The sequence below is a fragment of the Schistocerca serialis genome, chromosome 2 (genome assembly GCF_023864345.2).
Source record: "Schistocerca serialis cubense isolate TAMUIC-IGC-003099 chromosome 2, iqSchSeri2.2, whole genome shotgun sequence".
Lineage (NCBI taxonomy): Eukaryota > Metazoa > Arthropoda > Insecta > Orthoptera > Acrididae > Schistocerca > Schistocerca serialis.
In genome coordinates, this window is record NC_064639.1 from 743,076,122 (window position 1) to 743,348,007 (window position 271,886).

At 43.2% G+C, this 271,886-nt stretch overlaps 4 protein-coding genes across 5 annotated transcripts in view; all 4 read right to left on the reverse strand.

The window, feature by feature from the left end:
- Nucleotides 1-14,823: 14,823 nt before the first annotated feature.
- On the reverse strand, nucleotides 14,824-76,491 carry LOC126456378 (macrophage mannose receptor 1-like). Its single transcript, XM_050092131.1, has 7 exons — nucleotides 76,388-76,491; nucleotides 73,510-73,683; nucleotides 73,266-73,296; nucleotides 37,167-37,433; nucleotides 32,393-32,594; nucleotides 25,133-25,326; nucleotides 14,824-14,990 (listed from the first exon to the last, which is right to left on the reverse strand). Exons 2-7 carry the CDS (start codon nucleotides 73,675-73,677, stop codon nucleotides 14,824-14,826), a joined length of 1,029 nt encoding a protein of 342 aa, XP_049948088.1. The 5' UTR covers nucleotides 73,678-73,683; nucleotides 76,388-76,491.
- Nucleotides 76,492-120,498: 44,007 nt separating this feature from the next.
- LOC126455685 (C-type mannose receptor 2-like) lies at nucleotides 120,499-165,548 on the reverse strand. The gene is made up of 6 exons (XM_050091450.1): nucleotides 165,514-165,548; nucleotides 152,948-153,093; nucleotides 148,904-148,934; nucleotides 139,290-139,541; nucleotides 134,981-135,370; nucleotides 120,499-120,850 (listed from the first exon to the last, which is right to left on the reverse strand). The coding sequence occupies exons 2-6, from the start codon at nucleotides 153,083-153,085 to the stop codon at nucleotides 120,684-120,686; spliced, it is 978 nt and encodes a 325-aa protein (XP_049947407.1). The 5' UTR covers nucleotides 153,086-153,093; nucleotides 165,514-165,548; the 3' UTR covers nucleotides 120,499-120,683.
- A 15,455-nt stretch (nucleotides 165,549-181,003) lies between these two features.
- Nucleotides 181,004-236,730, reverse strand: LOC126457949 (uncharacterized). Its single transcript, XM_050094680.1, has 7 exons — nucleotides 236,590-236,730; nucleotides 222,619-222,747; nucleotides 219,703-219,739; nucleotides 200,978-201,253; nucleotides 195,302-195,508; nucleotides 186,148-186,351; nucleotides 181,004-181,546 (listed from the first exon to the last, which is right to left on the reverse strand). Exons 1-7 carry the CDS (start codon nucleotides 236,593-236,595, stop codon nucleotides 181,389-181,391), a joined length of 1,017 nt encoding a protein of 338 aa, XP_049950637.1. The 5' UTR covers nucleotides 236,596-236,730; the 3' UTR covers nucleotides 181,004-181,388.
- A 17,872-nt stretch (nucleotides 236,731-254,602) lies between these two features.
- The window catches only part of LOC126455686 (C-type mannose receptor 2-like), a 56,876-nt gene continuing 39,592 nt past the window's right edge, over nucleotides 254,603-271,886 (reverse strand). For both annotated transcript variants that reach the window (XM_050091452.1, XM_050091451.1), the window contains exons 5-7: nucleotides 271,087-271,270; nucleotides 264,004-264,224; nucleotides 254,603-255,046 (exon numbers count right to left, since the gene is read on the reverse strand). In XM_050091452.1, the coding sequence (XP_049947409.1) occupies nucleotides 254,877-255,046; nucleotides 264,004-264,224; nucleotides 271,087-271,270 (575 nt within the window). In that variant the 3' untranslated portion in view covers nucleotides 254,603-254,876. The remainder of the gene's footprint in view (nucleotides 255,047-264,003; nucleotides 264,225-271,086; nucleotides 271,271-271,886) is intronic.

Here is a 271,886-nt window from a genome sequence, read left to right on the forward strand (position 1 = left end):
AACAGCAACAGCAGTCTTCAATGGGCCGATCACGCTACGGACTGGCGGTAGCATGAGGCTTCTACACGTCAGCCGCAGCCATAGCACTGGTGCATGGTCAACGCTATCACCCACAGGGCTGGGGTGGAGATCAGCAAACCGAGAGTTACTGGGGTGGTATATTTGCTGTTCTCGCCATCGACACTAGTAGCATCGAAGCCTAAAAACTTAAACAAAGTGGAATAAAGGATTTCTTGTGGCCATGATCTACCTTCTTTGCTGTGCCTGCACCCATCTTAGAGAAGCACAGCCCAAACATAGTCATCCCAAATACCCCGTTATAGAGGAACCCACTCTTAAATCCTCAATTAAAATTGAAGTAAATGACGCAATTTTCTTCTCTATAAAATTGTGTTCTTGGCGCCTAAGATTAATATACCTTAAAAGAGGGGATATAAAGCGTAGACTGGGAATGGCAAGAAAAGCATTTCTAAAGAAGAGATATTTAACATCGCTTATAGATTTAAGTGGTAGGAAGTCTTTTCTGAGAGTATTTGTGTGGAGTTCAGCCATGCAAGGAAGTGTAGCGTTGAAGATAAACAGTTAAGACAAAAACAGAGTAGAAGCTTTTGAAATGTGGTACTACGTAAGAGTGATGAAAATTATATGGGGAGATCACGTAAGTAATGAGAAGGTACTGAATAGAATTGGGATGAAAAGAACTTCACTAACTGGTTAAACGGACACATTCTGAGACATCAAGTCTTTAGTATGGGAGGGAAGTGTGGGAGTGGGGTAAAAATTGGTTGGAGAGGGAGACCAAGAGATGAATACAGTAAGTGCATTCAAAAGGATGTAAGATACAGTAGTTACCCGGAGATGAAGAGGCTTGCACAGGATAGAGTAGCATGGAGAGCTGCATGAAACCAGTCACTGGATTGAAGACCACAGCAGTAACAACTACATAGTTAGTCTGCCTCCTCTGTAGTTATGTTACCGGCCAAACCCGATTTTAGGATGAACTAGTTTCGCCTAGGTCAAACTCGTTCATACCGGTACCGAAATCACCTAATCTGCAATTTACTTATTTACTTACATTTGCAAGGTTTACTTTGGTGGCACTTGGAATTGGAGAGTACTTTGTTTTTCTTACAATTGCATTTGTTTGTTGTACAGTTTTTCATGTAACTGCATTTCACGAAGCCTTGCCCTGATCCAACAGAATGTTTTGTGGCTGCAGTCCTAAAAGATATTTCAATAGCCTGGTTAATATCTTCCACATGTAAAAACTTCTGAATGCAAACGTCCAAATCAGTTCTAAAAATATAAAAAAGAAATTAAAACAAATATTTTTAGTATTTTATTACAAAAAATTATGGAAAATTTTAATAAAATTATACCTGCAATAATATTTTTGAAGTACGCCATGTTTGGTTCCATGTTTGTAGAACCACTCATCAATCTTTTGAAGTATTACTCCAATTATGTTTCGAAGGTCACCTCTGTCTTTATCCAAATATGGAATAGATATGGTTACGTTGTCTCCAATGTCAGCTGGTGGATGGGATTTGTCAGAGGAAGCTTTCATTCCTTCAGCTTGTTTTTTTTTTCAAATTTTCTGACGCAATTTTTCTAACATCTTGAATGTAGTTTGTGTCAATTTTCACAATATTCTCATCGTAAATGTCTTCGTATTGTTCAGTATTGCTGTCATCTTAGATTGCCTTCTTTAGGTCATCTTCACGCTCAATATCATTTATGATTTCATTAGGCAACGAGGAAGTGGAAAGTCCTACTCTAGGTTCGATTCCGAATAATGCTTTGTAAGGTGATTGTTTTATACCAGAGTGGTAAGCTCGATTTTTCATGAATTGGACATACCTTAATCCTTCCGACCAATTCGTCGAATTATTGTCCTTTAACGAAGAACTTATCATAATTTCAATGTCTTGGTTGGCATGTTCAACAGAACCCTGACTTTGGATGTGCCTTGGTCTTCCATATACAATTTTCAGTTCTGACCAAAGCTTTGCGAGTTTACTTATAACATTATTGACAAATTCTGTGCCATTACCAGATTGAAGACTGCACGGTGCCCCTACAGTTAGGAATATGTCATTCAAATGATAAGCCACTTCTTCAGCCCTCTTTGATGTTAACGCACGAAGGAGAACAAATTTTGTGAGATGGTCTTCGTCAACTAGAATGAATTTTAAATTCTCGTCTGCTTGTGTTTGGAAATCAATCAAATCAACTTGGCATCTGGTATTCATTTCCGAATGGAAATTGGCTTTGAAACTAGCCCTCTTTTCTTTTTTGTCTTCTATTGTTGACAAACATCACACATTGATAAATACAGGCATATCATTTCCTTTGTGATATTGGCATATTTTTTTGATGTCTCGGGTAACATCCTATCGCGCCCAACATGACTCACAGCTACATGAGCTGCGTCAATCACATCATAAAGTTCAAAATGGTTCAAATGGCTCTAAGCACTATGGTAATTAACATCTAAGGTCATCAGTCCCCTAGATTTAGATCTACTTAAACCTAACTAACCTAAGGACATCACACATAACGATGTCCGAGGCAAGATTCGAACCTGCGACCGTAGCAGCTGCGTGGTTCCTGACTGAAGCGCCTAGAACCGCTCAGCCACAGCGGCCGGCCCATAAAGTTCATCAGATGGAACAAAGTATTTTATATTCCCTTCACACCGTGCAATGAGTTTTTTCACATCAGCCATTTTCAAAACAGCAAATCGTCCCAGTCTTCTTTTTCGTAATGATGTTCTTTTTCCAATCTTTTCCGCGTATTCTACTTGTTCAACCAAACCTGCATATTCGTATACTTATAACACATTATAATGAGAAGAAGTTTTGTTTTCACTTTGCAAAATTTGCTCCAGAAACTTTTCTCTCCACAGCTTTTGACTGGCTTGTCTATTACACGAAGGCTCATCAATGATGAAACGCCTCACAATAATTGTACTAGGATTATAATAAAATCTTTCAAACGCAACCAGCAACGTAGTGCGCACTCGTCGATGCAAAATACCTTTCAAAACAAAGAACAGTACGTGCAAAGAGCGGTTGAGAAGCGCGAGGTGCGAACCAGAGATGATTCGGGGATATCCCGTTCGTACAGGCAGCGACACGCTTTCCAAGTAGGCAAAACTAGTTCAGACAACGACGTACCAGTTTATCTTAAAGCATGTAAATTCTAACTAGGATAAACCCACTCGACCTAGGCTAATCTGTTTTATCCTATCGGTAACGGGATGAACGAGTTTGACGTAGGCGAAACTAGTTCATCCTAAAATCGGGTTTGGCCGGTAGCAGCTACATGTCATATTACGGTCGTCATCAGAATTTTTAAATGACTTTGAATCTATATATAAGCAAAAATGTCATCGAATAGCCTTCATGTGTTTTGGTGGCGAAGTTGTTTTCTGAATTTCAATCAATAAGAGAAAACATGTTGTCACTCTTGAATGGAATGACCTTTAACATGGTCTCATATCTTCAAATTGTTTTCATCTGTCAGGCACTGTCGAAGCTACCACCGCCCGCAAAACTACTGCATTATATTTATCACCGGAAAATACTAACGACAAATTGTAAAACGTTATTGTATTACTGAGAAAATGATCTTGAGAGTTCCTCTGAGGTTGTTGGGCGATTACCTGTAGTGAGGTTATACGAGTAATGCCACTCAATGCTGACTGAGGTTTTGTACACGCGGTTGCAGAGCTTCGGGAGGACAAAAGAAATGGCTCTGAGCACTATGGGACTCAACTGCTGTGGTCATCAGTCCCCTAGAACTTAGAACTACTTAAACCTAACTAACCTAAGGACATCACACATATCCATGCCCGAGGCAGGATTCGAACCTGCGACCGTAGCAGTCCCACGGCTCCTGACTGCGCGCCTAGAACCACGAGACCACCGCGGCCGGCTTCGGGAGGACAGCTGGCTGGACAGCGGAACACAGCAACATGAGTGGACTTCACTTCATCGAAGGTTCGACGCAGACTGCTTTGGGCTAAATTAGTGGCACGTGTACCACTGCGTTGGCCCGCATCTTTCATAAATCACAAACGTCTCACATACTACGTTTATTCGGGGTTGCAAATCCGTTTTCCGTAATCAGATTTTTCGATACCGTATTTGGTCGGTTAGGTGAACAATATCGATTCCGGGTACAAGGGTCTGAGAGGCGTATGTTATATTTGTAGTAGTTTATATAACATGTTACATGTCACAGAAATACATCAAATTCAGCATTTAATAATAATTTAGGTCTAATTAGAAATAAATTCCGTGAATTTGCAGCTTACCGGGATTCTTGGCAGAAAATGTTCTTGTAACGGTTCATCTCACAGCAGCAATTCATCAACACAGCAGCATCTCACAGCAATTTGAAAATGTGAAAAATTCGTTAGTTTAGATTGTTGAAAGAGTTACTGATGTTTACAATGTGAATCTGGTTTTTTTGTTTATTTTGTTTTTAAAATTTTAAAATTCCTCTGCTCTCCCTTCCTCAGTTCTAGAATAAATTCCGTGAATTTGCAGCTTATCGGGATTCTTGGCAGAAAATGTTCCTGTAAACGTTCGTCTCACAGCAGCAATTCATCAAAACAGCAGCACCTTACAGCAATTTGAAAATGTGAAAAATTCGTTAGTTTAGATTGTGAAAGAGTTACTGATGTTAACGTTGTGAATCTGTTGTTTTTTTTTTTTTTTTTTTAAATGTAAAATTCCTCTGCTCTCCCTTCCTCAGTTCTAGAAAAACAGTAAATAAATAATTGATCTCACTGACTGATCCGAACTACAGATTGAGCTTCTGCTTACATCTGAGAACGATTGTACAAGCATTGTACAGTTGCGTGTCTTAAGACACTGAACTAATCTTCACATGCTTTGTCTCAGCAAAGATTTTAAAACTTAATTTTTAAATAGTTATTCGTGTCGTCAGCAACACGAGGGAACGCGTCAACTGATTAGTGTTTTTCTCTTGAGCAGCATCGTACGAGTGAATGTTATTGAGTCAATCGGTGCTATTCCCACATGTTTAAGCCTCATTACTTTCCAGAATGAGATCTTCACTCTGCAGCGGAGTGTTCGCTGATATGAAACTTCCTGGCAGATTAAAAATGTGTATCGCACCGAGACTCGAACTCGGGACCTTTGCCTTTCGCGGGCAAGTGCTCTACCAACTTTTTTTTAAATCTCATTTTGTTCATTTTTGTTCGTAGAATCTGATCGGGGCGGACGTCGTAAGACACCCTTTCGAGTTCGTTGTTGATCTATTAACTCAGTTGTTTTATTACAGAGGGCAGCTAACCCTCTGACCGAACGCGCTGAGCTACCGTGCTGGCGTCAACTGAGCTACCCAAGCACGACTCACGACCCGTCCACACAGCTGTAATTCCGTCAGTAGAGCACTTGCCCGCGAAAGGCAAAGGTACCGAGTTCGAGTCTCGGTTCGGCACACAGTTTTAATCTGCCAGGAAGTCTCATTACTTTGCTTGAAAATATGGACTGGCAACGGGAATGACACATACGACCCGTCAGTATAATCATAATCGCATCTTCATCTTTCCCTCTCTGTATCTTTCTCGTATAACAAGTGTGTTCGAATGTAAGCTTAGTATAGTATCCGGACCTAATAGGTAGGGGCAAAATCCATTTTCGTTATTGATCACATAAAGCTATAACGACTTTTGCAGAGCGGTGATGTACCGTTGCACATATCTTAAAGAGGTAAATACTATCACGAGCCGCATTTAAGCCTGTAATAAACGTTTTCTCATGTGTACTCCCAGTCATTCTGAAAGAAAAAAAAGTGCTTGGTAAACGCTCTATTTCATTGTATATCCATCAGATTTTCTTCGGATATGACGTCCTTCTCAGAGTATTTTACTGTGCCTGTCTTATTTCCTTCTGCATCTTCTAAACCAGAAGTTATCAAAGGCTATTGAGGTTTCTGGGTACAGTCCATTCAGATTATCCGTTTACAGTTGCTTCCAGCTTACTCTCTATCAAGTTGTAACGTATTATGGAAAGACAAAACGTTCCTCGTGACTAAAGTAGGTAGTGAAATGATGCAGACTGCTAGCACAAGAAATATACTCTGAAAAGAAATGGTCAGCTAGACAGAACGAAGTTCGTGCAGTTCATTATATCTTGAGTATAATAGAGATGGCTTGAATTTGCTACCTTAAGGAGGACACTTATTGCACGGGGAACAAGCCATCAAAGGAATAATTTATTGGAATACTTACATTTAGTGGCACAGAAGAGCGAACTTGTTGTCTAGTGGAGCGATGTGTACATTTATCGAGTGAGGAAAGGTCAAAGGTCGTCTTTATGTGAAAGTAATTACAGCCCACGGTCGAAATTTACGACGTCACAATTCAAGTGCCAGCAGTTAGTTTTGGAAAGTGTTTCTTCCTCGGCGGTATTGACAAAAAAATATTGGGTTAGGCGGACGTGTGCGCAGCAGCAGATGCTGACCTCGCGCTAACCCCGTCACTAATGAAAAACAAAGGCTGCTATTAAGGAGGTCGCCTAGAGCTACTCGCCAGTATGACAGGTGATTTTGAAAGCTAACGTTAATCGAGTCAGCTGTATGGAGCGTAGGTGGAGCAGTAAATGTCAGGGGGAGAAGCTAAAAGAACCTCTCAGCATTTTATGCTCAAACAGTATTTTCGTTTGCTAACTGTAAGTCTGAGAAACCGAGCTCCAGAATTTCTTAGCAACTTCATCACCAGTCTCCAGTCTCGATAAGTATTATTCATCTGACTAGGCTGTCGCTTTTACCTTTTCTGTACTTACACACTGGCGTTAACTACTTGACGATTTTAATTGTGCAACATTAATGTAAGATGGTATCTGGTACAGAAGTTACAGTGCACAGAAAAATGTACAAGAATTCAAAGATGTCTTTAGACGTCTATCGCGACCAATAAATAAATAATAAACACAGGTACCTAACAGTAACAGTAATGAAACTCCACAGGCTAATAATACTTGAGGTGCATAACTCCATTAGAGATATGAAAAGATGGCTGGAGATGAATGCACTTCACTGAGGCAGTAATGTAAATTCCTCTTGCAAAAATGATCACTTGATGTCTTTGAAGGACTAACGTTGCCCCAAAGTCAAACAATTCGGTATATATTGTGCAAAAAACGGAAGAAAAACCAACGAGATAGATAAAAATATTGGCTTATTACTTCCCTGGCACATAAAAACATATCGCATTTTTATTAGGGTAACGAAAAAGATAGCTAGAATAGGGATAGGGCTGCCAAGGAGGGGAAGGAATCCAGCATGCTCTCTGTATGCATACCGGAAGCAGTGTTGCAGGCCCTCTACCGTTCCTGATCTATATAAACGATTTGGGAGACAGTATCAGCAGTCCGCTCATAATGTTTTCTGACGATGCTGTCATTTAGCATCTTGTAAAGTAATCAGATGATCAAAACAAGTTAAAAAGTAATTTAGCCAAGAGCTGTATTGTGCGAAAACTGGCATTTGACTCTAAATAATGAAAAATGTGAAGTTATCCACATGATGAAGCACAAAAGCCTGTGAGTTCAGCTAAGTACTTAGAGATTACAGTTACGGGGAGCTTAAATTGGAACCATCATATAGATAATGTTGTGTGGAAAACTAACCAGAGAGTGCGATGTGTTGGCAAGACACGTAGAAAATACAGTAGGTCTACTAAAGAGACTGCCCACAGCGTGCTTGTCCGCTCTCTTCTGCAGTAATGCTGTTCGTCGTGGAATCTGCATCGGTTAGGATGGACGGACGACATCGAAAATGTGCAAAGAGGGATCGCTCGTTTTTTAATATCGTGAAATAGAGGGAATAGTGCCACGCATATGATAGCGAATTGGAGTGGCAATCGTTAGAAGAAAGGCGTTTTTCGTTGCGGCAGGAACTCCTCATGAACTTTCAATCACCAAATTTCTCTTTCGAATGCGAAAAATATTTATTTAGCATCACCTACGTAGTGTGAAATGATCAGCGTACTAAATTATCAGAAATCAGAGCTCTCATGTAAAGATTTAAGCGTTCGTTTTTCCCGCGAGCTGTTGGAAAGTGAAACGGCAGGCAGGTTGAAGGTGGTTCGATGAACCCTCTGCTAGGCACTTACATATGAATTATAGAGTAATCATGTACACGTATATGTGTAGAATTTATCACGAGGGACCATTTTAAAGTCAGACTAAGTAACGGCAGTCTTGCTGAGAGGCTGTCTCTGAGTGATGTATCTGCTGCAGAAGTTGCACTAAATCCATATTGATTTACTAGACTAACGATAGTTTCTAACTACCTGGTCGCCATCTGTTCTGTGGAACTGGTTTTACACGGAGAAATAAATATACTTGTACACGTACAAAAGCTATTCACTTTAGAATTTTGTGTCGGTACAATAGCAAGTGCTGTGATGATGGCGTAGGTAGCACTAATAAGTTCCAAATCGTAGCCCAGAGAATAACACAGTTCACTTCCATAAGACTACCTGGAACATCATGGTCGCGACATAACACCTAGAAGTAGACAACAACAGGACCACCTGCAGTGGATGCGTGGTCTCTTAAATTCTCCGCTCGGTCACGCTGGTATAACATCCGATGGCCAGATGTGCTGCTGTGGTAGCGGAGGCACATCTACATCCAATAGTACATACGTACTCCGCGAGCCACAATACATCGTTTCAGGTAAAACCGCTGCTGTCAGAGTCAGAAACCTTGAGAAGCACTGTCGTGATGAATGGGTCGTCCATCGACTTCCGTCAACTTTATCAGTAGACAGACGGGCAACATCGTAACATACCTTTTTCATATAAGTGTTTTATGACGGCATACGCAGTATATTCTTTGCATTGATAAAAAATCTTTTAAAAATTTTGGGGTGAATTGTTATAAAAACTGTAGAGTCCGCTTTAGCTGCTTGTAGCAGCTACATGCCTACACCATTTTCCAGTTTCATGCTGCGCGACAGCAATAGGTATGGAACTATACTAACGAGAACCATACGTAGAATGATACAGTGATTAACATGGCGCAGAAAGACTACCATTGGAATACAATGTCTGCGGCTTGAGCCAATTGAAATAAAAGTGTTCTGAGTGTCGTGCCCCTGGAGAAACCAACGTGGCCACGGTTACAGTGGTCTTCTGGGTCTACTGATGCGCTTTAGATGTGTGAAGTCGCTTAAATTTTGTTACTGCTGCTCACTGAGCATGACGTTACGTCACAGTTTTAAAAAGGTCGTTGTAATGAGGGATCACCAATTTAGTATTGGAGGGCAGCGTGGAGGGTAAAAATCGTAGAGGAAGACCAAGAGATGAATACACGAAGCAGATTCAGAAGGATGTAGGTTGCAGTAGGTACTGGGAGATGAAGAAGCTTGCACAGGATAGAGTAGCATGGAGAGCTGCATCAAACCAGTCTCAGGACTGAAGACCACAACAGACGACAACGTTGTAATGACTGGTTACTTGAGACGGAAGGAGCGGGAACCGTATTATATGTTGACACGGTGGAGGGAGTGGAGATCTACTGTTGTCTGTTGCTTCTTGCATTGATTGTTGCGACTGGTGTTCATAGGCGAATGACGTGCGGGCTGCAGTTTTCCTCCTGCTGGACGCAGGCCGCGGTGTGGCGAACAAGCGGACAACAGCCGATAGCGTCAACAGTTCGTGGCGCGTCTTATTGGACTCTAAGGGCTGGCAGCCAAGATGAGGCAAACATGTGTCATCCTCTGTGTTCATTTTGTTAGGGTGTTTTATTATTTCTAAGACATCTCTAATCTTGCGTTTCGTCTAAGCCAGATGCTTAGCTAGTACGTGGGCTTAGTTAAAGTTGATTTGCCGGTTGTTCGGCCACTGCAGACTTGCTGTGCTGCCTCATATGAATGCAGCGCTAATGTTCGCGTATGCGAGTTGCTGTCGGGCTGCCGATCTCACCGATGTATACTTCTGCACACACAGACATTCCACCTTGCAAACAGTGTGTAAAGTATCTACTTGTCTTTCGTGCAGGAAGCAACAGACAGCAGCACATCCCCACTCCCTACACCGAAGCAGCCTATTATAAACTCATCCTCAGAAGAAACAACAGAACATCTTGAACGACTAGAGAAAAGACGTTTATATTCACAGGACATGTGCATTAATATGTTCTGCAGAAATGATTAGCATTTCAGTCACCGCAGTTCAACATGTATGCTGTTCCCCAGTAGGCACAGGGACCGCCCTGATAACTTGTTCCATAAGTGGTCTCATCAACGCGTATAAGGAGCGAATGGCGTCCTGTGATGTAGCCATTCATGACGAGTTCACCTTGTTCCAAATCTCATCTGTGGTGTAAACGTAGGCTTCTGAGCCCTTTGTCACGGTCAATAAAATTCTTCTCGGCTTGGGACCGCATTGTCAACTATAAAATTCCGACGTTTCGGCGATTCTTGGCTGCGGGCAGTGACATCTTTGCAGAAGGACACCTCTCGCAGAGCATCAGGCGTACGGCAGGCCACAGCGGTGGAGGGTAAACAGTGCTGACGCGCCCTAGTCGATGCTAGGCAGTTAGTAAACAGCGGTACGCTACAGTCGCCGCCCAGTTTCCTATTCGCCGATTTCCAACAATGGACATCAATAAAGAAAACTCCAATGGAAGACGCCTATTTCCGCCAGTGACACCAAGCAATGCAAAGACCAATAAAAGAACACCTAATAACCTTCCTTCTCACCCTCATATCCAATGACAGCTCCGTAGTATATAAGTAATCAAACTAGTGCCCGTTCAGCAGTTAGCAATACACCCTGACGAAGGCGTCTTGCAATAGTCGCAGAAACGTCGGAATTTTATAGTTGACAATGCGTTCCCAAACCCAGAAGAATTTTATTGAATGACTTCATATGTGATGGTTGACATTTGGTCGCAGCGCTGCACCTGTCGTTTCACCATATCCCACACATTTCAGATTGATTGGTGATCCGGCGAGCTAGGGAAAAAGACTGACATTCTGTGACACCAAGAAGACACGTATTCGTGCAGCAACAGGTGGTCGTGCATTGTCTTGCTGAAAAATGCTGTCTGGGGCTTTGTGCAAAAAGGGTATGGCTCATGGTCGCAGGAATTCATGTAGATATCACTCGTCACAGTGCCCTGGACACGCACCAGCTATGATTTGTAGTTGTACCTGATACCACTCCGCACTGTAACTCCTTGAGTTGGTGCTGTTTGTCTTGTGAGAATACAGTCACTGTGATGCCGCTCCGTCTGTCTACGGCGAACCAAAATGTGGCCATCATTTTCAAACAAACAAACCTGGTTTCATCTGAAAACACTATCTGATGTCATTCCTGCCCCAGGGACGTTGTTCAATACACTACAGCCTCTAGTATGTTTCCGCACATTCCTCAAAGGTAGGCAGAGAAGTGGACGACGCGCACGTAACTCAAGCCATAATAAACGGCGAGGGACTGTCATCCCTGATAGTGTACGATGTGTTACACTATTTCACCAATCACCAGTGCCGAGGACACAGATCTATCCTGCAATGTCATTTGGATGATGTGTCGATCTTCCCGGGGGGTGGTCTGGGTGGTGCTACCTAACTAATTTCGTCGGTTCTACGGCCTTCCGTGAACCAATCTGCATACACATTGCACTGCCGCAAAATTCGCCCGACACAAGCAGCAACTTCCCGGATGAATGCATCACATGCTCTCATGCTAATAATGCACCCTCTTTCAAACTCGCTGTGTTGACTTTACGATTCGCGCATACGTCTGCGAGGTTTTCTCCACGTCTGCTCAAGTCACACTGATCCATTAACTTCGGTTTGTAGGGACAATCATAGCCGCAGGCACATATTACCGGTAGGTGGTGTTGCGCCGATATCACCTTGAATGTGCGGGCTAACATGGTTCAAATACTAATCGTTTCTGCAGAACATACACATTGACATGGCCTGTGAATATGAATATCTTATCTCCAGTTCTTCAAGGTATCCTGTGTTTTTCTAAACGTGAGTGTTATATACTGGGTGATGAAAAAGTTAGCATAAATTTAAAAACTTAATAAACCACGGAATAATGTAGATAGAGAGGTAAAAATTGACACACATGCTTGAAATGACATGGGGTTTTATTAGAACTAAAGAAAAACAAAGTTCACAAAATGTCCGACAGATGGCGCTGGACAGCAGAACTGCTACCGTGACGGGTGAGAGGTACGCCGTTATGTTACAGAATCGCATCATCCCCAGCCTGGCTGATAAACACCTGCTGGAACGTACGCTGTTTATGCAGGATGGCGCTCCACCCCATATTGCTAGACGCGTGAAAGATCTCTTGCGTGCGTCGTTTGGTGATGATTGTGTGCTCAGCCGCCACTTCGTCATGCTTGGCCTCTCAGGTCCCCAGATCTCAGTCCGTGCAATTATTGGCTTTGGGGTTACCTGAAGTCGCAAGTGTATCGTGATCGACCGACATCTCTAGGTTCAAATGGCTCTGAGCACTATGGGACTTAACTTCTGAGGTCATCAGTCCCCTAGAACTTAGAACTACTTAAACCTAACTAACCTGAGGACATCACACATATCCATGCCCGAGGCAAGATTCGAACCTGCGACCGTAGCAGTAGCGCGGTTCCAGACTGAAGCGCCTAGAACCGCTCGGCCACTCTGGCCGGCGACATCTCTAGGGATGCTGAAAGACAACATCCGAAGCCAATGCCTTACCTTACCATAACTCCGGACATGCTTTACTGTGCTGTTCACATTATTCCTAGACTACAGCTATTGTTGGCGAGTGATGGTGGAGATATTGAGCATTTCATGTAAAGAACATCATCTTTGATTTGTCTTACTTTGTTATGCTAATTATTGCTATTCTGATCAGATGAAGCGCCATCTGTCGGACATTTTTGAACGTTTGTATTTTTTTGGTTCTAATAAAACCCCATGTCATTCCAAGCATGTATGTCAATTTGTACCTCTCTATCTACTTTATTCCGTGATTTATTCAGTTTTCAAATTTATACTGACTTTTTGATCATCCGGTGGTTCCCACTCGTTCCGCTTCTAGTAACAACGACCTTTATGTTGTTGATGTAACGTCATTTTCAGATAGCAGCAATGACAGACATAGCCGGCTCCATACAGTTAAGACACACCGGTAGATCCAGAAGAAGGCCACTGCAACGTTGGTTTGTCCAGAATCATTTTTTATATTATGACGCCTTGCGATACTCAAAAAACTTTTATGTCAATCTAACATTGGAATCTTTTTACAAGAATAAAGACGCCACTAAGTAACGTGAAAACCCGCATGGCGCGACTGTTTACAGTTCAGTATTTAGGTATTTGATAGAGATTATCTATGAGAAGGACGGCTGGATTTATATGGCATGAAATTTATCTCATCACACACAGGCTATCGATACAGAGATTCACTTTCAGATCATATTAATCTGTTTTTTCACCTTCAGATTCTCACAGGAAGCCTGTGTATTCAATGAGGCAATACACCACCTCATCACTGGGTGGAGCTTTTGACTTCAGAGTGATTGTATGGAACGTCTGATCATCTTACCTGAACCTTACACATCTAGAAGAGCAGCATGTGAGTGCTTTGCTTTCATCTCTAACAGTTTCCGGGAATACTGAGCGTCGATTATGTGGCAATGGATCTGGACGATGGCTCAGTATTTTTCGGTATCTCGTGGAAAATGTGACACACCATTTTATCTACATCTACATCTACATTTATACTCCGCAAGCCACCCAACTGTGTGTGGCGGAGGGCACTTTACGTGCCACTGTCATTACCTCCATTTCCTGTTCCAGTCGCGTATGGTTCCCCGGAAGAATGACTGCCGGAAAGCCTCCGTGCGCGCTGGAATCTCTCTAATTTTACGTTCGTGATCTCCTCGGGAGGTATAAGTAGGAGGAAGCAATATACTCATCCAGAAACGCACCCTCTCGAAACCTGGACAGCAAGCTACACCGCGATGCAGAGCGCCTCTCTTGCAGAGTCTGCCACTTGAGTTTGCTAAACATCTCCGTAACGCTATCGCGCTTACCAAATAACCCTGTGACGAAACGTGCCGCTCTTCTTTGGATCTTCTCTATCTTCTCTGTGAACCCGACCTGGTACGGATCCCACACTTATGAGCAATACTCAAGTATAGGTCGAACGAGTTTTTTGTAAGCCACCTCCTTTGTTGATGGACTACATTTTCTATGGATTCTCCCAATGAATCTCAACCTTCCACCCGCCTTACAACAATTAATTTTATATGATCATTCCACTTCAAATCGTTCCGCACGCATACCCCCAGATATTTTACAGATGTAACTGCTACCAGTGTTGTTCCGCTATCATACAATCATACAACAAAGGGCGAACTGGAGCTCTACTCGGCACTAGACAGACGAATGCTCATAAGCGTACAATGGAGACTGGAGCCTCTTAAACACATGCTTTGGCTCGTCAGTGCGAAGAAGAGATTCGTCGAGTACTTTCAAAGGATTATTTCCAGTGTCGGCAACATCAGAACATAAATGCTGTATTAAAGATGGTGCACATACTGAGCTTCATGGGAAAGAATATGGTACAGATGGTGACAAGGTAAATTATTTTATTACATTACGATTTTATTTGCCTGTTTTTGTTTTTGGTTTTTTTAACAGCTGTAAATTTGATTTTTTTCAGAATGAATTGGGTCACGTACAAGTATTTGTTCGTGGAATGCAAATTTCTCGTGACCATCGACTCCGGTAGTTGAAATTCGTCACACTTTATGTAAGGTGGTGTCAGGGCGGCGGCAGCTCGCAGAGGAAGGCGAGCGGCAGGTGGCACGCGACGTCGAAGAGCGTGCCGTTGGGGTGCAGCGCCAGGCAGTCCTCATAGCCGTAGCCGTCGCCATTGTCCGGCTGGCCCGCCTCCCACGCGTCGAATTCCATGTCCGACAGGTACCTGGCTGCGGAGAAAAAACAAACCAACGGCTGTGTCGTCGTTTTTTTCCTGTCCTCTGTAATCTTTTCTTGTTTGCATACTTCTCACAACCAATGTCTTTAAATTTCCTACTACATTTTACAAATGTTTTCCTATTTTACTTCCACTGAAAAACTAGCTAGCGAAGTCTAAACACTTCTACCACCAAAGTGCCATTTCTAACGTTATGCCTCAAATGCTGTTTCTGGAGCACCTTTTCTAATACCTCCCAGTTTGCTTGTATGTCGACTTACGATCTGCGATACTTTTGGCCGCCTGGTTCCAAGTATTTATTACGGGCGTTCAGTAAGTAATGCAACGCTTTTTTTTCTGAAAGCAGGCAGGATTCCAAGACACCGCATTATTCCCCTGTTTCTCAAGACAATCTCCGTTCCATGCGACGGGCTTACGCCACCTTACTGGCAGGGCCTGTATGCTTGCATGGTACCGCCCTACTACTCTATGTCGGAGCTGACTTTTTGCTGCATCAGTTACCTTGGAGGAGGTCGGAGGGAGAATAGTGTTTAACGTCTCCTAGACAACGAGCTCATTAGAGGCAGAGAAGAAGCTCCTATTAGCGAAGGATGGGTAAGGAAATCGGTCAAGCCCTCTCAAATGATCCATCTTGACATTTGGCTTAAGCAGTTTAGGGAAATCGAAGAAAACGTAAATCAGGATGGCCTGCCGCGATCCAAACCATCGTCATCCTGATTGCGAGTGTAGTGTGCTAACCGTGAAGTGCATCCTTCCTTGGGTTAAACAGATGGAAGTCGGAAGGTGCGAGGTCATGGCTGCATGTTGGATGAGGAAAAACAGGTCGAATGAAGGTTTGTGAGCTTTTCTCGGATGTGCAGACTTATGAGAGACCTTGTGTTTGCATTTTGCTGGTTACGAAGACGAAGTCGTTTCTTTAGTTTCCTCCCGGCTCCCCGAAGAACAAGATTTATCGACAGGACACTAAAACACGCTGGAGGTTGAAGATGAGCATTGCAAAAGGGGGTAGCCAACATCCTACCTGAAATATTTCGGTCCACAGTACAGCAATTTTAAGCAACGTTTGGAACCTTCGAGTAAATATGGTACGCAATTAACAAGTGGTACGTTCCCATATGGAAATGAAAATGTATTTCTTTCACTAGATTATCCGATGTTTCTCCTAGGCATGTTCTTGTAAATGTTTCCACAAATTTCGTTGTCCTATGATCCCTCGTTTTTCATGGTGGCCATCTCAAGTAGTCAAAGTAAAATTATAACCACCCTGTACTTTATTTTTGTTGTTCTTAAATTGTAATACCAAAGCACATCCGATCTCGTTGTAATAGGTATCTATGGATAAACAGAGTTACGACTACTAGTACTACTACTACTACTACTACTACTACTAGAACATCCGGAAGCACACTATTGAAGTGATATTAGGTCTACATACCCTGTGTATCGTTAGCACCTTATCAAACCTGGGAGCGATTTTAGTTTGTTGACAATAGCGTACTTTGTCTGCTGCATGGAATGTAAATAAATGTAAACTGTGACAGTGAATTTGTCAGTATTACTTGCACTCAAAAGCCTTAGACGATCATGGAAGCGAAACAAAGTACATAGTTTTATCCTATTACAAAATTATTGCCGTAACGAATTTCTTTGACGTGTGTGTGAGGTAGGTGTGTTAAAAATTCATGAGCTGCCACGCATCAACCTGAGAAGCCTTGTCTGAGTTCATACCTGCTATTGACAAGAATGGGGAAGACAGTTGGAGGTGACCTTTAGTCGTATTTCAGAACCTAATTTTGTATGACTGGCCACGGAATTTCTCCCTGCACCTTCTGCTGCCAGTCCTGGGTTCTAATAACAGCGTCTACATACTCGATAATAAGAAAGTGGCTTCACTAATTTTAAAAGTTTCAGCATCTCCCACCTGGACTATTCTTAAATTTATTTACTGGCGATCGCGGTTTCGGCTGTTGTACTACTCACAGGTAATACATTATTATGATCTGCATTTATGCATATTCATTCATGTTAAGAGGAAACCATCCTCATTTTATATGTGCTTACATACTTCACGTAATATGCACATGTTGTTAGAGTTGCAGCAAATTTTGGTGATAGACGTACCAATTAATTAGCCTACTATACCTATTTTCATTCACTGCTTTCATATGGCATCATATTTTGGGGCAATTCAGCATTAAGAGAAAAATATTCATTACACAAAAGCGTGTAATAAGAATAATAGCTGGAGCCCACCCAAGATGACCTTGCAGACGTTTACTTTAGGAACTCGGGATATTCACAGTATTCACTTATGAAATTCATTACTAATAATCCATCCCAATTCAAAAACAGTAGCAAGTAGAAAAGGTGATCTCCTCTATCCTGTGTTAAAGCTGACTTTCGCACAGAAGTGGCTGACTTATCCTATCACAAAAATCTTTGTTCATTTGCCAAATATCATTAAAAGTCTGACATATAGTCAACCGCAATTTTAAAACAAACTGAAAGGATATCTGAATGATAACTCCTTCTGCTCAATATATTAACTTTTAGATATGAAATAGTAACTGTGAAACGAGGTATATCGTCTAAAGAAAACTTATGTTAAACTGACATGTTCCACATCATTACGCACTGTCGTATTCGTAATCTGTGGAACAATTACTAGTGTAATGTAATGAAATAAGATTGCTCGTCCTCTGCAAAATAGCATATCGGTTAATATAAAGATTTCGATCGAATTCATGTCAAAACTGAAACGTTGATTATCATTGAGCGTGTTCCAGGTGTGCCATTCGTCATATTTTAATATAATGGAGAACTGTTTTGGCGGTTATGCAACTGTGTCGGCTACAATTTGTCGTATCGTACAGAACTGTGTTCGCTGCCTTTAGAAGCGAATCGCCCACTCCACAAGTGACAATGGTCACGCGACGTGGGCGCGGAGCTTGAGAAAGCTTTGATGGCTGGCTACCTTTGTGCTTGGGCAACGGCAGACCAATGGAAGAACTGCCAATATTCGTTACATCCAGTATTATTATTTAATGTTTGAAAGGTTAAAACCCGTCTATCAATGCATAAGCTTCTATGCAAATTGTCCGCAGCTCTTGGTCTTGCGGTAGCGTTCTCGCTTCTTGCGCACGGGGTCCCGGGTTCGATTCCCGGCGGGGTCAGGAATTTTCTCTACCTCGTGATGACTGGGTGTTGTGTGTTCTCCATCATCATTTCATCATCATTGACTTGCAAGTCGCCGAAGTGGCGTCCACTAAAAAGGACTTGCAATACGGCGGCCGAACTTGCCCGCATGGGGCCTCCCGGCCAACAATGCCATACGATCATTTCATTTCTACGCAAATTGATGTCTTCATAACAACAATTTCAATTATTACAAATTAACCAGCAACAATTAACAAAATAATTAGAACTCTGCTATGAATATCACCGGAATTTCCCAAAGTATCACGAAAGAGGGCCATGTGCAGACAGGTGGCAAACACAGTTTATGACTAACTTTAGTAAATCATCGATTAGCCTGCTTGACATGAACAAGTATCATACATTTATGGAAGTGGCTTACTGTATAATTTTGCCCCAGGAAACATTAGTTTAAAATTAATAGACCATGAATTAATGTTTAATATTTGTGGTGAATAAGTATTATGATCAGACTCCGCGAACATTACAGCGGTTTGTTTCTTTTGACTGGCTCTCACCTAGTACTGACTGTATTACATTGGTGAAATTTTCCTGACGTACCTTGGAACACTAAATAAGATGGCATCCCATGTATTTAAGGACTTGGAACATTATTGTAATGATGCAGTAACAATCTCAAAAGCCGCAGTGAACTGCAGTGATGAAAATTGCATGCTAGAAACCACGACCTGACAAGATGAATTCCATTGGGGACAATGATACAGGAGGCCAAAATTAGAAAAAAAAGGAAAACACTCAGCGCTAACTGCTAGAATTTACGCTTGTGGTTTATAGAACGTGGTAACTTCACGTGAGGGACACTTTACGACGCTATCATATTTAGATGCAGTAATGTATCGTTACAGGAAGATTTACTAATTGATCATTCCCGTCGGATGAAGAGAAACCACTACACTGTGAACGTAAGTGAAGATAAGTCAGACGTTAAAAGCTTCCTTAAGATGAGTTCTAAAGTGGTAATAAAAGATATTCCCTAGTAAAATCACCACGTACGTGCCAAAATTATACTGTTCTACAAGTAATTTGGACATTATGTCATCGACTAATAGTCTATGAAATTTTTCAATGGTGTATACCATTTGCCTATCATTTTCTAACATTTTAGGTATTTAGCCACAGAGTTAAATAATTTTATTACACACTTTAAAATTGTAGACGTGCGGTATTCGACATTTTAAAAGTTTTAAAGACACTCAGAGATGTAACACTGTGGAAATTAGTTGCAGAGCTACAGAATTGTGGTGGTTGTAATTCAAACTGTTTAAGATGATCAACGTAACTAACGCTCGATAACTGGTAGCTCTCGACAGATATCATATAGCTAAGCAGCCACAACGAAATTAGAAGCTTTTGCTACAAATACTTGGCATGTATTCCTTGCTGATTCTGATTCTACGTCTTCATCCGAATTTTTTATGTAAAACCACTTAAAACATTTTATATGAAACAAATTAATTAATATTCTACATCTTTATTCTACTTGTCTGCATATTTATTTCTCTCCATCGTCACCCAGACGACGAACATATTTCTCCCAACCAGAGACCAGTTTGTTGATGTCGTCCCTGTGGAATGTTTGACTTTTAGAGACACAACCTCACCTCTGCTTGCACCGCTTCATCGATATCAGAGTGAAGTTCTCGGGACGGTTCTTTAAGTTCTGGGAACAGATGAAAATCGGATGGGGATTATTCGGGACTGTATGGAGGACGATGAATGATAGCGAACTCAAGGCGTCGGATCTTTGCTGATGTCGTAGCACTCGTGTGTTGTCTGGCATTGTCATGCTGAAGAAGAGGATGCCCCATGTGTGGACGAACTCTTCAAATTCGAAACCGGCAAGCGGTTTCTCACGGACCGATATAGCTCCGCTCCACACCTTGACATTACGCGATACAATTCTAAGCCCTCCAGTGGCAGCAGGCTCTAAATATGTAGACAGAAGGATATCTAAAGTATATGTCGGAGGTACTTTCTGTGTGCCACCTACCCCCGAGAGTGGTATGCGGGAGATCTGTTGGTTAAGCCCCTGAGTGAACTGTAGTATATCTGATTTTACGTTGATGGCCGGCTTTTTGTTTTCATCAGTCTTTTGAGTGGTTTGATGCTGTCCGCTACGAATTCCTCTCCTGTGCCATCCTCTTAATATCAGAGCAACACTTGCAACCTACGTACACAATTATTTGTGAGATGTATTCCAATCTCTGGCTTCCTCTATACATTTTACTCTCTACAGCTCGCTCTAGTACTATGTAAGTTATTCCATGACGCCTTATTAGGTGTCCTGCCATTATGTCCCTTCTTTATGTCAGTGTTTCTCATATATTGATCTGCTCTGAGTAGAACCTCCTTATTCCTTACGTTATCAGTCCACCTAATTTTCAAGATTCTTCTGTAGCACTACATCTCAAATGCTTCAATCCTCTTTTGTTCCGGCTTTCCCAGTCTATGTTTCACAGCCATATAATGCTGAGCTCCAAACGTACATTCTCATAATTTTCTTCCTTAAATTAAGATCTTGTTCGATACAAGCAGACTTCTCTTGGCCAGCAATACCCTTTTTTCCAGTGCTAGTCTGCTTTTTACTTCTTCCCTGCTCTGTCCGTTTGGGTTATTTTGCTGCCTAGGTGGCAGAATTCGTTAACTTCATCCACTTCGTGACCGTCAATGCTGATGTTAATTTCTCACTGCTCTCATTTTTGCTTCTTTTCAATACTTTCATCTTACTTTGATTTACTCGTAATCCATATTCTGCAATCGCTAGAGTGTTCATTCGATTCAGCAGATCCTGTAATTCTCCTTTACTTTCACTGAAGATAATAATGTCATCAGCAAATCTTATCGTAGATATCCTTTCACTTTGAATTTCAATTCCACTCTTGAACCTATGTTTCTCTTCGATTATTGTTTCTTCGATGTATACATTGAACACAATGTCTTATACCCTTCTTAATTCGAGCACTTGGTTTTTGGTCTTCCACTATCATTATTCCCTCTAGGCTCTCTACCTATATCTTACCCCTATTTCACTCAGAATTTAGAATACCTCGCACCATTTGACATTGTCGAACGCTTTTCCTAGTCGATAAATCCTATGAAAGCGTCTTGATTTTTCTTTGGTCTTGCTTCCATTATGAGCCGCAACGTCAGAACTGCCTCTCTGGTGCCTTTACCTTTATCAGTCTGTAGCTGTTCCTGATTTCGGAATCTCTGTCCGAACATGATGTTGTCTAATTGAAATCATCTCGTGTCTCCCAGCCTTTTCCAAGTATAGTTCTACCTCTTGTGATTCCTGACCAGAGTAATCGCTGTTAGTACCTGTAGTTTATTTCAGAACTCAATTAGTCTTGTTCCTCGCTCATTCATAGTACGATACCCATATTCATCCGTAACCCTTTCCTGTACTCCTTCCCCTACAACCGCATTCCAGGCCCCCATGACTATTAGATTTTAATCTCCCTTTACGTATAGTGAATTACTATCCTTACAAAGTTATAATTGCTGTATGAAGAAGGCGTTAACAGTAAACTGTGAAATCGGTTGGAGCACACTACATGGAGGACATGCTGCTTGACATGTGGAAGCGTAAACTTCCGCAACCGATATAATCTTCAGTAAATGTCTTACGAGAGTGTGGTCAAGTTGATTTTTCTAACTTGATCAAAGCGAATGTCTGAATGGTTGCTTACAAAGGATACAGCCAGTTTTCTTCGCCGACTTCGCCCGATCCGAGCTTGTGCTCCGGCGGTAATGACAATAATGTCCACGGAACGTTGAACAGCGTGGTCCCGTTCTCAGTTTTTATGAGGAATTATTCTGCCATCATTTAAAGATCTCTTCATAAGTGCCTCAACCCACCACTCTGGCGAACCTTGGTTTCTATAACAATATGATGAAGAGTTCACATATCCTGAGAAGTTTTACTGAAGTAGCGCCTGGTGGTGAGAATATTTTATGTGTGTCAGATTCTCTCATCGCATCTGTTTACTGTGGCGTTAACGAAAACCCATTACTACTTACAGATTTTTCATGAAAACCAACCTCTTTCGAATGCTGCTGAATTTGTGAAGCACACTCAGAAGCTCATCTTTGCCCTCGAGGTTACAGCTTGTAGCAGTTAGAAACGTTAGGGCTTTTGTTTCCATCATTACCTCGAGATTTTGGAAACAGCTGTTACTGGAATTTTGGCCTGCATAAGAAATTTGTACATGCGGCCTACCATTTTTGTCGGTCACTGTCTATTGTTCCGCTATTTCCTCCTTACTGTCTGCGGTAGTAATGTGTGAACACTAATGTCTAATGGAAATGGTGTTTGGTAAATTTCTTGCAGGCGAGTTGGTGCAATGAACACTTGACTCTTATTCGTGAAGACTGGGGTTAAGACTTCCGTTCGACCATCCAGATTTAGATTTTCTGTGATTTTCCTAACTTGATCAAAGCAAATGTCTGAATAGTTCCTTACAAAGGACACAGCCAGTTTTCTTCGCCAACTTTGCCCGATCCGAGCTTGTGCTCCGGCCGTAACGACAATAATGTCCACGGAACGTTGAACAGCGTGGTCCCTTTCTCTAAAATATGATCAGTAAGTGCCGTTGTACCGTCGTAACAGCCTGATGCAAATAGCTCTACAACACACGCTCTCTTGGCGCCTGACGCTATATTCACTAAGCACGTATCACCCGATGGGAAAAACGGAAACCGCAGGAACGAAACGGAACATTTCGATGATACTGAAGCATCATTCCGTAATATTATATGGAAAATAGCATTTCTATCACACTGGAACTTTAATGCTTTTATGTAAATGACGTAATTCACGTGGAAGACTTTTTAATCGCCTGGCACGTGAACGTGAAATACTATCTCTCCATTTGGGCACTTATGAGACATCTTATAATACAACAGTAGATGGAACGCAATCCGAGGTGTCACTGGTAATGAAAATTCGAATTTTACAACAAGAGTCCTTTGAATGAATCAATCAATCTATCAATCAGCAATCAAAATCTAAGAACCATACTCACGTTGGGCATGTACGTACGAACTGAGATCAATCAAGTTTCACAAATTATTGATCTACAGCACAGATTTTTCACGTTAGAAAAGTCAGGAATGTAGAAGACGATTTACTTTAAATGAGCCGCCTTTTTGTCTGGCGAGAATTCAGTAATCTTACGAAACACGGAAGAAAAAAAAGTTTTATAGCAGTGTTAGAAATATTCTTATTGTAAAGGAAACTGCTGGGTCGGTAACTGAATTAGAGGATATACACTCCTGGAAATTGAAATAAGAACACCGTGAATTCATTGTCCCAGGAAGGGGAAACTTTATTGACACATTCCTGGGGTCAGATTCATCACATGATCACACTGACAGAACCACAGGCACATAGACACAGGCAACAGAGCATGCACAATGTCGGCACTAGTACAGTGTATATCCACCTTTCGCAGCAATGCAGGCTGCTATTCTCCCATGGAGACGATCGTAGAGATGCTGGATGTAGTCCTGTGGAACGGCTTGCCATGCCATTTCCACCTGGCGCCTCAGTTGGACCAGCGTTCGTGCTGGACGTGCAGACCGCGTCAGACGACGCTTCATCCAGTCCCAAACATGCTCAATGGGGGACAGATCCGGAGATCTTGCTGGCCAGGGTAGTTGACTTACACCTTCTAGAGCACGTTGGGTGGCACGGGATACATGCGGACGTGCATTGTCCTGTTGGAACAGCAAGTTCCCTTGCCGGTCTAGGAATGGTAGAACGATGGGTTCGATGACGGTTTGGATGTACCGTGCACTATTCAGTGTCCCCTCGACGATCACCAGTGGTGTACGGCCAGTGTAGGAGATCGCTCCCCACACCATGATGCCGGGTGTTGGCCTTGTGTGCCTCGGTCGTATGCAGTCCTGATTGTGGCGCTCACCTGCACGGCGCCAAACACGCATACGACCATCATTGGCACCAAGGCAGAAGCGACTCTCATCGCTGAAGACGACACGTCTCCATTCGTCCCTCCATTCACGCCTGTCGCGACACCACTGGAGGCGGGCTGCACGATGTTGGGGCGTGAGCGGAAGACGGCCTAACGGTGTGCGGGACCGTAGCCCAGCTTCATGGAGACGGTTGCGAATGGTCCTCGCCGATACCCCAGGATCAACAGTGTCCCTAATTTGCTGGGAAGTGGCGGTGCGGTCCCCTACGGCACTGCGTAGGATCCTACGGTTTTGGCGTGCATCCGTGCGTCGCTGCGGTCCGGTCCCAGTTCGACGGGCACGTGCACCTTCCGCCGACCACTGGCGACAACATCGATGTACTGTGGAGACCTCACGCCCCACGTGTTGAGCAATTCGGCGGTACGTCCACCCGGCCTCCCGCATGCCCACTATATGCCCTCGCTCAAAGTCCGTCAACTGCACATACGGTTCACGTCCACGCTGTCGCGGCATGCTACCAGTGTTAAAGACTGCGATGGAGCTCCGTATGCCACGGCAAACTGGCTGACACTGACGGCGGCGGTGCACAAATGCTGCGCAGCTAGCGCCATTCGACGGCCAACACCGCGGTTCCTGGTGTGTCCGCTGTGCCGTGCGTGTGATCATTGCTTGTACAGCCCTCTCGCAGTGTCCGGAGCAAGTATGGTGGGTCTGACACACCGGTGTCAATGTGTTCTTTTTTCCATTTCCAGGAGTGTATAAACAACATGTGACTGAATATGAAGGAAGAAAAATATATTTGTCTGTATTCGAAAATAAGAATTTCAAACCCATAAATCAAAATATAATGCAGTCTGCAATGATTATTAATATTTTAGGTAGAAGATCGAGGGTATGAAGACTTCAAAATGTAACGACACTTGCTTTGTAAGTCGAAATGCAGCCAAAAGATCAAAATGATGCTTACCAGACGCGATAACTTACTGTTGTCGTTGGTGATGAAGCTGCCTTCCGACTGCAGATCGGTGAGCCCGACGTACACGTGTCCCGCCGCTGCGGCTATGAGTTTGATCATGGCCTCCGCCCGCCGCCACGTGTCCGGCACCGCCAGCGCGCCGCCGTCCGCCTCGCACACCTTCTGCGCCGAACTGTAGGCCACCTTGTCCTGCGTGTACAGCCTGACGGCAACGCAAATACAGCACATTTATGACAGCCTTAATTGATAACGTCTGTTAAAACTATTTCTGGTAAAACCCTAAACTGGGCGTTAGGATGAAATATTTGAAGCAATTAAAGTTACATAACGAAATACGTTCCAGGAAGTGTGAATAGAATGTGTATCAAAACCGTTTATTAATACAAGGAAAAAACTCAGACTGTTGCTGTGAATATAGGAACAGCTATACGGCAGAGGGATGATCAAAGGGAAAGATGATCCGCATCTCTCCGTTAGCAGGTTGGAGAGTATTACCATAGTCGTTAACTGGACGTACTCCCTACACCCAGACAGTATAACTATGACGACCACCTTTAGGCTAGTATTGCACCTTACGATAGACCGTTACCGTCCTGCCGGTCGGTGTGGTTCAAATGGTTCAAATGGTTCTGGGCACTATGGGACTTAACATCTATGGTCATCAGTCCCCTAGAACTTAGAACTACTTAAACCTAACTAACCTAACGACATCACACAACACCCAGTCATCACGAGGCAGATTAAATCCCTGACCCCGCCGCGAATCGAACCCGAGAACCCGGGCTCGGGAAGCGAGAACGCTACCGCACGACCACGAGCTGCGGACCCGGTCGGTATGGCCGTGCGGTTCTAGGCGCTACAGTCTGGAACCATGCGACCGCTACAGTCGCAGGTTCGAATCCTGCCTCGGGCATGGATGAGTGTGATGTCCTTAGGTTAGTTAGGTTTAGTTTTAAGTTCTAGGGGACTGATGACCTCAGAAGTTAAGTTCCACAGTGCTCAGAGCCATTTGAACCATTCGGTGCCGTCCCAATCAGAACTGCCAATGCTGTGGCCTACACAGTCACCCCGACCCTCGTCAGTGTATATTTCTGCAGTCTTTTTTTCAGCTGAGATGTTCGCCAATCCTAGACGTAACGTCATACATGAGAGGTGGAAACGCGTAACGCATCCAGGAAAATTGTTGTACATGATCGTTTTGGCGGTCCAGGTGTTGCGATGTGGAGAGGCATAATTTTCCATGTTGGTACTGACATCCAAATACTTGAACACGGTACACTTACCGTCCTATGTTATTCCACCACTGCACTCCCTCACCTTTTCAAAGGCGCATTCGGCCCTGACTTCACTTTTATTGGCGACAATGCACGAACATGTCGAACTGCGGTGGTAGCGGAGCTCTTACAAAGAGATGTTTTCCAGCGAATGGAATGGTATGCCCGTTTCCCCGACTTAAAACTTATCGAGCACGTGTGGAATGCATTCGAGTGACGTATGGTAGCACGTCCACATATACCAAAGACATCCATAAGTTGTCGATCGTACTGGTGGGAGATGGAACGCCCTACTACAAGAATTCCTTACCATCCTTGCGGAAAATATCGGAGCATGTGCAGAGCATGCACTGCCATCTATGGTAATCTCCCACCCTATAAGGAAGCATGTCCTGCATTTTGTAAGGTCCACAGGATCAACGTAAATTGCGGTAGCTTCAGTGAAACTATTGTCATTAAACAAAAGTGTCATTTGTTTTCGTCTCATCGCATATTTGCCTTCGGTAGTACACTACAGCAGTTCTTCCTAGGTGTGGTCCAAATTTTCCACACTACAAATGAGACGAGTCACTGCAGTAGGTTACAAATTGTATAACCTTTCCAAAAAATTGGAAGTTAAACAGAAGATACATCTTATCGTTTGTGGCAACTAACGTACAACGGTTTTAATATCATTTATCATAAAGAACAGATTATATTTGCACCTTATAAATTATAAATAGTACTTAATTATTAGATACTAAAGAAAAAGGGTTATTCTTAAGAGTACAGAAGGAATTTATTAAAAGTCTGCTTTGCATTTCCTTGTTTTGAGCAAAGAAAACTCGTTGATTATGATATTTAAGTCACGTTTAGCATCCGTGTATTTCAATCGACAACTTATCTAAATTGGACGGTGTTTCCACCCATACTTGACCTTAAGTAGTCTGTTATGACGATGAATTTGCTGAAACTGCGATGAAAAGAAGCTGCGGGACTGACACTGGCGAATATCGTTAAATCCATTTCGGTTTTTTGATAAGCCTCTCTTAAACTCATATGTGGAAAACAACTTCAATATACCAAAATGACAAGTCGTACCAGTCCTCTTCATCTTCTTTTTCACATGGAAACTGAAAGCAGCTATTTCAGTAACTACCTCCGCCGTATCAATATCTCTGCTGTATTTCGCACTAAAATCACTCCTCAATATAAGGTGCAGGGCTTTCATTCAAAGCATTTTCTGACTGGAAATGTACATAAGGAGGACTATACATGAAGCATTCAGCGAATTCTGAATAAAGTTCTATCAACTTGACAGAAAATTAACTTGCTCATATTGAGTTATAGGGGGCATCTGTAAATATTCAGCTTGAAGAAAGACGCGCTAGTAAAACCCTTATGACCGGTTTCCGTAAACAGAGTTACCATCATCTGATCTCAGTACAGGTTAATACATACTCTGAATTTGAGGTATACATGTACTCGTTATCTTAATTACCTGGACAGCTGCCGTTAGATGCATTTGCATGTCAAAGTCGAAACCAGTTCGTACAGTATCTTCAGTGCTGAAACCAGCATATAGGACCCTAGTGTGACTTACACTTGCGTAGTGCTCGATTTGTTTGGGATTCCCATCATGTAATGAAGGAAGTCATCGAAGAAATTCAGAGGCCTGCTGCTAGATTTGTTATCGCTAGGTTCAAAAATGGTTCAAATGGCTCTGAGCACTGTGGGACTTAACTTCTGAGCTCATCAGTCCCCTAGAACTTAAAACTAAACCTAACTAACCTAAGGACATCACACTCATCCATGCCCGAGGCAGGATTCGAACCTGCGACTGTAGCGGTCGCGTGGTTCCAGACTGTAGCGCCTACAACCGCACGGCCACACCGGCCGGCTATCGCTAGGATCGAAGCAAGTATTTGGGAGATGCTTCGTGAACTGAAACGGGAAATCCCTGGTAAGGAGACGACTCGCTTTTCGTGAGGCTTTATTGAGAAAGTTTAGAGAACTTGCATTTGAGGCATAATGCAGATCTATTCTACTGCCGCCATCACACATTTCGCCTAAAGACAGCGAAAATAAGATGAGAGAAATTAGGACTGGTACGGAAGCTCATAGCCAGTCGTTTGTTACCCGCTCTATTTGAAACTGGAACAGGATAGGAAAAAGCTAGTAGTGGTGTCCTCCAGCGTGCACCGTACGGTGGCTTGCGTGGTACGTGTGTAGATGTAGATGAGCAGGTTGTTCGGGAACTACCGAAATCTCAGAACAGGTGGAAGTCACTCATGTTTGGTTAGTCACCTCAAATGGATCAGTACCAGCTACGCTTCTCACCACCATTGCCTCTATGGCATCGCTCCGCTGTGTTGGACTGCTGAATTCGTCGTCTGTCCCGCATATACGGATGTGAGACTGTATCAGCAACGCTTGACTACAGGTAATGGCTCGAAAACATATCTTGTGGATGTCGCACTACTAAGACGTATGTAAAGTGTAACACAGAGAAGCTGCTCAAGTTATTATGAAGTGTCACTGATTTCGGCTTGTGATAAAAAAATCTAGACTTTCACGAGTCAGTGCCTTGTACTTAGTTTTTTTTCGTTGACTTTAGTTTTTGCCAGGATAGGAGGATGTGACGATATAACGTGTATTCATGTCTCATGGCCAGTAATTACTGTAACTGTTCAAATGGCTGTGAGCACTATGGGACTTAACAGCTGTGGTCATCAGTCCCCTAGAACTTAGAACTACTTAAACCTAACTAACTTAAGGACATCACACACATCCATGCCCGAGGCAGGATTCGAACCTGCTACCGTACCAGTCGCGCGGTTCCGGACTGCGCGCCTAGAACCGCTAGACCACCGCGGCCGGCTACTGTAACTGTAAAAGTGTTTCTATTGTATAATGATGTTGGTTACAGTATAATTTCCCTATGTTATATCTTGTTGTCTGAGCAACAAGATTTACATATAAGTATTCGTCTCAGTCTGTAATTGCATCTTACAAACTACTTTTCTTTCCGAGTTATCAGCCTTCTGACTGGTGTTACGCGGCCTGCCACAAATTTCTCTCCTGCGTCAGACTTTTTGCCTGAGAGTAGAAGTTGCGACCTGCGTCCTCATTTACTTGGTGAATGTATTCCAATCTCTCTCTGTCTCTGCAGTTTTTACCTCCAGCAGCTCCCTCTAGTACCTTGGCAGTTATTTATTGATACCTTAAGAGGTAGACCATCGTCCTGTCCCATGTCCTTGTCAGCGTTTTCCATATATTCCTTTCCTCGCCGATTCTGAGGAGAACCTCCTCATTTCTTACTTCATCAGTCCACCTCATTTTCAGTATTATTCTGCAGCACTACATCTCTAAAACTTCGAGTCTCTTTTGTTCCGGATTTCCTACAGTTCATGTCTCACTACCGTAAAATGCTGTGCTCCGAAAGTACATTCTCAGAATTTTTTCCCCCAAATTAACACTTATGTTTGATATTAGTTGACTTCTCTTGGCCAGGAATGCCCTTTTTGCCAGTGCTAGACAGGTTTTTATTTTATACTTTCACCGTCTGTTATGTGTTGTTATGTTGCCTAGGTAGCAGAATTCGACAACTTCGTCTACTTCGTGATCCCAAATTCTGATGTTTTCTTTCTATTCTCATTTCTGCTATTCCTCATTACTTTCGCCTTTCTTCGATTTACTGTTAATTTATATTCAGTACCCATTATAATATTCATTCTATTCAGCAGATCATGTAATTCCCCCTCTCTTTCACTCGGGATAGCTGTGTCATCACCAAATATCAATTATATCCTTTCACTACGAATTTTAAATAAACTTCTGGAACTTCTTTTATTTCCATCATTGCTTCTTCGATGTGTAGACTGAATAGGTGAGGCGAAAGACTTTATCCCTATATTATACTCTTTTTAATCTGAGCACTTCGTTCTTGGTCTTCCAGTTCTATTTTTCCCTCCTGTTTCTTATACATACTGTATATTACCCGTCTTTCCATGTAGCTTATCGCTATTTTTGACAGAATTTCGAACATCGTGCACCATTTTACATTGTCGAACGCTTTTTCTACGTCGACAAATCTTGTGAATGTTCCATTATCTACCGAAACTGTCTCTGTGGTGTTTTTATCTTTGCTAAAGCCAAAGAGATCTTCCTCGAAATATTATAATCGAATGAAAAAGTTCTTATACATTTATTTGATTAAAGAACATGAGAAAATCCTTTGAGCTATGAGTCATGAGATTCGGGTCACTATTCGTGTAGGTATATAGAGCTTACAATTATCTTCGTCGAGTCAAATTTAATTGAGGTGGAAAAACTAGACGATTGCACGATGCATCTGCAATGAGCGAACAGGATTCGAGCGAAAACAATGTGTTATGGATACCAACCTGCTCCACATTGGCAGGTTCCTTGCGAGTGATTTTTGCATCACACCTGATTCAGATGCTTCCAAGATGTACTTCTTGTCGAGATTGTTGGAGCCACGCGATTATAATTATTTTTATGAGTTTTCGCTAGAAAGAACATTGTTATTACCACTTTATCTCTTCCATGTATTGAAGGTATCCACGCACGTTTTAGTTGGACTTGTTGGTGGGTCGTGTAATAGTCGCATTTCCTCAAGTGTCAACAGGCCGTCTGGTATCTCATGTTCCTACATAGTATGTTCAGCAATGTAGTAAGTTGTCTGGATTGCCCAATTAGTCTCGCGAGACACCATTTTAATCTTGTCGTTCTGAATTTCTATACGTCTCTCAGGAAATTTAGTACACATGTCATAAAAATGACCAAGAGCAGATAGAGATTCGATACAAGCTTATTGTATTAGGAAGTACTCTCAAATGTTATTGTCTTGTAAGTGCTAGTTTGTATGTAACGTCTGATATCGTATAAGAACGAGGTAACTGATTATCGACGTGACTAGGAAATCGAGTTTCTTTAAATATACAAGTTGTTATTGCTGTTATCCGCTCGTATAAACTCTGATTAGAGCATTAAGATAGGTGATAATGACTGCATCAATGGATTTGCTTTAAACAGACGCAGCACTGAATTGTGGGACATGTGTAGACGGGCGGTCATTGTATGCACATAGATACTGAAAGAAAGCATGTAGGGAGACGTACTTGAAGTTGGACGTTAATACTCCTTTGCAAAGGTGTCCAATGATTCTGGTGTGGTGTGCATACACAAACTCCGAGTCTGAGATATTATTATCGCGAGTAGTTCAGAGTGAACGGCAGTTATTGGGAGGAATCTAAGTGGTCAGTCGCAGCTTGCAGTGGAGAGAACCCGCGCGACATGAGACGTCGCAGCCTGCCGTGATCGTGTTAGTAGCGTCGGAGGAGACTTTGGTATTAATTGAGGATTTTCTTTTTTTGGTAATTTGCCTTCGTTGTTGTTGGTTGATTGCGCGCTGGAGGGATTTTGTCACATCTGTGTATGCGTTCATTGGGAGTAATATTCGTATCTTCGTTGTGGCCGGAAACGTGTTTATTGAGTATAGACATTGTGTAATAATTAAAAGTCGGTGTAAAGTTTGTCAGTGTTTAAATAAATACATATTGCAAAAATAGTTTTTATTGGTTTCTTTCATTTTTTTACCGTTTAAGGCTAGTTGACCAAACCCCTCCTGATCATTCAATTTCTTTACATATAAAAATATGGCAGTAGTTATTGTAATTATTATGACCATGTATTATATCCTGCCTAATAACGCTGTATTGCTTTTGAAATATTTTAGCATGATGACGCAGTTGCAGCGGCAAGACAAGATAAGTTGTCTGTTGCATACAGGAGCGTCGCAGAACAGTTGTTTATCACATACTTGAGAAAAGATTGTTTTAGGATTTGTAGGAAGAGAAATTAATTTCTGTTTTTTTTTCTGTTGCAAGCTAGAATTCTAATTCTGTCAGAGATCCAACGACACGTATTTCCGCACGTCTTTCAACAGAACTAATAATAAATTTAAAAAATAATTACAAACTCGTTTCATACTTGAGGAAGGCCGAGGCGCCGTCCACGTATCGGTAGCCGGCGGGCAGGGGGCCGGCCTGCGGCCGCTCGCAGAGGAAGGGCGCCGGCACCTCGCACTTGAGCCCGTCCAGCCGGCCGTCGTCCGTCATCACGACGCACGTGTCGTCGTCGCTGCCGTGGCCCGGCTCCCCGTACCGCCACTCCTGGTACGTCGCTATTTGTCCTGCAACAAGCACAACTGTGACCGGACACCTGTCCATGTTTCAAACTGTTCGCCAAATACGAGGGCTATTCCATACCCCACTCTTTCCTACATAACGTCCTTTCAATGCGACGGCCTTACGCCGTCATACCGGTAGGACCTGTGTGCCCGCATGGCGCTACACTACCGGTCGACGTCAGAGCCAACGTATAGCTGCATGAATAACCTCCACATCACGCACATACTGCTTCCAATAGAGTGCTTCCTTCATTGGGCCGAACAGATGGAAGTAGGAACGTGCGAGATCCTGGGTGTACCGTTGGGGACCCAGAAAAGTCCAATGAAGTTTTGTGAGCTCCATCAGATGCGCAGACTTCTGAGAGGCCTTACTTTCTCATGCAGAAGGAGAAGTTCGTTTGCATATTTGTGGCGACGAGCACGCTGAAATTACGCAGTTAAGAGGTGATCGTTGCACCATGAGGGAGCGCATGGAACAGAATAACACCTTCATAGTCCCAGAAGACCGTCACCATTACTTTACCGGGTCAGGGTACGATCTGTAACTACCTCTTCGGAGGATGTATGGTGGACTGCGGTTCAAAGTGATGAATCCATGATTCATTGCCTGTGACGATGATCGACAAAAACCTGACACGATCAGCCTCGTAACGTGCAAGCAGTTCCTTTTTCTTTATGGTCCAGTCCTGCAGCGAGGTGTTTGATTGTGATCGAATGAGATTATAGCGCGTTGCAACTCCGCAGAAGTCACAGCTGTGTGCGCCCGGCCAGCAAGCGAGAAATCGGACGCGTTTGCGCGACTCTAGCTGCGATGATGACATGCGCCTAGCCCAACGCCTCACCGTGCTCTTGTTCGCTGGCAGATCTCCGTAGACACTCTGAAAGCGCCTACGAATATCTGCGATTTTATGGTTTTCCACCAAAATAAGCTCAATGACAGCTCTCTGCTTGGAAGGCACCTACGTTACAGATGACGTTTTGAAGGCTGCGTGTAGCGCCATCACATATGAGATCTTCATGAAACTGTAGGGGCTGAAGTGGGGTTATTCCATTATGTCCTACTTCAAATTCCACATTTTTTCAAACGAAAGTGATCGAGAAAAATCTCTTGCACTATATATTACACGCTCCTCGTAGACAGAGGAGAGAATCATTTTCCGTGTCCCCTGGAAAGAGCGGAATCAAATGTTCACAAAAAAGGGCAGTAGATCAATCTCTCACAATTGGTGCAGAATGCTAGAATATATTATAAGCTCCAACACAATGAAAAACAAGCTTCTATCAAAATCTCAGCTCTTTTCAGCTTGTTTGCTTTATCTTGAAACAGTAGACTTCTGAAAGGCTTTCTACGGCGTGCCGCATCACTGACTACTAATTGAGACACGGTCATACGTAATGTCTTTGTAAATATGTGATTTGTCTAGTGGAGTTATGCTGGACAGTGAATGTTCCAGAGAAAGAAAAGTAACATTGTTTTTGTATAGAGACCCGGTTCTAGGATATCATCAGCAACATTTAGGCCACACGGAAGAAATCTTGGAAAAATTACGAGGTAGTTCTCGCGAAACCGTGTACGGCAGATTCAGAGAACTTGTGTTGGTACTGGGAGCCGACTGCGCCACCGCTATGCTCTCACCTACCTACATCTCGCACAGGGATCACGAAATAAATATACAAGAATTGAACCCCTGGATGCATGAGTGGCTAGTCTCACTAAAACGTATGCGAGACGTCTGTAAGACCCCCACCTTGAAGCAAGCTCTAAATGTTACTATCAAAAGAAATATTATCAAAATTTTAAGGAGTTGGTGACACATAATGTGTGACAGAAGATATTTTTATGTTTATTTTAGTGTAATATGAAATACAATATTATAAGATTAAGCTTGTCCATTACGGATATTTTAGAACTCGTGACTCTTAATCGAATGTAAATACATAAAACTGAACCGAGTTACTTTTTCGAATGGTTATTTATTATTCCACGAACCGGTTTTCGAACCCTTTTAGGTTCATCTTCAGATGGTTTTATGGAAGTTACATAACTATTTCCATCATAATGCTAGTGATGTAAGTTCCAGAAAACCATCCGAAGATGAACATCAAAAAGGTTCGAAAACCGGTAACATTACTATTTCTGGCATAATGCTAGTGATATAACTTCCAGGAAATCATATGAAGATGAACCTAAAAAGGTTCGAAAACCGATTCATGGAATAATAAATAACTATTCAAAAAGTTAATGGTTACAGTTTTATGTATTTACATACAATATTATAAGTTGTGTTATATTTCCCTGAATAGGACAACTTTCAGTTCTACTGATCCTCACCAAAAGATAAACTCTTTAAAAATAATGCCTCTCACAGATAATTTCAATACGTTCTTTGCAAATATTTGTTGTGCAGTCAATAAAATTCTTCAGGACTGTCGAGCACGTTGTCAGTATATAAAACTGTCCGACGCTTACGTTTGTTGTGCGTTTGCAGATTAGTTTATCACTTTTGTGTCTAATCATTGTGGGCACATGAAGCATCTTCGTGTTGGTGATCTTCCTTTTCCGAAAGCTTCTTCTGTTGAGGAATAACTTTTATTCTTGATTCTCATCTCGACTAAAGAAAAAATTTCGTCTTATCCCATCTGCCTTCCACGTAATTGGGATGTTGCTGTGAAAATAACCACAAGAAATTTATAGCTACTTCACCCACGACGTTTGTCTATAAATCAAAGTATCATATTCTTGACTGTCCCTTTCATATGTATTTTCGTGCCTTCCGCTGAAGAGAATTAGATTATGCAGAAATGCAGAGCACTTAGCAATATCACACGCTTGTTCGTTTATGATGGTGATTATAAAACGTCTCTGGACGTGGAAAACTTCATTTACAATAGAATTTTCTATTTGTGTTGTTACACCACCTCTTATTGGACCAGGTAGAATTTTCATGATATTGTATGTTCAGGACGGTCAGGACCGAACAGGCCAGGTTGGGATGTCCCTTCGTTCTGAAGCAAAATTTGGGTTAAACCACAATGAAAATTTATTCATATTGGGTATACGGTGTCACCAGGAGGACTCCGTCAGTTCAGAGATGTTGAAACGGGGGGGGGGGGGGGGGTGACAGCAAGCCATCAGTCAGACAAGGGTAGGCGCGTGTGTTCGGTCAGGACGAGATACGATATCTGTTACGACATGAGAGAATGACCTACTTGAGCTACTGTTGGCAAACGTGGTGCAGTCAGCCCTTGTGAGGCAAACTGAGGAGCTACTTGATTGAGAAGTAGCAGCTCCGGTCTCGTAAACTGACATACGGCCGGGAGAGCGGTGTGCTGACAACAAGCCCCTACGCATCCGCATCCAGTGACGCCTGTGGGCTGAGGATGACACGGCGGTCGGTCGGTACCTTCACGGCCTGTTCGGGCGGAGTTTAGTAGTTTAGTTTTATAATTCCTTCTGAAATAACTGCCCTGCAACAGGCTCGTTTGTGGCAGTGATTTGCAATATTGAGTTCCATCATGACCGATAATGAAATCGACAATTCTGTATCATCTAACTCTTCTTTGTTGCTTTCCTTGGTACGTTAGAACATTTACGTTCCTTATTCTGGCTACCATCAGCTTCTGAAACACTTCTGTCTCTACGATCAAAGAATGCTTCATCTTCAAACCATTCAGTAACAGTTGATCCAAAACTTCAAGAACTTGTGCTGTCTTCAAATAATATTCTTTTATCTCTTACGGGTAGTACGATATCCATGTTGTTAGTAACAAATAAAGGTAAGTTACATACTTATTCCATTTATGAAACGAAACTGATGTCATCTGAAAGTGTTTCGGAATTGAAAAATTCACTTACATTCAAACGAGTACTCGGTTATAGATTTTACAGTACTTTGAGCTGTCAATAAAGAGCATATCTGTGTCAAACTGTTAATTGTTATCTAGCTACTCTTATTGCAACATTAGATAAAAGATAACTATTGGAAATATGGCTGATTCGCTAAGAGGTCTAAGCTCTGCCATGCGTTAGACGTATAGGATTACAAAATTCATAATATAGAATAGTTAATATGCCTCGGAAAGAATAATGTCTTCTCCCGAAGAGTATCAATTGTATTTCTAAGGGTTACACAGGGCTTCAACCGCGATAAAGTTATGTTAATGCAAGTTATTGAGAAAATGAAAGGTTTTCGGGTCTAAAAGACCCCTGTTATGGATCCAAGGTTTAATAGGAAAGTAAATCGACATTATTGGTACAATATACCGAGCACCATGTAGTGTACAGTGACTTGCAGAGTGTATATGTAAAAGCAGACGCGTAGCTGATGTTTCTTATGAGTTCTCTCTCTGTATCCGAACCTACCTAACCCTTTCTATAGTCGAACCACTCGACCTAGACAGTAGTTTCAACTGAATACATCCTATGTGCACTCACTTTTTTTGCATGTCTTCTAATTTTCACGCAGTCTACTTCTGAATCCCGCAGCCGCTTAAGAAAAACCCTGTAGTTGTATTTCCACAGACAGTTGAGAACTACTCCTGAATAAATATAAACTGGTTGTGTGAAGCCCGCACTGGGGCGGTACTTGCCGTCATCGCCGTAGAAGATGCCCTCGGTCATGATGTCGTGTATGCCGACGAAGGCTGCGGCGATGCCGGGCTCGCGTCGCAGGATGCTGCCCAGCGCGGCGGCCGCCGCCTTGTCCCTGGGGATGGCGAGTCTGCCGCCGTGGCGCTGGCAGGTGGCAAAGGCCGCGTCGCGCGCCAGGTGCGGCCGGTACAGCTTGAACAGCCCCCACGGCTCCACGTACTCGTAGCCCGCCGGCACGTCCTGGACGACGGCTGCAGCATGGTCGTAATCATCCATACAAATTCTAAAAATGAATGTGCTTATTTATGTATGTTCCCTCGGCCACTGGCCCGAATTCTACCAAACTCTGTACACACATCAGTCACAAAATGGAAAGAAATACTGTTGGGGTAAGAAACACCACCTTTCTATTGTGGAGTGGGGAGGTGGAGAGAGATGGACAGCCAGCGACGGGGCAGGAGAAAAGAGGCACGTGTTGGAGAAGGAGGAAATGGGTGGAAATAGGGAAGAGTGAAATGGACAGAGAGAGGGGAAGGAGAAGATGGAGGCAGAAAGGAGAGGAGAGTAGTGGTGAGAGCAGACGGAAGGGATAGGCAAAGAGATGGGGGAAGAGGTGAACAGAGGGTGCAGACGAAATGGACAGAGAAAGATAAGAGGAAGAGATGGCCAGAAAGAGGGGAGAAGAGATGGATATAGAAAGGAAAGAGTAGAGATGAAAGTGGGGCAGAGAGAGGTGGGAGAAGGAGATGGACAGAGTGGGAGGCGGAGGTGGACAGGGAGTGGGGAAGGAGGAGATTATGAGAGAGAGAGAGAGAGAGAGAGAGAGAGAGACATGATGATATGGAATTACAGGGAAGGAGGAGACAGCGACGGAAGGACGAGTAGATTGTCAGAGAGGGGAGAAGGGGCGGGAGGCGCAGAACAGAGAATGGGGGGTTGTGGATGTGACAGAGATATGTGGTGGCAGACAGAGAGAAGGAAGTTTGGAAATGAGGGACAGGGATAAAGGGGATAGATAGAAAGAGGAGGGAGTAGAAGTGGATAAAGTGGAGGGGATGGGTGGAGAGAAGGGGAAGAAGGCGAAGGATAGAGAGAGGGAGAAGGAGGAGTTGCACAGACGGAGAGAGGAGGAGGAGATGCCCCGAGAGAGGAGGGAGAAATAAACAACAGGCAATGGCGGGTTTCTCAGGTAATTCACTTACAAAACAAACACTTTCCCAGTTTCATGTTGAACTTTAAAATGTTTATTTCACACCACAAACGGCCGTCAACCCACAGTAGCTAAAGTAATGAAATTTTTAAGCGTTTACATAACTAGTTTCGACGCTCTGAGTCGTCATTTGCTAATGTAATCAAAAACCTGGAAAACTGCATCAATACCTGCAACCACACGTCTTCCAGATATTACGAAAAACATATTAAAACCAGTAAACTAAAGCAAAGACAGAAGAAACCGGTCACAAGACGTCATGACAATTTTACGTTGGTTTGATTTTTTGTGACCCGTTTCTGCTGCCTTTACTTCAATTTCTGGTTTCAGTATCATTTTCGTAATGTTTGAAAGAAGTTTGTTTGCAATTATTAATGCAGTTTTCCAGGTTTGTGACAACATTTCAAAATGACGCCTCAGTCTGTCGCAACTACTGACGTAACCTTTTAACAATTTCATTGTCTGAGTGACTGTGACTTGACGACCATCTTTGGCCTCAAATAAACATTTGAAATTTCGTTTAGTCATACTACTATATGAAGTTACGTCGAAATAAAAAATCATGTTCAACTGTTGGTTCCTTACCCCGATAGAGTTGCTAAGGCTGGTTAGGGGCACGCAAGCCACCGAAGTGGCGTCCAATTAAAAGACCTGCAACAAGAGGTCGAACATCCTTCTCAGGGCACTCCTTGCTGATCATGCCACTCTTGTTTATTTTTCAGTGTTTACTGTACGACACCTTTGGGCTGCATGCTGCTGAGACCAGGAGCCTAACTATACCCTATACATCAACTGTTAATTAAGGTTTCGTGTGAAGTGCATGCCAGTGAGCGTAGTGCCAAAAAGTTCCCCTCCCCAGAAAGAAGAATAAGTGTGTACACTTTTGATTGTAACGTATCGTTTCCGTTCTACGACGGTTTCAATTCGGATCTGTAGCGCGTCCATCTCTGCTGATGGAAAGAGAAGAGTCTCACAGTTTCTTTTCCTGGTATGCAATGGGGTAGACAGGATGACATGTTCTACGTCAGACGACCTTCTGATGTCACTTAATGACTACCTCCGTGCCAGACTATTCAATGCCTGTGCGTCTCCGATACAGTAAACATGGTTCCGGAATATACAGACATGCACCTAGTGTGTAGCGAAGCTCGAGGTAACTGCTGCTAGACGACTGTATCACAAACGTTTTCTGCGACGTAACACGACGTCGCACAAACTTTTTGCCCAAGTTACGCATCAGCTCTGATAAAGAGGTACCTTCATCGTGAGAAGGCAGGACTGTGATGCTCCACGGCAACGCCGAAACCACCAATTAGGAGAAGATTTACTGCACTGCGTTGAAGAGAGCCAGTCAACGAGTTCTCGTACAATTGTGCGTGCAGTAGGTGTTACTCACAGTATCGTCTGGGACGTTCTGCTTGACCAGCAGTTACATGCATACCACTTACCAAGGGTATACGCTTTGGGATCAGCCGATTTTCCACAGCGCATAGCCTACTGCACGTGGTTTCTGTACCGCTGCATCATCGACATATCCCTGTCTCCATGTCAAGCTCTGTTCACAAAGTAATATAAGGGACTGTGTTCTGAATTCACAAAACAACCATGTCTAGTTAGACGTAAAATTGCGTGCCACACATGTTCAGGGAGTTCTGCACCGGTTTGGTATTAGCGTGTAGGCAGGTAGGGTAAATGTGGGAGAGGCGCCGCTTGCTATATAGACTGCACCATCCCTCGTAGTTTCGGCAAACACCGACTGAGTGTGTGCGTATCGGCACTTTAGTCGATCATTCGACGCCAGGCTGTAATGAAAGTGTTTACGTTGCTATCGAGGAAGTTTTACATAAGCTCTTGAGGGAATAACTGAGGTTAGTCTATAAATTGCTCTTCAAAAACTATTTCAGCGCCACGATTAGTTCTTAGTGTATAGTAAACAGTATTTCCCAATGTTTGAGTAGTTGCATTAACAGTAAGTCCCGTTGGGCGTGTCTTTATTCTAATACAACCATCTTGGTTATCAAGATCTTGAATTTATAAGGTGCGTCGTCTCTCCCCTACAGATCGGGATATGTGGCAAAATGAAATATGGTACATATGCCGCACACACTTTCGTTAGGGATGCTTCCCGCATAAATAAAATAAATAAGTGAAAACATTTCTGCTTTGTTTGTACTTTCGTTCAAATGGCTTACCATGCACGAAGTTTCATATCCCGACGAGTACCACGACGAAAAAGAAACAGAAAGAGTATGTCTAGATACGTGTAAAGACTGCGGAGAATTATACCCGAAAACAGCACAACAAGACTGGTTATGTTTCGCACTAGTAAGTTTTGTTCAAACAGCTTCTGATACGTTTTGTGTCGATGGCTGTCGAGAAGATAGAAAGGAAACCGAATGCAAAAACATTGTAAATTTTACTTTTGTTTTTGATTTAATATTTCATTAGGATCTATTGAGCAAATTAACTAAAGATAAATTATTATATATCCTACTATTAATGTTTCCAACAGTCAGTAAGTGAAGTAGTCATCTAAACCAGTGAACTACTTAGACGTATTACTGTTTTGTTAAAAAGCTATTGTTAGCACTTAGGAGTTTTTCTTTACCTCACGACACATTTATAACCAGGAATGTATTTATGAGTACGTATATATACAGAATTTGACTTAAAAAACATGGTAGGTTAGCGGTTTTTAGCATGCGGCGTATCACCCATACAACAGGGGATAGACGCCGCAAAATAAAGATTTTTTCATGGTGAAGTGTTATGTTTAAATGTTACACTGGACACATAAGAAATTGTGCCTCACAGACAACTAGTGAGTTTAACTGTACAAAAAAAAAAAAAAAAAAAAAATACCAAAAGCACAAGTCAGTGTTATGTTTAAATGTTACACTGGACACATAAGAAATTGTGCCTCACAGACAACTAGTGAGTTTAACTGTACAAAAAAAAAAAAAAAAAAAAAAAATACCAAAAGCACAAGTCAGTTGATGGACATCGTCATCCACGAGGTGGCAAATGGAACAAAGTGGAGAGTCCAGTAGTCCGATGGCGTGAAGGCGATGATTTGTGGCGAATTTTTCATTTGCGACTTGGTACCATGTTGCCCGGACGTGGGAGGGAAGAAAAGGCTGGTGGATATGACGCCAAACCGTGGGCCACCGCTTGGACGGATGTCTCACTTCAATATTGTTGCTGGATATGGAACGAAGCAGTGGGGTGTAAAAATCTTTAGGTTGAGGAGAACGCGTGGTCGGTAAGTGTGTGTGAGCGTAACTGAAGTCGACGATGAAATCAGAAATGTGCGCCAGATGGTGCTTGATGTGTCCTACTGGTACTGGTGGTGTTATGGTTGCGGGTACAAGAATTTCCAGCAAGCTGCGCGTAAGGGAGGTGCCCCCGTGCCACTGCTTGTGAATGGTGGACATGTACAAAGACGCCGCTCGGAGTCGCACGTTGACAAGGCCGAGGCCTCCCGCTCGCGTGGGAAGGGTGAGCGTGTCGTAGCGGACCTTAAAGAGCGTACCGGCCGTAAGGAAGTATCCGAAGGCAGCCTGGAGGCTGCGTCCAATTGTTGATGGCAGCGGAAGGACCTGTGCGATGTGGACCATCCTGGACGCCACATGTTGATTGAGGTATTGGACACGTTGTAAAGAATCGAGTCGTCGGAGAAGATTTTGTCTCACCGTCGTGCGGATAGTGTGCAGTGCACGCCGAAAATTGATGGCAGCGGAGCGGCGTACGGAGGAGGTGAAAATAATACCAAGGTATCGTAGTTTTGGTACACACGGGAAAGGTGCTAAGTCGGCGTGTGAGAGGCCGCGTCCAATGGACATCGCCGCGGATTTAGCCACATTCATGGTACTGCCCGCTGCAGTGCCGTACGTTGATATCAAATCAAGTACCATGTGTGTTTCACTCCGTGAGCGGATCAAGAGGAGGAGGTCGTCCGCATACGCACGACATTTAAAACTGTGCTGTCGCAAGGTGAGACCAGAAAGGTGGCTAGTCAGACTCCCGATGAGTGGCTCCAGGCTCATGGCATAGAGTAGGGTCGAAAGTGGGCAGCCTTGCCGTACGGAACGCCGGATCGCCACTGGTCCCGCCACACGGCCATTAACCTGAATCAGCGATTCAGCTGTGCCGTACAGGCGCCGGATAATGTCGATAAAGGCTGGTGGAAAACCCATGCGGTTCATCACTGAGAAGAGAAAAAGATGCCGCACTTTGTCGAATGCGCTGTCAAAATCAATGGCAACCACTGCGGCGCGGAGTTTGCACGCCGCTGCCAGTGCAATTACATCGCGACATTCTCCTGTGGCCGTTTGTATATTAACTGAGCCGCCCGGAGTTGTCTGTTCCGGGGATAGAATGCTAGGCAAGACCTTGCGGCATCGCGTTGCCAGTAGGCGTGTAAAAATTTTATAGTCTGCGTTTAGCAAGGTCAGGGGACGGTAATGTGCTGTCGTCACGCCTGGTGTCGGTTTGTGGATGGGTATAATAAGTCCCGTGACGAAGGACGGCGGTACGGCGTTCCCCATCGTCAGCAGTTCGTGGAACATCATTGTCCACCGTGACGCCATTAGTGTGAGGAAAGCGCGATAAAATTCTATGGTGACTTATTCAGAGCGCCTTTTTTGATGGCATCGTGGACTTCGTCAAGCGTAATTGGCTCCATCATCTCGTCCGCTTCGTCGTTGGTGAGGGTGCGAGTTACGTGTGGTAACACAGACTCCTCAGCGTGGTTGTCGGTGGTCTCCTCCTGGTACATTGTGCGGTAGTGGTCGACAAAGGCACTGACGATTTCGGCCTGGCAAGTGATGTGCTGGTCGTGACAGGTGTTGATCTCGGTGATGAGTTGTTGTCGTCGATGTTTCCTATCGGAGGCGATATGATGCATGGTGGGATGTTCTTGTTCCGCCGAATCTTGACATCGGGTTCGCACCATAGCCCCCTGCAGTCTACGGCGTGTCAACGTTACAATTTGCGCCTTAATCCTGCTGCGTTCCCTCTGGGTGTCGTGGGTGGGCGGTTGGGCGTCCAGGTCGCGGAGAACGGCGTAGAAATAGTCGGTAGTGTGCCGGCGCCACGCAGCTACTTCCTTTCCATACTGAAAGTACGTCGAATGGCAGGTTTGGCACATTCCAGCCACCAGGTCAAGGTCGTGCAGTATGTAGGTAAGCGACGTTCACAGGTGGCCCATGTCTCGGTAACACGTTGAAGACATTCGGGATCATTAAGATGGGTGGTGTTTAGCTTCCACGGTGCACGACTACGCCAGACCATTTGCTTGGGGAAGAGAATGTTGCAGATGTAGGCGCAGTGGTCTGAAAAGGCCAGGGGCCAAAGTTCTGTACCTTGGACTGCAGGTGTGAGTTCCCGAGAGACGTAAATTCTATCAAGGCGGCTCGCGGAGTGACTCGTCTGGTAAGTATGTCCAGGTGCGTCGCCGTGCTGAACTTCCCAAGTGTCGCGGAGCAACAGATCTCGGACGACAAGACGCAGTTATTGACAGGTGTAGTGGGGCACTTGATCTTTCGGGTGCAAGACACAATTAAAATCACCCCCAAGCAAGTAATGGTCGCAGCGTCCAAGAAACAAAGGAGCGATTTCTTCTGAATAGAAGAGGGCCCTGTCACGTCTGCGGGTGGAGCCTGACGGAGCGTAAATGTTGACGATACGCGTCCCCATGACGGTGACGGCCATGCCTCTGGCAGATGGAAGGTACGTGAGATCGGTCACTGGAATGCCTTCTCTGGCGTACATAGCTACGCCGCGTCCCAGGTGGTCACCAGGAGAAGGATAAGTGTTATATCCCGCGACGTCTGGAAGTGTGGCCAAGTGTACTTCCTGTAGTAGTGCGATATCGATGTCTGACGCCCATATCATCTCTCGCAGCAGTTGAAGTTTCACCGGTGAGCTAATGGTGTTAGTGTTGATCGTTGCTATTCGGTAGGTTTGGAGCCGTACCCCGCCGTGGAGGGGTACTCCACCGGCGGAGAACGATGAGGGGCGAGGCAACGGCGAGTCGTGCCGTACGCCACCTGACGGCGTTATCAGCGGCGTAACGATGCTTCCATCTGGGGTAACTCTGTCCCCAAAGTATGGTCCGGGTCCTCATCGACGTCCTCACTCCACACCATTGAAGGCGCTGTCGTGGTGATGGTCGTATGTTCCACGTCGGTCGTAGGGGCGGAGGACGTCTCGGCGGCAGTCGCAGCGGTGGAGTCCATTGGTTCAGGAGCACCTGTGCGAGCCAGTAGAGTAGGCATCGACACAGCCACAGTCGGCGTCATGTTGTCGTCATTCGTGTCGTCGTGTAGGTTCTCCGAGGCCTCGTCGGGTCGGACGGCCTCTGCAGCATCAGGGGGAGGTGATCCGTCTCGTTCCGAGACCGTATGGCGCCGCCTCTTGCGCCTCTTAGGTGAACGTTGTTTGCGGGTTCGTCCCTCCGTGTCGGAAGACGGAAGAGAGTCACGTCGCTCCGAGAGGAAGGCCGTCGCGGGAACGTCAATTGACGAGGCGTCCATATGGTCGTGCGGTTGGGGGTCGGAAGTCGTCGCTGTTGGTAGTGGCGCCGGAGTAGCGTCAGGCTTCGAGCGCGACGTGCCGGCCCCGGCGGTATCCGTAGCAGCTGGAAGGGTCACCGGTACGTGGGCCGACGGGCGGCGGCCGGTGGGAGGAGAAGAGAGCGCCGATGCGTAGGTGACCGGTAAAACCGTCGTCGGAGCCGGAGGTGTCACGGTAGCGGCTGGCAATTGGGTGATTCGTCGCTGAAGACACTCAGATCTGAGGTGGCCTTCTTTGCCGCACCCGGAACAGGTCTTGGGTTGGCCGTCGTATATGACAACCGCGCGGCACCCGCTAATTTGCAGGTAAGATGGCACGTGGCGATGGAGATCGATGGTGATCTGCCGTACACCGTTAAGAACGGGGTACGTTTGGAATTGCGCCCAGCGTTCGGCAGTGTGGCCATGTACAGTGCCATATGGGCGGAAAGCCGCGATAACGTCTTCCGCCGGGAGCTCGAACGGGAGTTCGAAAACTCGTATGGTGCGCATTCCTAAGCCGGCATGGTCGACAGTGACCGCTCCGACATTGCCGTCGGCGTAGCAAAGGCGTAAGCCATGGTTGGTGTCACGAAGTATTCGTTCACATACCGCGTCATTGACGACTTTGACGTACACCGTACTGCTTAATATGGACAAATGGATGCCCAAGATATCGGAAGCTGGGATCTTAGCAACGTCGCGTAGGAAGCGTTCCACTTCCAAGGCCTTTGGTCGTGCGTAGTCGTTGCAGAAGGTGAATCGTGAAGTGGATTTTCTAAAAAGGTTGGCCATGGTTCTACTGCACGTAAGCGACACGTAAGTGACGGCCGCGGAAATGTAAACAACAGCGAGCGCGCGCGCTTCGCAGGCGGAAACAGCAACACGTCCGCACTGCACGGCGGCGAAAGCCGGACTGGCCGCTCGGCCACTTCGGCCGGCTGTACTGGGTCCCGTGGCAATGTTAAACATCTGACTTTGAAAACGTCGTAGAACGGAAACGGTACGTTACCGAACATCTGTTTCTATTCAGAATATTGTGTACTCAGTCCCCTCTAAAAGTCCTAGTACTTTGTTACGGGAATTTCCGAGCACTCTGAATTTCAAAAGTGTCATTGATATTTTTACTAATGTCTTTATCTGGCACACAATAAGAAGCAGGGCAGGAATTCGAACACAGGAGCTTTAATCTGCCAGGAAGTTTCATAAGAGCAAACACTCCGCTGGAGAGTGGAAATTCATTCTACACAACGCAGTCACTTCAAGCTTTGACACAGCTATTTATCTGACAAAGTGTCTTCAACAGCTCAGGTAATACGTACTAAAAGATATAGACTTTTTCTACAGGCATCATGGCAGAAGGTAAACATCAAGGCACATCGCAAACGAAGTAATTATTTACTGTTTACTGACTTAGTTTTCATTTCAGAATTTTATATATTTGTGGACATAGAAATTATGTTTGATGCTTTCTTTTCTAATGTTCGCTTCTAGTAAATTAATAGTACCATTGTTTTCAATTCAAGAATAAAGCTTATATTTCCATGAATCATACATAAAAATGTAATTCATCATAAAACAGTGGCCTACCTTACTTGGATAGGCTCAAGTTTCTGGCACAGTCTCACATGTCGAAATGTCTTTTCGACAAATGATAGTCCTTAAGGAGTCCCTTATTTTGCTGCACGGTTAATACATTTTTGGTCTTCGAGGCGTAAAAGCAACTCTAAATTATTAAATGAAGTTGTGTACTTCACTAATGGCATTCATTACCTCATGGATAGAGAAGTACAGCGGTATAACACACTTCAAAGATGCCACCGTTGACAGTGAAAAAGTTCCGGCAAAGAAGATTAAAACTGTACAAGATGTGAAGCCGGCAAAGAAGATGAAAACTGAAGCCGAGACAGTTTTCTTTTAGGAAATATTTCGCTACGAAAATTAACATACATTACTCAAACATCACTTGACTCCTCTCACAACTTCTAATTCCTCTTTAAAATAAGTACATAATTCCCTTTAAAAAATATACTTTTTTATCTCGACAAAAAAGGTAGCGTGAACTGTGTAAAAAATCCCTCACATTCTATGACTACACGAAAACTGCGTTTCGATGCCTGTAAAGTTTCTTTTTAAGGTGTGCGTCCATTGTAGGTGGAACTTCCCTCCATTGAGCCCACCAACTACCAATAACACCAATAACACCAGTTTGCTTTAGGAATCCCTGATGAGAAAAACCACTTGGACTATTTCTCATCCATTGGATGGAGAATGTTGTCCAAGAGGACATTTTCATCAACTATTCTTGTAAATCTTGTAGCGAAGCAACTGTATTAACTTTGTTTCTATTTTATTTTTCGACTGCTCCATGCAATTATCCGACGTGAGTCGCTCAGTGGCCTTTCACCTACCTACTTTTACAAGTAAACGGTTGATTGCCTGGCAGAGCGTTCATCGAACCACTTTCACAGTATTTTTCTACCGCCCCACTCTCGAACAACGCGAGGGAAAACCAAAACTTATATCTTTCCGTGCGAACTCTGATTTCTCTTGTTTTGTTACGATGATCATTTCGCTCTATGTAGTAGCACGTCAGGAAAATACTTTCACATTCGAGGAAGAAAGTTCGAGATTAAAATTTCGTGTAAAAATTCGCCGAAATTATGAACACCTAGGGTTTAATGATAGCCACACATAATCTCTTATCATATCCATGACACCATCTGTTCTACTTGGCAATAATAGAGAGGGAGCTGGCTTTCTTTGAACTTTTTCCATGTCCTCCGTCAATCCTACCGGGTGACGATTCCACACCACGCGCCGTAGTTGAAGCAGTCTATTTAATGGATAAGTTGCATCTTCTAGCTGTTCTCCCAATAAAATGCTATCTTTTGATCCTTTCCTAACAATTTTGTCTACGTGACGTTTCCAATTTATGTTGTTCATAATTGTATCCCCATGTACTTACTTGGACTGGCAGACTTTAGATTTGTGATTTCTCGTGTGACTCTAAGTTGGCGATACCAAATGGAAATGATCGTATGGCATCAGTGGCGGGGAGTTCCCAGACGGGAAGCCACCAAGACCAAGACTTACTGAGCGCCGCCACATTGGGCGACTTGCGCGTCGACAATGGGGATGAAATTATGATGAGGACAGCAAAACACACAGTCCCTGAGGTGAGAAAATCTCCCTCCCCTGCCGGGAATCAAACCTTGGCCCCCGAGCGTGGCATTCCAACGCGCTGACCATTCAGCTATTGGGGCGGACTTGGCGATACCTTTTAATACTGACATGAGTGACCTCGTATATTCATTGTTTAATGTCAAATGCCGCTTCTCGCACCATACAGCTCTGTAAATCATTTTACGTTTTGATCTTCTGGTGACTTTACTAGATGTTAAATGACAGCATCATCTGTTAACAATCTAAGATGGCTGCTCAGACAGTCTCTTAAATCGTTTATATACACTAGGAACTGCAGAGGGCCTGTAGCACTTCCTTGGTGGAGGGCAGATATCACTTCTGATATTCTCGTTGACACTCTGTTAGTTACTACGAACTGTGACTCTTGTGACAAGAAACCACGAGTTCAGTACCACAAGTGAGACGATACACCGTAGCCATACAATATTATTAGAAGTCGCTTGGTAGGAATGTCATCAAAAGTTTTCCGGAAATCTAGGAATTTGGAATCAATGGCTGGCTCTGAGCACTATGGGACTTAACATCTCAGGTCATCAGTCCCCTAGAACTTAGAACTACTTAAACCTAACTAACCTAAGGACATCACACACATCCATGCCCGAGGCAGGATTCGAACCTGCGACCGTAGCAGTCCCGCGGTTCCGGACTGTGGCGCCTAGAACCGCACGGCCACCACGACCGGCAATTTGGAATCAATTTGACGTCCACTGTGGACAGAACTCTTTACTTCAAGAGAATTAAGAGTTAGCTGTGTAGCACAAAAACACTATTTTCTGAAATTGTGCTGATTGTGTGTCAGTAGATCGCTTTCTTCTGGGTAATTCGTGAAGTTCGAAAAGTTGAACACAATGTGTGGCAGTACTTGATCCAAAATCCTACTGAAAATCGATGTCATGGACATGGGTCTGTAATTCAGCGGATTTCTCCCATTTCCTTTCTTAAATATTGTTGTGACTCGTGCAACTTTCCAGTCTTTAGCTACAGATCTTTCATTGAGAGAGCGGTTGTATATGGCTGCTAAATATGGAGCTATTTCATCAGCACACTCTGAAAAAAAAGAAACAACGTATCTGGTATGTAGTCTGGACCGGAAGATTTGGCTTCATTAAGTGACTACCTGTATATCCGGCGTTTCCCGTGTATCGGGAAACGCCGCTTTTTCCTTTTTTTCTGAGTGTGCTGTATATATTTTGCAGTCTTCTCGTAGTCCACCTCCTCTTCCCTCTTTATCTCTGTACATCACCTCCCCTCTCTCTTTCCTCCTTTTCTTCTCTCCTCTCAATGTGCACCTCACCCACCCCAGTCCAAAATCCTACTTCCCCTCTCTCTTTACATCTGCTCCTCCCTCTCTTTCCGTCCATCTTCTCCTCCAACCCCCTCCTCTCTCTGTGCAACGCCTCCACCCCAGTCCATCTCCTTCTTCCCCTCTCTCTTTCCATCTGCTCCTCCCCCCCTTTCCGTCCATCTGCTCCTCCACCCCTCCCTGTTCATCTTCTCCCCGGTATGACCATTTCCCAGTTCCCCTCCCTCTGCCAGTCTCCTCCTGCCCCCTGTCATCGTCCATCCCCTCCTTCCCCCTCTATATCCATCTCCTCCTCCTCTCATTCTCTATCTAATTTACCACCCTCACCCCAATCGGAATATGCTGGTTCTTACTTCCACAGCACTTCTTTTCAGACAGTAAACTACAGAAGTTTGGATAAAAGCGATCCAAAGATTTAGGAGGAGCTGTTTACCCATGACTTCTCCGCTGTGCACTTGTCACATATATTTCACATACTTTTTCTCACTTCATATCCATTTGTACACATATTTCCCCTGCAGCTCTAGCGAATTTCGCTCTGCAGTTTCGTTTTTATGCAGCTCAATATTAATGTCTTATGTACCGCAGTATGTGTCGTACGCTGATATAATTTAGCAGGTACATGAAATGATACATATGAATATTATCTGCAGAATTTGTTGTGAATAGAGGTAGAGAAAAAGTAAATGGAAAGGTAGTGCCCGATACGGTGCTACACTGCATCAACAGTGGAAGTCTACTATGTCATTAACGTTTTTCCTTTCATCGTTTTATAAGGGTTGTCAACGAGAAAAAGTCTTGTAAGGGTTTTAAATTATGTGGTGATTGCAAGTCTCTAAGTGATCACATTCCCAAATACTAGATGAATAGGGTTTGGCTACTAGCGTGTCGTGAGCTATACTCTTTTTCACTCCCTACGCTTCGAGAGGGAAGTGGTTCTTACACCCACAATGATTTTTATCCCCACAGTGTTCCTTTCCAGACAGTAAGTGATATGTCTACCAAGTTTAGTTGAAATCGATCCGGCGTTTAAGGAGGAAATGCGGAACGGAACAAACACACACAAGTTCTTCCACTTTTGTAATGCGTAAGGATTTAAGTTGCTTCGTTACAACGCGGCTATATACATAGTTATGTTTGCTGTGGTTCTTGATTGGAATTCTTGAATATTTACATCTTTGGTGACGGGATTCAAAAATCCCGTACTTAGTAACTCTGCTTTAGTGGCACTGTCATCGGTAACTACTCGTACCGTTGCTATGGTGCAGTGAAGATAATGATTGTCTCGCTGCTGGTGTGCTTTACATATGAGCAAAATGTCTTTGGATTTTCTTTCAGACAGAGACAGAGTTTCGTCGTGGAAACTATACAAAGAAAGTCCCATTGAAATCTGCGCTAAATTTCGGGCTTCTGTAAACCTTTGGTGGTTTAGGGATTTTGTGTTATTTTGAACCTTGGATGCTTTTTCGTTGGTTCTGCAACAACGTTCTGGCATGTTTTGTGCACCATGGTGGATTTGCTCCATTCCTTATTAATTTATTTCATATAAATCTTTAAGTTGCTGTCGATGCTTTGTCTTTGAATTTAAGCCACTTCTGGTCTACACTTACATATTTAGGAAATAATGAAGACGCAGCCTCAGAAAGGCGTGAAGCGGATTTTTATTTACTTTCTTTAATAGATATATTTTGCGTTATTTCTTGTAGATTTGGATGTGATGGTGTTCAGCCTCGCTACAACGAAATTTTAGTCACTGATCCCTGTACCCGTCATAGTGTTCCATGTTTGCTCAGAGTTATTTGTCCCTAAGAGGCTAAGGATATTTTCGCAACATTTACACCTTGAGTTGGCTCCTGTACTAATTGCTGAAAAATTTCTTAGAAATCATTGGTACAATTTCTAACGATGTTTTATGACATGGCCTTGAAAACGTATTTTCGCCAGTATATCAATAATAGACTAAAACGACCACCAACTACAATGTATGAGTTTTCTGAAACCTATTATGAGCTGTAATCGGAAAGCCTTGTTAGCATCAACGGAGTGCAGAGCAGTGTTAGGCGAAAATACTACTCTTCTAAATTTGAAGTTGTTAGTGGTTGAAAAGGTATGAGCCTGGTAACTACGTTTGTTGAACTTCATAGTAGTGCAACTGTGATGAGAGCATCATGCCTACAGTACTGTAATTCGATCTTTACTATTATACAGTCTGGGTAATACAAGTTGGAAAGTTTCAAAAACAGTACCTATAACCATCTTGAGATTGAATGGCTTCTGTCCGCGTTTTCTTACAAATACATTAGTTTTTGGAGGGAATCCGCCTTGAGCAGAGCACAAGTTTATCTTTTCTTCTATATCTCAGGTATGTTCAGCTGAAGTTACAATACCATTTGTGGGCTTTTCTTTATCTTCTTCTAAGAGGAAGAATGACTACTTGTACGCATATAAATTTGAGTTTTTAGGACTGTTTAAAAGGCTGAAAAACAGGCAAATTTTTGTATGTATACCTTGCAACCACATGCTGTTGTTTTCCTGGTTTTTTATGTTTTTTACTGCATGCTTTACTTTTAAAGTTTGTCGGCTTTAACCATATAGGACTAAATGTAAAAAAGTTATTTACTTCGAAGTTTTACGTCTGGGAATGTTATGGTAATACCTAACATTGACTAAATTTGTGTGGAAGTTTGTGTGTGTGTGTGTGTGTGTATGTGTGTGTGTGTGTGTATGTGTGTGTGTGTGTATGTGTGTGTGTGTGTATGTGTGTGTGTGTGTATGTGTGTGTGTGTATGTGTGTGTGTGTATGTGTGTGTGTGTATGTGTGTGTGTGTATGTGTGTGTGTGTATGTGTGTGTGTGTATGTGTGTGTGTGTATGTGTGTGTGTGTATGTGTGTGTGTGTATGTGTGTGTGTGTATGTGTGTGTGTGTATGTGTGTGTGTGTATGTGTGTGTGTGTATGTGTGTGTGTGTATGTGTGTGTGTGTATGTGTGTGTGTGTATGTGTGTGTGTGTATGTGTGTGTGTGTATGTGTGTGTGTGTATGTGTGTGTGTGTATGTGTGTGTGTGTATGTGTGTGTGTGTATGTGTGTGTGTGTATGTGTGTGTGTGTATGTGTGTGTGTGTATGTGTGTGTGTGTATGTGTGTGTGTGTATGTGTGTGTGTGTATGTGTGTGTGTGTGTATGTGTGTGTGTATGTGTGTGTGTATGTATGTGTGTGTGTATGTATGTGTGTGTGTATGTGTGTGTGTGTGTGTGTGTGTGTGTGTGTGTATGTGTGTGTGTATGTGTGTGTGTATGTGTGTGTGTATGTGTGTGTGTTTGTGTGTGTGTTTGTGTGTGTGTTTGTTGTGTGTTTGTTGTGTTTGTATTTGCAATATATTTCACTTTTTCACTTACTTTTCCTAGCTTCCCCCTTATCTCCACTGTGAAAACTTGCACTGTGTAATTTTCGCTGTCATCACCAATGCACTGCTGTTTCTTGTTTTTCCACCTGTGTGTAGTGTGATAAAGACTATGAAATTCTGTGATAAATAACACCGATAGCTGTGTCTCCTTTACCTGATGAGGTCAGGTTTGGGTTACGTATACTCCGAATCCATTCGGATAGGGTATTTAGCAATTGCAACAATCGTATATAACACCGACACGCAACTGTCTGAGGCCAGGTTCAGAACTTGTCCGCAACAAAATTTGTCACACTGGGATATGGTCAAAACTTAGGAAGGAAATTGATTTAACGGATAGAACAATCAAGAACATACATTTTTTTTTAAAAAAATACGGAATACACGAGTGCCTTGTACAAATGCGTGGCTTACGGCGATTTATACTGATACACGTTCAGCTGCGTCAGACGATTAAATGTCCACAACATTTCGACCGAGTGCTGCTCTGCCTTTATCAAATGCTGACCATATTGATTCCTGCTGCTATCCTTATATAGCCGCACTGGTGCTCCCTTCAATGTCATTGTGTAATGTTTTCCTTGGGTAGAACCGTTCACAAATCTTTCGAGGTTCGGATCCCAAGCTGTACTTAGCTACAATCTGCTGTTTTTATTGAGGGTATTGTTGGGAATTTTTATCTCCATTGCTTCATTTGTGACGCTATCCCAGAAGCTATTCGTCCGTTTTATAACCGACGTCACGTTGACTGCAATTTGATGTCCGTTTTCCAAAGCATGTTATGTTACGGCTGATTTCTCAGGATAACGTAGGCGAACACACCGCTAGTTTTCTACGCGGCATTGTTCAATAGTACACACAGTTTGCCTGACGAATCTGCACACACCCATGCAGTATTTTGTACACTTCTAGAGTTATAAGGCCTACATCATCCTTTACAGGCCTAACGTCGTACTTTCACTGGAAGCCTTAAAAGCGAATTGGTGTTATGCCTCTGTAGGATCCAGCTAATTTTTCTTGTTTCTGAGCCACTGAACGGGAAAAATGCAAGATTCTTCGTGTCAAGGAAATGGCAAGGCACTATCTGTCTCTACCTCCATCATGACTCAGATGTTATGGATGTTGCTGATGTGCTTCAAGTATTCTCCCAGCTCTATAAAAGATATTCACATTACCGGTTTCGACAAAACTCGTATCTTGTGACGATATGTAGGTTCATTTAAATGTTAAATGACTTTATGATGTTCAAAGTTCCTAACTATGTGTGTACGATGTTTCTTTTGCATTAAGCACATCTCAAGAAGGCAGTTCGTTACCGAAACCAGTAATATGAATGTTTTTGATAATTCTAAGCTATCATTGACGTAATAAATTATTATACAAACATTACAAAGGTCGCATACTTTCAGTTGGCTATAGTCAACATTTAAAAAGTTCTTTCAGCTTTTCACGTCCATGAGAACAGATAAACAACGTGTCGTCAATGTGACGATAAAAGCAAATGGGCTTTGCAAGAGCTGTGTCAAATACGATGTCCTCCAATGTACTCCATACAAAAAGTGGCTATAACTGGAGCCAATCGGCTTGCCATCTTGATGCCATCCGTTTGATTCAAATATTTTCCACCATAAAAAAATACGATGAGGTAAAAGAGTTGTCAAACAAATGGGAGAGCATATTTACAGAGTATTTAATGGGAACCCGTGTGAATAATGAGACCACATCATAGATCATCTCTCTCTCCAAGGCGTAGACGTTTACTTTGGGTGGGAAAGTAAATTGTTTTCTAGGTATGGTGCAGACAGTGACCAATGTGCGGAGAAAGGAGGCTGCCAAGATGTTTGGCGAGTCTCTAAGTAGGAATTCAGTGGTGTTCACGATGGGTCGTATGGGAGTTTATTTGTTCTGAACTTTTGAAGAAATGGTCAAGGTACCTGGGGAAGGCGGTTTCTTACGACAAACTCTTCCAATGAAGACCGCTTGAGAAGCTCCGAGAACCTTCTCATTTTGATGTTAAGTCCCGTCATAATTTTTGGTATGTTCTTTCTTCCAGCATCAACGAGATATTCTCGTCATAATCGGCTTGTTCCATTATGACTACTGAATTGCCGTTGACAACTGAAGGACTTCGAGGAGAGGGTCATTGCGCTGCACGTGAAGTCAACTGCGCTTAGTTATTGGCAAGTTCGGGATGGGGAGCCATTTCTCTGGGAATTTGTTCTTTAGTTTCACCGGGAATCTTGCAAGTTGTTTTTTCAATAACAACTGATTACGTCTGCAAAAGGGGTAATCCGCGGCCATGGCGCAAAGTTGCTTCTGAAGTCCCGATGTGACACCCATGTCCAAGATTCTTGTCCTCATATTGTTGTCGGTACGTCCTCTTGTTCCACGTTCTGCCTGATGTTGTGAAAACTGAAATTCCATGTCTGCTTCTCCGTGATTTTCTTCTGTGATGATATCTGTTGTGCTACTGTGTCTGCTTCGGTCCATTCCCATTGGCTCCATCAGCTATTGGGGAATGCCAGAGGGCCATATATGGTGCTGGAGTGAGGGCCAGTGACGTCACACAAGGCAGCGCGGTTATAGGAGGACGGCTATACGACGGACTACCCTTAACATTGCCTGAGGAGCACTCAGCCTAAAGCTCGTGGACATTCAATCACACGAGAAAATTTTATCAGGGTATATCTTGTTGACCCCGAAATAATGATATAACAAAATCACTGAATTGCTTTAATTATAATACAGAACACGCACACTTCACTGAACTAAGTCGTCAAAGGCGCTTCGCCCTTTCGTGTATTTTCATCCACTAACTTCCTTTGACAATAGTTTGTTTTCAGGCACAGACGCAAGCAGTTTACAGAAATTACAGGTTACGGCCGGCCTCAGCAATTCCAGATCTTAAGTCGGATGCAAGAGTTCACTCCAACCACTGAGAAACTACACTGTTCTGTCTAATGTTTTCCTTGATACCTCTTGATATCTCCAGCACGACTGAAATTTTGTTATTTCCAGGATCCGTCTAGTTTTAATGACAAGGAAGTATTCCGCACTTTTCAACGAAGTGTCATTTTTTTAATTGCAAGTTTATTCGAAATCTCATAGTATTACGCCACTTTACATGGAGGATGACACAAGATGTAACTTTTTTGTTGAAGTCTATGTAATCTACGATTGGAAGCTGTTCTCATTTCTGTCTCCATCGTTTCTGCGATGAGTAGAGGAATTATGTATCTTACATCACTTTACAGTATCAAGTTAGTTGTATTCGACGACAAGACTGCCTCCCGGATATAAAGGAAGGGGAAAAAAAACATTTGAAATGTAGCAGCCGAGCATTAGACAATGTATAATACCTGTAGCCTTCGGTATGTGTCAGCATATCGAACTGCTTAACCAAAAGAAAACACGGCAAACTTAGCCCGTTTAGACGATCGGAAGAGGCGGCACCGTTTGTATAGTCTAAGATTATAGAATTCAATGTCTTGGCCACATGCTACTTTATTCAAGTTGATCAATTGTAATAAAGTAGTGTATGAGCAAATCATTGACTCTTCCGATCTATATGTTATTGCTCATGAATAAGCTCCGCACGCCAGCACACAGAAACATCCTAACCTTCCATTTCAAGACGAACGAGAAAATATCCAAATTAACGATGCAATCATTATTGCCTGCAGTTCATGGATGCTTGCTTGTATATATAAGAGCAAAATAATTAATGTAGAGGTTGGCAGAATGACATTGCAAATTAATGTTTTGCTGTAGTGTTGTGCTGGCGGAACTTCGTTGGATCGCTTCGTAATAGTATTTAGGCGTGTTCGATACGCAGATTCTAAATAGATTTATCGAGGCAAGTAAAGTTCGTAATGTTCGCAACATAATGGCAGTCTGCTATCAATTAAATTTCTTAAAAGCAGTAAGACTGTTGTGAAATTGGAAGTATAAAGTGGTACAGTGACCCACACAAGTTTCACTGAAGATAATTAATTTAGTTATGTGGGTGGCTCCGTAGTTGCATCGACATTAGTCATTCTGACTCGTTACAGAAAAAAATCATCCGAGTTCAGCTTAATTAAGACATTAATGGTAGTATATGGAAATTGAAAAGAGAAAAAACAGCGAAACAATAGTAGTTAGAAAGTATTGTGAAATTAAACATCGCAGGCCACTATAAAAGGAGATCGGAGGGCTAAGGATATTTAGAAAACAATAATCTAGTTTTGTGATCAATATACAAAGATAAATATAAATGTTATGATAGTAAAAACTTTAACCATAGGCTATTTTTCTGAGTTAATAATATGGTTCGGATTGTTTTTAAGCTGATTGACTACAACATTTAGATAGCATTTGCTCTCAATATTCTCACAAAATACCTGTTATTTTTATGAAATTAAAGGTTAAGAAGAATTAAATATCAAGATCTGATCACGTAATCGAAAGTACTCTGTTATTAGCTGATACTGTGGTGACGTCACAAACTAGAAGTAAGACGAAGCTATATGTGTGTTACAGGAGAGTTAGCCGAAGTTGCGAGGTTTTTATGTACTTTTTCTGCAAACAGTTTCACTATTTAGTGATGGAAAATGCAATTATAAGTTTTAGTAGCAATAGAAAAGAATTTGGTGAACCATGATAGTGAAAGCATTGCGAAAAATTATGCGTCTAATGCTCCACCCATTTAGAATGACGACATTTGCGACTAGGAACATTTTACCCATGCTCCCTCTAACATCATTAAACTCGCTCAAAACTAATTAACTGTAGAACATTTGAAAATAGGTCTGTATATTATAATTAGATTGTCGACTATCAGTCATGAACTGCGACCCAAAACAAAATAAAACTATTCTTGGCAAAACTTAGTGCAGATTTCCAATCTAGGAAATACCTAGCAGAGATACTGCATGCCGCGGGCGTTTGGTGGCACAACGGATAGAGCATCCGACTGCACACGCTATCGAATCCTCGAAATGACATGTACTTATAAAAGTTTTACTGTTGTGAAATGTATTATATATATATAGCATCACATTAGTGTTAGTCTGAGAAATGGACAACAGAGGACAAATGCATTTACTTTGTGAAAAGACCAATTCACTTTTTTGGAAAGCATTGTTAGTAGTGAAGATGTCATCACCATACGCCAACATTAGAACGAGGTTTGGATGATGAGGTTATACCGAAAGATATGAAGCGTGTACAACATGCAGGTGACTCAGACATAAGGGCTGTAACGTTTGTGACAGTAAACTAACGTTACCGACTGAACCTGACTTACTTCAGCTTCATGTAAAATGATGAAACTGCAAAAATTTAAACGCAATGGATCCTAGTTGGACAGTATGAAGATGAAAATATTGCTTCTAATAAAGCAAAAAGTGTGTGGTCACGTTAACTAGAAAATATCTACTTGAATGTGGCGTGTATGAGCAGCGATTGCGAATGTAAGTGCATGTAAACATCAAGGAAAACATAATAACATTCTGTTTCTCATAGGTGTAGAGAAGTTTTGTAATTGCGATCTGGTGTTCTTAAGAAGGGACTGTCGAGTCGTTTTACAAATAAGTTAAAACGTACTTTTGGTTTGGGTTCGAACCAGCGATATGGACATCATCTTATACATTTATACTTTTTTGATGGGAAGTCGGAGAGGGCATTGTGGACAGTGGTCGTAGCCTGAGGGCTGGGCACTGTGTCCCCCTCGCCGTCCAGATATTAGGAAAGGTTAGGGGAAATCGATAGCGGCAAAGTATTTTTTTAAGGATTTTTATTTTTTAATTTGTTATTCGGGAGGGACTGCATGAGACGCCCGTCAAAGAGCACCTTAGAGGTCGCCCCAGGCCCAGAGAAGGTGCATCACGCCTTGAATTGCTGTGGGTACCACATCTGTTGGAGAACGGACATCAGGTACACGTGAACCACTCTATCGAGAGCTTGGTTAAAATCTAGTGATGCCAGCGCTCCCGGGATGCGGGATGCCCTCGCTATGGTTTTTATGTCACGATATCGGCACAGTGCTGCGTAGATGCTATTGATACATCCTAGGGAAGCTTGATCTGGTGAGATGACGTGAGGCAGGGTCAGTTGTATACAGTTTGCTAATAATGTGGTTAACATCTTCACGTCACAGTTGACGAGTGTCAGAGGGTGGTAATCATGTATTCGAGCACCACCCCTCTGTTCGTGATCCGATATAATCATTCCTTCTACGAAGGCTGCGTGGAGCAGCACCGCGGTGGATGTAAGTTCCCGTCAGATGTCCGTCAACCTAGGGTCCGGTAAATACTGGGAAGTTGTATAAAACGCCGCAGGGAGCCCGTCCGGGCCAGGAGAATCGTTTGACGCTCCTTTACCTATGGCGTCGATAACCCCGTCTTTCGTAATTTCGCTTAATAATTCAGTTTGAAAGTCCTGTGGAAGAGTGCCATTACTCAGTCGTGAGACTCTTATCACCGTAGTCGGTTCGGAACATTGAGCAGAAAAAAGTCGTGGATAATGGTCGAAGAAGATTGCACCAATACCGTGTTGTGTGGTGAGGTGACAGCCATCACCGATGGCGTATTTCAGCGGTCTTCACAGTTATGTTCTCGAATGACGCGGAACATGGTGGGTCGTTCCGTTGCTAGTCTCTTATGTGTTCGCTCTCGGACGATCATCCCTTCGAGGTGTCGGTGCATATGGGCTACGATCTATGTATTCGCACGCTTTACTATCATCTATCGTTTCCGTATGGGTGGCAAGGAACCACATTCGCAAAGGGCAGCGGTCTTACGACCAAACGTAATCAAGGTTCGCCGTAGGGTCGGCTTGACGCAGTTTAACCACTGACTGATCGATGTAGGATACGTTGGGAGGCGGCGAACACACGAACTCCACGTGTCCTCAATGGCGCGCCGACAAGCATGATTAATGGAGAAGGAAGATGAGCGAAATTTAACTTCCAGGAACGTCGGCTTCGCCATACCCATTGGCGAAGAAGGGTGACGGGACATATATATGGGCCTCGTGACCAGGAAAGACTACTGGCCACACCATCACGTCGCTCACTGTTGCCGCGAGAGAACGTAAGACGTAAATCCTATCACTGCAACCAGACGAGTGATTCCCGAATGAATCCCGGTGCATTTCCTTGGACATGTTCCCATGTATCTACCAGCTGGAGACCATTGTTGAGTGTTCCTTGTCCGGGGCACGGTGAATGGCGTAGCTGCTGATATTTAGGTGCTTGGCAGCTATTAAAATCGCACCCTAAAACCCTGCCCTGAAAAAGCGGTGCTACTCCTTCTGCGAAGAAAAACGAACGGTCGCGATGGCTATTCGTTCCGGAAGAGGCGTACACATTGATAAACTGGACGCCTAGCACCGTTACGGCCATTCCTCTAGCGTCGGGGTGATATCGTACTACTTCCGCCTCGAAAATCTCCCTGAGGAGAACTGCGTCATCATTATTATATGGCGAGACTTGGGACACATGGGCCATATAACCATACATAGTCGAGATATCAGCGACAAAAACCTCTTGGAGAAAGACAACGTCAATTTCTGTTACAGTGAGCATGTCTTGGAGCAGCGACAACTTCATAAATGTCCGAATGATGTTAACCTTGATGGTCGCTAAGCGATAGGTCTGTAGATCGTCTCCTGCAATGGGGGTCGCTATCAGCATCGCCGTGAATGTTGGGGCCTGTCTTCTGGCAGACCGCGTCTGTGCCGTCATCTGCAGCTCGCGAGGGGCCGAGGTGTGTGAGGAGACACTTCTCATCCACCACAGTGGGAGTAGAATCATCTCCTATGTCACCGGCCCAAAGTCCGTGAGTTAAACGTGACTGCGGTAGCTCAGCGACCAAGGCTGAATCCGTTGTGTCCGGCTGTACCGGTGGCGGATGCTGTTCTTGTGATCTATTTGCCCGAGAGAGCGGAAACGGTTATGTCGAAATCAGGGAAAGCAATAGGTTAGGGCAATCTTTTGTCATCCATGCTTTCCGTCTCGTAGGCTGTCCGGTTGTCAACCTGAGAAGACGCCCGCAGGACGCAGTCGTCTGAGGATGTGGGACTTCGCTTTTTATGTTTCCCCGGTGACGTCTGTTTCCGAATGTGGGCTTCCGTGTCCGAGGGAGTGTGCGGTAACTGCATCGTGTCCTTGTCAGGATGAATAGCAGGGATCGGTACAACCCGAGTACCGAGTTCCTGTGGAGTCGATGGGCGACCTCCTTCCATCTCTGTTGAATTTTTAATTATGGCAGACAATTCTGGTCGCGCTACAAGTGTGCATTCTAAAGTTCCATGTCTTCCAAGTGGTCTTCGATCTGCCATGACGGTCGGCCGTGTTACTCTTGCGTAATTGGGCTGGGGGGGGGGGGGGGGGGGGGAGCAGGGCCGTTGACGTATGGAGTCGCGCCGTGTCACGGAACGTGAGTTCTGTAACCCGATGTTGAATATACGCTGAACGTACATGACTCTCTTGGCCGCAACCAGGACAAATACGAGGCGGCCTATAGTGCATCACGATTGCTCTTTATCCATTTATAATTAGGTAGAACGGCACCTGTTTTGTTAGTTCAGTTTTAACCTGTCGCACGCCGTTGAGGACCATGGACGTCTCGAAGGTCTTCAATTTTTCTGCCATGTGACTAATTACTGTCCCATACGGTGGGAAAGCCACGGTGACTGCGTCCTGCGGCACTTCGAACGGGAGTTCGAAGACTCGTAGTGTGAGTAATCCTAGACCTGAGTGGTCAACGGTAACCGACCTGACGTGGCCATCGGAGTGTTTAAACTTGAGAATGTTCGCACATCTGCTCAGAAAAGCGTGACATAACACGTCGTCGACCATCCTGACGTAGACGACGGTACTTGTGATGGATAGGTGGATACCGCCGATGCGCTGTGGTGCTTCGTCACGCATGGAGCATTCGATTTCATTGCCTCTTGTTCCTGCGTCGGGCCGGAAGCTGATCTTGATAATAGCTTTTCCGTAGAAATGAGCAGTAGCGACTCAATGTCTACGGACGCGAGTACTAGTTGCGGCGACGAAGTAAACAGACTACGCGCTCTGGTAACTGCAGACTGGAAGCAAACAAGACGCCGCCGCTGACACGCCGAAAGCAGACTTCGTACGGTTCGACGGTCTACCACTCTAACAACTGAGCTAATGAATAATTTGCAGTAGGTGGATTAAACGACAATTTCCTCAAGGACTTTAATTTCGTTGAATGACGCTATTCTTCGTTGTAGCAGTGGGGGAGCACATCTCGGAGATAAGTTATGTTAACTTCACACCGCAACATACTTTCGATGAAGTTAGTGAACTTGTGTGTCGACGTGGTGGGAACTTGCCGGTACAGTACAACCACATTTTACGCATTTTCTCAATCTGTGGAACATTCAAAAACCATTTCTCAGGAGTTTTTATTGATGTATTTGTACAGTATGGTGCTACACACCATTTCCAACACATTTTCCGAAACGTAAATTCCAAAACAATTAGCGTTATAACAGCAGGAGCAGTGAGATAACCAGTGACATTAGAAAAGCAAGTGACTCGAATAAATCATTTAAGCAGGCTCTCAAATTATTTGAATTTCATTTCCGTTTTTATAAAAGAATACTAAAATTAAAGAGTAGAAAAAGCATATTTGCAGCATGAAGTGACATAATTAATCTTCTGAGACAGTATCCAGAAAACAGTAAACTATTAGAAATATGGATTTCAAACTGCACCTTTGAACGAAAAATACCAGATTGAGCTACCAATAAATTGTCTGAAATGAACCGACTATGAAGTATTTTGCATTTTGCTGTCAAAATAGTTCATTTTTCCTTTGAAACTGGACTGACAATTATATTGTCCTGCTGGCATCCTGAACGTAGCTCATTCATCTCGTCCTCGACATTGGCGCTGGTTCAAGGTTCAAACGGTTCAAATGGCTCTGAGCACTATGCGACTTAACTTCTGAGGTCATCAGTCGCCTAGAACGTAGAACTAATTAAACCTAACTCACCTAAGGACAGCACACACATCCATGCCCGAGGCAGGACTCGAACCTGCGACCGTAGCGGTCGCGCGGCTCCAGACTGTAGCGCCTGGAACCACACGGCCACTACGGCCGGCGTTGGTTCAAGGAAGAAGAAGAATAAGAAGATTGGGTTGTCAAAAAGCCATTCCTTCAGTAACGGGTGCCAAACGCTTGTATAAAAATAATGACGCTTTTTCACCGTGTTCTAAATTTTTATGCCCTCATTTTTGCAAGATGATGAATCCGTGGTTATCCTGACTCCTCAAGTTTGTGGTAAAATTTGTTATCTTACGTCTGCACCAAGGTTCGTTCTTTTTAGCGGATACCAACAACTGATTCCGGGATGGGGTTTCAAACTAAAGATCAAATGACGCACAAAGATCAAGGAGTGGATGACGTGTTTTTGAATCATCAGTCTCCTGACTGGTTTGATGCAGCCCCCCACGAATTATTCTCCTGTGCCAACCTCTTCATCTCAGTGTAGCACTTGCAACCTACGTAGTCAATTACTTGCTGCATGTTTCCTATCTCTGATTTCCTCTACAGTTTTTGTCCTCTACGGCTCCCTCTAGTACCATGAAGTCATTCCCTGATGTCTTAACGGATGTCCTATCATCCTGTCCCTTCTCCTTGTCAATACTTTCTACATATTCCTTTTCTCTCCGATTTTGCGCAGAACATCCTCATTCTTTACGTTATTAGTCCACCTAATTTTCAAAATGCATCTGTAGTACCACATCTCAAATGCTTCGATTTTCTTCTGTTCTGGTTTTCCCATAGTCCATATCTCACTACCATCGAATGCTGTGGTCCAAACGTACGTTCTCAGAAATTTCTTCCTCAAATCAAGGCTTATGTTTGATACTAGTAGAGTCCACTTCGCCAGGAATGCCCTTGTTACCCTGCTCCGACCGTCATTGGTCATTTTACTGCCTACATAGTGGAATTCCTTAACCTCATCTGCTTCGTGGCCATCAATCTTGATGTTAAGATTCTGGCTGATTTCAGTTCTGCCACGTCTCATTATTTTGGCCTTTCTTCGATTTACTTTCAAGCGATATTCTGTACTCATTAGAACGTTCATTCCATTCAGGAGAACATGTAATTCTTCACTTTCACTTACATTCATTTTACAATCATTTTATGATTGATATCCTTTCACTTTGAATTTTAAGTCCACTTCTGACACTTCCTTTTCTTTCCATCAATGCTTCTACTACGCACAAATTGAACACTAGGGGCGAAGTATTACATCCATGTCTTACACCCGTATCAATCTGAGCAATTCGTTCTTGGTCGTCCACTCCTACTTTTCTCTCTTGGCTCTTGTACATATTCCGTATTGCCCGCCTCTCCCTATAGCTTACCCCTATTTTTCTTAGAATTTCAAACATGTTGCACCATTTTACACTGACGAACGCTTTTTCTGGGTCGACAAATCTATGGACGTGTCTTCCTTTTTCTTCAGTCTTGCTTCAATTATCAGCCGCAATGATAGAATTGCCTCTCTGGTGCCTCTACCTTCCCCGAAGCCAAACTGATCGTCATCCAACACATCTTCAATTTTATTTTCCATTCTTCTGTATATTATTCTTGTAGGTAACTTGGATGCATGAGCTGTTAAACCGATTGTGCGGTAATTCTTGCTCTTGTCAGCTCGTGCAGGCTTCGGTATTGTGTGGATGATATTTTTCCGAAAATCAGATGGCATGTCGCCAGACTCATACGTTGTACACACCAACGTCAATAGTCGTTTTGACGCCACTTCCCTCAATGATTTTAAAAATTCTGGTAGAATGTTATCTGTCTCTTCTGCCTTTTACCTTAAGTCCTCTAAAGCTCTCGTAAGTCCTGATTCTAGTAAGGGATCCTCTACCTCTTCTAAATCGATTTCTGTTTCTTATCCTATCACATCAGACAAATCTTCCTCCTCATAGAGGCCTTCAATGTATCCTTTCCACTTACCCGCTCTGTCCTCGGCATTTGACAGTGGAATTCCCGTTGCACTCTTAATGTTATCACACCGGATTTTAATTTCACCGAAGGTGGTTTTGACTTTCTTACGTGCTGAGTCTGTTCTTCTGATAATAATTTCTTTTCCGGTTTCATCACATTTTTCATGTAGACATTTCGTCTTGGCTTCCCTACATTTCCTATTTATTTTATTCCTCAGCGACATGCATTTCTGTATTTCTGAATTTCCGTAAACATTTTTGTTCCTTCTTCTTTCATGGATGACCTGAAGAATTTCTCCTATTAGCCATGGATTCTTCGCAGTTACCTTCTTTGTACGTATGTTTTCCTTTCCAGCTTCTGTAATTGCTCTTTTTGAAGAGATTCACTCCTCTTCAACTGTACTGCCTAGCGAACTATTCCTTGTTGCTGTATCTATAGCCTTAGAGAACTTACAGCTTATCTCGTCATTCCTTCGTACTCCCGTATCCCACTCTGATTCTTCCTGACTAATCTCTTCCGCCTCTTCTTTATCACTACTAAATTGTGATCTGTTTCTATATCTGCTTCTGTGTATGCCTTACTATCCAGTATCTGATTTCGGTATATCTACCTGACCATGATGTAATCTAACTGAAATTTTCCCGTATCACCAGGCGTTTCCAATCTCCTCCCGTTGTGATTCTTGAACAGAGTATTAGCTAAAGCAACCTGAAATTTTTTACAGAACTCAATTAGTCTTTCTCCTCTCTCATTCCTTGTCGCAAGCCCACATTCTACTGTAACCTTTTATTCTGCTCCTTCCCCTATAATTGCATTCCAGTCCCCAATGACTATTAGATTTTCATCTCCCTTTACGTACTGTATTACCCTTTCAGTATCCTCGTATACTTTCTCCATCTCTTCATCTTCAGCTTGCGACGTCGGCATGTTTATCTGAACTGTGGATGATACACTCTCACAATTGTGAACATCCGTTACACACCAAGAAGAAAAGTTGAAAAAAAAATCGTGCAGTTCATGAAAGGATGTAGTACATTCAAAGAAAAGTCAGTACTACAAAACTGAGAAATTGGGTGCAGAGAGATAAGCACAGAAGATCATACGGCTGGAGATATACGGTTACGACGCACGTTGTACAGTGTGTCATCTCCAGACGAAATCCAGAAGCATTTCTGTCCTCAAGACTATGACATAGGAGCTTCAATCACTGTACTGTGGAGCGGAAATGTTGATATTCTAATACTAGTGTGATATGTCACTTTTCAATAACTGCACTTCAACAGGCATGCTACAGGCTACTGCATTTCATTATGAACTTCTTTCAAGTGAGAGCCAATTTGTAAGAGAAATTTGCTCAGTACACAATAATCTATTTTAGAAATCTATGCTACCGTGTACTTGGCATTATATTGGTGGCGTTGAAGCAATTTAACTATCAATATTTATTAAAGGACATGTTGAAGTTCTCCACCTCAGCTGTTTTTCACAAGTATTCAGTTTATTCTATCTTGCGCGATTGGCCAATTTGTGCCCCACATGTTATTTTTAAGTAAAACCCACGAAGAAACAGATCAGATACAAAGTGTGACTTACTGACATAGAAAAATAAAATTGTAGTTGCAAGCCTAGATGTGTTTTTCCCCTTTATTGTTACTATTCTCCCATGTGGGTGGAGGGCTGTCAGCGGTGTAATATTTCACTCTACAGCCAAGAGCTTCTTTAAAAATTTAGCAAGGACGAGGTTAAGATGATAAGAACTTCTTTGCTTTTTTAAATTGAAAAATCAAAAACGGACATACGAAAGAAACCAAAATACATACATTTAAAAAAATACTACAGAATGGTAAAATTCTTCACGGGAAAAGAGCAGAAGCGCTGCGCTTGCACTGAAATCTTGATGGACTTGCATTGTGAGAAAAGTATTTCAGGAGAGAGGGGGCGGTAATAAGTTCTGTAGGCCTGAGGAGTAGGGAAAATTACTGAAAATGAGGATAGGCGTTTTGGTGGATAGTGGGGGGGGGGGGGGGGGAGGGGGCAGTGGTTTCTTTACGGGTAGGATAGTGGTAAGAAGAGGAAAGGGATGGGGATGCGTGGAGAGGGATATGGAGAGAGGAGCTCCTGCTGTGGCGTGGGAAAGGGTGAAGATTTAAACTTGGTATCGGGGAGGATCGCATTGTCTGGAATTGGGAGTTGGCTGAATGTGCGATGGGATAGGATGTGGAATGCGTGTAGCTGAAGAGCCCGTGGGAGCTGTATGCAAAGGCGCGGCAGCATAGCGGGGTTGGTGATCAGAGGAGACACAATGGCGTTATAGGAATCTAGATTGCGGATAGTATAGGAAATGAAGAGGGTTTCGAAGTGCGTGAGGAGGGGTGAGGATGTGATGAAGTGGAAGAGATTCCATGTGAGGAAGGATAAGCGTATGTGGAAAGCGAGACGGTGTGCATGGCGTTCTGGGATGTGAAAGAACGTTGGTGGGCCCGGAAGTGTTGAAACGTGCGGGTGTCAGAATTAAAACCATAAGCATGCTGTGTCCAGTAGTAACTAATGCCACGTTATAGGACACTATAGGTTGTTGGTTACCAATTCTTCACGGCGAAACAGTCATAGCTAAGATACAGCAATCTGAATCAGTGTCTCCATAGGTTGATACAGGAGTCAGTGAGTCAGAGACGTAATGTAGTAGCGAATATTAAAAGGTCGAAGACGAAAAAAATTCTACAGTGAACAGTATGCCAAGGTTCAAATGCGTATGGAGAGTGCCGTGAAATGCAGGAAGAGGAGGCGAGGCTCTATTACATCATTATAGATACATATGTGGATACATAACTATATATGTCACTGAAGATAGCTTACATTCAGAATCAGAATAGTTACTGTAAAAGTGGTGCAAAAAATACAAAAGTAAAAATATATTAAGGTATTGGTAAAAGTTGTTTTCTATATTAAAATAAAGATATGTGGAAAAGAAAAATATAATCAGTTTACAATTTTCGGATCAAGGATCTAACATCATCTTACGTAAAGCTGATCAGCTACTAGCAGCTAATATTGCTAATGCTGCATCAAGTAAAGAGTATATGTATCAGCCCAAAATGTGTGGTTCTTTTTCATACGTTCCCAGACCATGCTACGAGAATTTTTATACAATATACATTTTACTGTTGTGTCTATACCCAGTCACTTATTTTTTTCTGTATTAAGCTGCCTCTGTTCATATTTTAAATATTGACAACAATATATTTTAGGTCGTTATACATTGGTGTCCAAAATTAAAGCAAAAAATAGAAATTCTGCAAGATTGCTTTTATTTTGTCACAAAAAGTATAAACCGATGACAGTAAACCAAAAACAATCTAATGAATACAGAACGCAAACAGATGCAACAAACGTAAAGATAGACCAAATTGTACTTCGTTTTTTCCAACTTAACGAATTTGCACATTCATTCCGACAACTGATTATTGGGTTCACTATGGGGTGTGACCACCCCTGGGACCAATACAGGCCTGACAATGACGGAGCATGCTGTGAATGATGTCATCAAACTCATGTTGAGGCAGTAACGCGCATTATTCCTGCAGAGATGCTCGCAGGCTTTGAGAATGGTGGTGGATGCTGACGTGATGCAACCCCTCTCCCTAGTACATCCCAGACGTGCTCTATGAGGTTCAAATCGGGAGAGCGAGCAGGCCATGGCATGAGTGCAATATCTTCCAAGAAAACATCAACCACCCGTGCTCTATGAGGTCGAGCATAATCAGCCATTAGTGCGACGTCTGGGCCCACAGCACCTCGTAACAACCGTAAATGAGGTCAAAAAATCTCGTGACGATACCTAACAGCAGTTAAACCTTGCCGAGTCACCCGTAAAATTTCATGAAGACGGGTTCGTGTGGTAAACATAATCCCTTCCCACACCATTAGGGATCCTCCTCGATCTCGGTCTCTTTCCACAATGTTTGCCTGTGTTCCAAGATCCCTCTAGATACGAATTCATTGAGGATCACTCTCCAGAATTAATCGGGACCCATCCGTGAAAACAACATTGGCTCAGTGTTCGAGCGTCAGGGGTGGCATGCTGATGACTCCACTCTAGACGTTCCCTGCTGTCGAGACGTGTCAAAGGTACACATACAGGAGGCCTCTCCACCAGTAAGGAGCACCGCGCCGAAGCCTTCTGCACACGGTTTTGTCTCGATACAACACGTCCAGTGGATGCTGCGAGCTCACATGCCAGTTTCCATGCAATACTAAGGCGGTGATGTGCCCTTGTAGCCAAGTAACGGTCCTCTCTTTCGAAGTTACACGTGGTCGGCCCTACCCTGTTCTTCGGGATGCAGTTTCGGTATCTATAATCTTTCGCCACATGCGAGAAACAACAGAGTGATTCACATTAAGCCAGCGGGCCAAATTAGTTTGCGAGTGTCCTGCTTTCCTTCTTTCTATGGCTCTCCACCGTATAGAGTCTGGTAGGTATCTTCTCTGTGCCATACTGCACCGTCTGTGACTGCGCGCACAGCTATCTTGGGGCTACCCGGCGAACACTACCTCGCTTCATAGGTTCCCTGACGTCACCGTTGGCATAGTTATCTGTTGATCGAAATGCAGAACACGACCGTACGGACATCTGATTGACAGTCAGTATGATTATATCGTGGCTTAGACACAGGACGGGGAAACAGTGGTTTGCTGCTTTAATTTTGGACACTAGTGTATGATATATGATATGCGATATTAGCGGCTACTAGTCAACCCCCTTCCCCTCTCGACCCCCCACCCCCCCTCTCGTCTTTAAAGCCTTTAGATCCATGATGCTAAATTTCGAAATGATTATTTTATATCTTTTCACACGTCTTTCTTTCGCTGTAACAAATAACTTTTGTCACTTTCTTAATGTATCTTTATGTTGGTGTTTTGTTACTTGAAAATTTTCATGTGTCATCCGGCGAGCCAAGTATTACAATAGCTATTGTGACTGATGAATGTCGCTTTATATCTAAAATAAACATTATTGATCACGTATATGTAGTTATGTAGTCACGGGCTACGTTTCTAATCGTGTGGCTCAGTTGTATTTCTAGTTATTTTACGCCCATAAGGTGACATACATCCTTCCCCCAATTTCCTGAATTTCGCCGCATTTTGCAGGATCATTTGATTTCTTGCCACATTGTTCGTCATAGACTCTTTTCTTAGCACGTTACGTCTCACGTGTCGATCTGTGGACATAGTGATTGAAAGTGCTGTATGTTAGTTGTTACTGTTTTATGCGTGGACGGAAGTGACAGCTGGCGTTCAAATGGCTCTGAGCAGTACGGGACTTCACATTTGAGGTGATCAGTGTCCTAGAACTTAGAACTACGTAAACATGACTAACTTAAGAACGCCACACACATCCATGCCCGAGGCAGGATTCGAACCTGAAACCGTAGCAGCAGCGCGGTTCCGGACTGAAGCGACTAGAACTGCTCGGTCACAGCGGCCGGCTTACAGCTGGCGTCAACCAATGACAGCGAGGATATTATTCGCTATGACGACGCTTATTACTGCACACAGCATGCTTTCTGGTTTTCTTCTGACGCCCGCCGTTATATGCTCGCTTTCTGATCGACTATTTCTGTTCGTCAATAAGCCAAATGTGTACTTCTATCTTTTTTGATAGACCGCTCTTGAAAATGGTCGAAATTGGCCGATCGTGCAAGATAAAATAAAGTGAATACTTGTGAAAAACAGCCAAGGTGAAAAACTTCAAAATGTCCTTTAATAAATATATGGTTACGATACCAACATGAAGAAAACACTAATATTTACTTTTTAACTAGGTGGATAGAGTAGTTTCTTAGGTATTAATTTCATAAAATCACCCAAGTACGTAAGTCTAGATTTCAGTGGCGGATGCATGAAGTCTAATCCACGATTCGGAAGTTCCGGTTTAGATGATAGTCCAATTTTTCAAATTCTAATGAAATTCTTAACATGATACAATGTTAACAATTTCAGAACGTTTTTATTTAAAGTACTGTGAAATAACGAACTAATACCTGGGAACTCATGTCTGTTTGTTTAGAAACAACACAAACGCTTCGCGACAACTTAAGCTGACACAAAAAATTCGAAGTGACGACGACCATTCCCAATGCATGCCTTATAATACAGTGCATTAATTTTATCCGATTCAGCTTCTAGAGTAAAATTGTGCTACAGCTACTTCATATAGGCTCACAGGTAAATATTCGCTGTCGATACGTGCGAAGCTACCGTGTATCGTACTGGGAGAGTGCACCAGGATTAGGATCCCAGAACATAAGCAGTATCGGCTGATAGTCACTTTCGACCACTGATACCTGCTGTCACCTGGAATATTTATTCCTTAACTTTGGTTCCTTTTTTCGAAACATTCGAGCAAGTAACTTGTAGCATCTGTATAACTTAGTCTCTGAAGGCGTGGGACATCCTGTACAAGTTGCTGAACTAGTTTAAGGACTACATTTTCGATCAGTTTAACCAGGAATAATTTCCCTTTGTCTACGATTTCTGGAACTTAGAGGTGGACATTGCTTCCTGAGTTTACGCGTTTTCTACTACTACGTTCGGCGCTGCACCTTTATTTTATCTAAATGAAACGTAGAACATTTTTCAACTTATTTTACCTTCTATGACTGTAACGTCACTTTGGTCTCTAGTTGGTGGAGACCTAACTTTATTATAAAACAGTTCAAATGGCTCTGACCACTATGGGACTTAACATCGGAGGTCATCAGTCCCCAAGAAGGTAGAACTCACCTAAGGACATCACATACACCCATGCCCGAGGCAGGATTCGAACCTGCGATCGTAGCGGTCGCGCGGTTCCACACTGAAGCGCCTAGAACCGCTCGGCCACATCGACCGGCCACTTTACGGACAATGTAAAGCCAGTAATAAGCAATATATTGAACAGCCGGAATATAATCAATAAATCTTCATCGCTGTTGGGGAAAGGCAGTTGGTCACGAGGTACTTTTCCCGCATTTTTAGTTTATTAATTAAAAGTAATTATATTAAATCTGTCTAAGATATGCTGTACCCATTCATAGGAGAACTTGCGTTCAGTGAAACACTGAACGGTTATTTTCAACAAGATGGTGTAACCGCGCATACAGCTCGCGTTTCAATGTCACTGCTTGCTGATGTTTTTGGTGATCGCATAATTTCACAGGGAATTTCGCGTCTACGATTGCCTGACCTGACACCTCCTGACTTTCTTCTGGAGTGCAGCGAAAGCAACTGTATATAAAAACCGTCCATAATCCATCGATGAACTGAAAACTGCAATATCCACTTTCACTGCTTCTGTTGCAGAAGAAATGTTACAGCCTGTGTTTGGAAACATGATTAGACGAATTGAATTGTGTATTCAGCAACAGAGGGGACACTTGCAACATTTAATGTGAAAATTTGCAAGTAAAAATGAATATTCAATAAATTAATAACTTGTATTTCACTGAGTTTCTTTTCAGTGTATTCATTCCGGCATACGGCACGCGCGGCTAGCAATCATACGGCACTGCGGAAAGACTTTTTCAACACCCCGCGGCGTATAGTTAATGGAATATACAGTTCTAGACATACGCTTTATCATCAGCAGTGGAAATAGTGCAGAATACAATGCAATCCGTTTCCTTCTACGAGTAACGCTATGAACAAGATAATGACAAAAATGGTTCAAATGGCTCTGAGCACTATGGGACTCAACTGCTGGGGTCATTAGTCCCCTAGAACTTAGAACTAGTTAAACCTAACTAACCTAAGGACATCACAAACATCCATGCCCGAGGCAGGATTCGAACCTGCGACCGTAGCGGTCTTGCGATTCCAGACTGCAGCGCCTTTAACCGCACGGCCACTTCGGCCGGCGATAATGACACGTAGACATTACGAACACTATGGTGACTCTGACAATATGCATTTATGCATATTCAATCGAAGTGCCTGGATTTCAGTTTTTTCTTATTTTTCTGGGAGGACACTATCTCGTTATTAATGCCTTTGGACCGAACAAAAATTTAGACTAGAAGGTTATGGGCGGAAACAGACTTTAGAATGTCAGACCTCAATGGTAATAGGCCTATAAGATTTTTCAATGTTGTGAGAAGTATTCCTACGGAATGCGCCAAACATAAACTTATTACTGTTATGACAAATTCATAGCTTCCCTATCACAAACTATGAGCTTTCAATTTAAACTAACCCTCGCACTACGATTTAGAAAGGAAGTTTTGTGAACTTCAGTACGTCCTCCACTGATTCATTGACTGAATCATAGTTGAATGCAATTAATCAGGCTGAACATTTTCCCGTTACAGTATATTTTCCACATTATTACTGAATTACGGTGATCTACCAATGATATCAAATGATAGTATAGCTTGAGAAACTTACCTTTACTACACTGTAGTTTCCCGGCAAGATTCTGGAAAGAAATAAATGAACATTGGTGTTAAAGGTTCCTTAGGAAGTTATTTTTAAGAAAGCGAGGGTACGTAGAAGGCAAAACTGAAACGAGTTCACTGTGTCATAGAGTTCCTACTAGTAACGCTATAAAGTAGATACAGTTACGAGTCTGAAACGGGTAAGACATTTCTTTCGTCGATGAAAAAAAAATTGTGGGATGCGACTTACTCACCTTGGACTTTGAACAGACTACGTCCATCGCAGAGCCCCTTAGCCTGTTGATATTGCAGTGACACTGTATTAAGCTGCTCTGGCCACTGACTGTATGTAGTCCTATCAATAAAACCACAAGGAGTAGCTCAATCATGGAGCCAACAGGCGAGATTGAAACCACGAACATTGCAGCCTGTGAAGCAGAAACAATAAAGCAAGTCTCATAGAAGACTTTATCAAACATATATTCACTGTAACTATTACGGTATAAAATTTGCAAAATTATTTCGAACTTTTCGAAAGCATGTATGAACAAGAAACGTTATACAATTTCTTCTCGTTTCCACCAGTCGGCGGTTGTCATTGGTTACATCTACCATGGTTCTCGATTAACCGATATCAGCTGTTTGTTTATAATCACGAAATAATTTATCTACGAAGGGAATTTTACTGCGTGTATTGCGCGGGTGATAGACATAACGGCGTACTTGATCATAGACTTGCTTCGTGGGGAAGGAATTGATTAATCGAAACACTTTTAAGCGTAAAGTTACAATTGATGATGTGGCTGTTTCGCATTTTCATAGTGGCGGTCTACTTCATCGATTCCTTGTAACTTTATAAATTACCTCTTTAGCGGTATTCCAGTAAAGGGAAGGGTGAGGGTACATGATGAGGGAATGGTTAGGAGACCGGGATAAAAGAGAAGAGTTCTACGTTTCTCTAACGTAGGAACTCGGCAATCCCAAGCTGTTTCCAATAGAACGCACAATAAGTAGCTTTGTTGCATAGAAAGAACCCGCCTAAAAGACTGAGTTAATAACAATACCGACGTATCACACGTTTGCTCCTCAAACTCCTTTCGGAGAGCAGGTGTTTCGTCTAACAAATTTTCTCTGTCGTGTTACCCTTCATTATGCTGTACACTGCAAACCGACGATGACGGTCAACGGCGACAAAAAGGCTAATTACGTCGTCGTTAAACAACTGCCTTAATTCAGGAACTCTCACGACATCACTAGAGCTGGGGAAGCGATACGGTTCCTGAAAGATTGCAATAAATTTTAATTTAAACCTATCAAACGAATATTTCATTCCATATGATTAAATGGTGAACTGAATCATGGAAACCTAGCGACCTTGATACAACGTAATATGAGGCATTTAAATACTGAGTACCACACTTGTATCCTGGGCGACTTTTATCCTCTTCTTAGAGACCAATAACGTGATTTGCTATATCAGGGTATTACTGATTTCTTCCTTTAACTTTGCCTTGTAAAGGCGAGAGGTACACAATAATTGATTAATGGATCAAATAGCTGGGAGATAACGACTCGGCGGGAGAGAGCGGTCGTGGTGGTGGTTGTGGTAGTGTTGGTGAAGAGGTAATGGCTGTTAAGGCGTGGAAATCGGGATATTATGCTACTGTGTGTTCTACGCGTCCTATGCCATCAAAGTAGCGAACCTCTTCCACCGCTCCAGTTAAGGAAAAAACAAATAAAACTTACTTTGGGCTATATTGTACACCCTGAAGATAGTATTGTGTACTTTTTTTAAGTAAAAAAATTATACCCAGAGGACACTACAAGGTATCGAAGGAGTGCGAGGGCAGATGGTGGGAGCTTTGAATACCACGATTTTCAACTTGAAATTTCAAAAACAGCTTTGAAACTGATGTTATTGTCTAGTGTAGTTGAGATGGGTTGTTTGGGGGAAGAGACCAAACTGCCAGGTCATCGGTCTCATCGGATTAGGGAAGGACGGGGAAGGAAATCGGCCGTGCCCTTTCAAAGAAACCATCTCGGCATTTGCCTGGGGAGATTTAGGGAAATCACGGAAAACCTAAATCAGGATGGCCGGACGCGGGATTGAACCGTCGTCCTCCAGAATGCGAGTCCAGTATGCTAACCACTGCGCCACCTCACTCTGTCTAGCGTAGTACATAGGTATATTTAAAAAAAGTAGTTTTTAATAAAATAATGGCACTTTTTAGTAAAAGCCAATATTTTCGACAACAACGTTGTTACAAGAACCTGCGCCAATCGAAATTCAAAAATATCGCGAAAATCCTACGTACTACAGTGAAATAAACGCCAGCTCACAAGTTTAGAAAAGGTATAACGTAATCGAATGTATATTTCATGAGTAATAGCTCCCGCCAACTTAAAAGTGTTATTTTGAAAACAAGCTTTTAAAGTTTCAACTTCTGTTTTTCAGTGTTGAATTTGAACAAACATTCAGTTGGTAATGCGAGCACCGATAAATTGTCCCTTTTTTCGCCGATATCGAAACACTCTCACTTTGACGAAATTATATCGGTTAACTGGCTTCCACTTACCGATCGAAGTGTTTTTTGCACGATTGGGAGTACTTTTCGAACATTTCCATCCGTACAACCGTATAAATGCGTTTCTTTTTCAATCTTCAACTACTCACGTTTTACTCGTACTTTGTATATAAAACGATCGAAATGATATATTTAGCAGACGCGAGGTAAGCACGTGCTTTCAGACTGTTTACCATAAACGAATCATGCTACGAAGAGGACTGCTGTTCAGAAGAGTAGTTCAGTTGATACTAATGCCCTCTCTAATAGTATCCGATAACTGGACGCCTATTCCTCAGATAACTGTTGTAGTAATACATCGGTAGCATTCGAGCACTCGGATGCGCTAGATCCACATGCAGTAAATCACGGTTTTAACATATTATATCTAAGGAACATCGTAAGCCAATGAAAACCTAGGCTCAAAAATAATTTCGACCCGGTTCTACTCCCTTCCATCGATATACTTGCTACGCGGGAGAAACTATTTAAATTACTTAAACATAGTATCTGTCCTCGTGAAATCCTTTTCAGTACGATAAAAATACGTCCGTCGTTTCTTACGTACCTTGGTTGTGCTCGCCGCTGGAGTTTAATGCTGCTGTGCCGTTGTCAAGGAGCGGTGGTCTAGGCCGCGAGGCCCATAGTACGTTTGGAAGAAATTCCAGCTGCCTGGAGACTCCCGTTACACACCCGGCCTGCACACTGAGCACGTCTCGTAACTGTCTTCAACGACCTGTCCGTCCGGACTGCTCTTCAGCAAACAGCAATTAGGGCTCGTCGTCAGCGCCTTCCGCCTGAATGATATCACGCAGACTCACTGCCCTCTACCCAACAGATTACTGCGCAAGCAGAAACTGCAATTAGAATGCAACATATAAAATGAATTTTCTTACAGTTGGGGGGAAGTTAACCAAACTTTGAGACTTCGCCAGTAGGTTGCATTCTTAGCGCTTGAACAATGATTCCTGAAAAATTAAGAAATAGCCCAGGCCGCAAATCAGTACCTCATTCTGAGTTTTATTCACTTTTCTTTAGCCTTTGGCACAGCAAATTATGTATGCTTACATTCAAATACACACAACAAATTAAGTACAAAAGTGGAAATAATAAAAATAAAAGGATATAGACCACAGAAGTCGCAAACAGTTATATAACTTCGTGTAAAGTATTTGATCACCGTTTTGGTCACAATGATGACGTAAGACGGCTGATCAGAGTAGGCCCGTAAAGGGAATGCTGCTGTAATGTGGAAGATGGTTTCTCGGTAGGCACCGGATTGGTAAGTTAGTGAAGTTGCTTTTGCCCATTTTTCTGTGGTCTGTTCATATCCTGTTGTGAATGATCCATATTTTCTGGGGAAAATAGATGCCTGGGTGTTTTCTGTGATACAGGAATGCCGTAAAGACGCACTGCAGTTTCCGAATATTTTTTCCGTGGTGCGGTAAAATTGTTGCCAATTACACTGAAGAGCCAAAGCAACTGGTAAACTTGCCTAACATCGTGTAGGGATTCCGCGAGCGCGCGGAAGAGCCAGCACATCGCAAGGCATCACAGATATGCCCAATAATGTTCATGTCTGGGGTGTTTGGTGGCAAGTGGAAGTGTTTAAACGCAAAAGAGTGTTCCTGGAGCCACACTGTAGTATTTCTGGAAGTGTGTGGTGTCGCATTGTCCTGCTGTAATTGCCCAAGTCCGTAGGAATGCACAACGGACATGAATGGATCCAGGTGATCAAACAGGATGCTTACGTACATGTCACCTGTCAGAGTTGTATTTAGACGTATGAGGGGTCCCATATCACTCCAACTGCACACGTTCCACGCCATTACAGAGCCTCCACCAGCTTGAACAGTCCTCTCCTGATATGCAGGGTCCATGGGTTCATGAGGTTGTCTCCATACCAGTACACGTCCATCCGCTCGATACAATTTGAAACGAGACTCGCCCGACTAGGCAACATGTTTCCAGTCATTAAGAGCCCATTGTCGGTATTGACGGGCCCAGGAGAAGCGTAAAGCTTTGCCTCGTGCAGTCATCAAGGGAACATGAGTGGACTTCGATTCCGACAGCCCATATCGATGATGTTTCGTTGAGTGGTTCCCACATTGACGTTGATGGCCCAGCATTGAAATCTGCAGCAATTTGTGGAAGGATTGCACCTCTGTTACATTGAAAGATTCTCTTCAGTCGTCTTGCAGGTTCTTTTTCCAGCCACAGCAATGTCGAGATTCGATGTTTTACCGGATTCCTGATATTGACGGTACACTCGTGAAATGGTCGAACGAGAAAGTCACGGAGATTCTGTGTCCCATCGCTCGTTCGCCGACTGTAACTGCAAGTACAAACTCACTTAAATGTTGACAACCGGCCATTGTAGTGATAGTAACCGATCTAAAACTGCGCCAGACACTTGTTGTCTTACACAGGCGTTGCCGAACGCAGAGCAGTATTCTGCCTGTTTACATGTCTCTGTATGCCTACACCAGTTTCTTTAGCGCATCGTTGCATTTTTCTAGACCTTCAGTTTGCAGGGGCTCTTGGGCGCTGCCTGTTCCCACACCTTCAAACAGATGGAGATTTGGGAGCGTAGGATAACTTCGTAGTTACATGTATGACGAGAACATGGTCCCGTTTTACATGGGTCGGATGAAGTGAACGAGTGAAGTGTGCCGGTAAAAAAGCTGTTCCGTATGTTATATGCAATGTCGCTTCTTTGCGTGGGTACTATTGAGCTACACTGGTGCACTGTAGTGTCTAGCAGTATACGGAAGTCTCAGAACTGCAATTCGGAGAGTAGGGGCCAAGGATACACATTTGGAATTACAACTAGCAGAAGACAGTTCGATGTTTCGTGACTGCCTTCGTCAGATATGACCTAACCTTGAAATTCTGTCCAGTGTCAAAGGAGATACGATGGTGGTTCACTTTGCGGGACAATAAAGCTCGCAAAAATCCTGGAAATTTCTGGTTAGCGAGTTAGCTGTTTAAGTAGAAACGTGCTAATAAGTAGAAGCGTGTTGCCTTTCGTTAGGATGGGCCATGTTCAGATAACTACTGGCAAAAGTATAGTTTAAGAGCGTTTAATTCCTTGGCAATACTTCATCTACTGCTCCCATGGCATTCTGACAGTCAACGGCATTCTCGAATTCTGTGGACTCTGTGTCAGACATGTCGGTGATATTACGACTTGAAAGAAATGGAGCTAGAACAGATTCTTGGCGGACCCCACTGTTAACTTTTTAATTCAGCAAAAATTTAAAAATGTTGATGTACTCAGTTGCCATAAGCGTTTTCAGTCTGTGTTCCAATGCTTCTCAATTGCATCATTATGGAATCCATAATTTGTGAGCAGTATAGTTCACTTAGAAGATATACGGATTGACAAACGGAGACCATTTACAAAAATCTGAATATTCTTAGGGACACTTAAAACAATCTGAAACCGTGAAGAAGCTCGGAAGACATGTTTTTCCTTTAAGGATTGCGTACTGCAGTCGGGAAAAATTGGATCCGTTAGAGATTCACTTTGTTGTCCGTTTGTCTGTCTGTTTGTCTGTCTGTCTGTTGTGACACCTTTTCCTGAAGAAGAGATAACGGTATCAAGTTGAAATTTATATCAAATACCAATATCTGCGATCCCTTGGCGGTCGATGAAATCAAGAGATACGACCATTTATGTCACGTGTTTGTATACACGACAACTCACTTGCATAATTAAGTTGTACTGAACCCTCACAACACGAGCTCCTCTCGAAAGCGTTCGTCTTTTCTTTTTTAATGCCATGTATCAAGCAATGGTACCCATTACTACTGATATCACAGATTTCCGGCTTGTGGGCTGCTTAATCACGGTTTAAAAAGAAACGGTAACCGTAGTGTTTAACGCAGCTATTCACTTCGTAGAGACGATATTTCAAACAGAATGATGCAAAGGAAAATTCTGGGAGCTGTTAAAGGCATGATCACCCGGCACTGAAATTACGTGGGATAATCACTAATCCAACACAGTACGAGCTTTGCTGCCCTGTGTTATAATACGGTAACGAGGAAACCCTTTTTGTGCCTCAACAGTTTCTTCATTCTATATAATTTATGATTATTTGACAGCCCTAAACGTAATCTGGATGTCGACAGCTGTAGTTCGTCTTGTGCCAACATCATGTTCAACTCGTTCTTAAGCCATTTACTCCTCGGTTTCGTGGATGAAGGGCGCAATGGAGAAATCAGCCACTTCAGTTTCACAAACATATTCGAACCTTCAGCGGTAGGAAAGCTGGCAACTATATACATCCAGTTTTATCAAACTGGAAAGCAGCTGCTGCGAAAAGGAAGACAAGACACGATTCAGACCTCAAGACGGCTGAAGAAAGAAGTGGAAAGTCTTAAGAGGGCGCGTGACATTGTTTACCGTAACCCTCCACAATGATGAACTACCGAAGAACGTCCTTGGACATTTGATACATAATCAACAGATACCAGAGAACTGCGCTTTTAATTGAAAGCCTCTAGTGAACGGTAGAGACTATCATCTAGAAGACTGAGAGGTTGTTATAGAGAGGTACCAATTCAGTTGAACACTGGACATTACAGAAATACACAAAAAGCGATTTAGTAAAATGACAACTTAAAAGAATATAAAACTTAAGGGAACCTGAACTCTACACGAATTCTACAACTCATACCATAGTTCTTCAGGCAATAACAATATAACCTTGATACATTTCCACCCGTGCTCGAAAAGAATTTCCTACTCTTTGTTGGATGCTGTTAACATTCCTGGTTTTCTTTTCTATGCGTAGATACCATGTCAAATTTCTCAATTCCACTCACATCAACAATTTAGAAAGATGGAAGAACAAGCATATTTTCTAAGTCGAAGTATACAAAACAGTTACTGCTCATGTTAATTTCTGGTTGCTGTATCTTTTATTTCATGGAAGTATGTCCCACTTTTACAACCAAATGAAAGGCAGTTTTTTTTCCATATGTGTTTCGTTTCTTGTATTTATGAACCACCTTCAGTGGACTGTAATATATTTGCTTCTAATGCATTACGTAGTAGTTACAAGCTGGTTACCATGTGCTGGTTTCTCATTTTACAGTATTTTTTTCACGCTAGAAGCAATATGACAAATCAGGCGAAATAATTTGAGTATAGGAACTAGGGGTCGCAGATGAATATTTACGACGCTATACCAGCGAGAAAAATTTGCTACGACACAATTATGTTAATTAAGTGGTGGAAAATCTGTGTACGAGATTATATGCATTTTTATTTACTTTGATCTTTATAGGACGTTTTGAAATATGAAAGGTCGACATGTTATTGATTTCATTTCAAAAGAAGTGCTTTATGGTAATTCAGCTAAGTATGATACAGGCGTAAGTGATGCTTTAATTTTTTCTTGTTCTCATCGTGACGATTCATTAGTGCAATCATTTTATTTAGGTATAAATTTTCTGTGGATTACATTTCATTTTGAGTAAAGACATCAATGTCTGAGATTTCAGTTATGTTCCTGTAGCGCTGAAAATGTGCAGCTGCGACCCCTAGTTCCTGTACTCAAATTCCTTTGTTTGATGCTGTCTTTCTGCCCTACACTTTTGGTCAAAGTACTTTCCCGCATCCTGTATATTATAAGCTCTTCGACTGTAACATCGTCTTTACTGGCCCATCATATACAAATTCAGCTCATCTGTACTCAGTTTCCTATGTGGGACACACGACGATAATGGCAGATTTAAAATCCGCACATAAAACTGGGTAACTTCCCCTAGTCCTTGAGCCCTGGCAAGCGGCTGCTGCGTACCGTCAAATTAGAGGTCATTTGTGCTATTTTGTCTAAAACTGGCATGGTGAGACCGTGGTTGTGTACAATTAATGTAGGTTAATTCTTGCAAAGAATATATGTAGGTTAATTCCTACAAAGAATGTACAATAGTGGCTGGTTGCTGTCTTCTTCTTTGTAAGAATTAACCTACATTTAGAGGTCATTAGACATGGCGATGACGTAACCCGTGTTGTAGCCTCACATGGCATGTTTCTCCGAGATCGTCTTGTGAAGTTCCAAAGCTGCCTCCTTATATACAATGCTGACAAGTTTCTGAGACATCCAAAAAGCTTAACAGTCGTGCTACGTCACCACTCTACATACATGGTCATTTGTGAAGGAGATGGGTGAGAAATGTACTGTCGGAGTCGGTTGTTTATTAGCAGCCATAAGAACAAGAAGTACCAAGAACGCTAGAAATTTATATCTAGCGCTCCGGAGAGATCACTTTTTGGCTCACATATGTAAAACCTGGGATGGGATATTCATTTGCAGTCCAGTAAAAGAGGAGAAATATAGTGGATTATTGTGATCGTCAAACCTAATTTTAAATTCACGCATGCGTGTAAGTCACATCTGGAACTTGGTATCGTGCACTCTGATTTAGCAGCAGTTACGTTCTGGAATTGGCTATTAAGTTACTATTCCCGTAACTACACTGATCAGGTATGACAACAGATTTACGTTATATTTAATTTCAAAAAGAGAATGATGTTCTGTGACTATTATTTTTCAACAGGAATGTGTTTCCTTTTTACGTCAATGTATGTTGTACCACGTACGATGGAGAATGGAAAGTAATGTTCTTACATAGGAGACTTTCAGATACAATATGACGACACTTATATATATATATATATATATATATATATATATATATATATACCCACCAAACTTTTAACACAATAAAGCTATCGTTTGCACTCTATGTAGTGAAAACACTAAAATGATGACAGAAAATACTTGGGTTACATTCATTATTTTGCACTCACTTTCCCGCAGCTCACATACGCACACACACACCTACGATGGAGAATGGAAAGTAATGTTCTTACAGAGGAGACTTTCAGATATAATATGACGACACTTATATACATACCCACCATACTTTTAACACAATAAAGCTATCGTTTGCACTTCATGTAGTGAAAACACTAAAATGATGAAAGAAAATACTTGGGTTACATTCATTATTTTGCTCTTACTTTCCCGCAGCTCACACGCACACACACACACACACACACACACACACACACACACACACATACACATACACTCAGTGAACGTACCACGAAGAAATAGCCCGAATGGAACGGAAATCGGTAGATCTGATGTTCATGTGCATTAAAATAAATGATTACAGTTTCAGAAAAATGCCGGTCGTGGGGGCCGAGCGGTTCTAGGCGCTTCTGTCCGGAACCGCGCTGCTTCTGCGGTCGCAGGTTCGAATCCTGCCTCGGGCATGGATGTGTGTGATATCCTTAGGTTAGTTAGGTTTAAGTAGTTCCTAGTCTAGGGGACTGATGACCTCAGGTGTTCAGTCCCAAGGTGTTTAGAGCCATTTCAACCACTTTTTTTCAGAAAAATGGCATGCCCTATTCAGGAGGAAGAGCTCCGCATATTGAGCAAATGAATAACACGTCGGTCCACCTTTGCCCCTTTTACAAGCAGGTATTCGGCCTTAGATTGACAGAGTTGTTGGATACCCTTCTGAGAGACAAGGTGACAAATTCCGTCCAATTCGTGCGTCATATCGATAAGATTCCGATTTGATTGGAGGGCCCTGCCCGTAATGCTCCAAACGTTCTCCAATGGGGGGAGATACGGCCACCTTGCTGGCCAAAGTAGGGTTTGGCAAAGATGAAGACAAGCAGTAGAAACTCTCTTCGCGTGTGGACGGGCATTATCTTGCTGAAATACGAACCCAGGACAGTTTGCCATAAAGCCAAAAAAAAAAAGGATGCGTAGAATATCGTCTGCTGTAAGGGTGCGCCGGTTAATGACCAAAGGTGTGCTGCTATGAAAAGAAATGACATCTGAGACCAACACTCGTTCTCATCTACATCTACATTTATACTCCGCAAGCCACCCAACGGTGTGTGGCGGAGGGCACTTTACGTGCCACTGTCATTACCTCCCTTTCCTGTTCCAGTTGCGTATGGTTCGCGGGAAGAACGACTGTCTGAAAGCCTCCGTGCGCGCTCTAATCTCTCTAATTTTACATTCGTGATCTCCTCGGGAGGTATAAGTAGGGGGAAGCAATATATTCGATACCTCATCCAGAAACGTTCAAATGGTTCAAATGGCTCTGAGCACTATGGGACTCAACTGCTGAGGTCATTAGTCCCCTAGAACTTAGAACTAGTTAAACCTAACGAACCTAAGGACATCACAAACATCCATGCCCGAGGCAGGATTGGAACCTGCGACCGTAGCGATCTTGCGGTTCCAGACTGCAGCGCCTTTAACCGCACGGCCACTTCGGCCGGCCATCCAGAAACGCACCCTCTCGAAACCTGGCGAGCAAGCTACACCGCGATGCAGAGCGCCTCTCTTGCAGAGTCTGCCACTTGAGTTTATTAAACATCTCCGTAACGCTATCACGGTTACCAAATAACCCTGTGACGAAACGCGCCGCTCTTCTTTGGATCTTCTCTATCTCCTCCGTCAGACCGATCTGGTACGGATACCTCACTGATGAGCAATACTCAAGTATAGGTCGAACGAGTGTTTTGTAAGCCACCTCCTTTGTTGATGGACTACATTTTCTAAGCACTCTCCCAATGAATCTCAACCTGGTACCCGCCTTTCCAACAATTAATTTTATATGATCATTCCACTTCAAATCGTTCCGCACGCGTACTCCCAGATATTTTACAGAAGTAACTGCTACCAGTGTTTGTTCCGCTATCATATAATCATACAATAAAGAATCATTCTTTCTATGTATTCGCAATACATTACATTTGTCTATGTTAAGGGTCAGTTGCCACTCCCTGCACCAAGTGCCTATCCGCTGCAGATCTTCCTGCATTTCGCTACAATTTTCTAATGCTGCATCTTCTCTGTATACTACAGCATCATCCGTGAAAAGCCGCATGGAACTTCCGACACTGTCTACTGAGTCATTTATATATATTGTGAAAAGCAATGGTCCCATAACACTCCCCTGTGGCACGCCAGAGGTTACTTTAACGTCTGTAGACGTCTCTCCATTGATAACAACATGCTGTGTTCTGTTTGCTAAAAACTCTTCAATCCAGCCACACAGTTGGTCTGATATTTCGTAGGCTCTTACTTTGTTTATCAGGCGACAGTGCGGAACTGTATCGAACGCCTTCCGGAAGTCAAGAAAAATAGCATCTACCTGGGAGCCTGTATCTAATATTTTCTGGGTCTCATGAACAAATAAAGCGAGTTGGGTCTCACACGATCGCTGTTTCCGGAATCCATGTTGATTCCTACATAGTAGATTCTGGGTTTCCAAAAACGACATGATACTCGAGCAAAAAACATGTTCTAAAATTCTACAACAGATCGACGTCAGAGATATAGGTTTATAGTTTTGCGCATCTGCTCGACGACCCTTCTTGAAGACTGGGACTATCTGTGCTCTTTTCCAATCATTTGGAACCCTCCGTTCCTCTAGAGACTTGCGGTACACGGCTGTTAGAAGGGGGGGCAAGTTCTTTCGCGTACTCTGTGTAGAATCGAATTGGTATCCCGTCAGGTCCAGTGGACTTTCCTCTATTGAGTGATTCCAGTTGCTTTTCTATTCCTTGGACACGTATTTCGATGTCAGCCATTTTTTCGTTTGTGCGAGGATTTAGAGAAGGAACTGCAGTGCGGTCTTCCTCCGTGAAACAGCTTTGGAAAAAGGTGTTTAGTATTTCAGCTTTACGCGTGTCATCCTCTGTTTCAATGCCATCATCATCCCGTAGTGTCTGGATATGCTGTTTCGAGCCACTTACTGATTTAACGTAAGACCAGAACTTCCTAGGATTTTCTGTCAAGTCGGTACATAGAATATTACTTTCGAATTCACTGAACGCTTCACGCAGAGCCCTCCTTACGCTAACTTTGACATCGTTTAGCTTCTGTTTGTGTGAGAGGTTTTGGCTGCGTTTAAACTTGGAGTGGAGCTCTCTTTGTTTTCGCAGTAGTTTCCTAACTTTGTGGTTGTACCACGGTGGGTTTTTCCCGTCCCTCACAGTTTTACTCGAGCCGTATGGGGGGCATACTGTCATATTGGTATTCCACCGCTGTCCGCGGCGTCTCCAGACACGTCTTCGTCTTGCAGTATCATTGCCTGAAGTAGAACTGTCTTCAGTGTCCCACTTCGAAATGAGTCCCGATGACCAGAGAAGACATGTCTTCACACACACACAGCGAGTACTTGGACAAGTTTCTCCACGGATGCAGGAATATTGCCTCAGACGTGACACAATCTTATGTAGTTTTTTCGACAAGTACATCGAATTTTATAATACAGAGAAACAATGCATCATAACAAGGCATTCCACATCCACTGCCTTATCTAGAGTTTTCCAAACGTTGTCTTCTTTATCAATATGCCCCATGTTGACCAGTTGTATCTCTGAAGGTCATCTATGAACCTTCCGTAAGAGCCTCGTCTTTTCTTAGCTCTTGGAATCATACAAAGAACTCCCTTGTTTGATTCTAATTTCATGCCGGCTGTGAAGATAATCTCCTTAGATAATTTTCCTTCTGTTCTCCTAGCAGTCCGCTTTCCATCGTCTTCATTAGATTCATAATTGCGTCTTCCGTGCCCGTCTGTTCGCTGGACTTTTGTTTCTTTTCCTTTCTGTGCTAACAGCCCAACTTGCTTCCCTCCAATACACGCCCAGCATCTATTACAAGGCCTTCTCGTCAACAACAGTTTCGTCCAAATTTAGAGCAAATGCAGGACTTGGCCACAAATGAAAATGACGGAATCGGGAACTCCCGACGTCCAAGTGTTTAGAAAACGTATCTCTTTTTGGCGCGGGTCAGGCTAGGCATTAGCCTATTGTGTTAGGTCCCAGGCAGCGAAAACCAAAGACCACAGAACGTGAAGGCGAGTTATTATGTGGAAACCTTTCCTGTTTTAGCAACAATTTTTAAGTTACTTACACGGCAGATGAACTGAAATTAATTATTTATTAATATTTTCATAAATGGCATGAAAGGGGAAGGCAAAGCGAAATTTGGTTGATGAATACGTGCAAAATATAGGTACGTCATCATTACTTCATAAAAATCTGGGAAACTTGCATCAACTTTATACAGATATTTTTTGACGATGTGTTCAAGCCTTATGTGCAGCAGAACAAATTTCTTCTTTTGAATGACTCTTGCGGAGGACAGACAAATTCACATTCTCATGCGATCAGGTTTTTCAGGATGATTAAGGACTGCCTTCATGTAGTGTTAAAGTAATTCCCCACCCCCACCCGAACCCCGATATGCACTCTCGAACGGAACTCTCCGGTGTGTATTTTAATCTTCAGGTAAAGAAATTTTTTAAAAAAGGTTTCAAAGTTGCTCGTATCTCAACGAGAGAGGAAAAGGAATCACATCCCAAAGAGACTGAATCAAAATAGGTCCCACTGACAATGTTTGGTGAAATGATGAGTTACGTGTAATTTCCTACCGCACTGTATGATGAGAGGAATTTGTTATGAATGTAAACGAAGTTCCTTTATACATAAAAAGTTTAAAACCACCGTGTAATTGTAAAAATGAGTTGTTTATAATGTGTTAAAGATGCCAAGAAAATTATTGGTTTCCCTGTTTTTATGCTGAATATCAAACTAGTACTTGCAAATCGTCGACTGTGAAAAGCTAAAAGTATCTAAAATTTGATTTAAGAATTTCTCGCATACTCCTTACAGCCCTTTCCTGGAAATTTATCTGCAGTCTCAAATTTTCGTTGGCTTTCACTTATCTTACCCTTTATTAAGATATTGGTAAATACAAGTAACATTTCGGTTTATTTGAAGTGTAAGTAACGTAAAAATTGAAAACAGAAATACGTTCCCGTGTAGAGCTTGAACCCACGACATTCAAATTACCGGCCTTTTTTACTTCTTCCACTGCGCCATCCGGTACCTGGAGGCCTCGCCAACATAAATGGCTTCTGTCTCGACCGACGCGAGCCAAAATTGCTGTTTCTTCTAAATGCTTTTCCGTCTGAAACTCCCGTTTCTGTCACTTTCATTTGTGGCAAAGACCTGCATATACTATAAATTTGGACGAAATCAGTAATTACAAGTTGGCGCGGTTTTCTCGTTAGCTCTTGAAAAATTTTCGCATTATTCGCCCATGTCTCAGTGCAACAAGTCAAAATTGGTTACGTGCTTTCAATTTCTTACGAGATTCTGTTTATTTCTTTTTCTGTAGACCCAGTCATCAGTTCAACGGTCCTAAATGCAAAACCTCTCGATCGTTCTGTTATTTAGTCTTTGATTCTTATTTTAGAGAATATTTAACCTTACGACGTAAAAAACAGTACTAAGGTGTATCACATACATTTTATTAGCCTGTATTTCTCCCTTGGTTTCTCAGTTTAAGAATCTTAAAACCTTACGTAAGCTTTACGTAACTTCGCTGAGAATATTTTCGTTGATATATCTCTCGTCTTGTATTATCCTGACGAATTCTAATGGAATCAGTGGCGTTGTTCAACATATTCGTCGACTTATTAACATCAGGTGAACCAGTACCTTAGTTCCAAAGCGTTGGTTCGTAGTACGGATTTGTTCTAAACTACGTCAAAAGCTTTCTCGAAACAGTAGTTCATATTCTTTGCTCTGTTCTATAATTTCTTTCGTAGCTTGAAACACGTCTGTTGTGATCATCCTTTTCCAAAGCTTTGAAAATGTTATACAGGGAAATTATTTAGTGCACTCTGTGTGTTGCATTTCATTTACAGTTTATGTTCTGCTTCTTGCGTAAGTCAGTCTATTGGGAAAAGGACATATCACATGGAGACGTAGCTAACATCTGATTACTTCAGTCGGCGTATGTTCGTCTATTCGCGTGCTCGCGGTTTCAACAATTTTGCGGCCTTTATGTGGTTTTCTGTTACGATAAATAGTGGCATATGTTAACTGATGTCCACATACTGAGATAAACATCATAATAATTAGAGAAAAATGATGAAAAATTTTTTGTTGAACTACTCATCGCAACGAAATAATAATAGCCGCTCAACAAGGACGAGATAAGCGGTGCCTATGTGCATAAACCAGAGAATTCACTCATTTCTGTCTAAACAACTTGATGATAGCGGGAGCTCACATAATCTTTACCCAGTGCGAACTCAGCATCTCTTGTAATTACACACTACCGCTGTAAGTGTGTTAACAGCGTCTAGCTGACTTTCAGCGGGCGATGTCTGACGCATATGTCTGGATGCAGGTCGCAAGTGACTTGGTACCGTTTCACAACGGGCGCATGTTACAGTTTGGGAGTGACGCAGCCGCTGACGCTTTCACGTGAGTAAATGCGGAATTTCGGCTGCAGGTACCTAAGCAACGTATTTCTTAAGGTATTAAATACGCAAATAAGGGAATTCATCGTAAGAAGAATTTTGTCAAAATAGTAGGTTGATGGATTGCTCTCCACCAAAAATACAGATTTTCTCTTATTCTTTCAGTTAATGTTGATATCGAAGTATAAAGATCTTTTTTTCAACATGACTTGTTAACATTTGTACAACATCGTGGCTTCACTTTTCATTTATGATCATTTCTTGGTAGACTACGCAAGGTATATATGTAAAATGAAGGTTGTAGGTACTGACTTGGAAATTCCTATAGAAGGAAAAATAGAAAACACTTGCAATATGTTGCCATGCGACTCAATGATGATGTTGTTTGGTTTGCAGGGCCATCAGCTAACCGATTATCAGAGCCCTTACGAATTCTTTCCACAGTACAGTCCCGCCATTTTCCCGAATGATGGTGAAATGATAGGGACAACTCAGACTCATGGCACCATGATCCAGAGACAACAACGTTAACCATTAACCCGGAGCTGCGCACGAGATTACAAGAATATCGGATGTTTGTTTGACTGGAGAAGTCATTCTTCCGGTTTTATAAATGTTTCGATTTGCGTAATTCGTAAGCCTTGTACTTAGTATTGTGAAAAAGTGTCAAATTATCCATAGTAATTGTGTATAATGTGGCATTATAAATGAAAAATATTCCTGTCAAAAGATGGTGACGATTAAGGAATGCACGATGTGTGGCTTTTTCTCGATGCTCCGAAATAATTAAGTTTCCAACTTTTGGCAACTGAGTACTTTAATGTAGTGTGAAAATAAAAGTTTAATTTTAATGCATATAAATTTCCATGTAGCAGACACTGTGAAATGAATGATTTCCTTTCTGTTTGCAGGTGCGTCACTTCTCCCGGGTCACCCGGTAAAGTCGCAAAGTCTTAGCCCGAGGTTACTGTCACGTGGTGCCTGAACAGTGAGTACTATAGTAAAGCATAGAATTTCTCCTCTAGCACCGCTCTTGTCAAATCTGACAACAGGTAGTGGGAGAAGGTAGAGTAACGTTGGTGAACCAATGAGCGCAACGCAGTATCATATACCAATCACATCTATCCAACGTATTTCACTCCTAAAGATTCTCGCCAAAAAATTCTAGGGAAAGAATCTCGATCTTTGGGAGAATTTTGAATTTTAATTCTGCCCATTCGATAACACAGGATCATGTGGAAAACAATGTCAAAACTTGACAACTGTTTCGTAAAAGGGAGATTAATTATTAAAGCTTTGAAATGTTTTTAACATTTTAACAGCAGTATTCGAAACATTATACATCTCTACAGGATTCAACAACGAATTATACCTTAAGCATATTTAGTATCTGTCCCAGGACTGAACGAAACGTAAATTGCATGGCAAAATGTTAAATATTGTGTTAGAAAAGAAGCAGGGAGACTGAGCTCTAAACGTTATATTAAGAATATTTGAATTTGTAAACTGAACCTTTTTATATTAAGTGTTGTCAAAGGGAATGTAATAAACAAAATAATTTAAGATTCCTTAATATATTTATTCCACGTTTCTTCGACTAACCGAGCCAGAGCTTTGGCTCTTAACAAGGAGATTTTCAGTTGCCACACGCCCTTCCCAGGAATGATATTCGTCGTGCGAGCCTCAGAAATATTGTTATGCGCTGTGATCTGATTGGTTTGTCGTATATCGCATCTCGTAACGTCACTTCTGAAGTCCATATGTACACGGAACCTGTTGAGTTTGCTTACGAATAGATTACTGGCACACATAAAACCGTTTGTATTTGGACGGGAGTGCGTCCAAGAGTCTTTTGTAACTCATGGGGGTAATTAAAATTGGGTATTTGATCCAGTTTATTCAGCACACAAAATCACTCCCAATTTTTATGATAGTGCAAGGTGTAATAAACAAATGGGATGTACTACCCCATAGCCTAGGGCTTCAGGTAATTTATAAGGTAATAAACGTGTAATACAACTACTATAATACTTATTTACAATGAACACATTACTGCACTGAAATGGTGCAGACGTTAGATTGTACTTGCACACACACACACACACACACACACACACACACACACACACACACACACACACACACACACACACTCACTTATTTACAATGAGCACATTACTGCACTGAAATTGTGCAGAAGTTATATTGTACTTATATATATGCACACACAAATCAGTTGGTTCTACTGAGAAATTCATCAATGGAGTAGAAGGAGTTGGCCACCAATAAATCCTTTAGGCTTCTCTTAAAATGAATTTCATTGGTTGTTAAGCTTTTTATGGCTGCTGGCAAGTTGTTGTACAAGACTAAGTGACTTTAAATCCTTGTGAAGATTATTCTTATTTCTAGTATTGATTCCATGAATTGAGCTGTTGGTTTGAAAAAGTGGTATATTTTTAATGACAAATTTCATTAAAGAATAAATATATTGGGAAGCAGTAGTTAGTATCCCTGTTTCCCTAAACTGGCTTCTGCAGGATGTTCTTGAGTTCACACCACAAAAAATGGCTCTGAGCACTATGGGACTTAACATCTTAGGTCCTCAGTCCCCTAGAACTTAGAACTACTTAAACCTAACTAACCTAAGGACATCACACACATCCATGCCCGAGGCAGGATTCGAACCTGCGACCGTAGCAGTCCCGCGGTTCCGGACTGAAGTGCCCAGAACCGCACGGCCACCACGGCCGGCAGTTCACACCACATATAACTCTTACTGCACTGCTGAGAGCATAGAGCGATACATACCTGTAGCCTCCACAGAGGCTGCGTAGACACGGTCTATTGCTCTCCTACCGCCGCCGTCTGCCCTGCATTCTCCGCACAAGGCTCATTGTTGTCGCTTCCCGGGACGTTTGATGTACTTTAGAACATGACATCACCGCAGAAAAACGCCTTAGCTACGTGTGAGCGGCCGTCATCTCGTGCAGAATTGGAGCGGAGATCTTGTGGTGCAGAATTCCAGTTACGGCGTTACGTGCTATCACTATTGTGTCGGGTCGCGAGGAGCGTCCGCTCGCAATGACCAGTGCACACAACAGCCGTCGCCGAACGCTGTCCTACATGGCGTCGACGTCACCTTTACAACCTGCGTTAAGTTAATGTTGCCTACCAGCCCGCTTTGATCTACTGTCTGTCTGTGAAACTGCCAGACCAGCAAAAAGTAAATATCAAGAAACAAAACGCCTACAAGAACTTCATATATTGGCTATCACTATCGGATAACCTTAAATAAAATAATGGAGTGTGCTACTTTCAAATCAAATTAATTCGATTTGTATATCACTCTAGATAATGTGCAACTTGTATCTCAGTACTGTAAAAGTCGACGAAACCGTCAGTTTCGCCATCTTTCAGACCACTTTCGTCCTGAAAAAATGTTCTGTTTCTTCTTCGTCCACTACTTGCCGTTGGTGCCGTTCATTGATAAAATATCCAAGAGAACCTCTGAGATTCCTCTGGAAAAAACTGCTTTCTTTTACCTCGCTTGAATTAAACAGCTGTGCCACTTTCTGGTCCTGTGTTTAAAACTGTATTGTTCCTTACGATATCGGTGACCTTACGAGTCACCACTTCCTGGATAAATGTGATGTCTAAATGCACAACGTATTGGTAATTTTTAATGTTTAAATTGTAGCAACCGACTCAATTCTGTTAACATTTACCGTTTCAATTGAATAAATCTACATGATGTTAACGCAGCTATTATCTGAATTTATTTAGGCCCTCGTATTCTCAGATCAGTTCAAGATAGTTTCCAACGCGTTCAAATCAGTCGTTCCCATTGTTTCGGTTTCTTTCCCGTCGATGTTCATGGCGATGATCTCATCGTCCGTTTCGGTTCTTGGTCTTGTTTCACGTTCCTGTCACAGTGCGACTTCCTTCTCTTCTTTTCACATTTTACAGTCCGTCGTAAGTTATTTTCTAACTGTCGTAACTTTTTGGGCGTATATTGGCACGTAGGCCGGTTCTCCCTTCCGGAACTCTGTGGTACATTATTTTTTTCCTCATCGATGATGCTTGTCGTACAGTGTTTGTCGATGTTCCTCTGGTAGTGACTATTGCTTCCACTTGCGTTTGAGACCTCCGGAGTTTCAGTAAGCATTTGGGAAGACTTGTTTTGTTTCTGTCAGAGTTCCCAGGTATTTGCATAGTAATTGCAGACGGAGGGATTTGCTCTTTATGCGGTTCCGTCTCGGATGGACGTATTAGGTTGTACATAGTTCGTACGGAAACACCACTTTCTGTGCTAAGTAAGCGGAAGCCGTCTTAGTTCTCGCTTTGAGGTTATCTGTTGCTAACGTAGTTACCTTTAAAGGTTAGATCTACTGTTCCGGAGTATACGCGTATTTTGCTGGAAATTGCAGTACAGTTGCATGTGGAGGACTGTTTCCTAAGTTTCCTTGTTCCGTATGTGGGAGCACATTTAAGATATGCTGATTTTAAGTGGCCGATGGAGCCGCAATTGCCGCAGATGCGCGGTAGTCCATCACATACTGCTAATACTTTTAAATCTCTCATTACAAACATATGAGGAAATATTACAATGTAACAACATGACATATGACATATGACGAAATATTTTTATGTAAGTTAATTCCAGCCATCGTCGCCCGTTGCCTATGTTGAAGTACGTTTCTTTTTTCAGAGTTTATTTACAGAACCGTTCCATAACAGGCAAATGTCTTCTAAAATGGGTACAGTGTTGCTTCAGATAGAGCACCGAAACATCTTACTGCCCTAAGTCCCAGGAATGCATGACCGATAGCTAACTTACTGACCTATCTATCTGGATGCATAATATTTGCGGTTCCTTGGGTCTCTCACTAAATCTGACACACGTTTCTTCAACGCATCTTTTAACACATGCAGGTTTTGCAATAAAAAATGTGTTGTAAATTTATCATTGCATTGTCCCACAAACCAATTTTACTGTGAAACCACGCATCCAGTTCAGATACTTGGTCGTTAGAAACTACATTGGAACAGAAATTTCAAGGTGGATATGCGAATATTGAATTACATTTTCGTATTAGATACTCTACTCACAAACAAGAGTTCCGCTGCGCAAACTCCATGGGTGCGCACGCAATGAGAGACCGTGAACACACTTTCTCGGCCGCAACGTAACAAACGGAGATATCCATGCACAACTGACGACGTCCTTCACCGTTCTACTTCTGCCAGTACTTCATCTCCTGCCTTTCAAACTGCACGGAAGACATCCAGCATACCTTGTCGGACTTAATTTAATTTGTGGTATGGTCTTATGGGACCAAACTGATTACGCACTACTTAATCTAACTTAAACTAACTAATGCTAAGGACAAAACACTGTAGTGCTACAACGATGAAAATTAGTATTACGACGATGTCAAACCTTATTTTCATGATTTAAAGAAGTATTCATGGTATTAAAAATGTAATTATAATTTTATTATTTTCATTTTTGTGCTCTGTGTATCAAAGACTTTCTAGTGCACGGAATAAATTAGCATTGTTTGTACTCCGAAACTATATATGATTGTTAAGGGTTAAGCATGTAATAATTCGATGTAAGACATTTTGTTGAGTCTGAATTTTGTTCTCGTACTGGTCGGTAGAGAAGGAAAAGTTCCTTAATCGATGTGAAGGTATAAAGGCTGTAAAAAGGAGAGAGAGAGAAGGTAAATACAAGTTATTCAAAACAAATATCTCCCAAGTGTAACGTCTTGTCATTTCCTATAACTAAAAATTGCAAGGTCTAATCAGAGCCTGTCCTGAATAACGGCCAAGAACATTTATGTTATCATACATTTTCTTCGTTTGATCACTGTTGTGATTCGCATGTTTCTTTTTGTTACACGACGTGTTATGAATATTTTCATTATACGTGCAAAAGTGCACACAGCTTTAATCGAACCTGCGTCTTTCGGAAACGATAACTTTTAATCAGTACAATTACGCGAATACTGTCTAAATCGCAACCGTGATCGCAAAAGTGTTTCCTGGACCAAATAATTCTTATAAAATTTGTATTCTCGAAAGCCAGCAGCATTGCACTGTCGCTGACTCGCAACAATCGAAAGAGTATAAAACGGTGCTTAAATAAAATTGCCACCTTTTGATAATTATTATTATCCAATTAAACAAATAAATAGCAATTCAGTGGCTATCCAATCAATAAACAGAGGGGACTTAATTTAATTTGTGGTATGGTCTTATGTGACCAAACTGATTACGCACTACTTAATCTAACGTAAGCTAATGCTAAGAACAACACACACTCACACACACATGCCCGAGGGAGGACTCGAACCTCCGACGGGGCAGCCTCCCGGACCGTGACAAGACGCCTCTGACCTTGCAGCTAACCCGCGCGGCCCTTGCACGACTCACTCTCCTGGAAGAAAAGATGTTACAGAGACGTGGCTTAGTCACAGCCGAGGGGATTGTTTCCAGCACGAATTTTCATCCTTCAGAGGAGTGTAGGCTGATTGAAGTTTCCGTGGAGTTTGGAAGTAGGAGATAAGGTACTGGAGGAACTAAAGCAGTGAGTGAATGTCCTGATTCGTGCTTGATAGCTCAGTCGGTAGGGTACTTGCCCGTGGAAGGCAAGCTCCTAGGTCCGACTCTTAGTCCGGCTCATATATTGAAACTGCCGGGAAGTTTTGTCTGCATAGTTTCGCTTAATGTCGATTCAACAGGGCTCCGTTGCTCGCAGAACTTTTGTAGAAACGCGCGTGATCGTCATCAGCGATTTCGTCCTGATTTATTGTATATGCAAGGCTTTTCCACAATCTGACCTGACAGAAATGGGAACACCAGACGGTCAAGAATTTAGGAAAAAAATTGTCGGACAAGGCGTGAGCCACGTGTGCTAGCGTAGATTCCAGTTAGCCGTTGGCGCAGCGAGAAGATTGCATAATGGTGCTGTGAGGGTCGTTGGAACTTGTCCCTTTGCAGCAACCATTTCTACACTCCTGGAAATGGAAAAAAGAACACATTGACACCGGTGTGTCAGACCCACCATACTTGCTCCGGACACTGCGAGAGGGCTGTACAAGCAATGATCACACGCACGGCACAGCGGACACACCAGGAACCACGGTGTTGGCCGTCGAATGGCGCTAGCTGCGCAGCATTTGTGCACCGCCGCCGTCAGTGTCAGCCAGTTTGCCGTGGCATACGGAGCTCCATCGCAGTCTTTAACACTGGTAGCATGCCGCGACAGCGTGGACGTCAACCGTATGTGCAGTTGACGGACTTTGAGCGAGGGCGTGTAGTGGGCATGCGGGAGGCCGGCTGGACGTACCGCCGAATTGCTCAACACGTGGGGCGTGAGGTCTCCACAGTACATCGATGTTGTCGCCAGTGGTCGGCGGAAGGTGCACGTGCCCGTTGACCTGGGACCGGACCGCAGCGACGCACGGATGCACGCCAAGACCGTAGGATCCTACGCAGTGCCGTAGGGGACCGCACCGCCACTTCCCAGCAAATTAGGGACACTGTTGCTCCTGGGGTATCGGCGAGGACCATTCGCAACCGTCTCCATGAAGCTGGGCTACGGTCCCGCACACCGTTAGGCCGTCTTCCGCTCACGCCCCAACATCGTGCAGCCTGCCTCCAGTGGTGCCGCGACAGGCGTGAATGGAGGGACGAATGGAGACGTGTCGTCTTCAGCGATGAGAGTCGCTTCTGCCTTGGTGCCAATGATGGTCGTATGCGTGTTTGGCGCCGTGCAGGTGAGCGCCACAATCAGGACTGCATACGACCGAGGCACACAGGGCCAACACCCGGCATCATGGTGTGGGGAGCGATCTCCTACACTGGCCGTACACCACTGGTGATCGTCGAGGGGACACTGAATAGTGCACGGTACATCCAAACCCTCATCGAACCCATCGTTCTACTATTCCTAGACAGGCAAGGGAACTTGCTGTTCCAACAGGACAATGCGCGTCCGCATGTATCCCGTGCCACCCAACGTGCTCTAGAAGGTGTAAGTCAACTACCCTGGCCAGCAAGATCTCCGGATCTGTCCCCCATTGAGCATGTTTGGGACTGGATGAAGCGTCGTCTCGCGCGGTCTGCACGTCCAGCACGAACGCTGGTCCAACTGAGGCGCCAGGTGGAAATGGCATGGCAAGCCGTTCCACAGGACTACATCCAGCATCTCTACGATCGTCTCCATGGGAGAATAGCAGCCTGCATTGCTGCGAAAGGTGGATATACACTGTACTAGTGCCGACATTGTGCATTCTCTGTTGCCTGTGTCTATGTGCCTGTGGTTCTGTCAGTGTGATCATGTGATGTATCTGACCCTAGGAATGTGTCAATAAAGTTTCCCCTTCCTGGGACAATGAATTCACGGTGTTCTTATTTCAATTTCCAGGAGTGTATTTCCCGTGAACTGAAGAACAAATTTCTTCTGACAACTGTTTTTCATGGGCAGGGCAAATCCAGAGTTATACAAGGCGATTTTTTTAGCATGAAGCAGAATTTCTCCCAAATACACAAGTGCAACTCTATAATGTTGTCCAATTCTATAGTCTGCTAAAGAATTTGATCAAAAATCTTGAAAACTGTCCTTATCTCATCAAGAGAGAAATAGAAATCACATCCCGAGAAGACTGCATAAAAACAGGAGAACTCGAGGCAGATTAGGATAGAGAGACACAACGGTATTGTGCTCTTCCTACACTGGAAAGTGGTACAACATATTGTAGTGGTGACATGTAACTATGTCTCTGAATGTAAGGATAGATGCGGTAGACATTTTCACTTGGTGTGGAGTTTGACTTCAGAGAGAACGATTGTCGTTCAGGTTTCCAGTTGTGTTTTTATAGCTTTTGGTGAATCATAACGCGAGATAAGCTGTTAATTGATAATTTCTTTAACTGAGATGTAATTTTGAAGTCCATGCCATTCATTATATGTTAATTATGTAATACTTTAAGCCCATCACTTATTATGCTCCAAAAGATTGTTAACTTGAAATGCGCTCCTGGAGGGGGGAAGGATGAAGCATAAGAGGATAATGTCCCATAATGGCCAGTAAATTTTTGGTATAAGTAGAATTCGAGCTGTAAATTTCCTTTCTTCTCAGTTTTTCCACATGGTGTGAACTTACATTAGAAAGACTGAGAAGCAGCAATGTGGGATTAAGTGAATGCAAATAGTAGTTTCAGCCAATTTTTCTTCTGAAATTGTAATTTAAAAGTATCTAAGGAGTTCAACGTACCCAAATCAATGTTGGAAAGATTATTTCGTAAAGCTGAGAATAATCCCAACTACAGAGTTAAGAAATCAAATGGCAAATGTAAAGATATGTTTACTGCAGAACAAGAAGACTAGCAGGTAGCATACCTGAAGTCAATGGAGAGCAGACTTTGTAGTCCAACAGTGAAACAGGATGTAATCAAATCAGTAGTCTATCAAATGGCAGACCTAAATGGCTTATGACAGATTTGACAAAGAAACTTGTCTAGACGGCAGGACTAGGTTTGATCACAAGTTGAAAAATGCACCTGGAGCTCGAACGATGGTATTCTATAAAGTAACGGTAACAGTAATTTGATACCGTATAAATCATTTTAAATGTTGTAACTTTTTTCAAGATGACACTGAAGGATTTTCATATCGTCATTTATTTTTTGAAGAGTCCATATTTTTTAGTCAAAACTATTTTAGGTTTTCGCTTTAATATGATATTGCTAATAATTTCAGCATGTAGGCAAACATTTCACAAAGCTTATCTCATCCATTCTGTCCCGTGGGTGGGGCAGAAAGGGAAACATGCAAGCATTTATTTGCACAATGTAAAGAAAAAATACATAACACACAGTTTTAAATGATTTTCAAGAACAGTACGTTAAGTTATACTACGATGTGATGTTTTGCACATTTCAGTAATGTCTCAAGGTGCTCCTCTATTTTAAAAAAAATGGTTAAACATTAAGCATGCCATTCCACCTCGAGTTCCCCTACATTCAAATGTATATCACCAGCTGTCCTCTTCATTATTTGGCCGTTCGTATGGTTTCCTGACAAACTGTGCACAGAGAGAGAAGCTTTTACGAAGGTACACAAAATTCGTTTTGGTACAGAAAATTTTAAACAAACATGATAGTTTTAAAAATAGGGCTTCTGTAACGTGTGCAAGATGCCGAGGAAACTACTGCTTCCCCTGTTTTTAAGATGAATATTACTCCAGCAAGCGTAGATCATCAATAGTAAATTAACAAACATATCTAATTTTAGACACAACAAAAAAGCTCTGCATCACTTTTGTTCCGGAAGTTCCGGAACACGTACAGAAAATTGGAAGAGAGATCAACATAAACATCATTTCCTGTCTTTTTATTGCTCGTGAACACCACGCATATCATGTTGTACCACCATACAGCGACACCTTCAGACGTGGTGGTCCAGATTGCTGTACACACCGGTACCTCTATACCCAGCACCATGTCCTCTTGCATTGATGCACGCCTCTTTTCGTCGTGGCACACAATCCACAAGTTCATCAAGACTCTGTTAGTCCAGATTGTCCCACTCTTCAACGGCGATTAAGCGTAGATCCCTCAGAGTGTTCGGTGGGTCACGTCGTCCATAAACAGCCCTTTTCAATTTATCCCAGGCATGTCGTTAGGGTTCATGTCTGGAGAACATGCTGGCCACTCCAGTCGAGCGATGTCGTTATCCTGAAGGAAGTCATTCACAAGATGTGCACGATGGCGGCGCGAACTGACGTCCATGAAGATGAACGCCTCGCCAATACGCTGCCGATATGGTTGCACTATCGGTCGGAGGATGGCATTCACGTATCGTACAGCTGTTACGGTGCCCTCCATGACCACCAGCGGCGTACGTCGGCAGCACACAATGCCACCCAAAAACCATCAGCGAACCTCCACCTTGCAGCACTCGCTGTACAGTGCGTCTAAAGCGTTCACCCTGAACGGTTTGCCTCCAAAAAGTTCCGACGAACGTCTGATCGAAGGCATATGCGACACTAATCGGTGAAGAAAAAGTGATGCCAATCCTGAGTGGTCCATTCGGCATGTTGTTGGGCCCATCTATACCTCGCTGCGTGGTGTCGTGGTTGCAAAGATGGGCCTCGTCCTGGACACTGGTAGTGCAGCCTATGGCGCACAGTTTGAGTCGTCACACGACGTCCTGTGGTTACTTGAAAAGCATTGTTCAACATGGTGGCGTTGCTGTCAGGGTTCACCCGAGCCATAATCCGTAGATAGCTGTCATCCACTGCAGTAGTAGCCCTTGGGTGGCCTGAGCGCGGCATGTCATCGGCAGTTCCTGTCTCTCTGTATCTCCTCCATGTCCGAACAACATCGCTTTGGTTCACTCCGAGACGCCTGGACACTTCGCTTGTTGAGAGCCCTTCCTGGCACAAAGTAACATTGCGGACGCGATGAAACCGCGGTATTGACCGCCGTGTACCTCTTTCCTGGTGGAATGACTGGAACTGATCCTCTGTCGCACCCCTCCGTCTAAAAGGCGCTATTCATGCATGGTTGCTTACATCTTTGGGCGGGTTTAATCTCTGAACAGTCAAAGGAACGTCTATCTTCAGGAGTTCTGGGAACCGGGGTGATGCAAAATTTTTTGATGTGTGTATGTACGAAATCCTCGAGTCGCCTTACAGTTCCTACATGGAAATTTATTTGCAGTTACAAATTTTCCTGTTTTTCCTTTTATGAAAATATTAATGAACACAATAGGTCTATATCGAGCGTTAATTTGGATTATTTGCGGTGTAAGTAATGTAAAACTTGAAAATGACAAAGAAGTTCCAGAATAAGGGCTCGACCCCCCCCCCCCAGTACTTTGGAATTTCCGTTGTATACTCTTTATGCTGTAGCAACCACAGAGAGCAACCTTCACCTGTCTGGAAACTACGCTTTCATAAACGGGTCATTCGTCGCTCGGTCAGCGCGAAAAAAGCTACTTTCTTCTAAACACACAGCCGTCTGCAGCTGCCACTTCTCTCACTTTCATTTCTGGGGAAACACAACATATAACATAGATTTGGACGAAATCAATGATGATAAGTCCCTTTAACATGTAGAGATACAGTGTAAGGGAAACCTAATGGGTTTCTCCTGATTTAAACGGACAAGAATTATCGTTTGCTAGAAAAAGGAATCAGTGTCATTAAGAAATAGATCCTTTTGGAACTATAAAAGTGAACAGTGTACGTAACCACGGTAGATTCGGTGCAGTCTTCATTATGCACGTCAGCATCATCCCTAATAAAGAGGTGGGGTGTATCTTTCATGTTTCAAGTTTATGGTAGTGTCATTAAAAGCGGATATATTTGATGCAGCAGCAGTGTTAAGGGAGAATACTCCTGTAGCCATGACGAACTCAATAGTGAGATCTTTCATTTGAGTATAATGCCAGAACTTCACCTGGTCGACGCGTTAGCAGGCGAGCCGAGAGTGAGTGATACTAGGCAGTTCGATCGTGGTCAGATCCAGTGTGTCTGACGCAGGGGTCATTGTCTCCGAAATCCTGTAGGCACATGTCATCCTATCGAGTTGCATTCTGAGTTTCGTCGTGGAGGAAAACAGCCATAGCCATTGTCACCTGCTCTCGGTGACAGCGGTTGGATGACAGAGCCCACTATCCCTGCAGTTAGCTTATAACAACAGACGATTAACTAGCAGGCACGTCCTCTCGGGAGGAGGCGGGGAGGGAGACAGAGGGGTGGGGGGTGTGGGGAACAGGGGAAGAGCTTTCACTGCTCCTCATACAGCCCGCTCGTCAGCGGACACTGAGATTAATAGTAGCGTTCGAAAAATGCAGTTTTTCGCTAGATCATGGGATACGTCTTCTTCACCGACAAGTGCCGTGGTACATGTGGCACACGTTGATGACAGAGATCAAAAATGGCTCTGAGTACTATGAGACTTAACTTCTGAGGTCATCAGTCCCCTAGAACTTAGAACTACTTAAACCTAACTAACCCAAGGACATCACACACATCCATGCCCGAGGCAGGATTCGAACCTGCGACAGTAGCGGTCCGCGGTTCCAGACTATAGCGCCTAGAACCGCTCGGCCACTCCAGCCGGCGACAGAGATCGACTTCGTTGAAAACAACTTGTCAACAGGATACCCATCAGGCAAGTAGTGGAAGTGTTCTCATGTGACAGATTTTTACAAGACATGTATTGAGTCTGCGACACAGCTGCTGTAGCTTGCGAAGTAGGAATCTTGTGCGTCTCAGTACGACGATGCACCAACCCTTTCGCACAGTTGTATCAAAATGACTTACGAAACACGCCACGTACGTGTTGACATTTCTGTGGCTCCTCAGAACACCTGATCTCTGTTCTTTTGAACACATTTGCCGCAGAGCAAAATGAAGGAGCCGTCGGCCCGTGTGTGACCAATATCCTTGAGTTGTGGGAGGCGGTTGAGTGATTATGCCTGCCTGAACCTACGAGATCATGTAAATGCCATCGCCGTCGTCGATAGCGAATGCCCCTCGCTTATAGGTAATTACATGTTAATTCGGCTGTTCACGAGATATTAGTCTTGACAACAGTATTTATTAATCTTACACTCTGTTATTCGTTTCGACCTTACGTCTTTCTCAAAGGCTCTACAAGAAGAATATATGAAAGGTATCAATGAACATACATTGATAAATAAAACGTGTTTCGTACTAACGGAGGAAGCAAGCAATCAGTGAAAAACTTTGATAAAATACATGAAATGCAAATCTTAAAAACCGAAGACAGATAGAACTCACCAAACTATCCATAAAACATTCTTAGGTGAAACGAAGCTTAGTCAGTACTAATATCAGTTTGTGAGTGCATCGAATCGTTCGTACGGCAGCTCTTGTTTATTGCAGTGGAACAAATGCAGCACGCGTGAAAATGGAATATAACAAAATCGCTAGAATGTAATTACGTGGCTGTCGTCGCAATCAGTCTTCGTCAAAACGTTTTTCATCTGAGTCGCACAAAGACGACTAACACATTTTTATGCGCCCATTTCGTCAAAGAAGAGAAAATTGTTTTACCCGATTTTGTCACCTACTGTTGTCGCGTTTGACGTTTTAATCTTGTTATTAAAGAGAGCAAAACAGAAAAATTACGTGATTAATCGTGACGTACAAAGCTCTCGCTGCTCTGAGATGTGATTATGAGTGGTAACAAAAATCCGGTCTGTCAACTGGCATTTAGGTGGAGCTGCAAATGACGGGGAGAGCGAGAAGTGACTGATCCCGCTATAATCCACATATGTGGTACTTATTGGCTGATGTTATTTTCACAGCGTATGTAGTATTTACAAATAGTAACAATACACTACCTTTGATGTGTTTTTTCATCGTCTGCCTTATTAATTTGTAGCAATACGAATATACTGCTAAATGTAAATAACTAAAACCTCTATTATACCTTCCTAAAATTGGTGATTCAGTTTCTTCACTAGCTGTTAGCTCGTCGGTGAAGTATGATGCATACATCATACTGTGTATTGACATGAGAAGCAGAGAATGACGGTGTACTTGGGAAAAGCTGGATAATGGAATGTGTTCATACAAGGGACAGCGAAATGAAAACGAGACAGTTCGAAAAAAGTAAGTAAAGTATTTATTATTTCAAATATAATCGCCATATCTGTTGATGTATCTCAGTGTGAGACAAGGCGGTCAGAGCTCCCATGTTAAAATGGTTGCCATTGCTTACGGAACCATGGTTGTACCCAGGAGAGCATCACCTCGTCCGAAGCAAATCGACAGCCGCAAATATCTTTTTAAGGACGCCAAAAATATCGAAATCACATGGGGACACATAGGCGATCTATGGAGAATGATTAAGGAATTCCCAGCGAAGCTTCTGCAGCATCTAGGCGGGTCCACATATCCTTGTAATACGTATCTTATAATATGTCTCCATCTAACCACTCACTCTCTTCTGCTCGTCCAAACTCCTCTGAAAATTAAGCACATAATTCCCTTGAACTTTGGTTGAGTGTACTTTGTTTAAACTTTTGGGAACTTTAATTCTCTCAAGGATTCGACCTTATTAACGAGCTAGCGAGATATTGTTATGGTACATTCCCTGCATTTCGATTCGAGAGGATCGCAACCAGTAGCAACATAATGCCTTGTCTATTGTCTTAAATCCGTTGCGACTAAAGGTGGGGTTGTTCTTTTGGAAACGCTATGGTGAGATAACTGCCAATACTCTTGCCACAATAGTAACAACAGTTCCCGTCACATTAGCTAAGTTAAGCACTGTCGGGCTTGGTTAGCCCTTGGATGGGTCACCGTCTGAGTCTGCCGAGCGCCGTTGGCAAAGCGGGTGCAGTCAGCCTTTGTCAGGCCAGTTGAGGAGCTACTTGAATAAGAAGTAGCGCCATCAGTCACGAAAACTGATAACTGCGGGAAGAGTGGTGTGCTGACCACGTGCCCCTCCATATTCGCATCCGGTGACGCCGAAAAACTGTGAATGACACGGCAGCCAGTCGGCACCGTTGGGTCTCCAAGGCCTTTGAGAGGTGGTAGCACTCATCGAAACAAGTTAAACAGTATGTCCGGAAATGATTTTTTTCCGAAATTAGTCTCATAAAAATGGGACCGGATTGAAGACGGACCCTGTAGTGTCCGCACATCGTTGACAGGCGTGGCGAATACCAATTCCTTCTAGTGCCCCCTTAACTAAAGGTCTAGGGGACTGAGGTCTAAGGAACGAGCAGCCCAAGGCGTGCCTCAACCCCTCCCCCCCCCCCCCCCCTTCCACGACCAGTCCAGCGGTCCTGAAATGTCTGCATCAGATGCGCACACCCATTGTGAAGAAAGTGTGCTGGTGCGCCATCATGCACGCACCACAATTGTATTGGTTGTTGAAATGGCGCAGCCTCCAGCAAGATAGGCACTACATTAATGAGAAAGTTCAGTTAACGGCCCCATTTAACCTTTTTGGGAACACATATGGACCTATTACTCTATCGCCAAGTACACCTGTATCGTTGTTGATGCTATCTTCCTTAAATTGCGTGGGGGTTTACATTTTCCCGTATATGCTGGTTATGAAAATTCCCAACACCATGTCTGGTGAACTCTACCTCGTCGGTAACTAAATTCTTGGATGTGAGTAGATCTGCTGCACACTTCTGCAGCAGCCACTGACCGAACCGCTATCGGACACAATGACCCTGTGGCCTTAGGGTCTGAACGCGCTGTAGATGGTATGAGTACAGCAATTGCTCCTGAAGTAACCCCCCCCCCCCCCCCCAGCCCCAGATAAGAGAATGAGACACGCCATCTGCTGCTGCTAATCGTCGCACACTAGTCCCAGGAGTTTCTTCCATCGAACATAGCACACGTTCCTCCACGAGAGACGTGTTGACTTTGCAGGTCCTTCTGCTGTCAGTCTTCCCAGGTGCAAGGGTACTTTTGTGTCTCAGACGCTGGAAAAGTCTGTCGAACAGCTTATCAGAGGCACTCTGCGCTGTGGAGGGCACATGCTCGTAGGCTACGTCAATTTGGTAAACCATAGCAGAATATTATAACCGCCATTTCACTTGTCGAGATACAGGCTTTCGTTGTAAAAATGAATGGTGGAAGAAACACGTAAGTGAAACCGCGTTTGGAAGAAGATTAAACACCATGATGCGTACTCAGGTTTGACAGTACTCTACAATAAGTCATACAAACACGATGAAAACTAACGTAGCCTACAACACGATGCGAACCACACAACTGACTGCAGACCACTTATTGGTAGATAGAGTACTGTGAGTAAGACATCATAACTTCCTGCCGAAATATTTAATGGAACCCCATTGCGACGACTATGTTAATACCCACAACCAAGTGTCGCGCAGGCCTTCCTATAAACATGTGTTTATCTCGGAATGTATGCGTTTTCGGACGCATGTTTATTGGACTTATTTTTCTTGTTTCGATGAGTACTACCACCTCTCAAAGTTCTCGACACTTTTTTTGAACAGCCTGTATATGCGTGCAGAAACTTCAACGTTGTCTCATTGTGCGAGTTTTAATTTACTGTCGTCTTTTCTCTATCCAGTGTTTCCGCATACGAGGCGCCTTCAATAAGTAGTGCAACAATTTTATTTCCTGGCCAATTTCGATCGAAAAAATGCGGAATTTTTTGTGGGCTATCTAGGACTGTTCCCGCTTCAGCACCAACAGTTCATGAAGTACGGTAGATATCAGCGCTATGCGCGTCCTTCAAATCTGCGTCTGTAACGAGACGCGTTCCAAGCAGAGAGCACTCATTAAGTTTCTTTTGGCGGAGAACCAGAGTACCGCAGATATCCATAGGCGCTTCCGGAATGTCTACGGAGACCTGGCAATGAACAAGACCACGGTGAGCGGTTGGGCGTCTGTCATAAACGCAACAAAGCCGCACAAACCTTTCAGATCTCCCGTGTGCCAGCCGCTCGCACGCAGTCGTGACTCCAGCAGAGGTGGAACATGCAGACACTTTAATTTGACGTGATCGACAGATCAAAATCAAACACTTCGCTGCTCAACTGGGCGTCTCTATTGGTAGTGCTCACACACTCGTCCACCAACTGGAATACTCAAAGGTGTGTGTCAACTGGGTACCTCGCTGCCTCATAGAAGACCAGTAAGTGCAACGAACAATCACATGTGCGGAATTACTTCAGCATTACGATGCTGATTGGAACAATGGTTTGTTGAACATCGCCACGGGCGAGGAAACATTTCGAACCGGAAACAAAATGGCAATCCATTTAGTGGAACTGCACCACCTCACCTCTCGTCTGGAGAGGAAGCTCAAAGGTGCCCTCCATCATGGCGTAAGGATAAATTCAGAATTTCAGGGAACTGAAGAAATCACCTCAGCGTTTTCGTCGCCACAAAAATGTAAACGAACCTCTCGCTCGCAGTGACAATGCAAAGCCTCACACGAATGTGCGTACCAGAGAGGAGCTCACCAAACTTCATTGGCTTCTTCTTCTTCATCCAGCCCACAGCCTGGATCTCGCACCTTCCGACTACCATCTGTTTGGGACTAGCGAAGAATGCTCTGTGCGGGAATCTGTACTTGGATGATGGGGACGTGGTCATTGATGCAGAAAGACGTTGGTTGCGACGTCATCTAATAGAGTGATCCCAATAACGTGGCGTAAGGCTGAACAGAAAGTATGTTGAAACTAGTTATTTGTAGCCAAAAGAGTCGGGAATAATATGGGGAATTGGAATCCTGAATAAAACGAACCAGCTTTCAGAAAAATGGGTTACATTTCTTACTGAACACCCATCGTAACTTGGTGTTATTTGGAATGGGAAACATCTACACATTGTTGCTGAACTGTGCACGCTTTGAGATCCGATTAGCACTCAGTGGCAAAAACGTTGAACGTAATTGTGTCTGCTCACTACTACTCCCACTCTACCCACGTCTCACTATGGCTAGAATGGAAGTCAGGATCTGTAGGTTAGTACAAACTGAAACTCCAGCTTAAATGAGTATTATGTACTGGCCGCAGTAAAACGATGTAGGTTTGGCAATAGACTACAAGAAAAGACAGCAGGAGAATTCAGGTCATCATTTGAACAAATAAATCAATATTTTTATTTATTTTCGTAGGAGTCCTTTACAATGTGGCCATTTGAGTTCCAAAAATGAAAGGTGTTTTATCATCAAGTTTTCGGACGTAAGAAGCTAGGTCCACAAACTTTTTAAGTCACTATAATTTGTATATCTACTCAGTAGTAAGTCTACTCACTGGTTTGTCAATAACACATAGTGTAAAGCACGTCTCAATTCCTAAGTTTTGCTGCGTTTTGAAGTTAACAACAATATTTGTTCTCTTCAAAATGGAATTCTTGGCCCCTAACACTAACACATATTTTTAAATATTCAATTTGCGACTTTAGTAGTCACTCGGCATCATCAGAATCTTGAAAGGGTTTTGAATTTGTAGATTACCAGATGTTACATGCCACATCCTTCATGGTTTAAGGTGGCGATGTTTGTTTGTTGAATTTCAGTCGATTGGAGCGACGAAAATATTGCCACTGTTTTATGGAATGATGGTTAGCATGTTCTCACATCTTTCCCGTGGCACGCAACTATCGATGCTATAACCACTTGCAAAACTGTTTGCACGATGTAGGCCTTGTGCCATCTTTCATATATTTTGCAGCATGTATCAACGGAAAATAATGGTAATTATTGTCATTTTTTTCTGTTTTCCGTCGCTCCGTAGTTGCTTCAAAATTAGTACTGAAATCCAGGTATACATAAGAAGAAACAACCTCAGGGACATCATACACGTACTCGCAGATAAAGAAAAACGTCACCCAGAAGAAGGCAAAAGCACCAATACTCAGAAGCCAACCCAAGGTCCACAAACGCCTTATTCCGTTGATGTCTCTTATTAATTTCATGAATGCACCATCATATCATGTGACGTTATGAAATGAAGCGCGTAGGAATCAGCGAGTGGATATCTGTGTAGAGGGACATTCTTAAAGTGCCCGACAAAGGTGAGTGGGTAGACCGAAGGTGTTGCCAAACGGGGACGCGGGGGTTTCTTGGGGCACACTTCGGGAGGGGGGGGGGGGGGGAAATTACTTAACTGCGTGTTCGTGTGGCAACTCCCGCTTGCACGCGCCACAAGTGGGTGCGAAAGAAGGATGGATGAAACAGCGTAACCACCATCTTTTACTTAGGATCACGTTCAAATTGTGTCGAAACTTTCTGAACTGTTCCTAGTGGTTCCAACAAATATACCAGATCAAAAATTGCGGCCACGCTAGAACGTGAAGAGATGAAATCTCATTCACTGGCGAAGAGGCCCTGCTAAGTCCTTTGAGAATGGTAAAATCGGTATATCAACAGTATCAATGGCTGTCAAGAACGTGGTTCTGTTGCAGATCGTAATTAATACTGTCATTTTCAACTGTGAACTGTGTCGAAATGAAAACCCCGAGAGAAGTTTGGTTTCATTCATGGACTTTGTGACACCCGCTGAGAACTTTTCGAGGCCATTCTCAGTGGCGATGTTTCCGTAATATTACCCTCTGCTGTAATAAAACCACGTGAATTCAACGCCGGGAATCGCGGTTCTGACCTCCGTCGAAGAAGCGTCAAAGAAGGGGTGAGACGTGGTTAAGGGGTGGTGTTTGACATGCCCACGGTACCGTTGGCCAAAATTTCAGTGCCAGCGTGACGCTTATTAACTGACCTTTTGCCAAACATGAAATTCTAAGTTCCGCCTCCCTTTATTTTCATATGTTGGCACCTTACTGTATCTGGGTGACATTGCAGGGGGTCGCGCTTTTGCCCCGTTCCAGAGGAACGTTGTAGGCAGCTTAGAGCTAAGTTTGGAACTTCTGCGTAGCTATGGGAGAAAATTATGCTGTTTCAAAACAAAAAAAATTCTTTAACTTTGTTGTACAGTTTATTTGCACCAATTATTTTCTGACGTATTTTTAAAAGTAATCATTAAAACTATCTGCTACGAATGAACTGTTTTTTACAATGCTCCCCTTTTATTTAACAGAAATGATGACATTATCTATGGATTCTTTCCTTGTCTGTTATATTGATTTTACGCAGTTATCTCCTCTGTCAATTTCAGATTAGATGTGCATACTTCTGAATTCCTTACGACCTTTCTTAATATGTTACAGTACTGTAAATAGTAAGGAAGTATTTCTGGGTTAGTACTTGTTCTTCCTATTTTGTACAAGTGCTTTTTTCGTTATGAAGAGACACTGATACCTAGAGTGATCCGAGGATTCTTTGTCCTTATTACATTTAACTTTCTTTTTAGGAAAACGTAATTTAATTTTCACGTAACTTGTTTAAACGTCTTTTCCTTTCATTACCCCCAGGGGTAAGGTTAGCTTACTAACGTTAACGGAAGCCGGTGGTATAATAGGGAGACAGGATACTGAAAATCTCGCGCGGCGCCTATGCGCTGCAGCTTTAATAACATTCGTAAATTTATGCTTAGTTGAGGAGATCGTACCAACTGTGCGTAAACTCCTTACAGTTGCCAGGCTAATAGTCAAATGCCTACGGTCTATCGAGGCACTAAGAAGTCATTACATCTGATGTGGCTCAAAACAAAAGAAGTGTGCTAGCAGCAGGAGAATTTTAATTGAGCGACCGTATAATGTCGCTTGGTGATCAACCTGCTGGAGGAGTATCGGAACTTAACTTTCCCGGTTCAAAGTGGTTCAAATGGCTCTGAGCACTATGGGACTGAACTTCTGAGGTCATTAGTCCCCTAGAACTTAGAACTACTTAAACCTAACTAACCTAAGGACATCACACACGTCCATGCCCGAGGCAGGATTCGAACCTGCGACCGTAGCGGTCTCGCGGTTCCAGACTGCAGCGCCTAGAACCGCACGGCCACTTCGGCCGGCTAACTTTCCCGGAAGAGAAACATTGATTATTCGAATGAACCTTGAGTTCACGTAATCTGACACTTAGTAAATGCTGGCATGGAGAAAAGTATAATGGTCGTTACCACAAATGCCATCTCGTTAAACATACTCCTCCTTGTTTATTCAGGTACAAGTAGCGGATTTATCATTAGAGCAAGACTTTTTTGCAGCCTGAGAAGCCTGTTGATATTTTCACAGCTATTTGAATACTACCAGTTTTGAGAAGTGGCTCGCCGGCCGCGGTGGCCGAGCGGTTCTAGGCGCTTTAGTCCAGAACCGGGCGACTGCTACGGTCGCAGGTTCGAATCCTGCCTCGGGCATGGATGTGTGTGATATCCTTATGTTAGTTAGGTTTAAGTAGTTCTAAGTTCTAGGAGACTGATGACCTCAGATGTTGAGTCCCATAGTGCTCAGAGCCATTGTTTTTAGAAGTGGCTCCTGGAGAATTCGCTCCCCAATCTAACCAAAGTAAGTATAACAATTGGTGACTGTAGTGGAGTGCAAGAACACAAAGCAGACTCACTATATGTTGTCAAAATCTATACTATTTATCTGCTGCAAATTAACTGATGTGTCAGCACAGTATGAAATTCAGCTTTAACACAATGACACAAGCTCAGCACAATAGGCTGTGATGTTGTAGGACTGGACCATGTGACACATCAGGCAATTACCATCGACAGTTGCACTGAACATTTATTTGGCACATTTAAACAAGACAATAACAAATAAGACCATCAACGTATTTTTAAAATTACCATTTAGGCGAGAGAAAGTTACTTCAAACTTTTAACATTCATAAACCACGGCACTTATGGCCTATTACACATTTAGTGAAATGAATTAAAATTTATTTACTCAAAAACTATGCTCAACCTCGAGAACAATTTAGTAAAATTTAACGAGGATTAGTTTCAAACTATTTAAACACTCAATAACAACTGGCCTCGTAGTAACTTCTAAGAATTTATGAAACTACTCGTTTAAGATTAGACACGTGTCTCTGACACACTATCACTTCAGATAGAAACATAACAGTAATGTTATAGCAATTCGCAGGAAAATATATACAGTAAAATTTTACCCATGTATATCTATAGCAATTGGCCAGTTTAACTCCGTTGTGTGATATAAATACAGTAACCAGCGGCACTTAGACAAGGACCAGCCAAACTGTTTTCAATGGCGGTTAGCTCTGATAGTATCAATCTACAAACAAAAGGCATCAGCACTCCAGGCCCTAGTAAATATTAATCATCACATCACATACAGCTCCCCTTTTAGATGTGCTCTTCCTGCTGTCTCGCACGGCACATGTAGTGTCTACCAGACTTGGCAAACGGCATTACTGCTAGGCGTCCCAAAGCAAAATCCTCGCTACTTGCTAGAGCTTCCCCTTCGCTCCCTGATCGGCCTGGTAGGTGACGCCACCGTGTGCTCTGCACACACCACTGGACAGATCACCCATACTGGCGACAGGAATATCGCTGATCGAGCCACACGGCGCGGTAACAATTTAGCAATAAGAAAAAATTCTAACTATTTGAGTTGAGTCAAATGTTCACAGGCTTGAAAAGGTGTATCGCCACTTTAGCGGCACCACCGTTTAACATAGGGAAGTTAGATTTGATGCAATATTTCTGAGCGCACAAGTTAGTCAGGCGCGGACCTGTTGACAGTAAATTCCGCTTACCAGCGGTTGCGAAGTAGAATGGAGGCCACAGGGCCATAGAACCTTCTGAAAAGAGTAAACGCAGAGGTTTGCATGTTACAGGCAGAAGGGCCCACTGACCCAACCTAGGTGTTGTGGGTACATGAATCGGAATGGCACGTTAGCAAAACTGAGGCGCACAGCTGCATATAAATAGGTGCCGGTTTTCTAACGGGGGTGGATTCAAGTGTGGCAGCTCTCCTGGACGGCGGGGCGTGTCACACCACGGGCTACAAGCAGCAGCAGATGAGGCGCCAGCGTGCCAGTCCACGGTGGGTCGCTGGTTCGACGCTCAGAGGCGCTTGTTGTTGCCCACGATCTTAACCACAACGTTGAAGAAGCACGCAGCGAGCTGCCCTGGGGTTCCCAGCAGAGCGGCGCTGAGGCAACGGGGATGAAGGCCACTGACAAGGGGAGGCCGCCAATTGTGAAATTCAGATTCGATTCATACTGCGCATAATAAAAGCTCATGGCCAGCCGTGTAATGTGGCAAAGCACCAAGATGCACTTCTCAGCCGTTGTCGAGAAAATCGACAGGTAAAAGAAACCGTTGCGGTGAAATACTCTCTACGATTAATGAGTTTTTATGGCGTCATAGCGCAGCGGTAAGCGCTGAGGTTCGTAATCCGAAAGTCGCCGGATCGAATCCCGCGCCACGTAAATTTTTTTATTATTAGTTTTTTGCAATTCAAATACACACATATATATATATATATATATATATATATATATATATATATATATATATATATATATACTATTAATGAATTGCTTATGCATGTTGGTGAATGCGGATCGCTCTCCAATTGTACCGCCTCCATTTTTCCGTTTGTTTAACAGTGTGTACCAAAGCTGTCCCGTCCGCACTGATTTTCGACGATGTTATAAGTTGCGCTGGGGACCGCATCTACCTTCTTTCGAAGTAAGCAGGCAACTACGCTGTTATGGGGCGGCTCGTTTCGGCCCATTCAACATCTGTCCTTCAAGTGTAACGAGCGAGTAACGGAGTTTATATTTCATACCTGCCACAGCAAGTTTGTGTTCGTGGGGTCTCTATTCTAATTCGAACGTTTGACTTACGCTATAGGTATTCGTATCTACGTCTTCCGTTAACTATACGTGGTTAACATTATGAAAACAATTAATAACATTTGTGAAATACAACTTTGTTTGCGGAAAACATAATGATGTTCGAAGTCGCCAGTTTTTCCACGACAAACGACTTTCAACAACTTATTGTATGCATAATTGTTGCAACTGATTGCCGGGAATTATATATATATATATATATATATATATATATATATATATATGAATTACAAAAAACAAATACTTAAAAAAAAGTTGCAGGGAGCGAGATTCGATCCGGCGACCTTTAGATTACAAACCCGAGCGCTTACCACTGCACCACCACGCTGTAGAAAATCACTACTCGTAAAGAGTATTTCACCGCAACGTTTTCTTTTAACTGTCGATTTTCTCGACAACGGCTGAGAAGTGCATCTTGGTGCTTTGAAACATTACACCTCTGGCCATGAGCTTTTATTATGCGTAGTATGAATCGAATCTGAATTTCACATTTGGCGGCCTCCCCTTGTGAGTCGGCGACCGGCGCATCCTGACATCGTCAAAACATCGTGGCTGTACACGGCCAGCATGCCACAGTACGTTGCATGGATTGCTGAGGTAGCCTTCCGTGCCAAGCTGTTTTGCAGACAGTGAAGTGGCATCCTCGGCATCGCGGGACCCTGTGACACAGGTACGGGGAATGCCACACTGTAGCTGGGAATAATAAAATACTTGAAGATCACAGCCGAGTTTTAATACGGCGCATCCTCACTCTTTCCATCCACGTCCAACATTGCTCCACCGCACGCCAACATCTACATTTGGCAGTGACAGCAATATTTGGTGTCAGAATGGCGGGCATCGTCTGTACAGTACAACATTCGAGCCCACCGCCATCATTACAGCCACAAAAATGTGGTGAGTTTCGACCAATTTTTCTTTTCGAGTGTTGGACGTTTTCTTTCTTTGCGTTGGCAGAGTATGTGTTAGTGTGTTTGGAGCAGTAAGATTTTTTCCGTCGCATTTAATTAGTTTTGTATTGAGTTGAGTACGATGTTTTATTTATCTCGTCCTATTACATCATCGCATAAAACATAAGATGAGATACTGAGGTGTAGGAAGTCAGTTTATTTTTGCAGTTAAATATTTTGTTTCTGTGGGATTTTATAGGTTGAAATGGGACTAACGGGAAATGAAAGCAATACAATGGCAGTGTGAGGGACACAAGGTGTGTCGGAACAAGAAGCAGTATGGATTTTGTTGGAAAAGGTAGCAAAATTTAGAGTGGACAATACACAGTTGAGAAGTGAATTAACATCTAGGAGTGAGCTGGTAACCGCATCTGATCAGTCGTTGTTGCCTAGGGTGTCGTAGCAGGAGATTGATCTAGCTGCTGCAAGTTTGATTATTCAGTTTTCTGGCAAGGAATCTGAGGATGTGCGTTCGTTTGTGGAGGACTTGGAAACTTCAGATGTGATGAATAGTTGGTCTGATGAACAGTTGTTACATGTAGCCAAGATTAGAATTTGAGGCGCAGACGTACGTAATGTGTTCTCAGGCCTTAAGGAAGCAGTTGAAGGAGGGGCTTTTACAAGAAACAGTATAGCGCTCGGTACTTCAGGGAGAGGTTGAGTACAATAACGGCAGGGGGAGAAGTCATAAAATGGAGTCTGAAACGGTGCAAAGTGACTATCCCATGCCTGATATGTTACATGTGTTTCACTGTTAGGTATCATTTACTCATGCTAACGTTCTAATCATTGTTTCCTTGTTTACAGCTCACAAAATGTCCTTAACACATGAAGAACGATTGAAATCATCTTGATATCAGGAAAAAGAAGCACACGGGTCATTGCTGAGGATTTCAACAGTCATCATCCAAGCAGACAGCCCATCACTCACAGCGCAGTTGCCAAGCTTTTGGCCAAATTGCGACCAACAGGTTCTGTCGCAGATAAGCCTAAGGCTGGAAGACCAAAATCCGCCACCGATGAAGCAATGACAGTGAGCGTGTCGGCATCATTTAGCAAGAGTCCGCAACGGAGTACTCGTCGCCTGACACAAGAATGTGGGGTTAGCTGTACCTCCATACTGCGAATTTTATCGCAGCACAAATGGCACCCGTACAAAATTCAGCTGCTCCAACACCTAAATGAGGATGACCCAGACCGTCGGGTACAGTTCGCAGAATGGGTGACACAGCAGCTGCAGATAATCCCATGTTTCCCCTATTAGGTGCTGTTCAGTGATGAAGCCAATTTCTTTATCAATGGTGAAGTGAACAAGGAGAATTACAGATACTGGTCCGACACATATCCACACTGGAATGATGCTTCCAAAACGGTCGCCTCACAAAAAGTGATGGTCTGGTGTGGTGTGTGCGGTACCAAAGTCGTTGGACCTTTTTTTTTTATTGATGGTACGTTAACAGCCAACGGTTATCTGAGGTTATGGGATGAAGAAGTGTTTCCCTCGTTGTTAACGAAGGACAGGACTTTTCCGGGAATTCTTCCAGCATGTTGGAGCCCCACCACATTATGGGCACCATGTGCGAGCGTACCTGGCTGTACAGTTCCCTCAAAAGTGGATTGGTCGCAGGGGTGCTTGGAGTGACCACCACGTTCACCAGATTTGACTCCTTTTGATTTTTATCTTTGGCGTCATGTCAAAGCACTGGTTTATTCTGTGAAAATACGGGATTTGCATCACCTAAAGCAGCGAATTGTTGATGCGTGTGGTCAAATTCAGCCAGATGTGTTGGTCAAAGTTCATCAGGAGTGGGTTCGGAGGATAGCATTAACAATCCATCATAATGGACAACATATCGAGCCATTCCTATGACTGTTGGTGGTCTCTCAGGACTGTGTAACATCGGCGTAATGTCTCTTCGGCACGTAACACACATGCACCCGAGCGTCCCACCGCTGCAACATGTAACTGGCTATAATTCGAGAATGAATAAAGCTATGTTTAAAAAAACTGCGGCATTGTTTTTCTGGTGAAATTCTCTATCTGCCTAATATGTCATAGGACCACATTACCATTAGAAATTTTGGAGTTGAATCCAAGATGGCGGCTTTCAAGATGGCCGCCCTATTGGTGGCATAGCCTATAAGGTTTCCCCCTTCCCTTTCCTTGTGTGTAGGGACTCTGTTTCCTTGTTTGCTACTCCATTTGAATTTTATGAGGGTGTTTCCGGACTTTTGGACCACCCTGCATTTTTGAGGGGGTTACCGGCGCACATGGCGAGGAAAGTGTGTGAAGTGACTCCGAAAAATTTGTATTGCGCCATTCAGCTTGCAATCCAATGTGAGGAAATAGATGTGACAATGGTGCTTTGTAGACAAATAGTGTTTACAGCGGGTATAAAATGTTATAATTGTGGCCGTACGGGACATGTGTAGAGGCAATGTATCCAGTCACCGAGGAATAGAGGAAGGGGTGGAAATCAGCAGCATGGAAGATGGAGAAGTGGAGTTAGTAGAGGTGGACAATCTTAAACGGTGGAGGGGGCCAAAGACCCATCTAAGGGAGATCGCATTTAATTTCAGTGCTACAAATACGTATGCAGAGGGGGAATGTTGAGTGGTAGGATCCATAGGAACTAAAAAGTTTAAGATTTTGTCTAAGTCGGAGCGGCGACTATGTAGAGAAGTATCTGGAAAGTGTACCTAACTCTTGCAAATAAAATGTTTCTGTATTCACTGTGGTTTCCATTTAGCGAACGATCGGAACCTACTTTCTGGACAAGCCTCGTATAACAGACAACGTTCGGTTTAAGTAGCTTATATTACTGTATTCCTGTCTTTTCCTGAATATATTCGTCCTTTTTTCTTTCGTCGATCAAGTATTTCTTCTAATATCCAGTTTTTCTTTGCTGCTATCTTCCTTGAATCTATATTTGTCCAACTTCGGTGACTGCCCGTTTTGGATACGTCGGCTGAACTACCTATCGTGATATTCGCTACCGCAATATCTACAGCCATACAGAACGTTAAGTCATCACATCATTCTTTAGTGCTTCATTGTCACATTTCATTCGGCACTGATTCTTCTGTACTGTTCTCTTAAACTTCACTCTATTCTTCACCACTACTAAATTCTTGTATAGGCTTGTATACCAGAATTGTTGCTGTTGAGGCTGGTTTTCTGTCCATTCTGATGAAAATAATCCGCTCACTGAAATGCTGAGAGTGACTCACTGTTCTCAAAACATCCTACTCATGTCGAATCCTGTTGCCGTTACTCCATTTGCTGCTACTGTTTTTATTACCCCATACTCGTCTGACCAGAAGTCTCTTCTATCTTCCCACCATTTCACTTCACTGGTTCGATAAAAACGGAATCCTTACCGGGTCGCTCTGTTGCCCGCCCTCTGTCTGTCTGTCTGTCAGTCTGTCTGTCCGACTCTTCGAAACCCTCATGCTCAGGAACGGTTTGATGTATCAAGCTCAAATTTATCTCACATATTAAAGTCTATGTTCCGTTTTTTATGTAAAAAGATCTAGCTTCTTACTCAGTGCAATCGATACGGCCATTTACGTAACATACACTACTGGCCATTAAAATTGCTACACCACGAAGGTGACGTGCTAGAGACGCGAAATTTAACCGACAGGAAGAAAATCATGTGATATGCAAATGATTAGCGTTTCAGAGCATTCACAAAAGGTTGACGCCGGTGGCGACTCTTACAACGTGCTGACATGAGGAAAGTTTCCAACCGATTTCTCATACACAAACAGCAGTCGACCGGTTTTGCCTGGTAAAACGTTGTTGTGATGCCTCTTGTAAGGAGGAGAAATGGGTACCATCACGTTTCCGACTTTGATAAACGACGCATTGTAGCTATCGCGATTGCGGTTTATCGTATCGCGACATTACTGCTCGCGTTGGTCGAGATCCAATGACTGTTAGCAGAATATGAAATCGATGGGTTCAGGAGGGTAATACGGAACGTCATGCTGGATCCCAACAGCCTCGTATCACTAGCAGTAGAGATGACAGGCATCTGATCCGCATGGCTGTAATGGATCGTGCAGCCACGTCTCGATCCCTGAGTCAACAGATGGGGACGTTTGCAAGACAACAACCATTTGCACGAACAGTTCGACGACGTTTGCAGCAGCATGGACTATCAGCTCGGAGACCATGTCTGCAGTTACCCTGGACGCTGCTTCACAGACAGGAGCGCCTGCGATGGTGTACTCAACGACGAACTTGGGAGCACGAATGGCAAAACGTCATTTTTACAGATGAATCCAGGTTCTGTTTACAGCATCATGATGGTCGAATCCGTGTTTGGCGACATCGCGGTGAACACACACTGGAAGGGCGTATCGTCATCGCCATACTGGCGTATAACCCGGCGTGATGCTATGGGGTGCCATTGGTTACACGTCTCGGTCACCTCTTGTTCGCATTGACGGCACTCTGAACAGTGGAAGTTACATTCAGATGTGTTACGACCCCTGGCTCTACCCTTCATTCGATCCCTGTGAAACCCTACATTTCAGCAGGATAATGCACGACCGCATGTTGCAGGTCCTGTACGAGCCTTTCTGGATATGTTCGACTGCTGCCCTGGCGAGCACATTCTCCAGATCTCTCACCAATTGAAAACGTCTGGTCAATGGTGGCCGAGTAACTGGCTCGTCACAATACGCCAGTCACTACTCTTGATGAACTGTGGTATAGCGTTGAAGCTGCATTGGCAGCTGTACCTGTACACGCCATCCAAGCTCTGTTTGGCTCAATGTCCAGGCGTATCGAGGCCGTTATTACGGCCAGAGGTGGTTGTTCTGGGAACTGATTACTCAGGATCTATGCACCCAAATTGCGTGAAAATGTAATCACATGTCAGTTCTAGCATAATATATTTGTCCAGTGAATACCCGTTTATCATCTGCAATTCTTCTTCTTGTAGCAATTTTAATGGCCAGTAGCGTATTTTGTCATTCCCCAACTCAGACATCAAAACGTGCTGGCCATTGTGGCCGAACAGTTCTAGGCGCTTCAGTCTGGAACCGCGCGACCGCTCCGCTCGTAGGTTTGAATCCTGCCTCGGGCGTGGATGTGTGTGACGTCCTTAGGTTAGTTAAGTGTAAGTAGTTCTAGGTGACTGATGACCTCATATGTTAAGTCCCATAGTGCTCAGAGCCATTTGAACCATCAAAACGTGCAGGTTAATACCCGTTGACATAGAGTCATGAAACTTTCCAAGAAGCATAGTTTCACAATATAACCAAAAGGGAAAAATTCGAACTTGGCTAATTTGTAACTATATCATACGAAAAAAATTGTTTTCATTTGTTACCAGAGTGTCTTTCTGTCCCACTGTGTGTTAAGACACCATTTTTCAATGATGGCAGACACATATCAAGTTGAAAGCTATGTCACATACTAAGGTTCACAGCCCTTGGGGGTCTGACAAACGTTAGCGTGTAAGTCAGTGCAGTGGAAAGACACGGCCGTTTATGTCACATATGCTGATACTCGCAAACTCTCTCATTAAAGCCTTAGGGTATTTCCCTTGATGTCGTATCATGAAATTTGGCAACAGTTAAATTCAAATACTGGGACTGATATCTTGCCAGTACCATTGTCTACAAAAGGCACAAATCGTCGAGATCCTCGATTCTCAGGATGGATGAACTGTCCATATACAAAATTAAGAGTGTATGGAACCCTCAGTGGGCGAGTGCTACTCGCACCTGATCAATTTTTATTTCAGGTACAGGCCCCACGGTTTGTGGATACTCAAGATTTTTATTTAATGCAGTGATTTCCGGTGTCTTTCCCATCCTTATGCGGTTGATCATCGCTGATTCTTCCGACAGTTTCCCTCAATTAACCGGCACCAAAGAAACGATTACCTCCCAGCCTCGAATACACCCAGTCCACGCAGAGCTACTAGCGACTGCGGCAGAGCTGTTAGTGACGGGAGCAGCGCATAATGACTGTATAGTGTGTATGAGCTTCCAAAGGAACGATTACGTTGCTCACCACAGCACCAAAGCACACTACGAGAGGAGCTAAAACTAAATGATACAACGAATTCGTAAAGTAGTTAAGAATAAACTGAGAGTTGCTACGCCCTACTGAGAAACATTTATTCACATTACGGCTGTACAAAAGTGTTCAGTCTTCCATTCGGCTTCATTGGTATACTGAGGTCTAGGGCAGTCCATACTTTCCATTGCCTTATTTTTGATATGCGGTAAGGGTAGAGAGGTGCCCTCTCAGACACCGTTTTCCGGGAACCACAACTGATTACATGGGCGCTATCTCGCAGATGAAAGGCAGTTCCAGGTCGCAGCGCACGTCCTTGTAGAAGCCCCTGCCGGACACAGCCAGGCAGTTTTCGGGGTTCCCACCGTCGTAGTTGTTTGGCTCGCCAGGATTCCACACTCGGTACTCCATGTCTCTTAGGTGCCTGCCTGTCAAAAGAAAACGGGTGACTGAGGCAAGGAATGTGTTCGGTTACTACACAAACGTAACTGTATTATAAGTACCCTGCGAAGGATGTAGAGCTCATCTGACATATCATGAATATTTTCTCTGTTAGTTGTCACACCCAGGCTACACACACATCAAACGCACGCGCAAACACACACACACACACACACACACACACACACACACACAAAAGCACGCAGGCACACACACACACACACACACACACACACACACACACACACACACACACACAAGAAGGGAAGAAGAGAGAGAGAGAGAGAGAGGGATCAGCAGACACAAAACTTGTAACAGAGAAGGTTGAGAAAATTATTTAACATATTAGAATGAAAGTACCTGAAACATCAGAGAGGTCATAGTAGTAAAAGAAGTATGGAAAAATAGTTTTTAGTAGTTACAAGGAGTTTAACAGTTCTGAGTACCAAACAGTACACCGATTTACAATAGCTTTAGCTGAAGTATGGGTAGCATCGGGACGCATTAGGGTTCCGTGCCTCAATCTGTAAAAACGGGACCCGTACACGATCACTTTGTTGCCCATCTGTGTGCCTGCTTGTCTGCCTGTCCTATTGTTAAGAGCCTTTTGTCTCAGGAACGGGTGGATGTATCAACTTCAAATTTGTCACATATTAAGATATATGGTATCGTGGCAGTGTAAAAATTGTAAGTTTCTAAGGCAATGCAATAAAAAATACAGCCATTTATGTCAGATACTTTGATACTTTAAAATTCACTCATGAAAACCTGTAGGGGGATTTCCGTTGACCTAGAATTATCAAATTTGACAAGAAGTAGGATTTCGCAGTGCAGATTAAGGAAAAATTCCAAAAATTGTTAGCTTCCAATTATACAACACGAAAAAATATTTTTTGTCATTTTTCATCCATCTGTCTGTTTGTCCGTTCGCCTATTATGGCCCGTTTCTCTCTTGAACAGACTGGCGTATCAAGTTCAAAGTTATGTCACTTACCGAAGTCTTTGATAGCTTAGTGGTGTAAAACGTTCAATTATCAAAGTCGGGTCAGTCAAAACATTCGGCCATTTATGTCACATATACCGAAACTCGCAAACCTACTCCACAAAATCTATACGATACGTCCCGTTGACCTGGAATCACAAAATTTAGCAAAAAGTAGTGTTTCACAGTATAGATAAAGGAAAAAAATCCGACAGTTTTTGATTTGTAATTGTATATTGTTTTGTCATTTTTTATCTCTCTGTATGCTGGTCTGTCCGTCTGCTAAGACCCCTTTTTCTCGTAAACAGTTGGGCGTATGAAATTCAAATTTATTTCGCTTACTAAGGTATATGTTCCCTTGGCGGTGTAAAATATTTACGATTCTAAGTCATCGCAATCAGAAGATTCAGCCACTTATGTCACATATTTTGATACTCGCTAACTTACTCAACAAAACCTATTGGCACTTCCCGTTGACGAAGACTCATTAAATTTGGCAGAAAGCAAGGGTTCACATTACAACTAACGTAAAAAAACTGAAAATTATTAAATTCAAATTATATCACATAAGAAACAACTTTTTGCCATTAGAACATACGCGTGCATTCATCAACCGTCAAAAGCATAACAGACGCACTTACTGCATACAAACACGTTTTAGCAAGTAAGTAGAACATATTTTTTAATATATATATATATATATATATATATATATATATATATATATATAAAGTCATGTGAAAACTGAAACAACTGTATACACAGCTATTTAGCTCATACATTTACTTGTGCCTTGTGCCACTCACAACAGAGCGCATCATTGGCAGTAGCGGCGCCGTGACTCCATTGATGTGCTCTGGTGTGAATGTCATAAGACAAATGTATGTGGTGAATAACTGTGTAAAGTTTTTTTGAGCATGGCTGCTTGGTTCAGTGACCGTTTATAAATTAAAATTGAGACAAATGAACCCTTGGTCACAATTTTTTAATCTTATGAACCAGGTTTTAAGACTTCTAAGAGTGCCTTCATCAGAATTTAGACATTTAAAGTGGTCAATGACATAATTACAAATTTATGGGCAAAAAAATTTCTTATATATAAAAAGTGGAAATACTGACCAACAATACAAGACAGAGAAAGTCATTTCCCCATAAATTTGTAATTATGTTACAGACCACTTTAAATGTCTAAATTCTGATGAAGGCACTCTTAGAAGTGTTGAAACCTGGTTAATAAGACAAAAAATTGTGACCAAAGGTTCATGTGTTTCACTTTTAACTGTGTAAAAAGTTGTTTTAGTTTTAACATTCCGATGCATCACTTGGTTGCTTGATTTGTGTGTGTGTGTGTGTGTGTGTGTGTGTGTGTGTGTGTGTGTGTGTGTGTCGGGGAGAGGGGGGGGGGGGGGGGGGGGGACCAAACAACGAAATCATCGGAATCGGACCCATGCGTCAATTCTCTACGCATCAGTTCTCGAATCTGTTACATACCTTCCAATTCATGAAAAAGTATACTTTTACTACTACTTCAAGATCTGAAGATGGTAACACTGATTGCCGAAACCGGTTAACGAGAAGAACGGTTATTATTAGCGATCTCGGCAAAGAAGTTCAGCTTCTCTAATCCTAGTTGTTTACTTGAATCGACTGAAGTGGTATATCTGTGGGCTACTGGCCGACTATCTGTGTACTTGTATATGGCCAGTTTGAGGGTGATCTACAATGTATGCGAAATGAAGGAAACTCCCCAAGCCATGATCTCTCAAAAGGCATTTTATTGGGTGACCGGTTTCGACAAAGCTATGCTATCATCATCTGATCTTAGGCTATAAATTTTTTACAACATGTTCTCCATCAGCGTTTCAAGTAGCTTCACATTGAGTATACACTTCCCACGACCATGAAGATCACTGTGCATCGGCATGTCAAATGTAAAATTAGTATGTGTCATCGTAACGTAACTATACTGCGCCGATTACAAGTGTTCATGCCCACCATCAATTGGCAACTTATACAGACATACACACTCACTCATAAAGAGTGAGTTAGGAGGAAATGTACAGTCTTTGAGATGTGATATTATTAGTGATTCTGAACAACAAACTTGATATGGACATCTGCTCTACTGCGAATGGTTTCCGAGATAGAACACGTTTAATAGCTCTTTTGTACGTTTTTCTTTAATAACTCGATAACCACACACTCCAACGAAAACGTGTCTCAGTACACAATTAAACTAAATTAAATTTGCTACAAGGAAGGTCCTGTTTGTTTTTGTCTAGAACTAACAGTTTGCGCGGAGAGATCACGAGAATATTGAAAATCTCATGCGACGCTCGTGCGCTGTAGCTTAGGTACTTTTTGATGGCCAGTTTGAGATAGTTTCCCGACTTGATAGACAACAAGCGTACTGCATCAAAATGTGCGTCCCAACATCATCAGTATTACTGTGGTACATTGTAAACAATGACAATAAATAACCCAGAAAATAAATAGAAATGTACATTAAAAGTGTTCTATCTCGGAAACCATTCGGAATACCAAGTGGTCATTTGTTTCACTTTTATTATACTGCACCGATTACAAGTGAATCCCAATCATTGTTGAAGCTGATTCACAGACTGTCATGCTTTCGTATGAATCAGTTGCACATGACTGGGATTCACGATATCCAGTTTTATGGAGATATACAATAAGCTTGTTGATTCGAAAAAAGCGTATGGTGCTTGAAGATGGCAAAACGAATTGCCGAAACTGGTTGCTTTCGAAATAAAATACAAGATCTAAAAGTGTACGGCTGATGGTAAAGTTTATTGGATTTAAAAATATTACAACTTATTTCAAACTTTTCAGTAATGCCCCTAACTTTTTCACGGATTCTGAATGGGGACACCTCACTTTCTGGTTCTTTGCACCCTGTAGCTTTCCCCATACATTTTATGACACGGGCAGCTTTCTTTTCACCTATAATACGTTCGACGAGCCTGTGATGAGAAGCAACGTGGTAAACATTTGAGATGGTTCTCAATTCCTTCTGCGTTCAGAGTCGCACATTTTGCCATACGAATTTCCTGATACGTGAATAGACAAAGGCCACAAACATTAAAACCATCATCTACACAGTCTTTCAAATGGTTTTTCAAAGTCTTTCGCAATTGCAAAATTTTATTTACGAATGGCAGTAACGTTCATTTCCCGTTTATAACTGTCAACTGCCTTCCTTCAAGCCATTTTATGTAAGTGAGCGGCAGAAACATCTATTGGCTTTGTAATATGTGCTGAGCTCACTAGACGGCACACTCCACTATTGAGAAACTTTCAAAGTGAGATGAGAGACATGTCCATAAAAAATTGGTAGGAGGACCTGTTTATATGTTAGCCATGGTATCAACAGGTCTGCAGTGAATTCATTCAGACCAAGATTTACCTGCTCACCATTCGTTCAGTAGAAGATTTATTGAGTTATTTGGCAGTCTGTAATATTTAAAAATGATCAAAGGGTGAAGGATCTGCCTGTAACATTGACCGTCATTATTTTCACACAGTCCCAATTTTATAGACATCTCTTTCCGAGAAAGATGCAACCTTAGAAGAAAGCAAAAATGAATTTTCTCCTGCGTTAAATATTCGTTGTGAATTAGAAAATAAAAACTCTTTTCAAATTACTGTCTTTCAAAAATTTCTCTATTTCTTTAAACTTTAAAACAGTTATTCCTTCAGTAACATTGAATTTTGATGGAGCGATTGTCTCTGAAATGTCTCTGGAATGGAAACAATGGGTTTGTTTGTGAAAAAAAAACCTTTGTGCTAGAAGTAACGATTTACTTTTATGTATACACTGATGGTTAAAAGTCGCAACACCAAAAAATTATTAATGTAGTGTAATGAAATTTCGGTGTTACATTTTTTCAGGTAACATATTTTAATGGTTAATGTTACAAGATCAGAGGTTAATGTAAGCGCGATATGGGCCATTGCAAATGTGAAATGCTGATAACATTAATAACCGGTGTTACCACCAGAAAGTTGAATGCAAGCATGCAAACGCGCATGCATTGTATTGTACAGACGACGGATGTCAGTTTGCGACTGGAGCTCCATGCCTGTGGCACTTAGTCGGTCAGTACAGGGATGGTTATTGTTGTTTGTGAATGACGCTGGATTTGCCGTTCGATGACGTCCCATATGTGCTTGACTGGGGATGTATCTGGTGTCAAGTAGACCACGATAACAAGTCGACCGGTTGTAGAGCGTGTTGGGTTACAACAGTTGTATCTGGACGAGCGTTATCCTATTGGAAAACATCCCCAGGAACGCTGTTCGTGAAGGGCAACACAACAGGTCAGATACAATTTTGCAGTCAAGTGGGTGCGATAACCACAAGATTGCTTCTGCATTGCTTCTGCTGTCGTACAAAACCACATCCCAGATCATAATTCCAAGTGTAAGTCCACTGTGTTTTGCACACAGTGTATTGTTTGCAGACCCTAAACTGGCCTGTTTTTGTAATCAATACACGAGCATCACTGGCACCGAGACAGAACCAGCTTTCTTCAGAAAACATAACAGACCTCCACCCTGGCCTCCAGTGTGCTCTCCTTTGACACCACTCAAGTCGCAAACGGCGATGGTTTGGCGTCCGTGGAATGCAGGTTACAGGGTGTCTGTCTTTGGGCTATCTTCGAAGTAACCGATTTGTAACATAGCTTTGAGTCACTGTGCTGCCAACTGCTGCTCAAACTGCTGCTGCAGATGCAGTACGATGCACCAGATCCATACGCCCAACATGATGGTATTCCCTCTCGGTAGTGCAGTTGGCCGTCCTGAGCCCGGTCTTCTTGCGACCGTATGTTTACGTGAAAAGCGATGTCAGCAGACATGTACAGTGGTAGGAATGTAACAACGTTGCTGCCATGTCTTTTTGCAATATCGCAGAAGGAACATACAGCTCCTCGTATTCCTATGACATGACCTCGTTCAAACTCAGTGGGGTGTTGATAAGGGCTTCTTTGTCGCTCCAAAGGCATTTTGGGTAACATCAACTCAGCACGTCCAATCTCGTAGGTAAGTAACACTCACAACTGTTAAGGCGTGTACTTAAAGGGTACCCGATTTGCTTCCTCACAGTGGTGTGAATACAGCCACTTTGAAAAGACTGGTAGAAAATTTGAGATGTAAATACCAACTTTATGTCTCATAACTCATTCTTGGTGCTGCCACTTTTCTTCCGTCAGTGTATTTTATCACGGTCTGATGTCAACAACTGGTCTACAGAGTGCATTAGAGACCACACACACAACAGACAAAAGTCCGCAATAGCGACACACATGCACAAAACACAACACCATTTGAAAAGTAGACCAAAATATCAGATTACTCCATTGACTAAATAAAGAGCATAATTTGGAGTTTTGGAGCGGACGAGGTTCTCTCTCGATACGGGTGGTTAGTTGAAATGGTAAAGTCTTGCATGCGAGACGAAGGCGGAGCTCACCATCCGTAGCATCGTCGACAGGACAGACTGTGAGCGTTTGCAGCTCTGGTTACTTTGCAAAAGAACAATGGTAGTTTTCAGCTACAGTACTGATTGTTGCTAGGCCTATCTTCCTGTGTCTGCCCTGCACTCTTTTAAACTGACGCCCTTTCTGTAGTTTCCCGAGAACCTCCAACCTAAGAAACTGCCCAAGACTCCCCCGCACGGCCGCCGCTACACATGTAGCCGAATCCTGTGTGTAGTGACCGCCCGACCGAAGGGAAACTCTAAAGCCCACCTCGTGATGGCGCAAGTCAAAGAATGTGCAGCCTACACGGTCGCAGAACCGTCTGAGCCCATGGTTCATATCCCTCCACTCGGAACGCTACATGATTACTAAAAGGAAAAAAAAAAGGTTCCAATATGTGAATTCCTAAGGGACCAAACTGCTGAGGTCATCAGTCCATAGTCTTAAACGCTACTTAAACTAACTTACGCCAGGAACAACACACACGCATGCCCTAGGGAGGACTCGAACCTCCGGCGGGAGGGGGCGCGCAGTCCGCGACATTGCGGCCTACTTAGAGGAATCCACTAAATTTTCGTTACAGAATAATCTCACAGATCTAAAGACTGAAAATTCGAGAAAATACTCAGGCATTACACTTACAAAAACGTTAGATTGGTGTGATCTCATACATAGTGTTATGGGGAAAGCAAACAAAATATTGCCATTTATTTGCAGAACACTTCGAAAATGCAACAGGTCTACTAACGATACTGCTTACGCTACGGTTGTCGCCCTCTTCTGGAGTACTGCTGTGCGTTGTGCAAACTGCATAAGATGGGATTGACGGGGCACATCGAGAAAGGTCAAAGAGCGGCTGCTCGTTCCATATTATAACGAAATAAAAAGAGAGTGTCGAGGATATCATACACGAATTGGGGCGACAATCACTAAAACAGCGTCTTTCATTGCGGCTGGATCTTCTCATGAAGTTTCAGTCACTTTTTTTCCCCTCGAGGTGTGAAAATATATTTTTGGCGCCTACCTTCATAGGGAGAAATGATCATCATAATAAAATTACAGAAATCAGAGATCGCATGGAAATGTTTGTGCGTTAGTTTGTCCCATGCGCTGTTTGACAGTGGAACGGTAGAGAAAAAGCTTGATGGTGGTTCGATGAACCCAATGTGAGGCACTTAACTGTGTATTGGTGAGTAATCATTGACACTAGATGTATGTAGATTATAAATAAATACATACTGTACAAAAGTGTATCATACTCTGTAGAAGACCTATAGCATTATCTCTGTTGACTACATCTAAAGAATATCAGTGTGTTTGTTTACGTAAGTTTGCTGTTTCGATGTACATTGTGCACAGATAATTGTGTGTGGTGTTTAATATGTGTCAATCTCTGCACAAATGGACCCAAGAAAGCTGTAAGTAAAAGCGCTTCAAGATTTCACGGTAACTAAATATAAAGATTGACAATCAGCTACAGTCTGCGAGTTTTTATTCATTACAGTAAAGACAACAGAATGATGAGGATCATAACTCTTCAAAAAAATCCGGAAAGTGGCATTGTACACAGACAAAACACAACTGAAAATGTAAATTATTTCCTGAAATGCTTCCTGTAAAGTATTAATACTCAAGTGCCGCCGTGATTAAAGCATACCGCGCATGGGAAAATGGCGCTGTCGAAAACCAGCGCTTGGGAAATCGTGGAGCACCACGTCCCATAGACGACAGGGATGTCTAGGGGCGAATAGACACCCAACTCTTGAGCAACTGACCGCCCACACGAACCAAGGGGCTATGTCTGTTGTTCATCGCCGACGAAGGCTCGAATTTGCACGCTAACACTGCCACTGAACGTCCACTAAGTGGCGACAGGTGGCCTTTTCAGATGAATCACGTTTTATGCTCCATCGGACACATGGCCGCTGGCGAGTACGGCGTGGCGTGTTTTCGTGGCATTTCCTGGTTACCTCGGTATTCCAGAAAGCACCATGGATCAACACAAGTATGCACCCATTCTTGGGGACCATGTCCACAACTAAAAGCAGTTTACTTTTCCTCGGCACAATATTTATCAGCAGCAGAATTGCAGCGTATCATGCGTCACAGTATGTTGTGCTCCCCTGGCATCAAACTCCACGGATTTAAACCTAATCGAGAAGCTGTGGGACCACATCGATCGCGCTGTACGTGCCATGAATCCTCAGCCGAGAAACTTAGCGCAGTTGTGCACGTCACTTGAGTGGGCATGGTTCCACATTCCTGCCAGCACCTCATGGAATCTCTTCCTGCACATATCGCAGAGCCCCCCTCTACAAAACGTGGTTAATCAGACTTCTCACAGGTTGCAACATTAATGTGACTGGGCAGTGTATAGAAGAAACGCAAATCCCATTGAAACATTCAGATGACACGTTGAGTTATCCACAAAAAATGTTACCAGGTTCTACAGGATTCTCAGACTTTGCATTTAAACTACATAATCAAAAGTATCTGGACCCTTGATAGTGAACCTTAATCTGAGGTGTGTCTATCATTCGCCTTTATGGCGGGTTCGACTCTGCTGGAGACAGTTTTAATGTTGTGTCTGAACGTCTCGGAAGGAGTGGCAGGCCATTACTCGTCAAAAGCCAAAACAAGAGCAGGTAGTCATGTTCGATGCCGGAGGTTGCAACGTCGTCGACCTTCCTATACATCCGACAGGCGTTCCATTGTTTCACGTTGGGTCTCTGGCCAGAGCAGTCCAATTCAACAGTGTTATTGTCCTTAGTCACCGATTTGTTCCTATACTGTACACAGAACAGTAAAATGTCTTTATATCTTTCCACATTTAACGCTTTCTTAAGCGCTGTAAACATCCACATACCGCCGCCTCCTCTGTAGTTCTGTAATGTCACTATACACGATGGCGGGTGAAGTTCTCCAGGTATTTGTCAATTACAAACCTTTCCGTCGGAGTGCCAAAAGGTACAGCGTGTTTCATCGCTCCAAATCTTACCTTTACAGTCTCCATTTTCCAGTGGCGTCACTTCAGGCGTCTCGTACCACTGTCTACAGGAATGGGTGCTTAAGGAGATGCTCGACCGCTGTACCACATTCCCTTTAACTCCCTGCGCACTGCTGCTGGAACTTTGAAACTCGCGAGTGATTTCACGTGATTTTTTGCAGCCACCCACTTTAATTGCTCTGTGGTCCTTACCAGTCACTACATGAGGTCTTCCTGGTATTGGTTTAGCTTTGGTTGTTCGTTCGCGTTTCCGCTGTACAGTTGCATCACCAACAATCGACTTGGGCAGCTTCAGAGGGGCTGAAATGCCACTGATGAGACTGTTACTCAGGTGTAATCTACTGACTAGTTCACGTTCGAAGTCAATGAGCTGTCTCGAGCTACCTGTTACTGCTTCTCTACTGCCAAGATAGTTCTCCCGCCTCCTTTTATACTGGCGGTTGCGCCTCTCGTGATTTCTAGTAGTCAGTTCCGCTTTACATCACATGGTGTACCCTCATACACACGTGCCGTGCTCAAGTTCCCACGGCTTCTGGAAATCGACAGACCGCCCTGACCATTTACCAGCTCCTTGCTTCCAACTGGCCCCGTTAGACTCTGAGAGATTCCACAGTTAAGTACCTACTGATAACTTTGGTTAATGGTCCGTCCCACGTTGTCCACTCTGCAGTTGCGTGCCAAAACATACCGGATAATCAAAAAGTAAGTATAAATTTGAAATCTTAATAAACCACGGAGTAATGTAGATAGAGAGGTAAAAATTGACGCACATGCTTGGAATTACATGGGGTTTTATTAGAACAAAAAAAGTTCATAAAATGTCCGACACAGGGCGCTGGACAGCAAAACGTCAGTGACTGCGCATGACAATCATGTGTAAAAGGAGCTGTAATGAGAGAGAGAATCAGATGCGCCAGTAGCCGCAGCATGTTGACGTTACCTGAAAAGGCGCTTTTAGTGAAGCTTTATTATCAGAATGGGGAATGTGCTAGTTCCTATCGCCATAGGAAGGGGATTCGAACGGGTAAAGGTCAGTTGACAAATGCAGCTATGGCGAGAATGATTTCGAAGTTCGAAGCCACGGGTCGTTTAGACGATAGACCCCGTAGTGGCCGACCGAGCACAAGGCGTAATGCTGTTGAGACAGTTCAGGAAGAAATGGAGACAGTAGCGGGTTCCTCTATGCACGGGGAAGTCAGCGCTCGTGCAGTCACACGTCGCACCGGCATTCCATACACTACTGTTTGGTTGTCACTGAGGCGTACCCTCCGATGCTATCCGTACAAAATCCATCGGCATCATGAACTGTTACCTGGCGATTTAGTGAAGCGGAGGGCATTTGCGGTGTGGGCGTTTCAATAGATGGCGGAAGATGACGACTGGTTGAGTAACGTGTTGTGGACTGACGAAGCTCATTTCACGCTCCGAGGGTCTGTCAGCGCCCACAACTGCAGAATTTGGGCTACCGAAAATCCTAGAACTGTTGTGGAAACTCCATTGCACGATGCGAAAGTCACGGTATGGGTTAGATTTACTACATCTACCGCTATCGGGCCTTTTTTCTTCGCGGAAATGCGTGATTCTGGTTTTGTAACTGCTACCGTGATGGGTGAGAGGTACGCCAGTATGTTACAGAATCGCATCATCCCCAGCCTGGCTGGTAAACACCTGCTGGAACGTACGATGTTTATGCAGGATGGTGCTCCACCTCATATTGCTAGACGCGTGAAAGATCTCTTGCGCGCGTCTTTTGGTGATGATCGTGTGCTCAGCCGCCACTTTCGTCATGCTTGGCGTCCCAGGTCCCCAGACGTCACTCCGTGCGATTATTGGCTTTGGGGTTACCTGAAGTCGCAAGTGTATCGTGATCGACCGACATTTCTAGGGATGCTGAAAGACAACATCCGACGCCAATGCCTCACCATAACTCAGGACATGCTTTACAGTGCTGTTCACAACATTGTTCCTCGACTACAGCTGTTGTTGAGGAATGATGCTGGACATATTGAGCATTTCCTGTAAAGAATGTCATCTTTGCTTTGTCTTAGTTTGTTACGCTAATCAGGTGAAGCGCCATCTGTTGGACATTTTTTGAACTTTTGTATTTTTTTTGTTCTCATAAAACCCCATGTCATTCCAAGCATGTGTGTCAATTTGTACCGCTCTATCTACATTATTCCGTGATTTATTCAGTTTTCAAATTTATACTGAGTTTTTGATCACCTGGTAGATTCGGAGGCACCTTGCTTAGTTTGATTCTCACGGCGGGACTGCTATAGATAGCTAAGAATCTCAACTACTATTGCTATGCTGATACAGGAAAAAGGAAAGAGGGAAAATCGTGTTTTTAATTCCATAAAATAGGAGTTATTTCTCGAAACTGATGGAGCTACTTCGCTTTTATTGTGTGTGGGAGCTTAATTTGCAGTGCGTTTTGAAACATGTTGTCATGTTAACAGCCGATACTTTTCAGTACAGAAGATTGAGGCTATCACTGTACTCTGATCCACGAAATATGGCGATTCGCGCATGTCACGAGGCACGGACGTGGATTGCATTGTTGCCGATTCCAAGCGAGAGTTGCGTACGCGCAAGTCGGTGCTTTGAACTTGAAGAGAGCGTGTTTCCAGCAAATTATGTCTCTCGTTATCTTACATATGAAATAGAAATTCACTAAGCAACTCGCTACGAACACATTTAATACTAGCCTTAGCTACGGCATTCACTGCAGAGCGCTCACAACAATACTGAGTGCTCATTGGTTGTCGGAGAATGCGTGACGTAGGGCACAGAACAAGCCTAAACTCGACCGCCATCATTCGTGAGTCCAATTGTAATGATTGTTCCTCTCGCCTCGTTGTTACAGTTAAGCACTAATGTTAAACTTGAGTGGCTTCATGGAATACATGAATTTCCATTAATTTAGCCACCAACCACGTTAGTACTGTAAAATGTCCGCAGCTCGTGGTCTAGCGGCTAGCATTGCTGCCTCTGGATCACGGGGTCACATGTTAAATTCCTGGCCGGGTCGTGGATTTTCTCCATCGGAGTCTGGGTATTTGTGTTCTCCGCATCATTCCATCATCATTCGTGAAAGTGACGAGTGTAGACTGTGTAAAGATTTGGATTTTGTACGGGCGCTGATAACCGCGCATTTGAGCGCCCTGAAAACCAAACATCACCAGTATTCTGGCATGACAATAATCAGTGATATGCTTAGTCCAAAAGACCAAAAGTTCTGTAAAATCTTGCATTGTGGGCTATGCAATGATCTGTGGTCACAAGTTTTTTTTTTTCTTTTTAACTATAGAACAGATTCCTTCCATTTAAGTTCAGTCTATAGGGTATTATTATTAAATATCTGATTGATGCTTAAGAGTACAGTAAAACGTTGTTTTGAGCTAAATGAAGTCCTAGTTATTTTTCTTTCCATAGCCATCTTCCGCAGCTGCTGTTAAAAACAATTGTTACTGGTGTCACTGTCTTACGCTTACAGCAATTAAATAAACGCGTTTCACTTTTATTTGCAAAAAAGCACCTTCTGTGGTCATTCTGAAAATATGGATACGTATGTTGGCAAATTTTTTTGGTTTAGGTTAAAAACCGTATTTTTTTTTTTTTTTTTTTTTTTTTTTTTTTTTTTTATAGAGAGCACGTGCAATTTTCTTTCAGTGTTTCTGCCTCTTGTTCACATATTCTATAAATCAGTGGTTCATTACACATATATACGAAGTTTCTTCCGAGGTCAACCTCCGGTAACAAAGAAGAAAGATGCATTGGTTTGAAGAATATGTGTGAGTAAACTGCACGCTAGGCTTATAAATGAATTACTGTTTTTAATCTAAAACAACTGAATATGTTCAAATATGTTCCATATTTGCAATATGACCACAGAAGATGCTTTGTAAATATAACTGAAAAGCGTCTGTGTAAAATTCTCTTTAAGTCAGTGCAGTAATCCAAAGGTGGAGAACCCAATAACAATTTAAGAACTTTTTATTTATTATGTAATTCTTGAATCTCAGAGAATATAGTTCCAGCACTAGAAATAATAACAAACTTTACTGGTTTTCTGTGCTGCATTTTGGAGTGTAGACGTCAAGGATCAATCAGAACAGGTTATATGTGGGGTGTTACGGATATAGGTGCAGATATTTCTATTGATGACTAAGGAACGTGTACTGAACAACTTTACATCAGTATTTACGTCATTTACAGATTAATAATTATAACCAATAAAAGTATTTTCTTTAGGTTAGTAAGTACCTCTAAGTACAAGAGCAAACCATGAACACTTATATTCCCTTGGGCAGCATATCGGGTGTTGAAGTGTGGATGCGTGGACGCAAAACGGTTTGTCTATACCGACAGGTATTGCCCACTTAGTAGTGGATTATGACTGTGTAGAAAACATTGTGCAGGAAACCTCAGTTCCTAAAAGTTTGTATTTGAAGACTGTTCGACATAGAGAACACAGTGCTAAGCGTACATATTAAGGTACTACATACAACAATATCTACGCTTACACCTCCGGCATAGCTTCGATACAGCTGCAATACTACGCTACTTTGGATGAGATGTGTCGAGTATCCGATGGAATCACTCAAGAAGTACATAATATACGAACCTTTCTCAGTAACGAAGTCACCTTCAACAGCCTCATCCGTGAAGCCAGTTAGGTAGAACTCATATTTCGGCTCGAGGAGGCCCAGTAGAGCCTCACCACGGCGCCACGTGTCAATGACAGCGAGCGTAGCGTTCTCGGAACGGCACAACTTGGCTGCCTCTGCGTACACTCTTTTCTCCGTGTGCACCTTGTAGAAGCGGCTTGCGTCGTCCAGCCAGACATAGGCCGGTGGTACGCCCACCGAAAGCCTGCGCTCGCAGAAGAATGGCGCTGGATTCTCGCAATTCACGTCGTTCGATAAACCGACAATATTGAAGTCGACACAGTCCTCCTGATCTCCATAATTGTCGGGCTGATTAGGCTGCCATGGAAGATACGACACCGGTCGACCTGGAGTAGTAAAGGAGTTTCATTAAGAAACAGCTTTAGGTTAGCCATCGTAAACATAGATGGCAGTAGAAGTCGTGCGGCAGCTATTGCAAAAGAAGCAGACAAATGATCTTGGGCGCAGTGGAGCAGCAAAATAACATTAGGAAAGCTGACGTATGCTAAAGTAGATCTGCACTTTACTTGTGTTTTCTTGAGATTGTTTAGAGTGGAAATAAAACCACTATGATAAAAATGCTAGACATTTATCAGCGGTCTCACTGAATTTGAAAAGCGGCTGTAGATGAACTACAAATCCTGACAGTTGTAGCGGCCTGGATTAGTGATCGCTAAGGTGGGTGGACAGGCTGGCTGTGATAAGATTTCTGCAGTTCGCCACCTTGGGCGTGGCTGCAGCAGTTTGGCCGCAGTTGACAGGCGCTGGGCCGGTTATAGATGCCCAAGGCGGCAGCCTCCAGACTAATCACAGGCAGCGAGCGGCCTGCTGCTAATGAACCGGCTTGCGGCTGTACAAGACTGCTGACTCACCTCGACACATGGACTGGCGTGAACTTCCTTTCGTCGCTAGCACTTGGCGATTACAGTTAACAGGTATCTGTTCCCACGTAGTATGAAATAGATTTTTAGATACGTGGCGCGCTTCACCAATGCAACACATCTAAAAAGGCCATAGGCCGAAATTGGCCAGTAATGTCACTATACATTACTCGCCAATTTCGGCCTGTGGCAATATATATATATACATCTATATGGTGTTACAAAAAGGTACGGCCAAACTTTCAGGAAACATTCCTCACACACAAAGAAAGAAAATAAGTTATGTGGACATGTGTTCGGAAACGCTTACATTACATGTTAGAGCTCATTTTATTACTTCTCTTCAAATCACATTAATCATGGAATGAAAACACACAGAGCAACAGAACGCGCTACCGTGACTTCAAACACTTTCTTACAGGAAATGTTCAAAATGTCCTTAGCGAGGATACATGCATCCACCCCCCCCCACCCCCCCCCCCCCCCCCCCCCGTCGCACGCATGGAATCCCTGATGCGCTGATGCAGCCCTGGAGAACTGGAGAATGGCGTATTGTATCACAGCCGTCCACAATACGAGCACGATGAGTCTCTACATTTGGTACCGGGGTTGCATAGAGAAGAGCTTTCAAATGCCCCCATAAATGAAAGTCAAGAGGGTTGAGGTCAGGAGAGCGTGGAGGCCATGGAATTGGTCCGCCTCTACCAATCCATCGGTCACCGAATCTGTTGTTGAGAAGCGTACGAACACTTCGACTGAAATGTGCAGGAGCTCCATCGTGCATGAACCACATGTTGTGTCGTACTTGTAAAGGCACATGTTCTAGCAGCACAGTTAGAGTATCCCATATGAAATCATGTTAACGTGCTCCATTGAGCGTAGGTGGAAGAACATGGGGACCAGTCAAGACATCACCAACAATGCCTGCACAAACGGTTACAGAAAATCTGTGTTGATGACGTGATTGCACAATTGCGTGCGGATTCTCGTCAGCCCACACATGTTGATTGTGAAAATTTACAATTTGATCACGTTGGAATGAAACTAAAATGAGCTCTAACATGGAAATTAAGCGTTTCCGGACACATGTCCACATATCTTTTCTTTTTTTGTGTGTGAGGAATGTTTCCTGCAAGTTTCTGGATTTACAAGAACAGAAGAAATCTTGACCTGTGTTAGTCCTTGGATGTGGTGGTGGTTAGTGTTTAACGTCCCGTCGACAACGAGGTCATTAGAGACGGAGCGCAAGCTCGGGTTAGGGAAGGATTGGGAAGGAAATCGGCCGTGCCCTTTCAAAGGAACCATCCCGGCATTTGCCTGAAACGATTTAGGGAAATCACGGAAAACCTAAATCTGGATGGCCGGAGACGGGATTGAACCGTCGTCCTCCTTGGATGTGTGTCACACCAAACACATTTAACGTATTTTGTCATGTCCAATATTTATTATTTCTTAATAAAATGATGTGTGAGCAAAGTTCAATACAGATTGAGCAAACGCTCGAATGTCGGTCATTTCCTTGACGAAAAGTTCTTGATCTTCCAAAATGGTGGCAGTAACCACGACGTTCTCATGGGCGTCATGTTTATTACACCTGCACAGTTTCTATTGCTGTACAAATAACACGGACAGTTCGAAAATTGTTGTATGTGCCATGTTATTGTGATGTCATACAACGCAGGCCATCCTGGGAGCACCGAAAGAGAAGTCCACGTTGAAAATGGATCAAATGGCTCTAGGCACTGTGAGACTCAAGTTCTGAGGTCATCAGTCCCCTAGAACTTAGAACTACTTAAACCTAACTAACCTAAGGACATCACACACATCCATGCCCGAGGCAGGATTCGAACATGCGACCGTAGCGGTCGCGTGGGTCCAGACTGAAGCGCCTAGAACCGCTCGGCCACTCCAGCCGGTAAGTCGACGTTAAAAGCCAGCGCAGCGTCGGCGAGAGAACTGTAGCAGAGCATAGTATGATGTGGAACGTCAGGCTCTTTGAGAGTGGTCTGTTTTAAACACACCCTGACATCAACAGCCGTGTCCATGTGACCGTTTACTGGTGCCTCCTTTCGCCCGTTACTGAAGTTCTCAGCATCGATGGCCATACGTTATGAACCTCACTATCTTCCAGCAAATTGTTGAGATGGTACATTTACTATCACATTTATAATAGTTGGGTTGCTGCTCCTTTGACCAGGCTAAGGAACAACAGGGGTTTGTGTGATTAGCACGTATGGGAGTTTGTGCTCCATTCTCCGTATGGCCGTGCCTCGCATGCTGTTCTCTCGGCGTGTAAATGTAACGTGGAATTCCATACCGAACTTAGTTGCTAACCTTCGTCCCCAGTGACAAGTTTCGCATGGATCCTTATTTTCTACATTCCTTTATTATCCTTTTTCAATAGGCGCTGGTTGAGCACATCAATTTACTGTTCTCAAAATCAAACGTATGTGCTGAACTTAGTTTGTGCTCGGCCGCTGCTGATTTCTTTGTGTGTCCCAAGCCCTCACACTTATGACGCGGCTCGTAAACTTTCGGGATATAACCCCGGATTTGTCCGTTGCAACAGTGGCCAAGTTGAAAGGGGTTGCCTATATTTGACTGGTACGTAAAGGTTCAGTATATCCTTGGCCGAGAAAAAATACTTCTGCCTTCACTAGTGATCAGAAGATGGCTTTCACGTTGCATTTTCCAAGTATCTTCATGGTACTGACTGAGCGTAGTATCACTTAGAATGCTGTTTATTAGACTCAGAATCCGGAAGACCCTACCACATACAGCAAGATGGAGATAGTGCCTCCCCTAAGCACATAAATATAGAAGCATTCGCAAAATCTCAACACTAGACCACATGTTGGTGAGTATCAAACACATCGAAACGTCACGGTGAAAACTAAATCTCGGTGGTCGTACGAAGGTTTTAACAGCACTCCTCGCGATTATAAGTCCAGTGTCGCAACCACTGCACGATCTCGTCTGTTCTCAGTTATGTGGGAATTATTATTTCAGTAGTATAAGTAAAAGCTGACTCTACGAATATTTGATAGGTTTCCCATTAGCAACGAAATATGTTACATATACGAGTGAAAAAGTATACGGCAATCTGATGGGATCTTCAAGCATCCTATAGACATTTCTCCGGGTATTCCACGGAATATAGCACATTTTATACATCGTTTTATGTTACCTGAATTTGAAGAAATCTTATTGTAAGAAAATGTATCTCCTCTCAATCAAAGTAAAACAACAGCAAACTTAAACCTAGTCAAGGAAAGATAAGCGTACACAAAGGTAAACAATGACTGTGACCTACAGGATTTTAAACAGCATGCCTAATTAATGAACTGGAACATTGCAGAAGCCAAAACACTGTAGGCGACTTTACCATGTATATCCAGGAATACACCCTCGCTGACTTGATCTGTGACTCCAATGTTGGCGTACCATATCCCCTGCACAGTGGAGAAGATGCGCCTCAGCCCATTGAAGGCATTCTGGTCTGGCGGTACTGCCAGCTGTGCTCCCTCGTCCTCGCAGGTCTTCTTGGCTGCCGGCCACGTCATGAATATGCGGGACAGCCTGATGAGTGCGTAGCCTGGTACGTAGCGGTAACCCCGCGGAGTGTCCAGCACCTCAGCTGGAACATCACAGTTCAATATCGATGCATTTCACCCTAGGTCCGATACGCATCATTGTGGTGTAAGACACCGGTAAATGATAGTCGCACTGCACAGCTCACATCATTAACGAGTATTGGTACTTGAAGATGCCACGATATTATAGGAGAAGAAGGCGTACCCGCCTTACAGTTTATAAAACAGTAGACAATATTGCTATTCACATCAGTGTTGTGTGGTGGAGTTCTGAACTTTACTACTAGCAACAGTGATACCTTGCAGCTTGGTAACGGCTGGGTAACCGTAGCACTCGTCCGTGGACCTTAAGTTGACAGTTCCAGGGCTAGAAAGTTTTAACAGCCTGGACGTCATCGCTTATCGGACATTTCACATCGCAGAAGTCTACAATAGAGATATGGGTAAATCATATTACCTGCCGTCCATGGCTTTCGTTCTGAGGACCAAGAATCATGGTAAAATAAGTGAATCTGAAGTTCTCATAGTTCGCTTTCGTGTCCTCACCGCCCAGCAGCGAAGTATTACAGTAAGTATCCCAGGATGTATCCAGTATCAACCATGTGTTCAAGAATGCAAGTGAATTCACTGCAGAGATAAAAGAGGGCCATATCCCTGACAATCTTAGGCTCTGCTACTTAGATGAAACTATCTGTACATAAATGTTCCTGTTCTGGAACGCATCGAGAAACTAAAGAAAGTCCTTTTACACCATTGAGAACTAAGGATGCTAGAGGTCACTCAACTGAATGAATTACTGTCATTTATGTTTTCTCAAAATTACTTCACATGCAACACTTCATTTGGCAAACAATATGGCAATAAATGGATTAGTTTTGTGATGTTGTCTTGCTAGTGAACTGGCCAAAAAAATAGTAACTAAACAATGAGTCAGAAATTGAAGGGAAATATATTATATATGCATATGATACAATTTTGATCGACGCTGCACATTTGACGGAAATTGAGAAGAGGTTTAAGTATTGCGCCGCATGTTAAATAAACAGCATCCCTACGTGAAATTTACTATTGAAAATGATGAAGAAGGGTGGATATCCATATCAGGTTGTAATTATTATTTGCATATTTTCTGGGAGCCAACAACAACAGACGCAATCAAATATTATAAATCTTGTCTTTCAGAGAAATACTAATTTGTGTCCTTCCAGTCAGTGATTCACAGACTACTTGGACCATCGAAGTCATCTGAAGACATCACAATGAACCGAAAATCCTGAGACATATTGTTCATAATAATCGGTATGGCCCTAAGTCAGAAAACAAGGGAGCACTTAGATAATTAAAGTCACAGAAAATACTTGTAAGCACGAAAACACTCTCTGTTTTATTACTGTAAAGAAGAGATCCAAATATACTGCCATTCGATGTCAGCTCAGAACATCAAATAGATTGAACCACCTTCTTTTAAAACAAGTAATTTTTCAATTGAATTCAAATCTTACAGTCCCCTGGGTAAGAATTTACAGTATACTATTTAAAAATAAAACAATATATGACCTACAAGATGTATACGAGATTACTTTTGCCAATTTTTTAACACTTCTGCATACAAGGAATGGACATAAATCTGGAAACATCAGTAACACAATACATTACCATGCCTAATACGGTGTAGGAAAAGAGTTGACATTCAAAAGAGGTTCCATTTGTCTGCAAATGGATAAATGCAGATCCTGCATCATTTTCAAGGGAATATTAGGATGGTCGGACAAATGAAAACCGAACAGCCGCCATAACGGGACCACAGAATGGGTCCATTCAAAAGTAGTCATACACTCTTTATGACATTTAGCTCACTGGGAGACGAGACGATCAATTATGGTTTCGTAGGAAGTGGGATGCTCCTGACGGATCACAACCGCACACACAGTTACACTTCCGTGTCCGGCTGAAACCAACATCTACAAATATCTTTCCTCAAGTCGGCCAAGATGCGAAAATCACTCGCCGAAACATCCGTACTCTACGTGAGATGTTGCAGTGTTCCCTAACCAATTCGCAGAAGCGTAGCCTTCAACCGATCTGCTATGTTGGAGTGGATGTTATCGTGCAACAGGATGATCCATCCGGCAGCATTCCGACAGCAGGAGAGCAAACGGTAAAGCAAAAAATGGAAACATCCCATATGTCCCCTGCCAAAGAAATCCATAGCTGTTCACAGAAGTAACGGAAAAGTCATGACAACTTCTTTCTTTGACTGTAGGAGCCTTCTGCTCGTCGAGTTCCTCGAACTTGGAACATCAATAAATGCGCAGCGCTATGAATTTGCAGAAACTGCGACGCACCACAAACTCAAGACGCCCGCCCCCACAGTGCCAATCGGCTAGGCTTCAGCGATTTCGCTAGAAAACACTGCAACATCCTGTGTGCAGTCCTTATCCTTCACCTCCATATCTTTGGCGACCTGAAGAAAGACATGCGAGGACATCGGTTTCAGACGGATGCGGAAATGCAAGGGTAGGTGCGGTTGTGGATTCGTCAGCGGGCGACCGCGTTCTACGAAACAGGAACTGATCGTCTCTTCTTCCAGTGGGATAAATGTCTTTACACGTGGGGTAATTACTTCTGAATGGAAACAATCCGTGGTCCTGTTGTGGTGGGTGTCCAGTTTTCATTTTCCTGCCCCGTTTATACTTTTCTTCCTGCAAAATAGCGGCAAGTTTAGGTAACGGTGATATAACTGGATAGCGATCACACATCCTTCTCTCCGAAGGTTCAATAATAATGAGATCTTGTGTGGTAGCGGTCCGGGGAAATGTGAAATTCATCTTCATGCTCAGAAATGCAATTCTGGACTATGCGAGCTGTGTGGACGGGGGCCCTGTCGTCTGGGAACACAGTATCACTATTGGGGAACAAAGATTGTAGCATGGGATGGGCCTGATCCAGCAAAATGCGACATTACAAAGCAACGATGTCGGGGCCCAGGGAACAACTCTGTTAGAAGGTGGAAATCTTGTGGAACAAGACCTATACAGCCAAATGTCATTTCTCTGTTGCTCCATCGTCCAGGTCTTATGGCCTCGGCACTAAGTTTCCCTGTCACGGGTGTTTGAATCACTGATGAGTGGTTCTGGAATTCCAGCTCGCTCTGCAGTTCCCTGTGTTGGATCTCCCTTCGCGTTCTTTTGGCGCTGACAGAATTTTGGAGATCGACATTCAGTTCTGCAATCACTTTTACAGCTGTCGTCCTACTTTGCGTCACAAGCCTCTTTAATTATCTTAGTGGACGGTGATTATCCGCTTTTTCTATGTGTGGTATAAATCTTCGATGCTGTACCTCTTGAAACACTGAACGTTTCGGTTACCTTGGTTATGGAAGCACCCACCATTCAAGCAACAGTAGTTTCATCACGTTAGAATTCAGTTATCTGAGACGTAATACACTCACAACTTCACACAACACCGCTCTGACCACGAATGACACTAGCAACGGGTGCCGTTGGCTCTCAAAACAGCAGTGCAAACTACAACGGTGGCTGCCATCTGCAGTTATGTTCAAGCATGCATTTCTTGCAGTTTTTCCATATTTTGTACAACCCCTGTAGTCCACGCAAGAATAAAATTGAGAACTAACTTCTAAAAGCACAGGAACCGAAATAAGACAATTGCAGTCTGGGTACATTATAAAAAATTCGGCATATTGTTGAAAATATTAATTATCATATGACTATATATCATAATGTTAACGAAGTAAAGAACGTCTGTCTCTATGAGAAATTAGAAATATTTTCTTGCCTCAAGAACCACCCTGATAAGGTCCAGAATGTGCAGGAGGACATAAAAAACACACTTTCTTAACTTTTTTCTGATTCCATTTGGAATTAATTTTATTTTTATGTCGATTGTTGTCCACTTCAGGCGTGTAACACCATGCAAGTAGAATACAAGGCATAATGCCTTGGCGTTATGTCTATCTAGTATATGATAAACAGTCTACATGACGTGTGTTAGGCAGACAATGTAAGTCTGCGATGTTGAGATGTATACAGCCCACACTGCAGCACTCGGAAAATTGTCAGTGTACTTATGAGCACCCGGTATATATATATATATATATATGTATGTGTGTGTGTGTGTGTGTGTGTGTGGAAAGAGGAAATGTGGAACACATTGTTAATGTACCACACAAGGGAGACTGTGACGCCTGAGTTCAGATGATCTGCACCTGTCGCGATCCAGAAACTTTTCGAACTGAGATGAGAACGTTCAGTAGCCTGCAACGAAGACGAGCAGGCTGTAATTTTCTAGCGTCGATCATTCACCATGGGATTTGGCTAACAACCCAAAAGTGACAAGAATAAATTCTGTGATGTAAATGACAAGAAAACGGGAAGAATAACACAAGACCCGAACACGGACATTTGAAGGGGGTTTCTATTATACATTTCGCAGTAATTTTTTCCGTAGTTTAAGTTATACTAGGTGATTCGTACACAGCAATCTGACTGCGGATCCTGAAAGTTTGTCAGTTTTCTACTTGGTTTTCATATTTTGAATCTGATTCATGTATTCGTTCCGATGTTCAATTTCATTTTATAACATCCATAGCTTCCATTCCATGTCGGATGGTTTTCCTTTCTGTCTTTGCTCATAATGTTGAACAATTTTATGTTCTCGTTACCTGATCTAAATTTCCCAGTTTGACTCGGATGCCGTCTCTTCAGACTAATTACTGCAGATAAAAGACGCCGCTTGATCATCAGAATACTGCAAGAGACCACTGTGGCCAGGGCAGTAGCGCCATGCTAAACCCTGGGGAGCAGTTTTACCTGAAGTATGATTAAAGACAAGACAGTGGGCAGGACGTGAATTAAGCTGCTCTGTCTGTCACTTGTGAAGCTATGGTCACACGGGGAAGGAGATGTGTGGACGGAGACGAGTAGACAGGAGCTGCCAACTGTCTGTCAATAGTCGTGTGACACCACGCCACACTGCTTGCATATCGACAAGTCACGCACACACCACAACAGCTGCATACGGCTTCGTATAAAGTCCATTCCATCATTTGGTAATATAAAACAATTACCGCCCATAGTGCTCAACTGCCTATGTCCGTGGCCAGCCAGATCGACCTTGACATATTTGAATCTGTAATTATATGCAGATAATAAATGTAACTATTTTTAAACCCTATCAGTCTTTTAATAATTTTACTTTTATTGTTTTTGGCACCTTTTCAAAAATGGTTCAAATGGCTCTGAGCACTATGGGACTTAACATCTGTGATCATCAGTCCCCTAGAACTTAGAACTACTTAAACCTAACTAACCTAAGGACATCACACACATCCATAGGTTAGTTAGGCTTAAGTAGTTCTAAGTTCTAGGGGACTGATGACCACAGATGTTAAGTCCCATAGTGCTCAGAGCCATTTGAACCATTTGGAAGTAAAAAGTATAGCAGAAATATCCTTGAAATTCTCTACGGGCATAGATATTGCGATAATGAACAGCTCAGTAGTCAGTTCAGTTGAAGACGAAAGGACATCTCTAAAAAGGGCCATAAAAACATAGTTACAAAGAAGGTAGCTGCGAAGAAATCATGGGTAACAGAAGAAATACTTCAGCTGATCGATGAAAGAATGAGGTGCAAGAATCTTCAGAAAAATTCAGGAATAGAGAAATACAGCTCACTCACGAATGAAATAAATGGGAAGTGCAAGGAAGCTAAACCGAAATGGCTGCATGAAAAATGTGAAGAAATCGTTTGTCGGAAGAACTGACTAAGCATATAGGAAAGTCAAAACAACCTTCTGTGAAATTAAAAGCTACAGTGATAATAATAAGCGTGCAATGGGAATTCCACTGTTAAATGCTGGGGACACACATATAGGTGGAAATAGTACAATGGAGGCCTGTATTAGGGGGAGACTTGTGTCATGACGTGTTTGAAGAAGAAACAGAAGCCAATATAGAAGAGACAGGGGATACAGTATTAGGATCAGAATTTAAAATAGCTTTGAAAGAATTAAGTTAAAATAAGACAAACGGAATAGTAACATTCCACCAGAATATCTAAAATCGTTGAGGAAATTGGCAACAAAGCAACTACTCATGTAGGTGTGTAGAGTGTATGAGTCTGGCGATATACCATATGATGCTTGGATAAACATCATTGCCGGCGGGAGTGGCCGTGCGGTTCTAGGCGCTACAGTCTGGAGCCGAACGACCGCTACGGTCGCAGGTTCGAATCCTGCCTCGGGCATGGATGTGTGTGATGTCCTTAGGTTAGTTAGGTTTAATTAGTTCTAAGTTCTAGGCGACTGATGACCTCAGACGTTAAGTCGCATAGTGATCAGAGCCATTTGAACCCATTTGAACCAAATACATCATCCACACAGTTCTGAAGACTGCAATAGTTGGTAAGTGCGACAACCAGCTTAACAACTCACTCATAAAATTGCTAACAAGAATAATACGCATAAGTATGGAAAAGAAAACTGATGATCCCCTATATGGCGAACAGTTTGGCTTTAGAAAAGGTAAGGGCAACAGACAGACAGTTCTGACGCGACTGGTATTGGAAGCTCGACTAAAAGAAAAATTAAGACACGTTTATACGATTTGTCGACCTATAGAAAGCGTTCGTCAGTGTCAAATGGCACAAAATGTTCGAAATTCTGAGAAAAACGCGGGTACGTTGCAGGGAAAGGCGGGTAATATAAATATGTACAAGAGCCAAGGTGGAAAATTATATACAATAATTCAATAATATACATAAGTACGGAAAAGAAAACTGATGATCCCTTATATGGCGAACAGTTTGGCTTTAGAAAAGGAAAGGGCAACAGACAGACAGTTCTGACGCGACTGGTGTTGGAAGCTCGACTAAAAGAAAAATTAAGACACGTTTATATGATTTGTCGACCTATAGAAAGCGTTCGTCAGTGTCAAATGGCACAAAATGTTCGAAATTCTGAGAAAAACGCGGGTACGTTGCAGGGAAAGGCGGGTAATATAAATATGTACAAGAGCCAAGGTGGAAAATTATATACAATAATTCAATAATATACATAAGTACGGAAAAGAAAACTGATGATCCCTTATATGGCGAACAGTTTGGCTTTAGAAAAGGAAAGGGCAACAGACAGACAGTTCTGACGCGACTGGTGTTGGAAGCTCGACTAAAAGAAAAATTAAGACACGTTTATATGATTTGTCGACCTATAGAAAGCGTTCGTCAGTGTCAAATGGCACAAAATGTTCGAAATTCTGAGAAAAACGCGGGTAAGTTGCAGGGAAAGGCGGGTAATATAAATATGTACAAGAGCCAAGGTGGAACAATAAAGTGGAACACCAAAACGAACTGCTCGGATTAAAAAGGGTGTAAGGGATGTAGTCTTTCGCCCCTACTCTTCAATCTATCGAAGAAGCAATGATGGCAATAAAAGAAATTTTCAAGAGTGGTATTAAAATCGAAGGTAAAATGACATCAATGATAAGGTTCGCTAGTGACATTGCTAGCCTGAGTGAAAGTGAACTAGAATTACAGGATCTGCTGAATGGAATCAACAGTCTAATGAGTACACAATATGGATTGAGAGTGAATCGAAGAAAGACGAAAGTAATGAGAAGTAGCAAAAACAAGAACAGCGAGAAACAACATCGGGATTGGTGATCACGAAGCAGACGAAGTTAAGTAATTCTGTTGCCTGGGCAACAAAATAACCTATGACGGACGGAGCAAGGAGGACCTAAAAAGCAGACTAGCACTAGCAAAAAGGGCATTTCTGTCCAAGAGAAATCTGCTAATGTCAAACATAAGCTTCAATTTGAGGAAGAAATTTATGTGAATGTATGTTTGGAACACAGCATTGTAGTTATACATGGAATGTGGGAGAATAACATAAGAAATGAGCAGGTCCACCGGAGAATCAGCGAGAAGAGGGATGTATATAAAACACTGCAAGAAGCAATGACAGGTTGACAGGACACCTGTTAAGACGTCACTTCAATGGTACTATAGGGAGCTGTAGAGGGTAAGAACTGTAGAGGAAGACAGACTGAAATACTTCCAGCAAATAATTGAAGTAGGGTGAAAGTTCTGCTCTGAGACGAAGAGATTGGCAGTGGAGAGGAATTCGTGGTGGGTCGCATTAAACTAGTCAAGAGACTAATGACTCTAGAAAGAAGGAAAAAACACTGGTACGGTTCCATTATGGGCACACTAGGAATTCGTACGCTACTGAAAAGATAAAAAGAAGGGTATTCCACGAGTATAGCCCACCTGCCAAACTAAGCCCATCGCCACACCAACGTCGAGGTCGCTTTCAAGTACAGTTCAGTCATTCTTCTTTGTATACAAAGGTTCCAATCGGTCGCCTGGCTGCTAAAACTAGGAAAACAAAACGAGTTGACCATTTATGTCGGTGAGGTAGCTGCAGATGAAGATCCTCCACGGATGACGATTACCGGGGCATCGAGATATCACTCGACAGCCTGCGAGGGCACTAGTCAATTCTGGGCGTCATTTTATGTGTCATGTGATGCTTATCATAACTAGCAGAAGACCATTATATTCATATATGCAAAGGGCACTCACCTGAAGTTTCAAATGGAAAATAATGCGAGAGTAATTGCCGACGACAGAACACAGGCTTTCGAATTTGATGTTTTACCAGAATGTAGTCATAAAATTTTTTTCTGGACAGGCGTTCTAACGCTCTCCACAAGCAGTCATAAACTGTGGAGCACTGTAGCGCTCAAAGGCATTCGTGTACCAACGCTTGATATGAGGCACTGTCAGCATTGACGACACACTTATAGCATCATTATAAACGAGACTACAAATTTTCGTACGCACGCTTGTTCATTTGCCCTCAGAGATAAATTTAAAATTTCGGATTTAATTCCTACCTTGGCTTTTCCTTAGAGAAGAATAAAAGCTGGAGATAAGAGATACATGGATAGTAGGCATCTGTGGATTTCCGTCCATGTTCGCACGGTATTATAGGAGGCTGATTTCTTTCCCGTTTACATATTGCATACCTTTGTTGATAAAGACGTCTCACTCGGCGACTGAAACACTTTACAGTATGCTTCAGTAACAGGATTGGTATTTGTTAGTTATGTTCCTAATAACAAAAAGTTTCATTTATAATTGATTAAGTGACTGATAGTGCAGGCTGTAAATATGGGAAAATATGGACCTACTCAATCACATTCTGTAATGTCAACATATCTTTGTTTGTGACAGTTGAGAGCTTATTTGAATAATACAGAAAGTGGTCACTAAGAAATATTTCAAGGCACCTAAGATATCGACAATGAGTCTGGTTTATCTTGGCCACAGTTGTCCATCTCTACTAAATATAACTTACTTATTGATTTCAAAATGCACTAACCTTTTTGGCAGGAAACCACAGAGGTCCCATTCTGAAAAATTACAAAAGTACCGTGATTTGTAACATGCTTCATTCTACTGTAAATTTGTTAACATAACTACAATAAGTAATTATAAGGAGTTTAAATGCGAACATTTTTTTTAGGTTAGGCTTTACCGTGACTGTTACTGATATTAAATGAAACAACAAGTTCACTGTTACCAGTCACCGATTTATAGCATTAACCAATGTATTACCCCAACCTTTAGGCAGCTAATTTACGCAACATGTAATCTTAAGACCACTTGCCATGTAAATGTTTGCTCTCATATAATCACTCTTTCCTCTCTATCTCTATCTCTCTCTCTTTCTCTCTCTCTCTCACACACACACACACACACACACACACACACACACACACACACACACACTTTCTCTCTCTCCTCCTCTCCTTCTGCCTCCAGCCCCTCACATCTGTTTATTAGTCCCAATCAAAGAGTGTCATGTATGTATGATTTTACTGCTGTAGCCAATATGTAATTCAAGTCTGCAACGTTTCACCTAACTGTTATTAAAAAGTATGAAGTTTAAGCCATTTTAACATTTCACCTGTTTGTATAAACGAGTACGAATGTTTAGCTGTTTTAACTTGTCAAAGTTGGATTTATATGCCACCTGAAGTACACACACATATATTCGACACCTCAAAACAAGCACCTCCAAATGCTTTAAACAATTATTCTGTATTAATGTTGTTACGATGTATATTCTTTGCACTTTGCGATTATGTCTTCTCTTCTGCTATACGAACCTTGCACCCAGCTCATTCCAGACGCCATATTTGTTTACAAATGTGGCAGTATACGTGTGATGTGTTACGACAGCAAAAGGAACCTGTGACCACTGGAGGTACTCTAGTTTACTTATTTAATGTTTACCATTAGATTTAAGTTTAAATTTTTGTCAAAAGTAATCCTAAACCATATTCTGTAATATTGTCTTGTTTCTGCGCTAGGCAGTGCCACAAGTTGCTCCAAAAAAAAAAAAAAATATCTTAACACAACACACACACAAATGTAATACTAACTAATGTAAATCCACCCGATGATGGAAGTTTAAATCTTCTAAACGCGTCGTGGAAATAAATAAAACGGTGACTGGTAACAGTGAACTTGTTGTTGCATTTAATATAAGGAGTTTATAAATTTGAGCCACACATTAAAAGCTCAACTAGTTTTATTCTGTATACATAGAAAACAATATCGGGATATTCGCCGATATTGTCACACTAGAAAAAAAAGTGTGATAATGAATTACATGCTTTAATCCGCTGTGTAATGCATGTATGTTAGTTCACTTACTGCCATAATCTAGGTGTAGTGATAGCAATACCGAACGGTAACCGCTGTTCTGGTAGCGGAATATACTGCTAATTGTCAGTGGAATAAAAGCATTGTGTGTACTCCACGATATACAGTGATGAGCATGGAAATGGTAAAATCAACAAGACTACATGGAATAAACATTAAATTTGCAAACTTCGACATGCAGATGATTAGTATTTCGGAGCAACTGCACAGTGTGTGTAAGAGTAACACTATCAGAACCTGAATTTATATATACTATAAAATACATCTGTGTGTATTTGTGTTCCACATATCCTAAATCAATGGATCGTTTTCAACCAAAATTGATACACATACCATTCACTGTATGGAAAGAATAACTGTAAGAACCACGTACCGTCCACAGGGGATTCGTGGCGAGGGGGGAGGGAGGGGCAACAGGGATAACACCGTAGTTCAGGAATGTCTGGAGTAATTTCCACCATACTTCAGATACGCATGACTCGTCCATACTAATATACTAGCGAACCCGGCAATGCTTCGCAGTTGCGAAATATGTGCGTGATCTGGATATATGTTCTAATCTCCTTCTGCACGTTCTCTCTGTCCGCCTCCGCTTCCCCTTCTCACTGTCTGTACTCCCCATACTTCCCTCTCGTTGTCCATCACCTCTTTCCCTCTCTCTATCACCTCCTGCACCGTCTGTCTGTCCATCTACTCCTTCACCTTCCCTATATCTCTGTAACGCTCGTCTCTTTGTCCATCTCCTCCCCCCCCCCCCCCCCAATTGAGTACAGGAGGGAATTGGTAAATCGGTTGGAACTGGCATACAGGCTATGAGAGACCTCTCCTTCTGCTGGATCTGTGAAGGTAGTAGCTTGAGTGACAGTATTTTACACAGTTTTAATTAGCAAAAGGGTAGAATTACAAAGTTTTGGATTGAGTCAGACTCGGTAGTAATATTCTAATCATAAGCCGATAAGTCATAAACATAACTTTGGTGTTTTCTGTTAAAACCGGGTGTGAGGAAGAAAGCAAAACTGCTCATAGTTGTGCAAACACTTTCTGTAAATTTTATGTAGGGAGGAAGAACATATATAGAAGAAAAAACCGTCTAATAGTTTAAAAGCCATGCTACCGTAGTTAAAACTGATTGCGAGAAAGAAAACAAAATCTTACATGTGCACGTCATAGCACAGCACAGATTCCTTTTTCCCGCTGTCAGTTTTAGCAGAAAATCTGTACATTATTTTTTAAAAATATATACAGCTATGTCTATCTGAATCTTTATTAGAGTATCATGAAAAAAATTGATGTAAGCGCGTAAATTGATTTTTGCTAACAACGTATATTTATACGATATTAAAATTACATGTGGCCTGCGTCCGTCCGACTGTAATTTGAATAACATGTAAAAATTACATATAAATCTGTCAAGAATTTTTCGAGGTTTTTGCTAACAACGTTTCTATGAGTGTTTCCCAGAAAGTAATGCACCGTAATTTTTTTTCAATCATTCTGTGTTGAACATAATGATAATTACACACACGAAAGAATGGTGCTTTATTTACACACGTATTTTTCCACGTAAGCTCCATCCCGTTCTGTGGCCTTCCTCCAGCGCGAAACAAGGGCGTGTATGCCCTGTCGGCACCAGTCCTAGCCAGGGTGGTGGAGGACAGATGCAGCGCCAACTGCCGAGTCGTAATGTGTCTGTCCTCGCGAATGACATCAGCTCGCTGCGACATGCCAGGTGCGACAGCCGTGGATGGTCTCGACGACTGCTAGAAATCGTGGAGTTGCGCCGAACCGCCTTCTAATGACCTAACCCTGCATGCCCGGCGACTAACTGTACTTCTGTCGACAGCAGATGTTCCATAGACGTTGCACAAGCGCTTGTGAACAGTCCCCACAGTTTCTTCCTCTGCAGTGAGAAATTCAATGACGGCAGTTGCTTGTAAAATATGTCACCTACAGACGCCATTTTGAAACTGTCTTGCAGCTACGCTATCAGTTGGAAGTGACGGAAACTTGGCACACTCACTCAGGAGACTCAAATAATACGTACGTACGTAACGTTTCGCATTCGTAGCATTGTTATCGGCTGAGAAAAAAATGCGGTGTATTACATTCTGGGCAACCCTCGTATAATGTAGACTATGTCCATCTGGAAGTTTATTCTAGTACCACATAAAAATTTTAAGTAAATCGATCAAGGGCTTTTCTAGATTTTTGATAACAACCTTTTACAACGACTTGTCTTTATGTAGTGTATTGATTTTATACGTGTGTTCACATTCCACATGTATTTAAAAACGTTGCCTTTGTCCGTTGCAATTTCTATTAGAGAACACAGTAAATATTTGAAATAAAGCGGTTAAGAACTTTCCGAGATTATTGCCAACAACCTTTCCGCTTTCTATCTATCTCAGTCTGAATGGTTATTAAGGTATTGTTTAAAAATCAGAAGGTAGGCTAATTACTAAAAACTTTTCCAAATTATTGGTAGAAACGTTAAGCAACGACTTGTCGTTATACACACAGGTATAGTACAGAGAAAGGGTAAACGGTGTTAGCAAAAATCTCGAAAAGTTCTTAACCACTTTACTTCAAATTTTTATACAGTGCTCTGACAAAACATTACTTACAATGAGGGAACATTGCTTCATATCTCAAAACAAATTAAAATCTTCTACGTGCGCCGAGTGCATGTACGTACGTTTCCTCTGGTGCAGTGCAGGCTCACTGAGGTGTCCATCAGGTGCCACATACGGCAGTCGCATGACATGTCGACAGAGGCCAGGGCGCGTGGAGCGACCGACACCGCCAGTATCGTCCACGCGGGTAGCAGCCGCATCTCAGTCGCTAAAAGGACACATCAAGCTTGAGTTCTTTCTTTTAGAATTGGCGGGAGGAGACGGTGACGTACACAAAATGTTCATTCTGGTATTGCAACGTCCAAATAGGAAGGGTGTCATGCTATCCGCAAGTCAGCTCTCATGTCTCAGCAGACAACCACGTATCAATATCACACGCTGTCTTGGGTCTTTTCTCAGGTGCTCTTTCCACTAGCATTCTTAACTTAGTTCGCTCATTTGGCTAGTGACTTCTTTGATTTAGAACAGGGTTTGTAACGGCAGTGTTGATAGCGATCTCTCCGATACTTTTCTAGTGTCTCTCGTATCTGTGTCCTCACGTGGTGTAATTCCACAGTTTCTGATGGTGAATGGCAGATTTCAAATCGTATTTCTAGTTCGTTAGGTTATTTCCTTTGTTTTCCTGCTACATGTGTTGGTGCTCGAATGATCGGTGTGTTGCGGTCGAGCCGGCCGGTGTGGCCGTGCGGTTCTAAGAGCGTCAGTTTGGAACCGCGTGACCGCTACGGTCGCAGGTTCGAATCCTGCCTAGGGCATGGATGTGTGTGATGTCCTTAGGTTAGTTAGGATTAAGTAGATCTAAGTTCTAGGGGACTGATGACCTCAGTAGTTAAGTCCCATAGTGCACAGAGCCATTTTGTTGCGGTCGATATGGTGACTTGTGATGTGGGGTCTGTGTTACAGTTCGGAAGAAATAGTAATCCTGCCTTTCTGCTTAGTTTTCGTGCTTTGTGGTATGGCTGAGGGGATGGGATGTGATATCATTGTGTCATACACGCCAGCCCTAAGGCTCCGTAATCAATTGGCGATATAGGCCTACACATCAGCGAACACCAAGAATAAGTTTCACAAAAAACACTCGTTTCGGATAATCTTGCGCTAGCACGAACTATAGTATTTTGACAGATTGTAGATGGCCCATTTCATTAGCACCTGAGCTTTACCTATGCTCCACCATGTCATATCAGTTCACCCCATTCCAGTCAACACAGAGACAGATTTCCGGCAGCCGCTGCTCGGACAATTTGGTCATATAACGTCTTCAAATTCACCCTTCCTAACCACAGTCACTGCCGTTTCCGGAGACGGTTTGGGTCTGCGCAATCCTCTAGTGGATTTCAACGTTATTAAAGCCAGGGTTGCTTTCAGTTTCTTATTATCTATTCGTACACTGCGCAACAGAATTAAAGGATCATTCCTACGAAACCTTGTAATTGTGTCCTGTTCCAACGCCTAAGTTTATATTTGGTTCATGGGAGCCTACTACCTTCCTCTCCAATGGTAAAAAAGTGCGGCAGCATGCAACGTCATCCTCAGGCTCGATTACGGTTCACACGACAAGGTATCGATACGTGTGGAGAAAAGGACAGAAGTTTATGTGACATGTAAATTGTGTTAATGATGTCAAATTAGCACCAAATTTCAACACACTTCTGCCCAACACCACCGTGAACGCCTTACATAATAGAAAGATCGTCACAGCCCCTCTTACACACAAATATCGACCTTTCTTTTAATGACTGTGCGATGGAGGTCAGAGCTGCGACGCTCACGCGGTTTTCTCACGAGTGGTCGAGGAAAATACGTATTTCAGACACACCGCGGCTCAGAATCGAATCGCGGTGCGATGATCTAAAGGGTGACATTCTTGACAGCTATTTCCACTGTTGACACCTTCTGGACGACTCATTCCTTCTCAACGGATATCACGGGGCTCGAATCATTCTGAACATGATGTCACCCCTCTCGAGTGCAGTGCGACCGCATTAAGCTCTGGGGTAGAGGGTGGAACCATTAGGGACTGTTCAGTACCACTGGACGAAAATTGAATGTGATGCAAAACAGTAAACAGTCCTAATGCTTTTTCAGTGTTTCTGTTCACACTCTCCTGTGACGTTATCGTGGAGAGGCGTGAGCTTGACACATGCTTGAATAAAATGGCGAAGGGTCCGGTGCTTGACACATGCTTCAATAAAATGGCGAAGGGTCCGTCAAAGACCTCCCAGTTCGGCAAAACACTAGGTGGCACCTGTCCATATTTACTGAGTATTTCCCAATCGTGCCTTCATAGAGGAAACTTGAAAACTATCCCTAGACGCCTACCACCAGGCGACAAGCCCTGGAGGTGTCTCAATCGGTTTGGCTAAATGCAGGCACTTTGGGCTACTGTGCACTTATCTGTAATGGTGCATTTTTAAAATCCTCAGTAAATGTAGCCAGGTGCCACCTCTTAGAGAGATGCTGTGCCATTTCATTCTCATCTTTGTCAATTCAATACAGCTCCGTGATCACGCCACAGGAGTGCATAAAACAGGAGCACTGAAAAATCATAAGAACCCACTGCTGCTTCGGATCACGTTGAAATTTCGTCAAATGGATTTTTTTGAATGGTCCCTTCTTTCTAATCTGTACGTGAGAGCAATAGCTGCAGTCCTGCTGCGTTCCAAAGGGACGCGGTCACGTTCAGTTGGGATGCACCCCTACAATGTCCATAGAGAAGGGTTCAATTGTCCAAGCGTATCAGCTGCATCAAAGGCTGTCAGTGTCCATAGAGAATGGTTAAATAGTACAAGGGTGCCAACTGCGTCAAATGTTGCCAAGACAGTTTTACTGGCGCTCATTGTGCTTCGAATTTTCGTTTTAGATTGCGAAATGTGTCGGAATCCACGCCCCACGCTGGTCGTCGCTGTTCTGATATCCGACGCAAAGACATCAAAACGGGTGAAATGTGGGTAAGAGAGGATGTGACGACCTTCCCATAGTGTGGTTCAAATGGCTCTGAGCACTATGGGACTTAACATCTATGGTCATCAGTCCCCTAGAACTTAGAACTAATTAAACCTAACTAACCTAAGGACAGCACACAACACCCAGCCATCACGAGGTAGAGAAAATCCCTGACCCCGCCGGGAATCGAACCCGGGAACCCTGGTCCCATAGTGTGACACGTTCACAGTGGTCTTGATGAAATTTGGTGCCCATATGACATTCACATGAACTTCTGGGCACCGATCTTTATTTCGCTAGTGTTGACACCCTCATGTTGTAAGGGTCGTCGAGTCAAACGGTGATGTCGCCACGCCTTTGTGCCATTACAGACGATGGTTGTAGGCACATTTGAGCCAAACTGCAAACTCTTGCGTTGGAATGGGAGACAAGTAAGGGGTTTCGAAAAAGTGATCCTTTAATTCATTTTTTATTTAAAATGAAATTCCTCTAGCTGTATTTAAGATTTCATATTTATTTGGCTACTGTAATTCTGTTGCGCAGTGTACTAGATATTCATTGTAGCAATTTACATGGTGAAGGAATGCCTCCCTCATCATTCCACATCTTTCTTATACCAACAGGAATGTCAGCACTCGTTGGCGCACCCACTTTACAGGACTTGCTCACTGGCAAACTGGGAGACCTTCATTAAAACTTACTGCCGACTGCCAAAACCGCTTGGATGAATGTCTCGTAATCTATGGGAAGATTCGAGCGAGAGAGAGATTGCATAGCATCAATCTCACACAAAAATCCTCTCTGCAGTAAGCGTCAGTTACAGGATACCCTTGCACATAGATTCATTTTTTGTGATCAGTTTGGCTGTGGACAAGGAGGAAACAGGCTTTAACTACCAGAACGACTCCTAACACCTTAGAGTGACATGTTATTTAGCCGAGCTGTTCTAGGCGCTTTAGTTCGGAACCACGCGATTGCTACGGTCGCTGGTTCGAATCCTGCCTCAGGTATGGATGTGTTTGATGTCCTTAGGTAGTTGTAAGTTCTAGGGGACTGATGACCTCAGATGTTAAGTCCCATAGTGCTCAGAGCCATTTGAACCATTTGTAACGTTATTTTTCAACCGGACTGGCACATGTTCCCGGGAGCCAAATACTGCTCGAATACTCGGTGCTGGCTCATTGTACTCACTTCCCGAAAGCAAAGCTACTCCCGGCATGCTGGCCATTCAGTCTTATGTAAAACACTGGATAGTGCGACAGAGGTGCGGCAGACAATACGTTCAGCGGCACCAAATGTTTTCAGCCATCTCTCTGGGTTTTCATTGACGAGGAATAAAGTTTGAATTAAATGAAAACCAACGACGCTACTAGGATGCTCTTTTTATTTTTTTTACTTATTCGTTTTTTTGTGTTATCCGTCTTCTGATTGGTTTGATGCAGCTCGCCACGAGTACCTCTCCAGTGCCAAACTGAAAGCAGAACTTGCACCACACGTCCTCAAATATTTGTTGGATGTATTCCAGGCTCGGTCTTCCTCTAGAGTCTTTACCCTCTACAGCCCCCTCTAATACTACAGAAGTTAATCCGTGATGTGTTAACTGTCCCTCCTTCTTGCCCCTGTTTTCTATATATTCCTCTCGTATTCTTTACCTCGCCGATTCTCCAGAGAACATCCTCACTACATACGTTATCAGTCCACCTAAATTTGAACATTCGTCTATAGCACCACATCTCACATGCTTTAATTCTCTTCTGTTCCTGTTTTCCCAAAGTCCATGTCTCACTACCATACAATGCTGTGCTCGAAACGTACGTTCCCAGAAATTTCTTCAAATTAAAGCCTATGTTTGATATTAGTAGACTGTTCTTGAGTAGGAACGCCCTTTTTTCCCAGTACGGTTCCACTTTTGACGTCCTCCTTGTTCCCTCCGTCCTGGGTTATATTGCGGCTCTGGTGGCAGAATTCCTTCATCTACTTCTTGATTACCAAGTTACGTTTCTCAGTGTTCTCATTTCTGCTGCTTCTGTATTCTTTCGTTCTCCTTTGATTTACTCTCGGTGTACTCTCTGGAATGTTGATCCCATTCAGCGGAACCTGCCGTTCCTTATTTTCACTGAAGATAGCAATGTCATGAGTCAATTTCTTCACTGATATTCCTTCATCCTGACTTTTAATGCCACTCTTGGACCTACCTTTTATTTCCATAACTCCTTCTTCGATGCATAGATTGAACAGTAGGGGCGAAAGACTTCATCCTTGTACTACTGGACCAAACAGAACATACTGTTCCGAAGAAGAGACATATTTTTCATTTTCTTTTCATTTTTAAGAGATTTAATTTCAAGAATGAAAACTAACAAAAGATAAAAGAGGAGAAAAGAGGAAATAAAAACATTGAAGATTACAGCTTGAGAATCTGGTCATACAAGTCCATTTTAAGTGCATTTGACTAGCGATGAAAATTTCTCGGGTCACAGGTTCGAAACCCGACACTGCTTACATTTTGCATAAAAATACTCAGTTATGACAGCCGAAGACTTCCAGTAGAAGGCCTCGCTGTCGTCCTGCCAACGGCCTTGTCAAAGAGAGCGGAGGAACGGATGGAACTTCAGGGGAATCTCTTCTCCTGCCACTAAAGGTTCGAAAAATAAGCCGTGATCAGCGATATGAGGATACAGAAGGAAATGGGAACCAGTGCATTAAAGACACATTATGTACGTCTAGAGGACATGTGGCCTGCAATTAAAAAAGCGTCATGATGATCTCTCCATTGGCAAAAGGTTCCGGATTTGTCACCATTTCGGATCACCCAGGTGAAGGGACCACGTGAAAAGAAATGAATAACCAACGGCAGAAAGGATTGTAGAAAGTTTGAACGTGATAGGTAAGGTAGAAACACTGAAAACGGAAATGCTAAGGTTCAGTCTGGATATATTATGGGTCAGTGAAGCAGCAGAAAGAGGTGTAACGGGGGTAAGACTGATTATGAGTAGAAAGATAGGGCTGAGAGTGTGTTACCGTGAACGTTGAGTTATAGTAGAGTGAACAGCAATTCACTGAACTGGAGGCAGAAAACCAACGTCGACAACGTGAGTTCAGATATACGTTCCAACATTAAATGAAGAACAGCAAGAGACAGAAAGAATGTAGAAGGAAATTGTACTGTTACATGAAAGAGGAGAAAGAATCATTGAATGCAGCAATGAATTTCAGCTTGTAATAGCGAAAATAGTGTTCAAAAAACACAAGAGACGGAGATGTACTTGGGAAAGGCCTAAGTACGTGACGATCCCAGTCAGATTACATTTTGGTCCTACAGACATCCCCAAATAAGGTACTGGTTGTAAAGTGTCTCTGGGACACATACAGCCTCTGTTCACAATTCAGTGATAATGAACAATGGGTTGAAGTTTAACAAATCCGTTCGAAAGAATCTGCACTACTGGCCATTAAACTTCCTACACCACGAAGATGACGTGCTACAGACGCGAAATTTAACCGAAAGGAAGAAGATGCTGTTATTTGCATTCGCACAAGGTTGGCGCCGGTGGCGACACCTACAACGTGCTGACGTCAGGAAAGTTTCCAACCGATTTCTCGTACACAAACAGCAGTTGACCGGCGTTGCCTGGTCAAAAGTTGTTGTGATGCTTCGTGTAAGGAGAAGAAATGCGTACCATCACGTTTCCGACTTTGATAAAGGTCGGATTGTAGCCTATCGCGATTGCGGTTTATCGTATCGCGACACTGCTGCTCGCGTTGGTCGAAATCCAATGACTGTTAGTAGAATATGGAATAGGTGGGTTCAGGAGGGTAATACGGAACGCCGTGCTGGATTCCAACGGCTTCGTATCACTAGCAATCGAGATGACGGGCTTCTTATCCGCATGGCTGTAACGGATCGTGCAGCCACGTCTCGATCCCTGAGACAACAGATGGGGTCGTTTGCAAGACAACATCCATCTGCACGAACAGTTCGACAACGTTTGCAGCAGCATGGTCTATCAGCTCGGAGACCATGGCTGCGGTTACCCTTGACGCAGCATCACAGGCAGCAGCGTCTGCGATGTTGTACTCAACGACGAACCTGGGTACACGAATGACAAACCATCATTTTTTCGGATGAATCCAGGTTCTGTTTACAGCATCATGATGGCCGCATCCGTGTTTGGCGACATTGAAAGTGTGTATTCGTCATCACCTTACTGGCATATCACCCGACGTGATGGTATGGGGTGCCATTGGTTACACGTCTCGGTCACCTCTTGTTCGCATTGACGGCACTTTGAACACTGGACGCTACATTTCAGATATGTTACGACCAGTGGCTCTACCCTTCATTCGATTCCTGCGAAACCCTACATTTCAGCAGGATAATGCACGACCGCATGTTGCAGGTCCTGTGCGGGCCTTTCTGGATATAGAAAATGTTCGACTGCTGCCCTGGCCAGCACATTCTCCAGATCTCTCACCAATCGAAAACGTCTGGTCAATGGTGGCCGAGCAACTGGCTCGTCACAATACGCCAGTCACTGCTCTTGATGAACTGTGTTATCGTGTTGAAGCTGCATTGACAGCTGTACCTGTACACGCCATCCAAGCTCTGTTTGACTCAATGCCCAGGCGTATCAAGGCCGCTATTACGGCCAGAGGTGGTTGTCTGGGTACTGATTTCTCAGGATCTATGCACCCAAATTGCGTGAAATTGTAATCACACGTCAGTTCTGGTATAATATATTTGTCCAATGAATACCCGTTTATCATCTGTATTTCTTCTTGGTGCAGCAATTTTAATGGCCAGTAGTGTATCTGCGGAGATATAAGACAGTAAGATCCTGAAGAATGGCGAGATGCGTTGGAAGTTCTACCAGGCTACACATGTCGCGACAGTGATCACCACAGTAGGCAGTTCAGATGAAGAGGAAAGATTTAGTTAGAGCAATCACATAAGACGGACAAAAGTGGTTCAAATGGCTCTGAGCACTATGCGACTTAAGTTCTGAGGTCATCAGTCGCCTAGAACTTATCTTTGGTGAAGGAAAATGTCAGTTCATTCTCTGTGCTGATCAATGAACTCCATGATATTACTGAACCACATTAACTGTACCTCAAAGTGACATTCACAAACCGGAAAAAGTAACGTGTTCATTGTTTCGCAGCGAAATCTCGACATAAAAACACGGGAGTGCAAACTGAGGTAAGAATTAAGAACGGAGTTCGTGTTTAAGAATGACTTACATAGGTCCACTCACTACCTTACAAACAAGTAGGCTCCATTAATTCTACGTAATATATCATCTCTAACACATATATGAGAGTAATACGAAGAACATTCTATGTAGTGTGTCGATTACTGCATAGGTCAACTCGTTGACGAACTAAATACAACGGCACTCCACAAGCCACCGCAGGTGAGTCACGTAGCATTCTCAGTGATCGAAAACTGTTCTTATACCCTTTTATGCTGGAAGAAAGACTGACAACAAAACATCCCTTAGTATGAGACCGAATTTCACTTACTCTACCATTGCAGGTAATAGGTGAGCAGTGTCTCCCAGGATGTAATACACTCATTCACTCGTTTTGGCACTAATGCTCCAGGACTTTTTAAAACTAATTATTCACACACAACGCCTTTCTTTCAGAGTGTCCTACCCGACAAGTGTTCTGGGCGCCTTCTGTTTTGTTCCACACGGACAATAACCAGTCGCTCAAAGAGGCCTCCACTCAGTTGCGTGACTGTTCGCGAAAAGGGAACACAGCTTACGATGTTTCCCGTTATGCAGTTAGCGAAGACCGTAGCGTTGACTCAGTACAGTGTGCATGGTGTAGGAGATTTAATGTGACGTAGACATTCTCTCCGAAGAAGGTGGTATCGACACATCCAGGGCAGTTGTGAAAAAAAGCAACTTGTGAAGAAGCTCATATTTACGAGAAACATGAGTGGAGAATCTGGGATTTTTTTCCAGCAGAGCATACATACAGCTAGCCATGAATGTACGACTCTTGAACTCACCACCCGTGAGTTCAAAGAAGAGACAAATGAAAATATATAGAGTGGAGCTTCATCAGTTGCTTGCTCGGAATGCCAGCTGGAGATGAAAAAAATTATTCAGTCGTCTCTAGTTGTTGGTAACTAACTGAAAATTAACGTGAGTGGTTGCATCACTGACAAATATGCGTGGTGTCCAAAACAGAAAGCTCGTCTGAATCCGCTGAACATCAATGACACCGGTTCAATTTTGTTGATAGGACATCGTATTGTGCTTTCCTAGTCTAGCGCGACTAAGAATCATTCACTGAAACCTAACCCTTCAGTTTAGTGGACTCGAGCTAGCCGGCCGCGGTGGTCTAGCGGTTCTAGGCGCTCAGTACGGAGCCGCGCGACTGCTACGGTCGCAGGTTCGAATCCTGCCTCGGGCATGGATGTGTGTGACGTCCTTAGGTTAGTTAGGTTTAAGTAGTTCTAAGTTCTAGGGGACTGATGACCATAGATGTTAAGTGCCATAGTGCTCAGAGCCATTTGAAACATTTGGACTCGAGCTAGCTTCTCAGAAAGACGACGAACAGCATTTTTGGTGTTGGATGGATGACCCGTGTGTCTATGCCGCAGTGATGGATTCATCGGTAAGATATTCAGCATCGATTTCTAGTCGCTACACTTCGGAATCCCTACATCTGAGACTTACATCAGTATCATGTAGGAAGAATTCATGGGCGAATTCACAGTTCGTGTTCAGGAAGCGCCGTTTGTTAATGCCTCCCTCCCTCTCCCCAAACTTTGAAATATAAATTACGTCACCCCATTTAAATGTCCCAAGGTATGTAAGAATTTAATAATAATGATGGAAAAATGTGTAAAATGTCTTCATACGACAATAATTTCATTACAGCATTCGTATTACAGTGTTTTACTATAACGTCCAATAAATTACTGTTTTGAGATGTACAGCATTTGAACAGCACTTCTCCAAAATTTTGAGACTTACACCCTGCTACTAATTTTAGAACTATAACAACGACCAACCCGCACATCACTGACAATATCGTAATTCACGCGATATACGCTAATCACCAAAAAAATGGTTCAAATGGCTCTGACCACTATGGGACTTAACATCTGTGATCATCAGTCCCCTAGAACTCAGAACTACTTAAACCTAACTAACCTAAGGACATCACACACATCCATGCCCGCGGCAGGATTCAAACCTGCGACCGTAGCGGTCACGCGGCTTCAGAAGCGCCTAGAAACGCACGGCCACACCAGCCGGCCGCTAATCACCCACAACATTATGACCACCTACTGTAAATTTAAACGCATCCAGGTGATAGCAGCGGAAACTGACAAGGAGTGACTGCTACCCGGACACACGTACAGAACGTGCAGTATCACTGAGCTTGCTGTTCGTGTGTAGAATGGGGAAGCGCGCGATCTGTCTGAGTATGACCGAGGGCAGATTGTGATGGCCGCTCGGCACGAGCTTTTCGGAAACTGCACGACTTGTGCGGAGTTCGAGGAGCACTGTAATGTGTGTGTCCAACGCGTAGCGAAACCACGCCCAGACTTCGTGCGTTTGCGCGGCAATCCCTCGTTAGGGCAGTTGCCGGACGTCGTAGGCTGGTCAGTCTGGTAAAACAGGACAGGCGACGAACTGTGTTGGAACTAACATCAGACTTTAATGCCCGGCAGACTACAAGAATGTCTGAACACACAGTACACCGGACACTCCTATCGACGGGCCTCCGCAACCGACGACCCATGCATGTGCCAATGTCAGCAGGACAACATCGGCATCCACGACTGAAATTGGCACGTGACCAGCGCCACTGGACGTTGGCACAATGGCACAGCGTTGTATGGTCTGATGAATCCCGATACCTTGTTCATCATGTCGATGAGAGAGCGCGAATCCGTCGTCTTCCAGGGGGCGACAGGTGTTCACCCAAGCGATTGATAAATACTGTGTTTCGACGAAGAATTTTCGCTTTTCAGCGGAGTGTGTGATAATTTGAAACGTCCTGGCAGATGAAACCTGTGTCCCCGACCGGCACTCGAAACTGGAGTCTTTTTCTCTTTCGCAGATGGAGCTATCGAATGCGGCTCACAACCCATATTCACCGCTTTACTTTCGCCAGTACCTCATCTTCTACATTCTAAAATTCACCGAAGTTCTTCTGTATACCTTGAATGATTAGCACTCCTGGGCGAAATGATATTGTGGAGATATGGCTTCGACATTGCCTGGGGTATGGTTTCCGGAATGAGTTTTCACTCTGAAGCGGAGTGTACGGTGATTTCAAACTTCCCGGAAGATTGAAATTGTATCAGACCGGGTCTGGAACCTGCAAGTTTTGCCTTTCGCAGGCAGTTTTCCTAGAATAACTCAGGAGTCGGCCTCACAGCTATATTTCCGCCAGTACCTCATCTTCTACCTCCCCTCCCTGCTTGGGTAGTTCAGTCGGTAGCGCAAAAGTCCCAAGTTTGAGTTCCGGTCCGACACAAACATTTAATACGTCAGGAAGTTTCAAGTACCCTACGTGAAAAAGTGCTTGTTGTATCTAGAATTCCATACCATTTTCGAGGCTCTTAATTTCGGTGCTACTTTATTCTCCGATAGTTAGCTGTGAATTTTGGGAAATGATATGTATGTGAAAATATAAAAGCGTCTACATTTTTTTTGGGGGGGGGGAGGGTTTAGAGGTGGAATGTCGCCCATAATTCTCCCCCCCCCTACCGCGTTGGATTCGGGCCAGGGGCACGACAAACACGTGATTCTCTTTCTGTGATCTTAATTATTAAAAGCACTTGAGAGGAATTTATTTTATCTTGGATGTCAAATCAAATGTCTTTCAGCCGTCTAGTTTCCAAACTTATTTCATTTGGCTACCAGTTTCGGCGATTTGGTATGCCATCTTGAAGCCTCTGACCGACGTGTAGGAAGATTTCACGTCGGTACTGGTCAAAACAGAGGCCACCAGTCGAACACAGTTATCTGTAGATTTCTGCTTCAACCATCACCTTGTTTTGTGTAATGACGTAGGTGGTTATACGAAACTCACTGGTAAGTCTTTCCTACGTCATGAATCACAACTTGGGCCTCGCTGCTCACTATGTTCTACGTTACGTTAATGAAACAACGTCCGAAAAATATTTCTAACTTCTTTGCACTAGTTTTCTGCTTATCCCTAACAACATACAATTTTACAGTAGTATTTTTTTAATAATTCTTAAAAGCTGGTTATTAATGCCTGGTCTCCAGACCATACGATCACAAAATGATGACGTGATTTACTATGGAGGTCATCTGAGAAACAGACGGTCTACAATTGTACTACTTCTGCTCCATTCTAATGCTGGCTTAGTCTCTGCATTGCACTCGAATTTTGTTTTGCATTCACGGCCGACATTCAGTGATACATGTCAGTCTGGACCAGCACCTTCATGTTTGTGCACAGGCAGTATAATGTATTAGAAGTGTAAGCCACGGGCTGTGTGTATTCTGCAGAATAGTACGGTTATCCACACATGATTTAATCAAAACACCCAAGATTGTTCTGAAGTCCGTACATACTGAAGCACTAGACATTCTAAGAAGATAACGTTTGATTAATTGTACACCATGAAGCTCCATACCACATTTCCTCTGCTAAAGCCAAGGGCAGCGTCTGTACTCACGTGCTAATGCGGAACGCGGGCGTCGCCTTGCTACCTCCGTCTGGTCTCCAATTGCCCGTGCCTACCCGTTATGACACATTATCGTTACCTCGCTATTTCGACAGCGCTGAGTTTATCTCATCCTGTATTTGCACACCTTCCGCTACCGACAAGGAAATGCTAGCGTCTATCGAAATATTTTCTTGCAACAGGTAAGTCTTGGTACGGCAGTTAAGAAAAGACAAACTTTCCCTGATGATTGCTAATCCTATCCACATGCAAGACGGATGCAGCAGCTTGAGCTGGAGAATTATAGCTACAGCTATAGCTCACACAAATACCCGAGACAGCTGCCATGTTTCCTGTGTCCCCAGGGAGCCTCCTAACGGCCGCTGACGCCTGCTCTGTCAACGCAGTTGTTACGGCCAAGAGCTTCTAAGGTCAAGGTTACCATCACCCGAAAAAAAAAAAACTGCTCATACATTTTGACAACGTGTTTCACAGGGTTAAAGTGTTTAGATTGCAATAATATTTTATTAATGACTGCTTTCGATTTCGTGTAGAAGTCTTTTCCAAAAAATGAGAAACGTTTAGCTGCTGCTGGTGCCTCCTAGAATACTGACGTGGCAACACGATCGTAAACTGCTCTACTATAGAGTCGCCACGTGAGCATTTGAGGGGCCGCCAGCAACAGCTAAACGTTGCTCGTTTTCTGGAGGAGACTTCTACACGGAATCGATACCGGTCGTTAATACAATATTACTGCGATCTAGACTTTTACTTTAACCCAAAACAGTCAGTGTCGCCAGTTCACTACTGTTGAAATACCATTCAGGTTGATGTTTAACTCAATACCATTTTCATAAAGAATGCAGTACCATTCGCAAAACAGGAAACAATTGTTCATCTTCCTAGGCCGAGCGGTTCTAGGCGCTACAGTCTGGAACCGCGCGACCGCTACGGTCGCAGGTTCGAATCCTGCCTCGAGCATGGATGTGTGTGATGTCCTTAGGTTAGTTAGGTTTAAGTAGTTGTAAGTTCTAGGGGACTGATGACCTCAGGAGTTAAGTCCCATAGTGCTCAGAACCATTTGAACAATTTTTTTCATCCTCCTAACTCATAGTTCTCTGACGCAACCGTGTGAACTATACATGCCGCACCACTTCGCCCAGAGCAGAAAGAAGAATGGAATGGTGGGTTGCGCAATGTCCACTCCATTAAAAGAAACCACACCCAATAGGCGGTAAGAGAATACGAATGCTCTCCCTGTCTTTCCATTACAAACATAAACATTCGAAATTAATTTGTTGATTATGAATTTTTTAATATCAGCACTATTAGGTGTAGATGTACTATCCGTTAGTGACGTATGAACATTTATGCAGAACTGGCACTGAGACAAGGATTTCCCGGTTATGTATTCAAGCACGCTCCCTCGGGTGACACAAATCTCCAAATGCCACGTTATGTACACACTTATTTCATAGTCCAGTGTGAATGAGACTACAAGGAATCGATATAATGCACACAGTGTGATGTACGGAGGTTTGGGTCAGTTCTGGCAGCGTGTGTGGATAGCCGAAGTCGTTCGCAAGATCGGCCCCGTGTGCCGAGGGAGAAGTTAACGTGTGTTCCGCTTCACCACAGCGTCGCGTGCACATAGAGAGCTCTACCTCTGGGCTGTTTGTACTTCCGTGTGTGTCACATTGTCGTTTGGTTCCTACCGACAATTGTTGCCTGTCTGCTGATGGTGGGGCTGCCATGGATTTCAGGAGAGTCCCGAGAAAAGGTATAGAAGTATCAGTTTCGAGAAATCCACGCCTTTCATGCAGCCCAGATCTGTGAGATGTGCCAGCTCGTATCGATTCTGTTTTCGATATGAGTCGCGCTCTTTCGTTTCCGGGTGTTCGAAGAGGCTAGGTGGCATACGGCGACGGCGGGAGTATTGTGGAGAGTACTTGGCGGCCAGTGAGAAAGTGGACTGCAAGTGAATAGTGCTTCTCTGTGCGGCTGGGCTGTTGGATTTAGGATTTGGTTGGCTGCAGTGTGACTTTTCCGGGCTCCTGGTGGCCCTGCCATAGCGCCCTCTTGAGTGTCGCCACGTTGTAGATGATGGTTCGGTTCCACCTTCGCCTTGGTCAATGGTTTAGTTTTTGGTTAGCTGCAAAGTCAAGTGTTTTCTATTTCAATATATATATATATATATATATATATATATATATATATATATATATATATATATATATATATATACTCCTGGAAATTGAAATAAGAACACCGTGAATTCATTGTCCCAGGAAGGGGAAACTTTATTGACACATTCCTGGGGTCAGATACATCACATGATCACACTGACAGAACCACAGGCACATAGACACAGGCAACAGAGCATGCACAATGTCGGCACTAGTACAGTGGATATCCACCTTTCGCAGCAATGCAGGCTGCTATTCTCCCATGGAGACGATCGTAGAGATGCTGGATATAGTCCTGTGGAACGGCTTGCCATGCCATTTCCACCTGGCGCCTCAGTTGGACCAGCGTTCGTGCTGGACGTGCAGACCGCGTGAGACGACGCTTCATCCAGTCCCAAACATGCTCAATGGGGGACAGATCCGGAGATCTTGCTGGCCAGGGTAGTTGACTTACACCTTCTAGAGCACGTTGGGTGGCACGGGATACATGCGGACGTGCACTGTCCTGTTGGAACAGCAAGTTCCCTTGCCGGTCTAGGAATGGTAGAACGATGGGTTCGATGACGGTTTGGATGTACCGTGCACTATTCAGTGTCCAATCGACGATCACCAGTGGTGTACGGCCAGTGTAGGAGATCGCTCCCCACACCATGATGCCGGGTGTTGGCCCTGTGTGCCTCGGTCGTATGCAGTCCTGATTGTGGCGCTCACCTGCACGGCGCCAAACACGCATACGACCATCATTGGCACCAAGGCAGAAGCGACTCTCATCGCTGAAGACGACACGTCTCCATTCGTCCCTCCATTCACGCCTGTCGCGACACCACTGGAGGCGGGCTGCACGATGTTGGGGCGTGAGCGGAAGACGGCCTAACGGTGTGCGGGACCGTAGCCCAGCTTCATGGAGACGGTTGCGAATGGTCCTCGCCGATACCCCAAGAGCAACAGTGTCCCTAATTTGCTGGGAAGTGGCGGTGCGGTCCCCTACGGCACTGCGTAGGATCCTACGGTCTTGGCGTGCATCCGTGCGTCGCTGCGGTCCGGTCCCAGGTCGACGGGCACGTGCACCTTCCGCCGACCACTGGCGACAACATCGATGTACTGTGGAGACCTCACGCCCCACGTGTTGAGCAATTCGGCGGTACGTCCACCCGGCCTCCCGCATGCCCACTATACGCCCTCGCTCAAAGTCCGTCAACTGCACATACGGTTCACGTCCACGCTGTCGCGGCATGCTACCAGTGTTAAAGACTGCGATGGAGCTCCGTATGCCACGGCAAACTGGCTGACACTGACGGCGGCGGTGCACAAATGCTGCGCAGCTAGCGCCATTCGACGGCCAACACCGCGGTTCCTGGTGTGTCCGCTGTGCCGTGCGTGTGATCATTGCTTGTACAGCCCTCTCGCAGTGTCCGGAGGAAGTATCGTGGGTCTGACACACCGGTGTCAATGTGTTCTTTTTTCCATTTCCAGGAGTGTATATATGTGTGTGTATGTGTATGAGCTGTGATCTTGATAAGCACGAAGTTCTTGCTGTGATATTGAAATAGACTGTGTCCTAAATTTTCCTTTCTTTCTAATACTAAACCTTTTGTATTTTAGTTGTTTTCCTTCGGGCGTCCCTAAGAGACGCGTGCTGCGGCGCGGTCCGATTACGTCGTCTGACGGTTTGGCCCTGCGTTTTTTTGTACCGGCCCTTATATTGAGTGAAGGAAAACAAGTTGAAAACTGTAAACAATTTTCGTATTAAATGTAGCACGCCTCTATCTGACTTGGTTCACTTAAATGTCACTTATTTTAATTTCGATGTTTGAGCTTTTCTTAATGGTAATGTTAGTCCGTGGAGTAAATATTTTTATACATGCTTGTTTCGAATACCTACCTTCTGAGTAGCAGTAGCAAGCCCGCACAGGCTGTGTAATTATCTACAATTTGGAACCGCTCTCATTGGTTTATTGCGCCGCTAAGGCAACAAGTTTTTTCAGGTGCATTGATGTTATTTATCTTCTGATAAGTGTTAGTAACAACTCATGCAAGTTACAGCTTGTTCTCACACCATCCGTATTCATAAATTTTCTCTTAATTCAGCCATGAAGGTTGTGATGAACTCTCGGCACAGCAGTGATTAACGTTAAGGAGTAAATTTTAGATCGGCTTTCTTTAATTGACTTCCCTGACACATGCCCATTCTGCTTGCCATTTCGTATCGAGTCTGTTACAGAATACATATTTTATGTTAACTGATTTTTATCTGTACTACAGGTGCGGGTGGACATACATTTGTTATTTAAAGACTTGCTAAAGGTTATATTCTTGCTGTGTTTTTACCCCTATCTCTGCATTGCACTCGAATTTTGTTTTGCATTCACGGCCGACATTCGGTGATACATGTCAGTCTGGACCAGCACCTTCATGTTTGTGTACAGGCAGTATAATGTATTAGAAGTGTCAGCCACGGGCTGTGTGTATTCTGCAGATTAGTATTTTTGACTGTCCTCTTCTCAAGACCAATGAAAGAGTTACGAGCTTTCCTAATTTTAAAACTCTAGTAATTTTATGACTGTTTCAGTGGTTCTTTCATTTTTTTTAAATCTTAAAGACTGCTCTTATCCATGGATTTGTACTGGAATGGTGCGTAAGTTCGTAGTGTTCTTCCATAAGTTTAATATACATAACAAAGACCTGAGTCATCAATAATACAGTGTGGGGCGGTAAATGTGCACGGGACGAATGGATACGATTGGACGTGAGTTTCTGCATCTACATCCCCGTGACGAGCACACCACCTGTACGCCCGCCACGTGATCCACACAGGTTCAGAATGTAGGGCAGGCTGTTTCAGTGTGAGTGGAGCAGTGCAAATGGGACGATGGTACTGATAGTGGAGCAGCGGGTGGTGACAACGAAGTCGTGGAAATGGTGTGGTCAATTGTTGGTTGAGAAGTTTAATGCTGTCATAGCAAGGAGTGCCATGCAACGCTTAGCGCAAATAAGGCGTCAGACATAATCTGTTTCGAACAAGCGAGAAAACATTCCGAAACGACCCGGCACACCAGAAAATGTGGCTGCAGTTCACCAGAAAATGCTTCAGACCCCTACCAAATCAACACGACATCTATCGCAAGAGGCCGACTTATAACGTCGATCATGCAGACGAATACCCCACCTGCGTATGAACCCCTAGTGAGTGTGTTGTTAAGACTAGCAGATGTACCTCAGCGCCTCCAGTTTTGTGAGTACCTGTATACTGATATAACAATGAATGAGTTGGAAAGTGATCTGTTCTTTGTCTGATGAAGCCTTGTTTCATCTGAGTGGTTATGTCAGCTCGCAGAATCACAGGTCCTAGGCAGCGAAGAATCCGCATAACTTCCACCAAACACCACTGCATGATCATAGGGTTGGGGTTTGGTGCGCAGTATTTGCACGCCGCATCGTTGGTCTCCTCTTTATTGATCAGAATCTGACCTCGGCATATTACATTGCCAACATTTTCAAACCATTTGTGGCAGCATTAACGGAGGAGAGAAAAACCTACAATTACTTCCAACAGGATGGGGCAAATACTCCTACAGTTGGCGAGCATAGGAGCACGCTTAGTCTTCACGCCTGACATAGTTAGCAGAGGTCAATGTGGTCGCAGACCCATCCGGCGAACCAGATCATCTGATCTGTCAGGGTGCAGTTACTTTGTGTGGGTAGCCCTCAGTTGTAAGGTATATTGCAGTAAACCTCATAGACTTCAAGAGCTGCAATACAATATTTCGGATGAGATTGCAGCAATTCCAGAAGTCCACCCTCGATTCCACTCCAGCAGCTTGCTGACCAGGGCTCAAAAGTGCCAAGAGATGAACGGCGATCACTTTCAACATATGCTATAGTTAGGTTACTATTGCAGTCCTTTTCCTCTGCTATGTTTCTTTGTTCTCTGGAACTCTGTTCCGCGACTGTAGAAATCACTTGATTTCGAGGTGAAGAACTCGTAAAGCCTCATTTGGAGCTCATTATTATCCGGAAAGATGGTTTCTTAAAGGTTGTTCGATAAAGAGCAGATAAGGTGAACATCTGAGGGAGGTGAAAAAAGTGCGTGCGGAATGACTTTCGAACGTGTCTGCTGTACAGACTTGTTTATTAGTCTACCACAAAGCGGGCGGGCGTTTTCGTGGAGCAGCATCAGTTCATACGGTCTTCGTGGTAGTTGTTCCTGGACTGCGTCTGCGAGACATCTCAGTTGTTGACACTAAATGTCAGCATTGATTGTTACACTTCGTGAACGCAAGTCGTTGTCACCACATCGGCGCTGTTCCACCAGATGTATAAGATTATCTTTTTAGGATACGCACAAGTCTATGTACAGAGAGCTGCTGCGTTGTTTGGCCTCATTGTTAGCATTTCAGGTCACCAGTAACGATAATGGATTGGAATAGTCGGTGTTGTTCACGAGCTAATTGATGACGAGCAAGCAAAGATGCACATACCGCCACTCGCTTATTTTTGTGATTTTGGCTTAGAGCAAGCGGTTCCCGTACACCCGATTTTTGAACCTTCCCCATTGCATGTTAATGTCGCACGATGGTGGAATGTCCCCAGTTCGAGCAAACTGCTGTGGATCATTGTGGACTAAACGATCTTCAAACCTGAACATCTTCCTAAAGATGGAGAGTGACTTACGTCAAAACGATCCTCTTTAAAACGGAAAACCATTATCTTGTCGTGCTGTGTCCAACGGCGTTATGCCCATACACGGCCGGCCGGTGTGGCCAAGCGGTTCTGGGCGCTACAGTCTGGAGCCGCGCGACCGCTACAGTCGCAGGTTCGAATCCTGCCTCGGCCATGGATGTGTGTGATGTCTTAGGTTAATTAGGTTTAAGTAGTTCTAAGTTCTAGGGGACTGGTTACCTCCGCAGTTAAGAGCCCTTTGAACCCATAAACGGCGTAAATATTCCGGGCTGCCTCCGCTGCTGTCACCCGTCTCCTGAACGTAAGCAGAAGAATGAGTCTGAAATGTTCCAATTCCTCCGCTTGCTACTTCATTTTTTAGTTTCCACAGCCACACTCACTATCTCCAAATGACAATACGACGACATGTAAAATCAGATAGCACCAATTAACCACTAATAAAAAATGACAATCTATAAAGAAGCCCAAAGCAATCGGAAAACGCTGCTAAATATTTTGACTTTTAGTACTAGTAACTTATTTTACTGCGGCTTCGCTTTGGGCGCAGTTATTGTTTTATGTAATTTCGAGTTGTTGTAAATATGAGGCCATCTATTGTTTACTGGATCAGTAAAAGGTTTGCCACGTAATTTGAAGCTGCTGAAATTTGAGTCCCCTCACTGTTTTGTTGGATAGTAAAGTAAAAAGAAAATTTTTAACTTTTTAAGGTCCGAAATGTTTGTCAATCCTTTTAATGTCTGAGTATGGAATAAAGATGTTGCTCCTTTTAATGGTGAATGATGTTTTGAGTTACCTAGGGGCCAGTCTTTTCATTGAACAGCATTTTCTAGCGCCGACTTAGGCACAGATACCAGGCTCAGGATCTTTGGAGATTCATCACTGACTCGTTAATACCATTCATGGAACGTCTGATCAGGTTCATACTGTCTTTTTTAACACTGATAAATATGTCTTTTCGTTACATTCTTGGATACTCTACAAGTGGATAGGTTTCTTTTGCGTTATGGTTCTCAACTTCCATTTAAGTATTAGGATGGTTCCATAAGTATGGTACTTCTTGCTTATTCAAAACTTGATTACTTAAACGTCCAAATGTTCGGTCCCCTGCCGCAGGATAACGACAGTTTTGTTAAGCATAGTGATGACTGGGTGCTGTGTGATGTCCTTAGGTTAGTTAGGTTTAAGTAGTTCTAAGTTCTAGAGGACTGATGATCATATATGTTAAGTCCCATAGTGCTCAGAGCCATTTGAACATTTTTGATAAGCAGATTTTGGTCCCTTGTGATAATGTGAGGGGTATATGAGACGAACGCTGGTCCACCCAACACCGGGTGCAATGTTTCAGCGGAATCCGTTCAGCACAGATGGGGTCAAACGTAACATTCTTTCCCATCAACAGGTGTGTGGTTACTGCATTCATGTAGCGTATAGTGACCAATTGGGGACGTGCTTTCTCTGTAATGAAAGTGGACACCTTAGATCAAATTTCCTGCGGCGGGTATTTGTATTGTAGTCCTGATTTGAGCAGCGTTCGAAAATTCACGAAATACGTGCCTCGCCTTCCCCGCATGAAATGGAACAACAGAGGGACTCACATCTTACTGCTCCTAAATTTCCGCCATGTCCCTCGCAGCATGGCCGTGAAATTGTTGTTCCCAAGACGACAGTGTCCCCGGTGTAACATAAGAGTGTTCTGTCGTAAGCAGGATGGCGAAGAGTCAGATGTGTACTCTCACCCACCACTCCCTGAAATAATTTTTTCAGTTTATGTGTCTTGTAGTACTAAGTTCTGCACTCGTGATGGAGTCGATGGTGCGTAAACAGCTGCTGAGATCTCTAATATTTCTCCTTGAGTTCCTGCCGCAGTTGAGGTAAGCTCTCTGGAATCAGCCAGGGGTGAGGAATCGATGGACCTTCTTGTGTATAAGTGATTCAACAGCAGCTATCTGAGGTGCTCCTCAGCCCACCTATTCTCATGATGTTACCCATTTAGGAGGATCGGAGAAGCCTGCTGTTGTTACTCAGGTGGAGGCGATTGATAACCAGGAAGCACTAACTGTCGACCCAGATGATGTATTGCCTGACGCCTCTCTTGTCCATCGATCTGAACTCCAGCGGTTAAGGCAGTTGAGGCTCCTTTTTTGTCACCTATTTAGGATAACGTTCAAAAGCCACCTACGTCTCCGACTGCAGATGCTCTACTGCCAAGTTGTCGCTGTGACGCGTAAAAAGTAGGAACACTGATATTTCTGGGGCGGGGGTGAGAGGCCCCCCCTCCCCAACCCTCGGATTCCTCAGCAGACACGGTAATGGACCTCGACATACACTGGTGAGGTAATTCAGTAGGACGGCAGCTCGATTTTTGTTTCTTGTTGTTAAAGTATGTGGGCATATACATTCCATTCTTCGTCTATTTGGTTGGAATCGGAACTGCGGCTCGCTTCGTTGTACCAATTTACCTATGACTACTTGCCTACGTGGATGTCGTATTTTTACAAGAAGTTCAGTTCACTTGTTTTATGTCTCTTGTTTCTTTACTGTGTTTGATGTGGCTACCGAATTTTTCATTGTTTTTTAGGAACGGCTTTCCTGTTGAAGACGTTGAAGTTCTTGATAAGGGTCGAGGAATTGGGTGTTATTTTCTTCCTCAGACCTTGATGCTTCTTTCTGCAACGTCTGGCCACCGACTCCCTTCGGACCGTTCCCGGTTTTGTAAGGAAGGAGTGGTTTACTTCTTACAAGAAGTCCGCAGAGTGACGATTTTAGTTGTGTGTTGCTTCCTGTGGATCAGTCTCCCAATTTTAATATGTGTCAAGAATTGCAAGATTTAGTTCGTTCCTGGAGACTGCTAGACGTTTGGGTCCGTAAATATCCGATTCTTGTGAAATCTACACTTTGAGGATCCCTCACTAGATGAGTTGATCCTGGAAAGTGTGGAATCGTAGTCTTCCTTCAACTGCGCGATACGCCTCCATTTTGGAATGAGGGCTTCAACTGGAAAAGCCGAGTCTCCAACAAAACGTTGATACGTACGATATTGCAGCGCCTATGTTATTCAGATTACGATGCAAAGTTCTTTTGGACATGCATGCGTGTCCAAAGGAACAGGCACTGCCGCGATCACAGCTGTAGAATGGAATGACGACAGCGAAATTTTACGCCGGTCCGGTAGACGAAACCGGACTTCCCGCTTATCGCGAGTGGTTAATTTACCATTTGCCTATCCGTGCACGACTCACGGCTACACCCAAACTGGCATGTCCAAAGGAACTTTACATCGCAATCAGAGTAACACAGACATTGCAGTATCGCATTTATCTGCCGATAACGGGCAAGCGACTTTCACGTACAACGTCTAACCTGTACGGGAGTATAGGTCGTAGACGTATGGTTCACGACATATGGAAGTTTGGGTCTGCCTATGAGTCGTGCAGGGATAGCCAAATAGTAAAATAGTAAAGTACGCTCGCAGTAAGTGGCAAATCCGTGTTTGAGTCCCGACCCTGCACGAATTTTCATTGCCGTCGTTCCATTCTACAGCTGATGGTAGTCGTTACTCGCGATTGAGAGTTTGTTTGAACGCTGATATGATTCTTCGCTGATAGCGGGAATTTTGGAGGACGCCAGAGTTTTACTAACTTCTCTTACGTGATCTTTCAGATAGTGCTCACAGGCTACCCTGCGCACTGCGGGCGTCAGGGGTGCAATTATAGTTCAAGCAGCGTCAACTGGAATAGTTAGGGATGCGATCCAAACCAACTTCCTTGGTAGCGAATAAACTGATTTCTGTATATCATCTAATTCGACACCAGACTCGTCTTAGTGGTGCATGCAATACGTCTCTCAATACGGAGGACACCAATGTTGTGACAGCACAGGAGGACATATTACATGCCTCCCATCCATTCCATGACCACTATATAAGGTACCAGTTCCTGTCGATACGTCATCCGATTTGCTTGCTCGGACAATGGATCGAAGAATTATACCTGCTCACGATGCTGCGTTTTTAGTGTTTTTCAATGTGACGTTGTTTATGACCTTATTGTCAGACCGCCGCCTCGTAAATCGCAGGGCTTGGGTGGTCTGTGATTTGTGGTGATTCGAACTGACGCACTGCCATTCATGAACAGCATTCCAGGGCCTACTTTGCAACACGACAATTCCCACCCACACATTTAATATGCCATTTGTGAATTAAATTAGGAAGTTGAGTTAGACCCATTCAGGATACAGTGCTCAGGGTCCCATAAAAGACGGCCTTTTTTTATTTCGTGGCGTATCTTCATTAATCACCTTTGGCTCCTGAGAAGTGATCTGTTGCCATAACTTTACTGGGAAGATCAACAAAGTGAAGAGCCTTAAAGACGGGGTCCCGCAACTGTACCAGTTCTCCCGATATATGGTGCAAATCTCATCGAACTATGTTACTTGACAATAACACCCAGTGTGAAAGTTACTTTTGTCTTTATGTTTAACAAAGTAATGTAGTATCAACTTTATGAATTCTGGTTTTCTGCAATGATGATACACATAGATGCTCTGTGAGTTATAGGTGTAGTGATATCGAGAACTTCTACGGCTTTAGCTACTCTCAATTAGGTTGTTTGCAGTTTTGCTTCATCCTGAAACGAAGTTACATGTCTGTATCTCAGAACTTTTCAGGGATTACTGTCACGAGTCTGCATCTCTTATAATGTATATTCAAAAGATGAAAGAGAAAATGAAATAAAGGCTAGAGGTGGAGATAAAAATTTAAAAGATAAAGCATGTTCATATGCTTCATTTATTGTGGCAGTGCTTGAACTAAATAATTCTACCAAAATTTCAAACATTTCTTTGTAAGTTATTGATTCGCACACATAACACTGGTAAGCACTGAATTAAGTTCCACTTAGTTCAACACTAGCAGTGCATTGATGTTCTCTGTGAAGTGTGAGCCGGAAGGCTAGAGTTGGAAATAGAACTGTAAGAAATTTTGGACTTAAGCGCTCTGTCCAGCATTCTTTCAATGACCAAATTTTGTGCAGTCGAAACTTGGTCTTATCAGTTCACTTCCATCGTTCAAGCTTGTGTTGTACACACTTTTGTACAGAGAAATTGTAATACATGATGATGGGATAAAAGTGTTAGATTGGCGATAATAAATTGGAGTTGACGAAATATGTATGTAGTGGTGAAGAAAACATTAAACTTGCTTCTAGTACTGGAAACGTGTTGCGTGTACTTTCTTGCCATAGCGGACATTCTTACCCGAATTTAGCGTTTTATGTACATTCCATAATGGACCCAGTAACGAAGAAACACACTGCTTTGTATGAGGTGAGAGCTTCCAGTGGAAGAGCGAGACTATTTGCACGAAAAATGTTAATCGCAAGTCTGTGGTAGGAACTCACGATGTTTAGTCAATTTTTTGACGGTATGCATTTCAAACCTCGATTCAAAAGTTTAATGTGTTCTTCGGATTGAACTTCATAAATGTAGGAAGGTAAGTAGTAACTTGTACAACAGTAAAAGTTTACCTTGTTATCCGTACAAAAATGTGGTGACAGTTGTTAAAACAGTCATCAGATCGGCGTATTTGCGTAGACGCATTCATGTATTTTATGTGCTTAGGAAGGAACATAGCTTTCAATCAAACTATAAACAAATTCATATCATGTTTTATGATACAGTGTCAGAATATTTAAGATCTTATAGATACTAGTAATGCACATACTTGGATTACGATTGTTACCATTACGTAATTTATGACTTTTGTGTGTGTGTAGATTTCCCACTACATCAAAAAATCAGTACAATACCAAGTTCTAACATAATTATGTAATTATTAAATTCATCAGCGAGTTTTACAAATTCTTTTGATATAATTTTATATATGCAATTTCAGCATACACTGAAGTGATTCGTTTTGTACTGTCTTGGAAAAACTCTGTTTTAAGACTGAAGTACTTTCAAGAGGGAGTTTCAGTGGTGAATCGTACATAGATATCCAAAAAATTTCAACAGGCATCTACAGTATCAGATCGTGGAAATTACAAAAGGTAAGACAGTTAATGATCACACAAAATCTGCCCTATTCCTACGTCAGCTTGTCGATACGTTACAACCTCCTCAGAAACTTGTTCCTTCTTTTACTGATGCTAAAACTTATCATGTAATTCACTTGCTTGTGTGGAATGTTGAGTTTGTGACCTTTTTCCTTTAGGCCATTTTTAAGTTTGACTTATCCTTCCTCAATCAATGCATCATTTGCTGAATCATTTTTATTCTAAAACGGAGTCACGGGAATAAATAGGCTACGTATTTAAACTGCTGTTGATTTTCGAAGGAAGAGGAATATGAACACATCAATATTTACCTAGTATGCTTCTAAAAATTTTATATTAATCGTTTTATATTAATCGTTTCCAACAACAGAGGAAATCACTCATGACAGAGCAGAAAGCGGTGATGCTTCTAGTCCTTTGACAAATCTATGTGTTGTACTACTCGCAATCTACGTGTCATAACCAGTCTTGACGAACCTAGAAAAAACTATGTAAGTAATACAGAGTACGAATGTCTTTATTCCACAGAAGTGTATTTCTTACGAAGACATAATTTTAGAAATGTAGATACGATAGTCCGCGATTGATAAATCTGTGTTCTTCTGCGACACTGAATGCTCACATGCAGACGATACACACTGAATCGCCAAAGAAACTGGTATGGGTATGCGTATTCAAATACAGATATATGTAAACAGGCAGAATAAGACGCTGCGGCCGGCAACGCCTACATAAGACAACAAGTGTAAGGCGCAGTTGTTAGATCGGTTAATGCTGCACAGTGGTAAGTTATCAAGATTTAGCTGAGTTTCAGCGTGGAGTTTTAATAGGCGAACGAACGATGGGACACAACCTCTCCGAGGTAGCGATGAAGTCGTGATTTTCCAGTACGACCATGTACGTGTGTACCGCTTACCGTGAATATCAGGAATCCGGTAAAACATAAAATCTCCGATATCACTGCGGCCGGAGAAAGATTCTGGAAGAACGGGACTAATGACGACTGAAGAGAATCGTTCAGCGTGACAAGTGCAAATTGCTGCAGATTTCAATGTTGAATCATCAACAAGTGCCAGCGTGCGAACCATTCAAAGATACATCGTCGATATGGGCTTTCGGAGCCGAAGGGCCACTCGTGTACCTTTGATGACAGCACGACACAAAGCCTTACTCCTCGCCTCGTCCCGTCAGCATCGGCATTGGCCTGTTGATGACTGGAACAATATTTCCTGGTGGGACAAGGTTCGTTTCAGATTGTATCGAGCGGATTGATGGGTACGGCTATGGAGACAACCTCATGAATCCACGGGCCTTCATGTCAGTAGGGGACTGTTAAAAATGGTGGAGGCTCTGTAATGGTGCAGTGCGTGTGCAGTTTGTGATATGGGACCGCTGGTACGTCCAGATAAGACTCTCAAAGGTGACGTGTGCGTATACATCCTGCCTGATCATCTGCATCCATTCATGTCCATTGTGAATTGCAGCACACTTCGGCAATTCCATAAGGACAGTGCGACACCCCATACGTCCAGAATTGCTACAGATTGGCTCCAGCAACACGCTTCTAAGTTCAAACACTATAGCTGTCCACCAAATTCACCAAGCATGAACATTATCGAGCATATCTGGAATGCTTTGCAACGTGCTGTTCACAAGAGATTTCCAGCCCCTCGTACTCTTACCCCTGCAGGATTCATGGTATCAATTCCCTTCAGCGCTACTTTAAACGGTAGTCGAGTCCATGCCACGTCGTGTTTCGGCACTTCTGCGTGCTTGTGGGGACCCTAAACGATGTTATACAGGTGTAACATTTTCTTGGGTTCTTCAGTGTTTGTTTGCAGTATTCCTACAGAAAAGTTTCTTTCCAAGTTCAGGTTGCTTAATAGTAATGTATCGCCTAAAATAGAATTTATCTTTGGGGAAAGGTCAGTACAGAAAGTTTGTTGCATTATCAACAGGTCCATCAGGAGGAAAGGTTATGCAACCAGTCGGCAGTGTAGTGAAACTGAGACAAAATTAGTCTTTCGGCATCGACATAGTGGATGATAAAACCAACTTAAACTCATCATGAATCACTGTATCGTAGTTACACAGCAGGCAGTTAATCGAAGTCCCTTTTTAAATTACCATCTTTGTGAAATGTTGTCTTTTATCACATTACCTACTCGAAATTTCCAGTGTTCTTACTAAGTGTTCCACTGACTCTTCCACACCGTTAGAATTTTTCAGAGTGTTTTGGGTCCATCTGTGTTTTCTAGTAGATTTCGTTCCTTTCTTTTTTGTCGATGTAATTTTTAGCCCCTCTGCAACATAAAATTTCAAACCTTTACGTTTCTACATTTCCGGTTTTCCTACGGTTGACTTTCTTCTTATTTTAAAGTATGGTTCTACACAGATAGATACCAGTAACGTACTCCAATAGTTGATATTGGTATAGCGATTTTCCTTGGCCATCTGGCTTGGCAGACGGCAAAGTTAGTTCTGCCAATATGTGATACCTAGTTTTGATGCGTACTTCAACCACTGTTCTCCTTGCATCTTCAATTTGTCATTTTCACTTTGCATTACCTGTTGTATAACTGTCTGTTGACTCGACTCAGTTTTATTCAGAAATTTTTCGTAATGTCTGTGTACATTCGTTATCAACCATTTCCGGTTCTCACAATGTTTCTATGTTTTCTTGAATCTTATTGCCCATCCTTTACTGCCTCATCACCTGAGTGAAGAGAAAATCTCAAAGAGGATGTCTCTTTTGATTCATTCCTACTGTTTGTAACAACGGTAGACCAAATAATTGCTTGTATATTCGTAAGGATGCGGAAGGTAATTTGGATACTGTGAACACTGGTTTACATGCTATTGACAAGTTATCACACAGCTATATTGAAGCTGTGCAAGAATGTCGTTAGAGGCTGCCACGATCATAAAATCAGGAAACCTCATAGGCGAGGGTCGTGTATGAAGGGCGTTATCAGAGTTTCCACTCGCAGATGGTGGGCAGTGGCGTGTCGCAGTGCACTAGTTGGTAGTTGCCGCTGGCCGTGAAGGTCACGCAGTGGATGTCGGCGCTGCGAGTCTCCAGAGCACCTGGCGCCCAGTTCTGGAAGTCCAGCCACTCCAGCAGGCCACCTGGAAAAACACGGAGCCTGTGAGGTTCAGTTGTAGATTCTGATTTTGAGAAGCTTAGATTCACGACTGAGGTGCTACGTCCACGAGGTGGAACGATAAGACGCTTCTGTCACTAGTTCCATATTTGCCACAACAGTTAGTGTAATCGATGCGTAAGTACTTCATCGCTTTTTGTTAGTGCAGTTTCTTCGTTTCTTTCCTACGACCGCAGGCGATAACAGGAACGAAAATGGAGCGGCTCCTTTTACTGTGTTGCAAACAGTCGTTGGTGGGTGCGTGATAGATGATTCACATACCCAACGCGACGATTGAAGTAGTCCAGCGCATCAACTGGTACTAGATCAGAGGATTCGAAAGCCAGAGCAGTACATTAAAATCTATATCGTATTCTTCCAACTTTTAGGGGTCGCTTTTCGTTGCGTACCAAGCCAAAAAACCTTACTAAAAGTCGTCATGAAGATAACGTGTAATAAAGTACTACCCAGGATGATTTGTTAATGAAATAGGTAGTGTTGCACTTGTCATTCATAAATGAACCCGAAATGTGGTCTAGAAACATGCTCCAGGTCAGTGGAGCAGAATCCTGTTCATATGCAAGAACTAGAATAATTATTGTAACAGTAACATTTCAAGCATACTTTTGCTCGCGCTGTCATTACGTGACAGAGTAGTATACTAGGAGCAGTCAGAAAAACTACAAAGACCTTCCCAGGCGACGCAAGAGGCCGTGAAAAATGGGTTCAAATGGCTCTGAGCACTATGGGACTTAACATCTGTGGTCATCAGTCCCCTAGAACTTAGAAATACTTAAACCTAAGTAACCTAAGGACATCACACACATCCATGCCCGAGGCAGGATACGAACCTGCGAACGTAGCAGTCGCGCGGTTCCGAACTGAGCGCCTAGAACCGCGAGACCACCGCGGCCGGCGTGAAAAATGGGTCAGTAGCCAAATGGAATTTCAGTGAGAGAGGACTCGTGATGATGCAGTAGCAAACACAGAAGCTGTTGTGACACAATGAAGGGGCAGGGCACTTATGCTACCTATGTAGCAGTGACATCGCGCCAACAGGAATATATCACAATGCTGACTGCAAGGTGTCACAAGAAAGCCTAGGTTGGATGAAACAACTGTTCAAGGTACTGACTCTGCATAATACACCTGCTACCATTCCCGAAGGGCAGACACAGCTCGCTTTTAAGCTCCTGGGCTAACAAGAAAAGCTGGGCTAATGATGTCCTTAGCACCTTTCGGTAGCAGAGCCCAAGACCCCATCGTAAATAAATGCTACTTCAGTTTGGATGGAGTTTTACATAGTTTGCAGCCGTCCAACCAGGAGAGAGAACCTGAACCAGTCAATCCTCTGCTCGTGTAGTCAGCTTTGATTTTCTGTGATGTGGCACGTCTTGTGTAGAGGGACTTACGACACTGTGAGCTGCAGCACTGGCTACCAAAGCAAAACATATAGATTGATGGGGAGGTGCGTTACCACCACCTTGGAGGCCGTCTGGAGGCTTAACTAACAGGGCCTGGAACCAAATCGTCATCTTCCACCATGGAGGTGTGTCAATGCTACTGCTGTGCCACTTCTCCTATTGCTGCCCGTCTCTCTCCTATTTGAAGGCCACAGCCTTGTCTGCTTGATTTCACTTACACTGAGTGGCTCTGATAGACGACCTCTCGATGTGTAGTCTAAGAAGGCACCATCAAAGCCGTGGCCATCATCCCCCCTGAAGCTGTGCGTAGCCTCACTTGACACACGCATGGCTGTATGGTAATGCAGGGGAGGTTGCCAGCCTTTTGTCATCGCTGACTTCGTGTTTTAGTAACACTTTAGTGTGTCACCCAGTCATTTATCTTTCGAGTTGCCATGATCCACGTCCTTTGACTGTCAACTGTCGACCTAGACTTGCCCTTGAAACACCACCATAGCATCCTAGCCCCAGGGCGCTACAATTACCTACTGCTTCAAAGGACATTCTCATGATTACATATGTGATTCACAGATTAGTTTGGACACTAGTCTATCTTACGAATTCGTCTGGAAAACATTGTGACGTTACATATAAGGTGGATGCTGAATACATTGGCGCCAGTGATTTCATATAGGACGCCATCCTCTTGGAAGTGCAACTGTCTTCTAAGTGCTCGTGAAGAGCACATTTTTCGTAGTGAATGTGGAACTGAATTTCACATGCTAAATGGTGATGAACAACCAACACATGAATAACTTGGTTTAAGTGCACATGCCTCTTACATCCTGTTAAACGAACATGGGGCACTAAGGACGAAAAACTGAACTCGTTAAATGACAACCATTTACGTTGCTATTTTCCGGATGACGGTTTTCCAGAATTATATAGTGATCGAAAATTCGCCCTCGTACCAAATTTTTCAGTTGGTTGGTTTTCACCATTTCAGGAGGAACAGACACTATGATTTCTCTGACGCTGTTCATCTCTAGCACACTGCGCAATGTAATCCACATCTCAGTCCTCTGAAGCAGCCCCTCCCAACCTTTATGATACCATTACTCCTGAGTGCATTCAGACATTTAGCTAGTACCCGCTATCTGCCCCCCCCCCTCCCCGCCGTCGGTCGGTTGTTCCCCCGGCCCCCCTCTGCCACATTGTCACCAACTTTAGTAGCTAACTAAATTGTTGAATGAAAGTCTTTTCTTGGAACATTTTTATTTTTATAGTGATGAAAGATCAATGACATCTATTTTCTGTGTTTGTGTGTGTGTGTGTGTGTGTGTGTGTGTGTGTGTTTCAGAATGAATGACGAAGGAGTGAAGGAGTTTGTGCTGCATCGGAAATGCTACTCACAACTCCTTCTCAGTTAAGAAAGCTATCTATCTACAGAGAGAGTAGACACTTGTTTCAAAATATACTTTCCCTGGATTACTCCTCTCCCCCCCCCCTCCCCTTTAAAATCAACCAAATTAAAATGTGTGCACTATACCAACCGTTCATAAATCACTCGATTGCTGCACTCCCTACTTCTCAACTGGCAGAAATTGGAAGAATACAGGCCGTTAATGCTTTGAGTCTGACCACAGCCACTAATACTAATATAATAATAATAATACCATTTACATCACTATAATAGCCCGTATGTAGTTACTGCTGTGTCGTACTGTAATTAATTTACTTATCTGTTTCGAAGCGAGTAATTAAGTAATTAATGGGCTACTGCAGATACTGTATACAACTTAGAGAAAACGTTTTCTTGAGATATTTATCGTTTTTTATTCATACGAGTATGTCTCAATTTTATCATCAGCGATATACGGGCCAAAGCATAACATATGTCTAGTGGATGGACTATGTGAGGTATCTGTAACTTCGCCGCGAGGAGTGGCCGCGCGGTTAGAGGCGCCATGTCACTGATCGTGCAGCCTCTCCCGCAGGAGGTTCGCGTCCTCTCACGGGCATGGATGTGTGTGTTGTCCGTAGCGTAAGTTCGCTTAAGTGGTGTGTAAGTCTAGGGACCGATGCCCTCAGCAGTTTGGTCTCTTAGGAATTCACACACATTTGAACATTTCTGTAACCTCTATTGCATTAATAGTAAAGTTGACAAAATGTATTTATTGATAACTTATATAATCAGTAGTAGAGTCTTACAAAATTGTGATAATAGTAATGATGTTCCGAAAATTTGTGACTGAAACAGAATCCCTCAGAAAATTTCATTTTACCGCTCAGGGGGTAATTACTTCCAGATTGGGAGCCACTGCTCCATACGCTTGCTCCGTGATGACAAGCTGCAGCTCAACCCAGACACCTGCCTACAGGGTGTAATACCTGCTTATATGATCTCTGTATTCTAGTTGTGAAAATATAGAAGGACGAGGGAAATAATGACTTAGCTCAGTAATAATCAGCTTCTGAGACAGGTACAATTCATACACATGAACATTTGTGAAAATTTAAAAGAACGATACCTATGACTATAGCGAGCTAGATGCCACAGATTAGGCAAACAAAAATACGTAGTATTACATAGCTGAATATGATCTTCGAGCGAAAACAGCATTCTGCAACCAGAGACTTCCGCTAACGGGAAAATAAAGAGAGACCTACCTTGTTCCTAGGAAGTGTTCCCCTATACAGAATGAGATTTTCACTCTGCAGCGGAATGTGCGCTGATATGAAACTTCCTGGCAGATTAAAACTGTGTGCCCGACCGAGACTCGAACTCGGAACCTTTGGCAAAGGTCTCGAGTTCGAGTCTCGGTCGGGCACACAGTTTTAATCTGCCAGGAAGTTTCGTTCCCCTATACAGTTTGAATGTGAATGCACCAAACATTAACAGTCGTTGCAGGAGTATAGTGATGAACTCGTTACGGTCTCACCAATTCAGAGACGTCTTTGATGGGTGACTTGACAGGCGAACATGAGAGCTAAGGAAGGAGTGCTTTATTTGTTTCTGGAGAAGATCTTCACACGGCTCAACACTCGTGGCCGGGGAACACATCGCCCGCAATGAATCGAAGTTGCTTTTATCTACAAGCAGTATCATAATTATAGCCTATCACTGAAATAAGGTGGCTAGCTTTACTGTGTAATTTGTCAACCACGTATTTGTTCTGCTCACCATGTACAGTTTCGAAGACACCAGCTTGCCGGCGGTCATCGATGCCGACGTAGATCTGCTCCACCTGTGGGTACATGTCGAAGGCTTGCACCAGCGCGTCCGCCTCCTGCTGCGTGTCGGGCACCACGACGTGGCCCCCCGACGCCTGGCACTGCTGCTCCGCTCCGGGGTACGGCAGGAGCTGTGCCAGCGGCATGTAGAAACCTGGAAACACACATGCGCATGCAAGCCACCAATGTTGAGCTGATGGTTAGTTTTTGCGTTTCATCCAGAAAGAAAAAGGCCAAAGGCGTCGCCGGCCGCTGTGGCCCAGCGGTTCTTGGCGCTTCAGCCCTGAACCGCGCTGCTGCTCCCGTCACAGGTTCGAATCCTGTTTCGGGCATGGATGTGTGTGATGTCCTGAGATTAGTTAGTTACTAGTTCTAAGTCAAGGGGACTGATGACCTCAGATGTTAAGTCCCATAGTGCTTAGAGCCATTTGAACCATTTGAGCCTAAGGCGTCCTCTCTGTACAGTTCACATGACTGTAAGAAGCTGTATATGTAATTAGTCCCGTAAACAGGGAATGAGTGTCGGGGGAACAAATGCAGGAATCCTGCACCACCGCTCATGGAAAGGTCCGAGTGGATGTGTTTTGCCTATGTCTTCCACCGGCATATTATGAAATAACAAGTGGGTAATGTGTCGTGTGGGTCGCTGCGACGAATGCCTGTAAAGCGTAGTGTTGAGTTTGTGTTCTTATGGGTGAAGGCAAGGTAGGGGGTGAAACCTGGCGCTGGCGCATAGCCCACTCCCCTAGACCGGTATGAAGTTGGCCGCCTAGCTTAACCCCCCTATCTGATGGATGTATCACCATCGACAGTATCACATGCCCTCACTTCAGGAGACATTGGAGAGTGGTGATCAGAAACTTTAGACCACTGTCACTGTTCCACCGGCTGGTCGAATACTGGCAATAAAAATTTCATCCACCACCATGATTCGAACAGGCTTATCTCTAAGTCAAGTGCCAGCGCACAGATCTGCATTAGCGGGATCGGCTGTGGAGACGAGTACAGGAAGCTATACTACTGGCCATTAAAATTGCTACACCATGAAGAAATGCAGATGATAAACGGGTATACATTGTACAAATATATTATACTACAACTAACATGTGATTACATTTTCATGCAATTTGGGTGCACAGATCCTGAGAAATCAGTACCCAGAACAACCACCTCTGGCCGTAATAACGGCCTTGATACCCCTGGGCATTGAGTCAAACAGAGCTGTGATTGCGTGTACAGGTACAGCTGCCCATGCAGCTTCAACAAGATACCACGGTTCATCAAGAGTAGTTACTGGTGTGTTGTCACGAGCCAGTTGCTCGGCCACCATTGACCAGACGTTTTCAGTTGGTGAGGGATCCGGAGAATGTGCTGACCAGGGCAGCAGTTGAACAGTTTCTGTATCCAGAAAGGCCCGTACATGCGGTCGTGGATTATCCTGCACAAATGTATGGTTTCGCAGGGATCGAATGAAGAGTAGAGCCACGAGTCGTAACACATCTGAAATGTAACGTCCACTGTTCAAAGTGCCGACAATGTGAACAAGAGGTGACAGAGACGTGTAACCAATTGCAGCCCATAGCATCACGCCGGGTGATACACCAGTATGGCGATGACGAATACACGCTTCTAATGTGCGTTCACCGCGATTTCGCCAAACACGGATTCGACCATCATGATGGTGTACACAGAACCTGGATTCATCCAAAAAGAATGACGTTTTGCCATTCGTGCATCCAGGTTCGTCGTTGACTACACCATGGCAGGCGCCCCTGTTTGTGATGCAGCGTCAAGGGTAACCGCAGCCATGGTGTCCGAGCTGATAGTCCATGCTGCTGCAAACGTCGTCGAACTGTTCGTGCAGATGGTTGTTGTCTTGCAAACGTCCCCATCTGTTGACTCAGGGATCGAGACGTGGCTGCACGATCCGTTACAGCCATGCGGATAAGAAGCCCGTCATCTCGATTGCTAGTGATACGAAGCCGTTGGAATCCAGCACGGCGTTCCGTATTACCCTCCTGAACCCACGGATTCCATATTCTGTTAACAGTCATTGGATCTCGACCAACGCGAGCAGCATCGTCGTGTTACGATAAACCGCAATCGCGATAGGCTACAATCCGACCTTTATCAAAGTCGGGAACGTGATTGTACCCATTTCTCCTCCTTACACGAGGAATCATAACAACGTTTGACCAGGCGAAGCCGGTCAACTGCAGTCTGTGTGTGAGAAATCAGTTGGAAAATTTCCAAATGTCAGCGCGTTGTAGGTGTCGCCACCGGCGCCAACCTTGTGTGAATGCTCCGAAACGCTAATCATCTGCATATCACAGCATCGTCTACCTGTCGGTTAAATTTCGCATCTTTTGGACGTCATCTTCGTGGTGTAGCAATTTTAATGGCCAGTAGTGTATATATCAAGCAAAAATATTTTTTTCGTATCGCGTAGAAGATTTATGACGTCACAGCAGCTATGGGATGTCAGTAGTCCAGCAACACTCGTTATCTATTATCGGAGTTGTAGACTGCCTATTCTAAAGCTACTCATTTGCTACTGATAAAATAAGCCTTTATTGAGAACGAAGTTTTTCGCGGCGGCACTTATGTATAAAATATTCTCGGTATTCTTGCCACGTCAGTTCTGGATAAAATCTCGAGCTTTCGACGATTACCTCCATCGTCATCGTCAGGAGCTGACTGTCTCTACTGCTGCTATGGTAGCCTCTATATAGCCCGAAGACGGCTTCTGATTGGTCGGATTCTGATTGGTCGGCGATTACGTGCTGCTGTCTCAGACGGTGTCACTGTGTGCGCCGGTGGCGCCACCGCTTCCGTTTAAACGTAAACCTTGGAAGGAACGTCTCTGCTGCTTCTCTGCATCAAGCGCTCGTTTCCACGCACAGCTCAGATGGTATCCGCTATCGCGGTTAAAGTTCTTTTGGCTCATTCTGATTTCAACAGCCTCCTTAATAACAGAATCCCAGTACGTGGAGGCATGGGACAGAATTTTAGTTTCATCGAACAATATTTTGTGTTTGTTCGTGAGGCTGTGCTCCGCAATTGCCGATTTCTCAAGCTCTCTATTTTTTTTTTTTTTTTTTTTTAATGTGGCGTTGGTGTTCTGCACAGCGGTCGGAAACGGTACGAATAGTCTGACCTATATAATTGCTTCCACACTCACAGGGTATATTATAAACACCGGGGACCCTGAGGTCGAGATTGTCCTTAACAGGGCGCATCATCTCCTTAATTTTCTTAGGAGGACGAAAAATCGGTCTAATCCCACGTCTACGCAGGACTCTTCCTATTTTGCTGGAAATTGCGCCACAAAAAGGAAGAACCGCAATCGGTGTTTCATCCTGTGAGGTTGCAGCATTATCACGTTTCCTTCTTTTGGAGAACGCTGCCTTTATATCGCGTGCACTATAGCCGTTCTTTCGGAACACGTTCTTTAGGTGATTAATCTCGAACCTTAAGTGGTCCTCGTCAGAAACAGTTCTGACGAGGACCACTTAAGGTTCGAGATTAATCACCTAAAGAACGTGTTCCGAAAGAACGGCTATAGTGCACGCGATATAAAGGCAGCGTTCTCCAAAAGAAGGAAACGTGATAATGCTGCAACCTCACAGGATGAAACACCGATTGCGGTTCTTCCTTTTTGTGGCGCAATTTCCAGCAAAATAGGAAGAGTCCTGCGTAGACGTGGGATTAGACCGATTTTTCGTCCTCCTAAGAAAATTAAGGAGATGATGCGCCCTGTTAAGGATAATCTCGACCTCAGGGTCCCCGGTGTTTATAATATACCCTGTGAGTGTGGAAGCAATTATATAGGTCAGACTATTCGTACCGTTTCCGACCGCTGTGCAGAACACCAACGCCACATTAAAAATAGAGAGCTTGAGAAATCGGCAATTGCGGAGCACAGCCTCACGAACAAACACAAAATATTGTTCGATGAAACTAAAATTCTGTCCCATGCCTCCACGTACTGGGATTCCGTTATTAAGGAGGCTGTTGAAATCAGAATGAGCCAAAAGAACTTTAACCGCGATAGCGGATACCATCTGAGCTGTGCGTGGAAACGAGCGCTTGATGCAGAGAAGCAGCAGAGACGTTCCTTCCAAGGTTTACGTTTAAACGGAAGCGGTGGCGCCACCGGCGCACACAGTGACACCGTCTGAGACAGCAGCACGTAATCGCCGACCAATCAGAATCCGACCAATCAGAAGCCGTCTTCGGGCTATATAGAGGCTACCATAGCAGCAGTAGAGACAGTCAGCTCCTGACGATGACGATGGAGGTAATCGTCGAAAGCTCGAGATTTTATCCAGAACTGACGTGGCAAGCCTTTATTGTGAGACACGTGTAAGATACATTTTACACTTTGTAGGTTGGAAAGGTACTCCTCAACGAGAATATCACAACAGTGTGCAAGTCCACATTACACTGGTTTTCTACAAACAGGTTCCAAGTTCTTACTCGAGATAGTACTGCTTGAAACTAGAAACACAGTCCCATAAACATTAGTTTGGGTATGTATCACTTTGTTTTCTGATTGTAATCCGTCTGTTAATATTTATACGTGGATATCCCACACTCTTATACATCCTTGAGCCCTCGTTCTCAATGAACCACGCAATTTTGTGCACACACGTGGCTTCTCTCGGATATAGTAACGTGGCATGGGACGCATGTTCGAATAACGTGTGGACGAAGTCGATGGTTGTAGAACATAGTAGTTCGTTTAAATGTCTGCGTAACAATAAATGAAAGAGAGTGAGGCCAGATGAACCGAGACGCCATGCTACTGGATCTCATCGACCAACCCATTACTCAATGAAAGTATGTCAGGCGTGGATAATCTGTCGAGCTGAAATTGGTCAAGTGTACGGCCGTATGCGTGTTTCATCCACAGGTTAACCCCGACGCTGATAAGCAAACATGTATCTTGTTCCCGAGACATCTTGAAGGTTCTCGTATGTCCGCTCATAGCTACAGTGATACTTCATTTTTCTCGCCTTATCGAGCTATGGACTGTGATTCTTCAGCACTTCGTCTTAGAATGCATTGGAAGAATTTTAATCTGTCCTCAGAGCAGGCGTGTGCTGTAATGGATATGGATAAAGTAACCAAAGTAGCCACTCGACTTACATAAGGGCACCTTCAGCAAAATCATTTACTTGGAAACTTAGGCCGTGAACATCACCTACGCATCACAACACTCATTTTTCCATAGCGGGCATGGGGACGATGCTAGGTCCTAGTCTTTGCTGCGCATGGTCCTATGTCTGGAAGCCGCTTGAACTGCATGCTGTATCAACCAGAGATCGCGGTGCCTCATCAAAGTCACATTAGCAAGGGCTCGCCGCAGTCCGGAACGACGTGTGGAAGACGGACCTGAAGAGCATGCCTTTAACCTCAGCGCAGCAGTGCCCTCGCGCTAAGATCAGCATAGAGTCGAGCAAGCGACAGTTGACCCGAAGTTCGTAGCCTCTGCTCCAGTAGCCAACAACATATTGAAGGAACAGTGACTGAAGTTTCAGATGAACATGTAGACTACTTTAGTTAAAGACGAACATTATACTTCAAGAGAACAGTTTGTGATCGTGTGCATCAAGTGATGCTTTCGTGGTCAATGACAGTTATAAATATTGCACGCCCTCCTGTTCCAAAGAACAGTCTCCGGTTAAGTAACTCTTCTTATTCATTCATGTAATGAGGTGAACTAAGATTTCATCCCCTTAAAACGAACAAAGATCGAGCAGCAAGAAGGAAAGCTACACCACGGAAAACAGACCGTTCTGAACACAAATAAAATTGGCTACATTTCAGTGAGTTTTTCTGCACATGTAGTCATAAGACTCTTCTTATAGTTTCCACCAGTGACAGCTCCAGTAGGATTAACTGACACTTTTCTTAAAAACGCCGTATATATAAAGACGTACTATTAACAGAGTTGAAACGCATTTATTTAATGACAGTACGGTTTAAGCAGTGTCCCTGTTTTCTTCCTCAATCTAAGATTATTATTTAAAATGCGAACTTTCGGCAGTTTCAGTTAGCGGTAGGGATTTTTGACTTTTCCATCATGGAAATAACAATGAATACTATCAGCAATATTTACCGCATTCCAAAATCAATTCATGGCTTTTGGAGATCAATGAACTGAAAATAAGTCAACGTACATATTTTCTTGCACTGACAATAATGATGAGCACCAGAGATAAGGTAGAAAATATTAACAAAAAATGGAAGGTATCCTCTACAATCTGGAAATGTTCAATTACGTCTGAGAGGTAACCGGTCTCAGCTTGTGATACTGTGTGTGCACTGTACCCTTCTTTGGGAAAATGTAACCGTACAAAATGCGAATAATTAATGTGGAAAATAGCAGCGTTCCTGTTGCGTACAAACATATTCATACTATAACATTCTTTGTCTGGGTGTGACAAGGAGTTCTGTGCATTCCGACAATAGCTCTGTACTCCACGCGTGCCCGTCAGGTTTCTCCAGATATGCGTGTTGATGTTTAATTCTTTTAAAAGCTTTTGGTTTACTTGAGCACTAATCGCCAGTTCCTAAATAGCTGCATTGTTATTTCTCCACCTTCGGGTGCCACGCGGACTTAAGATTACTATTCAGTTCAGAGTCGTAAGTTCAACTAAATAAAGAGAGATGACGAAATGCAGTTCATAATAATTCTGTAAAATCCAGTGTTATCATTGTGCTTACTAGGTGACCTAAAACTAAATATTACAGCAAATCTCTCACACAATCACACTATGAACCTCTAAGTTGTTTTCTACGGAGTTAAGGAAAAGAGCATCAATTATTTGGTGCACATACTTTAAAACTATCATCTTATGAAACCACATTTTCTCATTTAGTCTCTAAGAGTTAGACAGATTATCTGCTTCATTTAGTACACAGTTTACTACTTACAAACGCTAGAAGCAATATTGTTTGACATTCATCATCCCCAATATTGGATTTAATTCAAGGGATATACATATATAAAAATACCTCCCCTGTACGGGAATATACATAATGCATGTAGATGACAGGTTGTGGACATCTGGTTCACGACATACGGAAGTGTTTGTGTCTGGACGTGCGTGGTGCCAAATGGTAAATAGACCACACGGGATAATCGGGAGATCTGGGTTATAGTCCCAGTCGCCACAAATTTTCGTCGTCTTCATTCTATTACGTAGCTGATGGTAGCCCATATTCGCAACTGCGAATACATTTCATGCGTTTCATAACGGCTGTAGTCGCATCAGCCCTGCTCCTTCGGACATGCATGCATGCTCGAAAAACTTTGCGTCTTAATTCAGTATAACACAGGCACTGCAATATCGAATAAAAGATAGGGGTGAACGACGGCTGCAGTAATATGTACAGGCGAAAGGACGTTGAACTGTTGACCAACTCAGTTCCCAGATTAACCAAGTGCCTCCTCAAGGACGTTCAGCGAACGTTGCTGCATACGGACTTCCGCAGCAGGTGCCTGGTTCATAGACCCATACTGACTGCTGCTCATCTGCGACGAAGGCTGGATCTGCACGCCAGTCCCGCAACTGGGCGTCCACATAATGCCGACACCGGTCCTTTTCAGATGATTCAAGTTTTATTTTCCATCGGACAAATGACTACTGGCGTGTACGGCATGAAGCGTCTGGAAACAAACACCCTGCACAGTAGTCGGAAGGGTTCAAGCTGGAGGGTATTCTCTTGGTGATCTCGTCATTTTGGAAGACACAAAGATTCAACACTGTTATGCTCCCATGCTTGAGGGCCCTCTCCAGCTCTACATGTAATTTATTTTTCCTCGGCAAGATGGCATCTACCAGCTGGACAATGCAACGTGTCCCACTGCTACGGAAGTTTGAAAAATATCAGGATGAGTTTACCATATTTCCATCGTTACTAAACTCTCCAGATTTTCATCCAATCGAGAATCTGTGGAACCACATTCATTGTGCTATTCGGACGGTGGATTTTCAACTGAGAAACCAAGCGCAGCTGCCTATGGCACTGGAGTCGACATGGATCCACACTGCTGTCGGTACATTCCAGAATCTCACTCACGCTCTTTCTGCACGTTTTGCAGTTTTCCGTGCTGCGAAAGGTCTTGACAGGTGGTCACACTAATGGTACTGGACAATGTAGCTTTGTGTTCTTACTTTACTGTGACTCATAGGGTGTCTAATTATGCTGATGCTGCAACCCACAACAGTAAGTATATACTTTTACATACTGTATACGTTCTGGTCATCAAACACTAATATAACTTAAATCGATGGAACATTGTCTCCACAGGAAATAAATGGGCACAAGAAAACAAAATAGACTGACCTGAGCCCTGAAGTTCGGCGCCAACTACAGGATACAATTCGTGACACTGGGTAATAATAGGTGCAAGTTCCATTAGTGTTCCGCACGATATAGTCCACGGCAGCATACGTATCCAGAGGTAAGGTTTCGGCCTCTATCATCTGTGGCCGGGCATTCCCCAAAGTCTCGCGGCAGGAAAGCAGAGCAACAATACGATATCGGAAGAGTTCAAGGAATGTCGTTCTTATAATTGTGTGACAGTGGCGGTGAGAGGGCGGCGGCTGGGCGTAGCTGGCGATATTCTGTGAGAATAATTCGTTGGCGCCCACCTACGTAGGGAGAAATGATCATCGCATCAAAATGTCAGAAATCAGAGCTCGCACGGAAAGGTGTACGCTTTCGTCTTTCCAGCGATACAGAAAACAAAAGGAGAAAAGACCGACTGAAGGTCTTCTTCAGCCAGTAACAATAATAACACTAATAGTAAAATACAATGGATTAAGCAGATGCTGACGATGATGATGATGATGATGGTGATAATGATGATGATTATGTTGAGTGGTGGTGGCTATCGGAAAATGAAAACAAGCGTGTAATACTTATTCTACAACTTGTCTTATGAGATGTCTGTTGCAAAAATCACTTCTTTGATTATTTCTGGTGTTCTGCGTCAACAAAGCATAAAATCAGCCGTCCTATAAAGATACACACGTTCAGCAGCAAACAAAGTGCAGACAGCGAGAATGAAAAAAGACTCGACTGCTTACCGAGACCGGCGACGAAACTGTATTTGGAGTTGACGGGCGCGCTAAGGGGTCTTTCGCAGAAGTAGGCGGCAGGTTGGCCGCAGTCGCGGCTCCGGAGAGCGGCCGCCTGTGGTCCCTTGATCTGCAGCTCCAGACACTGCTGGCGTGGAACCGACTGTGGCGTCCCAGGCGGCCAGTTCCCAGACAACACCGTTTCAACATCTTCCCCTGCCAAGACACACATTTATCAAACTGTTTAAAGGTAGTCTCCTTACAACTGGACTAAATAATTTCTGAGCTGTTACAAAATCTAGCATATTGCTGGTAAAGCGAGAAACTTTAAAGATGATCTGCTCCTACATTTGGTGCCAAGTGAGGAAAAAGTCTTTTGCTAATTTTTTTTACTGTCAATGACAGCAACTACCTCAGCTCAGCGTCTCCTACAGTATATATATTCTTTATCAGAATCTGCTCCTCATGGATACAGGCAACACAAGTTGTGAAGTTGCTGGTGATCAGATGGTAACTGTTCCAAAATTAGGGTGTTTCAAGGAAACTGAACGCTCTGGTTGTGTCCCAAACTGCTGAAGGTACTAAAATAACAAGTATTTCTTTAAGTTTAACTCTTCTTTTCTTAGGTCATGTCTGTCTGAACAAAATAAGAGAATGGATCCGTCTTCGGCTAGCACTTCTATGTTGCGATCACCAAAACTAGTTGCAGCGAGATACCGCGATCTCCAGCGGGCTTCTTTATTGTAAAATACGAAAATTAATACCTGTAGGATTTCATTAAGAAAAACGTTATTATTTTTGTTCTGTTGGTTTCCAGATATATATATATATATATATATATATATATATATATATATATATATATATATATATATATATATGTAAGTACATTTGTAATGGCAGAGCACAGTCTGTTAAATCAACATAAGATTTTGTTTGAACAAACGATAATACTTGCTAACGCATCCACCTAAAGGGGTTTGTAATCAGAGAAGCAGTTGAAATCTGACTCTGTGAAAATAACTTAAATAGAGACACCGGCTATGCACATAGCAAAGCACGCAAGCTTGCAGACTAATAAAATTGTACATCGGAAGATCATTTCATATAGGCCTGGCTGGCTTCTTAAGTATTGGCTACGTTACAATCCAGGAGGCCAACCGACACGTATGATACATTACCCCTATACAAACCAAGTTAGAAAGTTCGGATGAATGAAACCAGGAATTTCTGGTGAAAATAATGTTCAGAACTCAGATAGTTTTAAATTTTAAGAGAAGTGAATTTATTCCAATTGAAATAACAATTATCACAGTCAATAACTTTTCATCGATGAAATAATAACTCTTTGAGTGAGAGCTGAAATGAAACGGAACTTTATCTCACATTCGAGTAAACTTTCGAATAAAACATGCGGAAATAATGGAATTTCGTGCAGCGCATGTCTTAATTCAAAGATCAGCGATTGCGAAATGTTTAATTCTAAGTGCAGATCACTCTTAAAAATCGCGGTAGTAACGTTTTTAGACTCAGATAAGATCGCCTAATGCCATATATTCATAGTCCACATGTTGAAACTATTTCAGACTATTCGCTAGCGACACATGCGAACATCACAAGTCCATGACTCAATCCCTGAAGTAATTTCAACGCCCTGAAGAAGCGACCTACTGCCCCACGTATTCACACTGCAAGATCTCAAGCATGACTGCAAAACGAACGTTACAACCTCCTCAGAAACTTGTTCCTTCTTTTAATGATCCTAAAACTTAGCATGTTATTCACTTGCTTGTGTGGAATGTCGAGTTTGTGACCTTTTGCCATTAGGCCATTTTAAGTGTGACTTAGCCTTCCTCAATCAATGCATCATTTGCTGAATCATTTTTATTCGAAAATAGAGTCACGGGAATAAATAGGCTACGTATTTAAACAGGTGTTGATTTTCGACAGAAGAGGAATATGAACACATCAATATTTACCTACGACGCTTCTAAAACTTTCCTAATAATAGTTCTAAATTATAGTTAAGTGTTTTGCAACAACAGAGGAAACTTCTCATGAGGTTTAACATTTAAATTACTGCTAAAGTGAATGTTCTTACCTCTACCTTGATTTTCGGTGCAACTGAAGTCAATCAGATAATGCGAGTATGAGAAATCATACGTTCTAACATAGAACATATCATAATTATCTGATAATGAAGCCACAAATTTAATTTTCATAATACGCATGTTTTTTAGTTCATATTGTCATATCTGTTAACGACAATTGCTCATACTTTGGAGACGTTATGTTGCTTGTCGAAAAACCACAACATCAATTTAAAAAAAACAATGACTTTTAAGTAAAAGGTACTCTAAGATAATTTGCATATGTATGTGAAACCAAACAGAACAATACATAGTGACATTTTTCGTAATGTAATGTAACGATGTTAAGTTTTAGAATAGGAAGGCTGGCTTAAATTGGCGGTATTTTGCTGCAACAAGTTTGGAAGTTAAAAAGTATTTGCATCAGGATACACCCACATTCTTATATTACCACGCTGAGATGAAAGTATTTATTGGTTGGTTAAGACTGCAACACTATATACATGTTATACTAAGCAATAAAGCCTTTTTAAATAAATTTTTCCTAAAGCCTTTGATAGCTTTTGAAACTGAGGGAAGAGCGGTATAAAATTGTCAGTGCCTACACTTAAACTGCCAACGGGCTTACCGCAGTGGTAACACCGGTTCCCGTCAAATCTCCGAAGTTGTCGGGCTGGGCTAGCACTTGTATGGGTGACCATCCGGTCAGCCGAGTGCTGTTGGCAAGCGGGGGGCGCTCATCCCTTGTGAGGCAAACTAAGGAGCCACTTGACTGATAAGTAGCGACTCCGATCTTGAAAACTGACATATGGCCGGGAGAGCGGTGTGCTGACCACATGCCCCTCCAAATCCGCATCCAGTGACGTCTATGGGCTGAGGATGACACGACACGGCGGCCGGTAGGTACCGTTGGGCCTTTATTGCCTGTTAGTACACTTAAACTGTTGTAAAATACATCGGAAAATACGGTAAAGTTGAAGGGTAGCACTAGAACGGCACTAGAATTATTGTATCATTGCAACGAAGTTATCGAATACTGTCAATTGGCGAAAATATTGATCCGATATCTTGAACTGTTTGTGAAATAGTACTGGTGTTGAAGATACATGGCTCAAACTGTATTAAGTCTGATGTCCAGGAGTCTCGAACCACACTAGTAGGAGACGAGGTACTGGCAGAACTGAAGCTGTGAGGACAGATTGCGAGTCTTGCTTGGGTAGCTCAGTAGGTAGAGCACTTGCCCGCGAAAGGCAAAGGTTCCGACTTCGAGTCTCGGTCCGGCACACAGTTTTAATCTGCCACAAAGTTTCATATCAGCGCACACTACGCTGCAGAGTTAAAATCTCATTCTGCACACTAGTAAATAGTCCTTCACGTCTGACTACTGTTTGATCAGTTTTCAAAAAATATTATCTGATCAATAACTGAGCTGTCAAATGTAAGCCAAAATTAGTACATTTTGTATGACAGAAAACATATTACATCTTTTAAATTTAACATTAGGCTTATCTTCCTAAGGATCACAACAGTTTTCTGGCCAGTCTAATATTCTATACGCGACTTTCTAGTAACCTGTGCTAACCTCTTCATCTTTGAATAGCATTTTAGACTCAGTATTGTCAAACATTTGTTACATATATTCCGAACTATGCACTCCTCTACAGTTTTTGCCCTTTTGGCTCCCTCTAGTACCATGGAGTGGCATGGTATCCTTTGATCATCTTCCTTTCTTCGCAGATTCTGCAGGGAACCTCTTTGTCATCGTATCAGGGGCTTTTAGTTTAAATACCGTTGTGTAATTCCTAATTATAAAGGCATGATTTCTCTTTCTTTTTGTTTGAGGTGTCTATAGTTTTACCATCGTTTGCACAAAGAACAGAAATGTCACTTACAACGTAGACCAACTGGCGTAAGTCCGCCCCCGGTAGCTGAGTGATCAGCGCGACAGAATGTCACTCCTAAGGGCCCAGGTCCGATTCTCGGATGGGTCGGAGATTTTCTCCGGTCAGGGACTGGGTGTTGCGTTGTCCTAATCATCATCACTTCATCCCCATCGCCGCGAAAGTCACCGAAGTGGCGTGAAATCGAAAGACTTGCACCCGGCGAACGGTCTCCCTGACGGGAGGCCCTAGTCACACGACATTTATATTTAACTGTCGTGAAATTTAAAGACGATAACACCAGACAAGAGCAATAGTGCCGACTACCAGCAGCGTGAATCAGATCTTTAAACTGCGGGAGTCGTGCTATTATTGAAAACATATTTAGATATCATTGTTCTGTGAAGGCTTATTTGTATTATTGAGAAATGCGACTCCTGACTACTGTAAAAGTTCCACATCACCTCATACCGTTAAACTATTTTTATTTCAATGCTTCTAAGGGTGTTTGTCCATTACCATCCTGTTGTATTAGTTCGTCTCTTATTATGCATCATTTTCAGCTTGAATCCTGTTTCCAATCGAGAGTTTCTCATTAGTTGTGTGCGATAGATTACTTTTACTCTGCGTCACCATTATTGTAAATTCATCGTTTCATTTACTCCAATGAGTTATTTGGTCTCCCTTTACGCTATAATTTCAGCATTCACCAACAAGACAAATTTCGAGTATAGCAACGTTTTTCCTGAAGTAAGTTGTAAGTGCCAAGATAGTTTAGGAAGTTGCTTTTCAAAAGTGAACTTCACTGTACCTGAGTATGTGATGATGATATCTCGGTATGGCGCAGAACCATCGATCCCTCTCGACACTTAACTGGTGAGATATCTTCTAAATCTATATCTACATCCATACTCCGCAAGCCACCTGATCGTGTGTGGCGGAGGGTACCTTGAGTACCTCTATCGGTTCTCCCTTCTATTCCACTCTCGTATTGTTCGTGGAAAGAAGGATTGTCGGTATGCCTCTGTGTGGGCTCTATTCTCTCTGATTTTATCTTCATGGCCTCTTCGCGAGATATACGTAGGAGGGAGCATTATAGTGCTTGACTCCTCGGTAAAGATATGTTCTCGAAACTTCAACAAAAGCCCGTACCGAGCTACTGAGCGTCTCTCCTGCAGAGTCTTCCACTGGAGTTTATCTGTCACCTCCGTAACGCTTTCGTGATTACTAAATGATCCTGTAACGAAGCGCGCTGCTCTCCGTTGGATATTCTCTATCTCTTCTATCAACCCTATCTGGTACGGATCCCATACTGATGAGCAGTATTCAAGCAGTGGGCGAACAAGCGTACTGTAACCTGCTTCCTTTGTTTTCGGATTGCATTTCTTTAGGATTCTTCCAATAAATCTCAGTCTGGCATCTGCTTTACTGACGATCAACTTTATATGATCATTCCATTTTAAATCACTCCTAATGCGAACTCCCAGATAATTAATGGAATTAACTGCTTCCAGTTGCTGACCTGCTATATTGTAGCTAAATGATAAGGGATCTTCCTTCTTCAAGATATCGACCGGGAAGCAGGGCAATATGAAACTTTCCTCGTGCCAGATTTCGTACGAACTGCAGTCTACAACCATGTGTTGCAACGGTAACAATTTGTGAAGCTGCTGTTTGTACGGTGTTTCTCTTGGTTTGTGGGACGTAGTGCAGACCTGTGACGGAGAGGAAGGGCTTCTCGCCGGCAGCTCTGCGCACCCCCAGCATGGCGCCGGTGGTGCGGCCGCCGCCGTGTCGCCTCAGCTGGTCCGCCATGAAGTCCAGCTCGGCCTGGGTGCCCGGCACGGCCAGGTGGCCGCCGTCCCTCGAGCAGGACTGTGCGGCGTCCAGCCAGTGGCGGCTGGTGCGGTACAGCCGGTACAGCGACCTGTAGCCGCTCTTCTTCTCGCCGGGGTTCACGACGTACCCGGCCTCCACAGAGCCGTACCGCGCTGTTGACAGACAGAGCCCTCGTCACTTGCTGTCGTATCTAAAAGAGCCGATGGCATTTTTGATCTGAATGAGCACTTACCGCAAGAAAACTAGTGAACCATTGCCCATTGAGTGAGTCGTCCGACCGACTTATTTTCGACTACATATAAATAAATATTTAGCGAACATGATTGGAAGTGGGATTCACTGCCGCGCAGTGTAGCTTCATTTCGACAAAATTTGAAGGGTAATGCCAATAAGGTTGGAGAACGGAAAGTGCTTTGGACTCGCATTTCTATTAGTTTAATTATTCAGTTCATGCAGACATAAGTACACTACTGGTCATTAAAATTGCTACACCACGAAGATGACGTGCTACAGACGCGGAATTTAACCGACAGGAAGAAGATTCTGTGATATGCAAATGATTAGCTTTTCAGAACATTCACACAAGGTTGCCGTCGGTGGCAACACCTACAACGTGCTGACGTGAGGAAAGTTTCCAACCGATTTCCCATACACAAACAGCAGTTGACCGGCGTTGCCTGGTCAAACGTTGTTTTGATGCCTCGTATAAGGGGGGAAATGCGTACCATCACGTTTCCGACTTTGATAAAGGTCGAATTGTAGCCTATCGCGATTGCTGTTTATCGTATCGCGACATTGCTGCTCGCGTAGGTCGAGATACAATGGCCGTTAGCAGAATATGGAATCGGTGGGTTCAGGAGGGTAATACGGAACGCCGTGCTGGATCCCAACGGCCTCGTATCACTAGCAGTCGAGACGACAGGCATCTTATCCGCATGGCTGTAACGGATCGTGCAGCCACGTCTCAGTCCCTGAGTCAACAGATGGGGACGTTTGCAAGACAACAACCATCTGCACGAACAGTTCGACGACGTTTGCAGCAGCATGGACTATCAGCTCGGAGACCATGGCTGCGGTTACCCTTGACGCTGCATGACACACAGGAGCGCCTGCGATGGTGTACTCAACGACGAACCTGAGTGCACGAATTGCAAAACGTCATTTTTTCGGATGAATCCAGGTTCGCTTTACATCATCATGATGGTCGCAACCGTGTTTGGCGACATCGCGGTGAACGCAAATTGGAAGCGTGTATTCGTCATCGCCGTACTGGCGTATCACCTGTCGTGATGGTATGGGGTGCCACTGGTTACACGTCCCGGTCACCTCTTACTCGCATCGACGGCACTTTGAATAGTGGACGTTACATTTCAGATGTGTTACGACCCGTGTCTCTACCCTTCATTCGATTCCTGCGAAACCATACATTTCCGCAAGACAATGAACGACCGCATGTTGCAGGTCCTATACGCGAATTTCTGAATACAGAAAATGTTCGACTGCTGCCCTGGCCAGCACATTCTCCAGATCTCTCACCAATTGAAAACGTCTGGTCAATGGTGGCCGAGCAACTGGCTCGTCACAATACGCCAGTCGCTACTCTTGATGAACTGTGCTATCGTGTTGATGCTGCATGTGCAGCTGTACCTGTACGTGCCATCCAAGCTCTGTTTGACTCAATGCCCAGGAGTATCAAGCCCGTTATTACGGTCAGAGGTGGTTGTTCTGGGTACTGATTTCCCAGGATCTATGCACCCGACTTGCGTAAAAATGTAATCACATGTCAGTTATAGTATAATATATTTGACCAATGAATACCTGTTTATCATCTGCATTTCTTCTTGGGATAGCAATTTTAATGCCCAGTAGTGTAATTTGGACATTTATATTGGTTAGAAAGTCACAGTGACAAATCTCATGTTCATGAAAGAGGGTACTTTTTAAATGACGGCACTGTGTTTGTGTTTGATAGAAGGTTTTGTTGGACAGATACAACTGCACCTGGGAAATGAGTAGTTAACCAGCTGGACTTACCAAAAGACCACTGTATTGCTGTCAGTTCAGAGAACCAGGAAGCGGCACGGGCGGTTATGTCGGGCAGGCCTGGGAGACTCAGTCGCTGCTTTTACGCAGAGGATGATAGACTGGCGGATATGGCTCTAAGCACTATGGGACTTAACATCTCAGGTCATCAGTCCCCTAGACTTAGAACTACTTAAACCTAATTAACGTAAGGATATCACACACATCCATACCCGAGGCAGGATTCGAACCTGCGACGGTAGGAGCACCGCGGTTACGGGCTGAAGCGCCTAGAGCCGCTCGGCCACAGCGGCCGGCCAAATAGCCATTGGGTGTTTTATACGCCACGCAAAGTTGTTGTCCACCCGAGCACAGTGACGTACTGGACGGCGTTTGTTTCTGTCGCAGAAAATTGTAGGATTGTAGGACAGGTAATCGCCCATTTTGTGCAGGAAGGCAGTACTGAGAGAGAAGAATTCTGCTATTGGCGCACAGAAGCGCTGCCGCATTTCGATTGGTAGTTCTGGCTTCTCGAGAGTATCCTAAGTGTAGTGATTTTTAGAAATGATTGTGAAGTGATAGAGAAAAACATCGGTGCTTCGGGCGCGAGGTGTGACAGATCATATATTCGGTGGAGAGCCTGGATTTCTTGTTACATCACGGCTTTGAGTTTGATCTGGAGACACGGTCGCAGATACTGGGAAGAGGAAAAGAGACTGAGGCCCACCGTTGGAGTCAACGTGCAGGACCGCTGGCCGCAGCGTTGCAGACTCCTTCAGGTGTATGGTACCTTTTTGCAGCTTTGGCGCATTAGGAACCTTTGAAATACCAGCAGTCGCTGTTCACTGTTCGCGCATCGTGCTACCTTGCGGCATTGTAGTTAACAGCCATTATCAACTGAAATAGATTAAGTCGGATAGCAGTATCCATATTTAAAGTAGCTGGCACAGTAAATTACTCCACCCTCTCCCCAACTTGGTCGAATGTACATCAGTATCTACAGTACTTTATTTCATAAAGAACTTGGACTGAATGTTTTTTACTTCTGTTTATGTATGACGTCACTCTTGATATTTTGTTTAGCTTCATCTCTTATTCCAGAAGATACCGTCCCGTGATCGTCTACTAATTTGGTTCATTTATGTGGGAGATAATAGGAGTTCCTTGGGAGTGTAATATACTCCTGGAAATGGAAAAAAGAACACATTGACACTGGTGTGTCAGACCCACCATACTTCCTCCGGACACTGCGAGAGGGCTGTACAAGCAATGATCACACGCACGGCACAGCGGACACACCAGGAACCGCGGTGTTGGCCGTCGAATGGCGCTAGCTGCGCAGCATTTGTGCACCGCCGCCGTCAGTGTCAGCCAGTTTGCCGTGGCATACGGAGCTCCATCGCAGTCTTTACCACTGGTAGCATGCCGCGACAGCGTGGACGTGAACCGTATGTGCAGTTGACGGACTTTGAGCGAGGGCGTATAGTGGGCATGCGGGAGGCCGGGTGGACGTACCGCCGAATTGCTCAACACGTGGGGCGTGAGGTCTCCACAGTACATCGATGTTGTCGCCAGTGGTCGGCGGAAGGTGCACGTGCCCGTCGACCTGGGACCGGACCGCAGCGACGCACGGATGCACGCCAAGACCGTACGATCCTACGCAGTGCCGTAGGGGACCGCACCGCCACTTCCCAGCAAATTAGGGACACTGTTGCTCCTGGGGTATCGGCGAGGACCATTCGCAACCGTCTCCATGAAGCTGGGCTACGGTCCCGCACACCGTTAGGCCGTCTTCCGCTCACGCCCCAACATCGTGCAGCCCGCCTCCAGTGGTGTCGCGACAGGCGTGAATGGAGGGACGAATGGAGACGTGTCGTCTTCAGCGATGAGAGTCGCTTCTGCCTTGGTGCCAATAATGGTCGTATGCGTGTTTGGCGCCGTGCAGGTGAGCGCCACAATCAGGACTGCATACGACCGAGGCACACAGGGCCAACACCCGGCATCATGGTGTGGGGAGCGATCTCCTACACTGGCCGTACACCACTGGTGATCGTCGAGGGGACACTGAATAGTGCACGGTACATCCAAACCGTCATCGAACCCATCGTTCTACCATTCCTAGACCGGCAAGGGAACTTGCTGTTCCAGCAGGACAATGCACGTCCGCATGTATCCCGTGCCACCCAACGTGCTCTAGAAGGTGTAAGTCAACTACCCTGGCCAGCAAGATCTCCGGATCTGTCCCCCATTGAGCATGTTTGGGACTGGATGAAGCGTCGTCTAACGCGGTCTGCACGTCCAGCACGAACGCTGGTCCAACTGAGGCGTCAGGTGGAAATGGCATGGCAAGCCGTTCCACAGGACTACATCCAGCATCTCTACGATCGTCTCCATGGGAGAATAGCAGCCTGCATTGCTGCGAAAGGTGGATATACACTGTACTAGTGCCGACATTGTGCATGCTCTGTTGCTTGTGTCTATGTGCCTGTGGTTCTGTCAGTGTGATCATGTGATGTATCTGACCCCAGGAATGTGTCAATAAAGTTTCCCCTTCCTGGGACAATGAATTCACGGTGTTCTTATTTCAATTTCCAGGAGTGTATATTGTGTCAACTTCAGTTTTCACTGCCATGGCGCCAAATCATATGCTTACAACTCTTCGGTTACGTTGAGTTTCGCAGTGGTGTACCTGAAGGTTGGTTCTGTGCAGTAGAATATTCCGGGGCAGAAGTCTATTACAGCTGTTCCCACATGACCCTCCCACCAGACACGTTGCAGGGTAGACGAATATAATCAAAAACAAGACTGTGCGAACTGTGTAAACGGTTTGCTGAATACGGTTACAATTAATTTGCGTAAGCACACACAATTTTATTACATCGTGGACCGCGGAGTGCATTCCAAACCAAATTCTTTCAGGATCTTTGAGAGTGCATCATGAAGCTGTAGGTTGATCGTTAAATCAAGAAGAGATTGAGGAGGCATTTTCATACTGAATGGCGTCACTGTTGGAAACAGATACGTGAACAGCATGATCCACCAGTAAATTAAAAAAAAATGATCACAAGAAGATGGGTTTTGGTAAAGAAATTACGCCTTGTCGGGCATCAGAATGCAAAGAAAAACTAAGGTACGTTCTACCCACCTAATATAGCAAAATATCTGACAAAATGTCACGCTTGTTCTACAATGCGAGAGTGGATATTAGTTTCCGGTCGAGCAACTCTTTAGGTGAGATAATCCCGTACGCCACACACAAGCATAAACTGTTTACCCTATCGGAATTTACAGAATCAAGTGTGACACATGTGACACTTTCTACATTCGACAGACGGACAGATCACTTAACACAAATTTAAGGAAACGCATTATTCCTAGCAAGAGCTGCGTTTCTCCATTTTTCACCTGCATGGTGACAAATTGGTTCAAATGGCTCTGAGCACTATGGGACTTAACATCTGAGGTCGTCAGTCCCCTAGAACACTGAACCACTTAAACCTAACTAACCCAAGGACATCACACACGGCCGGCCGCGGTGGCCGTGCGGTTCCAAGCGCCCCAGTTCGGAACCGCGCTGCTGCTACGGTCGCAGGTTCGAATCCTGCCTCGGGCATGGATGTGTGTGATGTCCTTAGGTTTAAGTAGTTCTAAGTCTAGGGGACTAATGACCTCAGATGTTGAGTCCCATAGTGCTCAGAGCCATTTGAACCAATTTTGACATCACACACATCCAGGCCCGAGGCAGGAGTCGAACCTGTGACCGTAGCGGTCACGCGATTCCAGACTGAAGCGCCTAGAGCCGCTCGTCCACAGCTGCCGGCTGCATGGGGACAACCAAGTCGCTGATGAAATATTGCATATATTACGCAGAGCTGATACGGTGCGTCTCATGAATATTTTGAAAGGGATCCAGATTTATGATGACCTCAACAAATACCCGAAATTGACTTTAAATGAACAGACAGTGTTCAAAAATAGACTTCACTCTCGCTCTTTCTTGGTGTGGACCTTCCGGCCAAAAGTAATATATCACTCTTGAAGAGTTATTTAGGAACATGAAGTCCATTATAATGTCATCATTATGTTTAATACTTGCATTTTTGTTTCAGTATTGAGCTTATAAATAAGCACTAATGTTTTAACAGATTTTAATGCCCAGGAAACAATGAAGCGTCCATATGAAATGTTCTCACTGGCTGTGAGAGTATGACGTGCCCTTTCTCGTCGAGCCTACAGAACACTTTGAAGAAGCGGATCTCTGTTCCATTAACGTAGTGTAACAGCACTGTAACCGAGCCTTCGTCTAGTACCTACTATACGATAGTCGTTATTCTTAGTTAGCTCCAGCCACGCGTAATGTAAAAGCGTTGTACACTATCCATTTTGCTGCATTTTTAAATCAGCTGGGTGCTCTGTCACGAACATGACCGGCCACTAACAAGGAACACCTCTCAGCTCGAACAGGAATTAGTGTTCACATAACTGTAGAGAGACCAACTCAAATTTCTAACCACGCCTTTGATGGCGTGTGATTGTGTTGCCCTTGGTTTGTACGTAACAGTGCTTGCAGTCTTAGAGGAGAGGTTAACACGTCAGTGAGTCAGTTACCTTAGCAAGTAGCTGACATGTATACAGTGTTGTCGTTTATGTGAAGCAAAACTGAACGAAGTCATAAATGCTTGGAACAATTTCAATATTGTGGCATCCAAGTTAAGACACATCCGAGAAGGCTAACATACTCTACAAGGACTTTCGCCAGTGACTTTGGTAATAAGAATGAATTTTATATTTATAAACAGCTGTCTTGATCCCGCAGCACAATAATGTGTTTTTGAGGATTTTCCAGATATTGCTTTCCCCGAATGCACCTTTTGTGAGCCTGCAGTTTGTTTCAGGCACTTTGTTGATGACTCTCAAGTACGTTTTAAAGTACGATAGTGGGCAAAGTATGAGTAACACAATCGAATGCTTTCACCATCCTCATCACGGTGGTACTTAAAGCTTCTTAATGCAACTGTTACGCCGAATTTCTCTTCGAGGCGAGAGACTTCCCTCGTCAGTATGTATTGTGCCTGTGTCGTAGCAACGTTTAGTGTGGTTAACTCATTCCACTTGCTGGTAAGCTGGATCTACTCCAGATTTCTTGTCCATTTCTTTGGATTCGTTACTTGCCATCATTTTATTTTAAGGGTTTCGTCTTGCCTTGCGTCCTCTGCTATTTTATGGATGACGGGTGCGTTTTTATACGCCAGTTTCAACCTGGGAGATAGGGAACTTTTCTTATTTACCCTCATGAGATCTAATCATGATTTAAGATCCGTAGTCCTCATCTGGTAAAGAAACTGCTCCACTTTGATTCAGTAAAGGTAATTGTAAACTTCATATCTTCTTTAGGTTCACTCGTTTTTCACCTGAAGATATTGGTTTATGGTCACGAAACTACTTGTGAGTGAGTAATAAGAAATAAATTTCTGGCAACTGTTTCTGTTTTATTATTTGAAATAATAAGATAATCTAATTTTTTCCATGAAATACCCTCATGGAAATTCCCTTACTGGAAATTTATTTGCAGTCCAAAGTTTTCGTTTGCCTGCCTTATTTGCAGTGTACACACCGTCAAATGGAAATAAAAATGTTTCCGCATAGAGACTCGAACCAACGGCCCTTGGACTACCGTTCTGTATTGTTACCATTGCTACAGCCGCTGACTGGAAACTGCGAGAACCTAAATGGTTCATACCTCGTTCTATGTGCGCCAAAAATACTATATTTTTGCCAAACATTTGGCCACCTGACGCTCCCACTTCAGTGACCTTCGTTTCTGGTCATGCACTGCAAATAGCATTACCTTGGACGAAATCAGTGATGAGAAGGCACGTTTCCCCTGTGAGCGCCCCTTTGCGAGGTTCTCTCAACACTAAACAACCAACGAGTCGGCTATTCTACCGTTCGTAATGACTGTTTCACACACCCAGAAAGTCCAGACGACGAGTTAAAATACACCAACTGTCATTACTGCCGAGATTGTACTTCAAAAAATTATGGATTTTCTTCTGTGGCGGATAATCATCTGCTTTATCATATGAGAAATATGTTTCATTCTCATTGATACCGTGTTTACAAAATCCGTGTCAGAAATGAAAGCCGAAATTTTTTATTTGTTGCAATCATGTCTAAAAGATCATGAAACCCTTATCATAACGAAAGTTTAAAAACGGGCATGTCCACGATTCGAATTTAAATTCGCTTTGTGTACTTTATTCATTTGTAGTCACAAATATCTCTCATTATTGTTGATTAATCGTCACAAACTGCGTGTCACATTACTTGCAAGCTTTGCGCTTCTAATGCATGTTATTTGTTTCATTTCACCTCAATGAAGGAACTCACTGTTCAGCTTTGATATGATGGCCTGTGAGGAACATCGGTACTGGTATGTCTTCGAATATAAACTCATGTACCTCGTCCTGATCGCAGAAAATACCGTTAAGTAAACTCTCATTTTTTTCTGAGTGGCACATATAAAAAGGCAGTGGGTTCCAGTTCACGTTATACGGCAGACTTACGTGCCAAACGACAGGACTGTAGCCTCTCCAATGTGGTACGCATTTTTAATAGAATGCTCAATATTGTACGGGTAACAGGAGATGATTTTATGACTTAGGCCTTCTCGTTGTATTTCTCCTTTTACCGGCAGTCACCAACAATTATATACAGATCTGTAATATTTCTTTGGATAGTAATAAATCAACAACAGTCGATAAATGCAAGTGGTTGTTCATAAGTCCTATGTATTATTACATAATATTAACTCTGCCTTTTCATTAACATCCGTTGAACTTTATGGTGGCCACAATCGATTAATGCTGCAGTTTTTCGTGTGAATAAAAGTATTCTGTATACTCTAACTTACGACGAATGTTATTTGGGATGTAATTACTCACAATGCTTTAGTGTTTCCCGAAGCTCTTATGAGCTATTCGTTATTAAGAAGTTTCCTGGCAGGTCAGAACTGAGTGTCACACCGTGACTTGAGCTTGGCACTTCCGGGGGCAAGCGCTGTACGACTGAGCTACCCAAACATGAATCACGTCCCACCCCCAGCGCTTCACTTCCGCCAGTGCTTCTCTCCCACCTTCCAAATAGAAGTTCTTGTGCACAACTTGCAGGACTACCACTCTTGGAAGAAACGATACATAGGAGAAATTGTGTAGTCACCATCTAGGGCATTGTTTGCGGAATGAATTTTCAATGTGCACCGGAGTGTGCGCTGATGTGAAGTTTCGGCTTAACAGAAGTTTCCAACCAGTGCACACGTCGCTGTGAAGTGGAAACCATTCCATAACTCACTTGAAAACGAGATGCTTTTTAAATATTATAGATAAGTTATTAACTAAGTTTTGCCAACAAAATATACAGTATAAAACTCTATAAAATAATGATGGCGAACGTGTATCTCTATTTTCAGTCCCAAAAAGTCACTGCCTTTGGCGAAAATGGGGAAACGGCATTCTACATACACTTTTACACCTACATAGATACTCCCCAAGCCACCGTAAGGTGCTTGGCGAAGGGTACACTATACCACTACTTATCAGTTTCTTTCCTGTTTCACTAGCAAAGAGAGCGAGGGCAAAAACGACTGTTTATATGCCTCCGAATGAGCCCTGATTTCTCGTATCTTATGTCTGTGGTCCTTACACACAGTTTAATTTGGCGGAAGTAGAATCGTTCGGAAGCCAGCTTCCAATGCCGATTCTCTAAATTTTCTCAGTATTGTTTCTCGAAAAGAACGTCGCCTTCGCTCCAGGGTTTCCCGTTCGAGTTCCCGAAGCTTCTCCGTAACATGGCCGTTGTTCGAGCCTACAGGTAACAGATCTAGGGTAACAAATCTAGCAGCCCGCCTCTGAAATGCATCGACGTCTTCCTTGAATCCGACCTGGTGCGGATACCAAACACTCGAGCAGTACTCAAGAACGGATGACACCAGCGCCCTATCTACACGACAGTCAGTTCAGCGTCGTGGATCGGCACAACATGCTCCATGGAAGTCCACCTGCCGTTCTGGAGTCTGAAGACAGTCCTTAAAGGACTGAAACCAGCCACTCCGATTAAAAGAAATTTGCGATCACGTCTGTTTTTTAATTATCAGAACTTGGTTTCATCTACACCGGTTGGCCAGATGACTTCACTGTCACGCTCTACTTCGATCTCAATAGAGACAATATTTTTTGTCAACTGCAATGAACACTCTCCCTCCTATGGCCTCTAACTGACATTCTGATATACGCTCCACAGCTCGCTAAATATATCAGAGCCTCCCACGACGGGTTTCAGCAAATTCTTGGTCGCAAGAATAACTTCGCTGAGATAAGTTTCCTTGAAAACAGTGAATTCGGGAACTTTATTACGAATAGTTCGACAGTTTACTAATAAAATTGTGACGGCCGAAGTGCCTTTATTCCGAACGCTGTTTGACTTCCCTTGCTGCATATCGACCAGCAAGTGTTCATCAGAGCACCTCAAACTACTGCCTAGCCTAAAAAACCCTCATTAGCACTCCACAAGTACTCTGCTAACCGAGTAGCTGTTTCTTTTGCATAGTGCACCCCTGACCTATCAATGGGAGTCCTACAAATACCCACACGATAACGCAGGTCTAGGAATCTGCAGCCTAGACCGTTGCAGAATCGATGAAGCCTTTGTTTTAGACCCTCGACTCTGCGCCAAACCAAAGGGCCCCCAATAAAGTATGCGATCAATGCTGCAAATTGCGAGCTCTTTTTGCACCCCCCACCTGAGGCGAGCAGTACTCACCACCTCCGCCAGCCGCCTGTGAGAACTGAGGATCGCCTTAGAACCCATGTGACAGGCGTCGCTGGTGCCGACAAGAGCCACAATACGCGAGAGATTGAACCCTGTACGCTCGATAGCCACAGGCCAGGCCCCCCCACGTCTCGGATGAGAACTCTGGCAGATTTACTGAGTGCACATTGGCTTTCTTTCCAATCCTGAATGCTATCTGCTTAAGTAGCTCATAACGCGCCTAACATTGGAGCTCCCAATAATTAGCAAACCCCTGCCCCCTTTGCCTGCCCGGATCCCGCTGAAGGAGCGGCCACCTGTCCCCTCATAGGGTGAATGGGCGAAACCAGGCGGCCAGTCTCCACGTTAGCTTTCCGCCTCGAGCGCCGCGAACGTGTTACCATCCGCCACCCACCTTGCTGTGATGGCGGATCCACCGCGTTGGGTGCACTAGGAGGTGCCCCTGAAGCATAGCCCGCGGGTAACACAAGCGGCACCTGAGGTGTCCCATGCGACGCACCCGATTTTCCGCCACCGCTACACCCCGAGCAGCAGCCTGGAGGTGATTGACAGTGGCCAACAGCACGTTTAGCTGCTCGCGAACTGCGGCCAGCTCCTCCTGCGTCCGCACACAGCGTGCACACATCCTAGCTATCCTAGCAAGACTAACCGAAGAAGTGAAAGCAGGTAATCCTAGATATGCAACTTGTTACCCTCCTACTGCGTCACCTATGGACGTTCTTGCGTTAATGAGCTATCTAGCTAGCTGTTCAGTGAGCGAAAAGTGCGATAGACACTGAATGAATTTACACTTTCAAAAAGGCGAGATTAAACCTCTTAAATTGAGAAACACGCACGAAATTTAGTAAATATACTACGAGTAAAACACAGAATAAGATATACACTTAAGCCGACCGCGGTGGCCGAGCGGTTCTAGGCGCTTTAGTCCGGAACCGCGCGACTGCTAGGGTCGCAGGTTCGAATCCTGCCTTGGGCATGGATGTGTGTGATGTCCTTAGGTTAGTTAGGTTTAATCATGGTGGTCCAGTGTGGGTTGTAATTATCGTATGGCAGCAAAACTTGGTAGATATGCTAACGCGTTAATCATGAACTAATTTGTGCTGAAAAAAATGTAGTTCCAGTTGCGGACATCAAGTGCAAATCTGTCGCCTTACACTGTTTGTAAGGCGGCATGACGTCCTCGTGGTCATTTAATAACCCATAACTTTAGTGAATAGTATAGCTATAGAGAAGACAGACCGTGCGCAGTTATTGAAACTGTTTAACGTGAACGACAGCAATTACAGTGGTGCATTGAAAGAGTATCGCAACTGAAACGTCTGAGGAGGGGCCGGATGTTATTAATTGGTTTAAGGAAAATTATAATGGATTTTGAAAACATGGGTGAGCTTCCTGGAAGAGGAAGGCGTCCAGTCCTGGTGGAAGTTATTGACGAGATTGCTGTTGCTGTTACTGATTATGCTGTACTTGCCCCAGGTTTTGCTGGTGCTCATCTAGTGCCACGAGAATTGTTTCTCCCATGGTCAACAGTACGGAACGTTTTGCGGTCTATTTTACACTGGTACTCATACAAGATCCAGCCGGGCAGCAACTGTGAAACATCATGATCCTCAGCAACATTCTGGATTTCCTTTCCATTTCTAGCACGGGTCGAAATTGATGACATGTGGCCAGGCAATATACTACGTAGTGACGACGCACGTTTTACAGTACAGGGTACAGTCAATAGACAGAACTCCCGAATTCTGGATGTGTTAAACAGCGTGTTGTGCACGAAGAGCCATTGCACTTACCGTATGTGACTGTTTGGCGTGGATTCACAAGCATCGTTATTCTCGGTCCGTTCTTCTTTAGGGAGAATTTATCCATAGGGTCTGTAGGTGCACCGCAATGTCTGCACGTTATCGATACCACCCTTGTGCAGCATGTGACTCCTGCTTTGGAAGAGCGCATCTGTCTAGAAACCACTGTTTTCTTGCGATACGAGGCAACACCTCATGTATCTCGCTAAGTGAAACATCTGTTTCATGCAATCTTTTACAAACGTGTTATCTATATGCGTTTCCCGGATCCATGGCCTGCAAGGTCACCTGATCTGAATTCAACAACTGCGTGTGAAATCTTATGGGATTTAACTGCTAAGGTCATCAGTCCCTAAGCTTACACACTACTTAACCTAAATTATCCTAAGGACAAACACACACACACCCATGCCCGAAGGAGGACTCGAACCTCCGCCGGGACCAGCCGCACAGTCCATGACTGTAGCGCCTTAGACCGCTCGCCTAATCCCGCGCGGCTGATCTGAATTCATGTGACTTTTGGCTCTGGAGACATCTAAAAGAACTCGTTTACCAGGGACACGTTTGGTTGCTACCTGATCTGAAGGAACACAGTTCTCAGATTCACCGAAATTGCAGTAAGCAGCTGCTGATCACGTCATTTTAACGGTGCAGCTTCTCGTCGACCTCACCGGTTTTCATATTGGATAAATATTGTAAGCGGCGGTTAATAATAAAATCAACATCATGCCTTTCTGACTTGTTTGGTTTTTCTGCCCACGTCCCGCTTCTAATCTATTACAGATGGAAACATTTCTATACGTCTTTCTTGAATTGATCGCGCCAGATTCGCACCTGGTGGCTAAAAATGGAACCAGTTTCTTTGTACCAGCGTAAATTGGTTCCGCTTTAACGCCTTAGAGTATCTGATAAATTTCGCTGTCGTGCGATAATTACAGTCCACACTGGATCTCTGTCAGCAGCCGCAGTTTAATTATAACGACCCGGCAAAAGCGAACAGCCGTAGAATACAGAGGCAGCGGACAGTGTTGAGATAGGGTAAGAGGTGACCTTGCAGCGTTAATGTGAAAAAAAAGTTAACTGTAGAGAGACTGAGCAGTGACGGTAGCCTATCAGCAGTGATAATGAGACGGCGTTTCTTGAGCACTCGGCAGAACATTACTATTTGTGCTAACTAATATGTGCACATGTTATTGGAAGAATACGTTTATTAAATTTTCTGCGTTAAGGAGTCTCAGACAGTTATCAGCTGTTCAAAAAGATTTCGGGCTTGCAACCGGTCGTCGTAAACTTCATTGCACGATATTTCGGCAGGACAACTGCCAGCCATCTTCAGGTGAGCCGAACGAGGACTGACGAAGACTTTTTCTTCTTTTTTTTTTCTTTGTTGTACTTCGATTCCCTATTGGAGCTGCTCTTCAGCCGAAAGACATAGAACATACAATAGAAGACATTTACAAATAACATAAAGGAGAAAACATGGTGTACATAGATTTAATAAATGGGGAACATTGTGGAAGAAAAAGAAATGTTCAAATGTTTGTGAAACCTTATGGGAATTAACTGCTAATCTAAATTATCCTAGGGACAAACACACACACCTATGCCTGAGGGAGGACTCGAACCTCCGCCGGGACCAGCCGCACAGTTGTGGAAGACAATAGACAAAAAGGGGCGACTGTAAAATGGAGATAAAAACCGTAAAAAAGTAGCGCACACAAAAAACCACAAACTGGGACAATTAAAAGAACACAAGCTGCAGTATGATCGGGGCATAAAAGTATCGACGGATGGCGTAGCACATACCAATCACTAACAGTAACACTAAGTACAAGGCTAGCACACAATTAAAATCACACCTCTCAACGTGCAGGAGAACAGCACCAAACACAACACTGACGTGGTGCACTGATGATGAATCAAAACGGAGGATCTACCAGGCTCAAGGAGATGACGGAGAAGGGAAGAAGGGGGGGAGGGAGGGGAAGAGAGGGGGGAGGTGGGAGGGGGACGCGCCGAAGATGGCCAGGATGGGAGGTACGTGGGAGGGAGAGAGGCGAGGATGGGATGCAGGGTCTCAGAGGGGGAGGAGGAAAATCCGCTCTGTGAGAAGGAGGGGAGAGGAGAAAGGGGGCCATGGATAGGAGGGGCAACAAGGCCAGGTAATAGTTGATAGGAAGGGTATATGTCACGTCGAAGTTTATCATCTGGGAGGGGGAGGCGTTGGAAATTGCCCTTATGAAGGAGATGGATTGTGTGGAGGTAGAGAGAGGGAGAAATACAGCGATAGAGGCACGGCAACGGGTGGGGAGTGGAGAGGAAGGAGAAAACCAGGGGGTGGGAGGGGGATCAAGCCTGTGAACAGTGTGAAGCATGTGGAGATGTTGGAGGAAAAGGAAGATGTGGAGGACGGCGATGAGTTCATATAAGAGCCCTGTGGTGGGAGGAAGGCGGATACGGAAGGCAAGGCAGAGCACATGACATTCAAGGATTTGGAGGGCCTTGTAAAAGTGGGTGGGTGCGGAGATCCAGGCAACACTGGCAGAACAGAGGATAGGATGGATGAGGGATTTGTAGGTGCAGAGGATGGTGGAAGGATGCAATCCCCAAGTCCAGCCAGACAGGATTTTCAGGAGGCGGAGGTGGGAATGGGCTTTCTGCTGGATGGTCTGGAGGTGAAAGGTCCAGGTGAGGTGACGGTCGAGGGTGAGGCCAAGGTATCTCAGGGTGGAGGTGAGCTGGATGGGACGACCATAAAGGGTGAGGTAGAAATCACGGAGAAAGAAGGAGCAGGTGGTGCAGCCTATGATGATTGTCTGGGTTTTGGAGGGGTTGAGATGGAGGAACCACATGTTACACCAAGTGGTGAACTGGTAAAGGTGGGTTTGAAAGCTGTGTTGGGACCGTTGGAGGGTAGGATAGAGAGCCAGGAAGGTGGTGTCATCACCATACTGGAGAAGGTGGACGGGGGGGGGGGGGGTGGCTTGGGCATATCAGCCATATACAAAAGGAGAGGGGAGAGGACTGAGCCCTGGGGGACGCCAGCAGTGGGATAATAGGTATGGGAGTTGGTGTTGTGGAGGGTGACATAGAAAGGACGGTGCGAGAGGAAGTAAGCGACCAGACGGACAAAATAGATAGGCAGGGCATAGGTTTGGAGTTTAAAGAGGAGACCAGGATGCCATACATGCCCATAGGCATTTTGGAGGTCGAGGGAAACAAAAATGATGGAGCGACGGGAGTTAAGCTGGAGGGAGAGAGGGTGAACGCGGTTAAGGAGTTGGTCTTCAGCGGAGAAGGAAGGTCGGAGGCCACACTGGTTAAGGGGGAGAAGGTGGTGCTGATTAAGGTGCTGATGGATACGGTGGGGGAGGATTCATTCGAAGGCCTTACTGAAGACTGAGGTGAGGCAGATGACGAAGACGTTTTCCGCTCCGTCTTATATAGTGCGCTGATAGTACTGCCGTGCATGCGTTGCAGTCGTGGAGACTGAAGGGCCACACGCCCAGAAACAGCGTCCTCGCTGGTGGAACTGCAATACTCAGCTGCCGTCGTTATCGTCGCTGGCCGCAGCTATCGAAGTCTTCTGGCATCTTCGTCTCGACCAAATTTCGGAGATGACGGGATTCCATGCGATATTCAATTGGTAACCACTGTCACGGTTCATTAGATTTCCCACAATGCGTATTTCAACGGATTCTTTGATAATGGAGTTCCAAAAAGTTTTTGCTGTGGCCAAAATCGAAGTTTTGCCGTACTCCATTGAATGTCCGTTAGAAATACAATGTTCCGCAGCTGCAGACTTACTGGGTTGCAGTAGGCAAGTGAAACGTTGATATTCTGTACTACGCTCTTCCACTGTACGCATTGTCTGTCCTACATAGGCAGCTGTCTATAAGCCTCATGTTGTTGGATCAATTACAAGCCAACTATGTTCATTCTTTGCAATCTGTCAATAAACAGAACCCGCTGATAATGACACATGAGATGCCGAAACATAATTGGGTAACAAGGGAAATCAGTGTTATGTATAAAAGTCGGAAACCATAGCCTATATTTTTAACTTCAAGCCCGAGCGGATGTAGGCGCTACAGCCTGGAACCGCGCGACCGCTACGGTCACAGGTTCGAATCCTGCCTCGGGCATGGATGTGTGTGATGTCCTTAGGTTAGTTAGGTTTAAGTAGTTCTAAGTTCTAGGGACTGATGACCTTAGAAGTTAAGTCTCATAGTGCTCAGAGCCATTTGAACCATTTGGTTATAACTTCAAACACGGAAAAAATACAAGAGCTACGAAACCAAAACATGAATATTAGCTTACCAGGCTAACTTACAGTGTTGCAACGATTGCACCACTTTGCTTCAAGCAGGCGTCATAAGGGCAGTTATATCATTTTAACTAGAGACGTGAAGAATTTGCAGAAGTGTTTTTAGCACCGCATCCTCAACTGCACTGTTCATAACAAGGCAAACTACAGACTATTTATATGGTATTCCTCCAAAAGGAGAACCAGAGTAAATTCAACACATACTGTGATAAAATGTGTCTTTCGTCAATAAATTGACATTTATATGCAAAGCTTGTGATGTTTAATTATATGTAAAATTGAATGACTACTTCCTGCATTCAAATCTGCAGTTGCAATATTGTAGCGAATTTAATGAGAATGAATATTACACATTTTTGATTCATCGCTTTGTTGCAGTACTGGAGCAAAATTAATTTGCTCCTGAAGTCAGTTCTTTAAAGTTTCAAGAATATATTAACTTTACTGAAATGACAAATATTAACTTTAAATGTTTTTTTGAAAATTAAGGAAAGGAAGTCAATGAATATCTTGCCAGATTCATTCTGCTTCGTAGAAGCAAGTTTTAACTTCATTCAAACATATCTTAAATAACTGTTCCTAGTTGAATGAACAGGTCTAAATTTCTAATTTATCTCGTTAACAAGTGCGATCGTAAGTAGCTAATAGTAGAGTTTAATTTCAGGAGGAATTCCTCAGTGATTTCAGTCAAGGTTCCTGTTACAGTGGTGAGTGCAGTCACTACGTTTCGTGGAAAACATAAATTATCAAAACGATAATTCAAGGTTAGCCGTGAAGAGCGGTAAATACCTTGTTGCTAAATCTGACGAGCCAATAGTTGTATACTAAACGCTTAAGAAGAGTTCGATAGCCAAATTGAAACTCATTCAGGCAAATTAGCTAGTTCAAAATGAATCAACTGTAAATATTGTTGTTGGGATTTGCTTTCAAACTGTAGTATCGTTGCTGGGTTCGCGAGTCCTAATTTGGACGTTACGGAGGACAGACAAACCCATACCGAGGTCACTCTGATTGACCGACGTGATCACTCTGATTCACCGACGTGATCAGACTTTCGTAAAAACACACGTCAAGAGAACGCAATACTTGGGAACAGGGGACAGGGAAGAGGGTGACTGGATCGTTATAAACGTTTGTGAAGTATCAGTTGTGTACCTGTGTAGTGTGGGTTAGCAACGCATTGAGTGGTATTTGTAGTCTTATGATGAGCATGAAAGGCAGAACGGAGAAGGAGAGACAGTTCTGTCATCTCACAGCTCCTTCCTCTCGAACAGTAACAAGAGTACTGACATAAATTACATACACTTCCGGCAGATTAATGGAAAACGAAGACTGTCTCATGGGCGCACTAAGTATGACATTGTTGGGTTTTCCGATCTATTTCAAACCAGAAGCAAGTATTGAGGCGACCAACATATGCCTCTCTCTCTCCTTTTCCTAACTGCAAAATACTCTAGAACGATAGCTTCATGCAGCATTAGCATTTGGATCCTCTGCACGTTTTAAACGACTACAAGTGCCATATCTGCATACTAACACCATTATTTGCAAATTCCCGCTGGACAATGTTTACATGACGATACTATACACGAATAAGACTGAAACAATCAACGCAATGAATTACCTTTCTCACACTGCACTGCTTTATTAACGCTCTCGGTCTGAAAAGAGTAAACAAACATGGTTAGTCGACTTGTGGAACATCAATTTACCTACACTAGATGAACAGTGCACTGAAGGCACTCTTACAACAATGGGAAACTGATAGGCTAAGAAGCACCAATAATTTGCTATCGTCAACACATTCTCATTCCTGACAAACAAACAGATACAGTAAATGGTTGAGACTATCACCTCTGAATGTCTGTATATTTCGCTCTGAAAAGTATGAATCTCTATCGAGCTTACAGCTTGGTTTGAGAAACCCTACAACTATAATAGGTTTTTCTTTCCTTTGTGGAGAACAATGCATTTACCGTACCTACGAAGGGTCCAGAGGTTTTCAGATATTGAACAACCAGTTCAGAAAGACCGTCATGTACAAATTTAGTCGATAGACATACCGATTAAATTTAAACATCAGAGATAAATCGATTTAATTTCTATGTCGAAGGCCATGCTCTACTTGACGAGAAACGAACTGGTACTCCCCGGACCCTCTTAAGCTATAATAATTACATTGACCTTCACATAAATTTGAATAATATCATCACTAGAAAACGTCTTACAGTAGTGATAATTACTAATATATTTTATTGTGATTTTTTTCATACATGCTACTAGACCGTCGAGCTGCAGTAGCCAACATTAGTTGTTTCAGTCTGTTATTATCAAAAAACGTCGATGTCCACAAACTGAGGAAGCTACGAACCCCGCAAAAATATGACTGACTCTATAACACACATTGTGGTATATGACCAAATGTATTTCATGCGCTATTTATCATTAGCCCCCTCTCAAGGTTCATTTGCTAGTGGTTCACGGAATTAGTGACCGTGCACACCCTGAGTATGAACTTGAAAACATCTGTCATGCATTCGCCCATACATCGCTCGGCAAACCGTTGCTCTCCTGCAACAGTTTCAGTGGAACGTAACCACCCACCCACCCTAAAGTCCTGACTTGGAGCCTAGTGACTATCACCTGTTCCCTTTGTTAACAGAACATTTGGCCGGAAAGCGATTCAGCTCCGACGACGAGGTGAAGGAAGAGGTTAATAACTTTCTGAACAGCATGGGCGCTAGCTGGTATGACACGGGCATACAAAAACTGAAACAGCGTCTACAAAAATGGATCGACAGAAACGGTGATTATGTCGAAAAATAGCTAAATGTTCAAGCTGTTAACTGATGTAAACCATTGTAGAAATAAACAGGTCTATGTACATATAAAAAAATAGGAGACCTTAATTTTGGGATTACCCTCGTAGTTAGTGGGAGATCTAGGGCGTTTTCCTCACGAGCCACTTCTCTCTCTGTTCGAATTAATTTCAGATTTGATAGTATTCCATTCCATAGCTGATAAAAGAGCTACCATGGCTCCTATGACAGATAGTCTATAAAAACAATCGATTTGATTCACCTTTACTGCTTATCTTTACCGAGGTTATTCACATTTATATTATGTGATAATCACATTAACTATTTTTTTACGGCAGTGAAAACACCATCACCGTTGGCGTCTAGCCGATTTTTGTGATACGCATGGTGTAAACGGTCAATGTTTACAACATACAACTGTGGAGGCGAACTATTTGATACAGGGTACTTGTGGCCTGTCAAGCCGAGGAAACACCCTCAATTTCGCCTACGAAAGTCACCTAAGCTACTGCGTATGCACTCTGTCCGAGATTTTGATTAGTCTCTCGCTATCTTACGGCTCCGACTTAGTCGGCTATTTCGATAGCAACGTTAATTTAAACTTTCCCATGAGTACAATGAAAGAAAAACGGCCATTTTTAAACGCTATGTAAAAGCTAATTACAATTATAATTCGATCTAAACTTAAGAAAATAGTTTTGCAGTAAGAAGGCCAGAGAAACAAAGCAAGTTAAGTTTTGATATTATGCTGTTAAAAGTCAGAATAGCTTGACGTAAAATTTACATAAACGTCAAATTTATAGTTTGTAAGTGCAAGAACAAGTAGTATTCAAGGACAATTTTAGCAACAATGTAGCTCGGCACTCATATGTTATGGCTTAGGTGGTCAATTTTTCTGTTTTCCGGCTTGATGGACCACACGTGTTCTTTATCAATTTATTTCTCTCGATTTTACAAACACCAGTTTCTTACGTTGTAAGCACTTATCGTTTAAACTCTGTATATTCCAGTCGATAGTTGGGACTTCGTTCATATTCACTTCAGTTTTCTGTTCCTACTACTTAGTGTACATTATTATATTCACTTCAAGAACGGAAGTTCTCCAGGGGTAGCTTGTTTAGTCTTTGTTCCGCCACAGCAGACAATTAAACACCTTTGTATTTAGGGTGTTCGTACCTAAAACAGAGCCATATTCAAGCCGCAAGTTATCCGAATAGCCGCTTCCTCTGCGTACTCAAAGACGTTTGATGCGCCCATCGTAGAGTCTACATTTCACACGAAAAGTCTTAATTAGCCTTCAAAGCTGCCTGTCTACGCGTTTGGGAAGACTTTCGCGGACAGCTGTGAAGCCCAAACGGTGGTGATACTGTCGTCGAAACATTAGGACGAAACAGGTCCCCCTATACTGACTCAAAAAATGTGCAGTGGTTGTTACGTGAAAATGCAATTTAAGGATTGTGTCAGATGCATATCAAATGAAAGGATTTATGAACTTAACAATTATTTCTATTCTTTACGTCTTTAGGTTTCGGAGAGCTCAAATTGAAATCTCATCAAATTATTTGTATCACTGTTATTCATACGGCTGGTTGACAACTCTGAATTTATTTTATCCAGTGATGTTTGTAATAGGAAGTAACATACAAAAATTGTATCATTTTCTGTTGCCCCTATATAGTGAGAGCAACTAGAGTTACTGAAAGAAACGAAACGAAACTCACCGTGTTAGGTCTGGCACAGTTGATACCTACGAGGCTGTATGTGACACCATTTATGGAGCAGTCGCATCTGATGCCCGCATCAGCCAGGGGTGCCACTACGAGCAGCGTCCATAGTACGTAGCAGATCGCCTGCAGACAAAATACGCTTACAGGTATATACTTTACAGCTAATACGAAAGTGGCGTGATGTAGCAGCTTAGACCTCAGATAAATACCGTCCACATTCTGGACAACTGTTGCTGAGGAAACGTTTTTTGACACAACTCTGAAATATGCATTGTTCAGGAAATAAGTTACCTGTATACTCTGGTCGGCCAGAACATTATGACCACCTACCAAATAGCCGGCAAGTCCACCTTCTGGATGTATACAGCGGCGACGCGTCATGGCATGGAAGCAGTGAGGTTTGGTAGGTCGCTGCACCACATCTGCACATACAAGTCATCTAGGTCCCGTTAATTGCGGGGAGTGGGGCGACGAGCTCTGGCGCCACGTTCAATCACATCCCAGATGTGGGCGTTCCGGTTCAGATCTGGCGAGCTGGGGGGCACATGATCGTCACGAAGTGGTGTACGTAGTCCTCAGTCACTGTATGATACGCCTTGGCCGTCATGATGCCTTGCACGAGCTACAATGGACTCATGGATGCCAACGTAAAATATCCTCAGAGCGTAATGGAGCCACCGCCAGCTTGTCTCCGTCCCACAGTACAGATGTCAAACAGATTTTCCCCTTGAAGACGACGGATTCGCGCCCTCCCATCAGTATGATGAAGAAAGTATGAGGATTCGTTAGACTATGTAAAGCTATGTCACGTCCAGTGCCGATGGTCACGTGCCCATTTCAGTCGTAGTTGCCGATGTCGTGGTGTTAACATTGGCAAATGCAAGCGTCGTCGACTGCGAAGTCCCGTCATAGGAGTGTTCGGTGCACTATTCAGACACACTTGTACTCTGCCCAGCATTAAATACTGATGTTAGTTCCGTCTGTCCAGTTTTGCCAGTCTACCCAGCCTACTACGTCCGAGGTCTCATGTGCTAAATACACTCAGTACGGCACTCCTCGAACACCCGACAAGTGTGTGCTGTCTCCGAAATGCTGGAGCTGAGCCTCCGGGCCACCGAAGTCTGCCGTCGGTCAAACTCAGATAGATAGCGCGTCTTCCCCATTCTGCACACGGACAGCACGCTCATTGATACTATATGCATCGTGCGTGTTTCTGAGCAGCAGTGATTCCTCGCCAAGAGACGTTGCTGTCGACACCCTGTCACCTGGACGGGTTTATACCGATAGTAGATCGGTGGTCATAATGTTGTGGCTGAACAGCGTATCTATGCAGTGCAAAAAGTTTTTATAGAAAAAATAAATAAAATGACTTGCAAGTTCGGTTTTCAAGTCGTTAAGTTTGCAAACAAAACTCCTTCTCCCCTTGCGTTAATGCTCAACGCTACACACTCATCTAGGCACATGTTACATAAGCAATTTGTTCTTTAGGAAAATGGTTCAAAATGGCTCTGAGCACTATGGGACTTAACATCTCAGGTCATCAGTCCCCTAGAACTTAGAACTACTTAAACCTAACTAACCTAAGGACATCACACACATCCATACCCGAGACAGGATTCGAACCTGCGACCGTAGCGGTCGCGCGGTTCCAGACTGAAGCGCCTAGAACCGCTCGGCCACCTGCCGCCAGCTTAGGAAAATGAATCACACGTTCGTGAATTCAATTACTTCGACTAACGGCCTCGTGAAAGCAACGTCACAAAAAGTTTCTAATCGGCAACGATGACCTTGAACTGCTACCCCCCTAACCCAATGTAGCATTGGGCAGGCGGATCACGTAGGTCTGAAAGATGTACATCGACGGGAAGTGGAGAAAATGGTGGTCTTCTTGCTGTCTTCCATTTTGTCCTCCGCTTATGCCACTCCCAAGTGATATTTACGTCCCATTTTTTGCGGGATCGTGAAATGTTGACAAAGGATAGCGGAACATGTTGTGCGAAAACATGACTCAAGACGTCTTTGACTCTGTAAAAACGTGAACGATGAAGATGTGAACCGGGAAAGAATTTCCAACATTGCTCTAATTAGACAGAAGACATAACGGAAAGGCAGACTGATGCTCACACTGACCTTACACCACCAGGTCTACCAACACTAGCCTTTTATATTTTTGAGTCGGGCATGTCCGATTAAATCACCCATTTTTGTAAATGCGTGGTGGCTCTCAGACGTTTATTTTGGTGTGGATGCATTAATACTGTCCGAACTCCTACGGGAATCAATAACTTGCGTGTAGGGGCTTAATGGATGCGGGACGCCACATTGCAGCGTGCGATAATTTGGAAATTTGTGTCGGTTATGGACTGTGACCGAATGGCAGAAGCGGTTGAGGTAACTCTCACGAGAAGTGGTGAGTCCGGGTTCCAATTCAGGGCCGGCTCAAATTTTTAAGTTTCGCCACTGCGATACTACAATGCCCTGCGCGGCTGGAAGTAATGCATTCCATTTCTTTCGGCATCCTCTGTTTCAGCCTAAACACACAATGCAAGACGCATGCAATTGGTCCGTAGATTCTCCCTCGGGAAGGCGGATGCGGTACATAATTATAACACTTCGTATATGAAGGTGAAGAACAGGGTATTCGCTGGGACATTGTTTCCAGATGATACTGTTACTGTGAAGAAAACGTCTTAAGATCCCGTCAGTAAAATTAACGAAGAAAGCCCACATTACCAAACGAAGCATCAACCTGAACGGCAACACTATATGAACACGGGGTATGTAATCTTGTTTCGTCCACTTTGAACTCTTAATTGAACTTCCGCTGCTGTTTATAGTGCAGAATAATATTTCCGTCATGGGTCACTCAAAACTGTATTCCAATATCTACATCGCGTCTCGAGGATTTCCAGCGTAATCTTCATGGTAATTTAGTCGTATTTTTCATCATAAGCCGTTGTCTGCGTTAGTTTTGGCTTTGAGGGGCTTTTAGTAAATATACTACACACAGTCACCAGACATACGCGATACTGAACTACATGCTGTAACACTGACAGTCCCGAGATCGTATACAACGCAAATCTCCACTTGCACAATTCGGATCACCTCTCTCATCTCTCTCTGCCATGTGTTACACAATCAGCAAGCCAAATATGTTTATATCACACTTTAAAATTCGGTGCATACATGCAGGAGTCGTTCGCTGTTTGTTTCTTTTGGAAGATAAGCGATAAGTAATTTTTGTTTCTCTACATTGTTTGTCGTTCCTCATCATACTGTGTTCTCGAAGGGGTCATTTACAATTTGTACTTTACGCCTCAAAGTGTCCACGTTTAACACATTAACCCCCGTTTCATTTTTAACCGACACTTTATGCACAGGTTTTAGAATACACACCACAAAAGATCATTACGGTGTTATCATACAACATTACTTCACGGGAAAAATATTTTTGGATAGATACCATGATGGATTTAACAATTCCGTTCTCAATAAAGTGAAGCAGTTGGACGTGACAGTAACTCACAGTAACAGTGTCCAAAGGAAATATTATCTGAATACTCATGTACCATTCCCCAGAATAATAGTTACAAAGTCTTCGGCACAAATACATATCTACACGGTCCCATTCTTTATTGATTGGGTAGTCATCAAATGAGTTTCTGACCACACGTTTGCTTAAAATTAGTAACTGTAGTCAACAAAGCGTGGCTTTATAGTCTCACTGTAACCTACATATTATAATGCAGTAAGTTGTGTCTCAAATTCTTAAGTATACTTGAATTTTACGAAAATTATCGTGTGGCTTTCAAATGGACTTTGGTACCGGTCGCCAATAATTGTAAGTGGATATCGTTGGAAAATATCCTCCTCCATATCAAATGGTTTTACCTTATCAAACAAGATCCACAAGTTTTGAATCGTTAAAACTTCGGCTTTCTACAATATCACCGTTTCTAATCTATGACAGACTTAAAGGATCAGTCAAGCAAAAGTATTATCAAACGGTTTAGTCTTCCTCACCACGGTGATAAATATTGTGGAACGTAAAAGTACTTGGAATCTATTTCTCACTTCCTCGCTTTAAATCGACATTTCGTTAATGCCGATCACGTTAACGATAATGGAAAAAACAAAAAAAATTGTGGACTGACTTCTAACCTCTTTAGTCTCCGCGTAGACGACAGGATGGAAGTTCCAGTCACCAAGTGGTGTGGAGGTAACCACAAAATCCTTATGTAACAGTGGAAGTTGTGGCTTCCTGTCCCTGCGTGTACACCAAAAAACTGGCTACAGGAGATTATGAAATGCAAGGGAAACGAGCACACTTAGTCTTCGCTAGGCTCGTGAGTCGAATTTTTACGATTGGTAGTCTCGTTGCTTCCATGGCGCTGGAAATTGGCGGCTATAAGATTAACTATATGCCACGCTATAGGCTGCCGCGATAAGTTAACATGCTATACCTGCGGTGGTAAATCATGTCGATCAAATTATTCAAGATAAGGTCATATAAAGCAATAAACAATGCTGGATGAAAGAAACCTAGTAAGAGAATAACCATTAGTCCCCATAACACACTATTGCGCTGATATCCTTTATTACGCCTGTTTTAGTTTCAAGCTAGAAGTAAGAATAAACAAGAAACTTACAGGCCCAACAACAATTTTCATAACTGCCAACAGATCAAGCACATACTTTTGCGCTTTGTACAACTAGTGTCTTTCCTGTCATCCTGAAAACGCAAAGCTAGATGATGCTATGAGAAATAGACTTTTCTTTCGAGGAAAAGTTAAAATCAATCATCAAGCCTTCACTCCTCCAAATTAGTTAAGTAGAATTCTATGAAGTTTTTTGAACGAGTGCCCCTTTGACATTTTTCACTGTCTTATTTCAACTAGCTAGCACTCCTTCTTGGTATCGTAACCGAGTTTCACATGAGTATAAGTTAGAAAATAGGACACTAAAAGCCACATACGCGTTAGACTACTTTTGGCAGCAAGATAACTGACAGTGGCAGACGTAAAATCCATAAAATTATGACTTGCAATAGTAATAAAAGCGCTTCTGAATAAGAGAAATACAATAACATCTATACTGCTATTCAAACACAAGTCATTGGCTACGATTTTTACCAAAAATCTCGAAATTTTGTTGAACAGTTTATTTCAGATTCTTGCATATATATATATATATAGCTTGGTCTCAACATCATAACCATAGACTCACTCCTCATCACTGTCATGATTCTCTTAAGGAATTTCTCGTTCTCATTTGCGCGATCCAAAAGCTCTTGCGAGGCGATGGTCTTTCTAGTCTTGACTCTTGAACCGTGGAACAAACTTGGCGGTAACGCGATGCATTTTTCTGCAATCTCTCGGAGAGTCAGTCTTCGATTGGCACACACAGTTTCGTTGACGTTCCCAACATGAGCGTCGTCGTTAGAGGTCGAAGGGCGTCTTGAACGAGGGTCATCTTTAAATTCCGTCAGACCATTTTTAAGCGAACCATTCGTAATACCGCGTACGGCTTAAGCACTATCACAGTAGGCTTTCTGAATCAGTTGATGTGTCTCTGTAAAACTACCTGATGTTTTTCTTTCTTTCTCGCAGCCGTTTTTACGAGAACACAGGAAGGTTGTCTTTATGTCTTATAGGCTTAAGATTTAAGTAATACGCAATTTGAATCGTCCGAAACTACCCATTTGCAGCTTAAAAGTATACAAAATCTCGTCACAGATCCAGCGGCAAGAGAGGTCTCTTCATTCATTTTAAGCTACTTTGATTCCCAATCAAGGATCCGTTGGCAATAACAATGAAGAAGGCTCCAGATCAGAGAGAGAGGGAATGAATGATGGACAGGAAAGAGTGGCGGGAGGGGGGGGGGGGCAAAGAAGAGATGGACCGAGGTTGGAGGAATAAGTGGAGGGAAATAGGAGGAGGGGGAGGTGGACATAGAGACGGGAGACGAGGTAATAGTCAGAGAGTGGAGAAGAGAAAGGACATGGACAAGGGGAAGGGGGAAGAGGAGCTGGACAGATGGGAAGGGAGATTAGGACATACACTACTGGCCATTAAAATTGCTACACCACGAAGATGACGTCCTACAGACTTGAAATTTAACCGACAGGAAGAAGATTCTGTGATATGCAAATGATTAGCTTTTCAGAGCATTCACACAAGGTTGGCGCCGGTGGCGACACCTACAACGTGCTGACATGAGGAAAGTTTCCAACCGATTTCTCATACACAAACAGCAGTTGACCGGCGTTCCCTGGTGAAATGTTGTTGTGATGCCTCGTGTAAGGAGGAGAAATGCGTACCGTCACGTTTCCGACGTTGATAAAGGTCGGATTGTAGCCTATCGCGACTGTGGTTTATCGTATCGCGACATTGCCGCTCGCGTTGGTCGAGATCAATGACTGTTAGCAGAATATGGAATCGGTGGGTTCAGGAGGGTAATACGGAACGCCGTGCTGGATCCCAACGGCCTCGTATCAATAGCAGTCGAGATGACAGGCATCTTATCCGCATGGCTGTAACGGATCGTGCATCCACGTCTCGATCCCTCGAGTAAACAGATGGGGACGTTAGCAAGACATCAACCATCTGCTCGAACAGTTCAACGACGTTTGCAGCAGCATGGACTATCAGCTAGAAGGCCATGGCTGCGGATACCCTTGACGCTGCATCACAGACAGGAGCGCCTGCGATGGTGTACTCAACGACGAACCTGGGTGCACGAATTGCAAAACGTCATTTTTTCGGATGAATCCAGGTTCGGTTTACATCATCATGATGGTCGCAACCGTGTTTGGCGACATCGCGGTGAACGCACATTGGAAGCGTGTATTCGTCATCGCCATACTGGCGTATCACCCGGCGTGATGGTATGGGGTGCTATTGGTTTCACGTCTCGGTCACCTCTTTTTCACATTGACGGCACTTTGAATAGTGGACGTTCCGTTTCAGATGTGCTACGACCCGTGGCTCTACCCTTCATTCGATCCCTGCGAAACCCTACATTACAGCACTACCGCATATTTCAGGTCGGGCCTTTCTGGATAAAGAAAATGTTCGGCCGCTGCCCTGTCCAGCACATTCTCCACATATCTCACCAACTGAAAACGTCTGGTCAATGGTGGCCGAGCAACTGGCTCGACACAATACGCCAGTCATTACTCTTGATGAACTGTGGTATCGTGTTGAAGTTGCATGTGCAGCTGTACCTGTACACGCCATCCAAGCTCTGTTTGACTCAATGCCCAGGCGTATCAAGGCCGTTATTACGGCCAGAGGTGGTTGTTCTGGGTACTGATATCTCTATCTATGCACCCAAATAGCGTGAAAATGTAATCACATTTCCGTTCTAGTGTAATATATCTGTCCAATGAATATCCGATTATCATCTGCATTTCTTCTCGGAGTAGCAATTTTAATACTAGTAGTGTATATCCAATTGCCATACATATTTAGCAATTACCAAGCATTGTTTGGTTCGTTTGTGGTATATCAAATAAGAGTCAGTAAGTCTTTTCTGAACATACGTGTGTGGAGTGTATGGACGTAGCAGTGAAATGTGAACGATAACAGAGACATGAATAGAACTGCATCTGAAATGTGGCGGTACAGAGGACATCATAAGCTAGGGAACTCAAGACTTTGCTATACCAGCGTGTTAAATGCACGTTGGCTGGCGTGATTACTCTGAGTATAGAGAGGTGTGCAGAACTTCATCAAATCAACCTACGGATATACGTCAGCAACAAGGACGTCGTTAACTGCAGCCAAGCTATTAGTCGCCCACAGTATTACTGCTCGTGAAAGTGAGGACGCTTCGTTGGGCTTATCTTGAGTTCGCGCATAACCGGGTTTTTGGAGGGAAGGGAAGACGACAAAGCTACAATAAGAAGATGAAAACGACTCTAACCACGGTGTTTACAGTTACCAAGTAGATGGTCAGCCACACTAGGCGTGGACGCCAAATTACTCATCTGCAGTATGTGTTTCACTGGAATCCTCTCCAGTTTCATCCACCATGTCTGTTTCAATATCACTCTCGTCGTCATGTGCTGCATATTCATATACAGTCTCTAGACCAATCTTGAATATTATATTCTCTATTTCGTTTCCAATTAAACTACCTCTGCGTCAATATTCATTTTCAATTCCGTTTGTATCTTGTATTCAAGATTAGCTCTGTATCGTTCAAATCTAAGTGGTATAGCGGGAGTCTCAGAACAGTACATCCTGTATACTTTAAAATGTCATCTGCCTTGGAAGTAAGCTTTGCATTATTGTAAAATACAACCTCTAAAAGCTCGTTTCCTGCCAAACTCGGTTCAGAACCGATTTTTAACGAAGGAAGGATACACAGCGATCAGTCGAAGTCCCATTGGTTTCTTATTGTTCTTGCATATCCAGATTTCAGCCACAAATAGATGTCTTCAGTGTTGAAATACAAGAAAATTACAACACCAGATTTGATTTACATAAAACAAAAAGTAAACCGCCTCGTTATCCATAAGCAATGCCCCATTCTAGTCAACATACCATTTGCGTGAGTTACCATCCAACAAAGTTGCTACAGTACACGTCACCATATACGTTTACTGACGTACGAGTAGAAAGAAACTGAGATGTTGTTTACAACAAGTACAGCAGTAAATTAGATTAGATTAGATTAGTTTTTCGTTCCATAGATCCGTGCTGAGGAGATCCTCGTGGATGTGGAACATGTCAATTTTTTTTTAAAGCTGAAATAACAATACTAGTAATATGAATATATACAATATATCATTTGTTTCTATTAAAAAATTCGTCAATGGAGTAGAAGGAGTTGGCCGTTAGTAAGTCTTTCAGGCTCCTTTTAAACTGATCTTTATTTGTAACTAAATTTTTTATGTTCACTGGCAAATTATTGAAGATCAGTATTCCTGAGTAGTGGACCCCTTTTTGAACTAAAGTAAGTGCTTTTAAGTCCTTGTGCAGATCATTTTTGTACCTGGTGTTGTATGTATGAACTGAGCTGTTTGTTGGAAAAAGAGATATATTATTTAGGACAAATTTCATTAAGGAGTAAATATGCTGAGAGGCAGTAGTTAGTATACCCAGTTCTTTGAAGAGGTTTCTCAGGACGTCCGCGAATTTACTCCACAAATAATACGTATTACACGCTTTTGGGCTCTGAAAACTTTTGACTTGAAGAGTTACCCCAAAATATTATACCAAAAGACATTATGGAATGAAAGTAGGCAAAGTATGCAACCTTTTTCATTTTTATGTCGCCTATGTCTGCTAACACTCGAATTGCAAATACAGATTTGTTAAGGCGTTTCTGCAGGTCTGTGGTGTGCTCCTCCCAACTGACTTTATTATCAAGTTGTAATCCCAGGAATTTAAGACTGTCGACCTCTTCTATCTGCTCTTCTTCGTTCTGAATTGCATACAGTGAGTCTTTTCGAAGTTTAATGTCAGTGAGCTGGCTTTAAACCATTTATTAATATCCATGAAAATATAATTAGCAGATATTTCTAGAACTACACTTGACATACTATTTATTACAGTACTTGTGTCATCTGGAAACAAAACGAACTCTGCTTCTGGCAGTGTAACTGATGAGAGATCATTAAGGTACACAAGAAAAATGAATGGCCCTAAGATGGATCCTTGTGGTACACCACATCTAATTTCTTCCCATTCTGATGATGACTGACGACTTAATTCACTAGTCCCGTGCACTGACACCCTTTGTTTCCAGTTAGCGAGGTATGACTTGAACCATTTTGCAGCACTGCCTGTGACACCATAGAATTCTAATTTATTTGAAAGGACGTTGTGGTTCATACAATCAAATGCCTATGACAAATCACGGAAAATAGCTGCTGCTTGTAATTTGTTATTTAATGAATTAAGTACATTTTCACTGTAGGTGTAAATGGCCTTCTCGATATCAGAACCCTTCAGAAATCCAAACTGTGTTCTTGATAATATGTTATTTGCGGTCAGATGGTTGAGCAGCTGCCTGTACATTACTTTTTCTAAAATTTTTGAGAATGCTGGCAAAAGTGAAATCGGTCTGTAGTTTGATGGTATCTCTTTATCCCCTTTCTTGAATAGAGGCTTAACATCTGCATATTTTAGCCAGTCAGCAAACGTCCCAGTTATAATTGACTGGTTGCACAAGTAACTTAGAATTGTACTAAACTCACAAGAACATGCCTTAATTAACTCTGTTGATATTTCATCGTAACCAGTAGAATGCTTTGTTTTTAAAGATTTTATTATGGAAGTTATTTCTTTTGGTGAAGCGAGTGACATATTCATGTCCCTGAAGTTATTTGTAAAGGCTAGTTTAAGATATTCAAGGGCACTATTTACTGATCCTGACAGTCCCATTCTATCAGTAACGGATATAAAGTACTTGTTATATAGATTTGCCACACTATGCGCATCGGTTACTAATGTGTCTTCTACCCTTAGTGCTATTTGCTCCTGTTCCTTTCTGGTTCTACCAGTCTCCTCTTTCACTATATCCCATATTGTTTTTATTTTGTTCCCTGAGATTGCTATCTTCTTCTCGTAGTGCGTTTGTTTAAATGTCTGAATTACTTTTTTAATATTTTACAGAATTTTTTGTATTTAGCTACATCATCAGCATTGGAGCAATTCATGGTCGACAGATACATTTTCCTTTTTGCCTTACAGTAAATCTTTATTCCTTGTGTAATCCATGGTTTTATTAGAGACTTCTGTTTAATTTGAGTAACTTTTAGAGGAAAACAGTTTTCAAACATGGTATTGACATTGTTCATTAATGTGTTATATTTTTCATTCATGTCATGAGCACTATAAACATCTTTCCAGTCCCCTGCCACCCTTCATTACACAAGTAAAATATCGGAATGTGAAAGAACCTGTAGGTAACAATAGAAAGGAAGATACAAATATGAAATACATTTGCCTGCCGTACTACGACACATTTAGCACAAAAACAGCATTGTATTTCAAAAACAAAACTGAAAGGTTTCCTTTTCAGCTACAAACAACCTTATGCATATTTTGGCTAATAATGTTGATCAAAGAAATGTGCACTACAAATCAGGCGTGTACAGGATGAAATGTCCAGAATGTGATACCTGTTACTTGGGACAGACAGATAGAAGACTTGAGTTCAAGTTTGGTGAGAATGTAGCTTTGGACAGGCGGGCTGCAAATGAGTGATCCAGCTTCGGTGCCCGAGTGGTTGAGAGTCGAACACCGCTTCTTCTCTGAGGTCTGGTGTAATGTTGTTTCATAAAGCTCAGGGCAGATTCATGGAACTTCTCGAGGAGATGGAAATACACTTCCGACTGAGGTAATCTAACGTTCATCCCCACAATGAGCAAGCTTTGGTGTAAAGATGCTAGTTTGTTTAGCTCTTCGATGGTCTTCTACTTTGAGGCAGCAGACGCTACGCCCCACCAGGTAATTAACTTTCCATTAAGATGAGAACACTAGACATGATACTGTGTGAGAACACAACTTATTATTATCAGTGGATCGCTTTATCTTCCATTTTGTTGCTAATATACTGCGTTTTACCGATTTTACTATAAAAAGTGAAACTATTCAATCATTAGCCATAAGTGACAATTTGGTATACTGCCCTCTGCAAGCAGCGTACCGCGTTTGGAGCTCCATCATTCGTTACGCAAGAAATTTACGTCAGTAGAGGACGTTTGTATATGTTTATTAAATGATGTTAACAGATCTTCATAAAAACGGTTTGTACAAACTTGTGGTCTAGGGGTAACCTCTTTGATCCTTAATCAAAGTGTCTCTGGTCCAGGGTTCGAGTCCCGCTGTTGTTTAAATTTTGATTAATAATCAGCATTAGCGGCCGAAGACTTCCGGCGTAACAAGTCACCCTCATCTGCCATCGTTCTTGTCAAAAATGGCGGTGGATCGGATAGAGGTTCAGGGCACTCTCTTGTCCAAGGGGCGGGAAACTGCCCCTAAAGGTTGAAAAATCGGTAATTACCAACGGCATGAGGATGTAGAAGGCAATGGAAATCACTGCGTTAAAGATACGTAACGTGTATCCACAGGACATGTGGCCTGTAATCGAAGAAGTGTCATGCTCTCATGCTCTCTCTATTGGCAAAAGATTCCGCAATAATCCCCCATTCGGATCTCCGGGAGGGGACTCCCAAAGGGGAGGTCACCATGAGAAAAAGATCGAATAATCAACGAAAGGATAACGCTCTACGAGTCGGGGCGTGCAATGTCAGAAGCTTGAAGCTGGTAGGGAAACTAGAAAATCTGAAAAGGGAAATGCAAAGGATCAATTTAGATATAATAGGGGTCAGTGAAGTGAAGTGGAAAGAAGACAAGTATTTCTGGTCAGATGAGTATAGGGTAATATCAAGAGCAACAGAAAATGATGTAACAGAAATACGATTCGTTATAAATAGGAATTTAGGGCAGAGAGTGTGCTACTGTGATCGGTTCATTGACAGGGTTGTACTTATCGGAATCGACACCAAACCAATACCGACAACGATAGTTCTGGTATACATGCCGTCGCCGCAAGCTGATGATGAAGAAATAGAGAAAGTGTCTGAGTATGGAAATCTAATGGTCTTGGGGGACTGTAATACAGTTGTAGAGAGGAGAAAGACTAATTGAGTTTTGTAACAAGCTTCAGCTAATAATAGCGAATACCCTGTTTAAGAATCACTAGAGGAGGAGGTATTCTTGGCAAAGGCCGGGCGATACGCGAAGATTTCAGTTATATTACATCATGGTCAGACAAAGATTCCGCAATCAGATACTGGATTGTAAGGTGTATCCAGGAGCAGATATAGACACAGGTCACAATATAGTAGTGATTAAGAGTAGGCTGAAGTTTAAGACACTAGTCATGAAGAATCAATAGGCAAAGAAGTGGGATACGGAACTAAGGAATCACGAGATACGTCTGAAGTTCTCTAAGGCTATAGATAGAGCAATAAGGAATAGCGCAGTAGGCAGTACAGTTGAAGAGGAATGGACATCTCTAAACAGGGCAATCACTGAAGCTGGAAAAAATACATAGTTTCAAAGAAAGTAACTTCGAAGGAAACCATGGATAAGTGAAGGTACACTTCAATTGATCGATGAAAGGAGGAAGTACAAAAATGTTCCGGGAAACTCAGGAATACAAAATTACCAGTCGCTGAGGAATGAAGTAAACAGCAAGTGCAGGGAAGCTAAGACAAAATGACTGCAGGAAAAATATGAAGACATCGAAGAAGAAATGATTATCGGAAGGACAGACTCAGCATACAGGAAAGTCAAAACAGCTTTCGGTGACATCGAAAGAAAGGGTGATAACATTAAGAGTGCAACGAGAATTCTATTCTGATCGGCTGGCCGGTGTGGCCGAGCGGCTCTAGGCGCTTCAGTCTGGAACAGCGCGACCGCTACGGTCGCAGGTTCGAGTCCTGCCTTGGGCATGGATGTGTGTGCTGTCCTTAGGTGAGTTAGGTTTAAGTAGTTCTAAGTTCTAGGGGACTGATGACCTTAGATGTTAAGTCCCATAGTGCTCAGAACCATTTGAATCATTTTCTGAACCATTCTGATCTTTTTTAGTCCTAGCAAAATAGTACTGCTTTGAATATCAGCTCTCTTTCAGGTGAATGCGACCAGTTTGGTGACATTTTCCCAGTTCTCCACTTTCAGGGATTTTCATGGTTATTGATATCTCCAGGCTGCACTACTGACGGTATTTTACGAGTACACGTTAAACCACTCGGTAGTATATGCACAGTTGCCCTGAAAGCGTTGTCAGTGCGATCCGTTTTCCTGTCACCACAGTACCTGTTTAGTCTGAAGTCACCACGTGTTGCCGTTAACGGTTACGTGTGGCCTAGTGAGTGTGTAGGATATGAACAGCAGTTGCAGTATACGGTTATACGTAATTGCTGAAGAATGTGCCGCTACTCACCGACATGATGGCAGCACGCGCACCCACGGCAGCTGTGTTCGGAGATTTCGAGGCCGGGCCTTGCCGCTCCTTAGCCGGCCGTGGCGACGGCACGTGCACTGAGATGCCGCAATCCTGCGCCCGCAGCGAGCCGCGAGGCCACGTGACTTCCCTCCCCACCTGACTCCAGCTCCTTAGACTGTGTCGTTCCAGAGCTGGCCGACAGCGTGCTGTCGAAGGAAGACAGGGAGGAAGGAAAATCGGGTTTAACGTCTCATCGATGTCGAGGTCATTGGAACGCAAGCTCTGGTTGTGTCAAGGATGGGGAAGGAAATCGGCCGTGTCCTTTCAAAGGAACCATCCCGACATTAGCCTGGAGCGATGTAAGGAAATCTCGGAAAAGTTAAATCTGATTGGCCGGACGCGGGTTTGAACCGTCATTCTCCCGAATGTGAGTCTAGTGTGGTATTCACTGCGCCACCTCGCTGGGTTGTACTTTTGAAGTATGGCACAACATTTCTTATTATGCGGTAAAGGAAATACATCTCTTATACAGCTATTACGAGCTACTATCCAGGGCATGTGTGGCTCGATCGTTCAGTCTTCCGAGGAAGGCACACGACTCCAATGGAAGTATTGTCTTCTGTCATTTGGTGGCCAACATTTCTCACAGAAGACAAGCACTGTGCCAGAATCGTGAACCGACTGAGAAACAAATGTTACGTGACCACAAAAGAAACAACTAATCGTACAGAACACAAATGAACTCTTAACATTAACTTTCTGCCATATAGACGAACCTGTGACTCCGACATAAGAGTATATTTCGTTGATTAAGAATTACCGAACATTAACTTGACAGACATTACATGCGATAAATCATCATCTACTATCTTTATTCCTCAGTATGTAAGAGGTAATAAAAAATGACGCCATGGTGAAGTGATGCGAGATTTTCAAATGTCGTACACCAGTTTTTCTCAGAATATTGATACGTATGGGAAGAGGAATTCCACCTTATGCAAGACACCTTTCTTCTGTATTATTTCACCCAGACATGTTTCAGCAGTTTTTGTGCTTAAAGCCGTAAATTCAAGTACATACCTAGGTATTACAATTACGAACAACTTAAATTGGAAGGAACACATAGAAAATGTTGTGGGGAAGGCTAACCAGGGACTGCGTTTTATTGGCAGGACACTTATAAAATGTAACAGACCTACTAAGGAGACTGCCTACACTACGATTGTCCGTCCTTTTTTTAAAATACTGCTGCGCCGTGTGGCATCCTTACCAGGTAGGATTGACGGAGTACATCGACAAAGTTCAAAGAAAGGCAGCAGGTTTCGTATTATCGCGAAATATGGGAGAGAGTGTCACAGAAATGATAAAAGATTTGGGCTGGAAATCATTTAAAGAAAGGCGTTTTTCGTTGGGACTGAATCTTCTCACGAAATTCCAATCATCAACCTCCTCCGAATGCGAAAATCTTAAAATCTTTTGTTGACACCGAACTACATAGGGAGGAACGATCACCACGATAAAACAAGGGAAATCAGAGCTCGTACAGAAAGATATGTGTGTTCATTCTTTCCACGCGCTGTACGAGACTGGAATAATAGAGAATTATGAAGGTGGTTCGATGAACCCTCTGCCAGGCACTTGAATGTGATTTGCAGAGTATGCATGTAGATGTAGATGTAGATCTGCAGTGGGCTACTTTTTATTTTCTAACTTACATGATACTACTGGACATTTATTTTGGTACCTATTCTGCTACAAATCTACAACTTCTCATAGTTTTCATTTTGTGGTGCTTTCTCATATGTTGTTGGCAAAGTGAATAGCCAGATTTCGTGCCCTATAGTCCCTTGACACTGCTCTTTCTCCGATTTTTCAAAATGTTTTTTAAATCATTCAAAATAGTCACATAATGCTTGGCAGTAATGCGACCTTGCAGGTGCTCATGGGACCCATAGAATATCACGATATGACTGTCCGGATCATCACTGAACCGCCACCATGTTCCACCCTTTGGACGTAAACTCGGCCAGAAGTTGAAAACAGGGTGAAACGAGTATCAGCCGACCAAATGACTCTCTTTCATTGCTCCTTTGTCCAGGTTCTATGGCCGTGGCACCACGTTTTCCTGTTACGCGCGTTTGCATCACTGATGATTAGTTTTGAAACTCCAAACCACCCCGCAATGCTTCTAGACATCCCGTCGTGTATAAGCATTGCAGCGCGTCAGCAATCGTAAGTATCGAAATAATTATGAAAAAATCCGCCTCGATTGCACAAACTACCTAGTGTTTACCTAGGTTTCAGCGTGGGTAACCACGCCTTCTTCAGAACAAATACAAAACAGCTTGCCTAAATAGGCATTGTCAAAGGCTAAAATCAACAGCTAGAGCGGCAAGACCCCATAATTTTTTTTTTTTCAAATACACGGTACAAATGTACCAAGTCAAACATATTACTTATCTCAACCCTGTGTGTGCTGCCTCGCCCCAGCCAACGTACGATGGTCGCAGGCTCTCCTCCGAACTGTGGAGAGCCGGCGACCATCGTACGGTGGCTGGGTTCGAGGCACCACACACAGGGTTGAGATAAGTAATATGTTTGACTTGGTACATTTGTACCGCGTGTTTGTAAAAAAAATTATGGGGTCTTGCCGCTGTGGTTGTTGATTTTAGCCTTTGACTGTGCCTATTTATGCAATCTGTTATATGTATTCTGAAGAAGGCGTGGTTATCCACGCTGAAACCTAGGTAAACACCAAGTAGTTTGTGCAATCGAGGCGGATTTTTCATAATTATCCCGTTTTGGTGCCGACAGGGTTCTCGAGTGCGACATTAAGCTCTGCAGTGACATTTGCATCTGTCGTCTTCTTCTCCTTCGTTACAATCCTCTTCAATGGCCGTCCGTAACGATAACTCAACACACACTTTCGTTTGCTTAGCGGATGAAATCTTCGATAATGTGCCTCTTAAAACGAAACGAACACTTCGGCTGTCCTGGTTACTGAAGCACCCCTCGTACGAGCACCAACGGTTTGCCCGCGTTCGAGTTCACTTAACTCCACATAACACACTCACAACTACGCAGAACACTGATCTCGCCACGACCGACACTTGCAACGTATTAAGGCCATTGCATAGGTGCCTTTTGTGGTCAAGACAGCAGCGCCACTTGCAGGCTCGGCTAGCATCTGCATTTAAGGTCAATCATGCTTTTATCTCAGTGTTTCCATATAGTTGTCCAATAGCTTTATGTTGTGTGGACATTTTATTTCGGGCTGATATCAGATATCGCCCGTCGATGTTAAGTACTAGTCCTCATAGACATTCTGTTTTTTTTCCTTTGATGTGTGTTACTGCCAGCTTATAATAGGACAGTTTTTCGACAAACATTGTAGAAAGTTTGTGCCTGAGAGGTGATTACGCATCTGTCTGTTTATCACCCTCTCGCCATCTTGGCAGTAGAATCGTTATATGTTTCCTAAGTTTCATAGAAACTAATGATAACTGTAAAACAGGGCAGCATTTTCAAATACAACTAATGAAATAGAAAAGTTATAGGGACAAATTCGAACGAGAAGTTAGGTAATTAAAAAGTTTTCAGGAAGCAGAAAAACAACTGGAGCAAATGGTTATATGATAGTAAAAGAGCTCATCCTGAGAAAATGAAAGAGCTTTGGAGGAAGATGAAGGCAAAGAGTAATCTATAATTATCTTCACGTCATCCTTAGCTGTCCTGTAGCGATATAAGAAAAGTACAAAAGTACGATAGTTAAGTAATTGAAGATGACAAGGGTTAATTTTAAAACGGAACAACGTTTATTTTATTAAATAAAATTTAATTCACTTACGAATGGTGACCTCACAATAAAAGAAATAAAATAAACAGCTCTGGCGTGAACAACTCGTGAATAAGATTGATATACCCTTGCAGTAAAGCAAGAGTACTTTATGTAGCAACACAGTGGACTCCTGTACCTGGAGCAACCATAGCACGTGCCACTCAATTTCGAACTCAGAAAGCGTCCTAACTTCATGAAAATCGGAAACAGTAGTTCATTTAATGACTCTGTTGTCATTGAAAAGCGACAGAAAAACTGTCCAATAATATATATTTAGTTTCTAAGTAGCGCTACTGATTCGTATGAAATCAATTTAAACAGGGTGAAATTCCCTGCCGAACATTGCGACACAATGTGGAAGCTATGTTAACATTATGTTCCAGAGCGATTCACTGTCTAACAGCCATAAAAAGTTAATGTTTCAGCAGTCTCCAAACAGCTATCAAATGCGAATGATAAATTAAGAGAGAGTTCAACACACAGCAAAAAATTTGAAACACTTCAGTCATGGCGCGATACACCCCACAAAAACCTTTGTCCAAAGCAACAGACGCAAGTAAATTTTGCAATTTGTCTTTTGTATCACAGACACTCGCAGTTTACGCGTACAGGTCGTTCTCGTCCGTTGACTGACAGACACCGCCGACAGTTGAAGAGGGTCGTAATGTTTAATAGGCAGACATCTATCCAGACCATCACAAAGGAATTCCAAACTGCATCAGGATCCACTGCAAGTACTATGACAGCTAGGCGGGTGGTGACAAAACTTGGATTTCATGGTCGAGCGGCTGCTCATAAGCCACACATAACGCCGGTAAATGACAAACGACGCCTCCCTTGGTGTAATAAGCGTAAACATTGGACGATTGAACAGTGGAAAAACGTTGTGTGCAGTGACGAATCACGGTGCACAATGCGGCGATCCGATGGCAGGATGTGGGTATAGCGAATGCCTGGTGAACGCCATCTGCCAGCGTGTTGAGAGCCAACACTAAAATTCGGAGGCGGTTGTGTTATCGTGTGGTCGTGTTACTCATGGAGGGGACTTGCACTCCTTGTTGTTTTGCGTTGCGCTATCACAGCACAGGCCTACATTGATGTTTTAAGCACCATCTGGCTCGCCACTGTTGAAGAGCAATTCATGGATGGCGATTGCATCTTCCACACGATCGAGCACCTGTTCATAATGCACGGCGTGTGGCGGAGTGGTTAGACGACAATAACATCCCTGTTATGCACTGGACTGCACAGAGTCCTGACCTGAATCTTGCAGAACACGTTTGGGATGTTTTGGAACGCCGACTTGGTGCCAGGTCTCACCGACCGACATCGATACCTCTCCTCAGTGCAGCACGCCGTGAAGAAAGGGCTGCCATTCCCCAAAAAACCCGCCAGCACCTGACTGAACGTATGTCTGCGAGGGTGGAAGCTGTTATCAAGGCTAAGGGTGGACCAACACCAATTTAAATCCAGAATTACCGATGGAGGGCGCTACGAACTTTTATGTCATTTTCAGCCAAATGTCCGGATACATTTGATCACATAGTGTATGTGTCCACCAGCAGTAGCACGAATTACATCTGGGCGACAGCTAAATTCGTCATAAACTTTAAACAATGTATCTGCCTTTACAGAAGTTATGGCAGCTGTTATGCTGTTCTTCACGCCTTCTGTGTCACAAGGCAAAGGGAAGATGAATACACTTTCCTTTACATATCCCCGCAAGAGAATCTACATGGTGTCATGTCTGGCGAGACCAAGAATGCAGGGCAGTGTCTCGGGGTCCTGTGCGCCCTGTCCAAAGTTGAGGCAGAGTGGCACCGAGAAACAGACATAGGTTGTTGTGCCAGTGTGGTGAAGCTCCATCCTGCTGGAAAACTAAGTCATTGGAGTCCTCCTCAAGTTGTGGAAAAAGCCAATTTGCAGCACTTGAAGATGGCTCATTCTAGCCACTGTGTTTTCTGCAAAATGGCAAAAAACACGTTCACTTTAGGTGAGTGCCTTTCGGGCAGTCCTAAAGCATCGAGTGCACACCGACCAGTGCAGAACCACGAAACGGCGTCAATAAGGCGCTGACCAACCCGCCAGTAAAAGGAGAGGGGGGAGCCACGCCCTACTAGAAGAAGTGGCATTAGTGACACAAAGGGTTATGTGGTTGCCACATGAGGGTGCTCCAGCCCACATCGCCGTTTTTGTTCAGTGTCCCCTCATGGATCAATCTCGAAAGTTTGTACGCGGTTGAAAAAATTTCCCTGTATACATATGTTTTTTGGGTTGTAGGAAGAGTTACATTATTCTCTAACATACAAAGTTAACATTAATTTAGGTAAACATTAGCAAAAACTAACTACAGACATACCGTGTTACACAGAGGAATGCGCTTGAACAGAGTAAGCTACAACACCAAAGGAGTTCTGCAGCATATGACCAGGTAGCAAGATGGCCCACATTTAACCATTAAAATGGGATAACGACTCCGCGACAATGATGGAATTTGTAAGCCTAAGTCAAGATTAAAGACCGTACTTCTACAGAAAGTAGTAAAACAATTAGTAAAGAAATGAGAATACATTATTCTATTTGTATGAGGCAACAGTGATTTAATGTAATCTGCATGTTATTACATACTATCTACACTTGTGAGACGTCACTAAAAGAGGAGCTCAGTAAGGTATCAAGTCATACTAAGGCTTTCGTCTGTCTCTGAAAAACTCCAGGTTGGTCAGGATGCGATGGCAGCCACTGTGTTTGAATATCATTAATGGGCATTGCATACACTACAGATTTCATGTGTCCCCATGGGTGAACGAGCTAGTCAGCGTACAAGACTTCTCCGTCTAATCCGTTGGCCGTTAAGTATCTGTGTGAGGCGTTGTTGGACATTTCGGAGCAGGTGGGCTGGTGCTGTGTCACGTGAACCACATCTCCGGCCATTGTACGAAGGGTATCTCCTCTAGCAGGACAGGCAACTCGTTTGATAGCAGCTGGCGATACCTTATACCACTCAATCTACTTCATAATAGCAAAGAGCTGGCATTAGAAGACATGTGTTTCACAATAACGAAGATGATGAAGTGCTCATAGCCCTGAAGGTAATGATTTAAGAGCCTCTTTTATTAGCCCATACTATCATCCATGAAAATATGGAATGTTTTTTTAACACACTGTATAAACATAAAACAAATAACGAACAGACTTTCACCTTTTGGCTGATACACGTAGCTGGTTCCTACCGCTTTGTAGCTTCACTTTATTTGTCTGGTGGCTGTTTGACTATTTATTTCGGTTGTAGTTCAAGTCCCTCGTCTTGATATTGTATGATTTTCACTCCCTTCTAGTTTGACCAACAAATACTTTTTATTCTTCTTCCTCTACTTCTTTCTTTACAAATAACTATCTCAGTTCACACAAAAAGTCTAAATTAATCTGCCGTGTATCAACAAAATTGTATATTCCCTGATTTACGCAATTTTCACTCAAAGCTGTGGCTGTTATTAATGCTGTTTTATCAGTAACTGACACAGCGAGGGCTCCGTGGATGCATTATGCGATATGTTATAAAAACAGCTAGCAACCACAAATTTAAAGACGATTTTGTTTAACACATTTTGTCATTCCTTGCCATTACTGGTTTCGAACATTGTTTTCCATCATCAGGTATCTCTTGTAACAAAACATTTCATTTCCAGCAGCCGACTTGACTGAACTTGACGTTTCAGTGTTAGGGATAAGTTCACTTCTCAGGAAATCAATTTCATCTTCGTATATGAATTACCATGGAAGATATTTTTGATCCATTTTTGTTAACAAGACTGATATTTTTTCTCCTTCTTCGAGCATCGATGATATAAAGCTAAATCATTCTGTGTTGGAATCATTTGCTCCTTATTTTGGTAGCATAGTACGAAACCCAGTGTTCCTGTACTAATGAAGTTTATTTTGTATAATTTTTGGACAGTAAATTAGTTGTATGAAGTCAGTTTGGTGACGCGACGATCACGTGCCATAAGCGCTCAATCGTTTTCCCATTTCAAAATAGTAAGTCGAACCTGCAGCCTATGGTTTAACAAAGTCCGATTGTGATAATGGTTATTATGCAAAATTAACTCATTGCATGAACGATTAACGATACCATCGATTCTCATCACCAAGCTTGCTTCTTTCCAACGACAACTGCTTGGTCTGACGGTAATTGTTGTAATAATAAGAGTAAACGGATACGAGTAAATACCATTTTATGCTGTAAGAAAAGACTAAAAAAGCTAGTATCTTCTCGCCAATTTTATGATTAAATGTTTTCTTTTCCAATCGGCATCCTTCCTTCGACAACATTTAACTTCCATGAATCAGCTTAAAATAACAAAATTCATACAGGTGAAGAAAGAACTGCTAGTAAGATGTCGGTTGATCTGGGTGCCATGGTGCCGTTTCGTGAAAGTATACTAACTGAGAAATGTTCACGCAGGAAATGAAGATAAACAAAACTTGGAAACTGCATAACAGCTATTCAGCACAAGTACATACAGTGAGTGTCGTGATACCTTTGAAGACTTGAGTTTTTTGTCATTTTCCGTGTAACAGACAATAGTATCGTGATAAACGAGTAACAGTGATAGAAGCACAACCACGAAAACTCATAGTAATTGTGGGTCTCCAGTAGCACACTATATGGTTTCACATATATTTCACGTTTCCTCCATGCACTGATAGCTTACAGACACTACAAAGCAAAGGTATACATTAGGTGTCAGAGATGAGTTGAAAGACATGGCATTAAAATCTCTATATTTTCAGAAATAACAGATAATAGTTGACATGCAGAGGGAAATAATTTAAAAATACTTGTTCTTTAAAATACATATGACTTTTCTTAAATAAAAATGTCTCTTATACTCAACGCACGTTGACAAATAATTTATTACAAACATACGAGGCATAGATTAGTGTTAGCAACTAGTAGAGTTGTGTCCTATTAGAGACTAGCTTTTGGAACAGTTTTTAAATAAAAGCATTCTTAACTAGTTCAGTCTGTTCATAGAGTAAGTTGTGTGGTGGCATGCTTCATGCTTTTATTTGTAAATATTTCTATTTCTTCAAGGATATTCACAATATTGAACTTTTCAGCTGTGTGAATCACCTGTAGGTTGTTTTTAGTGCTTTTTACCGCCTATTTTTCTTCAGCAATGTGAACAGCAAAGGTGAATTTACCGAACGAGGTGGCGCTATGGTTAGCACGCTGGACTTGCATTCGGGAGGACGACGGTTCAAACCCGCACTCGGGTATCCTGATTTAGATTTTCCGTGATTTCCCTAAATCGCTCCAGGCAAATGCCGGGACGGTTCCTTTGAAAGGGCACAGCTCACTTCCTTCCCCATCCTTTCCAGTTCCGATGGGACAGATGACTTCGCTGATTGGTTCCCTTCCCCAAATCAACCAACTAACCAAAGGTGAATTAGCTTACTGTTTAGACGAACTACAATGAGCTGTTCCTAAAATTTCTTAAATCGATTCTTCTGGCTGTCTTGCCACTGTAGTGTTTTGGACAGGATTCACTTTCTAGTTTGTATACACGAGGTTCCTTATGGGGACGGAATACCTTGATGTTGTAGCTCAGGCCTATAAAGGAGGCAGCTAGGGGAGTACGACCGGTCGCGTTCGCCCGTCGATCTGAGAATTGAGCACTCGCAGTAAAGTGAGACTATCGGACGTCGTTATGTAGTGCAGGGAAAGTGCAATCTATGCCACTGTCTTCAGAGGAATTACCAATGCATTAGGTTTGCCGAAGCCTCAGGTGGAAGAACATATACTTACGGCGCAGTGCCTAGTGTGGGGAACAGCTAATTTTAAACCGATGGAAAACAGTATGTTGGGCGGCTTAGCAAATTCAGAGCGAAAGTCAGACACACCAACATAAATTAACAACACGACAGTATAGGATGCCCAGCTACAGTTAGAAGTTACAGACGTACAGATTGACAGGCAGTTTTGTTCAAATGGTTCTGAGCACTATGGGACATAACTTCTGAGATCATCAGTCCCCTAGACTTAGAACTACTTAAACCTAAGGACATCACACACATCCATGCCCGAGGCAGGATTCGAACCTGCGGCCGTAGCAGCAGCGTGGTTCCGGATTGAATCGCCTAGAACCGCTCGGCTACAACGGCCGGCGGCAGTTTTGTATTAAGTTCCGCAATGAAATAAGCCCCACACACCTGTAAAAAATCTTTCAACGTAAGTGTTTACTATTTTAAAAGTCTTCACCTACCATTAGGTCGATGTTTTGATTTGCGTACCTGTGCGAGCAACTTTTCTCCACGTCGAAGAGAACGAAATCCGGTCATAGAAGCTCACTGACAGATATTACCTTAAAAGCTTCTCTTCGAATTAGTAGTGATCAGAAAATGGTGCGATTCAGGCGATTCAGTCCGGAACCGCGCGACCACTACGGCCGCAGGTTCGAATCCTGCCTCAGGCATGGATGTGTGTGATGTCCTTAGGTTAATTAGGTTTAAGTAGTTATTAGTCTAGAGGACTGATGACCTCAGATGTTAAGTCCCATAGTGTTTAGAGCCATTTGAAGAAAGTGGTGACAGATATTTTTGCTTCAGTGAAAAACAAAACATGTTGTATTAATTGACTATCAGCGTTTTCATGTTAGACGTGTGAACAAAGTAGTCACAATATAGACTACAAGTTGATGTAAATTTAAACTTCGTCCAAAAACTACATTCATCATAAGGCTGCATCAATAGTAAAAAAATATCGTATCTTCTACTTAGCTGCTCGACGTTTTTCTCTTCAAGAACTAAGAGAAACGTGAGTTTCATTTCGTTGTCATTTCCATAAATGCAGTAGCCTTAGAAAATACATTGAGGAGAAAAACTCATGATATATCTCCTAATATCATGTAGGAGATACTTTACCCGACGTAATGCAGCAATGCAGCAAATCGGCGCTGCATGGACTCAACAAGTCGGGAAGGTGGGGGGGGGGGGGGGGGAGTCCCCTTGAGAAATACTGAACTATTCTGCCTTTGCCTTTATGGTCGTCCATAAATGCGGAAGGGTTGCCGTTCAGGATTTTGGGCACAAACTCACTACTAGGCTACGTTCCAAATTGTTCGAACTGTCCAGAATATTCTTCAAACCAATCGCGAACAACTAGGCCCTGCAAAGTGGCGCGTTGTAATCCTTAAAAATTCCATCGTTGTTTGGGATCATTAGGTCCATGAAAGGCTGTAAATAGTCTCCAAATCGCAGAACGTATCCATTACTTCAGTGAACGCCTCAGCTGGACCAGAGGATCCAGTCTACTCCACGTAAACACAGCCCACGCCGTTAAGAAGCAACCGTCGATTTGCACAGTACCTTGGCTTCGTGGGATCTGCTCCACACTCGAACCCTACCATCAGTTCTTACCAACTGAAATTGGGACTCATTTGACCAAGCCACGGTTTTCTACTCCTCTTAGGGTCCAACTGATGTGATCAGTTTGGTCACGAGACCAGGAGAGACGCTGCGGGCGATGTCACACTGTTAGCAAAGGCACTTACAAATGTCGTCTGCTGCCATAACCCATCACAACTATACGCAACGCCGCTGCTCTCAGTCGTTAAATGAAGTAGACTGGCCACTGCTTTGTTTGAGGTGAGAGGTACTATATGAAATTTGGTATTCTCGGTACACTCTACACACTGTTGATCGCAGAATACTGAATTCCCTAAATGGAATGTCCCATGCGTCTAGCTCCAGCTACCATTCCTCGTTCAAAGTCTGTTAATGCCCTTCGTGCAGCCATAATCACATCGTAAATCTTTTCAAATGAATCACCTGAGTACAAATTACTGCTCCACCAATGCACTGGCGTTTTATACCTTGAGTATCCGGTACTATTGCCATCTGTATATGTGCATATCGTTACGACATGACTTTTGTCACCTCAGTGTATATTTATCGCGTAAGGCAGTAATAATTTTCGGTGAAGCTATACTCTTTGGCAGAACTAAAATTAGCGGCCGTAGAATAGAATCATTGACAACACTTTCTCATGCAGAGCTACCTTATTCATTCCTCCCTCTTCTGCCTTCTCCAGCCTTCCCCTACCATTAATGGCTGTGAGCTAACTCGTTGATCTCTGCTGTTGGCGTGTGCGGAGCCAGCTCGCACCAGCAGATCGGTGGACAGGCGTGGTGTAGCTTGATTTTTGCGGAGGTGCTTCTTGTGATACTTGAACTTTGGAAGAGATTAGCTATATCATAGAGGAGGCTTCCTGGAGAAGTCACAATAGCGTATCTGGTAGTGGCTTCAGCAGCTTATATTGCAACAAGGAAGTGATACATGTGTTGTGGTTAGGTTTTATTTTATCCCAAAGCTTGTCAATAAGCGAAGCATTTTAGCCATTGTTCCTGGCTACTGTTTTAAAGCTATTTCTCTTCTAGTTCCTCTGTTTTATCAAGTGCGTCCTTAAGCTCGTGATACAGCATTACTCTGAAATATGTTTTTTTTTCTTCACCTAGGTGACAGGGACTGTTATTAATACTTACCTCTGTGATTGTTGGCTTCCTTAATATACCAAACTAATGTTTCTGATTTATGCTCATAACTGTAATGTCGAAGATATTTGTGCTTTTGTTATTTTCGTGTTCTGTTGTGGAAGTGATAGGTTCATGGAGTTGCTTTGCAACGGTTTCTATTTCAACACTTGTACCATTGCATAAAATGACTATCATCAACGCATCACTTGTAATAGGTCATTTTGTCACTAAGCTGATGATTTGTTGAGATCAACTGTTAATGTATATACTAGTTAAGAGGTCACTTGGTTTAGGACACCAGAATTCTTTTTCTCAACAATCTGTTCAGTTTATACTTCTACAGGCTTGATATTTCCTTCTGCTTCTTGGTTTGGATTTTATATTTCAGTGTTCAGTTGAGCGTCAACTCCTGCGATGGGCATCTCTACTCTGGCCAGCAAAAATTTCTTGTTTGCTTTGATATGTTTCTATTTTATCTTCTATCTTGCTTTAATTTGCTTCTGTTTTAGTTAGTTTTACTTCAGTTTCAGTTTTTGCTACCTCCAACTAATTTTCTGTAGCATTTACTGTTCTTTTATCATACTGAATAACTGACTCAGCATAACATTTGTTTCGATTTCTCCGGTCAGACCTGCTTCTACTGCTGTCCCCACTTCCCCTTCCATAACATTACTCTTAATTACACCCTGTATTGTCTCCTTTGTTGATATCTTCCAGTCTATTAATTCAGTTCTTGTTCTTGAGTAGTCATTAACCATGCTGAAATCGTGCTTCATACCATAACATAGCCCAAGTAAACTAAGACATCTGCTTTTGTTGTGGTAATAACAGCGTGCTGCTCCACGATCGCCAGATAACACGTACGTAGAATATTTTCACTCTGCAGCGGAGTGTGCGCTGATATGAAACTCCCTGGCAGATTAAAACTGTGTGCCGGACCGAGACTCGAACTCGGGACCTTTGCCTGTCGCGGGCAAGTGCTCTACGAACTGAGCTACCCAAGCACGACTCAGACCCCGTCCTCACAGCTATACTTCTGACAGTATCTCGTCTCCTACCTTACATACTTTACAGAAGCTCTCCTGCGAACCTTGCAGAACCAGCACTCCTGAAAGAAAGGATATTGCGAAGACATGGCCTAGCCACATCCTGGGGGATGTAGCACCTAGAACCGCACGGCCACTCCGGCCGGCTAACTTCATTACATTTTCCCTCCAGATCTCCAGTTATTTACTACATTTAAAGTTTTGTACATTTATTTTGTTACACTTAGATGTTTAATCGTTTCATTTCACGGTCATGTCATTATTGAGAATGTGTGTCTAACACTGATTTAGCTATGAAATTAGACGGAAGCAGCAGCCACATTTCAAAACTGTCATTCATCAACAGTGTCATACAGTTCCTTGCAGATGAGTGCATTTTCCGTGAGCTGATACGCAGGTAATGGAACTAATTTGACCATCGTGGCGCTACCAGCGACAGGGGAGGACATTAAAGTGTAAACATTTTGTTTTGATAATTTTTGAGAACTTCTCTGTTGGAGACCAGCGTTTTTTCGTTGCTTGAACCACAAGATACTTTTTTATGAGGTTACTGCTTTCAGGCTGTTTTAGACCATCTTCAGACCTCACACCATGATGGTAGATGAAGACTGTGAACGGAGCAGGCGCTACGACTTCACGAACACTGATTGTTTTTATAGATTTCCCTGTGGCATCTGCCATTTTGCACTATTGAATCTCACGCCACATGACCAGTTTCCTTTACGTACTATTGAGGCACCTGTGTATACTCGTTACATGGATATTACGTTGTTTTCTACAACGACACAGCCAATGTTTGCCGATCCGCCAGTCGGAGTGGCCTTGCGGTTCTAGGCGCTACAGTCTGGAGCCGAGCGACCGCTCCGGTCGCAGGTTCGAATCCTGCCTCGGGCATGGTTGTGTGTGATGTCCTTAGGTTAGTTATGTTTAATTAGTTCCAAGTTCTAGGCGACTGATGACCTCAAGTTAAGTCGCATAGTGCTCAGAGCCATTTGAAGCATTTAGCCATTTGCCGATCCACTGTTTTGCTCCAGCTGTTTCAGCTCCATTATAATGAAGAGCTTCATTTGTAGGACGTGGAAAACCAAAAACTCGTTGAACAAGCTTCTGTGGCTACAGTTGAGTACATCCCACATTTTTACTAAACATTCTAAAATTATCACATTTAATTCCAAAATAATTATTCAGTTTCGTTTCAACACAGAAATTAAATAACATGGAAGTGAAAATTCCAGTTATCATGTAACTGTAACATGCCATTTCTATAGACACTACAAAAGAAAAAAAAGAATACCATGTAGCGTGTTCAGGTTTGCAGTCATGTTGTTGACGGGGTACAGGGAAAAATTGTATTAGTACCCTGAAATCACGAGCGGAATTATCAGAGACAGTGAAGTTGTGAGTCGGGTCTAAAAGTGTCCTCAAATAACCTAATGCTTAAGATGTTTGCACTTAGAGGGTCGATATCCGATCTGGTCCAAATCTTTATTAGGCTGCATATACTCGATCATTCATTGAAATTAAACAAGATGCTACAATACCGCAGAGTGTGTGTTCCCAGTCTGTTAGAAATTCATCCATCCAAACAAAGTTGACAAGGCACTTAAGAAAGTCGTTGGCTTGTTAACAGATGTCTCAAACCAATGCCGCTTACTTTATCAGTTCGCAGGCATGGTGCCACCACCTATTCTTCGTGATGTAGCTGCGACCGTCAAGCTTATCAGGAAATCCATCCATTATATGGGCACATTCTACCAGCCCCAAAGTTGAGGTCCAGAAGTGGTGTCATTAATATTCAGCATTTTCATTAAGGTCACATCAGTGTCGCAAACATCAGGTACAGCAAGCAAACAACTGTGGATTTCACGACTTGACAATTGCTCGACCTGGCCACTTCTTCACAATTGTTGAATGAACTGAAATGGATCGCGTGGAGGTCACTCATACGCATTCTATGTGGAGTTGGAAGATCCAGGAGTTACCTCCAGAAATGCCACTTCCCTTTGGATAGCACCAACTTTGAGTACAGAGAAGAACACATCACGGAACCCCTACTGATCTGTAATCTATGCCCTGCGTCTAGCATAGGAGAATCTTCCTTGAACGATTCTGAGGGCAATGATTGTCGAAAATTTTTTGCAGCAGTAGTGAAATTAATCTCTCTCTTTTGTTCCTCACATATTTGCTTCTGATTCGAATAAATAGTTGCAAAATGAGGTAAGGCATGTAATCTGATTGTACGTTTACAGGCTCTGTAACGTAGGTTGAAGCTGGTAACGCCTGTTTGTCTTAATTTAGGTCATCTGTACACCTTATTACCTTAGACGAATATAAGTTTTGTACAGCGAATGGAAGAGGTGGAGTGATAATCGAAGTGGACAACAATGTTCTATAAAAATATTTATCTCTGGTCTATTACAAATATTGGACTATTACAGATCAATAATTTGTCGACATGTCGGGCACTCACATCGAATATTAAATTCTGTAAATGACCTTGAAAATTGGAGCATTCTCATCGTGTTGATTCATAGACTACCCACGTTGACTCCTCCTAAATTTTTGGTAAAAAGGTGAGAAATGCAAGTAATATTTCTTTTCATCTGCTCATAGCTTTTCGATAATCATTGTTGAGAAACAATGATTATACCACTAACAAAAATATTTTGTAAATTTTCGTATTAATGAAATGCGCATAGGTATGTATCAGTTGCTCGAAAATATATTTAGTGCAATAGACCGTCCGAGTGGAATCCACGGACTTATAGGCTTCTGAAAAATCGAAGAAATTTTTTACGACAATTATTATTTTCTTTCACCAGGAGTCCACTTCCAGTGGAAATCTGCCATTTCCATACTATGCGTGAGTGTGTGAGCTGACCTATATGTATTCTATAATCATCAGAGATTCTCTGTTCTTCATGACATACATTCTGCAGTAAAATATGTAATACATAATTGCTTACTGTGACATCTCCCTCCTTCATAAGTCACAATGTTTGATGCATCTGTCGCACTTTGTAACTGACGATACCGCGCATGTATGTACAGTAATATATGCGAGACACAGGCTTAAAGAAATAAGGAACATTGGACTATATTTCCAGTCTAAAGCGTGGTAAAGAAATTGGATTACGTCGATTATAACTCAACAAGGTAATATCACCTTAAGGGAGTAAATGAGCAGTATGAAGTTCCCACCAATATCCTTCGGTTTGTGACAGGCGTCTGTTGCGGAACAGACCCGAGAACTAGCAATAGCAAATAACGCCCTGTAATAACAGAATGAACTACGGATGCATGTGCTACGGTCGAACGACACAAAATGGCGTAGAGAAATAAGACACGTTCCAGTACAGAGCCATCAGACCTTGTATTTTGGCTTTCAAATTGACATGCTCTGCTAGTAGAAGCAAAGAAAAACCATTGGAAATATTCAGGAAATAGATCATAACCAATTTTCTGGTCAAACGTTTCCACTTCTTACACGACATTTTATTGACTAAAAATAGAAAATACATTACAGAGTCTACCACAGTTAGCAGATTTTTATCTCGATGGTTAATCTGTGCGTGAATACGCTGCCACTCCCCCAAACTTGATCTGCTTCATCAGACCCTACGCTAACACTTTAGTGAAGATGCAAATTAAGACCCATTTTATATGAAGAATACAATGAATGAGAAAATTTTAGCTAATAATTTAGGAGCATGGCCACCTTCAAGACAGATTTTCACTGATAGGCCTAAACACGAAGATTGTGTAGTAAGTGCATTCGTAGATGCAACAGTGATAGAGGGATCAGAGTGAAGCTTCCAGAAGTAGTGTCCATACTAACTACATACCCTATTAGCGATTTTAGAGGGCCTCGATACGCAAAAGAAGTTCAAGAAGAATCGGCCATTATTTTATCAGAATGACGCTCAGATTGATGCTTCTAAAATGCTACAATGGGAGCTACACCAAAAGTTATCTGGTATAGCGCATTAAGGAAGAAGTTCAGGAGCTTTGTCAGCTAAATAAAACAGAAATCAAGTTGTCGGTGAAGGCGCATAGCAGAATGGAGAGAAATCAAGAAGTGACAGGGCAGGAAGCTGTGCACACTGGTTCAGTGAGACGCAGTGAAATACTACCTAACCACCTCCTAGATACCATAAGTACTAGAATCAAGGACCAATCAAACGAAAACACCCATTGTTTTTGCGACATTACAGGAAGACGCTATGCCCCAGTGGTGTCCAATCTACCATCACGTCCTCGGTACCATAGCTGCAGATACAGCAGAACCTTTACAGTGGCAAGGGTACATGTTCAACTTAATCAAGCGAGATTCGGTCAACATCTCTATCGCCTCAGCACAATCACACCTTTATGCGAAAGCGGCGTTGAGAAAGATGTTACTACAGCTTCTTCGACCACTGCAGGTGATAATCAAGAAATTACAGAAATAATGCAGCGTCCGATGTCGTCTGGCAATGGTATAAATATCAAAACTCTTTTGGCAGCAAAAGACATAAAGGAGTATAAGCTCCTGTACGATTTTATAACAGAAGGGCAATTAAAAATAAGGAAAGCGATTTTTTTATTTTTTATTTTTTTTTTGCATTGTGATACAGTAAACATGTTAATTTCCTTAGATCACTGACATAATTTCAGTTGAAACGGATGTAACGGAAAGTTGTTGCTTTTTATATATCTGAGGCTGATTGCAGTGGAGATCCCCAAAAGCCATTAATCAATTCAGAAACAAACCAGTAGTGTCGTGAAGTAATAGTGCCTGTCGTTCAGGTGAGGAGAAGCACCGGAATGTTGCCCTGTCACATTTCGTGAGGACGTACAGGCAACGGCTGCGGAGGGCGTCCGCTAGCTGCTGGGCAGCGGTATCTCGCAGAAGAAGGGGTACCTGAGGCGGCAGTCGACGTCGTTGTAGGTGCCGGCCACGTACAGCGTCACGCAGTCCTCGCCGGTGGGCCCAGCGTTGTTCGGCTCTCCCGGATACCAGTTGGCGAACGACAGCCATGTCAACAGCTTGCCTGCAACACGAGGGGCAGTGACTTCAGAATTGGTTTTTTAACGCGATTTTGAGGAAAAATAATTTTCTGGGGGAACCTGGGGGAGAGGGAAACTGAGGAAATTTTGGTGCTGGGCAACCAGAGGAAGTACTTCGTCTGCCTAACCTTACTACTGCTGCCATCTTTGCTATTTTAGTTCAGACAACACATACTTAGTTTCATAGGTGCACCCATCTGCAGGGGGTCGCTCGTGTCGGCACCAATGATGCGTGTCGCTATGGATCGGAGGAAATCCTCTCTGGCTTCCGGCGGCTATCTGATTTGGTGAAGACTGCCAGTCTCGGTAGCGGGATGAAAGCAGAGCTCACCATCTGCAGCATCGTCGACAGGACTGACTGCGGACCTTTGGTACAGAGCCGAGTGGAGGGTCTGAATCAGAGGCTGAGACGGTTCTGCGACCGTGTGGGCTGCAGATTCCTCGACTTGCGCCATAGGGTGGTGGGGTTTCGGGTTCCGCTGGATAGGTCAGGAGTCCACTACACGCAACAAGCGGCTACACGGGTAGCAGGGGTTGTGTGGCGTGGGCTGGGCGGTTTTTAGGTTAGATGGCCTTGGGCAAGTACAGAAAGGGCAAAAGCCTCAACGGGTGCGGGGCAAAGTCAGGACATGCGGGGACCAAGCAGCAATCGGTATTGTAATTGTCAACTGTCGAAGCTGCGTTGGTAAAGTACCGGAACTTCAAGCGCTGATAGAAAGCACCGAAGCTGAAATCGTTATAGGTACAGAAAGCTGGCTTAAGCCAGAGATAAATTCTGCCGAAATTTTTACAAAGATACAGACGGTGTTTAGAAAGGATAGATTGCATGCAACCGGTGGTGGAGTGTTCGTCGCTGTTAGTAGTAGTTTATCCTGTAGTGAAGTAGAGGTGGATAGTTCCTGTGAATTATTATGGGTGGAGGTTACACTAAACAACCGAACTAGGTTCATAATTGGCTCCTTTTACCGACCTCCCGACTCAGCAGCATTAGTGGCAGAACAACTGAGAGAAAATTTGGAATACATTTCACATAAATTTTCTCAGCATGTTATAGTCTTAGGTGGAGATTTCAATTTACCAGATATAGACTGGGACACTCAGATGTTTGGTACGGGTGGTAGGGACAGAGCATCGAGTGACATTATACTGAGTGCACTATCCGAAAATTACCTCGAGCAATTAAACAGAGAACCGACTCGTAGAGATAACATCTTGGACCTACTGATAACAAACAGACCCGAACTTTTCGACTCTGTATGTACAGAACAGGGAATCAGTGATCATAAGGCCGTTGCAGCATCCCTGAATATTGAAGTTAATAGGAACATAAAAAAGGGAGGAAGGATTATCCGTTTAGCAAGAGTAATAGAAGGCAGATTTCACACTACCTAACAGATCAAAACGAAAATTTCTGTTCCGACACTGACAATGTTGAGTGTTTATGGAAAAAGTTCAAGGCAATCGTAAAATGCGTTTTAGACAGGTACGTGCCGAGTAAAACTGTGAGGGACGGGAAAAACCCACCGTGGTACAACAACAAAGTTAGGAAACTACTGCGAAAGCAAAGAGAGCTCCACTCCAAGTTTAAACGCAGCCAAAACCTCTCAGACAAACAGAAGCTAAACGATGTCAAAGTTAGCGGAAGGAGGGCTATGCGTGAAGCGTTCATTGAATTCGAAAGTAAAATTCTATGTACCGACTTGACAGAAAATCCTAGGAAGTTCTGGTCTTACGTTAAATCAGAAAGTGGCTCGAAACAGCATATCCAGACACTACGGGATGATGATTGCATTGAAACAGAGGATGACACGCGTAAAGCTGAAATACTAAACACCTTTTTCCAAAGCTGTTTCACAGAGGAAGACCGCACTGTAGTTCCTTCTCTAAATCCTCGCACAAACGAAAAAATGGCTGACATCGAAATAAGTGTCCAAGGAATAGAAAAGCAACTGGAATCACTCAATAGAGGAAAGTCCACTGGACCTGACGGGATACCAATTCGATTCTACACAGAGTACGCGAAAGAACTTGCCCCCTTCTAACAGCCGTGTACCGCAAGTCTCTAGAGGAACGGAGGGTTCCAAATGATTGGAAAAGAGCACAGATAGTCCCAGTCTTCAAGAAGGGTCGGCGAGCAGATGCGCAATACTATAGACCTATATCTCTGACATCGATCTCTTGTAGAATTTTAGAACATGTTTTTTGCTCGCGTATCATGTCATTTCTGGAAACCCAGAATCTACTCTGTAGGAATCAACATGGATTCCGGAAACAGCGATCGTGTGAGACCCAACTCGCCTTATTTGTTCATGAGACCCAGAAAATATTAGATACAGGCTCCCAGGTAGATGCTATTTTTCTTGACTTCCGGAAGGCGTTCGATACAGTTCCGCACTGTCGCCTGATAAACAAAGTAAGAGCCTACGGAATATCAGACCAGCTGTGTGGCTGGATTGAAGAGTTTTTAGCAAACAGAACACAGCATGTTATCAATTGAGAGACGTCTACAGACGTTAAAGTAACCTCTGGCGTGCCACAGGGGAGTGTTATGGGACCATTGCTTTTCACAATATATATAAATGACTTAGTAGATAGTGTCGGAAGTTCCATGCGGCTTTTCGCGGATGATGCTGTAGTATACAGAGAAGTTGCTGCATTAGAAAATTGTAGCGAAATGCAGGAAGATCTGCAGCGGATAGGCACTTGGTGCAGGGAGTGGCAACTGACCCTTAACATAGACAAATGTAATGTATTGCGAATACATAGAGAGAAGGATCCTTTATTGTATGATTATATGATAGCGGAACAAACACTGGTAGCAGTTACGTCTGTAAAATATCTGGGAGTATGCGTGCGGAACGATTTGAAGTGGAATGATCATATAAAATTAATTGTTGGTAAGGCGGGTACCAGGTTGAGATTCATTGGGAGCCTGCTTAGAAAATGTAGTCCATCAACAAAGGAGGTGGCTTACAAAACACTCGTTCGACCTATACTTGAGTATTGCTCATCAGTGTGGGATCCGTACCAGGTCGGGTTGACGGAGGAGATAGAGAAGATCCAAAGAAGAGCGGCGCGTTTCGTCACCGGGTTATTTGGTAACCGTGATAGCGTTACGGAGATGTTTAATAAACTCAAGTGGCAGACTCTGCAAGAGAGGCGCTCTGCATCGCGGTGTAGCTTGCTCGCCAGGTTTCGAGAGGGTGCGTTTCTGGACGAGGTATCGAATATATTGCTTCCCCCTACTTATACCTCCCGAGGAGATCACGAATGTAAAATTAGAGAGATTAGAGCGCGCACGGAGGCTTTCAGACAGTCGTTCTTCCCGCGAACCATACGCGACTGGAACAGGAAAGGGAGGTAATGACAGTGGCACGTAAAGTGCCCTCCGCCACACACCGTTGGGTGGCTTGCGGAGTATCAATGTAGATGTAGATGGATATTCACGAAATGTCACTCTCTATTCAGTCGAAACATTAGACTCACCGTGCTGATATCTTTCTGCGACACCAAGTAAAAGTGCACATGACCAGCTTCGACCTTTCAGGATGTCTATCGACTTTCGTAGTCGTATCGAGTTCTGAGAGACGCCATACAGGATATCGTCGTTATAATTGCACCTCCAATTTGATGTGTTTCATACTAAAACATATGTCCTATGTATAAATGCTGTTTCAAATATTGAAGATATCTCCGTACGATAAACTCTGATCCTCATCTCCCCCTCCTTTCCTCTGCCCTTTCCCCGGGTTTCCTCTCCCCCCCCCATTCATCCTGTTTTTTCTCCACATACCCTCTCTCTGCCACCCTTCTCTCCCCCCCCCCCCCCCCCCGAGTCCTTTTGCATTCCCCTCCTCTGCCTTTCCCCAATCCCTCTCGCGTCTGCACAGCCACTCCCCCCTTCCCCACCCTCTTGTAAGTCCTCGTCCTCCGTCGGCTCCTTCCCCCTCCCTCTCCACTTCGTTTTTCCTCTCCTTCCCCACTTTTCTTTCCCATCATCTGTCCATGTTTCCCCTGTCTGCCCTCGGCTGTGGTGTGTCATGTTTGTGCCAACTGTTTCGTGCAGTGTTCAAGTGTTTCCAAAGTGTTGCGAATAGAAATCATGCTGTCGCTGGTTGTGATTTTGATATCTCATGCAAACAGAAACCAGACTGTCGCCGTGTATTTTAACTGTCTACTACTTTACCTGTCTGCTTCACCGACCCTTTGTTTTATGTTTTAAGTTCCACAATTTTCCGCCATTTTCCCATTTCAGTCACCGATTTTATTGCCTGCTTTTTTCTTTTTTTTTTTTTACCAACTAGGATCACATTAAGAACTTCAGTTCCTCTTCTTCCTTTGTTGTTGTTTCCTATTTTTCCAGTATTCCGTCATTTTATTTTTTTAAAACAAACTCTGTAGGCTGAAGTGCGGCATAGCAAGCTGCTGCCAGCTCGCCCCCTTCGGGAGGAATCGAAACTCATTAAAGGAAAAAAAAAAGTATTAAGGATATCTCGAAGCGAGTCGGTTTTGGTATGATTTGTTCTAAATAAATGTAATTATAGATTGATGGCTAAGAGCTTTCAGGAGGCGTAAGTAAAATACAAAGGCACACGCTTAATGTGTTTACGACAGTGTAGTGGGTGGAGCTATCGAGTTGCGAATTGAAATATTGTGTCGTGCGCTAATGTTAAATCAAAAGAACAATGAAAATAGCATGAAGAAAGAAAGTGTAGTGGCCCTAGAGCATACGTTTTTATTTTTCTGTTCAGATTATGTGTTTTTATTTACAAATAGAAAAAATTTTGTTTACTTAATATTTTATATGTACGCTTACTTTACGTCCCTCAACACATAAGTCCTCTTCTTCAAGTTGCGAACACTAACAGTAATACAGTGATAATAGTTTAAAGGAATAGGTAGTAGTAAGGAAAATTTGGCGAAATTTCATAATCTTGGGGAAATTTTTGTTTTGTATGTAGGAATTTCGAAACCTCAACCTGGAAACACTGTAAGGGAAAGTAGGGGCGAATTCATGTTTCACGACACCCGTTTCTGCGTCGTGAGGTGGAGAAATTCTAGTTCTATCATATTTACAGGCGTACTTCGAGAACCTTGGAATCGTAAATAAACCATAACCACATTTAGATACATGATTGACAGGTGGCAACAGACTGAACACTGTATGTGTATCAAAACTTAAAATAATACTGAAGTTAATGAAAAAGTTAACATACTATGTTACACACGGCCGTAATCACAGACGTCAGCGCTCTAGATCAGACTTTTTGATACCTCCCTTGTATATTCTTGATATTCGATGCCTTCAATTTCAGTACATTTTCTGATGCCTTCCAACATTAAGATACCACATTACAAAAACTGTGCGAATGACCCTGCCTTAGTGGCAAGAGCGGTCACCGAAATTAAGCGCTGTTGGGCTTGACTAACACTCGAATGGTTGACCGTCCATCTCTGCCAAACGCCGTTGGCAACTGGAACGTGCTCAGCCTTGATAAGAGAGATGAGGAGCTACCTGATTGAGAAGCAGCGGTTCTGATAACAGGAACTGACGACCGCCGGGAGAGAAGTTGTGCTGACCACATGACCCACCATAACCGCATCCAGTGACGCCTAACGGCCGAAGATGATAGAGCGGTCGGTCGATACCATTGGGCCTTCCAAGGCCTGGTTGGACGGAATATTTCAAAAAATGTAATCCATAATTGATTTCACCCACTACTGCTGACATTTTTCGACAGAGAATTCAGCAGCCGTCTTGACATAAAAAGTCGTTTATTTTGCTGTCTCCATTGCCCATTATTTTACGGTATGTCATACCTCTGCTCTGTAGTTCCTGTATAGACACCACAAGTTGCTTACGCAACTGCAAAGATCTGAAGATGATCACCTTTCATTTAAACTAGTCATATCGTAGAAAAGTTTCCTACTGAGATGTCAAAATAAACAATATAAAAAATCTAGTAACGGATTTACTTAAATGGAACACTCCGCGAATATCACACTTTAATGTAATCAACATAGCACTAGCACTACACTATATACTTACTGATTTGTTCTGACACAGCACGTCAGTCACTTCCTAACGGCTACGGTACACACAGGCACTGTATTGTTAGATCGATAGTGTTAGCAGGAGCCTGACTCGAATTCGGTCGATACAGAAGTAGGAAGCCATCGTTCTGGACGTTGTGAACGAACTTATAGGTTATTTCGGGTTTTGTGTAGGGAGGGGCAACGAATGACAAAAACGCAGTAGCCATTTTCATCTTAGAACGAAAACGAAACAAATCAGACCACGGCAGCCTTCTTCCTTGTTGAAAGCACCATGTGGCCATCACAATCCTCTTCAAATTGGTACCAACAACAATGTCGTTTCGCTCCTACTTCTACCACCACTACAGTCACACGTTTTAGCGCCATACAGGCTTTCATTTTATGGTGGTAAAAATCACTTTGACTGTAAGCATTGACCGGGCAGCTCAAATTTGTATCTTAGCGTTTACATCTGTTAGCCTGAATGGCATCTCCTTTTTTGTCGTTGAAAGTTCATTTCTTAATTTGTGCACCACTAAGCTTTTCACAGTGGAAATTCTTCCAATCCATACGTGGCATACAGCAAACCAGTATTGGTTAAAAATAGTCTTGGTTGCAATTTTAGCTTTTTGTTTTTCAACTATGCGTTTCGCCTTATTTAGCCATCTTCAGATTATCTTAATTTGATATTTCGTAGAAGGATCCTTTAGTTAGTGTAGCCAAAGGGCATCGTCGAATATATCAGGCCAACATCGCCTTCTTTAGCTCAGTAAAAACTTTTCTAGATGGACGCGAGTGACACCAAGACCTGCATAACGCTTTCCCGTTCACAGGCATTTTGTTCACTACCTGAGCCCCATATAATTCTGTTACTCGCTCCTGTGAACGGGAACGCGTTATGCAAGTCTTTGTGTCACTCGCGTCCATCTAGAAATGTTTTTGCTGGGTTTAACGTTGGCGATGTTGGCCTGACATATTCGACGATGCCCTTTGGCTACACTGACTAAAGGATCCTTCCAAGAAATACCAAATTAAGATAACCTGAAGATGCCTAAATAAGTCGAAACGCATAGTTGAAAACTAAAAATCTAAAATTGCAAACAAGACAGTTTTTAACCAATACTTCACAATGCTCATCGTGTTACGTAGTCCAATCGAGGTCTCTCGGCGTCCTAGGCCCGGTTCTACCTGGCCTCTAATACTGGAGTGATGTGTGATGTCACTCACATCGCAGTGATAATCGTTAAAAACAATCTGTTTTCCGTCTAATATACACCTTAGGACGAAAATTTACCTTAGTTTCCGGGCTCAGGTATCATGAAATCGACAAGGATGTGCTGATCCGAGTCGAAACAACGGAAAGTAACGGAACCAACTGTGATGTGTAAATAAGAAATGAGTATGAACTGATGTCGGAAAGATTTTAAAAGTTATGTCGCGATTGTAGGACAAAAGTAAAAACAAAAAATAATAAAGAAGTGGTACTTTCCTCTTCTTGAGCGTGGTGAGTCATAGAAATACTTGGTAATAGACGGTGCGCGGTCAGTGCCCCAAGGATCAATAGCAATATTATTTAACCGCCGATTTTTAACAGATTACATAAACATTACACTCCAAATTATCCTGGAGGATGCAGACGCTAGACCGCACGGATAGAAGAAAAGCACTAAAATTTAAATGTGCTTCAGTCAAGAGTGGTTTAACATCGCGTGGGCATGCACTTCCATTCCAGTATAATCAGCGTTCTAAATCTCTCTCTTACGACCAAATTATTCTTTTCGTTCAGTGTAACTGAACAATTCATCGGAAAGAGCGTCAGATGCGTCTTTGTTAGCACTATGTTTATCGCATTGAACAACGACGTCTTAAAACCAGTACGAGTGTCTAAATCGTGAGCCATCTAAATGAAGCGTTAAATTTTCCTTCAGTCTTTCAAATTCCACTAAACGCTACGGCTCTATTAACAAATGAGTCTATGCGGAAATTCCTCCGGCACTCTTGTACTAGTACATATGCAGTGCCTCACTTTTGAGCGTACTTTGTGTTGTTTAGACTTGGGTGTCAGCTTTCGTTGTACAATTTAATTTTTCTTCATTTTGCTCAAGTCTCTCTCACTGTTTGATGCCTATCTTGCAATCATGAGAATGTCCCTCTTCTGACTTTCCTACAATGAGAAATGTGGCGAAGGTTAAAGGTAGAGTATTGTTGAGATCTGATGGAACTTCTCCTGGCGATGTTGAACAGTGTGCTTTCATTTCCTATCAACATACAACTGCGTGTTATAAAGGATATCATCCCAGAAGAAAACCTAAATAATTTTCTGTTAATATTGGTTTAACTGAGAAGTGAGTTTGAAAGTATCGAAGTTTAACTCTTAAGAAAAAAAAAGGAATACAAACAAGTAATCGGCCGCGGGCATGCTATAAGGTTAGAGTCAATGCGTTTACCTGAAGATGAAATTAGAAACAGCGGAATCACATTCCAGCTATGTCTGACGGTGGGATTGACACCCGTATTATTTCCTGATGGTAGAACATGAGTCACATGCATATTAGCACATTATGAAATGTGTTTCTCGTTCTAATTATAACCGAATAAAGTTTTAAATGCTACTGAGCCACAGACTTTCAGCTTTTTCGAGGAATACATCGACAGTTGACTGTATATTTTTATACATTCCTGTGTACAATCTTGAATTCGGCTTTCACTCCATTATCGAGCACATAATTCTCAAATTGAATAATGTGCAAGCGAATAATAGAGAATTTTTTGTATCTGATTTCGGAGAGGACTGTATGTAAATATAAAAATGTCTGTAAATGTAACTTATAATTACTTCTTTAAAAAATGCCCTACATATACAACTAGCAGACAGTAACGCTGTAATGCTGCAAGTATGCCTCACCTGTTTCACTAACGAAGGCACCTTCCTCTTCGATATCATTCAAGCCAACATACGATTCCGTGACGTCTTTGTTGACGTCGTAGTATTTTATCACCTCTTCCGCCTCTTCTTGTGTGTCCAGTACAGCCAGATGACCCCCATCGTCCAGACAGCGCTTCTTTGCTCCCTCATATGTGTCTGCAGTGGTGTAGTGCTTGTAGAAACCCAGCTGTGGTACGTACCTGTGCAGAAAAATCAGTGGTATTACCCGGTGTTCTTACCTACCTATGCTGCAATGAACTGCGTTTCTTCCTCATCAGTATGGAAAAGTTAATGAAGTTGATCATACAACACAGCCACTTGTATTCTACGAACGTTGACCTTGTCTTACTCTGCAGACTTGCATTTATCAAGAAATCGCCCTGTCTTTGAATTAAATTCTTAACTAGAACTAAGGCGACAAAATTCTGTAAATAATCGTGTACTATTGGGCCGTTAGACTACGTTTTGGTAAAAAGAAAAAAATCTGCTGCTAGTATTGGTGGAATAAAGGCAGAAATTTAGAAAAGGTAACTGAAAATGCGTTCGCTTCTGAACACCCCACACTTCCTGCATTAAGAAATATTCAAAGACCTTTGAACTAACAGCGGTACATATAATTTACATAATAATATAAATAAGGTTCTCTAAGGAAAGAAAGAAAGTTTCCTGCTCCATTCACTCTATGTGCTCCTCTGGAGGAGAAATTGTCACTGATTGTCACAGAAGGAGCTGCACGCAGGAGGACAATGTGGACAGCGATCGTTGTTGGCATCCAGATAGACGATGCACCACTCGGGATGACAAATTAAATTGTCAAGATTACCGAACATCGCCTGACGAAAAGATTTGCTGAGCTAAGGGCTGAGGGCGAACACAATAAAATAGTTACTTAATAGCAGAAATTATATTTGTTACAGCTTTCAACAAATATTTCCAATATTTTTGCCTTCACCTTCTTGTTAAAAGTCGTTGTATATTGCGAACTTCAAATTACAACGATTATATAATAGTGATTGTACCATGCCGACATTCAATTTGTTTCTAGCGTCAGACAATAAGCTATTCATGTGAATGGAAATTCTTTCCATGTTGGAATTGCTGTATGGAGGTGCCATTACGTTCCTGATATTTTTATTGTGTGAGGAGTTTCTTCCCCTTATAAAACCGTTTTCGACGGAAACGAGTTAGTGGACATAGAAGCCTAACTTTGTAATTGTTCCAGAGCTTTCTTAGTTCACGCGTCTCTTCGTATGAACTTTTTTATCAAGTTCTTCTTGAATACCCACCACCTTTGTTGTTTGTACATAAGTTTAAGTTACACATGCAAATAAACAATGCACACAATAGAATCAAAAAGCAACTTTTTCAGCTCTGTGTTTCAACTGATTAACATGTGCGCGACGCAAGCTGGCGCGCGCGGATGGTGGCAGCCGTATTCAACTAAAGGAGACGAATCTGACTTGCTTTTGCAAATCAGTAAGTAAATTACTAAAATGAATAGAACTCTAAAAATACCGAACCAATCATATTTCGGTATATCAACAGCAGCGGAAAATGGTAGGCTTGTAGAGGGTTAGGATTTGTTACGAACAGGAAGATTGGTGAGAGACTGAGTTACATTGAACATGTCAGTGGTAGAATTATTTTCTTCAGTTTGAAAGGCAAACCTACGCCAACAACTATACCTCAGCCACATGCGCCGACGTCACAAGCAGTAAAATAAGAGATGGAGGAAGAATATAAGGATATTGAACGGCTAATATACTGCATGAAGGGAGATAATCTAATAATCGGAAGGGTTTCGAACGCTGTGGCAGGGGGAATATGTGAGTGTGTAAAAAAAATCGGTTCAAATGGCTCTAAGCACTATGGGACTTTACATCTGAGGTCATCAGTCTCATAGACTTAGAACTACTTAAACCTAACTAACCTAAGAATATCACATACATACATACCCGAGGTAGGATTCGAATATGCGACCATAGCAGCAGCGCGGTTCCGGACTGTGTGTAAAATGAGTTAATGGAAAACATGGTCTCGGTTTTAGGAATGAAAGAGGAGAGAGAGTAACAGAGTTCTCCACGAAATTTCAGCCAGTTATAGCGAATACATTGTTCAGATATCACAAGATGAGAAGGTTTACTTTGAAACGGTAGGCGACACAAGAAGATTCTAGTTGTATTACATCATGGTGGGACAGGTATTTCCAAATTATATTGTAGACTTTAAGGCGTAGGTAGGAGCAGATACGAATTCAGATCGCAATTTTTTGATGACCTAGAATAGACAGAAGTATAAGAGATCGTCTGGAAGAATCTGTGTGGGCAGAAGTGGGATACAGATATACTTAGGAATGATTAAGTGCGTTTTAAGTTGTCTGTAGATACTACTGTAATGACTACTTCAGCAAGTCTAATTTAATAGAATCGGACATTTCTCAAAAGGGCAAACACAGATACACGGACAAATAAAGGAGAAGGAAAGTAGCTGTGAAGATACCTACTGTAACAGAAGAAATACTTCAGTTGATCAAGGGGAGCAGTACAGAAAATGCTCCAGGAAAGGCAGGGATACCCAACTATATGTGAATTAGCAATGAAATTAATTGAAACTGCAGAGAGTCTCAAGACATATGTTTTCAGGAGAAGTATGAAGAACCCGAAATAGTGATGGTCGTTGGAAAAACAGATACAGATACAGAAGGGTTAAAACAATATTCTGTGAAATTTAAAGCAAACGTTTCAACAACAAGAGTTAAATATTGAGGAAAGGTTGCCTAGGATGATATAGTACACTAAAGGCGTGTCTCTTAACACGACAGGAGAGGAAATAGGAGGTAAAATAAGCAGAACGTACAGATAACATTCCTTCGGAAATTTTGAAATCATTAGCGGAAGTGACAACCAAACGGCCATTCAAGTTCGTTTGTAGATCATGACAGTGGAGGTATACTACCAGAGTTTCAGAGAATTATCATTCATATAATGATGAAGACAGTAATGACAGATGAATGGGTAACATATTACGAAATGGCCATAACAGCTCATACGTCAAAGATGCGGACAAGAGAGAAAGGAATTGAGGTTGTGTTAGAGGAGAATCAGATGGTTTTAGCAAGGTAAGGCCACAAAAGATGTGGTTCTTACGTTGAGTTCGACAATGGAAGGAAGACCTTAGGAAAATCAAAACACTTTTATAGGCTAGTCGTTCTAAAAAAGTAGTCGGCAATGTAATATGGTGCAAAATGTTCAAAATTCTTACGAAAATAAATAACAGGTAACAATAAGAACGGCAGGGCAAGAACGATGTGTTCAGATCAAAAAGAATTTAAAACAGGGGTTCACCCGCCTATTTAATCTACACAGTGAAGAAGAAATGACGCAAAAAAAGAAATGGTTCAAGAATGGGATTACAATTCAAGGTGGAAGGGTGTCTATTATAATATTCGCTGATGACATTCTTATCCTCAGCGAAACTGAACTGAATTACAGTGCACATGTATTGAGGGTAAACCCAATAAAGGTGAAAGTAATGAGGAGCAGCAGATACAAGTTTAAAGATAACTTAACATCAAAACTGGCAACTAAGGAGCAGCTGAGTGAAGGAATTCTGCTACCTTAGAAGAATTGTGAAACTGCAGAAGAAGCAATGAGGACATTAAAAGCATACTAGCAAAGCTAGCCAAAAGTAGTCCATCAAGGACGGTCTTAATTTGAGGTGAAATCTCTGAGAACGTAAGTTTGGACCACAACAGTGCATAATAGTGAAGCACGGAATATGGGAAATCCTGAAAAGAAGAGAATCGAGGCGATAGAGATGCGGTGCTATAGAAGGACGTCGAGTGATAAGTCAAGGAATAAGGAGTTTCTCTGCAGAGCCGGCGAGGAATAATTAGATGGAGATCACTCACAAGAATGTGGGCAGTGTAAAACTGGACAGTGCGGAATTAATTACATGTTGTTAGAGGTAGCTGAAGAGGGTAGGAACTATACAGGAAAACAGATATTTGGGTACATCCAACGTTAGCTGCAAGTGCTACTCTGAGAAGAAGAGGTTGGCGAAGTAGATGAAGTCGAAGCGGGTCGCCTCAAATCATTCCTAAAATTGTTCACCCACTGTTGGTTTTAACAATAGCCTACGTGAGCTGACAAGTGGAAGACATTATTTTGTGGGTCGTATAAGAATAAAATTTATGATTAGTTTTAATCTTTTGAACGAAAAGGCAGGGGGCCAAATTTTAAAAGTAATAACAGATGAACTGTCATGATATTTTAGCAAGGCTCACTAACGCGCATTCACATCTAGCACCCTCACAATCGTATAATAACGCTCATTTTGTGCGAACAAGAAGATTTTTGGTGCAGAACGAACTTTAAGTTATAGGAGAATATCTAGAGGAGACCAGTGACCAACATAGGTCACTTCTGGTATATAAACAAGAATAAACGACGAAGACTAAACCTATTAGTACAGTTGTGTATTCCACTGTAGAGTGATGCCTGACTATGTACTTCCCATTCAGCCGCTGCTACCATCACGAATATGAAATCTGAATATTGCAATGCCTGCGTCATATTCATATCCACACCTAGTTCTTTTCATATTTTTTGACCGTTGTTTTATGTAGATATTTTGCCTTTGACGAAAAAATATTATGATTTGCGCGCAAGACGTTGAGGTATTTAGCGCCTGTGCTGCTAAATGATGAAACGAGTGTAATTAAAAAGGTTTCAAGTTTCAAAATTAAACTGATATAAAAATAAAATACTTTATTCACAGGTATTTCGTGCAGATGTAACACACACACACACACACACACACACACACACACACACACACACACACACAAGGTTGCAGCTGATGACTGTTGCTGGCTGATTACTACAACAAAGGACGAGGGGCTTTCAATAAGTAATGCACACATCTCTTTCTCTGCCAAATTGGGTTGAAAAAGTGCGGGATTTTGTTGTGGGACATCGCCTATAGTTTCATGAAATTCCGATAGGTAGCGGCGCTATACGTATCCTTCAAAGTGGCGTCTCTTGCGCTGGTGCGTCCCAAGCAGAGAGATGTCATTGACTTTCTTTTGGCGGAAAACCAGAGCATCGCAGATATTCGTAGTGTATTGCAGAATATCCTCGGAGACCTGACAGTGAACAAAACCACTGTGAGTCGCTAGGCGGGGCGTCTGTAATCATCGCAACAGGTTCGCTCAAACCTGTGCGATCTCAAGCGTGCCGGCCTGCCTCACATCTGTGGCTCCTGCAATGTTGGAAAGTGCGACACTTTCATTCGAGGGGGTCGACGGACCACAATCAAACACCTCGCAGCACAACTGGGCGTCTCTGTTGATAGTGCAGACACAGTCTTTCAGGCGTTGGGGTACTCCATGGTGTCTCCCCGTGGGTTCCTCGTCCACCCCACAGCCCTGATCTCGTACCATCCATCTGTTCGGCCTAATGAAGGATGCACTCTGCAGTAAGTAGTGCGTGGAATGAATGGGAGGTTATTGATGCAAGAAGACCAGTAGAGTTGTGCCATGCACAAGCCCTCTCAGTAAGGTGGTGTAAGGACGTCGCATTGTTGAAAAATCGTGTTTTGTAACCAAAAGAGTATAATATGGTCTAATGGAATAAAACCGATCTAATTTCGGAATAATATGTGTCACATTATTTACTGAACGCCCCTCGTGTGAGCCACACATTCTAGGACACAGTAAAACTTCCAACATAAGGCCTGATCAACCGGAACATGTGCATAACGCACTAAGAGGAGCGAGTTGACTAATATATCTACTGCGATTGGACAAATATATGCAAACACCTGCTCCTAGCCAGTCCAGGAGGTTGCACTCTTACATTTGGTCACGAACGAGATCTATACAATGTAAGAACGTTGCAAATATCAGTCGTGTTCAGAACAGTGTTCTGTGCAGTTTTGAGTGCGCTATGGCGGAGGTAAGTGAATTCCGACGTGGGGAACTTGTTGGTGCTCATACAATAGATGCTTCCATAACCAAGATAGCCGTGGAAGTACCGTATCGAAGACTGAGACCGCATATAGATAAAGCGGTGAAACGTTATCCGCCAAGTCACAATGCGGGCGAAAATGTGTGCTGAGTGATCGCGACGATCGCTGAAAAGGACTCTGAAGAATAAATAAGAGGACGACAACTACAAAAATCGCTGCAGAACTGAATTTTGCAATTCGTCAATCCTGTCAACACCAAAACAACGGGAAGGGACGTCCACAAGCGGAGAATCAGGGAGCGAACTGGATTTCCAAAACAACGCACTGGTGATGCAAATGCCAGTAGCACGAGAACATGGTGCCGAAGCCATAAGACAAGGATTATCGAACAGTGGGAGAAAGTCATTTAGTCGAACGAATCTCGTTTCACGCTATTTCTGATTTCTGGTCCGGGTCAGGTCCCAAGAGTGAAACATGGCGGGGATCGGTATTGATTTTGGAAGCCATATCGAAATATTCCATGGGCCCCATGACTACTCTTCAAGGTCGCATTACTGTCGAGGATTTTAAATATGAGCATTGTGATTTGATCAGGTCCATCCCGAGGTGCAATGTTTGTTCCCCAGTGTTTCATGACGATATGGCCCTTGTTCAGAAAGCTCGCATCGTGGTGGACTGGTTTTGTGAACACAAAGATGCAATGTCGCATCTCCCACGGCCAACAGAGTCAGCTTTTGTTGTGTGCTTTGGATAGAAGCGTGTGTGATCGCCATCCGTCTCCACCATCGTTACCTGGACGTGCAACTGTTTTGCAGGAGGTGTGGTATAACATTTCTTTGACAATCTTACAGTTCCTGTATTTATCCATGCTGACACCACTGGAAGTTGTTTGAAGGCCAAATGATTTCCTACACCGTACTGGTCTTGGTAATATGTTTTGTTTTTGGTGTTTCCACATCCACCAACTGAACATCATCTCTGTAGGTAGCAGATGATGGGATTAAACGTAATTAAGATGATTTTAACAATGTTACTTGTAGCGAAACGCGGCACCATACGGAGTATGTGACGAGATGCAGATGAGCTACGTACTTGTACCCAGCAGGCAGCACAAATAGGAGCGACCTCTGGCAGACGAAGGCGAACACCCAGTCACAGCGGTTGTCGTTGTAGAGGCCCTCGGCGTTGATGGTGACACACTGCTCGCCGAAGGGTCCGTTGTTGTCTGGCTGGCCGGGAGACCACTGGTGGTAGCCCAGCGAGTGTATAGGAGTTCCTGCAGTTTTACACCAAGTGCACGTGAGTCAGCGTTACTGTATAGGCTACTATTACATTATATGACTGCAATAGGAAAATTTTTGTTATGAGTCCCTCTTATTGCCATTTCAGATCATCTGTACATAATCATAATTCCAAATGAATATACGTACCAGTAGGTTCAGATATATTGGGTGCAATGCTGACCTACTTGACGGTACCTGCCGACTGAGTTTCAGCAAACGGTGTCCAATTTGTTGGCGATCTTCTGTTAAAATGAGTCAGTGGTGCAGGTTAGAGAATAATTATTCTTTCTTCACGTATACAAGTTATTCGAGTTCCAATTAAATTTTAAAGTATCACTACCTTAAAGATAAAACAATTCGATTTATTTCCACGACTACCTTTTAATTCCGTAACTATAATCTACTCATGGCTCAACAGATTCACGGAAGAGACACATACAACTGGAGTCATATTTAACGTAAGTCTTCCTGTTGTAGAGTTTCGGCGCTTGTTTGTGCACATGTCTGTTCACTTCTATGTAAACCGAACTTTAACAGCTGACTGGCAATCATCACAGCTAAGATTCCGTAAGCGCAGAACGTGTGAAACTCGGATTGTTCCGTTATCTC

What these genes read in the sequence shown, in the direction of transcription:
- LOC126457949 (XM_050094680.1), bottom strand. An exon ending in ACTGTGCCAGACCTAACACG is followed by an intron (nt 219,740 to 222,618) that starts GTGAGTTTCGTT and finishes TACTCTTTTCAG; the next exon opens with ACCGAGAGCGTTAATAAAGC. An exon ending in AGCAGTGCAGTGTGAGAAAG is followed by an intron (nt 201,254 to 219,702) that starts GTAATTCATTGC and finishes GTCTGTCAACAG; the next exon opens with CGCGGTACGGCTCTGTGGAG.
- LOC126455685 (XM_050091450.1), bottom strand. Translation starts at nt 153,085, where the DNA reads ATGCGGCTGCTACCCGCGTGGACGATACTGGCGGTGTCGGTCGCTCCA. An exon ending in TGTGGTTTCCTGCCAAAAAG is followed by an intron (nt 139,542 to 148,903) that starts GTTAGTGCATTT and finishes GTGATGTTCCAG; the next exon opens with CTGAGGTGCTGGACACTCCG. An exon ending in TGTATTCCTGGATATACATG is followed by an intron (nt 135,371 to 139,289) that starts GTAAAGTCGCCT and finishes TTACTACTCCAG; the next exon opens with GTCGACCGGTGTCGTATCTT.
- LOC126456378 (XM_050092131.1), bottom strand. Translation starts at nt 73,677, where the DNA reads ATGTTCGTGGTTTCAATCTCGCCTGTTGGCTCCATGATTGAGCTACTC. An exon ending in GGCGCCTCGGCCTTCCTCAA is followed by an intron (nt 25,327 to 32,392) that starts GTATGAAACGAG and finishes CGTTGCCGTCAG; the next exon opens with GCTGTACACGCAGGACAAGG. An exon ending in CTTCATCACCAACGACAACA is followed by an intron (nt 14,991 to 25,132) that starts GTAAGTTATCGC and finishes TTTTCTCCGCAG; the next exon opens with CCAGGTACCTGTCGGACATG.